The sequence below is a fragment of the Homalodisca vitripennis genome, chromosome 4 (genome assembly GCF_021130785.1).
Source record: "Homalodisca vitripennis isolate AUS2020 chromosome 4, UT_GWSS_2.1, whole genome shotgun sequence".
Taxonomy (NCBI): Eukaryota; Metazoa; Arthropoda; class Insecta; order Hemiptera; family Cicadellidae; genus Homalodisca; species Homalodisca vitripennis.
Window position 1 is genome coordinate 58730102 of NC_060210.1, and position 243793 is coordinate 58973894.

A 243793-nucleotide genomic window follows, 5' to 3' on the forward strand; every position below is an offset into this window, starting at 1 on the left:
AAAATAGATTCTTTACGCTATATAACTCGCCTTTATGCTAATTGAACTACGTACAATATTATTAATCTAATAAAAACCATAGTACGCAGTTAAATTTTTTTAATGTACATATTTAAAGTATAGGTTGTCAGTAAGTTCTACATAAAAACCATACTTTCATCTTAAATTTGAATTTTTTAACAATCACCTGTTCAGATTGAGTGATACATGCTAACCGGTGAAGATGAATTCTTCACATCATTTTTCTCTGAGTGACATCTTTTACTGTATTAGTTACACAGTTTATAGTTACAAAAGATAACTCATACGTACGAGACTGGGTCCGGGGGATAAATTCTATTAGTTCTGAGATCCGACGCTAGAGCTGCGCCACGTAAGTTTAATTGTTACCGTTCAAATATTTGATACCTGACCCCTCACTTCACGGATGGTAGTCAGAACGCTCAATTTATACCATTGGACTTACGTCCTTTGTAGTTCTGTCCTTTGGAACTAAAATAATCAAAGGTAACACACAATACGACTATAGGCTACACCCTTATAAGACTACGAATGGAATTTTCATCATAGAAATTCCTAAACAAAATAATTCAGTGAGTAACTTCGGGTGTCCGCGTGACGTAATCAATTAACGGGTTTGAGTTCATAACTAGCATGAAAATTAAGTTTTTATCACTTCAATACGCGACAGACATCGACAGTGACCGGACCCGAAACACAATTCTACAAAATGTCTATTCCCTGTGTGGGAAATACACTCAGATAGTACAACATTAAAAAACACTAAAAATGCTTCGATCAAATTTATTATACACTATAATTGATTTGAAATGAATGCAGGATATTGGACATTTGCTTTCGTTGTGTTATAATGATAATAGCTACTTTTATAGTATTGTAATCTCCTTTAGTTGAAAGATGCTTAATTCATAGGATTAAACAAGCATAATCTAACAAAATAAAATTTATAAGAGAAAATATCTACAAAAGATTCATGTACCTGAGGTTTATAGTTGTGTGGAAAATCACACAATATAGACTGAACAATACAAGCACTCTACACTTACATACACATACGAGTAACATGCTATCTTCACCACAATAAGTTAGTGAGTTAGTTTACATTGGACTTATGGGTAACCATCGTGGAAACGAAACGATCGCCGAATGAAAAAATTTTAAGTAAACTGAGCTCAATCATACGACATTTTATATACCACACTACGTGGTTATTGGTATAGACCCAAACACATGTGGTTTTTTGTACAGACCAAAACAGATGAGGTTTTTTATATAGACCAAAACATATTTGGTTTTTGTATCGATTAATAAGATTTTCGCTACAGTCTCTCGAATCCTTCCGTAATACGTCGTATAGGTTTATTTGTATATAGACGAGATAGTGTTCGATGACGGTACTTATTACTTCATGGGATGTGGCTGAGCGTTATCAAAGCCTACATTTCAGAGATATTTCGAGAACGAATTGGGCTAATAACACATATAAACAAAATAAATCTTAAGAAATATTTCATCTACAGACTTTAAAATGTGCAATTAACTTCACTTCCACGTAGACAAGAATGATTTCTATGACTGCGTATTTCTCCATGAGTGAGATTTAACTGAGCGTCATTGAAACGTATCGCTTAATAGGGTGGTACAATTTATGTCCTTTGTCCACCGTTGGAATATAAAAAATGTATGATTGACTGTCCGTCTATCCATCCGTATGACATCTCAATAACAAAATAAGACTTGAAATTTTGCATGGAACCTCAGAGAAGCGTAGCAACGCGACAGATGGCGTGGCGTACTTCAACCTTGGTTTAACAAGATCCACAAGATTCCTTAACAATACCAACAGTAATGAAAGTCACTTTAAAACAAATTAAATTGTTTAACTAACCATGCTTTCGCAACACAAAATATTTGCAGAATAATTATGGTTCTGTTTGGTTTCCTAACTTACGAAACCCGTCTAAAACGGTATTAGAAGACCAATACAGCTACCATTAAAGATCCTAAATTAGAACTAGAGAATTATGACGGCTGGTTCTTGTTTTCAGAGATAAAAATATCACTAGCCTATTTGATAAAGTCAAATAATAACAAGTAGGAACTTACTGACTCTACTTAGTTCCAGCAAATTATTAATCAATTTCTTACAGGAATTAAAGCAAATAATATATCTTGTTCCAACAATATTCCTTTGTTTGATAAACCATTAGTAATGAATTTTTAGTTTTACATTCTTAATCAGGCTATTTACCTCTTGGTTAGTAGAAAATAAATTTACTCTCAAGAACTAAAAACATGTATGGATTCAGAAAGACAATCAATCTATCATCCCACTCGTACTACAAATAATATTTTGATCTAAGTAAGACAAATTTTGCAAATTCACATAAGAAAGGCAAAAGAGCCAACTATTCGCATATTCTAAGACTAAAACCCATGATCAAAGCTGGCGTATTGTCAGTAAACCTCGCCGGCCTCATAGAGCCAGGAGCGCTCATTCGTTCGCTGCGTATATTCAAATAGTGACAATGGCAACTCATTTCCTAATAATTATTCCATGTGCTCTTTGTGGCTTTGTACTGTTCTCGTTGGCATTCTGCTGATTCCCTCACGCACTATTGTTGCTTTCGGCCTCAAAGGGTTCTAGCTGAGAGGAGAACTAGAAAATAATGCATCATTATAGTTGCATGAGAAAGGGTGTAGTGTTCATGTACGTTTTTAAAATGTGGGGTTCTTTGAAATATAATTTTATAATGATGTATTAAATGAGAGGCCACGAAGTGAGTATATTTGCAATTATATTTTAAATGGTCTCCAACCAATTACAACCTAACTGGAAACGGAGCTAAATTAATTTCGTAACACACTGGAAATATCATTACAATGTTCATCGATACCCGTTTGAAAGTTAATCCATTTATCTTATTTTCCCATTGATGGGTGTGCTGCAGAAACGGGATAAACACTACATTTATAACTGAGTGAAAATAAGGAGACCTGAAGATATGTTTAATATCTATATGTGAAATAAAGATGAGAAGTCATTCGTTTAGTGACCTTCCACAAATAACATAAATCAAATGTATGTTATAACTGTCAGACGTACAGACGCAAATATTATTTGATTTGAGTTCATATTCATATCATTGATTAAAACATACTGAGCAAACTACTTTGGGTGTACTTATGGGACATATTATCATGTGATTATATATTATGCTGTCAAAAGGTAAGGCGGAAAGATACATTTATCGGTATGATTATCTACCAAGAATCGCAAAATCAGTTGCAATTGGTAGAAAATACAGTCAAGCAAAACGAATTATTTAAATAATCGACCTTGCTTTACTTAAAGAAAAAAATCATGGTACGACAATTTTACTACTTAATTAAGGCCAATACAATTAATTGCCCATTACATAATATCCAGATAGGTGGATACAACATCAACATCCGTTAAACTAATCAAAAGAGGTTGAGTAATGGGGGAAACTTGTGACAACTTTCATGGAGGTGAGTGGAGATCACAGTAGGCTTACGACAATACTGTACAATTATGTGGCCCATTAAGCAATATTCAGGTAGGTGGATACAACATCAATATCCATTAAACTAATCAAAAGATCTAGAATAATGGAAGAAACTTATGGCAACTCTGATGAAGGTGAGTGGAGATCACAGTAGGCTTACGACATTACTGTACAATTATGTGGCCCACTAAGCAATATTCAGGTAGGTGGATAAAACATCAATATCCATTAAGCTAATCAAAAGATCTAGAATAATGGAAGAAACTTATGGCAACTCTGATGAAGGTGAGTGGAGATCACAGTAGGCTTACGACATTACTGTACAATTATGTGGCCCATTAAGCAATATTCAGGTAGGTGGATACAATATCAATATCCATTAAACTAATCAAAAGATCTAGAATAATGGAAGAAACTTATGGCAACTCTGATGAAGGTGAGTGTAGATCACAGTAGGCTTACGACATTACTGTACAATTATGTGGCCCATTAAGCAATATTCAGGTAGGTGGATACAACATCAATATCCATTAAACTAATCAAAAGATCTAGAATAATGGGGGAAACTTGTGACAACTCTGATGAAGGTGAGTGGAGATCACAGTAGGCTTACGACATTACTGTACAATTATGTGGCCCATTAAACAATATTCAGGTAGGTGGATACAACATCAACATCCCATTAAACTAAACAAAAGAGCTTGAGTAATGGGGGAAACTTGTGACAACTCTGATGAAGGTGAGTGGAGGTAACAGTAGGCTTACAACATTACTGTACAATGATGTGGTCCATTAAACACAACTGCGAGTGCCAAGTTGTAATTGTACATCTCGGCAGTCTCTAGTGATTCAGCATATTGATCATTAGATACTGGTAATTTTAAGTACGCTAATATAATATTGTTAGAGTTAAAATGTTGAAACCAAATATCTAGCAGGATACTACTTTTTTATATATGTTTATATATATAAATTTGTATATTGGTATACATACAGTCAGTTTCAAATAGATTTCAAGATATTCATGTGTATGTGATATTTATAGTGTTCAAGAATCTTGTGGTAATCCATATATAAATAATCTGAGGCATTTAAAAATTTTAGTACAGATTCAAATAATTCAAAACAAATTCCAGAACATACGAGGTTACTGGTATTTTCGAATGAACACAATTTTTAAGATGTAGCTTATATCAGAATACAATGCATAACCGTCATAATGAGTCTTAGAATTGAACTCTGTGGAACCCCACAAGTAACAAACGTGTTACTTCCAGCGTTTAAGTAACAATTAGTTGTTATTGGCGAAACAAAACATACAGGTATATAATACGGTAGACTCAAAGTTGCAATGACAAGTATTTTAAATCTTTAATTACAATTAGCTCGGATACACCTGGAATTATCCATATTCCATGGTAACGCTCACTCTAGTTTTATTTTATGCGCACTAATACTTGGATCCGGACATAATAGTGATATAGTGATATGTGTGATATTTACAATAGTGATATACAATACAATAAAATAATAATACAAAACCGTGTACATATACTTGTATAAATAAAGTATATATCTATGACTGTAAACTGTGGATGCAATTGACAGAAAGTCATTTTTAATTCGAAATTTTAAAATAAGCACAGGAATTCAGTTCAAATTAAAACTAAATAAAATAGGGTCTGAGCGCACAAATAAGCAAAATCACACGATATAGATTCAAATTTCTAGCTTTTTCCAAATCCGATTTCACAAATATTTAAATACTATTTATAATATTTATATAATTTATTGCTTACTACTTATAGTACTGTATTTCAAACGAATTACAGTAACTGCAGGGAAATTACCATAGTAAATTGGATTTTCTTCATAAACATCAAATTTATTATATGAGCATGTGGCCTGATGCATTTTTAAGGTGATAACGCCAAAGGACGGCAACTTTTGGTAAAACTCAATCACCACAGAGGGCCTTCTCAATTGAGGACACAACCTTCAGCCTACAAGAACAGCACGAGGCAGTCAGTTATACTTAAACCTTGAGTTACATTCAATATTTATTTTTAGTTAAGTAAAACTATATCTACGGCTGAATAGAAATATCATTTAGAGGCAACAACACGCTGAGACACAAAAAACCGATTACTGAAAATATATTTTTTTACAAATTTATATGAATCTAGAATAGAAACGTGAACCTACCTTCACAAAAGCGAGAGAAGTAAACAAGTATAAAAGGAAAGTTAGTAATGATCAAAGAATAACGAAAGGAATTGCAGACAGTTAAAAGTTGGCCGAGTTGTAGACCAATTTGGAGACTACGATCTGGCAATGGCACCGGCACGGCGCGGCGTCGCCCTGTGAGGGGGGGAGGGGGTAGTAAAGTTTTCTGCACTTCTACGCACACAATTTACGATGAGTGCTTTAATAAGATGGTTCATTTGCACTATCAAGCTCGGTTTTAAACTTGTAAACTTTAATGAAATTTAAAATGTTACGATGTAATTTAGTGATACTCCCTTTATTGTTTTATATTAAAAACTTTTGGCCGAGCCTCTCCCGCTTCTGTCCGTCTGAACGCACGATAACTGTCGAACGTATTCCCTTGGAGGGCTGAAATTCGGTGTGAAACTCCACCTCTACTACAGAGGTATTACAATTTATAAATATCAGTTAAATGGGAATGAGGTAGGAAGTTGTCCGCTTAGGGGTGAACGTGAAACCCCTCTTGTTGACTCTCCCACTGTGGCGTGCGTTTAAATATAAGATATTATCGTACAGCACTAATAAATAAAAATTGTACATGTTACATATTATGCTATGTATTCTCAAAGTTTCTCAATGCTCCACGGAGAGATGTTCAGGATACCCATGTTTAGGTAAGGGTTCCTGATCATATCCCAGCGCTATTCCTTCTCTTTTATTTATAACTTTTAGTTAGGTAAGTAATAGTTTATTCAACTAATAATAATGCGTGTATTAAACTAATTAGTCTAGGCGGTTTATCAATTACCAATCTCCTTCGATTCACCCAAACCCTTCCGATTAGATATCAATATAATATTTGTAAACCGTAATACAGAAACTGAAAGGCATTCTAGTATCCACATTATATATAGATTTAATACTCATGTCACCATATTGCACGGTTGCGTGGTTCGCTCAAGAAACCCTTCCTTATCTTTAAACTTGTATTGAGTTGTTTGGTGATGTGGAATAGTGCTGTAGTAGTAAACTACACCACTTAGTAGTTACCAAGTGTCGATCGGTGCTGCTGCAGGATCTGCTGAACTGTTCTTTACTGCCACACCCATTACTCTTTCTCTTTACTTCTTACGCTATCAGCATTTATACCTGCAGAAAGAAACGTTTACTACAGATGACATTCAAGTTGCAGATAATATTACGTCATATTATATACAATATTAGTAGTTACCCACGGCTTTGCTCGCAATTTCATTTTGAAAAATGGGGTCATCCAGAGGATATTCTTTTTAGGTGGCATTCCAAACAATCCTCAGATATGTGATAGTATCTGAAAGATTTTATAACCTCCTGATCTATTTTATATTTAAGTTTAGGTGTTTTAGAGCCCTAAAGTCTGAGGGTGAAACATATACGTTTAACTGATATACGTTTCAGGGTAAACCATTTTAGGTCAATTTGGCGGAATCCTATGGTCGAAGTTATTAGCTTTTCAGGTAGCACACTTATGATGTAATTAATAATGGGGATATGTCATTTTGAAACGGAAGTTAAGCTGCTTTGATGCCACGATCGTGAATATATACACGTAAACAGGTCTGAGAAGCCTATTTCAGTCAAAAAGCGTATAACTACGGCCATTGTAATTTATTCAAGATAAAGTATTTCCGGTATCATAGTACAATTTGTATACAAGATCTACATCAGTCAAAATACAATTAATATGTGTATTATAATGGTCTTTAAATCTGTAATAAAGGTTATGCAGTAACTTTTTCTTTGAAATCTGCATTACTCTGATGATAAAGTATTGTATATTGATATTTGCAAATATTTACTGTTAAAAGTATATTTTTACTCAAACTTCATATTTTACTATCTGGATACACAATAAAAAACAGTAAATTGTAATTCATTCCTAAATATCCAATAGATCGAAATCCTTAACTGTAATTGGTCTTAAGTCAGGAATTAAAAAATTAAAATCCAGTAAATTCAATACATATTACGTTTGGGAAACGGTAAAAAATTTAAAACAAAATGCCGGATTTGAATATTTTTTTGGCAAATTAACCAATGAGGAGAAGCATACGTGTTTTTCGTATATTTCTACATCTATGTGTATATGATACCAAAATGTGTTCCGTTACTTCTTTTTAATTGTGATTATTGCTTTTGTTTTTATTATTATGTTATATTAATATCTGTAATCGACGTCTACACATTTTTGATGTCGGGTAAAGCTCATTAGCTTTATCAAGCGAAAGAACAGCAACCTTTAATAACATTCTTGAAAGCCTTATCGGACATTCCAACAACTCTATCCCTTAACTCTATCCCAACACATTCTTGTTGATCTTATACCCGCAATAATAATACAATTATTTATAAAATCTGTTAGATACTTGCTATACACATCTACACAGCCTATAAACATTACTATTAAGACAGCCTATAAACATTATGTACGGCCTTATAAACATACTATTAAAGGTTGGGACACACATAACCGCACCGTGTCCGACACGTCAGTCGGCCGTATTGCTGGCCGTCATACGGTGAAAGAATTGCAGCGCAGTTTTCAACCTGCAAGTCCACACATGTCCGCACCGACACCAGACCGTCGTGGCCGCACCGTGCCCGCACCGTCACCGATATGTTTAGTTTGAATTTTGACGGGCACGGTGCGGTCTACGAGCGGCATCAAATGTTGTTTACTGTTGCGTTCTTCTTTTTAAAACTATTTAAGTAGTCTACACGTTTCTATTTTAGTGAATTATTTAGTATAGCCTACTAACGCTACATCCTGTGTTCGCGTACAAAATCATGTTTATTATTAAAAGTATTACATTTTATTACCTTAGAGTAAAACTAGTTCATATTTTCTTATTGTGCATATTTTTCTTATTACAACAAATTTGAAAACCATGTCTGTACCTTTAGTGATTTTAAACAACTAAATTCGAATTATTATAAAAATCTATAAACATTTTTTCATTAATTAAAAAAATAACAAGCATGTAATTATTTGCGCGAAAATCTATCTTTCTTTGATGTATTGAAGTTACTTGATACATTTATTCCGGTATTTTGTAAGGGTCATATTTAGAATGTTTCTATGACATTTTATTTTTTTTTCTTTTCACTTCAATAAAGTAAAAGTAAAAATATTTTATTTACAATAAGATTTTCAAGCAAGAAAAACCCATGTTTAAAAATAAATAATAATAATAAATCATTTATTTCCCCATAATAACAAACTGAATATTACAAATAAATATTATTGCCAGTGCTTAGTAATAAATAATACTATAACATAACGTATTTACAATAGCAGTAAATAACAAATACAAAAAAATGTTTTCTACTTACTTTATTTCTAATTTATTTACTTAGAGTAATAAAATATAAAAAAGTAGGTTACATCCTTTTAGATTTTTCTTTCTTTTTTTTTTAACTAATAATTAGGCCAACAGATTTACAAAATAAGGGAAATTTAGGTACCCAATAAGAGGCTGTGCCTGTGTTGGGGATACTATATACAAAAAGGGTACAAAATAAAAATAGCGGAATCGAGCAAGAATAAAATGATAAAAATGAGTTATTGTAGCTTATGTAGTAAATAATGTAATATTACGTTTCAAAGTTTAAATTTAGTATAACTAGTGTGCTGTATTAAACAAAAAGGATTTATGCATGATTTATAATTAATTCAAATATTAGGCTTTACACATGTAACATTAAATATTATATTATAAATAATTTATTTTATAATGCTCTAACGTGTCTATTTAAATATTATTATAACTTAGCAGACAAGACTAACCATACACTAATTTATTATCTTAAACATATACTCAATATCATTTTGACCGATCAACCATACTCTAATTTTTTTAGAAAAATATATTTATGTTTCTACTATTTTTTGACTAATTCTGGCAATAAATTATTTGTCCTCGGAGCTATAAAAGAAAAACATTTGGTAAAATCTGTTTTTTGTATGTTCTCCAGTATGTATTTTATTTTACAAATATTGCAACATGGCAAACTCTATAGCTTTTGGGTTTAATACAAAAAAACACCAAATATACTGTTTATAGTGTATTTGACCAAAATTCACTGCAATGAAAACATAATGAACAAGAATTATTAAAAAAATAGGATAAAAAATATAACCAAGATAAAGATATTTACAAATTTTACATACTAGCTGATTGTACAAAGCTTTACTGTAGCATTGCAATATTTCATTCACCACAGCGATTAATAAAAATAACAACAATGAAATTAACAATTATCTCAAGCAATACTTAATCTTCCGAATATTTTTTAAGTATCTGTCACACTTCGAATTCAAAAGAAACATGCTCTCTAGTACAAACAGTGAGATTGTTGCGCTCGGACTGCATACGGACATGTGTGGCCTCACGGTAACCGAGCCGAGCCCGCACCGATACTCGGCCGACTCACGTGTCGGGCACGGTGCGTTTATGTGTGTCCCAACCTTAAGACGTAATGAAATGTACAGGACCGATAACTGTAGTTCAATACTTATTTCAGCTAGTCATATTATTTCAGTATTTCAACATAAACGATGATGTTTTTATTAAAACTGTATTCATATAAATAAAATTAAAATTTATCTAAGTGCATTAGAGCCTCATGTATGACATATCATGTAATATTGCAGTGGCTGTTAGAATAATCAGTTCGCCACAGAAACAACAACTAAATACTATAACAACTTCGTACTCGTATCTGTTTTATGAATGGGTAGATAACCGCCCTCCTCTGAATTGACACGACAAAACCATTTTCCAAAACAAATTAAAGAAGAATAATGTAATAGTTTTAAAAACTGTTAAATGATCGCCTTATAGAGCAGACATACTACCTGACGTAAAATTCTGTTACATTACTTTTATATATACATAAATATGTGTTAATATTTTATATCACAAAAAATAACTTTTCTATATTATATTTCTATTACTTTTTTTAAACTCGCTGAAAGGAAATTTATCAATGACCAATTACACGTTAATAAAGCGCAGCTACAACTAATTGTTAACCAATTTCACCATTGAAAACACACGTACTTCAAACAAGATAATAATGCAAAAATGCTTGTAAGATCCTGTAGACCACTCCAAGAGTTTTTATCATTAGTTGTATTTATTCTCATTGTAATTGTTTCCTACACCGTCATAGAATAGTGTTCGGTTTTTCATCCTACTTGGTTCAGGTTACAACAAAGTATCTTTATTACTAATGTCCCAACAAACTTTATTTAGTTACTTTATTGTACCTAAAAATTTAGCTACGGTTTTAATCGTTTATTCCAAGAGATATTTTTGATTTAACAAAGGGATTAATAGATTATTGTTAAAGTAAATTATTTATACCTTTTAAATTTATTTTGTAATTTTTGTAAAGCGTCAACACAAACAGTGTATCACATTTCTTTTCTAGTAATATAGATTAAAATGTGTTATTACTGACTTAAGAAGTCTATACAAGGATGGTCGTAAAGGTATTATGTGCCCTAAGTACACTGCCATTGCAGAATCTGTAGTCAATTGGGTAATAATTATACAAATAATTGATATATTTAAAACTATCGAATTTAATTCTCGAATCACAATGGAAACAGTGGTTTATTTTTATTAGGATAAGTTGTTTGTTGTGCTCTCAACTCAGTTAGAGAGTAAAAGAGCCAACTTAAGTCTGAAACAAAGAGCAGAAGTGCTCTCGAGCTGGAGGGGTTGTTGTTCGTTCCCACTCGAGGAACGGCGACCTCACTTTAACGCAATAATCCTAAAACAAAAGCTCTGGGTCATTTCTTTACACTTTTTCATCTTTCGTTCCGTCGCTATCAATAAAAAGTATCAACTTTTTAGTTTGAGTTCGTAGAACCTCCAACAGCAACTTTCACTCTCATCTTCCTCAGAGTTCAGAAATTTCTAGCTGTCATATCATCTGATTTTTTTTTATTAAAACGCTGAGATATATATAATAAAACACCATGTACTTGTTTGGATTAACTGTGTGGTTTGTGAAATTTACCAATTTCATTAATATAAATTTAAATTAAATGACCGAAAAACGTTTTTGTTTTTCTCGTCTTGAGTACCAGAACCTATTACTTCAGAATCATCTAGCAAGTATTTCATACTGACCCCTTGTGTGATAAGAACGTTCTGAACTTGAAGAATCAGATTAGCAGAGATTAGAACTGATGCCTTTGGTATCTAGCAGATGTGAATTAGAATTGCTCGAAGGGTAAGGGGCAGCATTAGTATTATAAATGCTGCTCCTAGCAAAGATACGAACAAGAGATGGCTTTGTAACCGAGTGGACTGCGTGCCATTTCTTGAGGATCCTATCGTAGTTTTGACATCTAGTCTTAATAAGCTCATGAATAAGATTGATAGTTGGTCCGATCAAATAGGAAAAATAACAGAAGTCACAGAGGGCATCGGGGAAATAAAAACAGATATTGGACTTATCAAAAAACAGATTTCTATGCTTGAACCGCGAGTCTCAGCGAACGAAGCAAAAATAGACAATTTAATATCTGCAGTGGAATCTATTAAAGAAAATAAATCAAACAACCCTGAGTCTATCATCAGTGAAGTCAATGATCGATCCCAGCGTGCCAAAAATGCTATTATACACGGAATTCCAGAGCCTAATGGCAGGGATGCAAGGGCAAGGGTTGAACAAGATAACGGATCAGTTAATTCTATCTTTCAGTCCCTTAATTTATCTAACCTTCAAGTGACCAAAGTAATCAGGATTGGGAAGCAGTCGCCAGATAAATCACGCCCAGTTAAAGTAGGATTCAAGGACGCAAAAGATGCCATTTCCTTTTTTAAAACTTTCCATCCAGACTCCTGTAAAGAAACCTTCCCAGGTTGCAAAATTGATGTATCCCGCGATCGCACGCAAATGGAAAGGTCTTATTTGGCTGAACTCAGAAACACTCTCGACACTAGATCAAAGGCTGGTGAAAGAAACCTCACCATCAAATATCAGAATGGAACCCCTAAAATTGTGCAATCCTCAAAAAACTAGCTTCGATCAATGGACATCTCTTAGCTTATTACCAAAACGCTAATGGTTTAAGAAGCAAACTGGAAGAACTAAAATTATCCATAGCCACATCCAAATTTGATTTGATAATTATCACTGAAACAAATCTCTCTGATGACATACATGATGTCGAAATATCTCCTAGTAACTATACCTCTTATCGTTGCGACAGATCGCATTTAACCAGCTCCAAATCCTGTAAGGGTGGAGTCATGGTCGCTATTAAAAACAACATTGCATCAACCCGGCTATTGTGTGGTGTGAGCAATATTGAGCATTTGCTGGTAAAGATTGAGCCCTTTAAGGGCATTTCCTGGCTCCTAGTAGTTTGCTATATCCCTCCTCAACAGCATGTGTCCAGTTACAACAGTCTTCTATCGTCCATTGAAGAGGTGTCTACAGAACATGAATTCCACGAAATTATTGTAATCGGGGATTTCAACTTACCCGGTGAGGATTGGGCAGATCCTCTAAATTGTGTTCATACTCCTGCCTCCAGAGTGATACTATCTCTCATGGAGCTATACGACCTTCAACAAGTTAATTCTATTTACAACGGAAGAGCAGTCCTGTTGGATCTAGTTCTATGCACAAATAAAAACACTATCGTATCTCTAGAAATTGATGCTCTTCTGCCTGCGGAGGAGAGGCACCACCCTCCACTGTCCATTATCTTGCACTGCAGCAACAGAAACACCAAGGGTTGCACCACCAAACACTTTAAGCCTGACTTTAAAAGATGCAATCTTTGGTGAACTTACAATTCCCTCTCAGTCGTAGACTTCACAGCCATCCTGACTTCCACTGATCTCAATGAAGCAACCGAAAAATTCCTTTCTACGATCGCTGAAGCAGTCAGGCTGAACTCACCATTGAGAAGAGTTGGTGTCTCACCATTTCCCAGATGGTTCTCTGCCGAAACAAAAGATCTGGTAATTGCAAAAAAAACTCTACACAGACAGTATAAGGAGCGACCGACAGCCTGCAATTACCTTCGTTTCTCCAATATGAGAGCGTCTTGTAAGTTATCTGCGAAGAGAGACTACCGTCAGCACTTAGAGAAAGTGGATCAGGGAGTATCCGTGAACCTTCGTTTCTTCTGGAGCCACGTTAACGCTATTAGAAACTCTTCCTCGCTGCCCTCACGCATGTTTTACAACGACATCGAATCAAAGGAACCTCAAGGGATGTGCGAACTGTTCAGGGATTTTTTCTCCTCAGTGTATACGAGGCCCACGGAGATATTTATACCTGTTAGTGGTGATCACTTTGGAAACTCCATTTTTTCAAGAATCTCACACCAAGAAGTATTGAGCAAGCTGAGGAAGCTCGATGAGACCAAAGGATGGGGCCCTGATGAAATTCCCCCGATGGTTTTGAAACATTGCGGTGGTCTGTTGGCGGGGCCAATTTGTGATCTTTTCAATGCGTCACTGTCATCTGGTGTCTTCCCAGAATCTTTAAAATTAGCCTACGTTGTTCCCCTCCACAAAAAAGGGGCCATTGAAGATGTTGCTAATTATAGACCAATCTCGATTTTGCCAGCTATTGCCAAAGTTTTTGAGGACCTCTTTCTTGACCGTTTAAAGCATAAACTGGCTGGCTTAATCTGCCCACAGCAGCATGGTTTCATGAGTGGGAGGTCTACTGTGTCGAACTTAACGTTATTTCAGTCCAAAATACATGAGGCCTTCACCGTCAATAATCAGTTAGATGCCATATATCTGGATTTCTCCAAGGCTTTCGACACGGTAGACCACACACTACTTTTGAGAAAATTGCTTGATCAAGGATTTGGAAGCACGGAAATTAAGTGGCTGACAAGCTACCTCTCAAACCGGCGTTCATTCATCAAGTTTGCTTCGGCCACTTCATCAGAATTCATTTCATACTCTGGAGTTCCCCAAGGATTGGGACCCTATCTCTTTTCATTCTTCATAAATGACCTTCCTGAAGCTCTACAATGCGACTCACTTCTGTTTTGCTGATGATGTGAAACTGTTTTCCATCGTATCCACTGAAGAGGACTGCCTACGAATCCAGGAAGATCTTTGTGCGATCGACCGCTGGTGCGAAGAGAACAAAATGAAATTCAACACTAAGAAATGCCAAGTGATGACCTTCCATCGGAATCTCTCCCCCGTTGTCCATGAGTACAATATACGCAGTGAGCCCTTAACTCGTGTACTGCAGGTAAAAGATCTTGGTATTACATTAGTACCTTCACTGAATCCTGAGTTGCATGTGCGAAACATTTGCAGCAGAGGAAACAAAATGCTTGGATTTGTCTCCCGCTTCTCAAAAGGCTTAAGTGACACGGCTTTAAAAACTTTGTATTGTGCTTTGGTACGCCAAATCCTTGAATATGGCTCTCCAGTGTGGAACCCCCACCAGAAGTTTCTCATAGATGAACTAGAGACTATTCAAAGAAGATTTATTCGAATAGTGGGTGTCAGGAGTGGTCTTCTCTATCGTCAGGTTCCCATCGGGGAAGTGTCTCGTGATCTGGGACTCCTGACTCTTGCGGATCGCAGATTCTCCGCTGACGTTGTACTGCTGTCAAAGATCCTTAACGGCAAGATCGACTGTCCCGATATGCTGAGCCAGATCCTCTTCAGGACCCCTTCAGCCACTCGCTCCAGAGACCTGTTCGCTAGGCAGCAACATCGCACCAACTACGCAGCAAACGATACGATGTACCGACTTCAGAGTTCTGGTAATAGCGTCGCCGACATCGTTGACTTTTTTGTGGACAGTATACCAGTGCTCAAGAGGAAGATCGCCGGTCTGCAGGAGTTATCTGCCTAGGAGTTGCACAATGAGGGAAGACACTCGTTCTTACACTTTACCTCTACGTCTCTCATTGCTGTTATTTATATATTGTGTCTTGTTAATTCTTGTCTATTCTTGTTTATTCATGGTTTTATTCTCATTGTTTCGTGCTAATTTATTGCTGTTATTGTTCGTTGTTTTCCATAGTTCAAATCACGGTACACTAATAATTAATTACGTTATTGTCATTCATAGTTTATATCCGTTTCGTCACTTAAATAGTTTATTAATCGTTATTGCTCTATTTGTCACTGTGGTTGTTTACTTTCATTGCTTAATTATTGTTCAAAACTGTAAAAATGGAGATGTCCGTTGAAACGTAAAATGAAATAAAATAAAATAGCGAGTAGTAGAAGTGTGGTATTGGTTTACTCACTCCACTATTCGTATAATCCTGAATTCCTGACATTAGGAGATCTCCACCACTTCGATAACTCTGTTATCCTGATAGCAAGTATCATTCTACCACACATGGCGTGGTTTTGCTTTGGTGTTACTTAGACTCCCTATACTCACGGGATTGGCCTGATATTTAACAGTATTCACCGATTTGGTACCACTTATGATACAGCTTTCATTTTTTACTATTTATTTCCTGATACGTTGTGCATGAAATATCATCCTATGACGAAGTACTAATAAGAGGCTGTGCTAACCACTCAATGCCAATGAGAGTGTATTTACAGTCCCCCGGGATTAATCAGTTATGTCAGTCCTACGGTGAGACTTCATTTATTGAGGTATTTCACTTATTAACATATGTCCTTTAGAACTGATTAATGGCAGTAAATGTTCACCAAAAAATGTTTCATTATCCTACCACTAGTAATGCTTCAGTTTTGTTAGCCACACACTTAAAAACCCATGAAACCTAAAGTTATGGGTGCGGTATATTTAATATAATAATAATTTAAATATTTAAAATACGAACTGAAGCTAATTCGTTGAGTTACAATTACAAATATACGTATATTTTTAACTTCAGCGCTAGCCGCCAACAAGACTTGGTATCTAATCAGGGCGTTTCTCATAGTTTCTTGCTTTTAACCTTATCTTGGTGTTAGAGATTTATTCTAAGATCACTCTCGATTTAGTGGAAACTTCCCATCTTTTTCCACTACACAATTTTGCTCTCCCTATTACGTATATTTCAGATATCCTCCAAATTAATTCCTCCTGCTTCATTTATGATCGATGAATAGTTGATTCGATCATAGGAAACTGAATTCATAAATACCCAGAGAGTGATGGCAGTGGATTTATACTCTCCTGACGCCAGCCAGCACCTGCGCATCTCTGCAAATATTTTGTCCTGCAAGTTAATTTATTGTGATATTAAGAATAAGGATTTTTCAAACTCATGTATTCCACACATAACGCAGTTTATTCTTCTCATACAGACATTGAGAATAACTTCTTCACCTAGATTACACTAAATTGTGTAGTTTAAGTATTTTGAAATAAGTTACGATCCCCAAAACCAATCAGGAACTATGATACAGGTGGTGTTCGACGGTGGGAGCTTGGCCGTGTGCAATAGTTAAGACTTCGCGTCATGTTAAATAGTGGCGTAACTTTTTTCCGATCAAATTTCTTACGTCACTCAGCATGTGGTCGGCAAATTGAGGGGGTTGAGCAGAGTCAAAATATTACCGTGAAACTGCAACTTATATAGACGTTAGCCCTGTCAGTCATGTACTACTGTCTACCTGCTTATGGGAACAGCATTTTGAGAGAGGATATTGGCAGAATCCAAAAGATACGCTGCAGAACTAAGACATCAGATTCATTCATTCAACCTGAGACGGCTTGATCACATCTCTCCTTTCCGGGACGCTATCAAGTTGCTCTTCATGGAGACGATGTTGCATGGTAAACAAGATTCTCAAATTCAGAGAACCACAGTACCTCAGCAAGAAACACTTATTGGGAGTGCTCTCACCGAAGCACCCACCAAGATGGAAGGCTTCACTTTTTGAAAGTGAAGCTGGAGGTCGGAAGGTCGGCTTCTCTTATTTTGGCCCCAGCATTTGCAATGGCCTCCCCGAACATATTACAAGAATTGTATCTTTTTCTTCTTTTAAAGACAAGATCAAAGACTTTTTAATCAATACCAACAAACTCGTAGTTTGTAGGTGCTGAGCTGTGACTTTTATAGTTTTATTAGTTTTACTTAGTGTTTAGTGTTGCTTAGAACCTGAGGTGCTTAGAAAAACCGTTGTTTACTGTAATGCGCTCATGATTATAGGCATTTTTATTGGTTATTTATTTGCTTAAAAGGTAAATTCATCATAGCTAAAATATTAGTCGAAATTAGTTACCAGTTTATCGAATACTGGACTCAGATTTTCTGACCAATGACCAATGTGACTACAATCAGTGACGCCACGTTCCCAACTAACTCCCCCATCCCAACATCACCCTCCCCCCCCCCCCACTTCACTACTTCGGGGTAAACAACTCTACCCGATTACAAATCGCAAACCACTAACTCTGTATTGCTTCTGACAACCAATTTTGTGTGAATCATTTGTTTTCCGCTTACTTCCACACTGTTTCTGCCGTATGATCGGTTGGGTATTTTCATAATTTTCAATACCATACAGAATTTTATATTTACTTACAACTTAAAATATAATATTAAATGTTGTAGTTATAGTTTTCAATCAAATTTATTAGATACTCGTATGTTCACGGTAATAGTTATATTTATGTACAGAGGGATCTTAGTTATCATTTATATAATATTACATCTTGACATTTTCGTTACCTTAGCTGTAGGCAATATTCTTCAATATATTGAATCTTTTACATACTTTTACATATTTATACCACTCGATCGTGTTTTTAAAAGAGCTAAGTATTAATTACAGATTTTATAATTTCTGTTTGTTGATCACAACTAAACAAAATTATCCCCTTAGCGTCTACTAAATTATGTGCTTGGGCTGAAAAAATATACTTGATGTTTTATTATAGGCCAATGGTATATACATACCACAATCAGGATTTATTTCAAGGTTTTAAAGCGAGGGTGTATATTTCTAGGGGTATACAGAAAACAACATAACTTACAGTTTTTATATATTCAACTAACGAAGAAGACCTCAAAGTAGTTTCTTTTCATTGAAAAGCATATGTGGATATCACACTTTGCATTTTACATTTGTCAGAGACTTACACTCACAGTATTGGACCTTTGCCTATCTGCTGTCATAAACCGAAAATGACAAATTTGACCTTTGTTAGAAGTTTGCTCAGAGATAGGCTTCGCCGGTCTCGTCTAGGTGTGCATGCAGGTCGGTCACATCATTATCAGTATCTTATTTTCAAGTGATTATCCTACTGGTGACTTTTTTCTCATGGCGGCTAACTTCAGTGGTTGGAGCAGCGATATCGAAGGTGGAATCAGGTTTACGCCTCTTTTTTCAAACCAGTGTAAAGCTCTTGGATCTCTTCAAGGCCTTGTATGACCTGTCTTGTCTTGGCCTGTTACTGTCTTTCCCCTCATCCTGTCTAAAAGTGGTCTCAATTTTGAGCGACGACGATTTCAGGAGATATTGGAATTGCTATTGAAATGTAAAAGACTTTTTAGAAACTTCCATTTATCTCTGTTTATTATGTTTGCTATTTTATCTGTTCTAGTTAATTTTCCCAGCACATACGTGAGGGTGGAAGATTGACATGTCCACAAACTATTTAAGCATATCAGTAGCAAGTGGTTTGTTTATATTGTTTTATAATAGTATATAAATTAGACTGGTCAACAAATGTCTTCAATAGTTCCTCGTCAGAAAAGGTCATGAAAGAAAAATGGTCAATAGCTGGTCAATAATCGATATTTCAATTCCAAACGGATGTTATCTTTTTTGACATCGTCATCAGGGAAAATGTTTGCAAGTGGGCTTGTCGACGGATGGTCATTTTTTAAATTTCTAAATATAGATCCTTTCAGGTTTGTGATAAACTAATAGGTAACGAAATACCTGTTACATGCAACAAATATTTTATTAACACAATTGAAAAAATACTAAGACACTATATCAAATACAATACATGCGGCGTTAAAACAATGCGTTTGATTCACATTCTGTTCTGAACCATAATTAATTCCTTAAATATTTACGCTTTACCATAACACACACCAATTATTAAATACTTTTATGAAATATACCACCTTAATTAGTTGAGACGATCACTCAAAGAGCAAGAAAAATTTCATTTCTGTCCCTTTGTCCATACTCACGATATTTCAAAATGAATCTACCAACAAACTTGAAATTTTGTACGAAGCTTCATTTCTATATAGGCAACTTTGAGTTCCATGATATTGCATATCCATCCAGAGGAGTTGGCTAAGTGCCAGCGAACACGTTTACATTGGTCTTATGGGAGTCATGATGGCAACGAGAAAAGCAAATATAATAAATTTGGAAACAAACTGAGTACAATCGTATGAGATTTAAACACGGAAAAGTAATAGAATGGTAATTCAAAGTTGTAATTCGGTGATAAGATTTAATTTCAGTGCACTTTATGAATGAAGTACCCTCCACTGCTATGAAACCTAACTTAATGAACAAAAATGTATCATGTTTCGAGATGTCATTTCGAGAAAGATACCATCTGTAGACTTAAAATTTTGAATGAAACTTTATATCTACATAGTCAAGAATGAGTTATATGATGACGCATGTCCAACCATGGAATTTGAATGCTATCTATCATTCATGTACTGACCTAATTTCTCTTTTGTCTGTAGGGGAATTTAAAATTTCTCCTCTGTTTGATTGGCTGCCTACCGCAGGAGATCCCGAGCATGAAATGAGCTACAGATGTAAAGTTTTGAATGCAACATCAGCGAAGCCTGTCACGAGATACCTCGTGTGGCGTTGCCTACAACAACTTAGCTTTACTATTATTTGACGAGTACGTTTTACTTGGACTGATTCACATTTCATAAGAAGAATCATTTTTATTGTGTAATTGAATGTACTGAATTTAATCAGAATTAATCAAACTCATTAATGCACATTGGCAACACAGTCGATGACTGAAAGCCATTAGGGCCGTAACCGCGCCTGCGAGAGCGTGAGGGTCCGTAATACACATACACTTAATTACTAATACTTTGGGGCCCACGGCTCTTTTAACAAAGAATGTACTACATCAGCTGAAATAGAACAAAATAAGCATAATTTGATTTACAATTGCTGTTTAATTTATTTTTTAAACGAAGAGTGTAGACTGTTTAGACTTTATGGAGTACCTCATGGTTCTTCATTCTCTCCCGGACATGCATGAGAGAAAAAGTACATTGTTTTATTTTAATTGATAAATTAATTATCAAATGTGAATAGATTGTTTTACTCAGTATTTAGGCATGGTGATGAGAAAATCTTAAAGAATTTAATACCCCACATTCTGCCACTTTCCCGGAAGTGACGTAAGCTTCATTGTAGAAAATATTGTAATTAACTAAGTTATATATATATATATATATATATATATATATATATATATATATATACATACATACATATACATAAAACTATATATATAACAATATATATATATATATACCGGATTACCTCTCAGCCTTAAATGTTGCGCATTTCAGTTTTAAATAAGCCGAGGTAAATAACACATTCTAAACATTGTCATACTTAAATTTATATGATTAATTTTAACCTCATTAGCATGCCCTCTTGAACGTAAAAACTTTCAGTTTTCTAAAGTATATTTATTATTTTGCTCAAAGGAAATTACCACTATTTGAAATACTGAGTACTTTATTTTCGACTTTACAATACTTTGGGGTATAATAATACATTATAAATTGCTCTATAATTAAAAATAATTTGTACCGTTTACTGTTTTGCATATAACTGTGTTCTTTGAGGAACTTTACAGCTTATTAAATCGATTTTTACAGTTCAGTTAAAACGAAACCACTTTTGCAACTAATACAATTGCCGTTTTGAAAATCCAAAGGGTAATCCCATTATAAGTTTAAGATCAAAGCCAGAGCTTCCACCTTGAGGAAACAAGAGAGGTAAACAAGTATAAAAGGGAAGTTGGTAATGATCGGGGAGCAATGAAAGGGATTGCAGACAGTTAAAAGTTGGCCGGGTTGTTCCCTCCAATTGTGGACTATGAACTGGCACCGGCCGGACTGCTAAACTTTCTACCCGGTACACCACTCCATATATCACTGGACAAGTTACAATCGTTTTGTTGTTTCTGTGTCCACCTATTCTTGGGCTAAAAATACTTTTTTTATTTAAATTTCCATTTTCGTTAACATTAAAATACCACATCTTTACAACTTCATAGTCCAGGATCTGAGTGACGTTAAGTTTTTTTTTTTTTTTTTTTTGTTTTTTTTTTTTTTTTTTTTTTTTTTTTTTTTTTTTTTTGAGCAAAACACAACCTGATATATATTTTAATCAATACAGGTATAAACATTTTTCTTAAGTAATAAATCGATCATAAACCGCTCTATAATTGGTGGTGGTCGAAATGAAAGGGTATCAAACGGGTTAAAATATAAAACTATATTTTTTTCATATTATATTTTTCTAGGTATGATACACTAAAGCCAAATATCAGAAACATAAGTAATACTTATATTCGCGTCTGACTATGAGACAAAGATACTAAAAGTCACAATTTCAATCAACAAGTAGTTATAGGGGTGGCTGTAAATTCTGGTTTAATTTTAGTTTTCGTGTCTGATGACTGCCTTTGATATAACGATTATTTATGTTTCTGACATTTGGTTTTAAGTCTATTAAGCTTAAAAGACCCCCCTTTTCGATATTACCAAGACTAGTTCCTGACGATTGAGTTCTTTTTGTTTGTTTGTTTATTGTTGTTAATGAAAAACCTATTCGTTCTTTATACAGAATAAACTGACTTCATTTCCTTAACTATCTTCAATAGATTAATAAACTTTGCAACATGAAATAACGCTGATTAAAGCTAAGAAAGAATAAAAGCTAGGGATCAAATCATTTACTCGACCTAAAACCAGTCAAGTTTCTTGGTCCAGTCAAGCCCAAATAGACAGTTGGAGAGAGGTATTTTATTTTTCAAAACGTCATATCTATAAATTTATAGGATATAGAGTCATTCATAAATAATTTAAATTTGTTAAATGTAATATGAAGAAATTTGGTAATCATGCAATACTATAGTAGGAAAGGAAAAAGCGGAGGTATTTATGGGAAACGTGAGCACTGTAAGCTCCGCTTATTTGTTTTATTTCTAAAACACGTTAATATTGACGATAAATTATTTGCGATAGGATATTAGAGTTGTTATCATTTTCGAAAAATAATTCAAAGTATAGTGAGTGCTATCATAGGAATGTTTGCATGGATCTTTTTTAAATCGTTGCATGTGGTGTGCCATACGGTGTCAAGGAATACTTCAATTTCCTACTTTTTTATAATGGAAGCCATTCAATACTGGCGAGGTTCTATGTGTAAATTGAAGTAAAAATATTTTATATTCTGATACGAGTTAATTATGCAAAATATATCTCAGAATGTAGCGCCAAGATTTAGAAAGTATCTATTGTCTTAAACTTGTGCAATGTGAATCTTTATGTTTCAGACCAAAAACACGTTCCGTTACGCCATCAAAACTTACATTGAATATTTTACTAAGAATAATAAAATAAAGGTGAATAACTACGATCGAAGCTAAAAAAAAAGTTGTCAACAAATAATACATTACCCATCTATTTTTGTATTCTGGCAATACTATTACATAAAAAGTACTATTTCCTTTAATCATTTATCTATTCTCTTAGAACCTATTTATTCAGTTCAAGTAGCGGGGTAATGGAAAACACTATCTAAATCAGATTTAGAAAGAAACAGAAATAGTGTAAGAAGTTTCAGTTTATTCTGCGGGTGGTCATTTAGTTTTAAGGACTGTTACACAAGTAACAGTGAATCCCTAAAAGTGCTCTGTAAATGTACAACTGTTTTAAAAATACTTTCATGCACAGTTTTGATCAACCTCTCCGTCTTTGACAATCATGTTTACGGTCTAGAGTTTAAACACAATTTCATTCCCTTAATATTATTTAAACCATACCTGCTAGTAAAATACCACACTATGAGTGATTGATATACCTACGTCCGATACAAACCGGGAGTAAACACAGGTAAGTAGAAAAGTTTAAGAAAACACAATGTGGCAATTGATTGAGTAAACCAGAGTATAGATAATTAATTATAAAAGTAATTTGATACATTTAGATTCATTAGTATACAAACAAATACATTTATCTACCACGTAAAAGCCAGGGACGGTCATTATATAATAGATATTGAGATAAATGACAACCGATTTTGATGATTTCAGAATAATTCGTTTTCGTTTGTCAACAAAAAAAACGGCAAATATTTAAATTTACAATTCAAATGATGTGGAGTAGTAATTGGAACAATACCTCTCATTTAAATAATATGATATGCAAAATGTAATCAAATACGGTTGTTTTAGTCAACGACAAGCTATTACCATTACGAACTCGGTTTGTTTCAAACGCAAAAACTTATTTAACAACGCAGTGAGAAACAGTCATGAATTAATTTCTTGTCATAAAAGTTAGTCTTGGTACAAAAGTTTGTAATTTAGTAATAAAAGTTTATTCATTTGTATTGGAATGAAATAAATGAGTGGTTAATAATTAGAAATGGTTTTCTTAAATTACTTAATTGTGTAACGAATTGAAAACTTGCATCTAACTGTAGGTCTATTAAGCACTCATTTAATGATTTATCAATAAATTAATTAAATTTAATAAAGTTTTGTAGTCTTGTGCAGTTTTATATCAAATAGCAACTCCATCTTAATTTCTCTACTTATAATTCTTTTAATTTATTAGATTCATTCTAATTACCCCCAATAAACTCTCTAACACTCTGGAGGGAAAGGTTAACAGAGTTGTATTAAGTTAAGCCCATTCTTAAAACAAAACACTAATGTACCACTTTTCTCTTTTCAAAATTTAAACTCTTTCAAAAAGTTTCTCTAAATTATTCAATTCTGAAATTCTACGTACGTTTATTATCAATTCTTCTATATTTTTTTCCAGTTTTATATGTTTAAAATACATATAACATGAATTGGTTTTAAGTTATTAGTAGGATCCATTCTTGAAGTTACTAAAATTGTTATGTATCAAAAATGGAACCCCAGTATGGCTAATCCTTAGGAAACCTAAAATTCCTTCTCTGATGATAATATGAAAAATAGGTTAGTTAGATTATAGTCAGACTGGTGTTAATCTATAAATATATATATATATATATATATATATATATATATATATACATACGAAACGTGTGTTTATTTTCTGTTTATTATATATATTATTACTGTGTTTGTATTGTAGAAATATTTTCCTTTTATGAATGTTGATGTCAAAAGACCTAAATGAATGCATATGTTCCTAGTAAAAAGTGGATGTGCAAAGTCATTTGAGAGCAACGAGAAATCTATTTAGCAACTTATTTCACAACTAAGCTTTGTTGTGAAATAAGTGGCCAATAAGTAGTTGCATTAAATGGGTTTCACTCTGAGTACTTCTTAAATGATAACCTGAAAAAGAAGAGGAAAGAGATTAATGAAGGTGGAAGCGAGAATTGGCCAGTTGAAAGAAAGAATGAGGCTTAATGTTGAGTGAGGTGCTGAGCAGACTTGAAGTCAGCATCATTTGAGGTCAGCCCCGGATCAACTGAGCTTGAGGTCTGACAAACTGACAAGGTGAAAAACTTCTAACCCAGCTACAGCTCTAACAAATATCTAATTTCACACAGAAACTCAATATATTTTATTCGGCGTTTTAAGGAATTTTTGAGACCTGTATGATTGCATTTCCACTACTAGAATTATTTCCATTATTTCTTAGAAATCCTAGTAGTTCAAAGTTTTCACGCATAATTCAACTTGTGCTATTTTTTCTGCTAATAGTACTTTTTACTTATTTGGGATCTAGAGAATTTTTATATTTAGCATGAGGTTGGTGTTGTGAAATTTAATACCTAATTATATATCTGCCTCTGGCATCGGCGATACTATACGTACAAGAAGACCAAACGAGAAGAGTGTGCATAATTCATATTTATCTACATCGAATAACGAAGCATCATTTGAAAACTTAGCTGCGTTTGAAGCGTTTGCACTTTTCCCGCGTTTATCATAGTTTCGCGATGGATAAGTACTTGAAGGTTCTACTCTTTTCTTGCTCTTCACCCAAATTTATTAGAGCTTTTTCCTCATTACAGTGCATGACGATGGATTATGCGTCTCTGGATTATCAGACTTCTATTGACTGATCTTCATGTTTGGCAGAAAATATTATTTGCTATATTATGCAGCTTGTCATGTACCTAATACTATTGCGTATGTAATGCAAAGTTGCCAGAAGGCACATTCTGTAAACCACAGATGAGGATATTATAAACCAAGCTCACTCTACAATATAACTTACAGCCAGTGTGTTATAGAGACTCTCTAAGTTTCTACGAAGATTTGCACACAGCGAACATCTGGATGGCACTCACTGTTGCAGATCTGTCCCGAGAGGACCTGTTGATGCTAATACCATTGTATTCAAATCGTACGCAATCACATTACAAGGAATTTGGCCGCCTCAGGGCGCAGATCTTTATATTTCATGATTTTTTGTGCACAAGAGGAAACCAACCAAAGCTCTCCGAGATGAATCTCAAGCAAAAGGCGGAATAAAATGATAATCAGATCTCCAGGCACTGCTTGTGGGATACTGTATCAACCCAGCGCACGTATGGTCAATATTTTGGGTATCAATGTTCATACAAAATAAGTAAAAAATGTATTATAAAGTATAGTCCTATTGTGCTTAGTTTACCGTCTGTTTGTATCCTTGTGTTTTTTAGAGGAAAATTATATTTTTAATTGAATAAGGGTTAAATTAATCAATATTTGAAAAAAGTATGGCCCTTGAGATGAACAGAGAAGTAATTAAACACTGTTTTCAACTGCTGGTAGATGTTTTCAAAGAAAATAACTTCATAAAAAACCCTGTAAGATATATAATATCGATGAAACTGGGCTGCAGCTCAATAACAGAAAGGGTGAAGTACTTGCTATTAAGGGGTCTAAAAATGTCAATGCCATTACATTCGGCGAGAAGGGAGAGACAGCGACTGTAGTTAGCTGTTTCATTGGGGAGGGTAGCTACTTACCTAAATAATAATATAAATATTATTATAAATAATAATATAAATAAGAAGGCTGAGTATGGCGACGATATGCCACCAGGTTCGGCCAAAGTCATGAACGAAAAGTCCCCATATATCAACCCAGATATCTTTCTACACTGGCTGAAAAATCACTTTATTCCTAGAAAGCCTCCGGGTAAAGTATTACTTATCCTCGTGGTCTTACATCTCATTGCAGCTCTGTTGAAATGCTCGAGAATACTAAGAATAATGACGTAATACTTTTGAATCTTTCAAGCCACAAATCCCACTACCTTCAACATGTCGACAGGAGTTTTTCCAGGTCCTTAAAGTCAAACCATTATTCATAATGCAATGCTTTCATGACAAACAATCGAACACAATAGATAACCCGCCTTTAGTTTGGTAAGGTAAACGTTTGTCTGGTCTAAATCTGTAACAGGCGGCGGTAACTGATTATTGATTTTTATTGCCAGGTGGAGAACAAAGCAAATCAAATCAGTCACAGACAAATTTCTGAGTGCATTTGTATCAAAAAGTGACTCGGTAGGTAGCTCATGAAGATATTCACACCCTAGCAGAAGCTCATACCCCAGCCGTGAGTCCACAACAAGCACTCCTCAAAACACAGACAGCACTCCCTGGAACAAGCACTCAACAGGATGATGAGAACCCTATCCCAACAAAACTCTTAACAAAATATGTTACAAAATATACAAGAAGGTCCTGCTCTGTACAAGAAGAAATCTGTACGGAACATTAATACGAGTATTCCAAAAACTTTAAACTCGGCTAGTAATATTGAATGGCTTAAAATCTCCAATGAGAAGAAGAAGAAGAAATTAAAAATAAAATAGGAAAGCAAAAGAATACGAGAAATCAAGAAAGCACTGTTTGTACAGGATAAAAAAGGGTAGCAAAAAGGAGTTGTTTACGATGACAGCAGTAATGAAAGTCAGTGGGATGAAAACCAATGTGTTTTATGTCTGGAAGACTATGACATTACGGAGAGCACTGCAGATCGGATAAATGGTATAGAACATTCAAGGTGATCTCATGGGAACTCTACTAATGAAGATCTTTGTGATTTTTGTGGGAGGATGGAAAATAAAAATAAACTATTGATGGTGCTTAAGATCAAAAAATAGAAACAGTAAATTTGGTCAATAATTCGTTTTAATTACATGTTCCAATATGTTACTATTTTCTATTATTTTTACAAGTTTCCAACGTATGGCCAAACTATTGTAACTACTTAGACATGTTATAATGTTCTTATGTTTATTAAATATATGCCTAAGCACTTTCTACTGTATTTTTATTATTGGTCCATCTCTCCCGATAAGACTGGTTCATCTCAACCTTATGCTATGAATGAGATAGGCCAGTTAAAAAATTAAGTTTAACAAATTTAAGCTAATATTTCATGATTTGTGTTTTATATTTTATAAAGTATTATTAAATAAGTTAATGAGTAACATTTTAAGCTAACAAATAAATTGATTACACTAAAACCAACAACGTTATTGGTTTTCAAATAAAGGGGACCATCTCTCCCAGACTTACTCTATAAAGTTCAAACTTTGCAAAATGTTCCGACTATTTAAGGCGTGTTTTGAAAGACATTAAATCAGGTTTCAAAAAGTTTTATAAGAATACCTGTTCGTGCCTGAGGAATAATAAACAAATTTATTACTCTTGTTAAACTTGACGAGTCAAAATACAAAACAACATGACAAAATATTTGGGTGTCACGACAGTAAACGAAGATGGGAGAGTCATACGAACCTTTTATTACATACCAGGCAACCTTTTTGTGTATTAAAGGCAATATTCACAAAATTTTACTTTTTAAGGCATACACTTCCATATCCTTTTTTGAACCTTATATACAAATAAATAAATTTATGTCTGAATCTGAAGTTAGGTAGGCGTTGACTTTGGGGAGCTGTTTCTCGAACATATTTAGGTCGCATTGTTAATATATATCCAAAGAACTTACTGTGCGTGGAGCAAGAACAGCTTCGAGGACAAGACGAATTCCTTATTATCAATTAATAATTCTCTTACCCCTAAACTTATATACATATTCAAGCTTATACAAGAGGTTTTACGAATAGAACTTGTACAGCAATTGGAGAACCAAGACATTTTATAGTTTCAAGCAAACGGAAAGATATTGATTACCAAGATTTTATAACGTATACGGAAAAACTTTTTAAGCTCCGTCATCCGTAAAATCTTACTCTTTTTCAACAAATTTTAAATTTTCGACAATTTTATATTGCTATAGCTATTGAATATTTATGGCTGATAGAATATTTTAACTGGGATTAATTATTTGGAATTTAGTCTTATTTATAGATTTTTCCCGCCATTCATTGTTATTTTAATTTAAAGTAAATAATATGGCCTAACTATAATTAATTAAAGTAAATTATTTCTGCTGGAAAATGTTTACTTTTGTTCATTTACCTGTTCTGTGTTGTGTTTGCTGTGTAAATTATTCTTGGTGCAATTCTTTCAAGTCTCTGTTTGAAATAAATGTGTAATATTACTATCCGAAAACCTGTAAATAAGCTATTATACTACAATATTTAGTTCTGCATATCTGTGGTTTCATTATGATGATTGTTACTTTGCTATAATAAGTTTATATTTAAAATGTTAATCATGTTTTTTTTTTTTTTTTTTTTTTTATGCACCCAACAACAAATTTTATACTTTTTTAGGACCTTTAGAACCTCTTGTTTCATCTTTGTAATAAATAAACCTGTATAGTCAAATTTGGGTTACTTTTAGATAATCTTTTTGACGCCACATTTATTTTACTTTGATAAATAACAAATACACATTTTACTGAACATCATCACTTACAGTGGAATATTTTTATAATAACATTTTGTGTTAATCATTGTTTTGTTTTTCTGGTAAACTAATAAATAGATTGGCTGTTTCAACAGAACGAAGTCAAAATCCTTATGACCCCTTCCTAATATTTAACTTCCCCTGCGAGGCGGTCGCAACTCATATTCACACACTTTTGTACACTTTTGTCGTATTAACCATAGTTTGGCTGAGGACTAAATTGATTTTTTTACATCTGACCTCAGATTCCTTTGAATATAGATTTAAAGAAATGTGTGGTCAGACGTATGTTGTATCCTTTTTTATTATGGGTATGTGGTTTTGTTAGTTACAGCTCTCAAATAAGAACAAGATTTCAAGGAAGGAAAAGAGGAAACTGGGAGGGAATAGGTAGGCGGCGACAAGGGTCGACATTTAGTCCACATCTCTTTTGTCATGTTAATACATGCGCTGGCTGTGGAAATTACGAAAACAACAAAACTAATGAAATAGGTCGACAACAAAACCTTCCGGAAAGACGGCAGAGTAATTTTGTTTGCACAATATTTATAACCTTTTTAATGTGATGAAACGCATACAGTATATTTCATACGGGTTTTAACTTCTTAAAAATGAATAGGCCTATATGTGCTGAACATTTAGTATAGTACAAACGGACAAAATAGTTATAAGAGAATTAGGCAACCCTAGTATTTGTAAAATCTAAATATTAAACTATATTTCTTCATAATCGCGTATGATACTAGTTCATAATTTGCACCGAAAACTATGAAAAAAGTATCTTAACCCAAACAATGTTGATTCAACATTTTACCCTTATACAATATGTATTAGTAAATATTTTGAAAGGCCGTTTTGTTTTAGCGTGAAGCTATTGTACAAAATATAATGGTATATTGATTCATTTTGTATAAGAATTACAAAACCTTTATTAACCTTATTAATAACCCATGCCAGCTAGGTTATTTTTTATTTTTTATACTTCAATGTATCAACTGTAAAGTATTTATTTCGTTTAGTTTTTTTATTGTACCCTGTAAAATATAAAAATTATTGTATTCTATTTCGCAAAAATATAAGTAGATGTAAGTTATTTAAGTAAGACATTAACTTGGGAAGCACACAAACCAAATTATAAGACTTCTTGTTTTCCAGTGGGTTTATCATAAAACAAGAGATCCCACCCTGACAAATCAACATTTTCTGAGTCTTAGTCTCATTAGCTAACGCTGAAAAAGCTATAATTTATGTGTATTATTAAGTTACTGGGAGAGTTTATTTCTATTAAAACTACTTGTTCTTTTACGTTTCATTTATTATGCAGTATTTAATGAAATTTTAGTATTCATATTCTATGTACCTACGGCAAATTAATAAACATTTTTGGTAATTCTTTCGTTAATTAACCTGGAATTCTTTGACCGTGAGAAAATGAAGAACGCTAAATATGTGAATTTAATAATTTAATTTTACATGTAATTACAGTATTATTACGCTTGCAAAGTTTTGCTGAAATAGTTTAGGAACTACCTACAAGATCAGCAAGCAATTACAAGCATTTTTATTTACCACAGAAAAACGTGAAATAACCATTTTTAAAACTCCAAACCCCAACTACTTTAAAACTAATCTTTATAGAACGGCCATCCCAAATGACTGATTCAACAATGCTGAGTAAGGTAACATATTGTATGTTCGTTTGATTAGTAGTGTTTTATAATATACAACTCTTATGAGCTGTTATTCAGTGCATTGTGCTGAGAAGTAGGAGGGTCTGGCACTTCTGCCAGGTAAACGGACTGTAGGTCCACGTCGTAAAACAGTCGAGGCCTTTTTACCTACTTCTTAAAGGGCGGACACTGGGTCCATGGCCCCGGCCTGAGACCCACATGTCGACTCACGGGTTTCTTTTGACGAGGGGTCGGCAAGGGATCGTACTTACATTGCAGTTGATTCAGATGCAGTGTTTCTAGATACAGAGTTTTGTATATATTATAATTAATCAAATGCTTCTAGGCCAAGCTCCTCTATAAATAATATATAATAAAATATACTGGCTTCATATAGTTAACTGATTAAATTCATTTTGGTACAAATATAAATGTGACATATTAGATTTGAACTAAATGGTTGTTTAATATTTGACAGGAGTAAAAGAACAATACACTATTCATTGCAATTAACGTGTAACTCTATTTGTTTATACAGCATTATACCAACGATGCAACAAAAGGCGAATAATTAATACCAAATTATTGTAGATGTGTAAGGTTCATTTGCACAATGCTTTATTACTCAGATATGAGTATAATACTGTTTGGTGTTTGTTTAAAACAATAATCGCAATTAGTAATTCACACATATGTGATAGCTTAAGTTTTTGTTTCAGTAAATTGCTGTTAATATTTACTACTTAAACAATACGCTCTACGAATATAGTGGAGATATCAGTATAATTGGTTCAGGTAGAGAAACTAACGCACAGCCAGGTCAATTTTTGAAAGTTAGTCTACGGGTGTTGGCGTGGACTCACTGTCCTACACCTGCCGAAACGTGATGTTAGCCACTCTGGTCAAAATTAGCGTGGACCCTGAGTCCTACAGTTCTTCCGCCAAGCATTAAATTATCATAAATTTTCTAGGCTAAGGTAAATAGGTATGAGGTACTCTGATGAAGGCTAAGCTGGACCGAATGTGATAGATCATCCCTATGAGGACCGGACAGGCGAAAAGTGGCCTGTCATAATTTTATTAATCAATCAATTGAGGAGTATTTAGGCAATCCATCATATTTTCCATATTCATCTCTCTTAACATCCGATTGTGTAGAACTAACCAATAATGTGTATGTACTCTGTACGTTATCTTCTTATAGGCAACAATATTGCCAATGTCATTTTCTTATAGTTAACAACTTGACAATGAATGGAGTTTGAGACAGTTCTAAATTTCAGGTACTCTAAAAGATATAAACGATATTGAACATATTTGATGCCATTATTCACAGTAGGAAGGTTGATACGCACTGTCCGGCCTTCATCATCAATGCTTTAGTGCTGGCAAACACAAGGCTTTTTATTTATCAATACCATCGGTCCTACAACGGTATCCGGTTCCAAACTAATCGATGAACACCTCCTCATCCTTTTGCAAGATTACTTGTTATATGTCATCACCCCCAGGTATTTACAACGGTATCCGGATCCGAATTAGTCGTGAAACATCGCCTTACCCTTGTGCACGATCACTTGTATACGTCATCAGCCTCGGGTATTAGAACGGTATCCGGTTCTGAGTGAATCGAGAAACATCAGGCTTACCCTTGTGTAGGATCACTTCTATACGTCATCAGCCCCGGATCCGAGTGAGTCGTGAAACATTGCCTTACCCTTGTGCACGACCACTTGTATACGCCATCAGCCTCGGGTATTAGAACGGTTTCCGGGTCCGATTGAGTCGTGGAACATCGCCTTACCCTTGTGCACGATCACTTGTATACGTCATCAGCCTCGAGTATTACAATGGTATCCGGTTCTGAGTGAATCAAGAAACATCAGCCTTACCCTTTAGTGCAGTCATTGAAGCATTATTGCTCCGAATTTTTTTACTGTGAACCGAATTGCAAACAATTTTGGAATTAGGTTCATCTTACCCTTAACTTCAAAAGTGAAAATGATTTGAACTCCCTTCTCGGGGGTGAATTTATTTTTTTCAAAATAACCTCGGATATCGATATAAGGCCTAATTTTAAGCAAAATATCATCTATAATGTTTTTCGAAAAATCCAATATTTTTCAAGTTATTGGCAATTGAAAATGCGCAATTTTTTCACGTTTTTCATCGGTTTTTTCCAAATATCTCCAAAAATATACGTTTTATCGAAAATTTTATAAAGAACACAATTGTAGCAGGTAAAACAATGAACCATTTGGTTTTTTATAATGTACTCTAAGTGCAATATTAAGCTAGATATTAAAAATCAAAGCAGTTTTTTATTTTGTCTGAAATTTAATCGATGTGGTGAATGCCATCTAGCGGCGAGCAGATGCATTTTAGGCATTCTAATAAAAAATATTTTTATAGTGCTTGAAATAAGCTTTAAAATGAGCACTATTAAAAGTCTTTTGCACGTAAAATAAGTGAGCTGTATTGCAAATAAGAAGAGCATCTAATGTTTTTTCTTTTAAATCAACGGGTTTCATAAGTGCCATTTCCACCAAAATTAAAATTAATCGTATTCCGCCTAGAATCAACTTTATTATGAAGAGTTTGATAGATTGTATCAGTTTGGCTGCTTCAGGACACATATTTTTCAAAAAACTCACGATTTAAAAAAAATTCAAATTAAAAAAAAACACCTTTTTTCATAGTATCTCAGAAATGACGACATATACGTATAAAAGTGTAGGGATAAAAAATGTAGGTATATTTCTGACAAACAATTTGGATTTTTTGATTTTTCTTTCAAACAAAAATTGACGGATATATGATTGTTTAAAGAGCGCGTGGCAGCGCAATCGCAGCCTCTCTTAAGCCCTTTAACCCTTCACCGTTTGAGAAAAAGGTTTCTTACTATATATTGCAATAAAGGATGTTGTAGCTCTCTTAATTACCTTTACAATGGTTTTTTATAAATTGTGATAGCATGAAAATTGAAGGAGTTATGGTCAAAAAACTTATCATATTTTTTCTGCTTAGTAACTGAAAATTTCGGACTGTGTATATTTGGAGCAATGTGAAAGTACGCAGTATAATAGAGATCCAAAACTATTGTAATGTGTATATATATACATAATATGGCTCATATATTTTTAAAACGTAGGCATGAATACATACCAACGTTCCTATATGTATATATAACACATTTGAGTGAATTTTATATAATTTGTAACTATTTTATTCAATAAATGGCAATTTTTTACACTAAATTAAATTATTTTTAAATATGTAATCATATATATTTACTGTTTTAATTTAGGGGTAGTTTTAAGGGTAGAAAAGCTTAAGAATATGATAATCATTTTCTAGAGTGTGGAATAATATTTAAATCCTTTTCATTTTATCAAAACAATTTTTTAACAATTTTTTATCATTGGCAATAGTTGCAAGATGAATACATACCAACGTTCCTATATGTATATATAACACATTTGAGTGAATTTTATATAATTTGTAACTATTTTATTCAATAAATGGCAATTTTTTACACTAAATTAAATTATTTTTAAATATGTAATCATATATATTTACTGTTTTAATTTAGGGGTAGTTTTAAGGGTAGAAAAGCTTAAGAATATGATAATCATTTTCTAGAGTGTGGAATAATATTTAAATCCTTTTCATTTTATCAAAACAATTTTTTAACAATTTTTTATCAAGAGGTAGATTTCAAGGGTTGAAGGGATTTAAAAATTTGATAATTATTATAGAGAATATAAAATATTAATTACTCTATACTTACATCTTTTTATGTCATGCCAAAGTATTTTTTTGTGATTTTTTCAATTAAGGGGTTGGTTGCAAGGGTTGTAAGATTTTCAAGGGGTTGAAAATGATTTTAATATGAGCTAATTGTGTTAGAAAACACTTTACAATCTCACCACTTACTATTAAACATGTTTTCTAGCGATAAAATGGCTCAATGTCGATTTTTCCATTAAGGGGTTGTTTACACCCCTTAAAAATAATAGGCGGAGTTCAGATCATTTTCACTTTTGAAGTTAAGGGTAAGATGAGCCTAATTCCAAAATTTCATGCAAATCGGTTCACAGTAAAAAAATTCGGAGGTAAGACCGTATTTTTCGCTTCAATGACTGCACTACTTGTGTAGGATCACTTCTATACGTCATCAGCCCCGGATCCGAGTGAGTCGTGAAACATCGCCTTACCCTTGTGCACGATAACTTGTATACGTCATCAGCCTCGGGTATTACAATGGTATCCGGTTCTGAGTGAATCAAGAAACATCAGCCTTACCCTTGTGTAGGATCACTTCTATACGTTATCAGCCCAGGATCCGAGTGAGTCCTGAAACATCGCCTTACCCTTGTGCACGATCACTTGTATACGTCATCCGCCCCGGGTATTACAACGGTATCCGGATCCGATTGAGTCGTGGAATATCGCCTTACCCTTGTGTACGAGCACTTGTATACGTCATCAGCCCCGGGTATTACAACGGTATCCGGATCCGATTGAGTCGTGGAATATCGCCTTACCCTTGTGTACGAGCACTTGTATACGTCATCAGCCCCGGGTATTACAACGGTATCCGGATCCGATTGAGTTGTGGAATATCGCCTTACCCTTGTGTACGAGCACTTGTATACGTCATCAGCCCCGGGTATTACAACGGTATCCGGATCCGATTGAGTCGTGGAATATCGCCTTACCCTTGTGTACGAGCACTTGTATACGTCATCAGCCCCGGGTATTACAACGGTATCCGGATCCGATTGAGTCGTGGAATATCGCCTTACCCTTGTGTACGAGCACTTGTATACGTCATCAGCCCCGGGTATTACAACGGTATCCGGATCCGATTGAGTCGTGGAATATCGCCTTACCCTTGTGTACGAGCACTTGTATATGTCACATACCCGGTCATTAACATGGTATTCCCTTCCAGATAATGTCGTTTTACCCCTGCACACGATCACTTTTATATTTACATGTCATCATCTCGCGACATCAGAATTTTTTCAGATTCCCTGTGAGTCGTGTAACATCGCATTGTACTCATTGCACGATCACTTGTACAAGACATCATCCCCGATCGCTACAGGTATGCGGTTCTGAGTGAATTGGGGAACATAGCATCGCCTTTTCTTTGTGCACGATCACTTGCATACATCATCATCTTTGTCTATTATTATAAGATCGCAATACATAAACGTTTTCAATTAAAATATTAATTGACAAATCCACGGTATTCAATATTACACTTCTCATAAACCGTAATATTCAATGGTAATATGACAATGTCTTATCACCTCGTCCTCGTCCACGATCGTGACGTGCACGTAACGTGATCTGAGGAACGATCAGAACAAACTAGACAGAAGAAACAAATTCACTCTACATTTATTTAGTTTCATTTGTACCTTATTCCCGTCTAATAAAAAATATGCCTCTAACGTACAAAATGAAACACCACATTAAGACAATGTCCCTCGTACACCGTAGTGAGCACCTTCACAGTGGCCTGTCTACAAAACAATAACGCAGCTCCTTGTAGAAGCGCCCAGCATATGCGTGTCGCCTAGTAATAACCATTACGGAAATGTCCATCCCCCACTTTATGCCAGTGTCGTTTATATATTCGATCGGATACTTAATGTTGAATAATTGAATTTAACTGTTCTCGAGAATATCATAGTGTGAGAGGAGCATTGAATAGACAGCAAGGCTAAATTTACTTGTAATCAACATCTCTTACAATTATTATAAGAAGTTACTTAGTTTACTTTACTAAAATCTAGTTACGTTAAGTAAAGATATGCAAAGTTTTGAAAAAGTAAAATCTAAAAGCAACCTCAAGAACAGAGCGCCATTCTGTGATGTTGCTCATTTCTTCCTTTACTTAATAACCATGCACTGACTAAATTAACAAGTATTTAAAACTATTTCATCCTTTATGTGCTTACTTGTTGATTTTTTGTTTCAATCAGTTCTTCCCTAGTGTATTTATTATGTGTAAATAATGAATTTTCGTAAAACATAATTTTTCTATTAGAATATTTTTATACACGCTCTGTATACTACAGAAACTAAAGTTTCTAGCAAAATACAAACACATAAACTCAAGAAATTGCCAGCTGAATTTTAAGCTTGGAATATCTTACACTCTAACTCTTTTTAGTACGTAGCATATCTCTTACTCTTTATTGTCTAGCATTCCTTCCAATTACGATGGCAAAAAGAGCGCGAATATACAAAATCAAAATCCGTTTTATAAAACACAAGGCGTTATTAGATGTAAATATTACTCATTTCTGATTGGATATGGTCAAATTTTATGTGGTAAAGAGATTAACTGATTATAAAAGTTAAAATAATATAATGTATCTATATTTTACAATCGCTTAATATATACATATCACATACAATTGAATTTGATAAAGATATGAAAGTATAACGATTTTATATATCTTTTTGATTAAATCTCTGGTTTCTAAAGAAACTTGCTAATCAATTTGTTAATAATATGTATTTGTAAGAGATATCGGTCTATATACGCTACGTACTAGGCTTTATTAAGTTTCAGTAGAGTGCCAACACACAATATACGTAGCAAGTCTCCACATACTTGTTGAAAGAACATACGAGATAAAAAAGAAAGTGGTTACTTCTAAGGTGTTCAGTTACTTCAAAATATACGTCGGAATATCTCAGTTACAACAATCCAGATCATCTCTTACATCTCTTGTAGATTAAAAATTCCAAGAGTTAAAGTAAATCAACAAGACTGGACTCGGTCAGGACTTACCCAGGATTGAAGTGTTGGAATTCCCAGGACCTGTGAAAAGGAGTTAGCTCCTGTGACCACAAACGGAAGAGCAAAGAAACGCACTCAGTCCTCGAGTCACGCACGGAGAGCAAACAAATGTGTGTGGGGTGACGAAGCAGGGGACTCCTGGAAAAGTGAATCTGAAGGTCCGACAGTGAAGGGGGAACGACCGAGGCACTATCCCTTGCTGGGCCTTACACCACTGAGTGCGAGCTGCGCGGTCCCCGGTACATCCGTCAGTTGAGGGGGTGGCCGCTAGAGTGCAGAGGGTGACGGTTCGGCTTCAGGTGCCGTAGTTGAGGGGGTGGCCGCCAGAGTGCAGAGGGTAGTGGTTCGACTTCAGGTGCCGTAGTTGAGACGGTGGACGCCAGAGTGTAGGGGATGACGGCAAGCCTTCTTCCCCTATCGACTTAGTTCAGTGGGTGCTCGCATAGGGGGTGTTGCGTGTTAACTCACATGTTTTTTTTTACTCCTGTAGTTAGTTGATAGAGAGCAACAAACGCTAATTACTTAACAAGTTGGAATTGTTGCTGATCAGTGGCTAATGTTGTTCATGTGGGAATGAAGTTGTTACAACAATATTGTTAGTACCTCTGTGGCCATAGGAATTTAAAGCGCGCATTGGTAATAATATAATAGAAGTAAAGTAACAATTATTCGGGGCCAATCTTCATAAGACAGGGTGTAATTCGTGTTGTGACGCTGTTTTATACTGCACTTATCGGTGGTAGATAAGTCTTTTCTTCGGGCAGTGGATCGTCCATTTAAATATTGCAATCGGTCAACAATTTTAACTATAACGTGTTTTAAATGTTTTTTACTAATATATAGAAATAGTACCCTTCTATAACGACACTTAATTACAAATTGAAAAAAATTGAGATGCATTTTACCTAACAATTCGAATAATACAATGTAGGAGTACGCCACACCGTGAGTTACGTAAAAGAGTTGGCGTAGTGAGTGAGTCATGAGGTTGTAAGCAAGATTTCAAGTCTATTGCTCATTTCATTTTCGATTTGTCCTGAGGGTATATAAACAGACAGACAATCATACGGATAGAATTTTTACTTTTCTCGCTAGAGAAATGAGATAGCCTACCATTTAATAGGCTTCAGTGACGCTCAGCCAAAATCCAAGGCTGGATAAACACCATCATATAACTCATTTTTCTATATATGGAAAGGAAGTTCCATGCAAAATTTAAAGTCTACACATGAAGTCTTTCTGAGATATCTTGTCATATGAACATTTATATTTTTCTTGACAAAGTTAGGTTTTATAACAGTGTTTACATAATAAAATTTCCGGTGAGTTACTGAGGATTACTACAACGCAAGAGTGCGCTAAAATCAAATCTCATCGCCGACTTAAAAAAACTGACTTTTAATTCTATTGTTTCTATCTTTTTACTGTATGATTAAAAGTTCACTTACAAAATAATCAAATGGTTGTATGTGTTGAGGTAGATGTATAACATGTGTTAAAGTATCATATGTTGAATTCTCAGAGGTTTTAATCAATTTGTTTATAAAGTTATGTATTCTGTTATATTTTATGGTTACCCATAAGCAGTGGCGTAGCGAAGACCCCCTGGACCCCCCCCCCCCGAAATTTTAAGACATATTAAAAAATAAAGCATGGAGCAGGAGGAAAAAGGAGAGTTATCATTACTCTTGTCTAGAAACATTAAATTGATTGATTTAATTAATTAAAGTGACCATCGTTAAAAATATAATATTGTCCTTTCGTTTAAATCATAAAGTATCAAACGATAATTTTGGGCTCGGCCTTTCGGATAGTGTAGTGTAATCACGGTATTCCTATAGGACCCGGTCACGTGACGCCGCAAAGTAACCTGAACCGTAACACGGCGAACAGTTTAAATTAGCGACCACTTCGTTCAAATTCGTCTTGGGGACGTAAAATGACTGCTTAGAATTAAGTTATGACGTTGATTTTAGGTATCATTAAACTGTAGATGTGTATATAATTATCGAAAAAGTATAAAAAATTACTTTCGGTCGGAAAGTACACTTGAAAAACTCTACTGATTAGAACTTCTACTAATTTGGACTTCAGTGATTGAGGTAAACGTGGTGTTTTCGATTGAGTTAGGACGGCGATTTTTGTTATCATTAAACTGTACACTGTATAATTAATCTGTCATCATTACTGTATAATTATCGAGAAAAAAATCACTTCCGGTCGGCAAATACCGAAGAAAAGCTCTCTACAGATTCTAGTTTTGACAATTTTGAATTTCACTGGTTGAGTGGTTGAGGTAAAAGTGGTACTTAGAATTATGTTAGGACGTTGATTTTAGGTATCAATTGAACGCTGATTAATACCTATATAATTATCGAAGAAAAATTTAAAAAATCACTTCCGGTCGGAGGATACACCGGAAAACTCTACTGATAAGAAGTTCCAACCACTTTGGATTTTACTGACTGAGGTATTATTTCATTTTCCTTAGTATATTCCGATCGGAAGTGATTATTTTTGTTTTTTTCTCTCGATAATTATATATTTATTAGTCGGCGTTGAATTAATACCTAAAATCAATGTCCTAACATAATTATAAGTACCACTTTTACCTCAACCACTCAACCAGTGAAATCCAAAATCGTCAAAACTTGAATCTGTAGAGAGCTTTTCTTCGGTATTTACCGACCGGAAGTGATTTTTTTTTTACTCGATAATTATATAGGTAGTCGAGTACAGTTTAATGATAACAAAAAATCGTCGTCCTAACACAATCAAAAATACCACTTTTACCTCAATAACTGAAGTCCGAAGTAGTTAAAGTTCTAATCATTAGAGTTTTTCAGGTGTATTTTATTACCGACCGAAAGTGATTTTTTTCATTTTTTTCCGATAATTATATACTCGTCTACAGTGTAATGATACAAAAAAATCGTCATTATAACTCATTCATAAATACCTCAATCAGTGAAATCCAAATTAGCTGAACTTCTAATCAGTAGAGTTTTTCCGGTGCATTTTCCGACCGTTAGTTTGTATACCTGATAATGTATTACAATGTTAAAAAATAAATTATTTGATTCCAACTTAGGATTATAACATTTCTTATCACATGTCACATATGATAATGTGATGATTTGGTAAAATAATATATTAATAATCTAATACTCATGTATTCACATATATTCTATACTTTTACGCTTACAGTGTTGCAATCTGAGTGGACTTAAACTTGTTGTTTGGTATCAATGGACTGAAATTGTTTTGTAGCTTTAAATGTATTTTCTGTATATCTGTCTATACATTTAAGACATCTGCATTTTCCGACCGTTAGTTTGATCTGTACCCGAGCAACGCTCAAAAATTGCCCTCCTTTTCTAAAGGGGTTTCGGTCGTCAGTGGCCCAATGTCCCCGAAGGGGTATTACATTTTCTACAAAGAATATAGTTGTGTCAATTATACGCTTGAGTGAAGCTCTGTTTTGTTCTTTTTCTTTCTTATCCAGTGAATCCAACATCACTTTGGTGCCTTCTACTCGGCCAGAATCGAACTTCGTAAAGTTTCTGTAGCTATACAAGAAAATTTGTGGTACTAGAGTTGCTGTGAGAGTTGAATTTGCCTCTTTCATCTTTCCACTTTCTGTAAGGCCTAGTTACTAAAGCTCCATATTTTTGGTATTTACCTTTCACCAGTGAACACTCATTGGCAAATAACACACAAAACGTCCCCCAGATCCCCCGGTTTCGGACACCCCACCCCCGAACGAAATTTCTGGCTACGCTACTGCCCATAAGACCAATATAAAATCTTTCACTAACGCTCAACAAACTCCCATGGGGTAACATGCACCACCAGAGAACTCAGTGTTAGCTGTATAGAAATGAAGCTTTCAAGCAAAATTTCAAGTTAGTACATTTTTGATATATCGTGTAGACAGATAGATACATTGAAATGTAATTCTCCAGCCTCTCAATTGATACGCTTCGCTAACTCTCAGTCAATAAGTTGCAAATATGAAATAGCAAAAATATACGAAGGAAACGACAATGTGTAAATCTGTTTATTTCACTTGATTACAACACATGGAAGACATGGGCGGACTATATATCCCTGTGCAGCTTATGCAGCTCTATTTGGTCATTTTATTCCACGTACTGAAACGTATATGTCTATCTCTGTTAACTCTCTTGATTTTTCCATAAGAAAATAAAATGTCATACCATGATGCTATAACTCATCGTACTTTAACACAATCAACTACTTAGTTTTGAGTCAATTTGAACTGTATAATTACGTAACATGGTTTTTCTACTTTGATAGAGGATTTTTTTCTAATATAGAAGTCAAACATTGTCCACGCTACTTTTGGTAGAGGTCGAAATGTGAGTTTATCTCAAGAATTATACAATTAAACAGTTTTTTTCTGAAATCGTAGTTTTCTCTGTTGTATTTAACGCATTTAAAACCGACCGTTTGACACATATATAATCGACCGTCACGTCATACAAAAAAAGAAGTTGCAGTCACCAGTCTTAAGGTCCTTATATTGTTAGCTGGTTTTTATTGTTAGCGTGAAGGAAACAGGATTTTTACGAATATTTGCCATCGTTCGGTGAAAAAAAAATCAGTAACACTACGTTTCGAGATCTGCAATCTGATCTCTTCTTCAGGTAAATAACTAACCTAATACATAATTACAAACTAGGTTAAAATAGACAAATCATATCAAAACGTCTGTCAGGAATCACAACCACCATGTTGTTTGTCAACTTCACTAACTCTAAACATGCACTTAATAAAAACTATACATAAAACTATTCATTCAACTGAACTACAAAATACAGGTCACAATACGTCTGCATTCGTCTACCAACCACCTACGACTGTTGTAGGCGTGCACTACGCTTTGGTATGATTTGTTTATTTTAACCTAGTTTGTAATTAATTATGTATTCAGTTATTTGTTTATCTGAAGAAGAGATCAGATTGCAGATCTCGAAACGTAGTGGTAATGATTTCTTGTTTCACTGAACGATGGCAAATGTCCGGAAAATCCTGTTTCCTTTACAATCCTTCCATCGTAAAAAATAAAGTTCAAACAAAGAATTGTTAACGTGCCTTAAGGGTTGTTTTATAAAGTGATAGTCATTTAATGATACTAATTAATGTTAATGTATCAAACTAGAAAAACATGTATGCAGAAGTAAAATGTCGTTTGATACCCTCTAATACCCTTCCGGTGTGAATTGTAAAAGTTAAATTAAAAATAGTTATAAATTGTTCGGATCGGATAGCACTTAACGGTAGTTAACATTATACACGTTATATAAGGCCACTACTTTAACAACAATTACGGGTTTTTTAATTTTATCATTAAATGAGGCTCTTAAATATTCGTACAATGCTAGATTACAGAAACCTAACCCGTTCTTGGACTATTAGACAGATATCAAGAAGCTTGATACATTCTAGTATACACAGTCACGCATACACATACTATCTTAGAACGTAAAGGCATATAACATTGTAATGCAATGGTCTATAGGTAGTAGGCTTTAATCAGTGTCTTCGCATGCATAGAGGTGATGACAACTTAGATATCAAAAGTTATAGACCTATGTTAAACAAATTCTAAATGATTTAAAACTCATCATGACGCAAATCGTTATTTTGATTTTGATCCCTACAAGTCAATATTACAAGTCATATTACTAAATTGTGTTGAAACCTTCAACGAAGTATATGTAAATTTTACAGTTGTAGGTTTTATTTATTGAAACATTTAAAAACTAAATACAACTCAAGATTTTTGTGGTTTGGCGAGGATTATATGAATATTTTGAAAATTAATCTCATTGTCTCATATGTTCACGACGCGTCACTGCCAGCCTTATTGTGATGGACTTGACAATGACGAAGATGGAAACCCCAAGATTAGGGTTTGATTCGTGAAGCGGACAAAAGTGCCCCCTTGGCAACAAAATTAAGTTTGTGTATGAGGAATTTAAACAAATACGATCATATAACATAACAACCAAACCTTAAAATAAAAAACATACTGCGGCATTGGTGTTAATCTCTATGACTCTAAAGTCTCTATGACATAAATCGCAGTAGAGGTGTTACCGACGGCTTAGTAGCACTCTTAAGGTAATTCGAAACACTACCCCGAAATAGTGACTGTGTCAGTGAACTCTTTTAGGATTATAAACTGATCTGTGAAAAGCCCCATTAAACATCGGGAAACCAGGATGAAGCTGTTCTTAATAATTACTTCATACCAGGTCTTGATTATTTCCCGCCTGACGGGCAATTTGCCGAAGTCTGGGTCTAGCCGTTTACGTCGAAGAATAGTCTCAAACACAATATGTTTGTTGTCAGCCAAAACGGAGCGCCTTCCAGCACAGGTTTCCACGGGAGCCACCTATCACAGATAGTATTGGATTATTTCCTTAGTTATAATTTTCCTTGGAGACAAGGAAAAATTTAGACCTTTTGGAGTAAAATATTTGGTTATTTATTATATTTCCTTGTCCAGCTTAAGTTATTCTTAGTCTGGTAAGTCTTACTTTCTGCTTTTACAAATTACTCAATGTACTTTCCTTCCTTTATTTTAAGTTTATTTTTGACGATGGAAGGATTGTGAAGGAAACGGGATTTTTTCGGATATTTGCCATCGTTTAGTGAAACAAACATTCAGTAACACTACGTTTCGAGATCTGCAATCTGATCTCTTCTTCAGGTATATAACTAACCTAATACATAACTACAAACTAGGTTTAAATAAACAAATCATACCAAAGCGTTGTATCACGCCTGTGTCAGGAATCACAAGCCATGTTGTGTGTCAACTTCACTAACTCTAAAACGTGCATTTATTGGCTGAAATATACTTAAAATTAACTTCTTTATAATTGTTTTTACGGTAGTCCTATGGGCAGAGACAATGGGATTACCATTTGTCACCTACAGATGCTAAATTATGTATGGACAACTTTGAGAATATCGCATTGGAAATAGTGCAGAAGAAGCTGAGGTATGGATTTGCTAGATGATGTAAGGACAGTTTGGACTCACAGTTGGTAGACAAATTCAAAAAATTGCCAAAATATCCTAACATCAAGATATATACAACATATGCATCCTAACATCACGTTTGCAATACAAGTTGAAAGTAACAGGTGCTCATCGTGTTTAGGTATACTGAGAGCGAGAAAGCCATACGAAAGTTTATTACAATATGTATATAGGAAACTTATACAGACCAACATATCTAACTGCTCTGTTCATCATCCAGGCCAGAAGTTCGGAGTATTGAATAAATACGATCGTTTGATCTAGATAAAAATACCTGGAATCCAGAGAATATGTTATTTAAAAAGGAGGATGGGTACAATACAACGCTGATAAATAAAGCGCTAAAACCAAGCAATTCCAGTTCAGTCGGAAGAAGTTCTGACAGCTCAAATGTGCTATTTTATATCATATTTTTATAATGTATGATTCCAACGACACTTATACAAAAATAATTGTTTTCTATCTAGAGTTTTATAATTTTCAACGTCCACATTAGAACGAAATAACGTACAAAGGTGACCAATGGTTTTAGTCGGGGCGTTTATAAGGTCAACTGTTGTAGCAAGGTTAAACTGGTTTCATAATTTCCAATTTATTTTTAATTGAAAAGTCTGCCTAGTACTCTAAAAGCGCACTAAGGAAGGATTTTCCCTTCGACATCAGGGCTCCTTCCCACTGACCACTAGGTCTTTAGAATACAGAGTTCAGAGAACGTATCATAATCTATACATATCATGGTATTATAGATGTCCAGAAGAGGTATTCGAGGACTCTGTGTGAATAGAGGAGGCGTGATAGTTGCAAATGCTTTTTTGGTTTTTTGGACAAGTGGTCCCCTCACACTTGCCTGTCTTTTAATGTACCATTCCTTATACTCGTATGTTTTCAGAAATAATAATGTTTCAACCCTTACATCATTCTTATAACACACGTAGATGACTTAAGAATATATAGACATGACTATGTATTATTATAAATTCAATGTTTTATCAGGGTTCATAACTAATTGATTCTCTCCCACCAAACATAAAAACCATGTGAATATTAAATCATTCAAAAAGTGGGGGACTTTCTATTCTGTAAGGTTGGCTCTTTTTGCTTAGATAGGACTGTTTTAGACATATGAATTAGACTGTTTGTCTAATTTCCATTCCAACCATATGTGTAAAAACCTTTTAATGTGTTTAATTTAATTTTGACGAGCACGAAAACAAGCTATATGCATTAAAAATGCAATCTCATTATTCATTATCCTCTTCAGTTGTTAATATCATTTCCCAACCATTAGGTCTTTTCTAAATTCTTCAAAGAATAAAATAAAAGATGAGTGTATATCAGGATAAATTATTGTATTTTCCCTGTATTTCTGAATTAATTTTCATTCAATCTAGTAACACTATATTTGTAATTGTACATATAAAATATATGAAATCGTTTGACTGTTTAATTGTGAGATTAATTTACATGTAGTATCAAAAGGTAAAACTATGTAGGTATTGGTGAGACTCTAAAGAGAACATTGTAGCTCCGGCTCGCGACTACTGACGTGGTAAGAGAGGGTAAAATATTCTGTAGGCAATGCGACATGAGCGTATCCTAGCTGAGAATGAGACTTGACGTTGCCGATTTCTGTAACCGAAGACAAACATGTTCGTCTTTGATCACTAGATACCAGCGACAGTTACAGCCGTAGCGTCCCGTTGTCACCGCCAGCGTTGACAGCATTTTAGGCACTATTTTTGATCATTGGTGCGTCGCTGACAGATCTTTCGTCAACCAGATAGGACGGGGTCTTAAAGATCTAGTTAGTGAATTTTAGAGGAAAAAATAGTGTTTGGTTTCAACGAACAAACCAAGAAGGTGAAAAAGAACAAAAGGATGACTAATAATAACTTCGCTGACAAAAACATTCAAAGGATCGATGTAGACAATTTGTATAACAAAATTTGGACGAGATAGCTAAAGATCTAAATTTCATATCTTAATCACTTAAAAACATTTTTCGGCTTGCTCAGTGATTTAAATTTTCAGGTTATTACTGAATATTTATATAATATATATTCATTCATTTTAACGTGGAAATATAAACTTTTTGTACGCTCGTCGATAAAAAGAAAATATACATTGGGTTTCTTAGTCCTACGTATATACATGTACTTTCTTTTTCAGGAAAATGCAAACTTAACTGATGGGACTGGAAATACCGAGAAGTGCATTACAAGGGCCGAAAGTAGACCCTTCTTGGCCGAACTAGGTATCCAAAACCTTTATATATTTTCTTATCCGAGGCATTGTGGCAGGTAAACCCAACTCCGAAGTATAAATGTAATTGATTCAAACCAGAAATTTATGTTCTTATACGCACAAAACCTTTAATACGGACCAGTAAAAATTGTATTAAACTTTGACATGTCTTAACTATTTACAATGAAGTAATAAGTTCCAGATATATGCCTACTTTTGCTTGAATACTCTCATAGAGCTCCATCGTACTACATCATAAATGCTTTCATTAAGAAGGCTACGTTCTTAATTTGGAAATTGGTGCGAAGCCGCGGGTTACGGTTAGTATAAAATTTGGAACAATTTCTAAGTTCCTTTTCTAAAAAAGGCAGTCACAGACTTATTCAAGCCTCGAATTTCGTACTGTACATAGAATTCTATTGACTAAGACTATATGACATCATCAATATGAGTTATGCAATTCATGACGTCACAGCAATAAAATAACGGGACTGCAAGCTACATTTGACATTTAGTAAAATATAAGTCCTGATGTATTGCCGCTTTGTATTTGACGTAATTCAGTGTAGCTATACTTACATTGTATAAGGTTTACTTATGTATCACTAAACACTCACTAACTCACTTATTGTAACTTGGATAAGACTACATAATACTTTTGAATAGCTATTTTTGTGCTTTTTTAAAATGTACATGTAGTTCGAAATTATTTAGGTCATGTCAGTTAAGATTTTGTATATTTCTCTAGGTTCTAGGATCGTTTTCTATCAGTATTGCCATATAATAGTAGTATATAGTAAAGACATAATAAGGTAGAACTATCTACATTTAAAATTAATGTCTATAGATTTGAAATAATTAAAAATTCTGAATGTACTAATTTGTCAATTTTATTGCGGTTAGGTTAAACTATATTATTTTAAAAAATCTTAGTGTTCTATCAATGTATTCTATAATTTTTTGCACGGCGTTAATTAAATGAGTCTGCAATAAAATTAATTGTCTTCTAGTTTAGCTTCAAGGAGGTGAAATTTCAGATGTTTACAACAGATCACCAGATATTGAAAAGAAACTGTTTGAAATGTTGTAAATCACTTACATTGACACAATACTATATTTACAAGAAACATTTATTGAAATTACAGTTCTAGAACCAATATAATATTGGTAATTAGTAAATTGTCCCTTCGAGGTCTCAAACAATTTATACGGAAAATAAATGAGGTAACACCATAAATTAAGCAAAGTCTTTTTTTTTATTTGACCCATTTTGTCCATGGCGCATCCTACCCATATATAATTATATTGGAGCCCGACCTATTGTTTTGTCAGGAGTCCACCAAAGCTGTCTACAGCCCTGGGATTCAGGTCGTACACATGAAAAAAACCTTTCGAAAGTAACGAAACCGATAGTGAAATCTTCTAAGGTTTTTTGCATTTTTAAAATAAGCTAATAATTTGAGTAACTTTTTTATGGATACGTGGAAAGATGTTTACATCAATATGGACGGTAATTTTAAATAAAGGGATTGAACCATGAAAGATAAATAGTAAATCACTTTGGGAGAGACAAGTTACGTGCGTTGGGAACTGAGTAGCAACATTCATTTAAGTAGGGTCGAAGGCTAATGGAGAAGATAAAAGAAGAGTTAGGGAAGAGTCGTTGGAGGTTGTTCCTTGGACTGTAAATCTGTGTGATGAGTTGGGTCCAGGAGTAGTTCCGCCACCCGCCAGATCTCCGAGCGGCGCCTGGGCGTCGACCTAGCGCCTACCCGCCACCTCCTCCCCCCACCCCATCGTACATATTGATTGGGAATATTTTTTAATTTCGAAACAAAGTGGCACAATTAATATTTAATTAACTTTTTAAATCGTGAATTCTGCACTTTGTAGTATTACTGTGGAAATATTAAAGAACAAACGCATAACAGTTGTAGGAATTCGTAAAAGAAATTATTAATGCAACAAACATGTTTAATTTTTTTACACATTTAAAAATAATAGATAGTTACAGATATAAAGTAAAAGAATATATATTTTATATACTCTGCCCTTCCTGTGCTATTTATTTTTTTATTATTATTCTGACTACTTACCAAAATAGAAAAAGATATTAAAATATGTAGTTCACCAATAACTAGTTTATTTTTTTCATACTAAAGAAAATTATTTGTTACTTTATTTACCAGCATGAAGGGTGACAACTTCCCTCCCCCTCTCTAGAAGGTGGATAAAATTAATATTATCCTGTGATAAAGATTAGCAACATAAAAATAAAATATTTCTTAAATTTAATTAATTACCCCCCCCCCCCCGATCGCGACAGGTAACCTCCTCCCCACGCCACTGAATTAAATTTGTGATGAAATGTTGAGTTTTCGCTTCTCCATGCTTCGATACAGTAGTATAATCAGATACCATTGGAACATTTGAATACATGAATATAATTTATAAAATTTGTATTTCACTCTATATTTGTATTTAAATATTTATAAAAATATTAATACAATGTAAAGAAATTCAAAGTTAATCATCATTAATTAAGCATTATTATATTTAACTTTTAAGATAACGGTTTATTTTTTAATTTACCTGTAATGTTATTTACTTACGATATAGAGGTTTATATATAGCTTAGACAACAGGACAATGTCTACCTATTGTACATAATTATGATGAGTTACACCTACCACAAAAGATAAGAGTAGAATTGCGGATTAGTATTATGTTGTCTATGTACGGTATGAGCTTTTTCACACACTTTTTTTAGACCGAGTTTATATATTATTATTATTATTTTTATTTGTGGTCCACATTTCAAATTTATTAATAAAATCAATTTAATTTGTGTTAATTTCTTTTGTAAGTTATGTTTATGGGACTAGTTAGTTCATTTAAAAGTGTTACATTTATTTACATATTTGAACAACAATTTAAAAACCAACATTTCGATATCCTATTTTTTTAATAGGGCTACATGAGCTTTTTCAAAATAACGATAGAGTCAAGATATTAAATAAATGTATAAAAATGGCAGAGATGTATTTTAAATTTACTTACGGAATACATATAATAATATCTATATATTATGATTTCTATCAAGAGTTATATATATAACAAAGAAAAATTTCATAAAAATATGTATGAGCTCAATGTTCTGGTTAGTGATACAGTTAGGACTTCTGAACCTAGTCACCAATAATATGGTATTCCATGAACTCAAATCAAAATATGAGAGTTTAATGTTCTGATATAATTAGTGATGCAGATTTAGTACGTCAGAACCTTTCCAACAATTTAATACGTCATTATTGAACTATTCTTATAATTAATTACTCGCCTTCGGCTCGCTGGGGGCTACGCCCCCAGGCCCCCATGATGTACGCTTGCATTAATTCGGGAGGTAAGACGGGATTTGGTTGACTAGGTAAAAATCGGACATGGAAGGTCATGCCAGGAAATTCCCTGGGGTTTAATGGGATTTAATGTTACCAGGGGTTAAGATATCAGTGGGTTTAATTTACTCAGGAGGTTATTTGGTCATACCAGTAATTCCCAGGGGCGGGGGGTCAAGAGATTTGGTGAGTGGTAAATCTACTTGTATGCTTGAAAATTCGGGAGATAAGAGAGATTTCGTGATTAGTAAAAAATTTTGACATGTGAGGTCATGCCAGGCATAAATTCCCTGGGGGGTTTAATGTTAACGGGGGGTTAACACTTCAGGGGGTTTATGTACTCGGAGGTTTATCCTGGTCATACCAGGAAATCCGGGAAGGGGGTTAATGTTACCGGGGGTTAATGAAACACCCCCATGCCCCTTTTGGGGTGTTGGCCAAATTCGGGGGGATTACAGCGGAATTCGGAATAGTTTTATACATATTTTTTTGAAATTTTCAGTTTTTATCAAAGTTTTTTACTCTAAGTTGGCCATTTTGTGGCTTAAACCGTTAGAGATACGAGAAAAAGTGACTGGACCTTTCATAGTCGGAAATTTAATTTTATCTTTCGATTTTGTCATCATATTTTAGCTGCACGAGTCTTTGGTTTTAGCCAGGGACTGAGCTTGGAGTAAAAGTCGCTGCACTGGTCAGCTATCTTGAATTGTTTAGTATAAACATAATAAAAACCGACCTTAAGGGCAGTATATTTTAAGTTGAACAGGTTGGTGGTTTAATATACATCAGGCGATTATCTAGGCAAGCCAGGAAAGTTATCCTGGGGGGGGGGGTTAATGTTACAGCGAGGGTTAACACATCAGGGGGGTTTAATTTACTCAGGAGCTCACTTATCTCAGCAGCTTACTCAGCTTCGATGGTGAGCTCAGATTCGAGCTACAAGCTCTGGTATACGAGGTACAGAGCGTGATAGGAAGTCTGCATCCCGGTCAACTATTGCACATTGTGAGTGTACATATAATAAAACCTACCCTAAGTCAATATTTTTAAGTTGTTTAGGAGGGTTTAATTTTGCTCATGAGTTCATTTTAGTCATGCCAGGAAATTCCCAGGGGGGGTTTAACCATTCCACCGGGGTTAGGTCACCAGGGGGTTAAATTTTACTCAGGAGGGTTATCTGGTCATACAAGGAAATTCCAGGGGCGGTTAATGTTACTCGAGGGTTAAGACATCTCGGGTTTAATTTACTCAGGAGGTTATCTGGTCATAACAGGAAATTCCCGGGGGGGAGTTAAGAGATTTGTGTGATTGTTTGGGTTAAAATTCGGACATGAGGTCATGCCAGGAAATTCCCTGGGGGGTTTATTGTTAACGGCGGGGGTTAACACTTCAGGGGTATTAATTGTACTCAGGTAGGTTATCTGGGTCATACCAGGAAATCCGGGAGGGGGTTAATGTTACCGGGGGTTAAATGATGAAACACCCCATGCCCCCTCTTTGGGGTGTTTGGCCAAATTCGTGGGATAAGCGGAATTCGGAATAAGTATTATACCTATTTTTTTGAATTTTCCAGTTTTTATCAAAGTTTTTACTCTAAGGCCATTTTGTGGCTTAACCGTTTAGAGATACGAGGGAAAAAAGTGACTGGACCTTTCTTGTTCGGAAATTTAATTTATCTTTCGATTTTGTCATCATATTTTTAGCTGCGAGCTTTGGTTTAGCCAGGGGGACTGAGCTTGGAGTAAAAGTCTGCACTGGTCAGCTATCTTGAATTGTTTAGTATAAACATAATAAAAACCGACCTTAAGGCAGTATGTTAAGTTGAACAGTTGGTTTAATATCATCAGGAGATTATCTAGGCAAGCCAGGAAAATTCCCTGGGGGGGGGGTTTTATGTTATCCGCGGGGGTTAACACATCAGGGGGGTTTAATTTACTCAGGAGCTCTACTTACTCAGCAGCATACTCAGGCTTCGATGGTTGAGCTCAGGATTCGAAGCTACAAGCTCTGGTATAACGAGGTACAGAGAGCGTGATAGGAAAGTCTGCTACGGTCAACTATTGCACATTGTTGAGTGTACATATAATAAAAAACCTACCCTAAGTCAATATATTTTAAAGTTGTTTAGAGGTTTAATTTGCTCTTCATGAGTTCATATAGTCATGCCAGAAAGAAAATTCTCCAGGGGGGGGTTACCATTACCGGGGTTAGGTCACCATGGGGGGTTTAAATTTACTCAGGAGGTTATCTGGTCATACAAGGAAATTCCAGGGGGGTTAATGTTACCGAGGGTTAAGACATCTCGGGGTTTAATTTACTCAGGAGGTTATCTGGTCATAACAGTGAAATTCCCGGGGGGAACGTTAAGAGATTTGGTGATTCGGGTAAAATTCGGACATGAGGTCATTGCCTGGGAAATTCCCTAGGGGGGGTTTAATGTTACCAGGGGTTAAGAAAATCAGAGGGGGTTTAATTTACTCATGGAGGTTTTATCTGGTTATATCAGGAAATGCCGGTCGGTGGAGGGGTTAATGTTACAAGGGGTTAATGACACACGTGGGCCTATTTTAAAGGGTGTTGTAGTCAGTGAAAACATATGTTATTAAAATTCACTATTCTACCCCCATATACATTTGACGCTTCGCTAACGCTCAGCCAATTCGCGATGTGCTCTAGTAGGCGTATACTTAGTCATTCGTTTACGTAGTAATACAAACTTAATCTGGAACTGTTATGAATTGAACAAATTTTTAGTCGGAAATATCTCAAAAACCCCTAAAATTACTTAATTTTTACGACAAAGGATTTTGCTATTAAGAGCGTTATTCAGGCTTACGCAAGATTATACGACACAAAAAGCTGTTTGGCCTTTTTTATAGATCGCATTATTTTATGGTTATCAAAGAATATAATATTTTAAGGTTACTACACAAATGTAGTAGCGCTATCGAGTCCGAATATAACAAAATTTCTACGTACAAAATTACAAATTATTTCCATGTAAACAGATTTTTTGGCCAGACCATTTTAGGATATGGGCAAAAAGTTACGACACTTTTTTTGTAGAACACGTCATTTACTAAAACTCTATTATATGACATGTTTTGACGCCACGACTAACCGTTTAGCCGCTATCAAAACCCGGAAGGTAATTTTTAAGGCGAAAATTTCCATTAATATTTTCACTTTAATAGCATTTTGCGGACAAACAAATGGAGATAGAGTAAAAATGTTACTTAAACCTTTTTTATAGATCACTTTTTTTTTTTACAATTTTTTTCCTATATCTAACCTTTGATTTTATTTTGCCTCCTCAGACCAATGGTTTCGCCGCTATCGACCTTCAAAAATCAAACTTTTCACGTAAATATTACAAAAGAATTGCACATTATCACGATTTTTTCGGCCGAACCAATGGAGATAGAGGCAAAAAGTCACTAGACCCTGTTCTGTAGATCGCGCAATTTGCTAATTTGATAGGTCAATCAGATTTTGAGCTCCGACCAACGGTTCGGCCGCTATCGGGCTCGAAACATTATTTTTAGAGAAAACATCTGGAATGTCAAATATTAGAGCGTTTTCTCGCTTACCATGGAAGATAGAGCAAATAAGTCACTGGAGACCTTTTTTGTAGTTCACTTCCATTCTGACCATGAATTTTTTCGTTCAGATCCGAGCTAGCTCTAACGGTTCGCCCGCTATCGGGCTTACAAAAAATGTCTGCACGAGTGCAAGAATGCGCCAATTTTAGGGGGAAGTTTTTTGAGGGGTTTAAAAGTAAAAAAAGTCCGGTTTTCAGACTTTTCCTCCGGGTCATATTGTGAAAGGTACCTGCGTGCCAAATTTCAACGTTTCCAGCACTTCTAGAAGTAAGTGTTAGTAATTTGTATCTATATATCAGTGAGTCAGTCAGTCAGTTTCACATGCGGCTGTATAGTATATTAGATTTTATTAAAATTAACATCATAGGTGCCAGTCTTTCAAACCTAGTCAGGGCCGACGAGCTGGGTTGCAGAAATAAATAAATAAATATATATGTATTTATATTCCAACACTCTTCATACGAAACGTTTCAATGGACAGTCTATTTACTAAGATGACTGACGAAACTATTACTGAAAGGGTCTGAATCTTGTATATGGAGATGAAGAGGTGTCGGTTTAAGAAATAATGCTCTTTGTTTAAGGTTTATCAACTGTATAGTGAACTAAAGATGTGGCACTGTAGCTTGTCAAAATATTTCCATTTACTGTATCTGTCTACTACATGTTTCGGAAGTAAGAGAGGTTAAAATGTGATAACACTCCACGTTTAATTGTCTAAATTTAAAATTTAAAATAAAACTTATAAAAAATCAATATAAACAGGGATAAAATTTTTATTGTGTACTTAAATATAAGCCGTTATCACGTCTTCAACTGCCTGTTAATGGAACCATTATTAAGAACATCTAGTGAACAACTGCAACGTTTGGAGCTGTTTTGACAAAGTATACTGCTATATTTTTTAGAAAGTAGTTGCCATCCACTCTAATACCCGTGTGTCATGAGATATAGGCTATCTCTTTTGGAAGTCGGGTGAGAAGGGAATAGATTCAATTATTACTTCAGGGATGTCTAGACATCTCGCTATCCATATTAAGGTGCCTAATGACCCACATCGTGGAGCGTATGGCTCGGGTCTGGTGTGGTTGGACGCTATGCATTGTGAGGATATGGATAGCGACAGGTCTATGGAGGGGGGGGGGCGAACCAATATAAAACATTTAAGTTTCTCAGATGAATTACAAAACATAAATAAAGAGAGTTTCTACAAACCCAACTGCTACTTTAACTGCAAGCAGTCTAGTGCAGTAGTCCTAGTGCTGTTAGTTTGTATATTAGAATAGTTTGGACAAAAACAGTATTCAATCGTTATTTGCCCGTCTTAACGAAAAACTAAATAATTTATTCTTCTTGTTATTTTAAACAAGCTATTCTCTGGAAAGTTTGTGTATACTATACGGTAATTTGTAATCTTTTATAATTTAGAAATGTTATGCTCCAGAACTTTACATTTTAAAGTGTCTAAGGCAGTAAGGGGCCATCAAAAACGTAACCTACCCAAAATCAATCCTTGTTTCATTTACATTTGAAAATCATGTTAGTTATATTAAGAAAACGAATATGAAACTTGAAAAAGGCGCAATAATAAGTTAGTTATCATTAATTAATAGCCTAATTTATATTCTAATTTTATTTAACAGTTTACAAATTTCTTTTGCTGTATACGTATCATACATTTGCGTTATATATAGTCCTAAGTGTAGTGGGCAGGAGGAGGGTGCAATATGGGTGTCAGATTGAAGGGTCCGCAGTATCAGTTCACACCGGAGCCCACACTAACTTAGGCCGGCTCTGGCACTGGGGAACATTGCTGATTGCTTCATTCTCTCTATTTATTCTTGCAATTCTGGGTCAGGCGCACAGAGATAAAGTGTCTGGGGTTTTATAATGATGCGAAATTCTTGGAAATATTTTGTCACAAGGGTTACCACACACATCTCTTTCACAATCCATGAAATGTCGGGTATATATACGTATATGACCAATTTAGAATGGGATGTAAATATTTGACAAAAAGAACAATTAATTGACATAGCCGGTACTTGGGAACTTACTAACTCGGAGTTAGTATCTGATTAAATAACTTTAAATTAAATCGTAGAAATCGTGCGGTCTAAGACTTTAGATCTGATTTAGAGATAGCGCAGGTAAAAATCCTCTCTGTGACCGTTGCACTATTTATCAGTGACATCGACCTTATGCTGTCTGTACAGTCGCCCCTTCTTATTCTGTTTGATAAGATCCTCGCACAGGCCATGAGGACGGAGAGAATAAGTCTTAAAAGGGAATAGACCTCTCCTTAAAAAATACAAATCTTTAAGAATATAAATACATTAATTCATAAGGTATGAATAAAACCTACTGTAAGAATCCAGTAGATTGTATTTTGTTACAAATATTTGCATTTAGAAGCCCAGTTTCTTTTCTTAGCGCCTTCAATTTTTGACGCCTATTCTTCTTATACACCAGTTCCTTGTGTTGCCTCTCTCTACAATCAGGCGCTGGAACTGTAGTTATATTGTAAATCAACATAATTCTGAAAAAATGCACTTTAACTTATATTGGGGATAACAGTGTATTCCTTTACGATAAGAACTGTATCCAAACACGCAGATCTTTACATTTTTAGCATTAAACTAAGATTGAATATATCAGAATTGATTTCATGGATTCTCCTTATGATTAGGGTTTTCGAGTTAGGCTTTTAGTTATAATAATATTTTATAGTATATTTATTTTAAACACTAATAATTAACATTGAACTGAGCTCTAGACCTACTACAGGGGTGACTGTTAATAACCTCAAGTAGCGAAACTACCTTGAGGTTTACGCCATAAGAACAATGTTAAACCTCACGCACTTTTACGCGCTTATTTTTTATCGTAGTGTTAGGGGAAGTGTCTCGTTTTAAATATACTAATAATTCGCATCCAACCAATTTTTAGTTTTTATTGTAAGGTTTGTATATTTTTAATACTTAATAGAGTTCAAAAGTGTACGTATATTTGTTTCTCAGTACCAATGAACATATTTCTGAAGATGTCTCATTTGTCTATTATTAATAAGAAATCTTCAATAATTCTAAGATTAAAAATAAGGTCGTAAAAGTTCATGAGGTTTAACATTGTTCTAGTAGGGCTACAATCCAGATGGTCGCCACTTATACCGGCTCTTACACATATATCAACCTAATGTAGGCAATTTTATCTTTATATTAAATTTTAGAAATGTGTACAGTAAGCTTTAAATGAGTGAAAGGTGTATTTAAATAAGGTGGGAGACCTCAATAAACTAGAATATCAGTACATTTATTCAAATACAACTTGTAACATAACACATTACATTACAAAGATAGCAATCACAGGAACTGCCAACGTACGGTCAGCTGTGCAACAATGCTCAGCTGTTTATACGATTTATCTCGATTCTGCCAACACACGCTCTACTGTCCAACAATGCTCAGCTGTTTATACGCTTTTTCTCGATTCTGCCAACACACGCTCTACTGTCCAACAATACTCAGCTGTTTATACGATTTATCTCGATTCTGCCAACACACGCTCTACTGTCCAACAATGCTCAGCTGTTTATACGATTTATCTCGATTCTGCCAACACACGCTCTACTGTCCAACAATGCTCAGCTGTTTATACGATTTATCTCGATTCTGCCAACACACGCTCTACTGTCCAACAATGCTCAGCTTTTTATACGATTTATCTCGATTTTGCCAACACACGCTCTACTGTCCAACAATGCTCAGCTGTTTATACGATTTATCCCGATTCTGCCAACACACGCTCTACTGTCCAACAATGCTCAGCTGTTTATACGATTTATCTCGATTCTGCCAACACACGCTCTACTGTCCAACAATGCTCAGCTGTTTATACGATTTATCTCGATTCTGCCAACACACGCTCTACTGTCCAACAATACTCAGCTGTTTATATTACACATTAAAACATTAAGTATGGGATGTTAACCTAATAATAACGTACCTTCATTTACCTGTGGTGTGACAGGGTTTGTTTAGCTAGCACACAGAATATAATTATCGATATATCAAGCCGATAGACAGACAGACAATCAGATAAAAAAGAAAGTTTGCTAGCTTCCTGAGTGAAGCTTTATAAGGTTCCCTCGGATATAAATGCGCAATTATTTTCCAGAGGAATTAAATTTCATGCCAAATTTTGAATCCATAGATCAGTTCACTCTCGAGATATCCTGCGGGAAATAGACGGACAGACTGACAAAAGGGGGAACTTCTTGCCGCGCTAGCTTTGCCAGGACTGCAACTAGGAGGGCATAGAAACGTCAGACGAAAAAAGGTAACATTATTCCAGAATGAATCATTATCATGGAAAGTATTGTTTAACGTTAGTAATCTTTTGTAATATAAGATCCTTGAGCGATGTAAAAAGATTCAAAATGTCAATTAATATAGTGAAACTGGTTCTCAAGATCTCCGTAAGTAAATACGCTTTGCTCAGGCTCAGCCAAATCAAATGCACTAACATTGAACTTGAATTTGTCTATTTAGAAGTCATCATTCTCGAGATATCCTGCTTAAAGATAGGCTTTGCCAATGCTCAGCCAAATCCTACGATGATACATCCACGGTTATCGAACTCGTTGTCGCCTACAAATTAAGCTTTTTTGCAAAATGTCAAGTCTATAGATCAGTCTATTCGCTTTGAGTTTCGTGTGAATGTATGAAAAGAAGAGAAACTTTGCCAGTCGAGAGATAGAGTACGTCAAGCTCAGCTAATTAGTTTTATCCGTTTTATTCGTGAATATATTAACATTGAATATAGAATATTATATTTACGACTCAGTGAATACAGTTAATAATAATAGTGCCACAATAGTTTAGTAATACTTTATCGTAGCAAATGTATAACCCGGAGTCATTGGAAATTGAAACCTAAGTGGTTGTGTATGTTGTATTGTCATGACAGTCTAAATAAAACTACTAAATAAAAATTATCTTCTGAATTTTTTGCTTCACGCCGTTGAAAATCTCGCGACTAGGCTAATAATAATGAAGCAGAAAAACCTCACGATTTTAATTGTGTCGGCGTGACTGAATTTAATACTATTCAATATCTTACGTAATATTTAATTAATATTACTAATATTTAATTTAATACGTAAAAATTAAATACAAAATAAAATATCTATAATAGTATAAATCATGTTGACTATTAAAAGGAATGCCATGTAACTGAAAAATACTTATATCTCCAAATATGATTTTACAAAATACTCGTATAACTCTTTCTGAATTGTGGACACACGAGATGTAAGGAAGAAACAAGAGTTAAAGTACAAAAAGTTAGAAAGTTACACATATATATAGCTTTTAGCTTAAATGAATTCAACGGGAAATTCACGAACAGGGTTCCTTATCGGCTAGAGCCGGCCCTGCAATTGTTCTACATAGTACAACCAAATGTTCTAAGCATAGTAGAGTCTTCTAACGACGCCATTAAACAGCACATTGTTAGTGCCTATAACGGTGGCTCAATAACTTGTTATGCAAGGTGAAGTTCAATAACATTTTACAGCACTCGGATGATAACAATAACCCTAGAGGAGCGTAAAAGTAGGAAATGTTCCTCTTACAGTAAAACTCCACCATAACTTGGTACATCTTTGTCGTTAGCCACATATAACAGTCGACAGAACATTCGAATTTGCTTACAACTTTTCAAACTTCAATGTTACGATTCTTAAATAAACTACCTCCTACCTTTGTTCTTAATCGCAATATATATTATGATGTATATGAAATATTGTAATGTTTTATATAAAAGTCTTTGTACGTATATTCAAGAGCCGAAAGCCAATATGTTGTATAGGCATAAAACCTGAACTGTCGTGAAATCAATAGTATTCCCCCATTAAAGAAAAGTTGACTGTGAGCCATGTTAGCTTTGCCCGGAGTGCAACTGGGAGGGCATCGAAACAAAAATAGACATGTTAAAAGATGATTTTTCCTCATTCCATATTTCTTTGTTTTATACTCTTAAAACCAACTGTCAGACACGTAAAAGAGAGAGGTAACATCAGTGTAGCATGGACATAATGGCGATTTTCAATCTCTTTATCTCGTTGACGATCACGTGTTATTTACGTGTCTGGTGCACATGAAAATATTGATATGATCACATTAATATGATGAAATATTTATGTTATGAAAATGTAAATATAATAAATATTTAAAATTATCTACGTTGTGCGCTGAAAAATGCAAATTGGTTCGCTACTCTTGGATATAATGTTTAAATTGTGTACGTTTTTGTAATACTAAAGCAATGGATTTTTCCAAAAATGTACGCGTGAGTTTATGCTTATGCAATTCAGTTTGCATTAGCAGGACATAATCTGCGTTTTCCTGTTAACTGTGTTCAAAATAAAAAACCATAAAAAACTTTACATCATTCCGTAATGAAAACGATTCATGGAAAATATTCTTTAATGTTCGTAATCTTGTGTAATATAAATATCTGTATTAAGAGGCTGTAATGAGACGACCTTGAGTTTTTCCTCATAAGAACAATTTTAAACCTCATGCTATTACACTGTTATTTTTATCGTAGCATTATGGGAAACATATCATTTTAAGATCTTAATAGAAACGTATTCTATTGCAAATTTGATAGTTTCTCAATGTTTAAATTTTGAAATACAAATAAAAGTTGAAATTTCTTATGAATAACCGATAAAAATGTTTTAAAAGATTGAAATTCATTTGCATATGTATTAATTATTTGTTTAAAATTAGACATCTGACACAATTCTAAATCTTAACTCAACGTGGAAACGGTTCGATATGGAATTAAAACCGATACAGATACTGGTTTGAAGTGACCACTTCTTTTGGCGGGCTATGGATGTATGTTTTGTACAATGGGAAAAACTTTCGTTTCGCGTTACTTGTTTGCTCTGTAACCGCTAGGTGCGAGATTAAATTTTATTTCTTATTTCAGAAATGCAAGATTTTAGTGAAAATTATACTGATAAAAATAATTGAAAGACAGAAATAATTACTGCATTTTCATTCCCATTATATTCTAAAAATGGAATTATGGGTTTGTAATCACTGAAATAATAAATAAAACTTCTTGAATAAAATCTTGCTAAATATATTGTTGCTCCATATCTCATTGTTCTTGTGTTTTTATCGTTTAACATTGTTAAATCAAATTTATCTTTCAAAACTTCAATTTATTTTTTTTTTTATTTTATAAATAATTAGAGAGTGATTGATCCACTGCTACACAATGGCAAGAGAAAGTGGAAGATAACAGGGGGGACACCAAACCACGCTAGGGGTTGTCTGATTTCATTTATTTCATAAACCATATATTCGATTAAGACAGGAGATTCATTTCCAGTTAATCTGCATCATGCTTGAGTAGTATTTTAAGTCAGATAATAGCTGCCACATTTCGGTAGCCATTTTAATGTATCCTCCAAATATCTCTTTACGATTATCAGAAGTGATAGTTGACTTTACAATTATTTGTACCTTTAAATGTTGATAAACATTCAAGTTATCAAAAATCCTAAAGCTTAGTTACTAATTGGGCCAATTAGTACGAATCCAGTAGACAGTAATTAATTTCCACCTTTCCATGAATGTTATAACTGCAATATAACATTAACTTAGTAACTTTTTAAGCGCCTTCAATTTCAAACGCTTACTCACTTTGAAAATTGTAACTGGCGATGTTTTTTTTTCTAAAATTCGGTGCTAAATCTAAATTTGTATTGTAAATCAATAAAATTTAGGTAAATCAGCTGTAAACATTGTATCAAATACCAACACTGCTACATACAGAAAACTTGGTTATGATAACAAATAAGTTTGGTGTTATGAATTACTTATTTACTTCAGCCTACATATTAAATTACGCACGACTTATACGGAGGTAACTGGCGAAAAACAAATACAAGAAATTGAAGGCGCCAGGCATGACCATCTAAATAAAACTACGTTTGCCTGCGGTCTATGTTCCATTCTAATCATTTCTATTTTTTACTGTATAGTCAGTGTGCCTCTTGATACCACAATATTCTTGTACTCATAGGTTTAATTACCCAGGAGGGTTCAGTTATGGCTGAGTTATATTTACAGTTGAACCCACACTGATGCAGCAAACACCGCTTTATCACTTAAGTCTGGGCCATCCTGTAGATGTCCAGGAGCGGCATATCACTAACTGCAAATATTGAGATATTGAGGTGTTAGATCGATAGGTCTAGTCTGCTGCGGGAGGTGACTATTGGAGTAGGTGGGGCTCCCTAAGTGTTAAGGGCTTTTGCTAGCCTGGACATAAGGCCGTCCAAATCCCTGTCTGTTTTGACTGAAAAGGATGGTACATCCCCGTTCTTCCAAGAAGACACGACTGAGGTTAATACCCTAAATTCTTTCTCATGGATGGTGGCTCCTACCTTACCAATGCACAAAATCCTGTAACTTTCGAAATACCTCAAAGGTCCTTTTAGGATTAGGTGTATTTTTTTCAGCTTCTTGTCCTAAGAGAACAAATAAAAAAAACTTTTACCTTCTTAAAAACATTTATGAGTTGAGATAGAAATTTTTGAGCCTTCGACCGAAGATTTTGAACCGAAGAAAACTCCAATTGTTACTTACATCAGGATATAGTGAATCCGTATTGCTTTCTTTAGAACTCAATATCAGGATCATTATTATGTTCATTTGTTTTCAAATTAAGATTGGATGTCTCGTTGTATCACGATTGACTTTCACCCACGCTGTTTATTCCGTGACAAGCGGTTCAATAAAGATTAAGCCTAGGAGTCGTAAGCGCCGTATGGATATGACCTTCAAAAGAGTTGATCCAATGTTGTTACTTAGGCGGTTGAGAGCTTGTGTTGAGTAGTCTGGAAGAGAAGAAGGAGGTCAGGCGTACCAATAACCAGTCTTGGAGACTGCACGGACCTATACATAGTTTCTTCATGCATCACCAATCGGTTTGGTCTCGTGGTCTTAAAACGCGTTAAATTCTTTATCTGTTATACCTCTATATTCTAGCTGATTAATGTAATTACGATACGGTGTCACTGAGGTATGCACACGGACTTCAGAGGATAGGATAAATTTACAAAACTGTAACGGGTGAGCTATATCGTACATATGTAGTGTAGTGAACTATAACAGACCCATACTGGGAGCAGCACCTGTACTACCATTCATATCCTCTTTTTCAAAAACTACATTACACGACAGTTCTTACATTGGTTCTTTCCATAAGTTTGATATACAGAAAATACATTTAAAGCTACAAAACAATTTCAGTCCATTGATACCAAACAACAAGTTTAAGTCCACTCAGATTGCAACACTGTAAGCGTAAAAGTATAGAATATATGTGAATACATGAGTATTAGATTATTAATATATTATTTTACCAAATCATCACATTATCATATGTGACATGTGATAAGAAATGTTATAATCCTAAGTTGGAATCAAATAATTTATTTTTTAACATTGTAATACATTATCAGGTGTTTTACACAATAAATAAATTGTTATTGTATCCGTTTTTCGGCAAATTCCGTTCATGTTGCGAATACCGCAAATCTAGTTGAAAATCAGACATTTTCAAGAAAGATATTTCTAATATGCTGTGCTTGCAGCTAAATCTGTAGCTACACCGATACTTTGTAACAGCCTTGGTTCTAGCTAATGTACATGTTTATTAGGCTATGATTTAACTGATAAAAAATGTTAGCACATTTTTCTTCAAGGTTCACACATTCGAATCCTGCTTCAAATGTGGGAAATAAATCTACAAAATAATAATTTACACCACAACTTATTACTAAGCTAGCAAATAAACTTAAAAAAATAATAATTTACACCACGACTTATTACTAAGCTAGCAAATAAACTTACAAAATAATAATTTAAACCACAACTTATTACTAAGCTAGCAAAACACTTACAAAATAATAATTTACACCACAACTTATTACTAAGCTAGCAAATAAACTTAAAAAAATAATAATTTACACCACGACTTATTACTAAGCTAGCAAATAAACTTACAAAATAATAATTTAAACCACAACTTATTACTAAGCTAGCAAAACACTTACAAAATAATAATTTACACCTCAACTTATTACTAAGCTAGCAAACCCCTACCGATCAGCATCGCCTCCAGCTGTCACAGTAGATCAGTTTCTCAGCTGGTAACTGATAGCCGCTATAGGTGTGAGGGTGGTGGTACTACCGGGTGTTTTATTGGGCGGTAAATTGCCTGTCTTGCCGCCAATGGATTGAAACACGTGAGAACCGGACCAGACCTCAGCTAATCGCTTTTGCATTACATCCATTGAGGTGCTGTTTCTGTTCCTTCTTCGTGGTTTCAAGAATAAATTTTGGACTATTTCTAAATCTCTCTCGTACCGTCCAGAGTAGCGTTAAAATTTAGATTTTAATGTGAATCGCTTATTATAAATTTGACTTACATAATGTATCATAGACTGTTAACATTTTACATAAAATTTCACAAATTATTTCTAAGTTTGTGGCTTTGTGAAATTTGGTGCATAGTTTCATCTTGGTCCAAGAAAGGATCCTTATAACGTTCGTTTCAAGGGTAAAACAATTTATTTCATTTTTACATACTTATTTTGAGTAACCCTGATTGCAAAGAGAAAATCATGAAAACAAACTTATAAACAACATACTATAGTAATTCATGTGATGAAGTTATGTTATTCGTTACGTTCTTCGACACTAACTTGTGTCCGTGTATTTATTATTACTTTTGATTGATTTCTTTTACTCCTATTATTTACATCATGTTATTCCTCTTACTTTTCCTTTCTCTAATCATTATATATAACGAATAATTTTCAAATTTGTCTTTTACAGTACTTAAAACATGCCTTCCTTATCTATTCTTCTTATTTTAGTTTTTCTGTTGATAAAATTTAAAAAAATAATAATTTTATTCGTTATGAGTGTTTTTTTTTTTTTCAAATGAAATATAATTTTTAGTAAACCATACGTGATCAAGAACTATACAAATCCAAAACCGTGTGAGCGTTATATTTGTAAAAGTTTTACAACGCTCACGAGTTTCTTAGGAAATGTAAACATCATCATCATTACATGAGCTGCAGGTTTCAATTTTTTACATGAATAAATATCGATTAACAAGTGATAAAACTGAAGAAACAATACATATGGTGGCTGCATTAAGCTTAAAAAAGCATAGACTACAGACTGATTTCTGATAAACCGAGTTCTCTGGCAGATGTTTCTTATTCTGCTTAATCTCTTCATCCAAAACCCAAACGCAATTGTATAATCCTAACGAAATTCACGAATAAGATAAAAGTTTTTTAGCCGCGAATACATCAAATTGCTGATAACTGTTAGTAAAAATAATCGTATGGTAAACATGAACTCTGAGTAGTAACAGATAACAAAACGTACAACAGTATTTACAAGTTTTCCTCATGTTCGACACAACGCAGCTCTTCTTGGAAACCTAAAGCTCCCTTATCTCTTCTATGGCACAGCAGTCACCAGGAACAGTGATTCATCTCTTGAATTCCGTTGTTTACCGCGCAAGTGCAATCTATCGATATTTCCCTTCTCGAATTAATTGTATTCTAATAAAATATGCATTAGTCATACTGTTGTCAGTATATTAGTGCCAATACACGGAAAACAACTTTCTTTGACATTTATATTATATGAATCATCATTGTAACTACAATTATCTCGGATTAGCAATAGAGATTATAGGGGTGATTGTTACATTGAAACTATCAACTGCATTGGAATAGAAACGTTAATAATTCAATGGCTGTATTTATTGGGCGAATTTTAACGACTATCCTCATTCGGTAGGCCTAGTAGGCATTAAGAAAATCGTTTATATTCGTAAGGAGACCTGAATTTTAAATTTTGTTCTCTTTTTAACATAAAAAACCATCTTAAACTCTAATAACCTGTATAAGTAATAAGCATTTATAAAATAGAATGTTTTCAAATTGTGTAAATTCTAGTATAGTTGATGTCGTATCAACTTATTTTAAACGAGACGCAGCTCGATCTGCGCTCACAGTGGAGACTGTCCATGCATGCTGTTCGTGGGAATAAACAGATAAAAAAGAACTTAAAGTCAATTGATATGAAACTCTACATCTAACTGAAAAACGTTATTCAATACCTAAACATGAAAGCGAAGCCAATAATAAATATTTATATATTTCTTACTGTAATATTAGTATCTAATTAATAAGGACCCGCAGGAGCATTTTGTAAACTTGTGACATTGTCCGTCCGTTTAAAACTCTAGAGAAAGGTCTTAGAGATTTTAAAAATTGTACATGGGTTTATGTTCGTCCGAGGAAACATTGTATGAACTTTGGGGTCAAAAGTTCAAAGAGCAATTATTCACCCGACTGCCTGTCCGTCTGTGCAATAACTCATTATAGAACAATCATAAATACTTGATACTTGGTACTTAGTTTTCTGTTGGTCCTCGTAAAGAATTGTATTAACTTCTCAACGGGAAAATTCACCCGACTGCCTGTCCGTCTGTGCAATAACTCATTATAGAAAAATCATAAATACTTGATACTTGGTACTTAGTTTTCTGTTGGTCCTCGTAAACAATTGTATTAACTTCTCAACGGGAAAATTCACCTAACTGTCTGTCCGTCTATGCTATCTAACCGTTGTATCGGTTTATTGTTGAAAGCAGCGTTACTTCAAAACTGAAAAGGACTACAACTCTTTTCTTATGAAACAGTGCAATTAACTGCAAATTGCAGACTAGTAGTTTGTCATGTAAGGTATACGGAATTTGTGTGAGTTACAAAAACTTTTGAGAATCGATAGGTAACATGATAGCTTAGTCGAGTGGCGGGACTGTACGACGAGCTGACGTCACTGACGCGTGACGCGCAGTCTCAGTGTAATGAACGTCTGTCGGTGGACATGTCACTCAGCTAATGTCGTATGTTTCGTTACCCGCGAGGCGCCATATTCCTCGAGTACGTGAGATAAGACATACAGATGCTTTGACACGAACGTTCGAGATTTGATGCTACCATTGTAATATTCTAGTTATTCTTTTTGTTATCCTATTCTTTCATCGATTTACCTCTACAAAATGCAAACTGTAAGTAACTGGGATTGGCATCTTTTGAAGTTGTACCAGGAAAGCCTTTTTGAGAGGGTTAAAGTAACGTGATCTTCCAAGAAAGGATCTAGTTCCGTCTGTGATTGCATTAACGCTGTTCGTAAGGAAAATGCAAGGCGAGTTACCTGAATAACTTGAAACTTCGCATTAACAAACTCGTTCATCTTTGGTAAACATGGATCTTACTAACCAAATCCAATAATAGACTAAGGTTTTGAAGTTGTACCAGGAAAGCCTTTTTGAGAGGGTAAAATAACGTGATCTTCCAAGAAAGGATCTAGTTCCGTCTGTGATTGCATTGACGCTGTTCGTAAGGAAAATGCAAGGCGAGTTACCTGAATAACTTGAAACTTCGCATTAACAAACTCGTTCATCTTTGGTAAACATGGATCTTACTAACCAAATCCAATAATAGACTAAGGTTATTAATATAGATAACGGATGGATTTTGCAATAACTAATATATTCGGAGTGACGTAAGTAACAACAGGGATGAGGGAATAGAAAGTATTCCCCATAAAAAACCCTAAATATGTTTTTATGTTTTACGTATTACTACGGTAATCCAACTTTTTGGTGGTAAATACTGCAGTTTAGTTTTATTTTGAATTAGGCCCTTCTAATTTGTTTAAATTTATATTTATTCCGTATCCTTCGGCGAGGTTTTGTTCAATCAAATTCATATCCCTCTCCTCCAAAGCTACGTTCTGTTCACGCCATTGTACTTCCTACATACTTAGACGTACTACATCACAAAGTATCCTGTTTCACTAATTGTTACCCGCGGATCCACACCTTCTCTCCGCAATATATTGCGTAGACCACCTAAATGCACCAATACTATATTTGTAATTAAAACCACACAATTACTATTAAATTGAAGTTATAATTTTGCTGTACTTTACTTTAAATCGAAAAAGAGATACATTGCTTTACACTGGTTATTATTTTCAATGCAAAAATTCTTGGAACACAAATTCTAAAAATCATTGCCAGATTCAACAAAAAATGCCAAATGGATTTAAAAAATAGTGTATAACGCTCTGTGGTGTCACAAATATTGTATAATGTTAACTATTTTCTGGCATACGACTGGTAAGATTTTATCACTCATGAGGCTGAAACAATTGTATTTATGTATCTGTCTGACTGTGTGTCTACTGTCTATCTGTCCTGACCACACTTCAAAACCATACTGACCAATAAACTTGAAATGGTGTTTCATTCCTATATGAGGATCGCTGATTTCTATGTAGGTGCATGTCACTTCATGGGATTTGGCTAAGTGTCAGTGAACATGTTTACAATGGTCTTATAGGTAACCATGATGGCAACGAGAAAAGACAAGCAAACTGAATCCAGTCATTTTAGATTTCACAATGTTACTCTTGATTTGAGTCTGTGTTAAAACTATGTGAAAATATTATAATTCAGCGCTCTCTTGCATTGTAGTACTCTCCTTAGCTCACCATATTTTATATTACTCGAACACTGCTATGGAGCCTAATATAATAAACAAAATTGAGAATGCATTATGTGGTAAGATATCTCGAGAAATATGTCATCTGTATACTTCAAATTTTTAGTGAATCATATACAAGAATTTCATCTATGGTAGTGCACGCCCATTGTTCATGTTTGTGATTTTCCGTCTGTGATTCTATCTATCTACAGGAAGACGTCTCTAGAATGAAATAAGTTATAGATTGAAAGTTTTCGTGTAACCTCAGCGAAGCCTATTTTGCACCACGTGGTGTGGCCTATTTTTTCCTTGTTTTAAAAAGTCTTTAAACACTGGCAAGGTCTAATAGAATATAATTTAGGCAAATTTGCCTTAAGAATAAAAAATACTGCTAATATTCTAAATTTACCGTAAAATATATTTCTACTTTATTTGATAATCATGCTAAATCTAATCATTAAACACTTTCCCAAATATTGCAATTCAAAATGGTCGGCATTCCTTATACACTCTAGTGTGATACATACCCCCATTGTATTTAATCCTGGGGCTCCGTGGGCCCCAACGGTATTTTTAGTTATTTCGCTCTGTAAACAGAAGATAGGAGGTTATTTCGCTCCTATGTAAATACAGTTGGTACCCCTGTGATTAGTTTGCATTAATGCTGTCATACGTCAGTCTGGTACTAGCTTGCCTTCAAAGTAAAGAAGCTGCTTCGGGATCTGCTGGACTCCAACGTTGTATTAACCTGTGTGATTTTTTTTGTTCATATGTGAGTTTTATCGGTTTGTGTTGGTGCACAATGGCATATAATTTACGTGATATTTTTGACTTGGTTAGAGAATTTTTAGAAGAAAGAGAGGAAGAAGGTCCAAAAAACCTATTTGGAAGCCACAGATTTCGTTATTGAGGATGAGGATTTAGATGTTAAAAGTGAATGCTAGTGAACCTGGTGAGGTAAGAGAAGATGAAGGTAATGAGGAAGACGGTAAAGATGAAAATGGAGAACGCCCACGAAATAGGCTTGTGATTCAGGCGAGGAACAAAAACACGCAATATATTTATAGAGCCAGAACACAGTGGAAGGGCTGCAGGGCTGATAATGCATTTGCCTGGTCCTAAAGGAGCACTTGTAAATGTTTTGAAGCTTGTAATTGGTTATGCGATGCTAGAAGAGATAACCTTACCATCTAATGAAGAAATAGACAGACAGGTATATAACACTATAAGGCTGTCTTATTAACGGAATACATGTAAAATGAAATTGATTGCTTACGTAGGAATTTTGTACTTGGCTGGTGTGCAAAAGGATTCAAAAATAAATTTAGAAGAACTTTAGACAACTGAATTAATACCGAGTTACTATGTATTTGCCACGATTTCACTTTACAAGTACTTGTTTGAGATTTGATGACAAAACCACTAGGCAATACGGAGAATGAGATGATAGTTTAGCTTTTTTACAATTCGACCAAAAAGAGGGGCCGACAATTTTGATACACTGTGCATGGTCACAATGTCTGTCGAGAACGCAACGTTGACCGGTGAGAATCTTTTTCGGAATGTTAGATCAATGTGGCGTCAATTCCATGGACATTTTGAATGTGGAAATTCCTAAACCCGGCAGATGGAGTTTTGCAGATGCTGGAAAAGAACTTGATTAAACCGTGGCTGTATGAACGGTTAGAAATCCCAACCACAAAACACGTTTCTTCAACTCGAAATGCTTAATATTTCGTTACTTTTCAGTAACATTATCAAAAGCATGTATACAATAAAATATAAACAATATGTATATATATATGTATATATATATATATATATATATATATATATACACACACATATACACATATATTTTAAATCAATGTTTTGTTGAAATAAAATTGTAACATCTTTTAGAAATAACAAATAATAGTTAATTTAAATAAATGTCCCACTGGAAATTGTTCCAATATATTTACGTGTACCTAAAAAAGGTGCAAACAATTTGTTAAAAAGAATCAAAACCATATGGTAAATATAACAAAAATACATTGGGGTTCATAAGACTCCAGGGTTACGTATACTTTGGTTCCGATAAGTATTATGTACAAAGAAGACAACATTTATTTTGCAATTTTTAATACCATCTATTTAATTTCTATCTTAAAGTACCTCTTGATTATATTTCATCTTCCTTTTAAATCATTAGAATTGTATCAAATTTTTAAATCAAACAGAAGGAAAGAATTTAATAATTTGATGAACAAATACCTTCCCTTTGTACGAGGTGTGATCAAAAAGTTCCAGGACTTTTTATATACTATGGGAATGCAATGTCTCATAGCGATGCGGTGGGCAACATTGTATTCCCTGACTCAACAGTAACACAGCTGTGTTTGCAGATCAATCATAACATCACTGAAAGTAACATTAGCACAGTTTGTTTGAGATTAGTTTTATAGAGTTTGGCTATTTTTTTGTTTAATGAAAATGAATGTGAAAGAAGAGCAACGTGTTTGTGTGAAGTTTTGTGTGTAAGTGAACAAAACATTTTCTGAAACCTTTTTGATGTTACAAGAGACTTTTGGTGAAGAATGTCTAAGCCGATCATGCTGCCATCAGTGGTTTAAGAGGTTTAAAGATGGCCGAACATCCACAGACGACGATGCTCGTTCTAGACGCCTTTCAACGTCAATCAATGATGACAATGTTGCTAAAGTGAACGCTCTCGTACGATCAGACCGTCGACTAACAATCCGTGAAATGGCAGAAGAGTGTAACATTTCATTTGGGTCATGTCAGGAAATTTTAACTGAAAAACTTCAAATGCGTCGTGTTGCGGCAAAGTTGTGCCAAAACTGTTGACAGAAAACCAAAAACAACACCGAATTCATGTTTCTGAGGAACTTCTTCAAAAGGCAAATGACGACGAAAGCTTCTTGGATCATGTCATTACGGGAGACGAGACATGGGTTTTTGGTTACGATGTGGAAACAAAAGCCCAATCATCACAATGGACATCAAAAGGCTCTCCAAGACCCAAGAAAGCACGTCAAGTCAAATCAAATGTGAAGGTCATGCTTACGGTTTTCTTTGACTGTAAGGTGTCGTCTACTATGAATTCCTTCCACAAGGTCAAACAATTAATCGTTTTGTTTATCTTGAAACCCTCAGAAAATTGCGTAATGCTGTGAGAAGAAAGAGACCTGAGCTGTGGCAAAGTGGTGATTGGGTCCTTCACCATGACAATGCTCCTGTTCACTCTGCAATAGTTATCCGTGACTTTTGTGTAAAAACGCAATGACTGTCATTCCTCAGCCCCCCTACTCACCTGACCTGGCTCCAGCAGACTTTTTTCTCTTCCCGAAGCTCAAGAGACCCCTGAAAGGACGAAGATTTCAAACAGTTGACGAAATTACAGAAAAAACTACGAAGCTGCTAAACACCTTTACAAAAGAAGAGTTTCTGGGGCCTTTGATCAGTGGAAACACCGATGGGAAAAGTGTGTAGCTTCCCAAGGGGAGTACTTTGAAGGAGACAAATTCAAATAACCTGTATGTTGTATGAATAAATGTATATAAATTCAGTCCTGGAACTTTTCGATCACACCTCGTATTTAATGGCTTTAGAATTAGTATTAACGTTAGCATGCTTTAATTCTCTTTATTTTAATTTATATTGCAAGAATCTTCCAGCAGCAAAGAGCTTCCTTCTCTGGGTCTGTTGGGAGGAGTGCTTGATTAGTTCCGGTGGCCGGTAAGGTAAGAGGTCTTACTTTAAAATGTGCAAGACCCTGTTGTCTGGACAAATTTTATGATGTAAAGAGATAACTGTCTTGATTCCTAAAACATTCACTAGAAATTATATTTTTCATTGGTTCTGAAGAGTTTTATTGGACGTATGTATTAGGTACAGTTTATGATCGTTACTAATTTTAGCAGTATAATCTTCAAAAGTGTTTAATAGTTTACACGATTAAACATTTACCAACGACTTTTTACAACCCGACCATTACGGATTACACGTAGTATCTGCATTTTACTGTAAAAAAGACCATCACTAGATGCATTATACGTTTATAGAAGATATAATAAAAAAACAAATAACTAAAATCTTTGAAACGAAAACAAAACTTAAGAACCGTTCAAATTTAGAGTCAGTAAATCTAAAGTAATAACAACATTAGATTTAGAATAAACCTTCCGTCCATCTATGTACCTCACATATAATCGTTTAAAATACAAATTAGAACATATATAATTTGAAGTATATTATTAAATTATGTAGATATTTAATGTTTTTAACTTAATACGTGATAGACTTAAACCGTATAAATCAACTAAACATGACATACAACATAATATAAATTAAATTAGAACCTTTAAACACAACTGTGAATTTCAACAAAAGTTTATTGATTTTGTGTAATTTGTTGTTATTAGTATTTACTATAACGTTTGTAATACACCTGGTAGTGATCTTTTTGGTACTGGAAACCACACAGTATGTATTAAAATTATTAATGATGTGGATATACTATTTTACGCGTATATTATTCTTATTACATAATATTATTTCGCTCCAGTAGAAGACGGTTCTATCCCGATACCAGATGATTATTATTGAAGTGGTTAGACTATTTTATATTATTCTTATTACGTAATAATATTTCGCTCCAGTAGAAGTCGGTTCTATCCCGATACCAGATGATTATTATTGAAGTGGTTAGACTATTTTATATTATTCTTATTACATAATATTATTTCGCTCCAGTAGAAGACGGTTCTGGCTCGATACCAGATGATTATTACTGAAGTGGTTAAACTATTTTATATTATTCTTATTACATAATAATATTTCGCTCCAGTAGAAGACGGTTCTATCCCGATACCAGATGATTATTATTGAAGTGGTTAGACTATTTTATATTATTCTTATTACATAATAATATTTCGCTCCAGTAGAAGTCGGTTCTATCCCGATACCAGATGATTATTATTGAAGTGGTTAGACTATTTTATATTATTCTTATTACATAATATTATTTCGCTCCAGTAGAAGTCGGTTCTGGCCCGATACCAGATGAGTGGTAACACAGTCCAGTGTCCTACCTTGGGGCAAGGCCGGTGTCTGTTTAATGATTTATTGTTGCTGTTCGTAGAAATGTACTTTTACTTCATCGTAATTGCTATTGCGAAATATACCGAGGCATGGTATCGATTATCATTTCACACTCCGTATCAAATATTATTGATAATGAACATCGATAATATTAATAATGAAGCATACGAATAAAGATATTGTTATTTTTCGTTTCAAAGAAAATTTGCTACAGCGCTTTTGTATTTGTAACAATTCTTGTTTCCTTTAATAGTTTGCATATGGAATAAAGCAATTTTCGAACGCTTTTATATGAAGTTAGAATATATACAGAATTAACCCGATATCTAGCTTGTCCGCCTGGTTATTAATGCACATTTTGTTAATTAATTAATAACGTAACGGTCAATGAAATTGAGTCTTAATTGGCCTACAAAGCATTCAAATATTGGTGGCATTGACAACTTTATGGCAAAAAAGACGTTCAACTCTGCTACACATGCATATATACCGTACGTACGTCAAGCTGAAATATTTTGGCAATGTATTTGTAGATTAACGTTTTCAATACTTTTGTGGCGAAAGCACATACAGAAGTGGCAATGAAGGTAGGATTGAGGATATTTACGGTCGGTGTTTTTGAACAACATAAACATAACGATTCATAACCTAGAATCTGTTACGTTCTGCAAGTGTCAATTCCTAAAACGTGTTTACCATTCAAATGACATAAACACACAATTTTCAACACATGACAATAAACAAACAACCAGTCATAGTTGTACATCAAAACCATATAAAAATAAACGTGGAATTCTGCAAGTGTAGGAGAGGCCATTGCAAGATGCGGTAGAGAGAAAAGTCGCAAATTAACTAGACGGAGTGCATAAACCGTATTGAGGGGGGTCAAGGCATCTTTTGTAAGAAATATGAGACGATTGCATACAGTAATAATTGCGTACAGTGGCCGACTTTCTAAGAATGGTAGTAGTTAACCACCCAAAAAGAGTCGGGCCAGAGTAACAATTGCGTACTCAGTAGGTTTAGGTATCAAACCTATACACATAATAATACACGAAACATGTTCTATTACCGCGAAATGGTGACTGGTACTGAATCTGCATCAGCCGTCCACGGTATCTAACACCAGACTTCTTTCAGGCATTGGCTCTTTCCCTACTGTCAAGGAAGAAGATTAAGATTACTGTCACCTCACATCTTATGTCCATCCCACCACATCCTTTGGGCATTTTCCAATCTCTTGGTACAAGTTTTCCCGACAGGGTAAACCTTTGTTATCGGTCAAAATATCGAGGTTTAATATTTGGCCGTCGTGTCGGTGGAATTCTTCTTCAGAGTACCCTAGATATCTTTAATCTCGGATGCGAGGTGAAGTGTATTATTGTATGTTTGTTGATGGTTGATGTATCAAAGAGCAACCCAGAGGAGGTACCACAACTTGATGGTTACTCCCTAGAACAGAGAAGTTCACGATCCCTTATGACCTATGGATGCAAATAAGATCAAGTGAAGCACTCTGCTTGTAACTGTATATTTTTCCTTTTTTTACTCACTAAGGACTCCGTCCATTATTCTTGAGGAGTTCTCCTAGTACAAATTAACTAATGTTAGTGTTGCCATTGCGGTACGATATAATTGTAATTTTAATATAGCTGAGTTTTATATTCTTCCATTGTAGGAGGAATATATTTATATATCTAGCCTCTGCAAGAACTAGTTAAGAGAAAGTAATGGCATTTACTATGCTAATTTTGCATATGCATGTAATTCTAAACAAGCGTGAGTAGATACCTAATATAAGGCAACCGAATCAATAAATTAAACTTCATTAAAATCTTCCGTTGAATCTTTCCAGATAATTTTTTAATATTTTATTTCACACAATACATTTTATTTATTTGGAGCAATAATCATAATTAAAGTCTGTACACAAAATTGATCTACATATTTCTCAGACAACCTAATCGTTTACCGGACTATTACTGTAGATTAATAGATATATTCCTCAAACTGATAACTTTTTTGAGTAAATTGATAAATATTTTAACCACATCTTTATTTGTAAATTTCATTGATTATATCTAAATAAAATATTATTTTATGTTATTTAAACAACACTAGCACTGTACCATAATAGCAAAACACAAATAAGCGTTAACGGTAAAAAAGAAATTATTTTGATTACAAACATCAAACTTTCTTACTTTCTTAGGAGTGAGTTTTATTATGCACTACTAGTACACATATACATATCTGTATTAGCTTAGCAGATCTCCTCCTTCCGCGTGGTTCTCTCCTTTTCTGAGATGTCCGCAAATGTCACGCTGGCTCTTCTAGGTTCGGTTATCTGCGACTCTTCTTAGAAGGGTCCACATGTACGGTCTGTTCGCTTTTGTCACAGTCCGCTTTTGTCAGGAGACCGTCTGAAATACCTATTCTCTCAGAGCCCGAATATACTCGCTTCTCCTCACAATTCACTATATTGGTTCACACCTCTGTATCGACCATATATTTAAATCTGTTTGGCCCTAAAAGGTTAATTCCTCTTTCATTCCTTAGTTCACCTTATTTCCGTAATGTTTATGAAATAAGGAAAGATTGGTAATTTTTCGTATTCTCGCGACTGTAAGGAAATGGACGTCAATAAATTGTAAGTTTCGCTTCTAAGACTTCAGTTTAGCCCCTCCAACAGTCTAAGAACCCAGCACCGTCTACCGAGTAATTTTTGTTTTCAACGGACCCATCTCAATTAAACCCATAATAATCTCCCACAATTTCACCAAATACCATTTCAACAGTTTAAGCAAACAAGAATACATTCTTGTTGTCGACCATTTTTCTGGTCGGTGGAGATTTTCATCGGAAAGAGATGCTGAATTCACATCCGAACATGTCTGTGAATGCTGATAGCAACTGCTAGAAGTCGGACGTGACTCCGTCTCCTGGTATCAGCAGCCGCCGCGCCTCGGGCCTGACCTTGGCTCTGATGACCCACATCGTTACCGTCCTGTCGCTGTCGTGGCGAGGCGAGGATGTCCTTATCAGCTCATTAGGTAGCTGACACCTTCTCTTTGTTCCTGGGGAAAATACTCTTTAATTAGCCATAGTTTAACACACAAACATTAACCGCACTGTAGTGATTTACTGAATAACGAGCGTAAACGTTTTGTTCGTTTTAGGATTACCTAATATTTTTATTTTAAACTGTTATCTCCCAGTTTATTCCGCACTAGATGATAATAAAAAGTTTAAAATAACATATTATGTATTCAGTGTAAGAATGATAAAACTGTATTTTAACGATAACTTAATATAAGTTAAAACCAACTCTTAGTTACATGTAAGTTAAGAACCAATTTACTACTTAAATATGATGTTTCAAATGCTTGATGTACAGCTATGTATTCTATTTTTCAGATTTTTTACTATTTTATACATGTGCATGTGTAAGAGTGATTAGGCTACATGTGTTATTAAATCATTTGTTAAAATCTCATATGAATGTACTTAGTTTGTTTGCAAATGTATTTATTCCAAAATTGTATCATTGCCTTCATGGTTAGTCATAAAACCAATGTAAAAGTATTCGCTAACGCTCAGCCAAACTCCTTGGAGTGACATACCATAATGAAACTCAAATTATATGTCTGTAGGTCGTCGTTATCGAGACGACATACAGACATGAAATGTTTCCGACACCGACAAGAGAAAGGTGAACTGGAGCAAAATCAATAATTTACATTGAATCGACCCATTTAACTCGTTTTCTAAATATTTTCTGATGCAATGTAGGCAGCCAAATGTCTCGGAAAAACCATCTTATGTGCAAAGATTTCTTAATCGGGCATAAGACTACAAGGTGTGTATAGAACTTCATGTCCGGAATAGTTATTTAATGCTAATTATATTGTGAATTTCTTAGAAAATGAAGTGTTTACCGTTAAATCCATTGCATATTTTCCACATCTAGTTCGTAAATTAATTAATTTTGAAACTTGACGCGTAAAATATGTGCTGAGGGTCTCTATAAACTATTTTTTACTACATATTTTTAGAAAAAGAACTCATTTTTTTGTTTGTTTTACGATACTTTAAGGGTATTTTTACGGATGATAACTATACCTAATAATTATATATAATTTTTATTTATAATTAAATAGTATTAAAGTACAATAACAATTTAATACTTACATTATAACTTATTATAATTAAAATTTCAATCCAAATTTTAATAAAACAATGGTTTTACTTTGATTTAATTAACTTAATGTAATTTTCACTTTACCCCTGTATTTTCACAGGTATTTGTATGCAGTATGAAACTCAATTAAACAGTTGTAATATTTTGTGTTTAATGTAATATTTACAAACTGTAAAAGATATCTGTATAGTATTAGAAATATAAAACAAATCAGCAGCTAGAAGGTAATACGTTTAAAACTGTTTAAGAAATGCTATTTAAAACCTTTTGCTACACACAAAAGAAATGTTTTACAGAATTAATATAATTACATACTGATAATCATTGAAGTGTTAAAATTATAGTTTATTCCTTCTGAATTCCTTTTTGACATTGTTTCCAAAACATTAGATTACGTGGAAGGAACGTTACATAAAGATCATGTCATGACACGAGTCAAACTGATAAAAACCTGCAATTGAGCATTATACACGTTTTCAGTATTTATCAAAGATTTCGTTCAGATTTGTCATTTACACAAGTTGCTCATCTACTCAGGAACAATATGAACAAAACAATAAATAAGCTAGATATAAAAAATTACAAAATACGCGAGGAATATAGTTGACGAATTTTAGAGAATTGACTACGAACTTGAATGTTTAGTATTTTTTATTGGTTGGACCTATTTTGCCAAAATTATTGTTTTTAGCTCGCTGTAAATTATTTTTTTAGAAAGGTTTTGTGTTGTTAAATGCTTACAACTTTTCAAAAACATTTTGTATTGTTTATAAAACTTGAGATCAAATAAAAATGTTCTGAAATTATTATAATATTTCCTAAATTTCTTTATTATAAACAATTCTTTTTTGTCTAACAGTTCCTGAGATATTGAATACATGTAAATCCCATGAGAATAAATTAATAATTTTAAGCCGTAACAAAATCTACCTTAAAAACTGAGGTGGAAGCGAAAATATTCATTGAAAAAATATAGCATGTAAATTAATAATTTGGCACAAATTACAAAAAAAATAAAAATGATTAGAATATGTTTTACCGTAGAGGTTTTGTATTATACTATTAAACTCAATCAGCATACTTATTGCTAGAGTATTAATTGTTTGTTAGTTATAAACTATAGTTTTATTGTTTTAATTAATAGTATTGCAATTCGTGTCCTAGACGTGGCACAACATAGCTACTGATGAATTAACACTGTAGTTTAATACAATCGGAATAATTCTCATTAGACACAGAGATCGAACCATTCGACAAGTTTTTAGTCGGAGGTGATTCGGGCACGTGGAAGGAATGGAATACTAAGTGCGTGCAATTATATTAGCATTTAAACGGTTCGGCGCGCTCCTCGCTACAACAATGGGTGTAGTAATAGTTGCGCGCGGCTACTGCGCATGTTGTGACGTCACGCTCGCCGCGGCCGCGCTCAGCTGTCTCATCTACGCGCCGCTCAGAAGGTGGCAACAGTCGCTGGGGAGAGGTCGCGCCGTTGGTCCCTGCAATCTGCGACGTAATAACATAACCTACATTGCGAAACTGACGAGTGTTATCGGTCGAATTATGTAATCTCGCAGCGGTAGTTCTATCGGTGCGTCTCTCCAGTCGTGAAAAAAACTTGTGAATTTTCGGCGCAGACTGCGGACTCACGTGGTGCGGTAGGCCTAAAAGTGGATGACCTTGTCAATGATGGTTAACACTTCGTCCGCACTCAGTACGTACGAGGGACTCGGCCGAGTGCCCGCGCTGGTTTTTTAACGCTAAAGACATTTAAAACGAGAATTGTAGTGAAAGTGAGGTTAGGTCAGCCTCCAGTGATAAACAGCTGTGATCGTGGACAGTGCGCTGTGATATAGCTTACGATGATGGAACCTCCGATGACCGAGATCGACATGGGGTTCGAACCACAGACGAGGGCGAGATCCAACACGTGGCCGCTGCCTCGTCCCGAGAACTACGTGGAAGAACAACCCACCATCAAGTGCGAGGTGGGAGAGGGTATGGACCAGAAGATTTTGGGGATCGCGGGTCCCGTCGTGCCCTCGGCGACGGCAGCCCTCAAGAAGAACTCCAGTAGGAGGAACGCCTGGGGAAACTTATCCTATGCAGACCTCATCACTCAGGCCATAAGCTCGGCGCCAGAGAAACGCCTCACGCTGTCGCAGATCTATGAATGGATGGTCCAGAACGTCCCGTACTTTAAGGACAAGGGTGACAGCAACAGCTCAGCAGGATGGAAGGTACGTAACACCGTCATCCATAACGTTTGTTACAGTCTAACTTTTACATTCGATACGTCAATCGTTCCAAGGCTTATCGCAAGAGATTCTGAGAAAAGTTGTAAATAACTGAATTCTCCGAGGTACTTACTAATACGATAATAACAAGTAACCACCTGTTAAGTATTGTTGTATGTTATGTCTATGTTGCATCCAAGATGTTGAAACGTATACACAAACCGCTCTTAATCTTACGTCTATTGTTTATATAATTGTTGTGAAGGAGAGAGTGAATGCATCATATAAAAGTGAACTCACTGCTTTAGTTTTATTTCATTATCAATTAGTCCATTGTTATTCAACTAAGGGAATATAAATAAATTAAAATCATTAGATAGAACAATTAAATTATATTAGTTTTGTTTAATTTGCAAGCTCATTTATGGATAGGTTGAATAGGTAAAGCACTTAAAGTTGTTAGGCATTTTAGGCACTGACAATAATATTTAATACTTCCTTATCTGTAATTAAAAAATAGCCTTCATTCGTAATTGTAATATTCAACTCGGAAACAATTGGTTTGTACAGACATGAATAGTGATAACACGATTTTCTGATCGACTCGGCCCCAAAAAACGATCTATTTATTTTGTTCAAGTAAAACAAGAAACTGAATCTTCTTTGAAACAACCTTTTTGTTTAAGAAATTGTTCAGTATTGAAAAGGCGTTAATGACCTTCAATTATGAAAAGAGAGTGTTATTTTTCAAACTTTAAATTGTCAGTAATTGTATATATTGCAGGCAATTTTTGCCTTCTGACTTTTTCTATGTATCCACCAATCTAATTACTCTCAACTTCAGTTTGTAGGTTGGATTAACCCTTAATAGATTTAAATAGAACTTCGTGGGTGTCTATAATTATGATGTTTGACCTAAACACTTTTAGGCCTGATAACTCTGATACTAGTACTAGGTACATGGAACGCCATAGTCGATGATTTAGATTTATCAATTTACTATATTAACGTTTAAGCGGAAGAAATTTTTAAAGTTTGTGTATTTGTTGGAACAAGAAATTTTGGAATATATGTTGTTTGATTTCAGATATGCTACTTTTTACTTCTTTATATGCATTTTAACTTTTAAAAGTCTACACAGGACAAACACATTTGTTTCAATACTTTAAGCTGATGTAGATTGTAATTTATATTTTTTGGGATGTGTTTAACTCATTATAATTTCCTGATATATACCTTTATTTGTATTTTGTATTTTTTACCTGCAAAACTTCGCGAAATATAACAATGTCTATATTTATTAAATCAACAGATAGCTTTTGTTTTGTATACATGCTTTATACAACCTACGTGATTTAAATTCTACGAAAGAAATAATTAGAAACTTGTGTATCCAGTAGACAGTAAGAGTACTTCTCAAAGTGATGAACGGGTGATTATAAATTTTAAATTATCGAGTAACAATATACATTGGTTGATAAATTTATAGTCTTTTCATCATAAATAATAAAAATATCAAATATCCAATGTTAAATTTATCATATGCTGCTTTCGTGTTGTTTGTCGTGTTTAACAATTAATTAAGTCTCTTTTCGGCTATCATCATTTATTGTTAACTCGTTACTTATGAGTAACTTTTTTATAGTTTCATGTTTGTATACCTCAGACAATGTGCTAGGAAAATGAGCATCCTCGACTTCAGCAGCTGAAAGAAAGCTATGTCTGCATCAGCGCAGCGGGTCGGCTAATCCCCCTTACGTCTTCCACCCTAAAACTTTCTTGGTCGGTAGATTTGTCCGCCAGTAGAGAAGACTACTTTAATAAATGCGTATGCATTGATCTTAAACATAATAAAACCAAATAAAAATAATAAAATAAATACTACAAACTAGTTTAAAAATAAAGATAACACAATGGCTCCTTTCTGTTTTGTTGAATTTCTTTTCAGCCACCAAATCGTGAACAAGAAAGTATCGTTTGCGTAAAATACACGATGTAAAGTAGAGTACTCCGTTTAAAAGGTTACCGATTTTATACACTGTACATCATACCCGATACAAATATGTTTGAATTTTTTAAATTTATTTTTTATATATAATGTTTAATAACGCTATGTGTGGATTTAAAATGTGTAATCATGATTTTTGTTAAGTTGATTCGTTTACGGCTTGAATGCGGTGGAATATTTCTGATTTTGGTTTAAGATAAAGATAAGCAGATGGTGGAAGTGATACGCTCTTCATATCGCACGTGTCAGTATTTGGATAGGAAAGGCAACCAACCGTCAGTGGGTTTATTGCGCGGTAGAGGACATCCAGGCGGTGACCTTGCTTATCGCTGCTCGGTGATAACCATAAACCGTGAGGCCGGCCGCGCCGCTCTCTGCTGATAAGGCTTCTCTGTGACGTAAGCCCAGCTGGCACGGTCACAACCGCCACTGCGCTCTTGGCTGTGGCAGATCAATCAATCGACGTTAATTATAATTTTGATCAAAATATCCACCCGATACTTGCCAATTTCACACAAAAATGCTAAAAGTTACTTTTTGGATAACGCCAAGAAATCATAACCAGCTGTTTATGCGCCTTAACATACATTTAATTCTGAACTTTATTATTTTAAAAACACCAGCACGTTGAAGCTTTCACTCCAATTATTATAAAACAAAACTAGAGTCCCTCCACTTCTGTTTATCAATCGGTTACAAAGTATTTTGTTTGAAGTGTGTTGCAACCTGAAATAATACCTTTCATGCCATATGATTGTTCGGTAATACCTGAAATTTAAAAGAGCGTTTACTTGTTTTTGGAGGTTTACTATTTCTCCCCTCAGTTGATCAAATTGGACTAGTTCAACAGGTGTACAAAATACTTTGATTAATTCAGCATTTAAATGAAGTAAATGTTAATGTTCGCTTAGAATTATTTTTTATCCTAAAATAAAAAAATTTTTATGTTAATTGCTGGTTTATATTATTACATTAATTTTCAGTATAAGCGATTATATTTTTTAATCCTGGTATTTTTTTAATATATAAACGAATAGTTGACTGATAGTTTAGATTACAATAAAATGTTTAACTGTGGCAGAGTACCTCACGCAGGCCTTAAAGCGACTAATTTATAACCAATAAATGTTAATTAAATCTAGATAACGTTCGTTAATTATTTTTTTTATTTGCTAAGTACGTTTTGTTAGCTATCGAATTATATTCGTTTTTGACTATGTTTAAACATATTATTGTTATTCTTCAAATCCAATATTTAACCATTTTGAAAGCTAATATTATTAGAAATACGTGAATACTTTAGAACTTAAGTTATGAGTATGGATCACTTTGTTGTGGTTACAAATGGACGAAGTGAGTTGAAGCACTCTAGATGTAATATGCGAAAGTAGAGATAAGCGTGTTCCTGGAACTAACGGATGTCATGGTAGACCGGTAGACGGAAGGACAGTGCTGACTGCAGTAGACTGCTTGACCCATCGCTGATACCACCGTGGTGCGACCCAACCTGCTCATTCAGCACATGAGTCAACTGCTGATGCCTCATACCTGCGCGCTTCACATTTTATCTGGTATTGGTCTCAACTTAGTCCACCTCTATATGTTCGGCCAATTTCTTGAATATCTTATATGACAACGTCCGTATCTTTTAAATCAGGATTATAATACGTCCTAAGTGTGAATATTGAGTATAGCTCCAGTTCACAACCTCCAGTGCAACGTCTGGCATCTACAATTGTGCACCTGATGAGATAATGAGCATAACTCGTCGCCAAGATTACATTATATTTTGTAGTCTAAGGTCTCTCTGAGTCGAAACTATGTAAGTAGTTAATAGTTAACTTCATCGTCGCCAAAATTGTTGGATCTCGTCAGACGAACTTGACTCCAGATTTCAGGAGTCAGCGGATTCCAGACGTTGCACTTAAAGGAAGGTGAACTGGAGCTAAAAACATTCACATTCAATTCACCCTTCCCACCATATAGTTACATTACGTAAGATTTACCTCCGCCTACTTAATTTTTTATTGAAATGTCTAATTTGTCTAAATTACTTAAAACAAGAGCCTAAATTACACGCACCATAAGGCAAATTAATGGGCAGAGTGTCGAAATGACGTAATTTATAGTCCTATTGAATACTTTGTGTAAATATAATAAAACCTTTGGTAGGTGGCTAAGTTTCAGCAAAGCCTCAAAGAGCTGCATCTTTATCTATCCGCGTGATATTTTGATAGTTATCTTATCAATAGCCTTAAAATGTTGCATGTGAAGCTTCAAATCTATATAGGCAACATTGAGCTCGATGATGGTGCATGTCGCCCCATGGAGTAACGATATAACTAAAGTAACTTCTATTAACTATGCCTGTTACTTATTTGTCCTAATAATGGAGTGCATAGAAGACTAAGTAATTGAGTAGTATCAAGGCAATTACACAACTATTCTGTTAAACGCGCTATTAATTTCTATTTTCTTTTTTATATTTGAAATGTGCCTATGTATTACAAATTAAGAGTTCAAATAATATACAGAATTTTCGTAAAATTCCCGTTTTATTAATTAGGCTTACTTCCTAATTAAGAGAAAGTTAACACTAATGTTTCCAAGGTAGCATTTAAAACGTTTTATTACGGTATTTAAGTTTCATGCTATTGGAACGCGTATATGTAAATTTATATGTAGAAAATTGAAATAGGCAAAACATTCTTTTGGTATTTAAATAGGATGTATTTTTAATTTTTGACTTAAGACTGAACATCTAAAACATCTCCGTGTTTTTGTTCACAAATCATGTTATTAAATCTCAGATTTGTTGACTGTTATATTTGGAGCATTGCGTGCAAACGGCGTTTGGTTTAATTAAACCTTAAGCACAAGATACTCAACCGAACCCACTCCTGGTCCTATCGTGGGCGTTAGCTAATAATCGAGTGGTCACTTGGGCAGTCATAGATTACCTGTAAACGTTCAAAGTTGCGGACAGAATAAACGGTTGGAAAACACTCAAGTGATATTGACTTTTAAAGGGGGTGAAAATTGAAAAAAGAGCGGAGTCAATTATTTAATATTAACCTCTCAGTCCTACTCCCGCGGTGGTGGGGGAGGGGGAGGGGGGGCACAGCGAGGTCCAGGTGCGACGCAAACATCTTAGATTGGCCGGAGTTAATAAGCGCTTTGATCCGCAGAGATATTGCACGGTTCTGTGCACCGCCGCCGCTCCGCCCCTGCGCTCTAATATCGGCCCCAGGCCCTCCTAGACCAATATTTGACTGCGACATACCGGGCCGATCGTAAAAGTCATATGGAGATGACGGATTGTACTCCAGCCCATCTAATAAAATCCAGATCAAAGGAAAATTTTTAACAAATACTCTAAGGCGCGAAGAAAAGAAAACTCTATTAAAGATATTTATTACAATGCATTCGTGTGTGCCTAAGACTTACTTATGTCCTTTGTGGTAGAAATCTTTGAGCTACTTCAAGTTCAATTTTTAAGTCTCGTAGCACTCCGTTATCCTAGTAAAATTCAAGTATAACTGGTAAAGTAACGCTGGAGTATATTGATGATTGCAACGATGTTAGTTTGAACGGCATTTCGACATAGGTATTGACAAGTGTAATAGATCCATTGACAAAACTTTGACTTGTACAGTAAACAGCTCGACTAATGGGCAACGGGGAATAGTCCACAAAATATTTCGATTGAGCTATTTGAGCAGTGTTCTGTATTTTACAGGCGAATCTACTTGTCTTATAGACTTGTATTGTAGTTTTCACGTTGCCAAAATTGTTGTAATAAGAATACGCAACTACAGAGCCTGCTCGTCACGGACCTCATTTTGTTGATAATTTATACACCCTTCATAAATTTATAAGGTGCCTATAAAATAAGTCAGTTGGAAGGTAAGCGGCAAATGTCTTTAATTCCATAGCAACACACTAGAAACATGTAATAAATAATTTTAAATAGATCTTATCCGTTAGACGTAGAGGACATAATATGAAAGTTTTTTTGAGCTGGATAAGACCGAATTAAAGTTATTGGTTGTACAACTTTGAAGATTCGTGTCCCCATGTCCACCATGTGACCTATTGGTATTCCGTATACTGTACTCAGCCTACTACCCCAAAAGATTTTATAACGTGGAATATATTGCAAGATTTCGTAACATAAATAATTTCATATGTAAAAATATATTTCAATCTGGTCAATAGAGTTCTGCTCGTTACATGAATTACTCAAAGTCTTGTTCTGATGCAATATAAAAATCGTATACGTTTTTAGATGAACCTTTATAATTCTTGTTCCGCATACTTTTATAATTCTTGAGTGTTGATTTGCATTTTCATACATTAAAAACAAACAAAAAAGGAATTCAAGCAATTGTCATAAATTATAAACAAACAAAAAAAGGAGTTCAGATATACCGTTTTTCAGTGGGTCGTGTCATGGTTTTTTATGTTTAGTCTAATTTCAAGCACAATGTTGAGGTTTATATGCATGGTATAATGGGATATGCCCTCTTAAAGACTCCAAATACTCCGAGGACAAAAGACTTTTAGAAGTGTACAAGTTGTTGTCAGGTAGTGGAGAGTGAAATTTAGCGTTAGAAACGGGATTTCACCAGAGTGAAACCCGATATAGTGAAGATCGGAATTCTAGAGATCGGTCTTCATATTCAACTGAAGAATACCCTTGGAACGCTTAATAATAAGGTATGGTACTTTGGTATTATTGGAGGCCTCTATTTTTGAAACGGTTTTTCTTATCTTGGGGCCAAAAAAACTACATTATTCGAACCGACTTTATTTTATGTACTGTGAAAATTAAATATCATTATAACGATCACTTTGTTTTCTTCCTCTAAAAAGCCAGAAGATTCGGGCGAGAAGTAGGCTACTTAATTCCTATCTACTTCTTGTTACTACGCGATATAAGTAGGTTTAGATTAGGTAATCATAAACATATTATTAGTAGTAGTGATGTTAAATACAACTTTTACAAGCGCACACGTGATCTGAACTTGAATTTAGGTTCTATCTCGAAGGATGTTTTTCTGTCTTCGCCAGATGTGCGGGTATGCAATACCGAAGTTCCTGGAAAATGCTCCAGGCCATCAGGACGGGCTTCAGTGGTGCCATTGGCCAAAAATGAAAAAAATCCGTCGAGATAATACATAAATTCGAGCTCAGGTTACGTAAGCCCTTGTAAAAACGCAACTTGAAATTGTTATAATTGTAATACGTACAAATATGTAGCTAACAAATATTAGATAAGGACAGAATGGACTACTTCTCGCCGACATCGCTTCTGTCCAGGAGACAGAAAACTAGAACGGATCGTCACAATAATGTGTAATTTTCACGGTAAGTCAAATAAAGTATTTTTTCTATGTTGCATGTAATGTAGATTTTAAAGGTCCCGAGAGAGAAAAACTGTTTAAAAATAGTGGCCTCTAGGTAGTACAAAAGTACCAGTGGCGATAATTGATAATACTAAAACAGGTGCGATCCTCTTATAATTCCACGCATCAAACTCGTTCTGCCTCATTAATCATTAATATGTGCTACGTTTGATGCCTAACAATATTATGATGTCAACAGCAACTTACAGATTATCTCTAGTTTGTCAGGACCTTTCCTTGTTTATTTTGTTGTTGACATTGAGATGATCTATTGATAATCCTATCTCGCTAAGAATGGTATAGATAATCCTTGTAATGTAATTCTCTGAATGCGTAATATGCGGTAAGAGATAGTTTTTATTCGTGGCAAAAGAAAAATAATGAAGCAAAGCAACTAAACATGAACCGAACCAATTGGCGCAAAATTATGACTCAAACCATAGTATACAATTTGAGCGCGTTGGTTTGATTTAGGGGGTTGAATGAGATCTATTACATAAAAAATAGTTTTAGGCCATTAAGTTGGCTGAGTAGTTTCGCATTGACCGTTATCAGATTGTTTTCCTTTTTTCGAATACACAGTTTTGCAAAATGTTGCAAAATCAGAGCTGTAAGTGACTGACTAGGTCTCGCCCGCGCTGGACACTGCTACTGCTACCGCTGATGCTGCTGCTGACGACTGCCATAGTAATCAGACTCCACGCCGACGTCAGGTCTACCACCCGCGCACTTTTGCACTGCACATGTCCCGCTTCGCTTCCTGCCAAACCAGTTCGCCTCAACTAGTTGCCCGCTCAAGTATCCTCTTCCGCTAGTTTTTGCCCAAAAAGATGTCCCGAGGATAATGCAATCTTCTAGTTCAGTAGGTAGAGAGGTCAGGCGAACGTACGGTCCAGTCCACCCTTCTACTACCGCGGGTCTTTATGTTCAGCTTCCTGAGATTGGCAATTCTTGAATAGTGACCGGTAAAACTATTCCAAACCTTTCTTAGTTGGGCCTCAGTTTAACGACTTCAGGTTCCCATATTGTATCACACGAAAACCAAAATAATGAGATAATAATACCCAGCAATTAAATGTTAGAAACGTTATATTTTTATATTGTAAGGGTTTAACTATTTAATATCTTCTATGATTTAACACATCCCCAAATCCAACCACAATTCTATGTTTAAATATTTTCCTTCGTCCAAGATAAAATTTGTTCCTTTAAAATTAATTAAAACTTTTAGTGAAATAAGTAGAACTCAGACTAAAACCACTACACAACATTAACATTAAATATGAGATTTTTTTTCGTTTGAGTAGATTTTTTTTAGAAAAATGTGAAAAAGTGTAAAGCCCTCAGTACCTGTATAGCTTAATTAGGTAACCAGACTACATAAATTAAATTTTCGACTGATAAAAGAGTTGTAGTCTCTCCAGTCCAAAATTTACAAGAAAAGATTTAGAAAATGTTTAGAAAAATGTAGAAATTCTCGAAGAAACTATTTTATCTACCTCAAGACTTTTGATCCATTAACTTTTAAAAGTCTCAAAGAACAGTCAATAAAAATGTGGAAAAGCTAAGATTTACTCAACATTTATAGATTTGGAAGTAAATTTTGGTTCACAATTTCAGAATAATTACTATTTTAAATCAGTTAATCACCATAACAATCTTGAGGTTTCAATCAAAAGATTTTACCGCACTGTTTTTAAAAAAATACGTAATGGGAAAGTTTGGGTTGCTATTACACAAGCATTTTGTTTTTGTCACCAACATATACGGAGGATGATGAATTCAAAACGACCAAATATTCAATATGTCGCTTTCGAAATCTCATTGATTACTCAACCAAACGCCATGAAATTTTGAATAGCCACTCATGTTACCTCACAGGTGCTTTGAAAAAAAAACTGCTCGCCCTCCTTAAAACAGGTAGAGATTCCCCGCTCCTATCGGTCATTTATACTCTCAGAAACTCTCAGAAACAAAATAACATAAACTCTTTTAAAAATTCATTATAGCTCATCCTCGTTTGTAGGGTTTCGCCCTCCAATTGTTATGGTTATAAACTACCTCTTGAAAGGTTACCATGGAAGTTTCGACAGACTTATGATTCCCCAGATTTGCATATCAAAAATGCTATGATCCCCCTTAGATGCTTTAGTAGCAACTACTCAAATGTCAATATTTACACAGCTAAAGGTGAAGGAACTTCGCACAGTCTCGAGTCATCTCATAGATTCTCAGAAATTGTTTGTCGAGGCTGCAGCAGCACAGATATATGTTAGGTTCTCAGAAATGTTAGATACCATCAAAAAGAGGTTAAAGGCAACCTCTTTGTATTCTGTACGTTAGATGAAACCATGCTCTGTTGTTTAAATGTTGCTCCAAAAACATCAGCATTTTTTACTTCAAATCAAATCAGTCAAATCAGTTGTATTGCAGCTACAATAGTAAATTGTATAGCGGACGTCACAAATTTTAATCTAAAATTTATTACACTCATACCACAAGATTGTCATTCACACATACAATTTTACACTTATGCACCTTTCATCCTTCGCCAATATATCCCACTTTAAACAGAAGAATCAGTCGTGTAGTTGTGAGACAAATCGCTTTTTATGTTGAAGTTTGCCAGAAACTTTATAAAGTTGTGCTCTTGCAGTCACTGTAGCAAAGAAACGTTTCACTGGGAATATGGGAAGGTTATATTTCATACTTGAGAGTCACATACAAGAGAAGTGCACATTGACTTGGTTAGTGCCATTATCACTATCAACATCGCTATCTCAGCTATGCCATGTAATTGGAAATGTAGAGAGCATATCTCATGAATGATCCGGAAGGTGGCGGTGGGGAGTTATGCGTACTACTACTATTGCGACGTTGCCACATCACCCCGCGCCGTCCACATTCTTGGCAACACCGCCGCGCCGCACACTCCGGCTATTATTAACGTAATGTCAAAGGTAGGTTTTCTGCGACGCTAATGAAAACGGACAGTACTTTTCAATCTTGATGCGTCCTAGTCTGTTTGGAATTTGTCGATTATGTTGTAAAAAATCAATTGTATCCATCAACCATTCAGCAAGTTCCATTCGGTTCAACCGATCGAGTTCCATAGAAACAATCGAAGGAGTCAGAGACATTATCAACCTTCGATTACTTTAGGCTAATCAATCTTAAAACCTTAAAAAATGTAACATAATAGAATTTCACAGTTGCATTCTTGAATTAAAGAATAAAGATAAATGCCTAGTTTATATACCACAATCAACTGAGAAAGAGAGCTTTCTTTGATAAATATAATCGCAATTTACAGTATTCTCTTTGAATTACACATATTTCACAGGAAATTGTCTTTGAACCATGACATCTCTTGTGAGGAATCACACGATTTTTTTTCTCATTTATACAAAAAATCATTATCTTTGGTTTGGTTTCCGATTACAAAGCGTGGTACTTTAAAGGAGATATATACAAAAGTTTCACTTTTGAATTAGAATCCTGTGTTAGCTCTGCCTTTCCCATGAGTGATATTCACATGCCTAATTTTCTAGCCGCCAGTCTTCTGAAAAATCCAGATTTCCAATATCCGGTCATCGTCGCGTCCGTCGGCCAATCAATGAAAGAATATATTTAGACCTGTTTTCTGAACTTATTTCCACAGTTTTATAACTTTACTAGAGATTTATCTATCCATTTCAAATAATTCAGAGCTTCAACGACACCAAAGAATACAAAGAAATCAGTCTTCACACAGTGGAAGACACCAGTGCGAGTGCAGCAACTGTGTGTTATCTCTTATCTGAGCCAAAGTCCGCCTGTTATCGTCGTAGTCATGAGGCCACTGGGAATTTGACTGTTCACTGAAATCGTTAGAACATAACTTGAATGTTTTTAAAAACCTTTCATCTTAAAATAGTGTTTTTCTTCGCTGGATAACCCAAGAAATTTTTAAATGGTTTAGCGACATCAGGCATCTTGTAGGCAGTGCCGGATTTACTTACAGACCGAATAGGCCGCGGGCTGAGATTGAGCAAAGTATAAATCTATGTAGGTATACTTTGATATAGCCCATACTACTATAGAACATTGTATTAAGTAAAAGCGCTACACGGAACTGGATATATGTCTTCAAAGTGTTTATAGTTATAAAACTATAAAATTCGAATATTTCATTACATCAAAAAGGTCACATACAACCGTATTAATCTCAGCTACCATTATAATCTCTATAAATTTAAATAGCTGAATGCTGATCAATATTCTTGTCTGATTACTTTCAACCGTTGACCTTTAACAAAAAAGGACTTTAACGTAGCTATCTGAATAACGGAAGTTATAGTATTTAGGTCATATTTATTAGTTAAATGGCATAGTTTGATATTTTATTTATTGTTTTATTAATAGTGTATACATTTTAATTGCATGGATTCAGTTGACGAAGTTGTTTTGCTTTTTTAAATTTTAATAGAACTACAACCAAATTACATGACTATTTAGGAGCAAAATATATATTCCTGGGCATAGGAGGGTTATGGACCATGGTTATCTGAATCATTAACAGCACCCGTATGATTGGTAATTCCCAACTTGTGCGTCAAAGCCAGACCATTTGCTATACTTTCTAGCATGATAATAAATAAAATTGATGACAGCATTAATTTTATTATTGGATTTTTTATTTTATTACATTTATTAATTTTGATTTTGTGAACAGCTTCTTATCGAACGTAGGAAATTATTATGTTTTTTTAATATTTAAAAGTTCTTACTACAGGTAAAAATGTTGAAGGCCAAAATGCTTTAGGTACAGTTTTAAATGTTAGGAAACCTATTCAATAGGTTAATATTTAAAAACCATCTTTGAGAAAAAACATGATTCGAATTTCTACATAGAGAAAAAGTTGACCCTGTATACAAAATTTGTGTATCCTTGTTACATGTACAAAATTTTAAGACCTAAAGAAATTAGACGTCATTTCTAGGTGTACCGAAATGATATGTTATCTATTTTGAGTTATCATCTTAACTGAAATGCAAAATTACCTTTGTATTAAAATGGAAATTAACATATCTGGGACCTTGGACGTGGTGATAAACTCATATACCTCTACGTCTACTTTAAAATTTTATATTTGTGGTAATACAATGTCACAATATTTGAAGCATTGTACTTACATACTTTCAATATTGCATTTTATATCAAGAAAACCAAAGGATTTTAAAAGTAGTGGAACCTATGAACGTTCAAGATTGATTCATCTAATTTGTGATCGTATGTTTTGTATCCCAACAAACGAACTCCTGTGTACACGGCGCGCCCCGCTGTTAGATCGCGTACTACCGATGATCCGTTGCGCAACGGCTTATCTCCGTCAATTTTAAAACTGTTTAGGTTTTTATCGACTCTTAAACATGTACTTTTTATGAAAATGGGGGCGATAAAAAGTCCAAGTCGTTCGATTGGCTAACGTGAGTGAGTCGAGTTTCTTGGAAGCGCCCGCCGCCGTGCCGCTGTGATAGCATGAGGTCGACCTGATAACGTAGGTTATCTCCTTACCACTGAGAGAGAGCCTATGTGTTCTAAATCTCTGACGTTGCCCAGTTTGCGTTATTATTGTTTAATCTGGTCTATAAATTGGTTATCGCACAGCCAAACCGTCTATTTAAATAGTTACCTATAATTTCCGCAATTAAAGATGTCCAAATATAGGTTTAACTGCTGTCCACTATTATCGTCCAAAGATTTGCAAACATGCTTGTTCAAACGGGATGAAACGCTTTGTGGTAGAAGCATTGCACTAAATGTATGACTTCGTTAGAAAAAGATATGATATAAAACTATTATTAAATCATTATTGGTAAGGTCTGGTAAACTTAATTTTTTTTAATGAGTTTATAAAATAGGTTAATTATTTATTAGCCGTAGCAGACAATCTACTTTAATTTTCAATTAGGATGGTGATTCTGGAATATGATAGTTGATTCCTCTTATCATTTACCTGTAAATATATACCGACACTGAGTCCAGTGTTTTAAAAATTCGTAGTTTTTAACTACCCACTCTTTTAATTCATTAGTTTTATTGGTCGGTTTGTGCATGTACATGTAACAAGCTACTACTTCTTAGTGTCGGAAAACAAATTTGTAGCTTTAGGTTTTTCAAATCGACAAAAATTCTTTGATTAATAAGTCAGATTTATAGATGTTATCTAGTTCAGTTCCGGCGGAAGTAACTGGAGCAAGGCGACGGATAAGCGAGATGTACACAGTTGTACCAACGTGACGGCACCGCGTCGATATACACTGACGATAGTACACAGACAGACGTCAACGGTAGGTTACGTCATGCAGCTTCGCCGTTCTCGCAATACACGCCACTGGGTGTCGATCAAAATTTGTTGGAAACTTTCCAATATTTTGTTTGCTGTGCAAATTTCCCAGCAAACGTCTTACTCTGCCGTCATTGACAATTGCGTTTTATGTTTGTGGATTTGAAAAATCCAACCTTTATCAATGCTTTTATACAAAAGCAGCACATCTTTGGGGGGACGTTTATTCATTATTTGCCATAGTGTAACATGGGGTTTTTTATAAAAAATTGTATTTAACATTGATTTTAAAATGCAATTCATTTTTCTGATAGCCACGGAATTTTTAACAACATTCTTATACAAATGTTACGGATTCTCCGTAAGGAGACTCTTGTATTACGATCGTTTTCTTATCAACTGCAGTTTAAATGGAAAATGAATAGGAATGCAGAAAATCCATGAAATTTACTAACGATGGAAAATATTTATTGTTGTTGACCTATACCACTACTGTATTTGTATTGATAAATGTCATAATATTGTACTACTTGAATTAAGTTAAACTAATAGTTGTAGGGATTTTGTCAATCTGTTGTTTTTTAACGTGCTTTAAAAATGTTTAGTATTTATGATTTGGTACTAAAGCGTTGTAATTAGTGTGTGTTTGATTTCAAGTATTTGACATAGCCACAAATTCAAAACGGTTCCAACCTATAAAGCAGGTCTAATGACTGAAATCACAGAATCTGTAGAACCAAACACCGTACCATGCACAATATTATTGCGCATCGATTTGTATCATCTCATATTCAGTTTCGCAGAAAAACTTTGCTTTACGACTCTGGATCTTCTCGTCTGTTGCAAGAATTTGAAAATTACAAAAGGTTTAGAAGATACTAGATGAATATCGTTAATTTTTCCTACCTCAAAGACTTTTATTATGAAAAGATTATCCCTCATAGGTACTTATATGCTAAGCAATTGTTTAGCTCTTCGGCTACGGCCCACTGGTTCTTAAACCCAGGACATTCAGTAAAGGTAAGGTTATATATTTCTGTCGTATCGGTTACTGAGGAGGTTTTAGAAGCCTTGAAGGAATAAAATAGGTATCTATTAAGCACTTGTTATGCTGCGGAAAAACGTGTGATGAAGTACTTGTTATAATGAGCGGGAATGTATACATTTCTCCGATCTAGTCCTGAATTGAATTACTTAAAAATTTGTGAAACATTATGCAGTTCTTTCAATGCATCACTATAGCATTACCTTATATTATTCTGTAGGTACAGATTTTTAAATCCCCTAATAACGGTAGCAAGTCTTTAAGCCCTCTCGGGTTTTCTCGGATTTAATCATATTTATTGTTCCTACGGAATAGCCAACTTTCTCTTATCATCAAGTTGAGCTCGCTGAAGGCCGCAGTGGGGCAAGCGAGAGGCGATGATGGTATCGTAACGATGAAGTAAGAGGGAGAGTAGCCCGCCGCCGGGAAAGTCACCCCCAAATAGTCGACCTTGTAGGTATTTGTGTGATTCAACAGAAGCGTTACACTTTCACTCTACTTAGATAACCATCCCGCGGCCGAAAAAAACAATCCTGGTCCGTGGAAATTTCCCCGTCCGTCATTAGGGTGGTCCTGGGGTGGCCACCGCGGAGTCGTGGAGGGCGGTGAATGGCGACTCGGCTAACGGCACTTTGATGACGTCACAAGGATAACGTTTGAGGATGTCGTGAAGGACCTGGATGTCTGATTTGTTGTTCTATCAGCCGTTTGTAACATGCAAAGATGTATTGTTTCTACAGCAAAAGCTTTACAATCGCTTGAAGTTGAATATATAACAGCAGTTTGGAAATTTTTATGCATTTACTTTATATGCGCGATTATTCTTGTGCTGTAGGAATTTTTTTAGATTAAGGCACTTGTAAATCAAAATATTAATTATTAATCTACTAATTTATTTCGGTTTGTAAATGTTTCTGTGTGATTCTTGACATGATTTAAAGTCTTTTAACATTTCAAGATAGTAATTTGTGTCCTTGGTTGATCCTCTATACGTCTCTTTGAATATGGGGTTAGAAAGTCCAAAGCAAACCTATGTTGTATTAGAGATTTGTACGTTACGTTTACTCTGATCCCCTTCCCTACAAGTAAGAACCGTAAATCATAGCTGACTGTGCAAGATTTGCACCTGCACTGAACTTTCTGCGATAGCCTTCAGTAAGAACTTTCTGCGATTGCATTGATACAACAGAGGAAACTGTATACCGCCAATGCTTAAAGTTGAAAGTGTGATTGTCGACGTTGTCTTTAAATAGAAACACTTTCATTGTGCAGTTTGCACCCACGTCGTCGCTTTCTTTCATAATGGAGGTCTCACTCAAGGGCGCGAGCTTCAATAACTTTCTTGTTCCCCAGTGGTAGACCTTCCGCATTAGTTTTATGTGTTCTCGAAGTGCGCGTGCCTTATAGAGTCATGGACCTTCACTATTGCCAGTATTATAGTTTAATGGCTTCTGTTAAACCGAGACAATGACATAGATTCCGAAAATTTCCCGTACTAGAGGCCGCCTAGGTATTGTTGAATGCCCTTCAATCATAGAACTCTCAGCTTACTCGATAATTATGCTACCTGATAGTTGGCTTTCATACTTACGTTCTTCAGTCCCAGTGTGTCAAATAACTGATAATGAAAATTACGAGAAATGAATCAATAAACCAAAAAGTTAAGTCTTTATTTTTCAATATAAAAAAATAGTATACTATCAGTTAGTTGTCTTCAGAATTCTAATTAGAAATTCAGGGTTTCGGTGATGAACATCAAACACGGATTTGACCGTTTGAAAGTGTGGCAAAACCGTTTTGGAAAGTTCAAGTTCTTGAAATCGCAAGAAAAAAGTCGTCAGATTCAGCCTCCAAAATGAGTTGTCAAGGTCGCCAGGTATTGTTGCAAGTCCTCCTCGGGCACCCACATCCGAGAGATCCCAGTTTGGCTAAATGCAGTACGTTGTCCACCGTCCACCTTGAGGAGTGACGCGGCGCGATCTATGATGAAACCCGCGCCCAAGTGGGCCAATGTCTGCCTCCTCGTTATCGTTTCACACCACCCAACTTGCGGAGATTTACAGGTTCATAAAGATTCCTCAATCATGAGAAGTCGTACTCAAAATTTATATCTTGGCCTTTAACCCACTCAAAAACTTAACAATTGTCACAGAAGGAATCACATGGCCAACTCCAACATTTAAGGGTCACAGTTGGCGACAGCCCGAGATGGTGACGATGGTTGTGTTGGTGTTGGCGGTGTGGTTAGAGGTCAAGGAAATAAAAATAAAATTGCTTTATAATAAAATTAGAATATTGATGAAAATCATGCCACTTGGTCGTAAGAAATAAAATGTATTTTTCTCGTTTTTGTTGTACCGTTTCAAGAAAATATTCGACATCAATTCAATGCTCGAGAAAACGAATTTTTGTTACCAGTTAAAATTAAAACTGCGTATACAGTTAATTTCATCAGAACTGGTGCAACACTTTTATATAACTTCCTTTATCGAACTAGTGTGTAAGATAGTTTCCATTCACATTGAACACTCCTTGGCCTTCTCAGATGGTAACTGCGCGGCGGGCGCTACGACGTCTCCCCTGATCTTGCCTTGCCCGAGCCAGTTCTGTGTCGACACTCGGCCGTTTCCGGGTACACTCGGCACTTTCCGTCGGCTCTGACGTCACACCGCTCATTAACATACGGACAAGTTACTAATAGCAGATTTAATTGACTTGCCGCCTGCTACGTCTGCTGGCCAATCGACAACTGTTGGCTGTTCTTCCTTCAGTCGGAGAGTTGATGAATAACTTTCTATATTTGTTAATTGCCATTTTTTGTGAATATAAACTCTAAACCGTTAAAAATAACTATACCAATTCAATAGTCTAAAGCATTTGTATTTAGTTTTTTAAATCGCCTTTGATGGTATCGTTCTAATGTAAGACAGTCAAAACACATTTAAATTTTTGTTACACGTCATGAATGCACTCCACATATGATCAATATGATCAATTTATACATATCTTTACTTAGTTTCAATCATTTTAAGAGACACATATCTAAGGAAAGAATAAACTATCGTTTCATGAATTATGAATATATTGTCTTTGTCCATTTTAAATTCGGTAACGTTGAAATGAGAGGAGGAAAACACTGAAAATATTTGTATTCCCTGGTTCTAATGAATCAGTATAAGGAGTGACGTGGATGGCGCGGTTATAACGGCTAACGATATAAACGGTACCGGTATATATTGATATGGTGACGGCAGAGACAGGCTTGTCACACACACGCTTTGCTTTTGCGTGCGAGCTAAAAACTACCAATGTTGTGAAGGGAGTGGGAGGCGCTTAAAGAGACTGGGTGTTTTTCATTATAATCTTTCATTATATGTATATCACACATTGTGACCAGAATTTGTGTCATCATTCATTAAGCTCTGAGTAAATGTTTTTAATGACCGATAATTATTATTTCTATTTTAATTGCATTTCCTTGATCGTCCTGCCTTTAAAACACCGTTAGATACACATAACGGTGGGAAGGGTGGATTCACTGCGAATTTTCGGTTTGAACTTCCGAAGCATCTGAAACCTGATGCTGTTGCAGACTTGATTCCTGAAATCTGAAGTCACGTTCGTCTAAAGGGACCCAAAAACAATCGGCGACGAAGAACGAAGAAGCTCAAAATGAAACCCTCGTATTTTTTCGACATCAGAGACACCTATACTACAAAAAGTATGAGAATACCTCTTCACCTATATTGCACTAATTTTTGTAGTCTGGGTGTCTCTGATGTCGAAACGATGCGGGGGGTTTCGATTTGAGCTTCTGCCATGATTTTGGTGAAAAATATGGGTGTTTAAAAGTTTTTGAGGTATAACATTGTTCTTATGGCTCCTATCACACAGACATCCTCCTCGTAAAACTGTTTTGCTTAACAATCTATAGAGTAAATTAATCATCGCACTTGACATTTTAAACACGCTTTATTTAAGCGAAAATGTATGATAAATAATGTTGGCTAATATGATGTTACGAAGAACACCACATTCTGTGTCAAGGTAACTGTTATAGTACATAACTATCTCACTATTGGTTTCTCGGATGTCCTATTTGATTACACGTACTACAGCGACTGATTGCGTGCGGTATTGCCGTCGGCAAGTTTCAGCCCGTTGTTCTTATTTTCTTCAATCATTAATTGATTTCTAAAATGTTTTCCCTTCTCGCTCAAGACTGTTGGTGGTCACCCGATCCTCTACAGCTAATGGATGTATAACATTTTTCATTTCCAGCCTCGGGTGACTATCAGACCTAATTTAATGTCACCCGACGTTTAATTACCGACTAATCACTGTTTCTGATCGAGTGTCAGCGGCGTGAAAGTGGTGTCCAGGGAGAATTTTTAAATGAGGATTTAGCTTTTGCTGAGCACCTAATTATAGCGAGGTGATTGGAAACTGTTGAGGCGTTTGTAATTTGTGTACATTGCCGTATTTTTAAGTATTTACTATTTACGGTCGAGTGTAGGAACAACGCCGAAAACAACTTATGTTCCTATGGGATTTTTATACAATTTCGTCCTAAGCTCAGTGCCGTTGTAGTTTCATGCATTTTAGATAGCTAAGAGAGCATAAGGAAATCCGTGACAAACGCTTCTGGCTATCTGTTCTCTGTAGTTACTTCTAGTTGTACAATTCACCTGATTTAGAATTGCCTTCCGTTTAATGAAGCACCAAGTAAAGCACTTCAATCGTGTATTCAGTCACAGTTGCGCAGCTTGACGCCACATACTGGATGTGGCAGCTTGCCAGGTGTTAACTAAGTTCCACCTGATTTCATTGATTCCCCGTGGTTGAACGTCGTAAAGGCCGATGTTACAGAGGACTACGTTACAGCATCACAAAACAGAATAGTAAGGTTGGCCTCGAAGCTCCGTGTCTTGTGGGGAGTGAAGGCCGAACTGTCGGGGGTCCAAAATGCAACAAGCCTACCTTGGCAATTGGCGGCTTGCCACCTCTACACTCTACAGTCTTCCGTGCGCCAGCCTGTACAGTACCACTTACATCATCCTGTAGTACGCGAGGATATTCATCACCCTAACCTGCTGAAACATGAACAGTTCTCAAGATTTGTAATTCCATCAAATTTGGTCAAATGAGCTGTGTAATGTTTTAGCTCACTAATTTCTATCTAAATAAATATTTCATATGTAAATACTTAAAAATAAATTTGTATTAACATACTCTTCATTGACACACCGACTTATTTCTATATGTTATATCACAGAAACGTAAGCCTTTCTACGTTATTCTTGCATTCATATGGACTGACATAACTTTTATATATATATGGACTGATGCAGCCTATATTGTAGCCCATATTGATACAAATTTGGCATCCTTACTGACAGTGTATTTTGCATCCATATTTACGGAAGTATCTTGTATCCATATTGACTAGTAAATCCTTATCAGCCTACAAAACAAGTACACATTTTCTGCGCTTAATGATACATCATTCCTTGAACACAAATATTTTTGGAATCGGTTCTATGTTTGTTTATGTCAGTATTGTATAACAACTGTTTATCATGTTAGAGTTTACCTAATCATGAATCTCAAACAAATGATCGCGTTTCAATAGTTGAATAAATGGACTTGTGTTGGTATAACATATACTGTTTCATTTCAATTACATGATATGTATCTTTTGTAAGGGAGTTCGTTCTACTTTTAAATGTTATTCTTCCATACTAATGGATTGTAGAATCATGTAAGGCTTTTATCAACTATGATAACGAGAGAGTTGTCAAGATAAACAATAGTATTCTTGGTACAAACAGGATTTAAATCGATTTTATTCATAAGTTAGGTACTTAATCATGATTGCTATGAATGTACTAAGGGCATTCATCCACTGGCGCTTTATAACACGTTTTATATGCATAAATATAGTTGGCTGAACGCAAGCGAAGCTACTAAGTACAACCCTACCCCAACCTTACCCATCCTGAACATCATATAACTCCGGAAGCAGCGTAAAGGTCCTTCATGTGCAATGAAGGAGCTTCCTCATTCTCTCCTAAAACATTATCCTAAGTGAAAAAATGCATTTTATCTCCCGAACCGTTTTAGTATTTAATTTTGATATCCTTGTGCATGTCTTGTCAATGTAAGACACCTGCAACATTTTCACACCTATGTGACGATTCATAAGGATTTTGCGGAGAGAGAGTAATTTAAAGGTATATTTGACCATTAAAAACAATGAAATGTTTTATATAAAACTATTTAAATGCATAAAATCCTGCAATGAAATGGAACAATTCTGTTTTCAAATTTAAGGATGGGTTTTTTTGGTTTTTTCTTTTGACAAGCTAAGAAAGTGGACTTCAGTTTAACCTGTCTTTGCTTATGGGTGGGCAATGCCTGCAAATGCCTTGGTATGTGTCAGTATTTGCGATACGACGCCAACTGCATGGGAATGCATAACTGGGCACAGGGGTCTGCTCTTCCTGGCACCAAGGTATGCAGATGCTGTGCAGATATGAAGATGAAGCTTTACCTAATAGGAGTATGCTGTTATCTGTGGTACCAGGAATATATGCCATCCAAAATAACGTGCCTTCCTGTACTCACGAGTAACCACGTTCAGTGCTGCGAAGTTTCTGAGGGTATCCCCCATTCTTCATCATTGATTTAAAAAACCATCTTACCATGAAAAATACGATAAAATATGGATTGATCATTCAACCATTTAGGTGAACAATGAACTTACAATTAATTATGTGAGTATTAGTTTATTTTTTCGGTCAATATGTAACTTTGTTTATATAATTAAATTATAATTTTTTACATTTTGTAAATTTTGTTAAACCAATAAAAACAGCGTCTTTTTAAATTGTTGTTTTAGAGAAAATGTTAGCTTAAGACGAAGTAAGAAAGTTGTATTAGGAAACTTAGGATTTGATGGTATCGACTGTGTTTATTTCTCTATTTATAATAAAGCGTTCAATGTTTCCTTAACTTTCCACCACCAAACAAGTAAGCCTAACTTTGTTGTAATCGGGTTTCTTATTAATCAATTTCCACAAAAGATAAAATTAAATTGATTCTTCGACTAATGTTCAGAATAAACTCGATGGCATTGCTCTCATACAATTTTTTTACAATAAAATGACGATTCCCGTTATATCTGCATAAATTCGGTAAGTAGAAATGCCTTCGTTATTTTCGATTGATTTCCAATACTGCGTTTATATACAGCTTTTATTCGACAAAAATTGGATCGGTGCAAATAAATTTACAGTTCAAGAATCGTTCAACACTGACGTCAAGGGTGGAAATAACCCGACGCTCGCTATTTAACTTGATTACTCGGGGACAAATGCACCCGAATTTATCGAACTCTTTGTTCACGTTTTATACTGTACACTCCTTACTCAAACTGAGTTACAATATAAAAATTTAAAGAGAGATTTATAAGATGTTATGTTCAAAATAAAAATTTCCTGGAAAGAACTTCCATTCATATCGAGTTAATTTGAATTATTTTATATTTCTTCTAGATATAAGGTTACCTTAATAATAACGTCTTATCTCCTAATCAAACATTACTCGAGTTTTAAATATGCTGGCAATGCGTTGGAATATTAATTTGGTTGAATAATTTAAACTTTGAAAGACAGACACATGCGTTATTAGTTTAGTTAGAATTTCGAGTGTTATTATTGGACTATTCAAATTTACATAAATATTAACTTTAGCCTTATCTTGTCATACCTGAAAAGGTAAGATTTCAATTAAAACTTCTGCAAAAACCATCCCGCCTCAAGGTCGGAGACTTCTAGTAAATCAAAACCGAGCCTTCGGCATGCGAGATATTCAAATGCTAGGAGGCCTTGGTGAGGACGTTCGCACGCACGAACGTAGGCACGCGCGCGGGCAAGGTCATGAGCTAATTGACTGTGGCGCCGTCACATCTCGGAGCGCCACTGTCGCTTCTCAGCTTGCAATTAATCCACATACTCGCTTACTCTTGAATTGTTACTTCACTTACGTTATAGATAATCATCACATCTCGGAGCGCCACTGTCGCTTCTCAGCTTGCAATAATCCACATACTCGCTTACTCTTGAATTGTTACTTCACTTACGTTATAGATAATCATCACATCTCGGAGCGCCACTGTCGCTTCTCAGCTTGCAATAATCCACATACTCGCTTACTCTTCAATTATTACTTCACGTAGGTTATAGATAATCGTCACATCTCGGAGCGCCACTGTCGCTTCTTAGCTTGCAATTAATCCACATACTCGCTTACTCTTGAATTGTTACTTCACTTACGTTATAGATAACCATCACATCTCGGAGCGCCACTGTCGCTTCTCAGCTTGCAATAATCCACATACTCGCTTACTCTTCAATTATTACTTCACGTAGGTTATAGATAATCGTCACATCTCGGAGCGCCACTGTCGCTTCTTAGCTTGCAATAATCCCACATACTCGCTTACTCTTGAATTGTTACTTCACGTAGGTTATAGATAATCGTCACATCTCGGAGCGCCACTGTCGCTTCTTAGCTTGCAATAATCCACATACTCGCTTACTCTTGAATTGTTACTTCACGTAGGTTATAGATAATCGTCACATCTCGGAGCGCCACTGTCGCTTCTCAGCTTGCAATAATCCACATACTCGCTTACTCTTCAATTATTACTTCACGTAGGTTATAGATAATCGTCACATCTCGGAGCGCCACTGTCGCTTCTCAGCTTGCAATAATCCACATACTCGCTTACTCTTCAATTATTACTTCACGTAGGTTATAGATAATCGTCACATCTCGGAGCGCCACTGTCGCTTCTTAGCTTGCAATTAATCCACATACTCGCTTACTCTTGGATTGTTACTTCACTTACGTTATAGATACAATCGTCACATCTCGGAGCGCCACTGTCGCTTCTCAGCTTGCAATTAATCCACATACTCGCTTACTCTTCAATTGTTACTTCACGTAGGTTATAGATAATCGTCACATCTCGGAGCGCCACTGTCGCTTCTCAGCTTGCAATAATCCACATACTCGCTTACTCTTCAATTATTACTTCACGTAGGTTATAGATAATCGTCACATCTCGGAGCGCCACTGTCGCTTCTTAGCTTGCAATAATCCACATACTCGCTTACTCTTGAATTGTTACTTCACGTAGGTTATAGATAATCGTCACATCTCGGAGCGCCACTGTCGCTTCTCAGCTTGCAATAATCCACATACTCGCTTACTCTTCAATTATTACTTCACGTAGGTTATAGATAATCGTCACATCTCGGAGCGCCACTGTCGCTTCTTAGCTTGCAATTAATCCACATACTCGCTTTCTCTTGGATTGTTACTTCACTTACGTTATAGATAATCATCACATCTCGGAGCGCCACTGTCGCTTCTCAGCTTGCAATAATCCACATACTCGCTTACTCTTGAATTGTTACATCACTTACGTTATAGATAATCATCACATCTCGGAGCGCCACTGTCGCTTCTCAGCTTGCAATAATCCACATACTCGCTTACTCTTCAATTATTACTTCACGTAGGTTATAGATAATCGTCACATCTCGGAGCGCCACTGTCGCTACTCAGCTTGCAATAATCCACATACTCGCTTACTCTTCAATTATTACTTCATGTAGGTTATAGATAATCGTCACATCTCGGAGCGCCACTGTCGCTTCTTAGCTTGCAATTAATCCACATACTCGCTTACTCTTGGATTGTTACTTCACTTACGTTATAGATAATCATCACATCTCGGAGCGCCACTGTCGCTTCTCAGCTTGCAATAATCCACATACTCGCTTACTCTTGAATTGTTACTTCACTTACGTTATAGATAATCATCACATCTCGGAGCGCCACTGTCGCTTCTCAGCTTGCAATAATCCACATACTCGCTTACTCTTGAATTGTTACTTCACTTACGTTATAGATAATCATCACATCTCGGAGCGCCACTGTCGCTTCTCAGCTTGCAATAATCCACATACTCGCTTACTCTTGGATTGTTACTTCACTTACGTTATAGATAATCATCACATCTCGGAGCGCCACTGTCGCTTCTCAGCTTGCAATAATCCACATACTCGCTTACTCTTCAATTATTACTTCACGTAGGTTATAGATAATCGTCACATCTCGGAGCGCCACTGTCGCTTCTTAGCTTGCAATAATCCACATACTCGCTTACTCTTGAATTGTTACTTCACTTACGTTATAGATAATCATCACATCTCGGAGCGCCACTGTCGCTTCTCAGCTTGCAATAATCCACATACTCGCTTACTCTTCAATTATTACTTCACGTAGGTTATAGATAATCGTCACATCTCGGAGCGCCACTGTCGCTTCTTAGCTTGCAATAATCCACATACTCGCTTACTCTTCAATTATTACTTCACGTAGGTTATAGATAATCGTCACATCTCGGAGCGCCACTGTCGCTTCTCAGCTTGCAATAATCCACATACTCGCTTACTCTTCAATTGTTACTTCACGTAGGTTATAGATAATCGTCACATCTCGGAGCGCCACTGTCGCTTCTCAGCTTGCAATAATCCACATACTCGCTTACTCTTCAATTATTACTTCACGTAGGTTATAGATAATCGTCACATCTCGGAGCGCCACTGTCGCTTCTTAGCTTGCAATTAATCCACATACTCGCTTACTCTTGGATTGTTACTTCACTTACGTTATAGATACAATAGTCATATCTTAGAGCGCCACTGTCGCTGCTTAGCTTGCAATTAATCCACATACTCGCTTACTCTTGCATTATTACTTCACTTATGTTCTAGATAATCGTCATGCACCTGGAAACATGTTTATTCCGGTAACTTTTGTTCCTTAGTTTATTTTGAACTTAATCTGCAACTTCTGTTCGAATTAATGTTGTAAAATAGGAAATCCGCTTGTGTAATTTTCAAGAGTACTCGAGCGCTGTATTTTGACCTTTTCGTCGTTAAATATTGATTTACATATCAACAGGACATGAACTCTTACAGGAAAATGTGCAATTAACTCCCCTCCCCTTCTTTCAATTAGATGAAAAACCTCGCCATCGCCAAAACGGTACAAACATAAATGCCAAAAGACTAAACCAAAGAAGTACAAGTTGAAGATAACGATTGTACCAGACATGTTTATGGGAGTTTTCGGGAGTACTTCCTGACTACCTTCGTCCTTGGACTGATAACGGGAAATAATTCGACCGTTATCATCGGCTTAGATAAGGTAAGCACCCACTCCTGATAACGCCGCGTACTGATTCTGCGTCATTTTATAATGTTGTAATTTTACATTATGTTGTTCGCCAGTTGTTTAATGGGTTATTTTGAACCAATTCATGTAATATTTTGCAATATAAAATAAACAGTTATGAATTATTAACTCTTTTCATACATAATTTAACAATTAAATTGAAATCTTTCATTTTAACATCTACAAACACGTATAAGTTGGAAAATACGTTTCGATTGGGATTAAATTAATGATTAGCTTTTGTTAACGAAATATTTAAAGTATTTTTGAAACGTATTCGATTTTTAAATCATTTCATCGGCCAAATAGAAAAACAATATATTGTGTAATGAGCATGTTGGATTTTTAGTGTTCGAAATATTATATATCTGTCCAGACTTACTTTCAGAATAGATTCAACCCTCCCCCTCTTCACCTTTATTTCCAAATGAAGATACTGGTCTGGTCTATATTTATCTATTTATTATTTTTTATTCACTCATTTCTATATATTTTATCGGAAACTCTGACTGCAATGCAAAAATTACATCCACAAGCCAATACAGGAGGTTTCTTCTTTTGGTCGAATCTTTTTTAATTCATATACAAAGACAGACGCACACCATAGGCATAATTTGGTTACAGTTATTCTCATTGCTTATGGTTATAATTTAAACAATTTATTCATAAAAGTGCAAAAATTCCCGCTTAGGCTTTATCATATTTATTCTTCTTGTATGACGCAACAGTGGAAGCTAAATCTATGGAGTACGCGCTACCCTTCAAAGAAAAAATAGGACTGCAAATCCAAAAACATTTGAAGACAATCAAAATTTCTGCAAGTCACGATTGGAATAAAAGAATCCCATCATTATGGTTTAGTCACAAAACTCAGCTCTTTAAGACGTATTTCGATATTACTCGGTATATACATACGATAACAAAGTTCTCAGTTCCAACAACCCTCCCTTCCTTGGACAGTCAAGAGTAATACTTCCTAATAGAAAGGCAACTTCAAAATTTCCTGAGCAACGGCTCAAACTTGCAGAAAAGAGCAAAGAGAGGGAAGACGTTGTGCTAGGACCGGTTGGCCGGGTGACCGCAAAGAAAGAGGGTTGTATTACATCTTAGACAACTGCCGGTCTAAATTTACCTCACTCACTACAGGAGCCAATGTGGCTGTCTAATGCCCAGGTCAGGGATACTTAGCACGGAGGTCATCCCGTTTTTACGGTATTTTTTTCTTTTATATAGTTGTTTTTGAAGGTTAAGTTTAAATCACAACTCTAACTACAACGTTATATATGTATACGTTGGTAAATTGAATGAAATGTAGAGATTTTTGAATATTGAAAATATATGTAAAGGGTTAGAACATCCACTTGGAAGTTAGTTGTAGTTGTGGTAAGGAGACACTGCCTGAAGGCAGGAACGGGGCACGATTGAGCTTCTGCGTTTCAAACATTTTACTGTCAGAACATTATAAAATGTATAGAAATCGTAAAAAAAACTTTGAACAAACACACCACATCTAAACCACAATCAAACATACAGCAGTTCAACTCGCACATTTATTCTTGCCTACTTTTAGTCCCGCTTGTCAATCTTCCAGTCGTATGCAATAAACTCGCCAGCATTATATAATACTGGGGAGCTAAAAAGAGTTAAAACGAGTTTTTTTTACACTGGGCGTTGGGGCCTTTTTAATTGATTCTGGCAACTTTTCATTAAACGAACTCCTGCCTGTGAGGTGTGTAAATAACCACCCTGTGTCTGCCGGTTTAGCAAATGCCTCTGTCTCATGTCTATACTATGTATATATCAACCACTAGTCATGGTGCATTTATGTATGCAAAATAAACTTGTTTCTAAAATGTAGGTATTCTCAACAGTTTTTAAAAGTTTTCTTTCGCGATTCTTCAAATTTTCAATTATGTGTATTGCTTGTTTATGTAATTTGAACGCTCTGTACAACTGGCTGTTTGCACTGGTTCTACACATCAAGCCATAGATAACGTTGAAAGGGGGAGGGGAAGATCAGGGTTGACCAAATCTGCAAATCTGAATATCTTCACCTTTCCTCTTCAGTACATAAATCATAAGTGGGTTTCCCAGCATCCAATATACACCTTGTTGCGGACACTGAATCTCTAGAGTCCTGCCCGCGCCCGCCTCCCCAGAGGCCCGGCTTGCAACACCTCGCAGATTGATAGTTGGCCAGTAACCAGAGCGGCTTTGCTGGTGCTGGTTCGTTACATAAGAGCCAGGGAGCAGGCGCCACCGACCTGTCGCTACTGGGTCACCCACATACCTTGACCCGTGAATTGGGACTGTGATGGAACCTTCCCTTCTGTGGCAGAGTAGGCGGCTTGCAGCATCACTTTCTGAAAATTTGTGTCCTTTTCTTAATGAGGAGTAAGATTTTACCATTGAATAATCCTTCCCTGCTATGGCAAAGTTATCGTATTTGCAGCATCACTTTTGGAATATTTGTAAGTGTCCTTTTCTTAATGAGGAGTAATATTTGACAAATGAATAATCCTTCCCTGCTATGGCAGAGTTATCGTATTTGCAGCACCACTTTCGGAATATTTGCAAGGGTCCTTTTATTAATGAGGACTAAGATTTGAACATTGCTTAATCCTTCCCTTCTATGGCAGAGTAAACGTCTTTGCAGCATCACTTTAGGAATATTTGTATGTATCATTTTATTAATGGAGTGTAAGATTTGAACATTACCTAAACCTTCCCTTCTATGGCAGAGTAATCATATTTACAGCATCACTTTCTGAATATCTGTATGTATCCTTTTATTAATGAGGTGTAAGATTTGAACATTGCCTAAACCTTCCCTTCTGTCGCAGAGTAATCATAATTGCAGCATCACTTTCTGAATATCTGTATGTATCCTTTTATTAGTGAAGTGTAAGATTTGAACATTGCCCAAACCTTCCATTCTATGGCAGAGTTATCATATTTGCAGCATCACTTTTTGAATATCTGTATGTATCCTTTTATTAATGAGGTGTAAGATTTGAACATTGCCTAAACCTTCCCTTCTATGGCAGAGTAATCATATTTGCAGCATCACTTTCTGAATATCTGTATGTATCCTTTTATTAATGAGGTGTAAGATTTGAACATTGCCTAAACCTTCCCTTCTGTCGCAGAGTAATGATATTTGCAGCATTACTTTCTGAATATCTGTATGTATCCTTTTATTAATGAAGTGTAAGATTTGAACATTGTCCAAACCTTCCATTCTATGGCAGAGTAATCGTATTTGCAGCTTAACTTCCTGAGTATTTGTATATGTCCTTTTATTAATGTGGATTAAGATGTGAACCTTGCCTAACCCTTCCCTTCTATTCAGATGAAGGCTTGGGACTTGAACACGGTGTTTCGGAAACGAATCCACCAGCGTTTCCAAAGAAAGTATTATTCTTGTCGTATCTTTTCGTGCTATCAGAGAAACATTTGGTCTAGTAAGCAAAACTATAGTATACACCAATTATTCCACGTCTCTCACTCACAATTGCAGGTTATTGTTTTTCTGCAGTCGGTAAACCCTTCGTAACTAGATCGGTTATTCCCTCGAATTGATTTCCCACAAAAGGCAAGTTTGACAATTTTAACTTACGAAGTAGGAGACAGCAGCTAATACATGTTTCGAATGTATGTCTCAATGAACAGACCATAAACCTTTCGGTTCTAACTAAAGGAGAAGACTAGGGCACACCACTGGTAAGGGCTGGCTACTGTATTTCTCACGCCACGGCTAGTACACACCTGCCATTGACGTAGAGTGGGCCGTGCCGGGGGCGGTGGCATGACTCAAAGGACAATGTGGCAACATAGCCGCTACCGGGGGGGGGGGGGCCTCACATCTAGACTGGACTATTTTGGTGCAGTGGCGCCCGCGACTAGCGCTCGCCACTGTTTACAAGGCTATTTCTGCCGTTTATAACCTGTATGCGCGTCTTAAATAGGCTGTAAAATATCTTATAATACTTACCATAGTTGTTATCATCTTATATGGTTGTGTTGCCTCTTTGCAAACTTTGTGAAACTCTAACAGGGCAATGAACATTTTCCATCGTTGTTTGACAAGTGAAATATCGACAACGATGCCAAATGTTCCCCGAGCTTCCTTAACTTCCGCTGCGACAATATTGTTAGATAATAATAAAATTGTGAGATGAATCATTTAATCACAATACCTCATATCGTGTAATCAGACCCCGACCGAGTCCTGGTCCTGGTATTTTAATTGCTTTATACTGCAATATCACTAACCAAATGTATATTTACAAAAAATTATGATTACGATTCAGCTACAAAATTACGTAATAAATTCCAATGGTATTTCTTTTTATAATTGCTTTAGATAGAAAGTAATATTGATTCGTTTTTACCTATTCTCCGTCAAATGTAACATTCCACAGAGTAAGTCGTTTAATTTATAAAGCTCTCTATTTCATTAACGAGGCTTGCTAATTATAAAGACGTCATTTTAAAACCGCATTTTAGGTACGAGTTAGACGGCTGTATTCAAAGCATTGTTCATAATATCACACTTTGTAATATGGTACTTTTTAATTTAGACACACTTTGTAAACTGACACAATATACAATACACCGTTTTCCTCTTTCCTTAACAAACTAATATGTAGAATGGAAGGAAAACGCAATGTTTCTAAGAAATAGAGATGGTATCCTTTTTCTGGCTGTCTTTTCTCAATGTTAAAGCTCCACCATCTTTGTAGTTGAAAGGAAGAGATTACAGTATGTTCTATACTTTTAAAATACACTTCTCAGTGTTCGTTCTTTCACATGCTACAGTAACGAAATTTGGGGAATGTTTATGATCAATGTAACAAATATTCTATGAATTGAGCGTGGAAGATTATTATCCGAGCTGAATTGTAAGCATTACAATTTGAGACTTCTCTGGAAAATGAAGTCTTGCAAGGAGAGGCATTGTAAGAATTCAATATTTTACATTTATGTTGGATATAAAATTCCCGTTTTTAATTGTACCACAAGTTTAGTATGTGTTTTTTATGCTGACGCTGAGTTAACATAATTGATCTTTCTATAAACGTTGAAATAATAGAGGCTGAGATTTTCTTATTAGTGGAATTTAAATCACAGAGTGACTATAAAAAGGGTAAATATCATGACTGCAGCTCTTCAAGTTCTTAACTGTGCTTTGAAAACCCTTTGTTACAATAAGGTAATTTATTTAAAAACACTCTTGAGTTAGGGAGTCCCATCAGTGGTGTGTCTTCCTTCAAAATCAACACCAAAAATACGATAAGAGTTTGCTCATAGACCTATACACACTCTTTTTAATGAGGGTTTTCATCTGCTGCTTGTTAAAATAGACAGGCCATCGCTTTTGCATGTTTTAGATCTAACTCATGACTAGTTATCCACTCTCGCTATATATCCGGGCTGTTCCTTTGAAAGTCATAAAGCTTCAGATGTTTCAACTGAAATGTTAGCAACTTTCTGGGTCTTGCAAACCGCCACCATCAAAACCATTCTCTTTACCTCAGCATATTACCTCGAGTACACACCGTTATTTGTGTACGACAAATAAAATAACAAGAGCGTTCATTCATCTCATGTGCATTTTAACATAATATTTCGAGGTCTATAAAAGACTGCCTTCATGCCATTTACTCTCCAATTCACCACACCCTCTGGATCAAAAATTATATCCCAATTACAAATTTACCGAAGGAATAGAAGATGGAGCGGTGGACGTAAAGTTAGTATAAAGAAAGAGAGATAGAGAATATGTCCTCCTCGCGGCCTTGCTGTGAGCGGCGTGGACTCTGCCTTGGACGCCAGCCAACTCCGAAATAGCAGAAGAGCCGGTGACGTCACTGGGGGCGTGGTCATCATGTGACGTCACGAGTCCTGCACGCCACGTCATCAGTGTAAACACTGCGTCATATCATCTGGTCGTTCTGTAAACACGCAACTTCTTCAGCAGTGGCCCATTACCATCGGGAACTGCACGGAGTTCGTATCGGAAGTGACAGTTTTGGCTATGTTGTTAGCGGCAACTTTGTTGGCATTGTTTATCCTGATAAGAGTTGTTATTGTTTTTAAAGACCAGCTGAGCTAGTAGGGGTTTAAATTGCTATGGAAAAAGATACACACGTCTGCCAAATCTTTCATTCACATTTGAACTTTTATTCATTCAAGATTTGACACTGCCTCATCACTGGTTTTATGCTGATGACTTTCATGGAGCTTTGGAAAGATTGTATACAATTGAAAAACGCCTTCTTTTGGTTTATTGCAGTTAAAGCTCTTGGCCTCCTAAAGGATGTAGTAAATTCCTATTTTCATCTTCTGTTAACAATCTTCATAATGTTTGTTCACTGTAATGTATTACTAATTATAGTCAGATAAAAATGGCTAGTGAAGTACTCTTTTAACACTTTACAATAAAACCCGAAACCAGTACTTTTATTTGGTACTGTTTAATGTAACCAATTATTGTTAAAACATCAATATTATTTTTAATTTACACTAAGGAAATGTGTTTAATAAATGCAAGGCAAATAATTAAATATATGACAAATGAGTTTGAAATATTGACATTATTACTTGGAAGTAGCTGGTCGGTTGAAAACTTTCCTCCCGGCAGCATATAATATTCGCCACTTTAATAAAATATTTTGCACGATAAAATAAGGAAATAAAACGTTGAACGCCACTGAAGGAAGCAAATATAGGCGATAATCACTGTTACAAGCAGATCCCCACACAAAGCCTCGAGACGCATGTTCGCTGTTATGGTTACGGTTGCTCGATCGATATCTTCAATCTTAACGTGACGATTGCAAAGTTTGTATCGGGTAGTGCTTCTTGCCGTTTGAGACTTCAGTGGTGGAAAGAATGGTGTAGATTTGGTAAAGTAAAATTACACCAGTAGGCGAGTCTAAACCTCAATCTCAATCGGGGTTTGTGTTAATTTGTTATTTGTGTCCTGATACATTCTTTATTTAGGATAAAGAATATAAACGAGGCTGATTCGATATACGCTTAACATAAATATTGGGTTCTGTGTTTTTATCGATTTTATTTATTTACTTTTTAGTTTGTCAGAACCTCTCACGTATCTATTACAGTCACTTAGTAGTATTAGATATAATAATAGTCATTATAATAGTAGAACAGAAATTCACATAATTGTAAACAAATGTTCCTTTGTTTCTATTAATTTATTTGTATGCATCACTAAAATATTTGGTTCTTCTTTGCTTATATAAATCTGATTCGTAACTTTGAAATTAATTAATTTGTCACATTCTCTCACTTAATACATTCCACTTTTTCAGGTAAGGACTGAGGACTAAAACCTACGTCAAACAAAAATTTAATTCTATAAGTAAACACAAAAGTATACTGGCCTAAGCTGTTGTGTCAGTGGTATCTGACATACTAGTCTATAATATAGTGAACACAAAAGCAGATATGAAATAAAATTGAAAAATATTAAAGATTTGTAATCCGAGTTTATTTTTGATGCGCTTATGACAGGTGATGAACAATAAACTTAAACTAATTCTGTACTTATTAAAATGCTTTTTGATCACATAAAATTTCAAGCTGAGTTTTCGTAAACAGTAATTTAAGTATTTGTGTCTACTACGTGTTCATTTGTGACTTTTATCAGATGAATTGAGTGGTAAACTCGGTAATCATCACGAGCTCGTTGCTCTTTACAGTATGTTGTAATGAAACAGTCATAAAATGGTAGCAGTTGGATTTTTATGTCTTGTGGATTTTTTAACTACCGCATGACGTGTTAATGTGTTCCACGTGGGGAAAATCCCTTGATAATACATAGTTTTGTCATCTTCTCTAAATTTAGTTGAAAATATCTTTAAGTCCTTGGTTACCAGTATTGCTTTTATCATGGTATAGTATAGCGTTCTAAAAATTCTAACACGGCAAATCTGAGATATGTTTACACCGTCGACCGCAGTGAAGAAATAAACGCCAGTGTTGCATCAGCTATCAATGAATGAGCATTCAAATTTCCTTTGCAACGTAGCTTTATGAGAAGATAATCTGTAATGAGATAATCCAGACCATTTCAACTTCCTCTTATTAATTAGACGGACGGCGTTATTTTTTATAATGATTTGCAATTAAAACAAAAATAATTTAACTGGCGCTAATAACGAGCGTCGCGTTACGAAATGTCTTAATAAGCTGCATTACACAATACTCGTTTAATTTATTTTATCCAATTGTGTTCACTTTAATCTGTTAGATCCAACTGATGTCGAATCAAACGGTAATTACTGAAGGGATGTGAGTTATATTAAGTATTAACTCTCATCAGAATGGGAACGTGAGGTAGGTGTATCCGGCTGTTCAAGTGTTTTCGTTTGCCGTTGCAAGGCAAGTGCAACAAACGCACAAGTATTGTTATCCCACATACAGACACTGTAGTATCGCTTCACCTACATTGGTGCAAGGCAGTGTTTTGGTAGAATGGCTGGCGAGACGCCAGAGACCTGTTCTCAGGACTCTCGCGTTGGTCAGACTTTCTGGTCATTTAGTCCTGAGAGGCCTCTTATCATCCAAGGAACGTGGTTCGTAGGGAGGAACGGCAAATAAGACCAAACATAAACTTAGGAATTCATGAAAGCCTAATAGCAGTTATCAGGACAATCCATGTTTGTCCTGATGCATGTTTTGTCCTGATTTATTCACCTTTACTTCCTTAATAAGATTCAATGATGGGCTCACTCGTCTACTGGAGGCCTTAAAGATGAATATTGATTAATTCAAAGAAGCCCATAGTAAATATTTGGCCCTTTCCGTGGTTTGAGAATATGTCTTGGCAATCCCGTAAACCATCACATTGTTCTAGACCTTCTCTTGGTGTCATCTGATTTCGTGAACCCCTCGACAATCACATTTTTCTAGACCTCTTCTTGAGGTCGTCTGATTTCTTGAACCTCTCGACCATCATATTGTTCAAGATCGTTTCTTGAAGTCATCTGATTCCAAGGGATCGAATCTTTTGATGATTCTTGGCTGCATCTATATTAGTTTCCTCGCGTTTTCATGAAATACTCTGATGGTCACATTGTTGACTAAATTGAGAAAGGACCAAATGGTATCAACGAGAAAAACCGGTTTGGCCTTTTTTATCTTTTGTATCCCTAACCGAATACTGGTTATTGATTATGAGATGTAGGTACGCTTGACTAGCCCATTCTCTTCGGTTTCTTTAAAAGGGCATTAACGTTTCCAGGCGGTTCTTGATATGCATTCCTTCAGCAACTATGGTATTCTTATATGTGTTTCCTGTCCTTGCCCCCCCCCTCCAATAGTGTAATAAGCATGTGATATGTAGTTTCACCCTGTCGCCACTTTACTATTAAAATGAACAAACATATTATGACTTTGTAGTTTATTTTCTTACTCTTTTACTGTTTTAACACTATTTTCACTGGTAGCAAGATAATGTATAATAACACACTGTTATAACAATAGTAAACATTCAGTCAGATTAAATTATTTTTTAAGAAAAGCATAATGAGTTTTCCCATATGCTTACCAACCAATAGCGGGTTAAGAGTCACGCCGCTCACGTCCTTGTCGTGCCAGGCACTGGATAGTGAATGGTTGTCAGGCCATTACAATATGAGATGTTTAACGTGCATGTGTCAATATGACGTAGGCTGCAACAAACGCTATCAGTCGTAAGGTGAAAACCCTCGACCAATAGTCCTTTATTGTTTTTATAACTCGTTATGTAGTTCTCCAATCGTATAAATTTGTTCGTACTATTTAAGTCTTCCGCTCATAAAGATTTTTTTCCGTTTATGGACTTACATTAAGTGACATTCAATGCACGTTTAAGGACCGAGAAACTTTCATGGTTTTTATTTTCTTTTACTTTTTTATCACAAACAAAAAGTTATGCACTGTCTAAACATGATAAATTTTATGAATGAATAGATAAACAGCCATTTTCTGATTAGCAGAAGCTAAAAGATGTGTAGTACAACTATTATATTCTATTCACTAATTGAGACTTTCAAAACCTGTCTAGAATTTAGTTTTCGCTCAAATGGTATCACAAGTGGTGCGTCATATATGATGTTTATTGTTCTTTATTCATCTATACTATTTCTGAGCTCATGGCAAACCAGTGTAATAGGCAGTTTAAAAAGGTGATCTTCTAAAATCTCATATATATTGAGAATCCGAGTGCCTAGTTAAGGACAAGGTGTGGCTGGTAAAAAATTAGGTTGAAAATCTTCTACCCACTATTGTGTACAATATTTACACATTTCTCACACTATGCTTTACTTTATTATTTTATATAACTATCCAATAATTCCAGTGCACGAAGCAGTGCTATAGATAAGATTTAACAAACAGGTTTGTGAGTCCAATTATTTGCTTTAATCTGTCCAACTGTCAGGAAGATTCAAAAAGACTATATTAGGCGGCTTTTGCCAAGATAGAGGTATGGCAATGACTGTAAACGTCTCGATTATACAAAAAGAAGACTTTTTCTTTAGTTTCGAGGTAGCGGCCAGTAAAATACGACTACGCTGATCATAGTCCTTAACATTCACACTGTTTCGCGTAGTTCACCTTAATGATTTAACATTTAATATTATTCTGTACGTTCTAACTTTTGTAATGGTTGTACAATACTCAACACAATGCTGTTAAAGCAGCAATAATATAAATGTTACATAAGAGATTGTAGAGGCTTGTACCGTGAACCTAAGCTATGCTTAGGTTATGAAGAACGCATCATGTATGTATTCAGGTATGGACTAATACAGAATCTTTGACCTTCGTCAAATTCGGTTGTGGTGAGTTCTGGAAATCTCTAGCGTAAATATTCTACACGCTTTGTCCTCTTAATGGAATTCTTCGTTACTACGTCTCTGGCGTTGTCGACCGGTCAAAGGGTCTGTCTGGCCAATTTGCAAGTTGATCCTGGAGTTGAATGATTCTACGCGGCAGGTTCTCGGTCATTTGGATAAATTTGCGAGGCGATTTCACACGTGGAACTTGCTCAGAGGATTACTAGAAGTGGTGTATTCTCAGATTGTCGTAACTCTAATAGTATGACGACAACATGATAGGGTGTAAAACCTCAAAACATATTACAATATAAACAGTAAGATGAGACCGTATTTACGAGTAAATTGCACCAGACCAATGTACTTTCCGGGAAAGTTAGACAAAATGGGAATTTTCCTGACGGTGGAAATAGCATATTTCAAAGTATATTTCTTTATTTCGTTTAATTGTTCTACCATGAGTAGATATAATCATAATAACCACTATATAAAACTAAAATAACAATTTCTACTTTTTAATTTCTAAATATATATATATATATAAAAGATTTAGTTATGCTGTTGTAACTGTTATAAATGCTGTCTTATACTAATAAATACGTGAGAAATTCTCAGTCTAGGCATGCGAAATTTAAGGGTTTTGTGTAGAATAAATTACGTTTCATTCATAGTTATGAATTAAATTAACGTATATAACACATTTTCCTTCAACATACATCCTTGTATGACAAATTGCCTTTCTGTCAGTAAAAACTATGAAACTGTAGTAGAGAGAGTAAAAATTAAATTAAGAGTATAATTGTTCCAAAAGTAAAGTTACACAATTTGAAAGTTTATTGCAGAATGTTACGAATAAACTTGAAGTTGTAGGATTGAAACAGACTGCACAATCCAGAACCTGTTGCAAGTTATAATGTTCTCATTAGATCCCCCTTCTTGGCCTCGGCACTCTTACGCGCGCGTACTCGCAACCTCAGACAGTATCCAGTGATCATAATGGTTCATTAGATAGAGCTATTACTGCAGTCCAATCGTGTAAACATGCCACTTCTTTACTTGATTTACTTTACGCGAAGTGGTCGAGACTGATTGTGAAAATTCTTCTTCACATTTTTATTGGAGGATTTTTGGAAGTCATGGTACAAAATGGAAATATATTGGAAGTATGAACATTAAATATAATAATTGAATCATCAAAAGTAGGTCTATGTGGTGTAGTGGTAGCACACTCATCCGGCTAGTGAGATACCCGTCTTTGAGTCCCAGCTGAGCAAGTACTTTTTGTGATTCAATCTATCACAAAAAATTATATATATAAATTATATATATATATATATATATTAACACAAACATGACAACAAATAAAACTTCTCTACGACGTTACTAGCAAAAGTTATGGCCAAATAACCCATTACATTGTAACGCTACCTAGAAAAAGTCATCTCTTACCAAACCAAGCACACCAAAAAAAATATGTGCTACGTAAGAGATAAGCTGGCCACCTTAACGTCTTACTGAAAATATCACGCATGCATTTTGTTCATATGCGCAAGGCATTGTCCCTACAGATTATTTATTTTACGTTATTCGCCCATAACATTCGCTTGAATCGTCTTAGAGATGTTTTATTATTGCCATTGTGTTTATATTACGAGACATTTAAAATGACATGTCAGAAGATAGGAGATATAATTTAAAAATTTAAAGTTACCCCGTTCTACTCCTTCCCCCTCTTTAAAAAGCGGAGGGATTGTTTTATCCTCCGAAAAAGTATGGTGAAGATTGTACATTGATATCTCAATCCGTTTGGCATATATCCAGGCGTATCAGGACTTAATTTATATCCTGTATACATGAATTGTACGGATCGGTTCTTACAAATTGGTCACAATTGGTGAAATTAGATAACCACTAGATATGAAATGACAAAAGTAACTCGAGAACAATGGGGTTCATTGATGCGTTTTAAATCAACTAGGAAAACATAAAACAGGTTTGTTGTAGCTGTCCATTGCTTCCATTTGGACATTAAGTAATCATTTCAGCATTTTGTTCAATTATAACTTTGTTAAATAGTGATTTCCATTTTAAGTGAGTGTTGCTGAAGATATGTTAAGTGCCATCTAGCTAGAGGTGATAATAAGACGTTACACGTCTTCGCGCCCTTAAAAAGAAAAGAAAAATTACCGTGTAACTATATTTTGCTTTTATAATTTTTTTCGACGGTGTAATTGTTTTAGTAATCAAGTGGACTCGAGTAGATAATTACAAAATATTACGTATTTGAAAACTGGTAAACGAAGACGGATTACACGATTTTTACACAAATAATACCGATTAGGATAGACATGTTAGCTCGAGTCACGTGTCTGCGAGTCCGCACCAGGTGGCGCTGTGTTATCAGTGGTTCTCGCCCTAGTGATAACGTCACCTTGACCTTCTACAACTTGCGTCTACAGTAAGTGCGCCGCGCCCCGCCTTGCCTACAATCTGTAAATCTTTCACAATCTATCGTTGTTCTCATTCGATGTGCTCCAATTCCTTCGTTTTTAACCTGATCAAGTTTCTATAACTCTGCTAGATTGAGTTTACAAATTTGTACTTAATATTTTCGTTTTTTAATCTGTATATAGTTGTGTTATAATCTGCATCAGAGTGGTGTTATGAACACGTGAAATTTCTAACACATCTGAAAATCAGAATTGTGTTTCTACATAAAACTTTTTAACATACTATGTTTTATAGTTGCACTAGAGTTTGGGAGTATAATCCCTATATATCGGACATATGTGATTTCATTCATCAATTTTCTTTTAATTATTTGGTTATTGACGCAAAATAAACTAAAATATAAACTACTATCAGAAAATCATTTGACCAATATGAAACTGCCTGAACCACTCCTTCTCTTTGAATAATTATTCTAATTGTACGATCGAATGCCAACCATTACGACGGCATTTTCCTCAACTCCCAGAAGTAAAGTGGACGGTATTCCCGGACGGCGGTGGGTGCACTCAGCACTGCGCAGTGGGCCTACAACTGGCACTGGCACTGCCACTGCAGTCACGTGGCCGAGAGGTTGAACGGCCGCCGCGGGCTCTTGCTCTGGCTGCACCGTTATCACTGTGATAAGTAATGTGCCGAGCGGCGCGCTTGTGTGTACTAGTGGATTGTCTACCGAAAACAATTATGTGGGCAGTTAAATTAACCCCTCCTTCCTCTTATTACTGTTTATTTAATTGTGCCAGAATGGCGTGCCTCAAGGAATTGTACTAGGGTCGGCAATTTTTCTTTGCTTTACGTTAACTTTAGTTCCGCGCTCGTGGTTGTTTAACTGGTAATAAAAAACAGTTCACTATTTTAATAAATCAAAGAAATAATGAATTACTAACTAAATGAAACAATAATTCAAGAAATTGAATTATATCTGTAAAATTAGTAAATTAACTGATTGAATCAAAATTTCTAGGCTGAAATGTGTTAGCCTTTTGTAGTTTGAAATGCCTATAGCAAAGATTAATAAAAAATGTATATAATCTCTCTTGGGTATTAGGTGACATAGGTACTGAGTTTCCTAAATAAGTCGTACTAACATTTAGAAAATTGTCAAGTACTGTTTGTATTAGTTCGTAGTTAAATGCATCCTTGGCTACGGTTAACGTGTATATAATGTGATAAAACATCCTGTGATTTCGCGTGTAGGATCATCACTGTATATGGAAAGGGAAGGTTAATTGAACTCGAATTCCCCGTTATTTATGGTGGCCGGTGTCGGTGCGCAGTTGGCACGGAGGTTGGCGAGGCCCCAGTAGTTCCCGCCGTACACCACCGCCTCGCCTCCCGCCACAAATATAGGCGAGTGGCTCATGGCTCATACACGACGAAAACCTTAATCTCACTCTAGACGCTCCCTTTTGTTTAGTTTATACTTCGTAAACCATGTGAAAGACATTTTTCTGCTTCCTGTATGTACAGTATGTACAATGTTTAGGTCCATGTCATAAATAGTATATGGAAGAAATTTTTAATAACCAGTGAGAAATAAATCTGTAAGTATGTAATATATTTATGTTTAAAGTTGGTTTTAAAACTTCTACTGTTATACATGACATTTACTTAACTATTTTCAGAAATTTAAGTTTTATGTTCAAACTAATGAAAATCAAATTAATCTACAACTTCACTAAAGTGATACGTTTGGCCGAATGGGATTGCACTATTGATAACCCACAGGATAAATTCCAGAATCAAGTGTGAATTATTCAAAATGGGCGTGAATTAAATCTGGATTTCCTATTTCTTTCTTTCTTGATCTCTTCCTATGATCTTTCTTGGACATTCTACCTATGATATTTTCGCCGGTTTAATGTAAAAAGTTACAATGTGACCGCTAATTATTAACACTGTATAAAAGCAATTATTTAGCCTCTAATAACACAAATATTTATGCAAATTATCAATTATATATCTTGATTTGTGTGAAAATTACAGACATACAAATTAAACACACATTGTACGGATGAATTTAAACTGAATTACTTAGGTTAATTTTTGTCGTTTTCCTCCCAAGGAGCAATTTTCGTGTTTGTGTATGTGAGTATTAGCAAGGCAGAAGTTTTTACACAGCCTAAGCGAAAGAAAAAGTAGTATTAGGTACACTTCGCGGTTCGAATACCCTGTGAGGTCCAACGATACAAACAATCAACAAATCGTTCGTTATCAGGGTCCCGGAACGCTCTTAGATCAGATAATGAAGACGTCCTCGACTCATAATTGAGTCCCCTCCAGCCGTGGGACATGACGTCATAGGTACAAACACGCTGAAATAGCTTGCACGCAATGCGCTATTTTTCGGTACCCGCCGTGCTGCGCTTGCCATTGCGCCCGGTGCCCAAAATAGCGCTCATGTGCTGGTATGTGTAATGAATAATAGCCCAAGTACTGTACCGACCGCGTCGCGTTTTAAGGCGTGGCAGCACACGTAAGCTGAATTTTGATTATTGATTTCGTTACCATCCTAAAATTTATTTTTGCACTTGGGAAAGCATGAACTATCGATTAAAACCCCAAACTCGGGGATTTGGAAGAATTTTTTCACTTTGTTTAAGAAAACCTTTTTAACAACTACCGAAACTCAGATTCTTTAAAAAGAAAGTCAATTAATTCTGAAATTTCATTTCATAGTGGGAAAAAATATTTTATAAAAATATATCAAGATAGAGTGTGACCTCCTTTTACTAGTGAACTGCGAGAAATGTGATTTACTGAAAAACTTTCCCGTTTATAAACGGTATATGCCTTCATAATTATGCGTTATTTAAAATCGTGTGATAGGTTAAGTCCTACATGCATGATTGGTTGATTCGTACTGCAATAGATTTAAGTTTATAACCCAAGGTTTTAGACAGACGGATTCCTCTATTAAAAGTGGTTTAATAATTCAGGAATGGCATTTAAAAGCCTATTTAATAATTTTAAGTTGGATTTGTGGTCAATTAACAATCTCAGAAAGTTGTTAAAAAGGTGTATGTAGTTTTGCAATAACTTGGAAATTCCCCTTGTAACATGCGAATTGGGGATTTTCCTTTATTATATGTTTAGCAGGTTTTGATACAACACAAAATACTATAATATAGGCTCATCCGATTCAATGTCTGTATTATTATTTCAAATAAGTCGAATTTTTGGGATTGAACGAAAGTTACTTTTTCATAACTGTTCCTTTCATAAATGTCCTGAATGTATGTTTATGTTTATGTATATATATATATATTCCGATCCTCACAAGATTTTACCAAACAAATATACAAAATGTCATAATTACATAAAAACCTTTTTTGTCTATGCTAACGTGAATTATAAAAAGTAATAAAATATAGTAAAAAAGTAAGAGGTATGTTTAGTAATAATTTCGTTTTGTAGCCAGTTCCAAAGAGTTAACTTACGAGTTTTGAACAGAAAAATTCCGTCAGGTTATTTTGCTGAAACAGAAAAACGATTCCTCTTAAATAATAATAATAATAAATTGTTATCTGATTAATAAATAACCGGAAGGTAGATACTGAAATACGTCGTTTCATGCAATACTGCTGCAATAAAACTGTGATGGCCTTGAAATTTAGGTCGTCACAAGTGCTCCCGTTCTGCTATTCGACCTTCTTACAACCGTAAACTATATCTGAAGTGGGATCAAACCTCACTGCCCTCTAATAGGTACTGTATTGCAATAGCTGTGTCGGTATGGACAGTTTGTAAATCTTCCGTTGAAGGTAAAGTTTTATAAGCAAGATAAATCTATCCAGTATTAAATCAAGACAAGTACAAATTGAGGGAGGAGAAAGGTTTTTCTGTGGTTACGTTTAGTGGAGGTTCTTTGTGTATGGAAAAAAGGTCCGTTGTGGTTTTATTTCAGTGCCACGTGCATTTTCGGTACGGTTTTAAAAATTCGTCACAAAGTCAACATGACTAATACTCCTAATAATATGAAAGTGCCAATGACTTGTAATTATTAGACCATTTTATACATTTGACTCTATATGTATATGTGTTGCCTACGAAGATAAATCTCTATTAAATATGGACTACTTTGATTGATATTTTTCCGCTAAAATTGACTGATGCAAGAAGTATTATTTCTTTTCCTGAATGTATCATGTGACCTTTCAATGTTTCTAATTAAAACTCATCGCTTTCTGAACCAAAGTGGTGTTGATTCCAAATTTTTCGCTTATCAGGGAATTAACTGATTCACTTTTAAATTTCGTTGTTCCCATGTATGAACTGCCAGCCTCTGGTTTGCATCTACCCCCTCCCCCAATGCCACGCCACGCCGCCATGTGCAAAGTGCGAAGCTGCTATTTCTGATCCACTTTCTCGGCCCGCTGGCCTCGCGTATTCTTGGAGTATATAAAAACTGAATAGACCACCACAATTTTGCTCTGGCCTATTTTACTTTCTTCGTATTTCCAAACTGATTTAAAAAAATTATAAATTTAACTAGGCCAAATATTGACAGCAGTTACACATTTTTCCTTTCAGTAATACAAGTTCAAAATTAATTTATAGGCTATTTCCCCCTTAGAAATAAATAAATAATTTAAGATCGTTTCTGGGCGCAGCAATATAAATCATTGTAAGTTATTGGATACTTCACAGTCCGTCTCGAAACCGAACTATAGTATACTCCTGCAGCGCCTTTCTTATGTTCGTGGTCGCCTTCAAATAGCTCAAGGTCGTCCTTGATGTTGACTTATCGTTGCTATATCCAAACCCGTCTTTGTCTAAAGCTCTCTGTCACAGTACTATTACACCTATCTTCGTGGACCTGATCTATAAATATCTCCGATCGTCATAAGGAAATCTGTACTCATCGCCTTCGGCTTCACTTCTCGTGTGGAATTAATGGTCAGGTCTACAGTCCACGTCTGCGGTGAAGTTATGACAACAAACCTTTTGTTCGATTTTACCAGTATAATAAGTGAAGCTTTCTTAACCATTCAAATAAACTCTTCTTGAAGGAATTTAGAATTCCCCATTTACCTTATTATGTATGTAAACAATTATTTTGCCTAATCAAAAAATTTTATTCACAATATTTTGTTTGTTCGATCAGGACTTCGCCTCGGATCTGAAATTTACTGTGCGAGCAAATACTTTTTATATATAAGTATTTATTGGCAAACAACTTTACCGTTTCTGTTTATTATAATTAAAAGCATAACAAAGCCCATTGGACAGGTATTTAGTCTTCAGGTTACTTGACAGTTTAATTAAATAAATTCACTTGAAATATAACAAACAAATTCAAAAAAGTTTAATCACAAGACTGTGTTGTAATTGTTAGCACGATCACCCCGATATCGAAAACCAGGTTCCAGCTCCAGCTAAACATGTACCTTAAATGGATTTTGCACTACTGCCTATTCATACAAACTTAATAAATGTATATTTTATAAGGTGATCTGTTAATTCTTATCACGCTTGATACAAGGAGCTCATGTGGCACAAACCTTCTCGGAGACATTGTACTGTGCTTGAACAATAAAAGAACAATATCTCTAAAATTGCAACACTCGCTTAGGGCGACAAATGTGAGAGTTGTGAGCTAACAACACGATATGAGATAGACTGTACTCTTCATCGATCGAACAAACAATTTTAGCTTTTAATGTTACATCCACGCTATTGTGTGTGACCTGGTGTTAATATTCTAAATTGAGGAACAAATCATAATTGATTATTTAAGACCTGACAGGCCTAATAAAATAAGGTCTATATATATATATATATATATATATATATATATATATATATATATATTTGGATATATCTATTATTTGAATATATATATTTGGATATATATATTTGAATATATATATATCCGTGTGTGCAAATGTCTTGATAAAAAGGTCATAGAGACTTGAAACATGGTGTATAGCTTCCTTTTGGTATATAGAATCCAAGGACGAACTCTCTTGATCTTGGGGTCAATAGTTAGTAATGACACAGTAAGTTTTTCAGAAGTTGTGTAGTCAGGATTTGCAACCATCACTGCCAGTCACCCTCGTGACTTTTTGTGTTCGTTTCTTGAGCACAACCTGAAATATTCCATAATCAATAAGCTCGTTAAAGAAGGTCGGTTTCAAAATAAATAAATTAGTTATTCTATTAAAAAAGTGCTGCAATGTTAATTACCTAAGTGTTTTACGATGTTTCTAACATTGTACATTTTACATCCTACATACTATTTTTCACTATCCTAATTTATCTCACGCATGATTTTAGATCATATACATAAAGCATTTAGAATCTTAGTTAATTTTCAAATCTATGTCTTTATTCGTGGTATTTTAAACGATATAATTCTCTGGAAATAGATTGTACATCCAGGATAGAGTGAAGTGAGATAAATTGTTCAAAGGACTCGTAAGAATTAATGGTTTTGTTTCGCCATCTTCTTCTCCTTTCGCCATACTCATACACAAGATGTGTAAAAGAGTATATATTAGTCATTGCCTTGCGTAGTGGAACCAAAATGTAGATAATATGAAGCGGGCATAGATCTTGGTACCGGTAATATGAGTAGATTCAACACGATTTCGATACTTACTATAATTATGTAAAGTCTGTCAATGAGTAAAAATCAAGTACATTTGTGCACAATGAATATATGGATTGCACATAATATAGGATAGAAATTTTCCACATCAATGGCAGAAATAAAGAATAATCAATTAGATAATTCTTTCCATTTCCTATGTATCTGATTTTAATTTAAAAGGGTTGCAATTTCTGATTCTGTCCTGCAATTTTTTAACAAATGATATTTCGAATATGACAACTATGGGGAGTTTCTTTTTACTTTATTTTTCAGCCTCAATCCAGTGTTTATGCCATATTTGATTACCTCACATTATGATAACCCAAACCTTCATTGAATTACTTAAATGGGCACAATGTGGATTGTATGGCAGAATTCCCCTCAAAAGTTTCGGTTAAAAAGCGTCAAATTTGATAGTAATTCAAAGGATGTCTTATCTGACTAAGGTTTGAGCCAATAAGCCCCCTTTATTACTGTGGAACTAGGGCTAAAACCATCACGAACCGGACGACCGATCTTCGTGGAAAAACCGTTCTGCTTAGCGGTCACTCAAGAGTAATTTTGGACTTTGCTGGACCCAGTATCTTGGAATAGCCACTTTACCCATATGACTATGACATATGACCATGTTGCCACATACTAACTACTATTCAATGCCAAAATTTTGATAGGGATACCTCTGATAATATTTTGTATCCTGAAGTTTCAATTGTGGAAAGCGAATTGGATCTGAATGTTGCCAAACGTCTCGCCGAATAAACATTATCAATTATCATAAATCGAATAGAAATTAATCGTGAAAAAATGACAAGTCTGATATTTTCTCCCAGTTGTAGCTAGTAATGACATTAATATAAGACGTGTGGTCATTAAATATTGTATTTCTTAGACACATGTATTCGACTTTAAAATACTTCCAAGAAATATCTTATGAGTTCTACGTACGAAGAGTAAAGAACTAAAAGGCCCTGCTCTCTTCATATTAAGAATAAGTTATAGTTTTTTAACTAATCATTCCTTTTTTTTAACGAAATGCGTTAGTGCGTTTGGTGTGCACTTAAAGAGTTTGTCCATAAATAGATTTTTTAAATTTTTATTATACAACTGGCCTTATTTAGTTTATGGACAAAATCTGATCCTATATATACTATATACCATATACGATTTTTATCGTATATACTTCTTCGTTAAGATTCAGTTTTAATCTACATATACAAAATTCATATTTGATAAAATTTGCAAAATCACCTTTTGGCTCTCAGCTGAGTTCCCACGTGAGCACCCAGCCAGCCGGCTCCCACCGTGGGGTTGAGGTGGAGGGAGGGGGGATCCGGTCAAGCCTTTCCGTCCCTCCCACGCCATTTGCAAAAATGAAGATTTCACCCTAAATTCGGGAAAAAGGATATTTTTTGCGGACAAAGGACCCGAGCCGCAGATGGCCCTTGAATGCCCAACCTTGGGCTGTCCTGCTGCAACCCTTTGTCCCCCAAAATAAATGAATACAGCCCTTTTTGAGCCAAATCTGAATACAATAGCCGCGGGTCAGATTCTGAATCCGCGTGAGATAGGTCGCCACAGCTTACCGCTCTGGTTATACCGTTAACCGCCCCCGCATCCTGCATCCTGCGTCCTGCAACAGTGACGAATTATCGATCTGGCTCGTTTCATCTTCGAATAACAAAGAGTTAAGAGGTCTAGATTAGCATTGCTTAAGCGACTGGGGACTTCTTGTTCTATGTTGCCTTACACTCGTTCTACGACTACGTCTTCCTGCTTCTGCTTAGTTTGGCTCCTAACCATTCAGAGGATGCAACGTTTAAGAAATTCTATCTAAGAATAATTATAGAGTTGTTTCTGAATACATACTAAGTTTACGATGTTGGTATGTCGGTGCATAAAGTGAAAGGGCAGGTTCACTGCTCTTTGGTCTCTAAAATCGATAGAGTTCTTCCTTGGGCCAAGGGGAAACTATGTACCACGTTTCATGACTCTGGAGCCTTTTTGTCAAGTGTTGTCGTATGGACAGATGTATAGACAGGCAACGACACGATTTTAAGGACTTGTCGAGTCCTTCAGATTCAGTTTCTTCTTTTTACGATGCTGTAACAAATTAGTACATCAGTGCTCGATCAAGAACTACGTGACTGCACATCGGATCATGAGATTATGGAAAATGTAAAAAAAACTCTGGAATACATTAATTAGGAATTAATCGCTCCTTAAAGGAATTATGACAACTCATAATTACAGTTATTACAATTAAAGACTTGTGTGGATCAGAAAAGGATACGATACCTACTGTAAAAATGCTAATCCATTTTGCAGTCAAGCAAGAAATCAATGTTAATATTCATACCATTTAATTAACGTATCCTTATTTTTGATTCTTGAATTGTTTTTCAATTCCTTGCAACTAATTCGTTGATTTCGAAAGAACTGCCTTGTTGTAATCAGGGCCGTGACTTAACGTCTGATTTTTTTCATTTTACCTCTCTTGAATAATTTATTGTGAAAACTCTGCCTAATAGGGGGAGTAGGCATAAATCGCATTTTCAGAAGCATTGCATGAAGGATGTCGTTGGAAACGTTTTCGTGCGCAATCCATTCCTAACCGATTACTTTTGAGAGAGCAAACCAGCAAAAAATCAATTTAACTGTGTATATACCATGGGCGACAATTGGCACTCCTTTTTGTAATTTCAGATAACCTATAACGCGAATAAATTAAAAATCTAATAATTAAATTTTACAGTATTATAATTAAACTAATTAACAACAAATTTATTTTTATTCTATTTTGGATATTTTGGTACCGGTACTTAATATTTAAACCTCTACTTACGTTAGAATAGTACAATTATTGTTTTGTTTTTAAACTTTAAGATGCTTCGTAAAATTATTTAGAATAGTATTAAATCATCTGTTGTATCATGCACAACTAATGTTCTGATTTTCTTGCAGGTAAGCGGCCGCTTGCGCAGTGGAGGCTATTCAATGTGAGTCCGCCTTAATTACCTAAATGTTCCCAATCGTCGGTATGGCAGGCTCTGATGTCTTTATCCTCGACTTGATATCGGGTATGATTCCGATTAGGGATTCAGCATGACCCTTTGAGCCTAAAACTAGATTGGATCCCCAGACCCCCGAACAAAGGGCGTATTACAATTATTATTGGTTCGTCAAGGGTAGGTCGCCCACCCACATAATCCGGCGTGCGGTCTGCAGTGAGTCCAACTATTGTGACACCCCTACCACTGCCTTGCTCTCGTATTTCGCTCTTTTGTCACATTTGTTACATGACGCGCACTTTCCATTTTCCTGAATTTTAATTTTGTTTAAGGAATAAATTGGTGTAATGAAAATTAATTTTCTTAATATTTGGCTATAAGTTATTTCATCGAACCTCGTATTTACTGCATACAGTATTTATAAAATATTAATAACATTATTACTAACAAGTTGTTCGCCTTTCTTAATTTTGTTTTAGTTATAGGGCTACAAGTTTCGACAGCTTTTAACTGAGCTTATAAATTGAGACACATAATCCAAATGAATTTTACAGACAAAGTGCTGACGGCAAGAAACAGCTCTAAATCTATCATCCTGGATCAGTTTTCTTTGAGTGTATCTAGATATGAAAAAAAAAACACTTACAACACATTTATTACATGTGAGTAATCGAGGAGTACTTGTCTCATTAAACATAGTTTGGCCAATCAATCAATTAAAATGAATGGGAGTTAATGTGTGAAATTATGTCGAAATTTTCCTCCATTGATGATACCACGAGCACAATTACAATGCTGATTTTGTATACAAAATCTACCTAAAATTTAATTGTAGTGCATTTTCTTCTCTAGTACGTTTTTCTTTAGTTTTAAACAGATTTTAAAATCAACGTCTAATTGCATTGTGACCAAAAATGATCGTCTTGCTTGATGTTTGTAGAGTTCTCGAGTTCTGTTACCACAGAAATAATTTATGCAATATGTACGTAATTTTTAATTGCCAAATAATAGTACTAAAACAAAGGAGTAAAATGGAAATAATACATAACAAGATAGTTTCGTTAGTGAATGAAATCTTTTGACATATAATACAAAGATGTTTCTTTCAATAGCATTCAAGTTTTCCAAATAAAGGTTAACAATAATCAAGTGCACTAAAGTTCTGTTCATTCGGACGAACTGGTTGAATTGTGGGGTCACGTGACATAGTATTTTTCCACGCCACAGTACGGTGGACCGCGACCCTCGGATGGTCGGGCGGCAGACCGCGGCGCCGCGGCGCTATGGTGGTCGCCATGGCGACGTCGCCGCTGCGTCACCCATTGATGCCTTGCCGCTCAATTTAATTACCTGCCCATTGTTGGGTCGTGTCAGATTTGCTCAACCTGCGTCAACGTTACCCACGTCATGGATCAGGAATCGTTAACGGAAGTGTTAACCCATCAGACTCAAGATTAGGATGATAGACTGATATTCTTCGCGCGATCGTGAGTAACAAACTGAAGAATTTTACCCATTTCTGACAGTTTGGACCGCCAGATATCTCCTGTATCTTCAACGCCAAAACTTTCATACCCTTCCTAAATCCCAACCAGACTTCAATTCGTCCACCTGGTACTTGTGTAACAAACTAGGGAATTTTACCCATTTCTGACAGTTTTGACCACCAGATATCTCTTGTATCTTCAATAACAAAATCTTTCATAACCTTTCTGAATCCCAACCACACTTCAATTCTCTCACCTGGTACTTGCGTAACAAACTGAGGAATTTTAACCCATTTCTGACAGGTAGGACCACCAGATATCTCCTGTATCTCCAATGCCAAAATCTTTCATACCGTTCCTGAATCCCAACCAGACGTCAACTTGTCCACATGGTACTTGTGTAACAAACTAGGGAATTTTACCCACATTTCTGACAGTTTTGACCACCAGATATCTCTTGTATCTTCAATAACAAAATCTTTCATAACCTTTCTGAATCCCAACCAGACTTCAACTCTCTCACCTGGTACTTGCGTAACAAACTGAGGAATTTTACCCATTTCTGACAGGTAGGACCACCAGATATCTCCTGTATCTCCAATGCCAAAATCTTTCATACCATTCCTGAATCCCAACCAGACGTCAACTTGCCCACATGGTACTTGAGTAACAAAGTGAGGAATTTTATCCATTTCTGAAGGTTTGGACCGCCAGATATCTTCTGTATCTTCATTCTGACTATAGTCTGGTGTTTTATGCAACCATACAACCATACCATGTAAAAGTGACATGACTTATAATTAGCATAAGGCGTTAAGCCCCTTTGGAACCACCGAAGTATAGTATGTGGTGATAATAAAATTTAACAGGTCTGAAGTAAAATTTAGTCTTCATGTCGAGTCTTAAAAGTTAAACTTTACTACAAACAGAATTTCCATGTCGGTTGTTTAGCGCTTCTAGAATTTATATTTGACATTGATGTATTTTGTTCAATTTTATATTTGTTAATTATGTGGATAAAGAAACACGTCATTTTGCAGTAGGGCATACGCTGTAAGGTCCATTTTACCTTTCCCTTACTCTATGCATCATTTTGTGAGTAAATTGTTTTCTAATTTAAAAGTGTAAAATAATAGCAATTTTAGAGTTCATCGTTTATATTTTAATCAATATCGCATTATCTGATCAACATTACAAAATCTCTCTCTTACACACGCGCGCGCACGCACACGCACACACACACACACACACACACACACACACACACACACACACACACACACACACACACACACACACACACACACACAGTGCTAATAAAGATAACGTAAACTGGAGATACTCGTACTATGTGAACGGTTCATTTATATTTTAAAATACGAATAATTATCATCGGATTAATTACACCATTTTAGGAGGTTTCACTATCTTTAAAATAAGCACTTTCGTGACCGTCTTTTTTTTATTTCAAAGTAATGCAACTGTAGAGAACCGCAAAAGTTCCATTATTATTAAGAATTCCTCTTTATTTTTCTATGGCATTTCAACACTGGCTAAGCCATATTTAATACTTTTTTGGCATTTTACATTAAGAATTACTAAATCCATAAACAGCTGTGTGTACTCTTTTATATTTAGTTTCGTTATTTTATTTGATTGTCCTTATGATAGTTTATATACAAACTGCGTATTCGCCGTCGCACAAAACAGAACTCTTGCTGTAACCACTGCACGATATTGAGATGTGACCCCTCCCCCCTGTCACCCTCGATTTCCCCCTAATCCATCGTTAGGCTCGTAAAAAGTACCCATAAACTAGAATTAAATTTGATTCAAACGGGTCGTTTAGCTGTAATTTTAACTTTTGTAATTCCTGTAAACTGATTACACTTTAAAATATTTCAAACTTCTGATAAATTAACAGCTTTGTTCAACGCAATTACTGTAATTTACAAGTCGTTTTACTGTAAACCAGTCCTTGTTAAATCACAAGATAGTCAAAACAATATTTAAGTGAAAGTTTGATATCCATGTTTTCTTTATATATTGAGATAGTGTGATGGTCTGAACTATCTTGTATGAAACGAATAATGCAATTCAGTTTCTAAGAATTTGCTTCTCGTCTCTCACTTACCTCGCAAACACAAAGTGTCTCAACACATCCTTTTAATGTGTCACGGAAGGATCTATCCAATGAGGAAAACAAAACTGAATATTTGAATATTTTCACAAAACGCAGTTTCCTCCCGGTGTCGACAAATGTAAAGTTCCAATACGCATAATGTTAAACAAACTGTAGAACTACGTACTACTGGATTACATATTGTTTTTGTTAATCAGGTGACGCGCCCTCTCGAGATAGCGAGTACCACTTTACATCTACAATATATCAAAACTCGCTTCTGTTCGGCTTAATGTACTCTTATTTACTACATGTTACCGTGCTATTGTCAGTATCGTTTTACTTCTGTACATACTCGTGTATACATTTAATTTTTGCTTAATCGTAAATGAGTCTTTTCTGTTTAAAGGTATATACAGGGTGCATCAGACAATTTGGGTCCACTAACTTTATCGGACAAAATAAATAATTGAATAAAAGATATTGAAAATTGCCATATTGCAATAAAAAAAGAAAGCTTTTACAATATTGAGAAGTTTAGTAGTTTTTTTAACAATATTTCACTTTACTAATTGTATTTAAAAGTGTTCAAGGAAGACCACGAATCTTTGTCTCAACAATAACCCCACATTTTCGACCTCAAATAATTGGTTGACTTATTTTTTACAATACTTCTCTATAATCTCTTGACTTTATAGAAAAATGTCTATATACAGTTTATGATCTCGAGACCAAAGCTAGTATGAGTTACTTCATATAGATTTTACAGCTTGTTGAACTTGAAAAGGAACAAAATCAGCGACCAGAAAACGTGTCATGGGGTGTTGACAGGACCAAATTACGAGGAGTTGAGTTGTACAGAGTGTACGGATTGTAGAACTCGTAAACTGTAGAGGAACAAGTTCAGCGACCAGAGAAACGTGCCCTGGGGGTGTAGCGTTGACGGGACCAAATTACGAGGAGTTGAGTTGTACAGAGTGTACGGATTGTAGAACTCGTAAACTGTAGAGGAACAAGTTCAGCGACCAGAGAAACGTGCCCTGGAGGTGTAGCGTTGACGGGACCAAATTACGAGGAGTTGAGTTGTACAGAGTGTACGGATTGTAGAACTCGTAAACTGTAGAGGAACAAGTTCAGCGACCAGAGAAACGTGCCCTGGAGGTGTAGCGTTGACGGGACCAAATTACGAGGAGTTGAGTTGTACAGAGTGTACGGATTGTAGAACTCGTAAACTGTAGAGGAACAAGTTCAGCGACCAGAGAAACGTGCCCTGGAGGTGTAGCGTTGACGGGACCAAATTACGAGGAGTTGAGTTGTACAGAGTGTACGGATTGTAGAACTCGTAAACTGTAGAGGAACAAGTTCAGCGACCAGAGAAACGTGCCCTGGAGGTGTAGCGTTGACGGGACCAAATTACGAGGAGTTGAGTTGTACAGAGTGTACGGATTGTAGAACTCGTAAACTGTAGAGGAACAAGTTCAGCGACCAGAGAAACGTGCCCTGGAGGTGTAGCGTTGACGGGACCAAATTAGGAGGAGTTGAGTTGTACAGAGTGTACGGATTGTAGAACTCGTAGACTGTAGAAGAACAAGTTCAGCGACCAGAGAAACGTGCCCTGGAGGTGTAGCGTTGACGGGACCAAATTACGAGGAGTTGAGTTGTACAGAGTGTACGGATTGTAGAACTCGTAAACTGTAGAGGAACAAGTTCAGCGACCAGAGAAACGTGCCCTGGAGGTGTAGCGTTGACGGGACCAAATTAGGAGGAGTTGAGTTGTACAGAGTGTACGGATTGTAGAACTCGTAGACTGTAGAGGAACAAGTTCAGCGACCAGAGAAACGTGCCCTGGAGGTGTAGCGTTGACGGGACCAAATTACGAGGAGTTGAGTTGTACAGAGTGTACGGATTGTAGAACTCGTAAACTGTAGAGGAACAAGTTCAGCGACCAGAGAAACGTGCCCTGGAGGTGTAGCGTTGACGGGACCAAATTACGAGGAGTTGAGTTGTACAGAGTGTACGGATTGTAGAACTCGTAAACTGTAGAGGAACAAGTTCAGCGACCAGAGAAACGTGCCCTGGAGGTGTAGCGTTGACGGGACCAAATTAGGAGGAGTTGAGTTGTACAGAGTGTACGGATTGTAGAACTCGTAGACTGTAGAAGAACAAGTTCAGCGACCAGAGAAACGTGCCCTGGGGGTGTAGCGGTGCTGGGGCCAGAACGACCTCGTCGCTCGCAAGGCCGAGCCCCGCCTCACACAACTCCTTATCAGACACCACCGCTACAACTGTTCTCGTTCTTTGGTTCATTTGCATTCGTTGGATTTCTCATCGTTTTATTACAACGGACCATAAGTGATTGAAATGTCTAGGGATTCCTCTTCTTCTATTACTCAAATATCGCTTTATATGTAATTTAATACAATTATTAAAACAGAGGAAAAGTTTTGATCGAATAATAAAATTGGATTATTTCATACAACATAAATAAAACTTTGATCTTATTTTTGCATTATAAAGCTCGTTTCTTTAGCAATATCCATGAAGTATGACGAGGGAAAGCCTATATAATGAGGTTGGTCGATTAGTACATTATTTATGTACGCGATTTCACTCTCATCCACTGAGATTCCAACCTGCCAAACTTGCAACTTCAAGAGGTGCAGCGAGACTAACGTCATGTAAACTAGAATAGAAATGCATTACTCACTTTTCAGGTCACCATTTGTCAATACGGACAAGGTTTTCTGTATTTTAATCTGTTGGATATTGTATAAGAAATTTAAAAAAGTTATGTTTGTGTTTGGTTACATGATTAAAGATTCCGCAACGATGTAAAATATTAATACTACTTTCATTTTCAGTGGCTGAGGATCTTTTATATATTTTTATATATAGATAAAGTTTTGACATATTTATTTACGTTTTAGAAAGCCAGATGAATTGATGATAAAATCTAACCGATAATTGCATTTGTTTAATCCGTCTCATCTGAGATTGTACATATTTATCATTGTTTTGATTGTGTAGGTTATGAATATTTGTCTCCATGTGAACCTTCGAAAAGAACAAGATTAAAAATACTGATAACGCAGTGTTTGTTAAGGTCGCTGATTAAGCGGTCAATTCTTAGCAATTTTATTCAAGTTTGGCCAAAACATTTCAGAGGTGTTTTCGTTTATAGTTGGTACTAAAATCGGCTTTTACAGTTAAATTTATTCTTTTTATTTCTCAAAATTTAGTATCCCTTAACTTAGTTGAAGCATCGATTGGACTATATTACTCTTCGTAAAGATTATTCTAGATGGCTAATCAGTATATTGCTCGGCAGCTGGATGAATTGTTTCTACAGCGTCATGCACGCACTGTTAATCTCGAGTATCGTACCTTAAAGAGTTGTTAAATATTTTTTCTTCAATTTGAGTGACAATGAAGGTCGTCAGGCCCTCCAACACGCCTCCCGCACTATCAGCACAGGCGTGTTATATAATGACTTTTATCATATGATAAACTCGGGCACACTGCGCGGCGCGGCGCGGCACTATGCTGTGAATTTCATACCGGGCCTATCGTTGTCAGTCTGGAGGTGTATGGTGTTTAGATCTTTAGTTAGGTTATGTTCTGTACGTCAACATTGGACTTTATATGTAATCAATTTATAAGTATAGTAAACAGCGATCTTATTATACTTCTTGCTGGTGACAGTCTGTCCAGAACCATTGGGTGGAACCTGCACGTGGTTCTGGCGGCCGCCCTGTGGATGTCCGAGTACAGTTTAATTGTGCTCGAGCCCTGAACACAGTAGGCTGAGCCTCTACACTCGGCCGGCCACGGACCACGCACCACAATGGTTAATTTCGGACACTCCACCTTTCAAAAGCCCGACCCCCCTCGCCATTTCGCTTTCTTGGAAGCGGATCATCAATGAAGCCCTCTAAGAGCTCGTGCCCTTCCCGCCGCCGCTGTGACGTCCCCTACTGCGTGTTTTAAAACTTGTTAAAATCAGAAACATTTAAGTTGTACTATTTTAATATCAGATTGATTCGCTAATCTGTGTATTTTGTTGATGGTTCAACAAAGAAACATTGTGCTTGACAAAAAACCTATGAAGATAGTGGAGAATGTACACAGGGCAATAATGTAGAGTGATTGCTTCAGAGATGATATTCGTGAAGGATTTCTGAGTTGCAGGAGGGTGAGCTTATTTATGAAGAGCTCTAAGAATGTGTAGTGGGATTGGTGATATTGTTAGGTAACGTGGTGTTAATATATTAAAAACTGAAGAGGAATTTGTAATTTGGCGTAAACCAATAAGAATGTAAAACAAAGTGAGTGAGATAAAGAGTAGAATGTGGAATAATACATTATAAAAACAGTATCTGTAGAAGAGAACCTAGAGTAAAAAGTGGAGGGATCAAGATGGTGAAATGCGGAGAAATTAGAAAAAACGAAGAAGGGAAAGATCGACTGAACAAAGACACCGTTTGGAGCATCACGAAAGTTGACAATAGAGTGCATTGTATGTAATCGACAGACAAATATTAGGGATTGTATTTAAAGTCTTGTAGAGAAACGAAAGACTAATAAGAGCAACGCAAACGAAAGTAGGAATGTTTGGGTAAAGAAACGAGTATATATCCCAGTGTTCCAATGACAGTAATGTTGTAACATGTGTGTTCTACTTAAGCAATTACACTCTTCTGAATTGAAGATGCTCAAGATAATGTTTGATATAGGTTTGGGTCCTGTGCTTTCAGTTTTTCTTTGTACTATCAGGCTTCCCCACACTCATCTGATGAGGACGTATGAATTCGTAAATCGGCAAGGACCATTGTCCCTAATGCTATTCTAGTATGTTCCATATATTACTCTTATGTATGGCAGACTTGTGGAAGAAAAGTAACTCGCTTACAACAAAGATGTCGCTCGCACCATTTCGAGCTTCAGCGTTATCTTGTAATCTCGATACTTGTAGCGACGACTGCTGTATAGAGAGATTGTTTTACGTTGTCAGAGAGATTTAAATGGTTTACTAAAACTACCAGATAATTCTTCCGTGTCCACACGAAACATCCCCTCTGGCTTTTCCCTACGGCATTGAAGCACATTCGGATCTAAAAGGTTTGAAGTCCATCGTCACTTACATTTCCAACTCTCTAAAAGGAAATAAAACTTTATAAAGACTCATGGACGGATACTTCACGCTATTCCCTCTAATTGTAATACCCACATTCTTTCATGACTACGTCAGAAACCTCAAAACTTAAAAAAATTACAATCCACTACAGTGCTTTTACAAAATCTTGAGCACTCAAACTTTCTTTTCGCTCGCAAATCTTTTATTAAAAAGTTACCTGCATCAAAATCACGTATATAGGGCAAGAAGTTCTCTTTATGACCACATACATGTTTCGTAGTGGAATTTTCAAATTCACAATAAATTGGTTTAAATACCCGTTCCAGCTTTGTATTCTCTGTTAGAAACATTCAACTGCCTTCATTTAGTGATAAATTATGATTTGCAAAATTTCACTGATATTAAAGTAATATAATATAATATATATTGTGACTAAAATGCACAAATTAAACCCATAACGTATTTTTAAACAATATAAATAGAATTGAACAGTTTCAAGAATTATAATGGAATTGGGTTTTGTCTTGGAAGATTGACTCGATGAGTATAGGTAGGTGTTTAAACCATTTTTAAAGAAAATTGTAATATTATGTGACACCATAAAGAACCCACACACATATTTACCTCTCCTATAAGCAATTTCTGTTCATACAATAACTTATGTGCGCCAAACTAGATTTATACCATATTTTTTCCCCAAACACTAATCTCTCCGGCGAAGCAGCGCTCAGCTAAACGATGATTAGTTCTATGGGGGCCAAATTCAATAAGTGTAACTCAATTGTGGATTGTTCGTTCGTTCAATATTTTTGCCCAAACAGAACTGACAAAACTGGTGATCATCACGGTCAATTACGTTAGCCCAAAATTGTAAAATTCTCTCTGAGTTCTAAATAGCTCTCGACATTTGTGAGTTCTGATTTCGACCAGTTTCGTCGACAAGGACAGTGGCGTGACTAGGATTTGGGGGGGGAGGGGTTAAATTATCTGATTGAAGTGAACACCAAATACCGGGGGGTAATCTAAATTCAAATACAATAACTAGGTCTAATTAAAAGAAAACAGTAAACTACTGTATTTCAATCCAGTCGAATTGCTGTTAAAAATTTTTTATGTTTAGGTATATTAAAGAGGTTTTATCCTCTTTATCCCTCTCACTGAGGAAGACCAATATTAATGCGATATAATGTTTTTATTATTACTTTAAGATTTTGTCCCTTGTATTTGAATTTTCTACCGATATTGAAATATATCTAAAAAGTAAAAATATTTCATTTTTTGTTTGTCACAATAATAATGTATAAGTAATATAATCTATTTTCTAAGATTTAAAATTTAACTACAAAAACTTTTAAATGAAAATATCTTATTGAAGTGAAAACTTCTTTAGGCGCGTTGAGCGTTTTGGTAGAGGGTAAAATCCTCGGTTCGCGTCACCGACATGCTAATGATACTAACCTGCATGAAAAAGTCAGTCTCGCTGTGTTTTTTAACCGTAGACTTGGCCGCGGACTACTAACCTGCATGAAAAAGTCAGTCTCGCTGTGTTAAAACTGTCCCGGCGGAGTATGAAAACAGACTGCGAAAATCAGTGACCTTTACGGCTTCCTCTCGCGATTTAAAAGTGAAGCCAATGTCGTACAATTCTGTAAGATGCGTCAAATTAAAGCTCTTAATATTGGCAATCTATTGGTTACATTTTTAAATATTAAAAAAATTTCGAAATAATTTTGATTATTGTTTACATTTTACATAGCGTTTACAATGATAAGAAAAAAGTAGTAAGCGAGGATTTTTTTTATTTTTTGGTCAGACAAAATTTGTCAGCGAGAAAGTTGTGTGAAAATAGATGAATATTTTTTTTGTAATTTATCATTTTTTTATTGGAAGTTTAGTTTAGCCTGTAGTAGCGTATGAAGTGATGAGTGAACGTTTCTGCCGGAACTTTAGTTGGCGCATTGGCTCACTGATACCGTATTAACTCAATAAATTAGTTTATTGTGCAATTAAAATACCTTTACGAAAGAACCAAGTTAATTTAACTAATTTATTAGTTTTAAAAATATTATGGGTTTAATTGTTATTGCAATTATATACTTTATCCGTAGCAATAACTGTATTATTTACAACGGCGTTCAACTCACTGTTGTTCAGTCGGTGTTTACTCACTTGTATTCTATGTTTAACTACAGTAGAACTCCGATTATCCGAACCCCTATTATCCGAATCCCCAATTATCCGAATCACGATTCGGTGAAATTATGTAAAATTTGAAAGTCGTCAAATAACAGTGAAGGCGCCCGCTACAACCTCAAGGCAACGTACTTTATTGGAAATGTTCAAGTGAAAAAACTACACAGGACAAATATGTACTGTATGTAGCCTATTGCACATTTCATCACTTAATTTATCATTTAGTTTATGTACTAGTACTTTTCGTTAATCTGTATTGCTGTACTGCATTTTTATTGCTCATATTTATTACTGTACTCTATAGTATTAAAATAACAACGTTTTCAATGCACTTTTGTTTATTTAATGTAAAATACTCCTTTTTTGCATAATTTCCATGCTAAATCCAACTATCCGAATTTTTGCATATCCGAATCGGCCTGATCCCCAATTAATTCGGATAATCGGAGTTCTACTGTAACTATTAATATTGAGCAATTACAACAAGTATAATGATTGCATTGAACTTTTTTTCATTAAAATAATATTCTTTAATACTTACAGTACTTTTTTATTAAGATATTGTTAAGATAATTGTATATTAATTATTTTTTCAACCACTTTGTATTTATATTTTGTTCATGATTTGTTTAACCCATCATATGTAACTAATAAATAAAACATAAAAAATTTCATATAATTTTTGCATATAGTTTTAATTACTCTCAACTTAATAGTTCCGTTTTCACTTCTATCGGCAGTCCCACGACTGCTACTGTTTTTTTTTTATACTAGACACTCTTTAATGATATTAAAAAAAAGTCTCATAAATATAGAAAGCAGTAACTAACAAAACACATTTTATTTCAATTTTTAACTACGCTGCTGACCTAAATAATTTATATTCATACCCACCTTCCTTCAATCTATAACTATCAATAATTATAAGGAATTACTTCTCAGTACTAAATTAATATAAAATAACCATTTAATTTCTAAAGGCGAGAAAATGGCATTTACAAGTAACTTACGATGATTTTTGAACATATTATAATTTTTTTTAAATATATTGCTCCACATTATAAAGTTTTATTCTATTGAAAACAGTAGACGCTATGCTGTCGAGAATAATTTATTTAGTTTAATAACGTACTATGATACATACTCCCACGTTCATAATGTATAATGAATCCAGATCCTTAATGTGCAGGTTTCTAGGAATTATGGTGTAATAATGTCACCTAACCACATTATATCTTTCATAATTCAGTCAGTATTTATTTAATTTTATTTCGGCTCTCTTTAAATCGATAAACAGTGAAAAAATTAATTCCTCAACTACTGAGGGACCCCAGATTGGAGCACGTCAGGGGCAGAACCAGTTAAGACGTCCCCAAGGAAGGGACCGGGATAGCGTAACTCCCAATAATTAGATGCTCCTAAGGAATTCACCGAATTGATTAGCAACAGCCGAACATGCACGGGTCGGGGGAGCGAAAAAGCCGAGTTTATCCGATTAAGCGCTCGGTTGGTCTCGGGCCTAACCGAGTTACGCGTGGGTCGTTCATTAGTATCATAATACAATTACCGAAGTGCTCGAATGGGGATAAATCCACGTTAGCTGTTGCAGACGTATCAGTTAATTCACGCTCTTGCAGCGCTAAATCGTCGCTAAGATTCGGTGATGGGGAGGGGGAGAACTTTTACCTTAATTGCCACGACAAGTGTCAACTCCCCCTCCCTCCACACACACTTGATAGAGGACCCTACTTAGCGATGATTGGTGAGCTATGTCATCACCGTCTGATTGGGTCGAAGGCTACAATTTCATCTTTTAATTGATTAAGGGTCACGCAAATTCGGTCAAATTCTAAACAAAGTCATTACTCACGCCTTTCCCGATATTTATGATGCGATTTACCAATTTTTCATTGACTGTCAGCCCACATTCCCGATTTCTTGGTGACAAGTTTTTTTTTTTATAATGCATTACTGTTTTCGTTCGGTTCTGGTTGGTTTGATTGATGGTCGTAAACTGAGAGGAGGGTCATATTATACATGACTCCACGTTCATTGTCAAGCTAAGGTTAGTTTGATTGGTTTGCTGGTGTTATTACTGGTCAGATTGTTGCAAATTTAATACTATACACTCTACTCTGTTAACCTGAGAATTTAACTAATGATTTAAAAATGTTATGTCCGTAATTACTTCTAAGTTATGGGTTTTACCAATTTTAAAATAGGACAATTTCGCAAAACTATTCTTTTTAGTTATGCTTTGTTAAAGAATAACTTCACACTACTAGTGTCAAATTCGATAAATTAGCCCCAATGATCAATGAACTTTATAAATTATCATTATCCTTACATTATTATTACTTATGCATAATTGTATGACTTGTACAAAACATTGTAAAGTTTCAACTGTGTGGATAAAGTTTAAAGTATAAACCAATTGTACGGTCAGGTATATTTATCACGCTAGTTTAACATTATGATCTTTTGGCAATGACTACTGTAACAGCTACTCGATGATTTTGGCATCAGTTCAAAACTCGTAAAATGTAAGTCTTGGCTTTACGTGAATTTTAATATAGGCTTTATTTTATTAGGCTTCCTATTGTTAAGTAGGATAATATCACATTTGTAAAGGCGTCTCTATCTGATGCCTCCGTCACACCTGAGATCATACATAATCAGTAATCAGATATATGCAAACTGATTGTGGCATTTAACATTTGTAGATTAATTTTGACACATTCTTACTCAGCTGTCGTTCTAGGCTTGAAGTCAGTGTTCTTATTGTAACCACAAGAATATCAATCCTGTGATATTTGATTAGACCAAGACACTGAAGTAACGTACTTATTTACTCACAAAAGTCTTTTACTGTTTCAATACCTCTGCATATTTGGCCTTTTACTTTATAAACTTTTCAAAAATTGGATTAGAAGATCTATGTCGCTTTTCTCATATACTGTATTTGACTTTATTTACACTTCAGAGTTTTCAAAATTCATAGGAAATAACTGTGTGTAGAAAATAAACACGTAATTTGTCTATATGATTATTTCATTTTTAACGGATTGCTCCTTTCGAAAATGGATGGCATAAAAAAGTAGTATTATTACCTCATAATTTTAATATTTTAAAAACGGTTATTTGTATCAAAATCCGTTTGGCCGTATTCGTCATAGTACTGGCTAACAGAAACATGTTATTACGAAGTAGAATATTTGTATATACTCAAGTTGGGACCGTTGTGTTTTGACCAATACACAAGCGCATGTCGGTAACTCCGATGAGCCATAAACTAAACATGCCTCACCCAGGTGCATAGCCCCGCAGTTGATTTATTACACTTTAGCGTAAATAAATAAAAGATGGTCGATCGTCTGCCCTTCTGCGCCCTTGTCCGGCACATTTCCATATATTACGCCTTCAGTCTCTCGGAGGTTCATCGTCCTTCTTGTGATGTCCCGCCTCCCACTCCTTGTCAGTTTCCTGTAGCCTCAGGGTGGACTGAAACACTGCTTTAGTTTTTAGTTCTTCCGACTTTTATAATGAATAATAATATAAACTTCCTGTTTTGTTTGCTTTATAAAATATTTTCAAAATAGAAAGTTCCCTTGGTCGACTACCCTTCTAAAAGCCCTTATAAATTGTAATTTAATTAATTACCTCTGTCATACACGTGTTTCGACGAAAGCCTGAACACCCCTTAAAAGCCGCTTTACACTGAACAGTCCATCCACTGGAAGGAGTTTGTCTTGAACGTCCACGGGTTACTGCCTTGCACACAAACCAGTGGACGGACGGACGAAATTGTTTGCATCTCGTCTTTCAGTTGAGTTGCTACCTCCGTCAGGGAAACATTGAAACAATGACACTTAGTGTACTTTAGTGTACCATTGATTTTGTGAGAGGTGTAACATGGATTGCTGCTGACAGTTCCAGCAGTGATGACGAAAATACAGTCCTACTGTATTCAGGTAGTGAACGAAAACATTGCGTGCACGCTATTAATAAAAAACAGAAAAGTGTTAGATGAATTCCACCATTTAATAGCAGATTTAGAGGGGGTTGGAGAGAGATTCAGACGGTATTTTAGACTAAGAAAAGAACAATTTGAAGAGGTTTGTCACTTATAGAGATTGATGTAAAAAGGGAATACAAGAATTACAGGAAATAAATCACAAGCAGGAAAAGGCTAGCTGTATGCTTGAGGTAGGCTTTTTTAAACTATGAAAAACCAGCAGAGTCCCAAAGGTATTTTTAGTTAATATCGGCAAAACAATAATTTTATACTTTCATAAAAACTCAAAATTTATATTTTGCTTTCTACAATAAAAGACAAGAAATGTATTATAATATGTTCTTCTTTAATTTTATCACGCATTGTAATATTGAAAAAATGTTTGAAGACCTATAGCAAAAAGGCTACTATACGCCAGGGAAAGTGTCCGCAATCCGAAAAGGAGCTTTAAAATAAGGAATTATTTACCAAACACTGATTTTTCAGATTCAAATAACACGGATAACAAGGTTCAGCGGCCAATAAAGACACTGAACGACGAGGAACTAGCAGGGTGGTATCTGTTGAAGTGATGCCGTGCGCATGCGCAGCTGAAAACTTTTCAAAATCATCCAAAACGTCCATCCACTGGACGAATTTTCGTCCAGCGGATGACCGGACGCCGGTGTACGGCAGCCTTAACGTCGAAACAGAATGTTTACTAAACATCTTTGGCAAGTCATAAGTTTTATTAAATGCACTGTTAAATCTAAATTAATTGATAGGTCAAAATCTGTTGTGTACAAGGAACTCTAACTATTACAATACAACTATTTAGCGCTAAAACATACATTCATATGTTATTCTACAGCTATAATGATTACTGAGAATCAGTTTTATAGCGTTATCAGTTAAACAATCAAATGTCTTCTCGATATAACGATAACGAACTTGGAACTGGTCTGCCGGGGATTTTTCTAAAGAATACATATTTTCAAATAAAATTACAATAATTGAGAACTCTCTCAGTCATTTCTGATCAGACCCTCTCTAATCGTAATTTTGAGGGACGTTTTTCGTTTATCGCCATCAGTACAGCACTGTCGTAGTCTGCAACGATGGCCGGGCGCATTAGTGTCAAACTAAACCCACTTAAATAGTAGTGAAATCCAAGGAAACAATATTTGTGACTGTATAAACAAGATTAGAAAGTGATTTTAGTTTTCGATCGTTCTGACACTAATGCCTCCGGTCACCAATACCTTCGGTGCTACCTCACACTGGTGGCGACGAACGATAAACATCACTCAAGATGGTAGTACCTATGGCAGATCGATCACACATTCCTGAAATAAAAACATCGTTTTATAGTGTTTAGGAATAGTTTTAGAGTTGCGGGCAGATAACAGTTTTTGATCACGTGACCTTATTCTAGGTGTGAATTGTCCAAGGGATATTGTTACCAACAAGGGCGCTACACGAACGTACATATGTATGAGCGTTGTGATTTTTCTGTTGGTAATTAATTTATTTTTTATTATCGGTAAAATTATTGCCATTAGATTCAGTATCCTTTAAATCAACATCCAAAGGCGTATCTCAGGAAAATTAGTAACCTTACAGAAAGACTTAATCTGTATCTCGAATTAATCCCTTTGATAATAGATATTACTAAAATTTATATTAAATTCAAGTAATTTCTTGCAACTACATTATTTGTAAATGAATGCTAAGCGAGCTGTACAGCATGTTGTTGTTTTCTGGCATAAGTCAATCATATTAAGTGAGAACGCTAACCCAATAAGTAGTATAATTCATTTAAGATGAATCAGTATCAGATGAATCAGTATCAGATGACTCATAGCCGCACGTGGTTATCGGCCCCCAAAATTATCGGTCAGTTTGCGGTTTTCATAATCTCTTAAAACCGCCACTATCTGCCGGATCTGGATGTGGCGTTTCGTTTACTTCGGTTTGAACTTGAGCGTCCCCTCTGACTCATCGTGTTGATAGGAGATTTGATAAGTTTCTTATTTTAGTTACCACTAACCACAAATTATTATCACTCGACCCTAAAAAATAATTTAACAAACAAGAATGGTGTCAAAGCGATATCGTGAGGAGGTTTCAAGTGTTATCAGTAGAACCGGCGAACCTCGATAAGCGGTTGTATCTTATCACCAGGTGATCCTTTACCCAGGAGATAGGTAAGCCCGTGAACAGGTGTTGCCGGTGGGGGGGGGGAGGGGGCAATCTGGCAGTAGAGGCCGGATGACGGATTATCTTCTAGAGATGTCACATTGTCGCGGGCGACAGGCGGTTGACATCTTGGAAAAGGAGAATTAAATTATTTTAGAGTTTAGCGTCTTCTTTGTCTCATCTGATTTTGTTGAGACAACAACCTTGACATTTTATTAAAAATGAAATGGCATGGAAAATTCATCTTTCTTGTCGCAAAAATACATTTATGATTTAGCAAAATTTTCAGATGGTCTATAACATCTATTGCATCCTTTATATGAATATTTGCTTACCTAGAGATTGGATTCAAAATCATTAACCAGTCTACAAGAAGATTGCAGGGAAAGCATAAAACTTGGTATTTTAATGTTAAACTATTCAGCACTAGTCTGTATAAATTAAATTAAACAAAAAATCATGTTCTTGAACTCCAGAAATTAATGTATTCTAGATTACTCAACCATTGACAAATTGTTAAGTCCATTGTTAACTAAGAGATACAGTTAGAATGCCACTTAGTCGCGCCACAATCAATTCAGACGAAAATGGAGAACCAGTTTACATATGTTAATAAGAGCTGCATATTTCATGATGTGAACACGTGAAGGTATGGATACCACGTGACCTGTAATGTAGACTGGGGTTGGCCAGTAAGGGTTGATGTACCAAGAGATGAATAGACTACTCGATACATCAGGAGTCTACCAAGCGTGTTTAACCTAAAATGGTGTTATTTGTTATTTTCATTAAGCATGCTGGATTCGCCGTTACATTTTTCCTTGTTTGAACGATAAGGTACCTGCAATTTTTGTACCGAGATTATGTGTATTCATATCTACTTAGAAATATTTTAGTATACAAAGTGGGTATGTAATTGATGAGACAAATTCAGTAAAACTCCATGTTCTAGCTTAACTACTGTCGACCAGATATAAAAAGGTTGACACATTCTAAGTACATGTTTAAATCCAATAATTTTACAAATCCGGTTAATCTAAGCTTTTTTAGGTATTACTATGTGGCCAACAAAGGTATGATAAAGGAAACAGGGTTTCCCGGACATTTGCCATCGTTCAGTGCTACAAAACAATCAGTAACACTACTTTTATAGATCTGCAATCTGACGTCTTCCTCAAGTCAATAACTAACACATTACAATCTAACGTAATTACAATCTAGGTTAAAAAAAAACAAATCATACCAGAGCGTTGTGACACGCCTATGTCAGGAATCACAACCACCACGTTGTGGGTAACTTTACTAACTCTAACACATGCACTTAATAAAAACAATACTAGTTATTACAACTGAACTACAGAATATCTTAAGGTTCACTGTTTTGTATCACTGAACGATGGCAAATGTCTGGGAAAATCCTGTTTCTGCACAATACTTCAATCGTCAAAAACTAACTTCAAAAAATAAAAAAGTATGATCAAAGTACAAAGTGTAAAATATTTTAAGAAACTTTATGTAGCTTCAGATAGGTTAAGTGTCGCCTGGTGAAATAAAGGATTCTTTACCATTTTACCTTTTTATGTCGATCAAGCTGCGTATATGAATCAACATTCTATGTTAAAACCGGATAGCACTGGCCATTGGGTTTTACCACATATATCTCTATTTTTAGTCTGTCTGCAATTTGTGTGTACTTCTTTCTTCAACTAAGGATGTTTAAATCTAAGTACATCTCACATATGTTACATAATTAGTTAAAGTAAACTATATAGAAAATTACATAGAGAAGAAATGCATATTGAATTTCAACGGAAATTCCGTGCTTAATTATTACGTAAAATCTATGAAAACGCCCTTAAGTTCTTCAGAGTTTATTATTTTCGTAGCAACTGTAGATTTATTATAGCCTCTTCATGCCAACACGGAAAGACGTTTCTCTGAGCATCGCACTGATATAGGAATCTCTGATTAGCAATGAAGATATAACTTAATAAGGAAGCCTTTGTTGTGGCCTTGCTATTGTATATTTTTAGTTTACCCCGACCTTCATCAAGTGGCGGCCCTTGTAAGGCCGGAGTTGGGCTGTGGCCGGTGACTCTTTGACACTTCCACTACACCGGCCTTGGGCAACTTGTATAACGGATTGTGATCAATCGACTTGAGTAGTCTACATGTCTCGATGACCACTAATGAGATCTAAGCTGTACAATCTGAATGCTACAGGGGCAATTATAAACTGGACCAAGATTTGGATGCCCGTTCCTGTAATCCTGGCCCACGGTTTGGATTGTGATCAATTGACTTGAGTAGTCCACACATCTCGATGACTACTAATGAGATCTAAGCTGTACAATCTGAAAGCTTCAGAGGCAATTATAAACTGGGCCAAGATTTGGATGCCCGTTCCTGTAATCCTGGCCCACGGTTTGGATTGTAATCAATCAACTTGAGTAGTCCACACGTCTCGATGACCACTAATGAGATCTAAGCTGTACAATCTGAATGCTACAGGGGCAATTATAAACTGGACCAAGATATGGATGCCCGTTCCTGTAATCCTGGCCCACGGTTTGGATTGTAATCAATCAACTTGAGTAGTCCACACGTCTCGATGACCACTAATGAGATCTAAACTGTACAATCTGAATGCTACAGGGGCAATTATAAACTGGACCAAGATATGGATGCCCGTTCCTGTAATCCTGGCCCACGGTTTGGATTGTAATCAATCAACTTGAGTAGTCCACACGTCTCGATGACCACTAATGAGATCTAAGCTGTACAATCTGAATGCTACAGGGGCAATTATAAACTGGACCAAGATATGGATGCCCGTTCCTGTAATCCTGGCCCACGGTTTGGATTGTAATCAATCAACTTGAGTAGTCCACACGTCTCGATGACCACTAATGAGATCTAAGCTGTACAATCTGAATGCTACAGGGGCAATTATAAACTGGACCAAGATATGGATGCCCGTTCCTGTAATCCTGGCCCACGGTTTGGATTGTAATCAATCAACTTGAGTAGTCCACACGTCTCGATGACCACTAATGAGATCTAAGCTGTACAATCTGAATGCTACAGGGGCAATTATAAACTGGACCAAGATATGGATGCCCGTTCCTGTAATCCTGGCCCATGGTTTGGATTGTAATCAATCAACTTGAGTAGTCCACACGTCTCGATGACCACTAATGAGATCTAAGCTGTACAATCTGAATGCTACAGGGGCAATTATAAACTGGACCAAGATATGGATGCCCGTTCCTGTAATCCTGGCCCACGGTTTGGATTGTAATCAATCAACTTGAGTAGTCCACACGTCTCGATGACCACTAATGAGATCTAAGCTGTACAATCTGAATGCTACAGGGGCAATTATAAACTGGACCAAGATATGGATGCCCGTTCCTGTAATCCTGGCCCACGGTTTGGATTGTAATCAATCAACTTGAGTAGTCCACACGTCTCGATGACCACTAATGAGATCTAAGCTGTACAATCTGAATGCTACAGGGGCAATTATAAAACTGGACCAAGATATGGATGCCCGTTCCTGTAATCCTGGCCCATGGTTTGGATTGTAATCAATCAACTTGAGTAGTCCACACGTCTCGATGACCACTAATGAGATCTAAGCTGTACAATCTGAATGCTACAGGGGCAATTATAAACTGGACCAAGATATGGATGCCCGTTCCTGTAATCCTGGCCCACGGTTTGGATTGTAATCAATCAACTTGAGTAGTCCACACGTCTCGATGACCACTAATGAGATCTAAGCTGTACAATCTGAATGCTACAGGGGCAATTATAAACTGGACCAAGATATGGATGCCCGTTCCTGTAATCCTGGCCCACGGTTTGGATTGTAATCAATCAACTTGAGTAGTCCACACGTCTCGATGACCACTAATGAGATCTAAGCTGTACAATCTGAATGCTACAGGGGCAATTATAAACTGGACCAAGATGTGGATGCCCGTTCCTGTAATCCTGGCTCACGGTTTGGATTGTCAGATGGTTTGAGCAGTTTGAGCCAAGGGTACAATGTAGTTTCTCGTGCTTTTTAACTTCCACTTTTTCTCTATTGAGGACATTGTAGTGTCTACTTTTTATTAATGAAGTGATGAAATTTGCCCTTGTACCGATAGCCCAGAGGTATTGTGGTATGTGGTCAGCTTGGAACATAGGAGAATCGAGATTTGTTCAGTGTACTGCATAGAGAGCACTATTACGAAATACTCAGTAGAAGCATGGTCCAACCGTGGAAAGCCTAAATCAATACCTACGTAAAATACCTCGGCCAGTGTCACTACTTAAATCACATCACACAGATTAGGAAAGAAATTCTAATAGTTTTGACAATTTTTACATTTATACCTTAAATGCTCCTAATAAACAAACTAAAATCACCGGTTGTGGGTGGGGGAGGGGTTTGTTTCAAAATATCTCAAAACGCCATTACGTTTAGAACGAAACCCGCTCTGCATTAAATGAAAGAGAATTAAATTGCGTACAAACATTTTATGAGTATCTATCGTAGAAATACTATTATTAGCTATATATGTGGAGAACATTGCCCTAAAGTCTTATATTCCATTAGCTTCTACATAGAATGTATCAATTTAGATACATCACCCTTACTGAGACTGCTCTTGTCCGTATGATTCACTCGGTACACTGCTTACTGTCAAGTAAAAAGATCATTATTGTAGCCTTGCATAAACACACTATTGGATATTTTTCTCCTAACTACATTTTCAACGCTTAGTTTAAATAGCCTACTTTGGAAACTGGTCCATTTATACCTTAAAGGGTCCTAATAAACAACTAAAGGTCCCTGGTTGTGTGGGTGAGCGAAGGAGGGCTAGTATGAGAATGGGACAATGCCAACATACCGAACGTTAATATCGGTTACCTCTCACGTAAATTTAATAAATACCCAGTTAATCTTAAAAATAATCAATATTAGTTCTATTGACAAATATTGATCCATATTTCACTATTCCGTACTCAAGTGTTATTTCAACATTGGTCTCGGTACCTCACTGTCTATACAGAAATTTACTTACTAGTAATATCAGAGGAAGGTACTACGAGATAGGCCTTACTTGCAGTGAGTAAGCGAAACAAGGACGGCCCCTGATATGGGAAGACATTAATCCATTAATGTGGCCCGTGACATTATATTACTTTATGGGTGCCATAAACCACTTTATGTAACCTCGCATAGTCCCCGATCGCCACTCTTCCTAATGAACCTATGTCAGTTACTAAATACTGTTAGAGTCCGTAACTATGACGTCATGTTGTAAAAGTACGGTATCGACCACTAACCTTAACCTGACCTGCAAGTTGCAGTTTGTGTACTCAGTTATATAAGGCGACGACCAGTCTAGTGACAGGTCTGTTCGTGAAATTATGTCATACTAGCTTTATTTCTTTATTATATCTGATAGTCGTTTGAAAACATGGAGTAGAAAATTCTATTTTGAATATTCCGTGACAGTCATACGTAGGCTACCGGTTTACAGTCACACACGGAATCAACCCTTCTACCAGTTACAATAAAATTATAATATTGATTTTACCTCTTTGCCTCTTACTTGTAGAGTATAAATTTTGACATTACAATCTCAATACCCGACTATAAGGTTAAAAATTCTATGAATTGGTACATTTACGTTTCTTGGTAAGAAATCTACATCTATTAGTAGTGCTACAATGGGTCTATTTATTATAACCGACGTGCAAACTTCAAAAATCACAATAGATGTAAGTGTCAAATTACGATTTGGGAAGTCTGGAACTATAGAAATTCAATTCTAAACGATGGCAGTACAAGTAGTTTTCTTTTAAGTGGATTCAAAATGGCTGCCTGTTGAATAAATAATACATGAATTTAGTTACATAAACGTTCTGTCCGAGTAATTGCGTGGAAAGTTCCGAGTAACGTAGACATTGTGTCTCTCAATCACCGGTTTATACAACCGGTGTGTATCCATATCAGTACAGTGTATCTAACCGTTGTGACTTTATTACATTGGGCTACCAAGAAGATCTGAGTAACGTAGACATTGTGTCTCTCAATCACCGGTTTATACAACCGGTGTGTATCCATATCAGTACAGTGTATCTAACCGTTGTGATTTTATTACATTGGGCTACCAAGAAGATCTGAGTAACGTAGACATTGTGTCTCTCAATCACCGGTTTATACAACCGGTGTGTATCCATATCAGTACAGTGTATCTAACCGTTGTGACTTTATTACATTGGGCTACCAAGAAGAGCTGAGTAACGTAGACATTGTGTCTCTCAATCACCGGTTTATACAACCGGTGTGTATCCATATCAATACAGTGTATCTAACCGTTGTGATTTTATTACATTGGGCTACCAAGAAGATCTGAGTAACGTAGACATTGTGTCTCTCAATCACCGGTTTATACAACATGTGTGTATCCATATCAGCACAGTGTATCTGACCGGTGTATATTTTTACATTGGGCTGTCAGAAGCTTCGATTAATGTAAACATTGCGTATGTCACTCACCAGTATACATAAATGATCAGTGTGTATCTATCGATGTACAGTGTATCTGACCGGTGTATATTTTTACATTGGGCTGTCAGAAGCTTCGATTAATGTAAACATTGCGTATGTCACTCACCAGTATACATAAATGATCAGTGTGTATCTATCGATGTACAGTGTATCTGACCGGTGTATATTTTTACATTGGGCTGTCAGAAGCTTCGATTAATGTAAACATTGCGTATATCACTCACCAGTATACATAAATGATCAGTGTGTATCTATCGATGTACAGTGTATCTGACCGGTGTATATTTTTACATTGGGCTGTCAGAAGCTTCGATTAATGTAAACATTGCGTATATCACTCACCAGTATACATAAATGATCAGTGTGTATCTATCGATGTACAGTGTATCTGACCGGTGTATATTTTTACATTGGGCTGTCAGAAGCTTCGATTAATGTAAACATTGCGTATGTCACTCACCAGTATACATAAATGATCAGTGTGTATCTATCGATGTACAGTGTATCTGACCGGTGTATATTTTTACATTGGGCTGTCAGAAGCTTCGATTAATGTAAACATTGCGTATGTCGCTCACCAGTATACATAAATGATCAGTGTGTATCTATCGATGTACAGTGTATCTGACCGGTGTATATTTTTACATTGGGCTGTCAGAAGCTTCGATTAATGTAAACATTGCGTATGTCACTCACCAGTATACATAAATGATCAGTGTGTATCTATCGATGTACAGTGTATCTGACCGGTGTATATTTTTACATTGGGCTGTCAGAAGCTTCGATTAATGTAAACATTGCGTATATCACTCACCAGTATACATAAATGATCAGTGTGTATCTATCGATGTACAGTGTATCTGACCGGTGTATATTTTTACATTGGGCTGTCAGAAGCTTCGATTAATGTAAACATTGCGTATATCACTCACCAGTATACATAAATGATCAGTGTGTATCTATCGATGTACAGTGTATCTGACCGGTGTATATTTTTACATTGGGCTGTCAGAAGCTTCGATTAATGTAAACATTGCGTATATCACTCACCAGTATACATAAATGATCAGTGTGTATCTATCGATGTACAGTGTATCTGACCGGTGTATATTTTTACATTGGGCTGTCAGAAGCTTCGATTAATGTAAACATTGCGTATATCACTCACCAGTATACATAAATGATCAGTGTGTATCTATCGATGTACAGTGTATCTGACCGGTGTATATTTTTACATTGGGCTGTCAGAAGCTTCGATTAATGTAAACATTGCGTATATCACTCACCAGTATACATAAATGATCAGTGTGTATCTATCGATGTACAGTGTATCTGACCGGTGTATATTTTTACATTGGGCTGTCAGAAGCTTCGATTAATGTAAACATTGCGTATGTCGCTCACCAGTATACATAAATGATCAGTGTGTACCTATCGATGTACAGTGTATCTGACCGGTGTATATTTTTACATTGGGCTGTCAGAAGCTTCGATTAATGTAAACATTGCGTATGTCGCTCACCAGTATACATAAATGATCAGTGTGTATCTATCGATGCACAGTGTATCTGACCGGTGTATATTTTTACATTGGGCTGTCAGAAGCTTCGATTAATGTAAACATTGCGTATGTCGCTCACCAGTATACATAAATGATCAGTGTGTATCTATCGATGTACAGTGTATCTGACCGGTGTATATTTTTACATTGGGCTGTCAGAAGCTTCGATTAATGTAAACATTGCGTATGTCGCTCACCAGTATACATAAATGATCAGTGTGTATCTATCGATGTACAGTGCATCTGACCGGTGTATATTTTTACATTGGGCTGTCAGAAGCTTCGATTAATGTAAACATTGCGTATATCACTCACCAGTATACATAAATGATCAATGTGTATCTATCGATGTACAGTGTATCTGACCGGTGTATATTTTTACATTGGGCTGTCAGAAGGTTCGATTAATGTAAACATTGCGTATATCACTCACCAGTATACATAAATGATCATTTTGTTGTCAATCTATCGTGGATCTGACCTATGTGTCATTTACATTGGGATACCAAGAAGTTTCAAGTAATGTAATTTATTGGCCTTCTTCAAGGGTCTCGATCCTCCAGACAGATAACATACGTGAAGGAGGACGGAGTAATACGATATTGACACGTATGTTTATGACCTGTTTAGCTAAAAACATGTACTTTTTAATTTTTTCTTTGCATATAAACAAAAATTGAAGGTTTTTTGAAAATTAAACAAACATAACTTTTTATTAAATTAAAAAAATTCAAACACGAGAACTAACTAAGCAGTAAAATACAGAAATTGTTTACATTTAGACATCACTTACTTAATACATAACTAAGTGTCTCAAATAAATCGGGCGTTTTTCATAAAAGGCCGGAAGGTGTAGTATCATAAATGATTCCTAAAACTTTATTAAAGTTCATGTAGGTGAGGAAGACATTAAGCGAAGTCTTGCGGTGCCCTGACCTCCTCTGATATCAACAGTCAAGGTCACGTTGGATGACGTCATCCCCCTCCTCTTCTATCGGGTATTAATTACAGACTGGAGGTGCTGCTGCCGCCAATACCACACGGTCTTCTTAAAACTGATCTTACCAAATCATTGCACATGTATGTATCCTTCAAAGTATTCCACTCAAATTAATTTATGCTTTCTTATGTAATTAGCAAACTTCATGGTCATCCAAACTTTAGGTATTCTTAAGGAATTCCTTTACATTTCCAAACTCAGGCATCATTTGTGACCGCCGTGTTGTGAATTGTATAACGTTTTACGACGCCAACAAGTCTTCACACTGTTTGTTTATTTAAGTCATGTACATGATATAGTCGATCCGAAATTATATTATATCGAAATTTTACATAGACATTCTTGGGGTGTCTGGTATGAGCATAGGCCTATTCTTATTTCTAAAATCCCTCCGGGCTACGCCCCACTGGTCTTTAAAGAAAAATCCAAGCTTGGTCTCTAGAGTTGTTGAATAATAATTGAAAAATCATGTCACATGTAATAAATTGTTCTGTGTAAATATGGTTTATTATTTTCAATTTGTTTACAATTATAGTGAGTAGATTCTCTAAGAAGTAACTTTTATTTTTTATGCGGTTTTAGATTATTTAAGTACTCACCTACTTTACAAAATGCCCTAAAACATAAGATGTTCAGTATGAAGACTCTCTTTGAAGCAGTCGGCAAGAACTATGCTAGAAGAAACAAACGCGTAGTGCCATTGTATTATACCTCAAATACAATCTTACTATCTAACTTTTACTATAAATTTAAAGACTGACATACAATCCATCTTAGTTCTCTTTTAACAAAAGTAGGCTTCACAGAGCTGTGTCTGTATGTATAATTTCATGATCGGGAAAGAGGCAAACTCCGCTATGAACAACAATACTAAGATCAAAATAAATTGTAAAGACAATAAATATACATTTTTTAAACATATTTTCTTTGTCGCGGGAAGATGTTAAACTTGACATTGGCGTAGAAAATATAATTTACTCGAACTAAAAATGCTCATACAGGTGCAAAACCTACGGAAATTCCGTGCGAAGCCGTAGGTACCTGCTAGTTTTGATATAAATAAAATAAAGCTTCAATATTCAATGTGTTTAAGTAATTATCACTATAGTCATAGGCGCTCCGGTCTAGTGTAAAATAATTTTACTGTTTAAACAATGTAAATGTTTGAGAGCATTTGTATCATCATTTCTATAACAAGGATTTACCCTTGACCTCTGAAATTACAACTGACCTCTAAGAATAAGAGATTTCATTCAAGTCGACATAATAGACGATTATTTCAGTAATTAAATGTTGGACAATATTCTGGTAGTATCAGTTACCAACTAAGTTACCAAAGTAGGACTACGTCTCTTAAAAATGTGAACATTTGCTTCATGAACACAAGCCTACCGCACATTAAGCTTTAAAACCAGAACGTTTAAATGTGAATCACATTCTTAATAAGGTAATTCCGTGAAAACGAGTATTTGGAGCCTTGCTGATATTTGAATTGTCAAATAAATGAATTTACAATGTTAAAAAACTCGTTAGATAAGCACTTGCATTTATAATCTGTTAAGAAGTTGTCGAGAAAATCCTCGGTTCCCATGATATGAGATAGTGCCCCTATAGTACTATTGGGTAGGCGTGTACTTGAGAATTATGGGTATCTAGAGTACAGTTACTGATAAGAGATAAGGTCAGGAAGCTGGCGCTGGTGCCACCTGACGTCACCAAGGGGCTCAAGGCCATCAAGTACTGAATTGTAGATTCTTCCGTTGACAAAAAAGTTGTCTAAGGAGATAACATTACTACAGAATTTGCTTTAATGCGTAGCAGTGAAGATAATGCATTGTAAGTTAATACTTTATCTATTGTTGTTGGACTTACAAATTGGAAGAATTGATGGGGAGGTGTGGATTTGGACTGTACCAAAGCTTTGTAACGTTGGGTTTTCAGTCAACATCAGGAGAGAATGTCTTAAGTGTTCACAGTCATAATACCATTTTCAAGCACCGATTTGTAGAATCACAACTATTAGTCATTTTTTAATGAATCGAAATATACTGGACTATACAGTTTTTACCTATTAGAATACATTAAAAGCTAAATTTGAAAATGAACTTAAATCTTTTGAATGAAAACTTGTTTTTATAACATAAATGATTTCCTATTTTTTCCGAACCGCAGTACCACATAACATTAATCTTCACACAGTGATACCGTATCCGGAAATTAGGAAATTGATGCCCTTAATCTCAGGCGTCAGGACAAGTCTAGCGCTTTATAACCAATTGGAACAATTCTATCTTTGTATATTTTGAAATAGTAGGATCATCTTCTCCCTTATTTCGATAGTCCGGTTTTTCACTTTATTCCTTGTCCGCCGTACCCATTTAGGAACTAAGTCAATGGAACGGATGAATGAATACTGCTTAACGCCCTGCAGGTGTTGCTAAAGAGTATAAAATATTTCACCCTTCCACAAATAGAATTTTGGTAGATCAACCTCTCTTTGACAGTTTTGATTTTTTCTTCAGCCCATTCTCTTTTCTGTTCCTGCCGACATACAGATTATGCGGAGGATAAAATACACACAGACCTGCAACTCTGACAGTTCCAGAGACATCAACCGCATCCGTCGAACTAAGGGAATTGTCCCCCTGGTTGTGATGTATTTAAAATTATCATTTCTACTTCTTGGAGAAAGGTTGCATTTCTTTGTTTTCACAAAATATAAAACTTTGTAGTAATTTCTTTTCGTTACCATTACGTGGTTTATGTAGCATTAAGATAAGTTCTTATGGCGTTTGAAGTTGTGGAAGACTGCTGAAAACTACATTATATTATAATCTACCCCAGTGTTAAAATCTCGACCAGTCTGTCAGCTGTATAATAATGCAGATCGTAATGAAGGAGTGGGGTCGACGGCCAGTCCACAATATGAGTGATTGATCGCTTATTTGTTAAGAATGCTGTGGCCATTCGGTCAGTTCGGATCGACTTTTTGGAAGTCATTACGAAATATATGATGGAAGAAGTGATTATTCATGTAACTTGAGCTTTTGTATTTTCTTTTGTGGAGAGTTGAAATGCTCATTAAGTATAGATAACGTTATTCGGCCTAAAACTTCTCTTGATTTATTAAGCTCGCTATTTCAATCTTAACCTAGACTATGTAATAAACATGTTATAGTTACAAGAAGAGACATATTATTAGGGGGGTAACTACTCAAAGTCTAAAACGTCCTGCGAAAATCAAATTTGTTAACTTCAATTTTTTGTTAGGGTTATATACGGTCTTCACTGTACTATTTAATTTGGCTAAATGGGGAAATCTTATCAAATGTCTTTTCAGTAGTTTTTTAATGTCGTACAACTAAGCGTGTGCTTTCCAAAATTGGATCCACAACGGATTTGGAAAATGCGTGACTTTAACAAACATTAACCTTGGGCAACTTCTTGCTGCTGTAGAGCACAAAGAAATTATTACTTTGGAATAAAGTAGCCTGTATCACTTTGTCTTCGAGTATCGTCATAATTTTCCATACAGGTATATAGCGATCATCAAATATTCGCATGTATACTTCTTAATAGTTTTTATCATCAATAACATTTAAGGTCATTTTGAAATCATATAAAACTCAAAACCAGACCGTTAGGAGTTTTGACTGTCATTGTAGTATTAGCGTAAAATCTATGAATCCCAACACCAATTTCATATTTTATAAGATGAAAGAAACATAATGTCTTGATCATATTTGTAAAGTATTATATTTTATATGCGCGGTCCGTCCCAGGAGAATATTTCATTGAGCATGAAGACATTTTGACAGTGATTCCGCGTTACTTTACACTGCATGTGCTTTCCGTTGACAGCTCATTGTGCGATCGACATCGATTGTTTGATGGATAATCTGTTGGGAATTTATTTAAAAACCAACATATGTTTTCTCAAGAGCTCTACTTCAGATAAAGTAAGATAAAAATGTAACATCGTATGATTGAATACTTACAACACAATTGTTTTTGATAAGTATTGCAAAGAAGTTCTCTGTTTGATCGATTTCAAAAATTAAAATAAATTTTAGAAACGTATCTATGTAATCTGTAATCGAGATACTTACTTCAGAAATATCGAATGATATGAATGTAATCAGTAGTTTTGTCATACATAACCAACTATCATAACCCATTTCTAGTTTCTGTTATTATATACATAGTACACTGAGTCAGTGAAAATGTTTTGAACCAATGTTATAGCAACGTTAAAAATGACATATTTCACATTGAGAAAATGTGTTCCATTTCCAAGAGTCCTCCTCTTTGCAACCTGATGAACTCTAATATTCGACAGGGACAGACAACTTGGTCGTGTAATAGAGAATCTTGGAGTTAATGGCTGAGGATTGGGTGTATTGTAATCGATCATCCTAAAGCATTCGAAGTCCGTCTTCACTAACTTTCAGTAGTAGTTTATGCCTTTTAATATCTTAAGGCCACCCTTGAGTTGTAAAGGAATTAAATTAGCACCGGATCCTGAGTGAAGTTAGACCAACATTTTCCTGGTTCTTGTTCCATATGAAATTCTAGGGCTTCCGTGGTATCTCCAGCCTCTAAGCTATTACTGAATGAAGCTCTAAAGAAACAGCCGGTGTTGTCTCGCTATGAGTATTACTAGTAAAATACGTCATTGGGAACATATAAAGTTGTAATTAATAAACAGTCTTAAAATTTCTAAATATTTGTTGTTGTTAGTGTTCATCTTCAACACTATAAATACTAGTAATAATAACACTCCAATATTCTAAAAAGAGTCACGAACATTGTAATCGACAATAACTCATACAACTGAACAGTTTCTTTAATGGTGACAATTCTCGTAAAAAAAGTACTAAAGAGCGGGAGAAAGCCAAATTTATGTGAAGGGAATAGAGGGATACGTATTAAGTCGGTTAAGCGGTACTTGTTGCAGTGCGGGCGAGGCGTGTTTTATTCATCAAGGCTGAGGGCAGCGCGATGCGCGATATTGGGGCGGCTGGGAGAAAGTAAAGGGATGAGAGGGATGAAGAAAAATGTTCCATTAATCCAGAGGGAAGTAGGCCGCGGCGCCGAGATGTCGGGGGCGACGCAACCTGGCGGCGGGGGCGGCGCCCCTAACCTCACTACCAGCCCTCTCGTATTGCTACCGATTTTTTTTTTTCAATATCCACTTTCTTTTTTTAGACCTTGCAACTGCATACACGTTAATATATTCGCTTGATTGTAACACACTTTCGTAAACGATTGTAAAATACTTGCACGTGTGATCGAAGAGAATATAGGCTCAACTGAACAAAATGTTCCTCAAGATTTTGTAATGTAATCCAACCAATGTTATTTCATCATACTAGTCGAATGTCTAAAGAAACAATGTAATAATAACTCAATCATAACAAGAAATTTTAAACATTAGATAGTACCATTGTATCAGTGGTTTTCGTTTATATTACGTTTTGCGAAGACTCGATTTATGGTAGTCAATCGTTAAAGGAAATCCTTACACCACAATAAAAGGATTTAAAAACAAAACTAGAACTCTCCCATTTTTACTTAGCCTCCAAGCCTTATTTTCAATAATTTAAAAAAATATATAGCCAATAATAGCGAAATAGAGCGTGAGGAATTGAAAATTAGTGAAATTCTGGTTTATTTATTTCTTAATTAATATAAGTTTCTAGAAACTTAAGGCTTGTTGTAGAAAGGCTTGTTAACTTATCAGTTAGATCAAAACGGTCGTTGGGCAACGAATTGATCTGAACTCCTGTTCTAACTTGGGACGCCTCCTCACATACCACTGTAAGTTCATTATTTTTTATTATAAAACTGTTTTTAAATCCCCCGTAAAGTACAACAAAGAGATCAAACATTTGTGTTCTACTACACTTTTGTATAAAAGGAATATGTATTAAAAACCTAACAGTGTCTTCTTAAAAGCGTGTCGCTGTGTGCCTTGATAGAAGGGGGCTAGTGACTTAAAATTTGGTAAATAGGCTACTTCTTGGTCTAAAGAAACACTTTCTTGATTTTGGGGTCTACAAGTCAAAATTACAGGATACACATATAAGCCCAACATTATTAGATAGATCTTACAGACAACCATGATGGTGACGAGAAAATCTCTTAATAACAATATATGAGTACAATAATGTCACATTGTTACTAAGTTGTTACTTTGTTACTTTGTTACATGTTACATGTTACTAAGTTACTTTGATGTGTTGGTTGATTAGACTTTCGGAACGCTCTGTCAGGTCCTTAGGTTCAATATTGAAGTTTAATATTCAGTAGACCATGTAAAAACGTAGATGCCACATGTCGTCATATAATAGTATAAAAAATTCTCTCTCTTGAAATAGAATGCCCCCTTAATTTAATTTTATATCAGTATTGTTATACAAGGATTGGTGTAGAATTATATAGATAGTAAGTGTAGTTTTATGTAGAGACTGGACCACATATGTATCTGGTTGTCTTGTAACAACGACACGGCAGCCAAGCCTGTGATGGTGCAAGTGCGACCCCTGACCCTAGAATCTGTCAGTTCTGTAAACCTTCTGATAATGACGCTATCGCGGTTAAAAATATCCCCAGAGAGTTCCGTCGGCTACGACTGACGGAATTTTACATGCCCTACATTTCTTTGTAAAAAATACAAGGCTCATTGACGAGCATGGAGATATTTCAAACGGTAATTAATGTAAAAAATAAAAATCTTCGGTGGTATTAAAAGGGTTCTAACCTCTCTTTATAGATCTTATTGGCTCGGTATGTTTTTAAAATAATTTAAATAAAGTTTCTTTTTCTGCCAAGAAGGCGGGTTGTAAAAATTGTACGTAGGCAGTAACTTACTATAGAAAATGTATAACCTATTTTCAATTATATGGACAGCCTTTAACTTATACTATTTGACTTCAAACATTACTTTATATTTAATGTATAAATAGAACTGGTTAGCTCCATTTCAAAACCTGTATGCTACAAAGTAGCTTTTAAAAATCAAATGATAAATATTTTACTTACAGAGGCACAATAAGGGCTACTTGACGAAGAAAAGTCTCATGCCTTACCTGCAGAACTAAACATTAAAAGTAATGAATTAATATACCTATAAATTTAATAATTAGACAAACAATTAAAATTAGTTCTATAAATCAACAAATCAATCTTGTATGCAAATAAAATGAATTGATACTTTATGTTTATACATACTCGTAAAACTTAATGTCCCTTAATTAATTTTGAGTGTGTATTAAAGTGCAAAAATATATGGTGGGTTCACGCATACTCTCTTCAAAATTCAGAATTAATCAACAAAATAAAATTTCACGAGCAATAATAAATGTAGAGTTTGAAACAAAATCAAACACTATTTTGTAATAGTGTGTTTAATAGTGTTGTAGGTTTTTACCTACAATACTTGTTCTTTACACCGGAGATACAGACAATTTAAAAGGTGTGCTTAAAAGTTATTTAGTTCAAAAACATATAGGTACCATTCGCGTCCTTTAACGATTAATCATTTTGACTGCATTAATTAGTTTTTAAGGCTACTGTATACTGTTGTTAAAGTTTATACATATCTGTAATTTATTTTATTTATAAACAATCAAAGTAATTACCGTTTACGTATTAAATTTGTATTAAATGTATTTAAATTAATGATAAAAATGCCGATTAAGTAATTGTCTATATTCAATCATTCTACTATATTTCACGCATTCATTAATTAACTATTCACTAGATATATTCATTATTTTTTAATGATTTGACAGGCTCTTCTTAAAATCGTGTGTTCATTTACGTATGTCCGCTGTGATAACACTTTACAGAAAGGAATTAGAGACTTGGAACTTGGTACCTAGGTTTCCGTAGGTCAGAGGTCAACTTCGTTGCCCTTCGGAAGGCGGCATATAGATATTCTGTACCGTGTTGTTTACCATATATGAATATAATTGGAATATTCGTATGTATTTATATGCATGTATGATGGTTTCAAGCATTCAAAAGTTACAGGCATACAGTCAGTTACAATTTGTTCGGTAAAGAACTTTGGAACTTTGAGCTTCTGTAGGACCTTTGTATAGGACATTGTATGATAATAATAATGTTATAATTATAGTTTTCTTAGTGCTTCCATATTATTGTATTAACATCTAAAATAATTTCAGCTAATTTACTAAAATAATATTTTTGTTACAGGTAATTGAACGTTATCGAGTATTGTAAGTAGACGTTGTGGATATATATTAGACATAATTGTTTTTGTTAAAGGTACATTTTATCCAGAAAACTGCAGTGTGGAATGTAAAGAGTTAATGTAAAAAATGATTAAACACTTGTCAGAGGAGGTGGCCCGTAGCGCGGGCGCCACTGCGTCCCATGCCGCGTCACTGGGGATATAATATGGTCATTTCCATAGGAGGCCGCTCGCCACTGTGACGTACGGCATTGACCCCCGCTCCGCTCTCTACATGATGTAGGGCATTTGACTTACTGGCTGCTCCATCACGGGTGTTGGATGTAGTACATGAATTATGTTCATCTCCGGTAAAATCGTCGTCACATATTAATATTTCAACGACTACACCAAAATAACGAAGTGATGTCTTATATTGTTCATCATGACAAATTAGTCAGCATTATAATAAATTCAGAAACGACCGTGCAATAAACGGTAGAATAGTTGTTATGTACATGCAGGGCCGTACTCAGCTTTGGTCGGGCCCCGTCATCAGTGGCCACCATTGCGCTATCAAATAGACGTGTGGCGGGGCCCGGGCGGAGACGGATTTGAAGATTTTACGCCCTTGGGCTATCCACAATTTGCCGCCCTCCCCCCCCCCCACCCCACAAACCATGTAGGCTTACCTTGGTACCGCGGTGGGTCGACGCGACGTGCGGCCACACTAAGCTTGTAATAAAACTGAAATAAAATAGGTTTTTAAATTTTCGAATAATTTATTTTTTACTTCTTTTCCAAAATTTGCCACCTCCTGAATTCTGCGACACTGGACTATAGCCCATTAAGTCCATATGTAAATCCAGCCCTGGGCCCGGGCCCTGGTAATATTGTCCAAATAATCGGTCTGATTACGGACCTTTAAACTCCGTTTAAAATTATCACACTCATCTCCTATTCCGGACAAATCTGGTGTTAAATAGTTCATCCAACAGTGTTTTATTTATTCTATTCTTTTGAATAAATCAAAAATCCAACGGGCCTCACATTACAAAATTTATTTTTATGTTTGGTGTATCAATTTCTAGCTGTAAAACTACTAGATAGTGCCGTTTAATGTTCTAAAATATTCGAAATCACAAATGTTAAATTTCTTTGGCAGTTTTCTTTCTTTTCTTTGTTCACTGGAAGGTTCAGAATAATTGTTTGTAATTTTTTAATATACTACATGCGAGTCGCTTCCAAACGTCCTTGTTACGAGTAATTTATGTAACATACCTAATTGCGTAATTTCCAAAGAAACATATTTGAAATTGAAATCACTATATGTTTATGAAGGCTTAACACCCAAAACTAATAATAAACTACATTTAATCCATAATCAGTTATGCAATAGGCTACATTGTCATAAATATGTTAGAAAATATATTTATAAAGTACTAAAGGCCTTATTACAAAATAACATCCAATGTTAGATATTTTTACTTTAATTAAAAAAATCTGTCATTTTCTCGTTTTTTTAAATCGTGACTTTGTAAATATACACTGTCCTAAGTAAAAAGGGAACTCTGCAGAATGAGAAGGTACTTTGTCGTGATACTGAAAATCATTAGACTCTTAACATTGGACTATACATTTGGTTTTGAAAATAAGTACTCATTGCTATGCATATTGAGAATTGTATTGTATTAGTACAAAGTTTTATCGCGTAGACTGTTTTTCAAATTACAAATTTCATCGCTAGTCAAACCAGAAACTTTCCATTCCCAGGATTTTAGAAAGTTTTAAGAGTGACAGATCGGAATAATTCTGGTTACCTTGGGGTTCGTACTGTCGCGACGGGTGACCTCGGACTCCAGCCGCCCCAGGACATCCCTGTTTGTGGGGATGTTCGACAGTGAAGGGCGCGGAGACTTTCCCTGCAGTTGCGTCATGGACCGCTTGCTCCGATCGGATCCGATAATTTGGGCCGCCGCGGGCCGGATCTGTGTCACTGGGCCACGTGGCGCCATCATTAAAGTCCAAAACATGTTTTGAATGCGTCATTTATACGCAGCATTGTTTGAGTGTAACTGATTTTCTTATATCGAATATTAGTCTCTACACGGTATATGCTTTGACGTACCCAAAACTGTAACAACCCCACAATATGTACATCCCCGTTGCTACATCCCATCGATGGGAAAGTTATATTGAAACTAACTTTCATACTGAAAACGTCCTCGATATTGCAAATCACTTATGAAACCTCGTACCCGACAGCTTTCTTAGGATTCATCTTGCAATTAAAACGTCAATGACTACTGTAATTCTAGATGAAAACAAAGTATTGTTTATGGAAGTATTACTTATGGAGTACTGTGTATTTAGTATTAATCGCTGTAATATATTCATGATTGCTAATTGTGCACTATTTGCCACGTATACTATCATAAAGTACCCACTAACGTGAACAAGACAAAGAGGGTCAATAGAATTACTTTTGCGTACACTACCAGATTTAATAATTTTTAATATTTACACTACCAGAACAGTGTGTGAACTATTTTTGGTTTAGGTTTAGGCAGATATTCGCTCAAGCCAGGCATCCTTTTGTGCTTCATAAATTAATTTTAATATTAAATAAGCAATGCAATTCACCAATGTGTACATATGTTTTGAGCTCTGTCTTTTTTTCGTGGATATTTTAAAATGAGCACAATTGTTTATTTGTATTCATTTTCTATTTACATGAAATCTGGATGAATGTACACATATTTTGAACCTGTTAAAGGAAAAATGGACAAATAATTAATTATTTAACATAACAATGTCTTCACAATTTTCCTGTTTTAAGTTTGATGTTTTATTTTCTAAATCGTGTTATGTAAAGTTGAACAGTTTACGTAGGTACATACGTAAGTAATGTAATATTCATTTAGTAATAAAAACAAATGTGTTCGAATCACAGTACGAAAATTGGCTTTTAAATTTACCTTCATGTTTAAATTATTTCAAACTGTATTCAAACCCAATAATGTCTCCCAGTTTTTCAGGCAAGGCAAGCCTTCTTTTGGTTCCAAGTATTCTTCTAATTTATCGAAAGACACTTGTTCATTGAGGTTATTGGAAATTAGAGTACCAATTACCAGTTAAAGCAGTATAATGAGGGATTTTCAAACACACATTGTTTGCTATTAAACAATTAAATTACTATTATTCTCATCTACTTTATTCTAATGATGTTTTGTATCTATTTATTTATTGAAAACTCAAAATACAGCAGTGTATCGTCTGTATTCAAAATTTATTTTTAAAATCGAATAAATATTGTTAATATGGAGGAAAATATTGTACAGACCTTGGTGTTTTAAAAGGTTATAAATAAATGTAAATAAAATACATCGTCACGAGAGAACCGTACAAGTGGAAATTGATATTACAGAATTACAACATATTTTCACTTACTCTCTAGAAGTAAGCCAGCGCCTGTAGTAAGTTTGCAATAACTAAGTGAATATATAAGAAGTTAATATATATATACTTTTTATTGGTAAGTTGTTGATTACCAATTTCGTGTAATTACAATAACTACTGATTGGGAAAGTACCCTGCAGATCGTGACACAATGTTCGCCCATCAGTGAGACTGAGTCTACAAGATCGACAACTGAAATTAACCACACGACAGACGGACACCTGCTGGTAGAAAATTGCATGTCTTCTGTAGTAACAGCTCGCTGCTTCGCCGGGTAGTAAGAATTAAGAGAACTTAACCGATTTAATTACACTAAATTTAAGTTTTCTCTGTTTTATTCACAATATTAAAATCATTTGTTTTCTTGACTATGTATATTGAAAGCATTGCAGAGTTTCCAACAGATTGATTAAAAAAGGATTATTCGAAACCATAGGAAATGTTCGATACCCTGATATTCTTGACTGATGACTTGGCGAAATATTAATTTAAGTGTACACAAATATGGATCTCTCTTTACTTAGAGCTCTTTAATTGACATTGGGTAAATTGAAAGAATAGCATAATTACGGGCATTTGCCAACGTTGTATGTTCAAAAATATACAACACTACGTTTTGAGGATTAAAACATATAAGAGGATGGATGTTAAACTTCGACATGTTAGTGTTACACATTTTTGTAACACAGTTCTATTGCTAATGTCCGTCTTTGTCATCCTTTGAGTACAGAGACTTGTCTTTTAAGAACGTGAAATATTGTCTTGGCTTGGATCCGTGGCTGTGCGTTAGAGAATTTCTGATGCTACAAAATGAATTTAGTCGCAGAAGCGGAACGACAGTAGAGCTGAAGAATCTTCACTGGTCAGGTAGTTCGATCATTTATCCGAAGAGATGGAAATAGAGGAGAATACCCAATCAGCAGTACACATCAGCTGTATATTTCTTTTTTATATCTCTATTGGTATCCAGTTTGTCTCTGTTGCCCATGTTCGATGGAAGGATTATGCTGTAACCGTATTTTTCTTATATCAATGCACCTCGTACCACTTGTATCCCTCTACGAACATCGAGTATCTAGCAGTCAGAACGGAAGTATGTCACTGGCCGGACAGCAGCAAGCACAACGAGGGTCAAATGAGGAGTCAAATGCCTCGCCCAGCTGTTATACTTACGCACTCCGACTTGCACTTTGATTCTGACCATGCTTTCCACTTTCCCACGGAATTCCTCCTCAGTCCTTTTCGCGCTGTCGATTCCTAAAATTTACCTACATATAACATCACTATTATAACGCAGCTATTAGAACCAAAGCTTAATTTTGAATGTAGTCAGTTCCTCTGTAACTTTTGTGGAATTTCCTGAACCCAAGTATTATGTCTAGTTGCCAGATTAAACCTGACCTCATTTAACTCAACTGGTCCAATAGATGCCCATATCTAGTCTAAACCGTTACAGCTGAGATTGCTGTATCATTGTGTTTGTCTTGTCTTATTTCAATATTGACTCCCATGGTTTTCCGCTTGTACTTTGGCCCCTTTCAAAAGTATGTGTTGAATAAAGTGTTGTAAACTGAAATTCCTACAGCTTAAACTCTTTTGAAAATGACTATTACCACAATAGTTAAAATTATGCCTACTCACATTCCTCCGGATCTAAAGAATAAGCCCGCTGATCTACGAAATGCCATTATTCAATCAGTGAAGAGTTATAACAAATAGACTTTTGTGTTGGCCTGAAAAATTAGAATAAAGTATTAAGAAGTAATAGTAAGAATCCTCTCTCTAATAAATAAGTAAATATTAAAACCTTCCCCTGGCTCCACCCTTTACAAAGACAGTTCTACGAATAAAAAAATATTTTTAGTTTAATAGATTGAAGGAGATTTATAATTTTAAAATTTATTCATTCCTTTATTTCAGATTTCGTTTATTATAAGTGAACGATTTTCGTAAAAGTCGTAATTTTTTATATAGTGTATTCGTTGAGGCAATGAGATCTACATTACACTGGGTAAACTAAGACGGACATGGACTCCAGATTCCAGGAGTTAAGTCTGTGACAGTGTCAGATTTCAGACACTGCACTATGCGGAAGGTAAAATTGAAAAAACTCTCTAAACATTCGCGTTGAATCAACCCTTCTCACCATAGCTACGTAATGTTTTCTTGTATTGTCACTATTATATCGTTATTCTCAATCATTGGATCAGGTCTTTGTTTTATTTTATTTTTTCAAATCAAATTTGGATACTCCATAAACATTGCAAAATCTAATTCAGTTTGTCTCTACCTAAATCCATTGCTGTTATAATGCGTGAGGTAGCCGTGACATTATCGATTGACCGGTGTACCCTACTCTACGCCCTGCAGCAGATGAAGGGCGGCGGAACCAAAGGGCTGAGCGGACCGGACCAGGTAACCGGGGTAGAAAACTAGGTCACTCTGACACTGTCACCGCTTTGCAGTCCTGAAAATAGGAATCGAAAGTGTGCACTGAAAGATGATTTCAAGCCATATCAGCGCATATTCTTTAAACATTTATGTTGCTCTTTGGTGGAGGGATTTTTAAAAGGGTTTCTTCTAAGATGAAAAGGAACTGGATCCTTTAGCAAAGAATGATATCTTCTTGAGGCTCTCGACAGGACTTCCATCTGCATGCCCGCCATTGTACTGCAGACCGCCGCAATTCCGCCGAAAGGAGCGCGCCGCCGCGGCGAGCCGAGCCACTGTCAGCTCTATTCATTACACGTTATAATGACTATCATTACACCATTGTAATGCCATCATTGCTAAGCCACGTGCTGACCAAGGTCGTTGCCGTCCGAGTCCTCCTGCTCAGCCGCCACCTTAGACTCTGGCTTAGAGCCCGCAACTTTCCTGAGTACTCTTACTTATCGTCGTCCGATACACATGCATACCTGTAACTTAAATATAACGTTTTATCACTTTAATATTCTGTATTCAGAGAATCATATTGAACTAATGTAGTTATTATTTATAATATGGATAACCTAAGTATGTGATGTTTGTATGTGTAACGTTACCGTTTAATAGGATTTCGGACAATTGCGCCATTGTCATTACTAAATGTATCAAAAATAGAACACTTAGGTTTCGAGGAATGAAATCAACGCTCTTCTTCAAATGTCAAGTTTATGTAGCTTTTAATCCTAAAAACGCGCTTTTCTATGTTCTAAAAATATAACGATGGCAAATGTCCGAAATTATATTATTCGTTCAAATCATCCAGAGTCCGTAAACAAATAAAACTCGCCACGAAATCTCCGTTATAATGATAATATAGCATGCAAGTGACCAAAAATATTAATTATTTGATTATTCACATTACAAACGCTGTAATTTTAATCACCTTGTTTGTAAAACACAAATTGTTATGTTAATGCAAAATACATCTGTACAATTTACGCCTTTTTCAATATCGTGTTTTTAAATTTTTATTTTAAAATAGAAAATCCAAAATCATCAAATTCTTAGGTAACATGATGTATGAGGTCAAAATAGAAAATTTACGAATTTTTAAAAAGTTTTGCTTCTACGGCTTCTCCTATATGAATGGGAAAATATGTTGGAAATATAATAGGAGCGAAATATAGAGCGAAAAGAACCATGGGATTACTGAATTGTGTTGGTACCCGAAGACCTACACCTTGGAGACATACGAGGGTCAGTCAAATATAAACAGGACTTTTATTACTATACCCAACGTCCAGGTTGTAGCAGGTAGCCATGTTGTAGTAGTGGTAGGGGCAGCCTGGGGGAGGGGGAAAGCTGCAACAATGCGTTCTCAGTGCTGTTTTGTTTGTCATTGTAGCCATGTCTGAACAAGAGGTTGTACCTGCAGTTGCGCAACGAATTATTATTAAGTTCTTGACAAACGAAGGTGTTAAACCAAGTGAAATTTTTGTTAGACTACAACTCAGTTTGGGGATAAGACTTTATCACGTTCTCAAGTGTACGATTGGGTTAAAAAGTTCAAAGGCGGACGTGAAACAGTTGAAAATGAAAGTCACAATAGGCGTCCAAGGACCAGTTTGACTAATGAGAACATTTGTGCTGTTCGTGAACTTCTTGAAAATGATCGACGCTTAACGATAGATGAAATTTCCAGTGAAGTGGAAATTAGTCATGGTAGTGTGCATTCCATCGTCACAGAGCATCTGGGTTTTCGGAAAATTTGTGCAAGATGGGTCCCTCGGCTTCTGACTCTCGATCAAAAACAAACCCGGAGAGACATTTGCCAAAGGCTTTTGAATCGGCTTGAGAGAGAGGGGAATGGTTTTTTAAATCGCATAATAACCTGTGATGAAACGTGGGCCCATCACTACACTCCTGAATCCAAAATGACGTCAATGGAGTGGCGAAGGAAAGACGAAACTCGCCCTGTGAAAGCCAAAAACACGGTTGTCTGCTGGGAAATTTCTTGCCACCATCTTTTTTTGACTGCAAAGGCGTTTTGCATATTGCCTTTTTACACGAACGTCGTACTGTAAACGCTGCTTATTACTGTCAACTTCTTGAGCAAGCAAAAGCAGCCTTTCGGAACAAAAGGCGTAATCAGCCAATCAGAGATGTCATTTTGCTTCATGACAATGCTAGGCCTCACACAGCTGCCTTCACCCAAGAGAAATTACGCCAAATTCATTGGGAAACATTGGAACATCCTCCCTACAGCCCAGATTTGTCTCCATGTGAATTTCACCTCTTTAGTCCTCTCAAAGAAGCACTTGGTGGTAACCGTTTTGAAAGTGATGAGGAAGTACAGGAATTTGTGTGCAATTGGTTCAAGACACAACCTCAAATCTTTTATGAAAAAGGAATCCATAAGCTATCCTGACGCTGGGAAAAGTGTGTGAGAGTTGAGGGAGACTATGTAGAAAAGCAGTAATATGTAATCATTGTATTGTTTAGCTTTAATAAACGTATAAGTTAAAAGTCTTGTTTATATTTGACTGACCCTCGTATATTTCTGGAAAAAAAACTTTTACTACTTTATAAACGAATGTTCACCTTCAAAAGTACTGCCTCAAAAAATACAATTTTTTTAAAGTAGATTTGTGGAATATCTTAAATATAATGGAAAATCACATTTGTCGAATATAATGTTAAAGTTTGATTGTGAAGGTTGGGTGTTCCTCTAGCTAAATGTATCTATACTAATTAAACATTGTGAAATATTGAATATTTTGAATTAGCGTTCATGATTTAAATTTAATTGAAAATCTACCCCATATAAATGCCTCCTTGCTCACGATAGAGTAAATGAATTATAAGTAGATCTGCATTAAATTCCTGAGTTTAAGATTTGAACCTAAGCTTGCATTGACAATTGGCAGTGGAAGGTAAGCTGAAAGGGCGGAAGTATAGACAGCTAAGTGTTGGCGCTAGTCCAGACTCCCGCAAGGTCTCAACCACAAGATCATTGTAAATGACTCGGGCGCGCCACGTGTCTGAGTATGAAGTGACGCACAACCGCGGTCTAACGATAGTCATTAAAATGATGTAAAGAAGTGCTCACTTTGAGTGCTAATCCTGTCACAATGTACGCCTCCACATTTCTATTGAGTCTTTCAAATTGAGGGTGTTGAGTGGAATACGCCACCTGTAGTCATGGCAAATGGAAAAACGCTTTTTACAAATTTACCAAACTAGAAATATTTCATTCCAGGAACTCACATTAATCAGGCCTCTAATAGGGTCACCAAGTAGAAATACTCATCTACCATTTTTGTTGTGTGAACGAAGTACATACAATTCATATAGAGCTTAATTTGATTAAATTGATTACATTTTACTAACCATGGAAATAAATAAACAATTCGTTAGTTGCCTAACTATTTTTTATCTACCGATATTACGACTCTCCGTTGTACAATTCGACTAAGACTCGTAGGTATCATTAAATAATGTTGATTTATGATGCATCGTTTCAGTGACTTCTTTCTTCCACCAAAGTACATCGCAACTAGATGTTATAGTTTTGGAATTCATCAAACGTAAGAGAATTTTTAAATGTTCCAGCATAAATCAATCTTTATTATTCGGTTTTTGGAATCGATTAAATAATGCCTCTCACTCTGAGTATAACACCCGTCCAGCCAAACAATAACAAGACAATCGAAGAGAGTTGAATGAATGGGTTGTTGATGTGTACGCAGGTAGTTTACAATCGTGAAGGTGGTCAGTAGACTGAGGCTGTCTCTATCCCATTCACTCCCGCCAGAGCGCCAGTGTGAGTGTAAACATGGAGCGTCAGTAGTCGGTACTCCATGTAAATATCGCCGTGCCGTGACGATCAGTGAGCCGAGCCGCGCCGCGTGCTGTGGCCTTGACATCAGCTGATCTGCTCGTTCTTCCTGCGCACCCGCTTCGCGCACATACTGCTGCCATATTAGAATGCACTGGTTTTTCTTGTCGACTTCGTGTTTAGGTTTGAATGCACCAAGGTTTTCATCTTATCAGTGGCAATTTAATTGTTCAATTATTAACCATTTGCACTTTTATACGTGTGTGCGACATTCACGAACACACTCCTTAGGCAAAACGTAGTATTCATACTTATTCGTAGTGGGACTAATTCAAAGCTTGTTTTATCTACACATTTATTCTCGCAAATTCATTTGTATCTCAGGTACGCTTAATTGGCGGAACCAGGGGAGGGACACACGAAACCATAGCCCGTTCCGAGATTTCTGAAAAAGACGTCTTAATGAAAAGATCCGTTTTCGTCTGTGATTTAAAGATACAGTAAATATGAGATGCAGGAACTGTTATCGAGTAATTGAAATTCTATCAAAACTAGAGAGTTACAAATCAGATGTGATTATAATCTTTTCACATTGGTATTTACATTTCCTTATATTAACTAACTCAAAATATAATTCTAAAATCAACCATAAACCTTGTATATTAGTCAATGAAATCATCAGCCCACTGAATGTTTTTTTTTTTTTTAACACACATGATGATTTTCATTCCTTGTAACTTGTAAAATGGTTAGTTTATTTCAAGAGTTTACTTGTAATTCTTTAGGGGAGTTTCATTCATAGTACTTTTTGTTTCAAAGTTACTATCAACATTAAATGATCTTTTGATAATGACTTAGCTTTTTTATTGGTTTTAGATTTAACTATTACCCCTTGTATCAGTTTTATGTTTACCAACTGGTTTACTTCTAATGTTGAATAATCTCCATGGATTTACTAGAGTTACATTTTAATTCTTTGTTTCTCTAAATAATTTAACTATAATTTTTTTTTTATTTCCCGTCATTATTGGTATATTTTGAGACCTTAACCCTCGCTCTGTTCACCAAAGTGAACAAGTCATACAATAAGGTCTGATTTAAAACTCCATAGTTTGGAGATAATTTCAATTCCTCAACATGTTATTTTTATTTCGCAAACCAGTTTCCCAGATTTTATTATTGCATGTTTTGTGAAAGTCGTAGTTTCGTAATACTATGAATATTATTGAGTAAAATCCAAAAAGTGAATTTAAAGTAGGTGAAGGTTTCTCTTTGATGTGTTACCTGGGTCTGTACCTAAAAAAATCTAAATGTTATCTTCACCCATTCCTCAATGTTTTCTAAATGTGTACATGTTTGACCTAAGTTTTTGTGTTTGTACAACTTCTTTATTTCTCTTTCACTAGAAGGTATTGTTCACTATTAAAACATAATCTATTCTTTGTTTTGTTTTCACAACTTGAACAAAAACCAAATAATAAGGGTATAGTGTATTGGTTGAAGCGCAGTACAAGTGTAGCATAGTAGCGAGGCTCCGGCCCGATCATCTGATACCGCGAATATGACGTCACATCTCACGCGCGGCTCACATGCAGATCTCGCCGACCTTGGGCAGATTCTTCCGCCATGCGCGCTCAGTCAGCTGCTCTAGGCTTGGCTTTAAACGTATTTAAACCTATTTATTATTCCAAGCTTAATGATGTGTGCAAAACGTATTATTAAAGATTGGAAAAAGAACTCGGTTTTTCTGTTTCATTTTTAAACGTTTAATCATATTTTTATTGATGTGTTACCTTGCATTATTTGAATAAATGACATGTCTGTATTATTTTAAGTGTGTGTTGCAACAAACATGTTGCGGTCGTTTTGGCTCCCAACTGTTACGGCGTTTAATCCTGAACTGAACTGCTTTATTCTTTGCGTGTTAGATCGGGGGTGTATTATTTTTGCCAATAACTTGAAAACTGACGCTGATAAAAATTTGGTAAAGATAAAATCGTATTGTTAAGGTATCTTGTAATTATTAGAGTAGACATTCTCTATGACCTAGATCAGAACTTATCAAATAGGATAAGGGTTTTTACAAAAGCGAGCATTGATCAAACAATTATTTTCAGAAACACCCCTCACATCATGAACCGAGACATATCGATCACCGGATGTCACAATTGTTTCTCCAAATTACCACGGATGATATTAATTGTATATGCAGTCACTAACCATTTCATTTAACAATTCAGAGATTCTGTACACCAAGGTTTGCTGCAGTCTAAAATTTACTGGCAAAGGTGTTTCCTCAGGAAGGTCGATTTTCTTGTAACCTTATTCTCGCCATTAATCGAAAGAGATTAGGATACGCGCATGGAGTTTAAGCAGCATGGAGTTAGGAAAAGAGTCGGTAAAGAACGAGATGGACAATACTGAAAACACGTGACCGAAGGACATTGAACCTGCGTTTTCTAGAATTTAGACTCAAAGTCGGACACTTTAGACCTTGCAGAATCTGGGTCTCCCACTAATTAGGCAATAATAATTTTACACTTTATTTTAATAACATAGTAACATGTCAGTTAAGGAGAGGTTTTACTTTGGTTTCGGGGACAAACGCAGTGCAATGGATCTGAAACACTTGAATGCATCCGCATTAAGGCAAAAAAATTAAATATTTTCCATTTGGAACCACACTACACTTCATGAAGTAAGAATAGGAGGGATGCTTATCAATGAGGATAGTAAACTGGGATGAGACCATCCCACAGTCAAATCAAATCAGATTTTTATTGCCGGAACATTATACAACGCATGGCAAAAGTCAAACTTTTACTTGCTAAAATTTTTGTCATACACACCACACAAATCTCATTCAAACATACAATTTGCAAACTTACCAACATTAATTTATTCACCAATTATTCCCACAGTCAGTCTTTTTAATTGGTGGTCTCCCAATCATATGCAAAAATCTCGTCAACATTATAGAATGTTTGTGACACTAAAAAGCGTTTCTAGTTTTTAACACCTTGAGCGTTGGAGTTTTTTTAATTGAATCTGGTAATTCATTGACGAAATGAACTAATGATCTGTGTCTACCAGGTCGGTAGTTATCTCTGCCTCAAGTTTCATACACATATATGTCTCAGTCATTCGTCATGGCACATATTATAGCATATCATATATGGCCATATCATGGCAGCTATAGTATAAGCGTAACACTACGAGGCACACTTATCACTGATGATAGTAAACTGGGATGAGACCATCCCACAGTTACAGTATACGCGTAAAGCGACGAGGCATGATTATCACTGATGATAGTAAACTGGAATCAGAGGGAGAGCGGTGTTGACTGGACAAGGCGCCAGTCTACCAGCATCGGCAGTCTCGGCGCCGCTAGCCGCGCAGCTTCTGTTAGGTGAGAGTTAAGTATTAGCCGCGAATTTATTAAAGTTTCCGGCCTCCGTGAGTTGTGTAACCGGATCTAAAATTGGTGGCAGGGTCGATGGCCCCTGAGTTGCGGACAACTGCTCACGATCCGATGAACTGATTCACAGAGCAATTCTTGGAACGAACTACTCCCGGATTGAATCAGTTCAATCTGCCACAGCTCCGAGAACGGTTGTATTACCAAAGACATACTTTCTCGGAACAAATGTACTGGTGAGTACAGAGAGGATTAAATTTATTAAGATGGTGTAGGTGGCTTCATAATTTTGTATTGGTTTAGACGTGTATACCGCATTAGGGTAACGAATCTACTCAACTTTATGGACCATATTTAAAAAAAATAATATTGTAGCACTGCTAATAGCATTCATGACATTTTATTTTTCAAGGAGAGGCTGAACTCTTTTTAATCCTTATTCTGTTAGTACTCCTGTGTCACTGGCGTGTGCGAGTATCTTATCAGAAAATAAGAAGGAGAGTCGAAACAGTACAAGGTCAATTGTACTGATGAAAAGTGTTACGGTCACGGACAGGATTTGAAACTGCGCTAGAAAGCTAATTAAAACTGAATAATAGATTAATGTTGATTTCGGAATTGGTTAGTTTCGGGTCATAAAAAAACAAGGTGCTAAAAATTGACTCCCATTCTTATGACAATTTTAGTGGTGTTGGCTAAACTCAAAGTCAGAGCTGCTAGTGCTGCACACAGGTACAGGGTTGGGGCTTTTGTAATTTTTACAAGCTGCTAAAATAAAAAAACTGCCTGGTATTCATGTCGCTTTCTTGACTATCTTCAATATACAGGTTTGGTTTGATACGTTTATTTTTAACTATGAATAAGTCGAGATGGGTTTCTATGAACTTATTTATTTTACACTGAAATCGGTTTCGTTTCTTAACAAACTCGATGGAAACAATGAGATGCCAACCCCCCCCCCCCCCCACAATTCTCTCCGATCCTGTCAGTAAATAAGGCTCTCAACTTTGCAGCTGCTTAAGCCCTTCAACACCCACTTTATTACTTTGAATTTTCACTTCTTAAATAATTAAACTTTTCCACAAACTCGATTTAGTCTATTGGAAAAGCGCGTGGAAGAAGGGAGTGTAAAATTTTACCATCTGCAGATCTTACACAGTGGGAGTATCGGCCTATAACAGGGTGGTGTAATTATAAAGTCTGTTAATTAAAATAAATGGTGTGATGAACAAATAATACTACTAGATGTAACGTAGATGCCTTTGTAATATGTTATCTAGGCATTTGTAACGACATACACATCTTAAGACAGCTTTCTCCATAAGTTAAATACTTTTTTCAACTCAACTCCAAATATCTTGGCATTTGTAACGACCTTCACATCTTAAGACAGCTTTCTCCATAAGTTAAATACTTTTTTCAACTCAACTCCAAATAAATGTTTTTTAAATGGGTTGTTTGGCCAAAGACCAATCTATGATTAGTGTTTATAGCTCAACTTTAGGATATGGGAGACAGTATTGTTTCCCTTAATTTTGTTGGTTTCTAAAGAAAGTCATCTTAACAAAATTGAAGTCTTAAATTTGTCATAAACACTAAACTGCGTCAGAAATTGCATCGTTAACGATTTAAACTTCCGTAAATCATCATGGTATTTCCAAGTAAAGTTTTACGTTTTGTAGTTGTCGATGATTGACGCAATCTTGTCGTCAAGATAATCTTAACACTTTTACAGAGCTAATCAAACAAATTCTTGACGGAGTTCTCCACAAATGATGATAATAAAACAGATTGCCTTGCAGGCAACAATGTTTTAATTATGCAACTCAACTAGAAGTATTCCACAAACAGTCGCACAGTTCGATATATTTCCAAGAAATGTTAAGTTAAGTTTATTTGAATACAACATTTTTGTAGAAATACCTATATATTTTTTTCTTAAAGTGTGCTTATTAGTCAAATAAGCCTGTCGATTTTCCGAAAGAACGTATTTCTATTTAGTAGAAATCAGGGATCCTGTTTTATTTTATTTTCAGCAATCGTTACGACATACCAGATAATACAATATTTACAAACAAATCCTAAATTTTTAGTCCTAAACCCCTTCCGATCACTCTTTTTTCCGTTCCTCTATTTTCTTACATATATGAGAAAACTATTTACTAAATGCATTGACTAAACCATTCTTAGTAATCTACTTAAACTAAGACTAAATGTAATAACATTCTTTGCAAGAGTTCACAATTTTTCTGTGTGGATAGTTAACGTCATCTGTTTATATAAAAACATAAGACCATATACTTCTAGTCAATGTGTAGGGACAAATATTTATTTGTGGTTATAGTTATGTGAACTACGAGTATGACGAAGGCCTTGAACCAAGGTCGCGTGGCGTGCAAGGTAACTTCATTGGACTGGAAACTTTTGAATCGAATCTGTCCCTTAGATAAATTCCATATCAAGTGTGAACAACTACAGATGTTCAGATTTTTACTTGAATATATCTCAATCGACCATGAGTGAGCCAGTGGTCCCACTCTACAGTTAGTTACAGGTGCAACGTGACGGAGAAGCCCCCCTTTTTTGTTGTGTACAATGTACTGCCTTTAGCTTACTCTCCTATACGTAGTACCTGTAATCGCCGCACGCAACGAGCGCTACAGTCAGCAATGAACTTTCGCTTGATTGAATGCTCCCTTATTGGCGAGCTGCAGTGATTTAGATACATTTTGGTAACCAGTTTTCATTCTGTCGTTATGGTAAACTTATCCGCCTGATTTCCTGTGTCAAGGTGCAAGCATAACTATGACAAGAGTAACAGGCCCTATCGTTTCGAAATAAATGGATTAAGTCCCCAAATCAAGAGAAGTTTTAATATCGCGATCGTGGAGTAACTAGTGGGAAAGGGAGGGGGAGGAGGTCATTGCGAGAGTTGTAACGACCTCAATAAAAGTAATCATCACAAAATTCTAATGTAATTTCACAATTCCACATTTTTATTGGACCCCGTTAATCGGCCGACCGCTCCCCCCGTCATAAACCGGCCTTCACTAATTCTCCCTTTATTCATTTTTGTTTCAGCCCACGTTTTGGGTTATCGTTCGCTGATATGTTAAATTTTCATTTTACAACGTCGAATATAAATTATGGTTTTAGAAGTTTCAAAAACATCAGTGAAACAATACTTCAAGGCTATATTTTGTTTATGCCGATTTTATATCAGCAGGGCATCATGAAAGTGTGAAACAAGCTTTAATTGCACTCTGATAGTTTCCTGCGTATTTAATGAAGCCATTTTACAAACCTGGATAAAATATCATTTGGCTCTATTATGTTACTCCCTTTTCAACTATAAACAAAATCACTAGCGTTTTCCTATGCGCTTATGAATGCTCGAATATCTTGCGAATGAAGTATTAAAATTGATGACCAATAAAGAAACTTAAATATGAGTAAGATTATATGTGCAAAAATCTTATAGAGCAAAATCTTCCCACATACAATAAGATGCTGTACTCCTTGAATGCATAGAATTATTTCTGAAACTCACAATGTATAGATCTAATTTCAGTGTTTTAGATGCATTGTAAAATTAAAATAAAAGAGTGGCTTAAAAGTTTCGTTAATCATATGTAACATGTCAGCAATAATAAATTGTTTTATAATTGTAAGAAGTATCTTTAAAAAGTTTTAATATACTTCAAATTTGATGCTTTCTTCCGACAGTGTTGATTGAAAGGGGTATTTTACATTTTACAGTATCAGATGGTTGAAAAATATTTTAAGTCTAGGAACAACGTTTTATGTATAGTAATAAGTTTTAATAAAGTTTCAATGTGTTCATTATAATTTTGAAATATTAACAGTTAAGTTGTTTAAGTACCATATAATGTTCAACGAACATATCAAATAAGCCATCTAGAATTTGCTGGTTAGTTTTGACCCACCCTTTGAATTCAAAAATTGTTTATATCAGAGGAATTTCTTCATCTTCTGGAATTTTCTCCAAAAGATGACAAAAATACTTTGCGTACAAAAACAAAAATACTAATATACAGGTACACACGGGTGTATTCCACCCGAGAATGCATGACGGTTTTTTGCCCATCACGGAGTAAGATATCTCTTACGAAATTTCAAACTTTAGGGGCTATATTTTGCAAAGTACCGCACGCCTCGGCCCAGGTCAGACCCTCGACGCCGAAGGCCCCTCCTCCCGACATTAGACACAAAAGCGAAAGACAGGATCTCGATATTGAAGTGTAAAGTCTGGACATCTCCGACGTTCCGACTCAAAAGACTCTGAAAGAAACTTTACAGATTGGTTTCCAGTAGATAAAATCTAAGTCGGACGTTTTCTGGGTTAAGTGCTCGCAGAGTTGCTTCCCCACTTAGTGGCCCGCTTATTTTGTCATTTTATTGATGACATTTGGTCCTGCTTAGTATATGGACACACTGCCTCGCTTGGACTTGTAAATACAGTTAGGAACTATACGAGTAGAGCGTTATCGTCTACATCTTTAGGGAACTATGTTCCGGATATTTTACGAGTGTGATCTCAGCAATCATTTAGTACTATCCGTGTTTAATTACTAAAAATATTGTCTTGTGTATAGTAAATAAAATTCAACTTAAATGTAATACAGCCCGCACAGGTTACTGAATGAACGTTAACTACTTAATATACATACAATGGAAGACGAATCGGTAAATTCTGTTAACACTTGAGATCTTATGCTAAATAGGCCTTATCATTATATCAATGAAAGGGGCATGAAAGTTACGAAGTTTGCTGTGAAATAAATAGTAAATGCAGCTAAAAATTCCATAACTCAGCGTTTTGACAGGTTTTTATACCTATGAGAGGTATTGGAAAAAGAGATTTTAACTAAAATTATATCAGTTTGCTACAAGTGTAAAATACATTTAACTAATACATTTGAAGTAGTTATTTAACATATTTTACATGATTAACCGATCACGACCCGATGATTATCATCATCCAAGAAACCTTGCGATATGTTAGACTGCACTAATTACGGAGTTTATAAAGTTACAAAACGCTTCACTATTTAAGTTAAATAACATGATTTTTTAGGAATTTAATTTCTGTGTATATATTAGTCACACGTTGACGCAAGAGGTCATTAAAATAACCATAACTACAGTTATAGCTGTAAATATCCTTAAAACCATTCGACATACATACAGACCAGGGCCATTACAATTGAATTCCAGACCACAGCAACTCCAGATATTGCATTCTATTTTTGGTTGTATTATTTTTTTAATTTCAGAGTAATTTACTTTTAAAACGTACACCGATTGAATCACCTTTATACGTGAGAGGGCGGCAGTGACTCCATAAGATCAAGGAGGAGGGTGACTAATCCTGTGACTTCTTTGTGTATGTTTGTTTTTGACGATGGAAGGATTGTGAAGGAAACAGGATTATCTGGACATTCTCCTTTGTTTAATGATTCAAAAGATCAATAACACTGTTACTAATGTTTTTTATCAGTGAACGATGGCAAATGTCCGGAAAAATCCTATTTCTTCCACAATCCTGGGACTAACTGAACCTGCAAATAACTTTTGTAATGTTCTCACAAAACACAAGTCAATCAGTTCGTGCAAAGAAATATTATCAAATATTTTGTACTTGTGTGGTAATATTCCAAAAGACTGTGTGAATAAACAGTTTTGTGTTCTGATTAGTAAGTACTATTTGCTGTAAACGCCTTCACTGATGGATACTTCAAGCTGTAAGAATGTGAAAACTATTCAAGTGACCAATTAAAGACCGTTATACACAGATAATAATCGAACACAGATCTTATAACGCAAGTGAAACTCAGTTAACAACTCCAGGGTGAACTTAGGGACAGTATTGTGGACTCTATGTGTCAGTCAGTAGCGAGCATCATTATATCACAAGCGTCGTACTATACAAGTTATAAATTACGTTCTGATAGATATATTCCAAACTGATAGAGATATCGATGTAAAATCTTCACCATACCTATTAAAATATTGTTTTGACTTTATCATGGATAAAAATACCCCTCTTATTTTCAAAAGAAGGAAAAAGGGGTCACTTGACATTTTCAAATTGCAACCCTTATATTTGTTACATATAATTTGAAATGTACATACAAAAGAAACGTAATCACATGAAAACCATCTCTACGACGATCCAAGCAAAAGTTATGGACAAACAACCAACATCTAAGGGTGTATATTAAGTCCTAATACGCCTGGATATATTCCAAATGGATTGACATCAATTTACAACCTTCACTAGACTTATTAAATTACTTTTTTTGGATTTTTTAGGGTAACAAAAATGCCACCCAGCTTTTCAAGGGGAGTTAGAAGGCGGTGACTTTAAATTTTCAAACTGCAACCTCTATCTTGTGACGTGTCATTTTAAAGGTATATTCAATAGAAACACAATTGCATGAACAAAACGTCTCTACGACGATCCTAGCAAAAGTGATGGGCATATAATCTCTTACGTTGTAATGGTATCTGGAAAAAAGACAGCTCTTACCAAAACTAGGCACACCACAAAAATTAGATACTACTTAAAGGGATAACCTTCCCCCTTCTAAGCCTTACTGAAATATATCACGCATACATTGTGTCCATATGCACAAGACATTGACATTGTCCCTACAGATTATTATTTGTTGCGTCATTTGCCCATCACTTTTACTAGAAACAGCGTACAGGTGTTAGTGAACCATTCTTAGTGTCATTGTGTTTCTGTTGAATAGACCTTTAATATGACATGTCACAAGATAGAGGTTGCAATTTCAAAATTTAAAGTTATGCCCTTCTAACCCCTCCCCCCCTCGAAGAGGTGGGTTACATTTTTTTACAAAAAAATCCAAAAAAGTAATTTGATAATTTTGGTGAAGGTTGTAAATTGATATTTCAATCCGTTTGGACTATATCCAGGCGTATCAGGACTTGATTTACACCCTTAGATGTAAGAGGTTGTTTGGCCATAACTTTTGCCAGGATCGTCGTAGAGATGTTTTTTTTTTTTTTCATGTATATAACGTGCAAATATACTATTTGGCACTGCTTTCCTCTAAGTCTTGTAGGTCTTTAACGATATCCAAATATATTAAATTTGACCAATAAAGTTCTTATTAAGAATTTTAACGTTTCTATATTTTTGAAATTAAAACTACGTGCTAAGATTTTCTAATTACTTTTCCTAAAAATGTCATTATTGATGTACATTAGCGTACGTGAAAGGAGGTATCATAAGAAAAGCGTCGCGGCAGCAGAGGGCGACGCTTTCCATAATTACCACTTCCAATGTACCATAAACTAATCACCTTATCCCTAAATTTTAACTGATATGTCTTAGTTTACATAAGAGGAGGTGTCACAAGGAAAGCGTCGCGGCGGCATGGGCTACGTTCTCCATAATTACCGCTTCTAATGTACCATAAACTAATCACCTTTCCCTAAATTTTAACTGATATGTCTTAAGTTTACATGAGAGTAGGTGTCACAAGGAAAGCGTCGCGGCGGCAAGGGCGACGCTCTCTAGAGTTGCTGCTGCCGATGTGCCATAAACTAATCACAGGCGACGGCCGCCGCGCCCGCCCGTCCCCTTACCCCGTTCCCAAATCTCAACTTTAACTTGCAACTTTCATCTTTCACGTCGTTCCCCGCGATATCTGGAACAAATAAAGTTTCAACATTTAGGATCAATTCAATTCATATCCTTTGATTTGTGGGACTTGATAGTTGGAAATATTTACCTTTATAATTCATTGCCTACTGTGTACTATATTGGCTTTTACAAGTTTAAACTTTTTCTCTCGAGTGTGATAATTCGTTACTTAACTAGATAGTCATGATTCAATTACATTCACTTATTTGGCCATGTTTTGTAACATTTTGTTATCACTCAACACCAATGTTGATTTGATTTCTTTTTTAAGACCTTATTACACTATTACATCTTTATGCGATAAAAATTGCAATTTTACCCTTATACTCATGTAGAATAAGAAACGCCTACACATGTTTGTGTACGTCCCCCAATGTTGATACTGCACTTATTTAGTGAGTGAGTGAGTGAGTGAGTGAGAGAGAGAGAGAGAGAGAGAGAGAGAGATTTATCGCTGTTTAATTAATTAATAAGTGATACAAGTCTAACGAATATTTATGTGTTCTTCAAATTCCATTATAGTGTTATTATTGTGCCTATCATTACTAATTACCTAAAAGTCTGCTAACACGTAACCTGTGATTGAAGTACGCTGTATTCCTCGAAAGTCACGTGACACACCCACTGTAGTTGAGTGTGTGTGTGTTTTTTAAAGAAGTATTAATCGTAGGTGAATTTGTATTATTACTAAGATTTCATTAATCATTAAAATTAACAAAAGGATAAATCTATATAATGTAAAATATACAACCGTAACAATAAATATGTACTGAATGTGTATTTCCCCCCGCATAATAAGTACTCAACGTTTGAAAACCGAGAAAACTTACGAAAAGGAAACTACAAGTTTTCACTTCCACTTGCCCCCCCCCCCCTAAGTTTAGGCGTTCTGCTGAGGCAGACAACAAAATTTCATGTTCCAAAATAAATTTGTATGCACGTATTTTTTAATTTCCAATTTAAGAGTTATAACTCCGTACAGATATCAATTCCATAAATGCACATTGTTCTATGTCAGAAATATTGATAGGAATGGCCAAATCTGTAGACTTTTGTATCTCAAATCGTTTGGAATGAGCGTTGTAGCGTCTGTTACCTAATGTCCCCCCCCCCCCAAGACCTCCCACCCACCCCCCCCCGATCCGGTCCCGCAAAAAACCGCGCGAAGGATTGACTGAGCAATTAATAACCGATTGGGAACGGAGCGCTAACGACTCGGCGACGAATAAATTTTATTGAAATATAAAAGTGACGTCGGAGATTTATGCGCTGGAGGCGACAGGAAGACAGTCGTTTCTCATCAGAGATATGCGCGCCGAGTCCGACAAATTTACTGCTCCAAGCTTCCAATTTTTGGCGGGGTGGAGACAGCCGGTATGTCGCTGAGCGGTGTGGAGCGATAGCGGAAATCGATCTACACTTGATGAATATCGATTCTCAACAGGCTAGTTACATGTATCTGAAATATAGTTTTCGATTCTATGAATTTTAGTGCTCTGTTAATGTTAAACATGTCTACCGTAATAAGCTGACATATTCCTGATAGATCTGCAATATTTAAGGATGTTTGCTTGCAAATTAAACAGGCGTTTGAAAAATATTAGATTTTGTACTACCAACAAGGAATGTTTAAGTAAGAATTTATATCTCCTTACAACGTACAATTAATATTCAAAATACTCATATACAGTAGTAACAAGCTTGTATTTTGTTGCCATTGGATAGATCCAACGGTTTGTCATTGAAAGGGATTTAAGCTGCGTCTATTGTTTCGATGCCTACGTCTCATGCACGTTGTAGCGAACCTGTTCAGAGTAGGTAAAAGGATATAACAATTTTGAAACTCAATATTTCATAAAAATTTACACATTTCAAAATTAGGAAGCGTTGTAACACCTAAACAAATTTCCCAAATGACTCTTAGTCAAAGTGCTAAAAAAATCCCACACACTTCTTCAATGAAGGTCAATAAAATGTGTACGTAGTGTAAATACGTAAGCTGGATAAAACCGTTACTATGTGATGGATAAATATAACGGTTATCTTTTCCCCCCTTATTTACTTAAAATATTTTGCCCTTTGTATATTACATTACTAACAACTACCACGGTAAGTGAGCGATACAAAGCAGTTAACAAAGAAAATTAAAAGAATTGTAGACTTTTTAACGGTTAATTTATAACAAATGATTTAGTGCTGTGGTTTCGAATTTATCCGCCTAAACATGCCAGGGGAAGAGTTTCAGTTAGCTATACATCCGAAGTTGAGTGGATTATTACACGACCCTGAGGACGCCCAACATCACTGTACAACTCGCCGGTAAGTAGTAGGGCAGTTAGTCTCGAACACTTAACCCAGAAAAGGTCTCACTAGATTTTATCTGGTGGAAACCAATCTCGAAACTTTCTTAGTCTTATAGGTCCAGACTTTACACTTCAATATCGGGACTCCGTCGACTTTTGTTCGCGTTGGGGAGTGGGAGCGGGAGGCATTTGGCGCCACACTCGTAAAATCCGGCCCCACGTTTATCAGTTGGCCGGATTTGGAATGGAGGTCAAACCGAATTAATACCCTCTTCCCACGGGATGGAATTTAGCGACGTCTCATTAAACGGATAACAGGGAATCGGTGTTGTCCGCAGAAAAATATCCTAATTAAAGTGAATACCGCCTGTCATATAACCAATCAATTGATACAATTCTAAAAACGAATAATACTGAATTGTCAATGTATAGTCACGAAAGCAGACAATGAATTGTAAAAATTCTCCGTAACTTACTTTTAGCTCAATATTTATAGCTTGGTCAATGAGATATAACTTCGAAAACACCGACCAGTCTATCAAAAGTCAGAAAAAGTGAGGTCCACTATAACGAGGTTTTACTGCTTCCTGTCGTGGGTCGTGGTGCATTTCAGTGCCTCTACTGCTAGTAGATTAAAAATCGCTCATTCTGCAATGCAGTAATATTTTCAACTTCTTTTTATGGTTTCTATAAATCTAATGGGTGAATCTCAATTTTAGTGGTTACTTTTGTTTGACAATTTTACAACAGTGCAAATAGTTCAGATTGTCCAGTGGCTGATCGGTGGGCATTGATAAAAACTGGAACGGAAAGTTGATATTAAAATGTACAGGGTAACCTGTGTAACACATTGAATAATCAAAATAGAATTCCTACTACAACTCAGAAGAAATATTGAATCAATAACTCTTTAATCCGTATTACCATGGATATAGCGCATACCATTATATAAGACCAACTTCTGGTAGAGCGTCGATGATAAGAAGGTCGGGTCGGAACTCAGCTCAGTCATCATCGTTATCAGCGTGACCTCTGATATAGCAGGATAAACCCAGACCTTATTACGAGTTTACTAATATAATACCTTGTAATGTGTCATAACCGTCTTGTAGAGGCCGACGCATTCAATCAGTTCTACTGTCCACATAACTGTTACTCTGCTTAAGTAATTTCCGTTGTTGAACCTTTTAATTTGCTTATCTTAGTATATATTTTGTGATAAGTCAATCCAGTGATTAATTAATACGTCGTGATTAAACCCATGAATTATCAGTAGAACTGTTGTTTCCAAATTTTATAGTCGTGCTATCCGTTATCATTCTTACTAAATAGGTTACATTCTTGGTTGAACGATCCTGTGGAATACTTTTCTTTGGAGTATTTATTTATCTGTTATTCATTCAAGTCGTCCTATATTTGCAATCGTTATGTTGTACTGTCCTTTATAAAAATTTCAGCTTTGGCATCCAATATTCTCACACAAGTTAGGAGTAAGATAAGGATTATATATAACACGTAAATGGATCTAGAAAAAGCATCTATTATAATCCTTTTTGTGTCTCGTATGCATTTTAGTTGGTAAATACACAATTCTGGAAATTTCTGAGATTATAATTAAAGTAATTAACAGTTGATAACTATTTATTGCCAGTTTAATACATTTTGAACACTAACGATTTCAAAAACGAACGTGAGTAGGGATATAAATAGGAACTAATTAATTTAATTTAATTTAATCCATCCGTCTCATGCGCGTGGAAAAGTGGGATCAATGTCACACAGATCACCATTCCCAGAAGGTAATAAGCTCATTATTGTGTTTTCCTTATAATTGATCAGTTTTTTATTTCTCATACGATATGTCTAGTTTCAAAAGCACATATACTATCTGGCCATACATGTACTACAAGATACAATCTATCAATACACGTTAACGCACGATACCATACATCACTTATGTCAACACACGACACTATCTAGACATAAATTCCTAAACATGACCTATCCTTACGTGTCAACACAAGATACTACCTAACCATTCTTATCAGTACAAGATAATGCCTAGCCATGCGTGTACCACGAGATACAATCTATGAATACACGTTAACGCACGATACCATACAGCTCTTTTGTCAACACACAACACTATCTAGACATAAATTCCAAAACATGACCTATCCTTACGTGTCAACACAAGATACTACCTAACCATTCTTATCAGTACAAGATAATGCCTAGCCATGCGTGTACCACGAGATACAATCTATGAATACAACGTTAACAACACGATACCATACAGCTCTTTTGTCAACACGCAACACTATCTAGACCATAAATTCCAAAACATGACCTATCCTTACTTGTCAACCACAAGATACTACCTAACCATTCTTATCATTACAAGATAATGCCTAGCCCATGCGTGTACCAGCGAGATACAATCTATGAATACACGTTAACACACGATACCATACAGCTCTTTTGTCAACCACACAACACTATCTAACATAAATTCCAAAACATGAACCTAATCCTTACGTGTCAACACAAGATACGACCTAACCATTCTTATATCAGTACAAGATAATGCCTAGCCATGCGTGTACTCACGAGATACAATCTATGAATACACGTTTAACACACTCGATACCATACAGCTTCCTTTTGTTCAACACACAACACTATCTAGACATAAATTCCAAAACATGACCTATCCTTACGTGTCAACACAAGATACTACCTAACCATTCTTATCATTACAAGATAATGCCTAGCCATGCTTGTACCACACGAGATACAATCTATGAAATACACGTTAAACACACGATACCATACAGCTCTTTTGTCAACACACAACACTATCTAGACATAAATTCCAAAACATGACCTATCCTTACGTGTCAACACAAGATACTACCTAACCATTCTTATCAGTACAAGATAATGCCTAGCCATGCGTGTACCACGAGAATACAATCTATCAATACACGTTAACGCACGATACCATACAGCTCTTTTGTCAACACACAACACTATCTAGACATTAAATTCCAAAACATACCTATCCTTACGTGTCAACACAAGATTACTAACCTAACCATTCTTATCAGTACAAGATAATGCCTAGCCATAAGCGTGTACCACGAGATACAATCTATGAATACAACGTTTAACACACGATACCATACAGCTCTTTTGTCAACACACATCACTATCTAGACATAAATTCCAAAAAACATGACCTATCCTTACGTGTCAACACAAGATACTACCTAACCATTTCTTATCAGTACAAGATAATGCCTAGCCATGCGTGTACCACGTAGATGCAATCTATCCAATACACATTAACGCACGATACCATACAGAAGCTTCTTTTGTCAACACACAACACTATCTAGACATAAATTCCAAAACATGACCTATCCTTACTGTCACAACACAAGATACTACCTAACCATTCATAATCAGTACAAGATAATGCCTAGCCATGCGTGTACCACGAGATGCAATATATCAATACACGTTAACGCACGGATACCATACAGCTCTATTGTGTCAACACACAACACTATCTAGACATAAATTCCAAAACAAATTACCTAGATCCTTACGTGTCAACACAAGATACTACCTAACCATTCTTATCAGTACAAGATAATGCCTAGCCATGCGTGTAACCCACGAGATACAATCTATGAATACATCGTTAACACACGATACCATACAGCTCTTTTGTCAACACACAACACTATCTAGACATAAATTCCAAAACATGACCTATCCTTACGTGTCAACACAAATACTACCTAACCCATTCTTATCAGTACAAGATAAATGCCTAGCCATGCGTGTACCACGAAGATACAATCTATGAATACACGTTAACACACACGATACCATACAGCTCTTTTGTCAACACACAACACTATCTAGACATAAATTCCCAAAACATAATGACCTAGTCCTTACGTGTCAACACAAGATACTACCTAACCATATCTTATCAGTACAAGATAATGCCCTAGCCATGCGTGTACCACGAGATACAATCTATGAATACAACGTAGTAACACACGATACCATACAGCTCTTTTGTCAACACACAACACTATCTAGACATAGTTGCCTTGAATTCCAAAACATGACCTATCCTTTACGTGTCAACACAAGAGTACTACCTAAAACCATTCTTATCAGTACAAGATAATGCCTAGCCATGCTTGTACCACGAGATACAATCTATGAATACACTTAACACAGGGCGATACCATACAGCTCATTTTGTCAACACACAACACTATCTAGTACATAAATTCCAAAACAATGACCTATCCTTACGTGTCAACACAAGATATCTACCTAACCATTCTTATCAGTACAAGATAATGCCTAGCCATTGCGTGTACCACGAGATGCAATCTATCAATACACGTTAACGCACGATACCATACAGCTACCTTTTGTCACACACCAAACGACGCAACACTATCTAGCACATAATATTCCAAAACATGACCTAGTCCTTACGTGTCAACACAAGACATAACTCACCTAACCATTCTTATCAGTACAAAGATAATGCCTAGCCCATGCGTGTACCACGAGATACAATCTATTGAATACACGTTAACACACGATACCATACAGCTCTTTTGTCAACACACAACACTATCATAGACATAAATTCCAAAACATGACCTATCCTTACGTGTCAACACAAGATACTACCTAACCATTCTTATCAGTACAAGATAATGCCTAGCCATGTGCGTGTACCAAAAACGAGATCCAATCTATCAATACACGTTAACGCACGATACCATACAGCTCTTTTGTCAACACACAACACTATCTAGACATAAATTCCAAAACATGACCTATCCTTACGTGTCAACACAAGATACTACCTAACCATTCTATATCAGTACAAGATAATGTCCTAGCCATGCGTGTACCACGAGATACAATCTAATGAATACACGTTTAACACACGATACCATACAGCTCTTTTTGTCAACACACAACACTATCTAGACATAAATTCTCAAAACATGACCTATCCTTAACGTGTCCAACACAAGATACTACCTAAACATTCTTAATCAGTACAAGATAATGCCTAGCCATGCGTGTACCACGAGATACAATCTATGAATACACGTTAACACACGATACCATACAGCTCTTTTGTCAACACACAACACTATCTAGACATAAAATTCCAAAACATGACCTACTCCTTACGTGTCAACACAAGATACTACCTAACCATTCTTATCAGTACAAGATAATGCCTAGCCATGCGTGTACCACGAGATGCCAATCTATCAATACACCGTAACGCACGATACCATACAGCTCTTTGTCAACACACAACACTATCTAAGACATAAATTCCAAAACATGACCTATCCTTACGTGTCAACACAAGATACTACCTAACCATTCTTATCAGTACAAGATAATGCCTAGCCATGCGTGTAACCACGAGATACAATCTATGAATTACACGTTTAACACACTATACCATACAGCTCCTTTTTTGTCAACACACAACACTATCTAGACATAAATTTCCAAAACATGACCTATCCCTACGTGTCAACACAAGATACACTATCCTAACCATTCATATCAGTACATAGATAATGCCTAGCCATGCGTGTACCACGAGATACAATCTATGAATACACGTTAACAACACGAAAAAAAAAAAAAATACCATACAGCTCTTGTTGTCAACACACAACACTATCTAGAAATAAAATTCCAAAAAAATGAACCTATCCTTACGTGTCAACACAAGATACTAACCTAACCATGACTCTTATCAGTACAAGATAATGCCTAGCCATGCGTGTACCACGAGATGCAATCTATCAATACACCGTTTAACGCACTATACCATACAGCTCTTTTGTCAACACACAACACTATCTAGACATAAATTCCAAAACATGACCTATCCTTACGTGTCAACACAAGATACTACCTAACCATTCTTATCAGTACAAGATAATGCCTAGCCATGCGTGTACCACGAGATGCAATATATCAATACACGTTAACGCACGATACCATACAGCAAGTATGTCAACACACGACACTATCTTGATATAAATTCCAAAACATGATCTATCCTTACGTGTCAATACAAGATACTGTCTAACAGTTCTTGTCAGTACAAGATATTACTTAGCTATACTTATCAGTACATGCTAATATCCACCCGTCCATGTCTCCACAAGATATAGTCATACTTTTCTATATAAAATCAACCATAATTTATAACAAATTTAATGGTATTTGAATTTTTACATGTGATTATAATGAATATCCTATTACCTAAATAATTTGAAATTATATTTTTACTTGTTGAATTTCAAGTTATTGGTGACCTAAATTCCCACAATAGAGTATGGTAACACTCTAAGAATTTATAATATGTCGTCGTAGAAACAACTTTTAATTAGGGTAAACGTTAAACAACCACAATAATTATGAAATGTATAAATGGCATTGTCACATGAAATCTTCCTACAGTGCTGAAAGGGATATACAAACAGATTGTGTCCGAACAAATATTCTTGGATTTAATTTAGAGGCCAACTCTAGAAAGATGTTCACTGACGTATTTATTGTTGTGTTCTGTGGAAGTATAATAATTGTGCTCTCGACTAATACTTCATAAGAATGTAACACGGTCGAACAGTCGCTAAGGTCTGGACCGAGACATTTATGACGTGTGGAGTCCATTTTTTCCGAACATCTTGGAAACTTCACCAACTTATACTTACTGCTGAGGGTTCCTTTATTTGGTGAAAGTCCATTTATTTCAGTTGAAACTTTAACTCGTCGAGGCTTCTTCCTAACTAGATATTTTATGTTTTATGGATCTCGAAGTACCGAAGTTAAGAAAGTAATGAATCTCGTATGGCCTACACTCGAGCGAGTCTCTCAAAACTAATGTAGATTTATCGGTTCCTGTCAGGACACAGTCGGATTCCTCCTGCAGTGTAGAAGGAGGATCGACACATTTCGAGTTCCGCAAGTTTACTATACAAAACGATAAGAGCATCATACTTAAAATGCAAAAGAATAATTTATTGTCATTTTCGCCAGAACAAGAGTTGTTATTCACACTACTGCTAAATTTGAGCCAATTTGAACAAATTATTTTAATTTGTTGTTCTATTTTACATTTCTTCGCAAATATGTTATTCTTATACTTATTAGTAAATTAAGTCATTTTTTAAATAAGTATCAATAGACAAAATTATTGTAGATTCTGTGTGGTACTTACAATATATCATTTTATTGATACGAAATATTTGTAGTTTATTAACTGCCTCCTAAAAATGATTTTTACAGTGGGAAAATAGTAACACCATACCGGTATATGTGACAAAAGTGCCTACAGTACGTGGATAGAATAATAATTAAAAATCATTTCTATAAAAATAAAATGAACGTCTCACACGTCTACTGGAAAGGTCATTATGAACAACAATGTAAACCGTTAAGTGTAAATTTTGATTTCAACATAACATTTCTATTAAAGGAACCACATTAGTGAAATTTATTTTTTTAATAGAAAATTGATCGGTACCTGAGTACCTGAACCCCAAAGCCCTCTCAGGTGTCTTAGTTAGCTCCCTACTTTAAATTGATAGTACAAGTTAGATAGTAACTTTGTTTATTATATCTAATGCTTTATATATGCTAAAAAGGTACAATTAAAATTACATTAATAATAACGCTATTTACGTGTTTTTCTCTTTATAATCTGAAAAATAGTTTCAATATTTTTGAACACTCAAAGCTAGATTTGGTATATTAGTTCAAAAACACAATCCAGCGAACTTTCATCTAACCGACTGTTTTAAAGGGAGTCTTCGGAGTCAAATTCTGACCATGTTATGTTTTACGACTTGGTATGTCAGTACTTGCCTAATCGCTGAAAACTTAAAAAAATGTGAAAACAAATGGTTACTCATCGGAGAATTTAGATACTATAAATAAAAACTTAAAGTAGTGGTTAAATTAATTAAACATAGGGTCGTGCTGTCATAAATCAATGTTCAATTAATATTTCACAACTATAGTGACCAAGATGAGATCTTTTGCTACTTTAAGGACCAGTGAGGCGTAGCCCGGAAGGATTTTCGTAATAAGAATATTCATCCTAGGTACCATAAGAATCTTCATGTAATATTACAGTACAATCGATTGCATAGTTTGTGCGTGAAAGTAAAACAAACAAGTAAAGGCACTTTCACATTTATAATATTATTAGGATTGAAACAATCACAACAGGTAGTAATACTAAGTAATATTACACTGTATATACAGGACTATAAAATACTATTTTTCCTCGAATCACAACTTTCTTTCGTAGATCCCAAATGGACTTTTTCAACGATAATTTTGCTCAACCCGAGCCTAACCAAACTGATCACTGTGTTGCAGAACTCCATAAGACACAACCTTTCGCTGCACAACCGCTTCATGAGGGTGCAGAACGAGGGCACGGGCAAATCCTCTTGGTGGATGATCAACCCTGACGCCAAGCCGGGCAAGTCGGCGCGCCGCAGAGCGACCTCCATGGAGACCTCCAAGTTCGAGAGGAAGCGAGGGCGGGTCAAGAAGAAGGTCGAGGCCCTACGAAACGGTCTAGACGCCACGCCGAGTCCCAGCTCCTCCATATCGGAGAGCCTGGACTTGTTCCCTGAATCCCCACTACCCGGCTTTCAGCTGAGGTAAGCTTAAGTACCATAAGTACTACAAATGTTGTACCTTAACGTTTCTCATTCGTGTACACCATTCTAAAACCACGCTTTTAGCTTTAGCAAATCGTTTTCAAGTGTAATCTATTCCATATTTAAGCAAATTTTATCTTTTTCATTAATTTTATTTAAAATCTCACCCTCCATCTGGCCTATTATGTTAGTACAGTCGAGTTGTTTCAAATTCGAAAATCAGTAATAATTTCTTTACAGGCCAAAAAGAGTAAAATAGTTCAAAAATATTTAATGCTTTGCACCGTATACTTGATATTTATGACAGCTCTGAACCTGTGCTTAGATGGTTGGTCATTAGACTAACAACGCACTCTTATTTTTACGAGTATAGTACTTTGTTGCTTTATTAATATCGCAATTAGAAATTAGAACTCAAGTTAACATCAGTGAATGTACTCCGCTGTAGAAGTAGACTAACTAACACGTTTCACATTACGCTTATACTGTGCACATACCTTTACTAATACGTAATGCCTAGGAAATAAAACTTCATTTTAGCATTAGATTGAGCAATTAATTGCGCTTTAACTGTCTCTAATACCACTCCTTGCCTCCGATGACTTTACCAAGATCTGGACACCGCAGCATCCTCACTGACAAGGACACATCCTGGAGTCAATGATCTCTCCATGATGCCAGATCCAAGATCCCCTCCAAGAAGATTTATACAGACCCGGTTCCACCCCACTTTGATGCCCCGATCAGGAAGAGGGGCGATTAAATTGTTCGTTTTTTGCCGCGAACCCGGCACGCGTCTCTCAATGGGATCCCTGGACACGTGTTTCTTGGGGTGTTGTCATATTTTTTTACGATAATAGTGGTGTCATGCCCTTACAAGATTACAGGATTCTTTCATCTCGAGGAAGATTTAATCTTAGTTTGCACTTGTCGGTTGGTCCTGTCACTCAGGCATCAACAAAGCTTTAGCAGATACGCTAAAGAATTAATGCCTAATAATGCGTCTCCTAAAATAATTCCTGTTAAACAATCATCCTTTTATTTTCACTTCATTTGTGAAAACGTCAACTAAAAATTGTTGGTAGTAAAAATATATTTTGGTGCAGTAACCGGTGTAACTAGTGTTAATTTACTACCTACATTTTGAGAAAAAGGAACATACTATCAATTTAACTTTATGTTTTTCCAGGAAAGTTTTGAAACCTTGTAGTTTATTCTGATAATTACTTTCGTATTGATTGATGTTGCTACAGTCTACAGAACATAATAGAACTCCAAACACTCGTGTTAAAGATGTTAGCCCCGGTGTGTTTGAAAGACCAAACTTACTTTATTGATGCCATTCCATATAAGGTCCACACTACAATTTAATGAACAGGTTTTACATTAAATAGAAGGTAGTTGACGAATTTACTCAGGTAGCCTACTTATACATAAGTATGAGAACTGCAAGGAGATCTATGTAGAAGGTAATCAGTTTATTTAATACAGCCATGGAGGAAGGAGAAATTGTATGATATATATGAATGTGTTTATTTACATATATTTTACAATGTGATACATTTCTCATCACCCTAAAACTGTAAATATCGTGGTCATAACGGTATTATAATTATGTTAGATTTGTGAACAGTTTCAAAGTTTACAGTTTTTGTGTATTGCGATTTTATACATTTTTTATCATTCAAAAAGATTTAATTTCACCGATATCACCCACGCGTACATCTTACTAAATATATTTTAAATCCTTTTTCATTGTCTGGGGTGATTATCTTATTGTTAAAATATTATAATAACCTTTGGCTTCAAATTTTTCTTGTTTTATACATGGGGTTTACAAAAACGTTAACCTGAAATATTTAGCCAAGGGGTGGAAAGTAGTGATAAACACTAACGTTAGCTTAAAAAGTACAAATTGTTTAGTTGGATGTTTCTTAATTATTTTCTTTATAATGTAAATTATAATTTTTACTAGTATATACAATTTCGGGACGAACAACTTTTCAAAACCGCCCTAATTCCGTTACAAACTTTCGCCCATTCCCTGACTTTTAGGTATTATTGTATTAGTTGCACAGGGAATTAATCATTCATACGGACGAGGTTGTTGAGGTCCGGGGGATATTTAAGTTCTGAGGTCCGACGATAGGGCTGCGCCACATGATATTTTCACCGTTACCTGAGCCCCTCAATTTTCCTTGCCTTAATATATAGCACTGGATGAGCATCTCTTGTGTAACAAAGCTTTACCACTCAATTTCTCCTTCCTCCATGGCAGTCACGGCTAACACCTTTACCAGTAGACTAATATCACAATCACGCTGCTACTGTACCTCTATGTGCTTCTGTTGACGCCTCTCTCTGTTTTGTCTGCAGGTCTGTCCATATGTGTAATATGTGGTACGCATCATCTTTCATTACTAGACTACGTCAGAGCAGGTTCTCCTACAGTCCTTCTTCCGTTCTCACAAGTTCTTTAGTTACTGTTGGTGGGGGTGCCCAACCGACCAGCTTTGTTTGGAGCCGTTCCTATTTTATATGTTACTTGTATTTTTTGTTCACCAATATTGAATACTTACGCTCACTGCGTATTTACTTTTATAACTTATATGCAATAATTAAATTTTAAAAATAAAAGCTGTAAATTTTCGAGAATCTTTTGAATGTATAGTATTTTAGTCAGATGCAAAACCATGATCGAGTATAAAGTTCTACCGTATTTATCCTTTTTTTTGTATAATTCAACACTTTATGTTATAATAATTATTATAATTACCTTTAAAGGGTTTTAAGTTATAAACACGTCAGAATTATAGCTTTAACAGCGGTAAGGAACTATTTCTCTTTTGATTACAATGAAATTATAGCTTTTGTCTTCCTCGTTCGTCTAAATTACTTAGATTCCATAACCATTTAATTAATCATAGTTTTAGAACCATCTGAAAGAAATAATTCTAACATACTAAAACTTTTAATCCCGAAACAGTTCTACACCATCAGTATAAGGTAAATAAAATTATTCCAGTAACATATGGATGAGATATGGTCATGCAGATTATTTTTCGTTGTCTTTTAAAACTGAGCTAATTTGGTACGACGAATAATTTCAGTGCTAGAAACATAATGAAATAGTTAAAGCTGAAGGAATGCTAGATTGCGGCACCCCCGTATGTGGGAATGTGTACAAATAATCCTGAGTGTGCAGAACTTGTGATGAACACATACATATATACCTTGGTGGTGGATCGCATGAATGTGGTGTATTGTGTGTAGCTTGAGTCTCATATTGGCCTCACCTATACATAGATAAATACAGTGTAAGCATTTACAAGCAATTAACTATAAATATATTGTTAGCAATACAACTTTCTGAACTGGACTTTTTGAAATGGTATATAATTGAAGACTAGCAGAAGTACGAATCGTATTTATTTTATTACTTGCAAATCTTAAACAGAACAGTAAACTTTATAAAACACACGTAATTTAAAATAAAAAATATATAATTTGCAACACATATATTTTTAATTGTAAAAAAATTTTCCATCTTTGTATTTGGAATGCCCATATCTTTAAACAATAATTATTTGTACTAAAATGTTCAAACAGTCATTAGAATAAAAGATTTATAACAGAAAATCAAACTTTACTTATTGTTTTCAAGACAGAAATACCATATTAGGTGGTGGTACATATTTATATAACAAGGAGTGGATTGCTACGTTACATTCAATTTCATTTTTAAAAACCAAGTGATTTACAGTTACTTTTTACATCAAGTCGCAAGCTTTTCAATTTCTCACACCTTTAGATGAAAAATATGTGTCCCAAAAAATAGAAGATAAATCGTACAGAACATATAAATAAACATACTTTATGAATATTTTCTATTTTGATAGCCTGTAATTTTACGAAAATACAACAAAATTTATAAATAAAACACTTTTTTATAGGCTAATTAAACAAACACCATTATGACACACAAGATTAAACTTTTATTTTTAAATTATGTATATATTTAATTATATAAATATTGGTTAAATAATTTTTAAAATTCCCCGATATTCATTTTATGTTTGAAAGTAGTTTACGTTTTTTTTTATTCATGAACAGAGATAATTTGAAAAGAATCTTGGAAAAATTTATAGCTGTAAAAATGTGTACTCAATTCGGTTGCATGCAAATTCAGATCACATCTGTCTGGGATATATTAGTATCGGTGGTGGTTGGTTGTATTGCAAAAGTAGTTGAAATATTTGGAATGGAAGATTAAATATACAAAAAGTCAATATAATCATATTAAGATATTGTGTTATTGTAGTATATTGTAATTCAAATGTTCACGGTTTTATAGAATATTGGTTTTACACTAAACCTAATCATAAATGCTTTTTATTAACTGTAATTAACAGTCAATTAAAACGCCTCCTGGTCATAAAAATAATATTTTAACAAATATTACTTTAAAATTAAACAGTATTATGTATGGAATTGAATACAATAATTGTTAAGAATACCTTCAAACTTTTATTCAAACTAGCATATTTTTATACGTAAGATGCAATTGTATTCTGTATTAAGTTTGATAAAAAATGTGTATAATTCCAAAACGTAAAACGTTCAAGTTCAAGAGGTAAATTTGTACATTGTTTTGCAGCCAGTTGATGATGCTTTGAATTACGTGAAATACTAAAAACATGCTCTACATTTTAAAATGCAATTTACGTATTTGTCGAATTTAAACTATCTACCTATTTAATTTTATAATATACATACTAAATAAATTTTTATTTTTCTGTAAGGAATTTTGACCGACCCTTTGATCGAGATACGGTTTTTGGCATATTATCACATATACTGTAGCGTTTCATGCTCTCTTGGGGAATCACATAAATAACGATATTTCCAAAATTTCATTGAAATAATTTTTGAAAATATATTTGAGAAGACTTGGCAAAACTACCCGAAGTGTCTTTAATGACTATGTACATAGCTAATAAATTTTAAATATTAAAATATCATAGTAGAGATTTCGGTAAAAAAATTAATGATAACCAAACATTTAAAACTTTTACTGTATTTGTTGTTAAATACACAACAGAGTCATTAACACTAGTAACAAATTGTGAAAAGAATATTTTGTTAAATAGTTTATAAAAAAATTAACTGAATAATACTCTCAAGAACACTCAAATGACAACATGTAGCCTACGTTGTATACTTCATTTTTATTTAAAGAAAGTCTTCTATTTTCTTTTTTAAAATTTCATTGCATTTTTTCATAACGCAAATTATATAATGTATTGAAGATATAGGGGACAAAATATAAAACTTTTTCCTTATTGAGAAACGAAATATTATCCAGATATGCAATATTAAAATTTTCAAAACCATTTGAAATTATTCTTTGAAAATATTTTTAGCCGTAAATACCAAATTTTCTCTATAGACAGTAAAGCTAAAATTGCACTTAGAAATCTATAAATGGCCATTCATTACAAGGAGCGAAGTATTTCCCCACCACTTATAATAAATATCTGATATAATATTCACTGGTATTACAGTATATTAGAGCTAAGGCACGCCTCATCATCCGCTAGAATGTATCCGAAATTGAAATGTTGTTACGAACTGATCTTACCGTCGTACAGTTTTGTGTTTGTACACAGCCCGGACTTCAGGACGAGAGCGAGTTCGAATGCGTCGTCTTGCAGCCGCCTGTCTCCCATCCCCGCGTTGGAGCCCGACTGGAGTCCCTATTACGGGCCGGAGCAGCTCGCCGGCAACCTGGAATCCACCATGAGGCTGGATCAACCTCAGTTCATGTACCCCACGCCGCCACCATACCATCCACCCGCACCCTTCCACCCATACACGCAGTGTCCCTTGCATCGAGGCCACCAGCCCTGCAACTGCCATCAACACCCTACGGCCAAGCAGGTGAACTCAGCACTTTCTCTACGGTCTTGACTAGTTTTTAGATGTAAAGTCGCTGGAAAGTTACCAGGTGAATACCCTAATCCACCACCCTACCATCCACCCTAATCCACCACCCTACCATCCACCCTAATATCAGTTCCCTGCTACAAGGTCATTAGCCCTGCAACTTCCATCAACACCCTACGGCCAAGCAGGTGAACTAAGCACTTTCTCTACGCTCTTGACTAGTGTTTAGATGTAAAGTCGCAGGGAAGTTACCCAAATCCACCACTCTACCATCAACCCTAACATGACGAATCAGTCCCCTGCTACAAGGTCATCAGTACTGCAACTGCATCGAAGAAACTACCGGCTCTACAATATCTTACCGCAATCCTACTAATGTTTCCCTAGTAGTGCTTGGTGTTGCCGAAGGTGCCACCGAAGCCAACACATAGCCAGGGGCATTTCTGATCGGTGCTGTCCCAACTTTCATAAACGTGACCTGACGTCAAAAACGTTGGATCTGGGACATAATCTGAGGTCCTAATATAAACTGTCACATTAACCCTCGTGCGCTTTCTACTACGCAAATATCTGTGTGCGCTTTATTCGCAGTGGGCCTTTTTTAGCATTATCGGAGCCACACGTAATGCCACCACCCTTTTTCGCCAGTACATTCAGCGTCTCTCCCGTAAAGCCTGTGGCCCAACAGATTAATCATGGAACACTTTATTGTTGGAATTGGAATCTTACCTGAACCTCGTATAAAAAATAAGAACATGTTTGATTTGAATTACAATTTTAAACCTTTATGTTTTGATTAGTACAATTCAAATAACCTGTGATTACGCTGTAGCTTAATACCAAATAATTATTTGTACACACAATGTATATCTCGACTCAATGATGTGTCTAATGGATAAATAGATCCACTCTTTAGAATTTTGTTTTACGATTTTATAGAACACTAAGCATGATCCATAATTAAGATTGTTCTGAAATTTAATGGTGTATTCTGTACAAGTTAAACCTTCCCATTCTTAACAGGAACGTATGTGATAAGTAATATTAGTAATCCTTACCTTTTCCAACCCCCAAAGCCACCCCGTTTGTTACACCCCTGACCTGGTTACTACGGTTTCAGAGTATCTCACCGTCCTACCCGCAGTCGCCCAGTCCCAGCCCTCCCGCCACGATGATGGGGCAACTGATGGGAGCCCTGAACCACCCTACGTTGCTCGACGACCTCAACCTCAACATCGAGACCATCCCCGGTGGCTTCGACTGTAACGTCGAGGAAGTCATCAGACACGAACTCTCCATGGACGGAAACCTGGATTTCAACTTCACGCAACAACAGCAGCAAGCGGCTGCGGATCCCTATTCGGGCCGGTCCTGGGTGCATTAGCGGTGAGTTGACATTTTCGTATGTAGTGAGTATTTACTAACTTGAAACTAACCTTGACTAATTTGACCTTTTTCTAAGAAGTACCAAAAACATACTCAGATCAATGTAGCAATGTAGTTACCAATATGAAGACATTAAAGCTCTCTAAAGTAACGCTTTCCCAACATGCTTTTATTTTTGACTGACAATTATTCACGGTTTAGAACAAATTGGAAAACTGCCAGTATTTTTTTACGGAGGAGACGTTACTCAACCTAGCCTAATTGGTTCAAGATTAATATTGAGGAACGCATAACTTATAAATACCTTTTTATCATTATAAGTTTCAAGAGCTTACTAGTAGTGTGTCTTACATAAGCAACATAAATGTACTCAAAACCGTCAAACGTTGAAATAAATCTACACCAGAGGTGCATTCATTTTGTAACATACATGTAATAGCAATACAAAACTTCAAGTGTATTAATAATCAAATTTGAAAGTAATCTCAATATTTTCGTTTAAAATGCTCCTACATGTATGTGAGCCTTTTTTTGTTGATTGCCTCTCTGGTAGTGATTTTAATGCCAGCCGTTTCAAAATGGTCAGTCGGCATTAACGTTCCGGGAACAGGTCCTGGTGTTTAATTACAAATATCGCAGCGATGTAATGAAATAGTCCAAGAGTCCCTGAGGCGCCTGTGACAGGACGCTTAATCTCAATCTGAGGACTTGTAAAAACGTCACGTCTTTCTTAACAGTGTCTGGACAAATTAGCGGTGGTTACAGTGTAATGTCTTGACAACGGTGGAAGGCGGGGGGGAGAGGAGGGGTATAAAATTGTCTTTTTATTGCTCGCCTGTCACTCAACCGCTATTAATGTCTTCTCTTCTCGTCAGTCAGTCCCCGCTACCCCCTCGTTCCACCCTTTCCTCCATGTAAATGCTTATGAATTTATCATTTAAGATCTGCCATATTCCCGACATTTAGCACAGCACCTTATTACTGCTTGCTTGTCACTTAATCTTTTACAGGCTCCCGTTTTATATTCCGCTACCCCACGGAACGATGCCCCACGCCCGCGCCCGCCCCGCTACAGTTATAACTCGGTTTCGTACTGACTTTACATCTTCAGCAAAATTAACCTCGAAATTGCATTTTCTTTTTACGTTCTAGTTGATACAATTGTTTGCAAATAATTGCATTGATTAGTGGCGTTTTTCTGTATTATTCTCCCATAACTTGTGTCCTAATGATTTCTGTGAAACTTTAGATATTTTTGATTCCAAGAAATTAAAAGTAGGATGTTGAATTAATACTATTGTAGCCATATCTAAGTGGTATCCAAGATATTCTAGATTCCCATTGTGAGAACTGCATACTTAAATCGATATTTTAAGACTAATAAAGTCATAGTTAAAAAAAAGAGTGTAATGGTGAATAAGGTTGCTGTTACTACAATCGAATTTGTATTAAAAAATGACATTACTCAATGTATAAAATATCCATGGGAATCCAAAGAATTGGCTGTACTGTCGGCTATTTTGAGTTTAGCCTCCTACAAAAACTTTTGTCTCAAGAAGTAATGTAGTAAACGTGGTGCCTGAATTTATTTTTCATGATACAGTTATGGAAAAATTTGAAAGGTTAATGGAATTATTTTATATCGTTAAGTATTGATCGCTTTTGATAATGGGAGATATATAATTTGAAATATGTAATTAATACGCATTTAAGTGTTTTTGAGCTTTGATCTTAATTCTTTAGTGTTTAGTCTAAACAATAAGGTGATAAAAATTTAAATCTTTAACATAATAATAAAAATATCTTAAGAACTATAATGGAAACAATTCTTATAAAAACCCCCTGATAATTTGTATGAAATATAGATTGTAATTCTGTGTTTTCGTCTCCAAGTGGAAAATCTATAATTTATATCAGTGTTAGAAGGCACAATACATCAACGAAGACATTAACACAAAGTATGTTAACTGTTATTGTAGTTGACATGTTATAGAAAGTACGAGTACATATTCGTATAGGTATAGACATGATGAAAATGTCAGAATAGAGAAATAACTATATATCACTCTACCAGATGAGATAGTTTGTAATATAGAACCCTTGGGCAATAAAGGTTGGACCTGTTTTCCAATAATTTAAGCATTTAATCCCTTTCTTTACCATAACTGTCGTGATCTTCTCCCTGCCTAAAATTCGGTCTTCTTTGTTCAAAACTCGTCTAACTCACATATGTAAAATATCTGTACGCATATATGAAATATCTGCACTGTAGTTATTAACTGGTGAGTAGTCAATTGTTTGTCACATTTCTCTGCTTATTTGAACAATATTTTTTAGTTGACCGGCCAATTTATCCTCCGCTTTGAGATTGCGGTCACATTTTCTAATACTATAGCGTATAAATCAATTCATAATTTTCATAAAATAAATAAATTATTCATAATTTTAAATTGTTTGCTTCAGCTTTTTGGAACAGGTAACAATAATTTATTACCTTTCAAGTTATCCATCGGATTTAATTAATTATTCTAAATAATGAATGCTGCGCCAATTAATTACGAATCAATTTGGTCGACCTCCTTAGTTGTCTTAAAATATTGATAATGGACAATCTTGTCTCAACTTACTGTTTAATTTATTGTTCACTTATCACAAATTGTCCTCGTTTACAATCCCGTTGTAAATTAAATATTATTGTAAACAAAATTACTTATGTTGCACTACTAATTACTGAAAGTCCTCCAGCGTTCTCTGGATATAGGAAACAATACACAGACTGAGAAGCGACCATTCTAGGGTGAATAATTTAATAAAAACGTAGGCCCTAAGTCGGCTAAAAATGCAAGCTAAATCGGATGGTAAGAAGACGGTTTAATAAGACAGTCAGTCAGCTGTGTAAGGGGCTCATGTAAAGATGGGTAATTAATTTCTTTTATAAACAGCTCTCAGAGATTTTCAATTTTCCTTTGAAGGTTTTTGCAGCTGGAATCATTTTAAAACGAGTTAAAAGTGTTGAACAATCGTGATTTATTATGATAAAACAATTTATATTTTATTATTATTATACATGTTTCATAAAACGTTTTAAAAATAAAATAATTAAAATTGTTTATATCTTTTGAAAACTTTTGAACAACAGTACAAGGTGATTTCAATCAAAAACAACCAAGATTGAAATGTAAAAGTTACTTAATGATTTTACTAAGTTATTCTGAATCCTCATCGAAGCGTAAATTTTAATTTAGGCTATATCGAATACGATAATCAAATAAAAATCTTTTTTTTGAAAGGTTTTAATAAATCCATAATTTGACGTTTTATTGATTTTGTACTTGCTCAGGGCGCTTGTGGTGAAGTTGTTTTTCTTTTCTTTCTTCTAACCAAGTGGGTTTATGGTTATTCCCAAACGTGTTTTACAGCTGCAGTACTTCTTACTTAGCATCTTTCGAGGTGCAACTTCACTCAACTTCACCAGTCTTCACTCAATCACGGGTGAGACACTTATCGGGATTCACGGGCTTCCACGGCACGGGAGGGCTCGGGAGCTGGTTGATTAACCCAAGTTTATTATGTTCTCCCCTAGACATCCAGATGTCCAATCATCGACAATTAACTCATAAACCTCCTAATTAACTTTCATTGTGGAAAAATAATCGCAAGCATCTTCCGGGAATCAACCAATATGTTCGTAAATACGCATAACTGTCCAAACGCCAAAAACTATCCCTCAAATAAGTAGGTTAGAACACGCAGTTTATAAGTAATTACCGCTAAATAAGTTAAATTACTTTTTAGCACGAGCTGTCATTTTTTCCTTAGGCTCCTCAATGTATAACTTGGTAAATTCATTTGTTTGAAATTATGTTAAAAGCCCAACTAACCATATCTCTGATATTACTGATATTTATTTCGCTGAACACGATGGTTTATGAGCTTTCCACAAATTCATTGTGTATTCCTTGAATTCATAAATATTTTAGATTTGTATAACATTTACATAAAACTTCCAAATAACTGTTTGTACTCTATACTACATTGAATAAAACATATCTACATTTGTTTAAATTACTGCAGTACTAAATTACTGTACTTGGCTAAAGGTTTTCAAAAGATAACTTTTAGGGTTCAAATTAAGTTACAAGTTCAAATGATCTGTGTTAGAAGTTGGATTTAACAACCAAATAAAGTATGATGATGCCAAATTATTACTGTTCACCCAGAAACGATGGACGATGGTCGTCTTGGTTTTTATTAGACGTTGGGTCTTTCTTAGTGGCTTTTGAAAAATGACATTTAATCAACACTAAGTTCGTTCAATACACTCATTCATACATTTCATGTCAATGTTATAGGTTTGAACGCCTTCAATTTTGCTTCATAATGAGTGATCTTATCGCGTATCAACATTATATACAATGTAAAATGTCTAGTTTGAATGAATCTAGGTATTTTACAAGACATTTAAGAAAGTGAAAGACACAAATGGTAAAGGACGAATCCCACTCCGCCACAGACGGCTATATAAGTGTGAGGTTATGTTGTGAATGGGTGGGTTATGTTAGGTCATGGACAGTTGTAAACAACGCCGTACATATTCTCTATTCATAGACTCTGTGTACAGTACAAGGGCATTCCCCGCGCAAACCATGCGTACTCGAGTTTCTTTTAATTCGGGAATTTTACGACCGGATTATTGGAAATACTAAATCTCGAGTTGTAAATCTTCATTGCACTAATTTGCGTGACGTAATATATCAGGAGGAAATATTTGTTCCTCTGCCAAGAACAATAGTAATGCCGCAATGTATCGTATGATAATTCAGAAACGATTGTGTAGATTCAATTTGTATTGAATCGTTATTCTTGGAAGCCGTTTGAAGTGAGTCGTCTTCTCGCATTGTTCTTGAGTTGGCTGACTGTTCAGTTATTTTGAGGTTATGTACGATAACGGCTGATCCGCACAATGGACCCATCACTCGTCTTATTTTGTTTTTCGCTTAAGCCAACAAAATAATGCATATTTAGTGTAAACGTAATTCTAGAATTACAAGCATCGCTGGGTCAATATAGTAAATCTTATTAATGTTAAGATTCTAAATTATTAATATTCATATAGAAGAATACAGTCGTAAGAAGTGAAAAGTTTAAACTAACCATTAGGCTAAAAAAACGTCACTTAGAATTTCAAACAAAACATATCAATACTAATCAAATGAATTTTGTCCAAAAATAAAATTGCAATTAAATAAATGAATTTTATAACTACTTAAACATTTCATATATAAATAAAATAATACCTGTGGAGCCTCACAAGATGAAAACAAATTAAGTTTAAATGCTTAAGTTTTGCAGTTAAATATGAAATGCCTTAACGTCACAAACTCCATCCACATTTGATGAAACGTATATAATAAAAAATTTCATATGATGTGCCACATGACCTATGATCTCATTTATAATGTTTTGGGCACAGAGCTGCAAAGTTTTTCGAATTTGAAAATTTGGGTCCTGTTAGAAAAACTTATACAATAATGGATAAACGACATACCGTTCGAAAGTTTATCTTGTGTTTTTCCTAAATAAAAAATCACACTTGCAATTATAAATACAAAAGTACAAAAGATTTCGAAAATATCTCAGCCATTTTGAAAATACTTAAGAATTTTCAAAATACTTAATTTTTTCTACGTTCAAGACCTTTAAAATTATGTACCTCATGACCTATCTTGCTATATGAAATTGCGAGATTCGAACTTGTAACCCTCATTTTTAGGCACACCCTGTATTTTAAATGCGACAAAAACAGTTTTGTGACGTATTTGATTTGTCAGGGTTACAGTTTATTCCATCGCCCTTTGTCAACCGGTTCAACCACAGGAGATTGCGTCCGGGTGATCTGAAACACCTTGTATATCATTGACGCTTTCATCATTTATGGGACTAAACTAATAATACACCGTTCTCTACATTCTCGCTACGTTTATACTACGTAACAATGTATTACGTATTAAAATGTATTCTAACAATGTATTCTAAAATGTATTACGTCACATAACAGAAGGGGGGAAATCTCCACTTCAGCTTTTTTACAGAATGTAGGCTAGATAAAGTATAATATGCAATTTTTCATATTATCAGTTGTTCACAAAAGCAGTACATATGATTCAGTGCAGCTTGATTCAAAATATTGTATAAGAAATTAAGTACACAAAAATTAATATATATATATATATATATATATATATATATCTCATTATATAAACTAATTTGTTTAAGTTGTGGGGAAAGTTACCTTGCATAGTTCTTGACTTAGCTGAGTGTTTAGCTATTTTTCATAATAAAATGGTCAGCAGCTTTTTAATTCTTATTTAAGCCCTGAAGTATGTTACTCCCTCGAAATTCTCGAACGTTATTTCTTTATACAATTAATTTTGCGAATTCCTCGAGGGTTTGCGAATCTATTACTTCTTCTCAACTAGCGAGGTCCTTAATTTTCTAATTAATTTTTCTCTTTTCTAACCATCGCATCTTCCCTAGATAATAAGCATCCAATAATTTACTAAAATAAAGAACACAATATTCTTTCTAATAAACGACAATTTCAGTATGAGTATTTTGTTTCAATTTAAATAATTCCTAAAACTAATTTAGTGAAGGCCACGCAGTATTGTTCTTGAGGCAACTGAATATACCTCTATTTTGAGGTTATGTACACCAACAGCTGATCACCACAACATTCCATTGTGCAAATCTGTAACAGCGTCAGATACTAGGTGTTATGTGTAGAAAACTCGGTTGTTCCACCGTGCCTGGAGATCGTGTCTAAAACATCGTATTTCACTCAACTGTTCACCCGTTTAACTCCTTCAACTAGATCACACTATATTTTGTAGTCTAGGCGTCTCTGATGTCGAAACGATGTAAAGAGTTCATTTTGAGCTTCTTCGCCGCCAAAATTGTTTGGATATCTTCAAACGAACAAGACTCTAGATTCCAGGAGTCAAGTCTTGTAATAGCGTTAGATTGCAGACGCTTCACTGAGGAAGGTAAAGTGGAGCTGAACTCAAAATTCACATTGAATCAACCACTGTAGCTAATGTAAGTTATGTCTATTCCCATTTTTGTATTTGTTGTTAGATCCTTAATTCTTCCGACACTGAAAGTCGTTGATTTTCTTGTACAGAAAATTAATTATTAATTAGTCAACAGCTAAATCATTTCTCGAACATTAGATTGTTAAATCAGGTTTGAATAGACTTTCATTTTGTACTGCGTTCTCTGTAGAGCTTACTTTCTTCTAAATCAAATTGAAGCCTGGAATTAAAGTTTTCTTAACAAATAATCGATCCCGTTCCCATGGTAGAAAATGTTCTTAGAAGTTGAAGAAATGTTATTAAAATGTGTAATTACAACCGGAGACGTCCCAGGCAAACAACAGGGGTATTATTCTGAGTGACTGGTCACATCTTGTTAGTCGCCATGGCAGAACGCTGATAACGAGGATTGATACTGCACAACAGGTCTCGGGTTGCTGGGCTTGTTTCCTTGGCAGCCCTGACCTTCCCAGCTTGCAGACTGATAATTGTCTCCAGTTTTGCTTTTGTCGCCTTGTCCGTCATTATATCCGCACGGCATAGCCTCCGGGCATCAATACTGGAGAGATCAAATTCCTGCGATCGCCTTTGTCTCTCACTTTTGGCATTCTCGTAAAACCGGTCAGGTATATTCTAAGTTACAAATTTCACTGTTTGAGTAATAAAATTTCATTTTATTTTGTTTTAACTAGGATACAGTTTTACAAAGACGCAACTTCACTGTGGAGGAGAGTAAACTAATGAAGCTATTAAGTGAGCTATTAGCGAGTGATATCGTTTTGTAGCAATATCGGTAGTTTGAGGGTCGACCTTTATATTATATGTTACAAGCCAGGAGCGAGGGCCAAGTTGAACTGTATCAGCACAGAACCTGGTTTTCCTTGAAATTCATAGAGGAATTTCTCCTAAGAAATACACCGCTCATCATCGGCGGCGTTAGTTTTGGTGAAGGTCAATATGAGGGGGTACCGAAAGGGTTAAAAATATCAAACATTATTTTTTTTTTTACAAAAATCACATGTTTGTTTTAATTTGATACACATACAATTGACCAACGGTCACATAAATAGTATTTTTGACTAGATAAAGAGACTGAAAATCGTCACTTCCTGTCAAATAGACTTTCTCTGCATTTTTAGATTACACTAATTTTAAGTTTATGTATGCGCTTGACGGTAAGTTTTAAGCATGTATAGCTAAAAAAATGTAATTTAAGAAAAACATTTGTTATTTGATGTTTTTAACCATTTAACAACTTCGATCTCCACGGTAGTGTATTTCAAATTGGCAGCGGGTCCTGGACTATTAATAATGTATGTCGTAGAACCATGAGTAATTAAACAGAGTATTAATGTGTTTGAAACCATGAAGACATCTTAAAGAAAAAAAAAATATTTTCAAATTATACTCCAGGTGAGAAAAGGTGAAGGGACAAAGACCCCCACAGATATGAATTTATTTTTTCAATTCTATGCATACTTCTATTAAAGCTAAATCATAAAAAGAAGTTTTATACTTTAAAACGATCGGTTGTTGACGTTTCCATATTTTGGATGAACTATAAACACGAGTTTCCTTTAAACAAGCTACATTTTAGGATAATAAGTAACTCTAAAAAACTCAAAAATCCTCCTGTTTATTGACTTACAATTGTTTTTGTGTGGTGGGAAGAATTGATTCAATATTAATGTTAGATTTAGCTTTATATCACCTTCCGTTCAATGCCGCTTCAGAAATTTGACACTACCATAGACTTGATTCCTGGAATCTGCAGTATACGTCCGTCTGAAGGGGTCCAAAGAAAATCATCGGTGAAGACGTTCAGTACAATCTCTACGTGTAATTTTGACATCAGAGACTCATTTGATACCTAGACTACAAAAAAGCTCTGTCTGGTTTACCCAGCCGCTACCCAGTGTAATGTAGATGAAGGAGTGTTCTCATTGTCTCATCGGGTAACCAATGCCAATATAATTTTAATTATTCTTTCACATACTAGTCTCAAACAGGTAATCGATTTGCCCCAAATATAGTTCAAGAAAGAGATTTAAAAAGGTCAACTTATGTAAAGAATTCTCTCTCCAGCTGACTCGCACTCTGGTGGCAGTATTGCGAAAGGGTGAGGTAATAAAGTAGACTGGCTGCGAGTCAAAATCAGATTTTAATATGTCGGTAGGGAGTGTAATAAAGGATCTCTCTTTTAGTTATTACCGTGTGCTCTTTCCAACCTTAAGATTGTAAAACTGATGATAATATTCGTGATAACGTGATGATTATGAATAATCGCGAGGGACAAACGTGAGACAAGATGTAAGTACGTCGTGAGGCTAGGCTGTCCAAATCTCGTAATTTTCTTAAAAAATATTGTATTTTGAAATGTTTATTGAAGCAGAAGGTCGATGACCTGAGCATGTTAATTGGGTAAAGTTTAAGGATTCAACCCCGCTCTCCTCGCTCCCCAAAAATATTTGTAACTTCTTTTCACTTCGCCCTGTTGCTATATTCGATAAAGTCCTAAAGAAATTATAAAGTAACTAGTAGTTACCCGACGCTTCGCACCCAGTTCCGCAGATGTTGCCGCTGCATGAGTACTGCTGGTTCAAGTTAATTATATTTCCGACGCCAATGTTGAGTTTGCCTTGTTGCGACGGTAATATATATATATATATATATATATATTATTCGGAGAAGTCTACTTCTATATGAGCACTGCTGGTTCAAGTTAATTATATTTCCGACGCCAATGTTGAGTTTGCCTTTTGCGACGGTAAAATATATATATATATATATATATATATATATATATATATATTATTTATTTATTTATATATATTTTATTCGGAGAAGTCTACTTCTATCAAAAGACAAAGATGGGTATTATTATAATATGGGTCTTTAAATTGATGGTAAAAATTGGATAGTAATTTTGTCTTTTATATCTGTGGTAATATTTAATATTTGCAAACAATTTAGAGTTAAAAGTACATTAACAATGACACTACGTGTTTTTGTCTTTATCAAATGAAACATATTCTTTATAGTTGATAACATTTAAAGCTGGATTTGGTCCAACATTAGCTCAAAAGCACAGTCCAGCGAACAACATATGGTTATGTTTTAGGACATTTTATAAGGTAGATAAGTACTCGCCTAATCGCTGAAAATCTAAAACAGCGTGAAAACTAATTATTGACTCCTTAGAGAAATTACATACTATAAATGTAAACAAAATTAATAGTGGTTAAATTAATTTAGCATATGGTTATATCATAAAACAATGTATTTATAGAACAGTTGATTACATTTAACAGGCTCTTTAAATTAATATTTCGAAACTTTAGAGACCAGTGGGGCGTAGCTCGGAGGGATTTTCGAAATAAGAATAAGTCTATATTCATACCAGGGACCTAATGAATGTCCACATGAAATTTCAGTACAATCGGTTAAATAGTTAGGTGTAAAATCAAAACAAACAAACAAAGGCACTTATAATACTATTACGTACCTTTAATTGGATTATTTTTATCTGATTATTACAAATAAGTATAAGTAACAAAACTTGATTTAGGTCAATTAATATTGTACGTATGTTTCATTTGTTACTTATTGTAAAAGTTATGTAGTTATTGTAATTCAGAAGATGTATTAATGTGTGTATATACATATCTTAGGGGGGAAATTAATATAGAAATGTTAGATGTGAGGCTTAACCAATTAAAAGACGTTTTTCGTAAAATAAATAACCAAATACGATAAGATACTGTCACCTGTCTTAAATGTTCAAGCTGCAAGAGGAAATACAAGTGTACCACTTTTACCCACATCTTACCTAATAACGAAGAGTTGTTGTTTCTACTAAGACTACCATAGAGCCGTGGTGTAATCAGATATACATTTTTATGACGGTATTATATTCCGAGAAATCTTTATTAACATTGCGCAAACCGCATTCAACTGTGATCGCACTCTTCGTCAACATCAGAGAAGGACCAGGACGAACAAGGCTAGCGCCTTCAATAATTGTTACAATGTTTTCTATTCCAATACAGTATTTAAATTGCCTGGAGCTACACCGTATTAAATTGAAGGCGCTTTAGAGACGAATTTGCTACTTTAACCACCATTCAGTATTTATTATCGTACGTAGTCCATTGTAACTTCGCATCAAATAAAGCCAAGTTTAATTTCATTGCACGTGAAATGTTCATTGCATGTCTTTACATCGTATTTGAATGATAAAAAGTTAAACAATTATATTGTTAAGAGCCGACTGTAATGAAACGACCTTGATTTTTACTCAATAAAAGCAATGTTAAAATACAAACTTTTCGCGCCGTTAGCCATTATTCTTGTTCGTAGAATTATAGAAGATGTCATCTTAAAACATGCTTAATAGGTATCCTAACACGTATAGTTTTTATAAGTGTGTATATATATATATATATATATATATATATATATATATATATATACTGTGTGTGTGTGTGTGTGTGTGTGTGTGTGTGTGTGTGTGTGTGTGTGTGTGTGTGTGTGTGTGTGTGTGTGTGTGTGTGTGTGTGTGTGTGTGTGTGTGTGTGTGTGTGTGTTCAACTAAATAAATTTGAGATTTTTTAAATAACCTTAGCTAATATCGAACAAACTATAGAGCGCTTTTATGTGTATTAATTATATCTTTAAATTGACGAAAAATAAGGTTGTAAATGTATTTGAAGTTTAGCATTGTGCTTATGGCACCAAAACCAATATGGATGCCACAACGGCCGGCTCTTAAAAGAAATAAAATGTAAATTGACTATTGTTGTTACACATATGTATTCGAATGCAGTACAAAGTTAATTAGCTTACTACATACAACAGGCAACCCATCGGTTGGTATTTGTCGTGAGCCAGATTAAAGCCAGATTGACGATTCCCTCAGTTAAATGGAGACGTGTTGTCACGTGGGCGAATGACGGCGGTGTATACTCGGGTAGGTGAACCACTGTTTGGTCAAGCTCAACAGGTGTATGGGCGCCTGCCAACAGTGGCGGGCTGGCGACCGCGCTGTCCTACCTTAGGTCCGCAGGGTTTCTCACAAAATAATTATGTGGAACTCTCATTTATCGTGGTTGTTAGATCAGAAAGTTTCTAATTTACAACAAGTGTCATTTTCGATGCGTAGTATTTTAAACTTATCTTGGGATTCAAACATTGTGGAGGATGAAAGTGTACGTTTAAATACTTGGTTCATTTTTCGTTATTTATACATTTTCAGGTCAATCAAAACGTACAAACTGCATGTATTTTTTGTTCACGATCAATCTTCAGTTATTAAGCTTTAAATTAATCAATATCAAAAACCTTTTGAATTATGAAATTCTCGTTTTTTTTGTAATTTATTTGTAGTTTTTACAATGTGTGGCTGATAGATCCATATGTGCTAGCATGACTTGAGTTTCTGTTCATTTCTTCCATGTATTCCATGTATACTTTTACAGTAACCACGGAACATATTTTACGCTACTGACTCAGCTTTTCTTTCGAGTTTTTTACATCCTATGTACTTGTGATCCTAAAAAAACGGCAGAGTAGAACCTGAAAAACTAGGAGAAAAACCCTATCTTTTGTTTGACAATAAGTTAAACAAACGGGTACATTAGTTTATGGTGAGTTAAAAAGAGAAATACGCCAAAGTTAACTCTACAATTAATTTAGATTGATCATTAACTAATATCTTGGATTCTAAGGTCTCAGTTTTCTTTTTCAGAAGTAAATGTCGGTATTTTATGTTTTGACTAGTTTCCACACACTTTCACTAAACTATTGTACAATCCGGTTTCAGATTTTTAAATGAATAAGTTATAAGGTACAAAATACATAATTTATTGCTATTCCTGAAAAGATTTTTAAAGTGCTGACATTTTAAAACAATTAATTTTAAAACAAGCAATGTTTACTACGATTTACTTTAAATTTCAAGGAGACTGAAAATGCAGTTGTCGCGGGACTCAGACATTAGAAATGGGGGACCCCCTTTTCACCCACTTCCCAAAAATTGAGAAATCTCGAATCGCTTACAATCGTGTAAATTCGTTTATATCTCAATTTTCCAACTTGTTTTCCGTTATTTTGTGGAGTTTTTGAATAAGGTGAATCACATTAAAAGTGAACTCTAAATCTCATGATATATTTGTCCAAGTGTTGCACACTTGTGATCTCCCGTCCTAGTGAAGGATATCTTTACAATTTAAACACTGAGCTATAATATAACTTCTGTTGAAGAGGAGACAAATACAACATGAACATAGCGCGCTGTAATCGCCCAGTACTGTACGCTAGGAACTGTATGTCGTAGTTCAGTTTTAAATCTCCGACTCAATTTCTCGGGCAGCAGAATTGTTATGCCCGCCCATTGAAATCCACCCATGTCGGAGCTGAAAGAAACGCTCGCATGAATACAAGTTTCCATCCTGCGAACGTTTTCTCATGTAAATTTCTTGTGACGTCGCGACGTTCGTTTCGGAGGACGAAATTCGCCATCGTCTTTTTCAGCTATTACTTTCGGTATTCTTATACACAACCCTTGCTTTGATCCTTTTCATCGTACTTTGTCACGTGAGTGGTGGCAAGGACTTGTATTATTTCTTATACTTAAACTTGAGAAGTGTCCAAGAGTCTGTAAATTCCAACCATCCCGAAAAAATTTTACTTTTTCAAACTGAACATTTTGTTACTGCCATTTGAATAGTAAACAGTGCTGTACTATAAGTTTAAGTGCATTATGATATAACTAAGATTACAATGTGGCAACCATACGAACATTTAAAAGTCTATAATTATTTTCGGACTGTAAGTAGAAACAGAAAAATAAAACCTCTAGATTGAACTTTTAATCTCACCGCCAATAAACCCCTAGGCTTCCTTAAAATTGTACATCACTTATATATCAATCCTCATGTATCCTCTTTGTCGCCTTTTAAGGTTTTGCCTTAATGTTGAATGAAATAAAGGACTGTGTACACCATTCATTCATATAGCGTAATTGCGTGCATTGTAAAAGTATATTTATATTTCATTATCATTTAGCGAAAATCAAATTATCAAATATACGAGATACAATCAATATCTTTAAAGATTTCATTCATTCATTTTACAAAGATATTTTATTTCGTTAACTTATCCAATTTGTCTGAATAAATGCTAAATGATAATGATATGACAAATATACTTTTATATGATTGTTTTAAGGATACACATTACAATCCTCAAGAATTACGCAATGTAAAACGTGAGAAGACATTAACTTATCTTTTTTATACATTTATAACATGTATCTGTTTTCAATTATACAGGTACATAATGATATTGTAAATATCGAATCTTGCATTGGAATTGATGATTTTTTATTATCATTCATTACTAACCTTGCAATAGAACTATGTGCGGTTATTTGTGTATCAATTATGTACAGCATTATACTGGCACAACTGCAATTGCATCTTGCATCGAAATTGAACATTACTGATTTTCAATCTTTACCAACCTTGCAATAGATCTCAGTGCGGCTGTTTATCGATTGTGTACAATTATACAGGTACAGTAATTGCAATTTTTAAATCTTGCAAGGTAATTAACGATTGTAGTATTATCAAACCTTGCTTTGTGATACATAATATTAGTAATGGGATATCAAATATGTCGTAGTTAGACTTTTGTCATTTATTTTAGACCTACCGAAACGTCTAGTTAAGTTTATCGTTTCAGTGCGAAATTCAGTGAGTTGTGGCAAAGAAGTACATCGAGTTGATAACCCAGATCGGGGAAAGGTAGGTATGGGAGGAGAAATGTGTGGTGGATGTGGAGACGCTATGCCCTATATTTCCATATTAGCCGTGACGTATTCAATGTGACGGAAGACTGGGGGAGCGGGCGTGCGGACGTCGCTAGGCCCGTGTCGACAGGGACTGAGGCAGCGCCGCGGCGCCCACCCTGCGAGACGGCGCCACCCCTCCTGGCGCCACTCCGCCCCGTCCCGCCCCGCCCACCCCCTCACCCGGCCCATCTATACGCTAAATTATCACTAAACTTTGTACAGCTATCTGCAGATTAGAATAAGCTCTACTAACCGTCCCGCACACATTCACTACGTGCCTGCCGCTTTATGGCAGTAATTTATCAGTGGCTCACTTTAGTGCGCTTGTTAATGTTTTTGAAACGGATTGTGCGATTCTAGTGGGTCAGTATGTATTTTATTGACCTGATATTTTGCCCTGTGAAACTTGTACATACAGTTAATGTATGTAGTTACTGAGATTTAACTCACGTCGGTTTTCGTATATAAACCCGTTTGACTGCTACAGTTTCCTGTACTCGTTTGTCGTGTTGAAATATGTTTAAGCCTTTGAACGCCATTATTTTTAACAAGCTTCCATTAAAAAAACATAAAAAATTAATTTATTATAAAAGATAATATTCTAAATTTTGTTGTTTTAAAAGTACCTGTGCAAATTTTTATATAATTTCTGTAAAAATTCTTCACATTGGTATTTCAAATTTCAACGAACGAACATTTCATAAATTTTTTCAAGAGGCCTTTTAAAGTAAAACAAATCTATAACTGCACTGATGTGTAACCATTGTTTTAAAACATCCAGTTATATTAATTAAATTCTGCAGGTTTCGTTATTTCTTACCGGATTTGGATTATCAGTGCATTCGTATAGGACATGCGCATGTTAACATATTGCCCGGTTTGGATAGATTTGAAAGTGGAAAGTTTGAATACACATACAACCGGGCTGACAATAAATACATGTAGAAAATACGACAGACCAAACTGCGTGCCAAGTGTAGGTCTCACTGCCACAATAGGGACGAACCCAGTAACATAAAATCTCTCCTGTCCACACACTTTCCTGGTCGCACCTTTTTGTCCCAAAATCTGCGCAGTTCTATCTTTCACGTGAATTCCGTTGAGTTTTCACTTAAAGTATCAATTAATGCAGAAAGTTCACATTTACGCTGTAAATACACATAAGCCGTTACAACTCTTTAATTGCACAAATAAAACACAGGCTTTAAGTTAATCACAACCATGTTGAGTGCAAAAGATCTTTATAAAGAAATTGATGTACTCAAAGTAAATACATACTCAAGGTGCACGGAAGGACTATTTTTTCCATTGAATTAAAATTTGTTGACTTGAACAACATAAAGATAATTAATAACCGACGTAAAAGTGTTTTAGAAGTGAAAAAGCTGAAAAACGTGAAGTGAAAGGATCAGCAAGGGGAGGACGACTCCATGATAAAGTACCCTGCGTTACATTTGCCTGGGAAATCATATTAATAGTAGAAGCAATATTTTATGCAAGTTTTATGAACCACGAAAGCCCATTGTGGCGAACTTACTGTAACCTACGCCATAAAACGATGTCGCATATTTTAACCTCTCTGTGGAGGTTCATATGACGACTTGAGATAGTGCTCGTGAAGCAAGTCGAAATTTTACAACTGCCTGTAAAACTCTTGTTTTATTACACTTCTTCGTTTGCAGTAAAATGTGTATACAAGTTTTAATTCGGTTGCGGATAAAAAGTTATGCTGTTTGATTATAAATATTCTAACATAATATTTACTATTTATTCTTGAAATTATTTTAATAATTTGTTTATGCACTGTTTTTGCACGGTTGAGCTATATATCGAGTAAAGTTTAAAGTGAAGTACAAATTATAAAATGGATTTAATGTGTTTCACAAAATTCTTACAAACCTTAACTCAAATTACAATTTGTAACAGTGTCTTTGCTTGTTTACTAAGAGTAACTTTCGAAATACTGCATAATTCTTTTGACTTTAAGGCCAAATAAAAGTATTGGATATGGAGATCTATCATATGTTTCACCTACTAGGAACTAAAGCAATACGAAATTACTCTGAAGAATTCTGAAATTAATCTGGGTTGTTCCGAAATATTAGTTTTAAATATCCAATACTATAGCATTGTTAATATAAAAGTAAATCCGTATAATGTTTAGGAGAAAATGTTAAATGTTATAACATTGGTTTAAAAATTGATTTTTAGTCTCACTGTTTTAAAACTAAACTATTCAGCTTATAATGATACCAAACTCGGCCTGAAGAATAAATATTGCTACGGTTTATTACTAGTTAGGTTGCGTTCGCGCCATCACCCAATTGAGGTTATGTGAGTCTGTGAGAGTAAACAGCTGATCGCAAGTGTATCTTGGCGCGCTTTTCTTGCCTTGTTGTGTCCAAGGATCGTGCCAACCCCGTGTCTCAGAGGATTCACCTGTTTACTCCTCCAAGATTGCCAATTGCTCACTAATCCTTGGTTTTATCCCGCCGCAAGTTTTTGTTCGGTCTCAGATTATCCCACCTTACACTTTGCATCCTTAGGTACACGCTTCCTTGTTTGCTCCACTCAATCTTATGTGGACAGCAGGTCTCTGGTGATTAGTTTTCTAATGTTTAACTGATAATACGATCTTTTTAGTAATACTTATTCTTTTCGCTGGACAACACATTTCGTCACCAAAATAATATCTAATCCTAAAAAGGAATATTTTTATAACTGTTGAGATTCAAACGAAGATTTTTTTCTGATAGCTTTCCAACTGCCCTTTATACTGATTAACTACTAATAGAGTTTTTAACCCAACGCAATAGATCCAAATAAAAAAGTAAATTTATTTTGGTTTCAGGCCTGTTTATTGTCTTAATTTTAGTAATCTTTTGTTTTTGTAATATTTGTTTACATGGATATACATAATTTAAGCATAAAACATGTCCTAATTTAAATAAAGTATTTAGTTTATGAAAAACATGATAAACATTATTATTGGGAGTACTTAGCGTATTAGCCACATAGAATTTCTTTAAACAATTTAGTTATTTTATTGTCACTTTCCCAAAATGGATTGAGGGGAATAGTTTTCAAATAGCAACCCCCAATTTTGTTATCAAATTATCAATAACACCTACTTGTTTATGTGAACTATTATAAACAGTTGTTACTGTACCAACCTGTAGAGAGATCCACAAAACCTATTTACATAATTAATTGTTTTACCAGTTTATCTGTACTTATGTTTTCAGTATAAATACTAATTAATTATATTTGTTAGTGAAGATAGGCAGGAAAATACTTCTCGAATTACTTTAAAATTTGTTTATTAATCTCAGTTCATTAACTTGAACATTAAAATTGGCATTCAATAAAATAAACTTGATCTACTTAAATATTTAAATGTAATCACCAAACGCTTACAGTACTACTTGTCTTGTAAAAGTTTTCACAAGAAAATGTTTTCTTGTTTTAAATCAAATTAAAGTTTATTTCTTGATTCAAAATTAAAATCGAACAAAAACCTTTACTTTCTTATAAAATTCAAATAAAATATTTTTGTTAATTTAATTCAAAATAAAATGTACTTTTCCATGTTATAAGCGAAGATAAATAAAACTGAACTAAAACCTCACTGAACACTTCTTCGAATCACACATGTCACTTCTTGTTACTGCTGGTACAGATTCAAAATGTAGACTGTGTATTTAAACCATATTCCACCCAAAAATATTTACTAAAAACTTAATATCTTGATGTATTAAATTTTTATTTCAAGTAACCTTGAACTAATATTAAAATTGTAAACTTTACTTTAAAAATTTGCAAAATTTTGTACTCTCTTGCAAACTTGCGGTAATTATTTAGTGTTCTCCTAACTTTAATCCCATTGTATAAAAGTAATACAATAATCACTGTAAAAAAAGATAATATTAGTTGACAACAAATTTCCCAAATGAAAATCTTAATTCGACTATAACATTTCGACTTACGCAACATCTCACGCGGATTGTGTAAGAAAAAAGCCACAGGAAACGTGATCTAGTCAAATATTTAGATTTAAAAAACTACCAAATCACCGACGATCTTGATTGGCATTAGATTATCCAATCATAATGATATCCAATCCAAAGAATGTAGATACTAAAAAATGTCTAAAGATTATGAGTTGAAAAATCCCCTGTACAGGAATTGTTCCAAAAATCAGCCTAATACATTTTTTTACAAGTTAAAAATTGGTTTTGTTTTTGTGGTTTTTTAATTATTACAATAGAAATAAAGATGTCAGTAGGTTGTGTATTTCAATCCTTAATATAGTTTAATATTTTGTTTGTCTTTAAGCAACATATCTGTCTGTTGTTATTAGCAGTACATTGTTATACCAAGGTTGGAAAAGGTGCTTAACTTTCTATATTCCTAGCCCAACAAAAATCCGAACCTTGTTTTTAGTATTTTTAATTTTTAAAGACAGATTGCTATGGTTATTTAAGACAATATTACTTACATGAATTCAATTTTATAAATTAATTTGTTGAGTAACCACTAATGTGCCTATTTTTAACCTTCAAAATTAAATTAAATGTGTCCTTAATGTGATTCCATGTCGTTCACATGAGCTACACCAGACTCGGGTCTAATATGAATTTGTGTTGACAGGGTTCCATGGAGTCTGTGACAGCCCAGATCTAGTGTCTCGTCTCCACTGTGGCACTCTTCTTTTCAATGGCAGCTAGCTCGGAACTGTTTTGTGTACATATGTATTTTACATATTTGTTAAGGTTATTAAATTTTTATTTTTTATTAGAAAAAATATTATTGATATAATGGTGTACGTTATTCTTGAAATTTATAATTAAATAAAAACTCATTAAAAAACGAATACAATTTTGTACAATGTTAATGTTAGTTACAAATTTAATATTTAATTTCCCAAAAAATATAACATTTTAAAGCATTAAGTTAAATTAATAGTTACTTCATATTATTGGAAATTGAAGAAGGATCACTCAAAAAATAGTTTAAAATAAAAAAATATAGATTATGAAATTGATCTCAATAGCTTATGTAATAAAAATAAATGAGTAGAATAGAGAAAGAATAGATTAATAGAGTAGAATTTAAAATTCAGGGATTTTTGTTGAATTTTGTAGATATGTTGAAGGTGAGAAATGTTTTCGAGTTTTTTTAACAAATGATATAGTTTATATAAACAAAAAGTTTGAAATTATAATTTGTTATAAATTGTCAGATCGCATAAACTTAGCACAAATACAATCTCAATTGTACTTGTATTTTTCATGACATTTCAACAGCAATTCTACAATATTTTAAACTGATTTATAAGTATTTTTTATGCCTAATATAAAAACGGTAATGTGAAAATATGAGATTGAAAATATATAATTGAAAAATAATAAATGTTACACCAATAAAAATACCATTAGCAATTTCTGAGGAGTTTGTCATGAAGTAGGAAAATAAATATTGTTTTGTATTTTAGAAAATGTTATAATCTATTGATTTTAAATTCAAATGTGTTGTACAGTAATAGAAAGTAATTATAATATTAATTAAGGGCCAAAAATATTTCAAGGGTAATATTAATAACCAAATTTGAGACAATTTCATCAATTAGGCCAAAAGTTCATTTTTTTAGAGTAAAATTTGTATAACTCAATAATTTCTTTCAGATGTTGAATACTAATTATTATAATTTTTTAATTATAAATTAGTTTTTTAAGTCCAAATTAAGTATATAATCTACTGTTATAATCTGTGTGAAATTATTACTATTGTACTTAAAATGTGGTATAAATTAACTTCATTTATTATCAACAGACACAAAAAATAAATAAGATAACATCACAGTTTTACTTTCAACATGACCATAAACCTATTTTATTGTTAAAAGTTGCTGCTTGAAATATTGCATGCAAATTAATATATGCAAGCAACTATTTTAATGAAAATAGTGAAGGTAACTTTTTAACCCATATTTAGTTCTCTATTAAGATTTCATTTTAACATCTCAATCAACTCAGATAAGTTAATTTATTGGAGAACTCAGGAAGAAAAATACTGAGATAAGAACTGTTGATTTTAAATGGCATGAAGTGTTTCAAAATGTTGGCACAGTTTTTTATTTCATAGAGCAATTTTTAATTTATATTTGTGAAAAATATTTTATCAACTACTTATAACTTTAATTTATAATTATTTTTAGACTGTCAGAATAATTACTATGCAATATAAAAAGAAAATATATTTATATAGTACATTTTTGAAGATGATTTTTTGTGTGAATTAAAATATAGAAAATGGCAAAGGCTTTATCATAATTCTTTAACACTTGCAAGACATATATTTTCCTTGTATAGTGTTTCTTTTTCGTCCAACCTACTTTTGAAAAGGTTATTAATTAATGACCAATCATCAGGGAAATTTCGGAACTTACAATTTAAAGTAAAACCGAAACTGTCAATATGTATTTTTGGCCTATAAAATGGATTATTTGAAAATATTAAAACTCAGTTGCAGTACATACCAGATTGGTAGAGTTTTGGGTGATGTCATGGTCAGTATAGACATTCCAAATTTCTGTAGTAATGTTCATGTTGACTAGGAAAGGACACCTAGCAAGCGTGAGAATACTGTAGTCAAATCTCATACACATTTCTCCAAGTATCCATGGATTACAGTACTATAGTACGAGACATATCAATGTAAGCCTCGATTGTAGTTTAGTGTTGCCAGCTGTAATGCAAGAATAACTATTGATGGAATAATCAATTAAATTCAACAATCATTACTGCTCATCTTTACTTCTCATCTATCTTCCTCAGGCCTTTACATTCACAATTTAAATTAAAACGAGTCTACACTATGGCTCAGAGCAAGAGTAAAAATTAATTATAATATTAAAACATGGAGAGTAATTGAATGCCAAAGAACAAAACTGATGTAAAAAACTGGAACAAAGCGAGACATCATTTTGCGGGTCGACTTACACTGAGAATCAGCTGATATGACAATGTTGCAATGCCGCATAGTGAGGACGGAAGTGAGGTACAGTAACTTCCCATCCAGCTTTGCAATGATGTGTCTCACACTATGTATATACTTAATCCATTGATGTTTATGGATATCTCTAATTAGTATCCAGATTGCCACTCAATTAGCTGCTGCAGTCAAAATGTTAAGTTACTTAGGAAGCCATGTTAATTTGTAAGAGACTCCACTGAAATATTGTAGCTGTCATTGAATAGATTTGTAGACTTCCACGTTGTATGATGTAGTGAGAAGCACTGAAGTACTCTATGTGCCAAATGACAATTTGTGTCAAACTGTAACCCTTGTTGCCAACTCTGTTCTCTACAACAAAATTATAATCTTTTACCTCAACAGATGCTTTATCGATGTCGTGTAACGAGCTTAAATAGTTCACTACCACTCTTATGACTGACCTATTGTTGGGCTTTCAGAACTAAATCAGTCATACAGATCTAGCTGTAAGTTTGTGACAATCTAGGTTCAAATAAATAATTGACACAACTCTAAACCATACATAAGTTTAATGGTTCTAAGGAGTTTGATTCGTGGTATTTCAAATGGTTACATCATTATTATATTTATTAAATCGTGTTAGCATACTGTTGTAAGTTCTTAAATTAAAATGTTATTAATTTATTATTTTCGAAATTGTTAAACCATGTTTTGATATTTCTGTTCTTGTTTAAATATTACACTTATGTATTTTTTTTTCTTATAATGGTGTTTGCTGAGCAAGTCCTTTACTTTTGGAAATGATCTGTTTCCATTGTAAATATTTGAATTGAAACTTATTTTTGATAAATAATCTATATGAAATGATACTGAGATCAGAGTTGTATTTGTATTGTTGAGGGTTGTGTCTTGTATGTGCCATTTCCAAAACAGGATTAATGAAAACGTTCAAATTATACGTAACTTACAACGCTCAAGATTTTTTAAACACCTTAACGAATAAATCTATTTGTAAGTTTCGAAAAATATGTTTTATAAGAGAGGAGTTAGTTTAGTTTAAACAATATTGTTAAGTAGATGTGTTGAGACGGGCGCAAATCTCGTCACTGAATTGTGTGATTGTTGTGATTCATGTTTTGTGAAATGGAGTTGGCTTATTGCTACATGTAAAAATTTTAGAGGTATTAACCGTTTTAATTAAACACAGCAAAGCAAGACTATCCATTAGATATGTTTCAGTTATTAACAAATTATGAACATGAATTTTTATCCTAGAATAAATCAGTGCGTTGCTTAGAAAAAACATATTTTTGTTACGAACATGTACAACTCCACTTTGCAAACATATTTGAGTCAAAACATAGTTACCCGACCGAGTCAAGGCATGTTTTGGCTGTTAACCAGTGCTGGGCAAAGTACGTACAGTAGGCAGCTCTTGTACATATGATTGTTGAGAAATGTTTTGTACAAACTAAGATAGGGTTAGGTTAGGTTATGTTATGTGTGTTGGTGGGTGTGAGGTCACCTGCGCCAGGAGGGTATGCAGTGCCCGCTTTACGTGCCACGTAAAAATAATGTTACTTGTATTATTTCTAGACTTACAAGCTTAGGTCAGTGTTTATTACTCGCGTATTGGCGCTTGGTTGTATTTTTTAGTTTGATGTCGAGCGATCCGTGTTAGGGTGTAGCTATCGTTGATCGTTGTTGACCTTGACGTTTTATCGATGGTTGGTGTTTAGTGGTAGCCCTTTCTCGCTGCCTCGTAGACTCCCGACTCTCGGATCATAAATGTTCTGTTCTTCGGGTCTTTGTGCTGAAATTTAACATTAGACTACTCCATTGAAATACAGTATGCTAAATTGCAAGAAAAATCCGTAGTTTTGATTTATATGTTCCAACAACTTTAAGTGAACACTTATGTTATAATGGTGGTAAAACATTTCCTATTACTTTTACTTGTTATAAGTGCCTTTTAAACCACTATATACATTGCTTAGAGAAGCAAATTTATGTATTATTTGAATCTAAGTTCAGGGTGTTAACAGTGTGTCTTTATTGTGTATTCTCTCATAGCTAATGTTTCATTCCAGTATTCAAATGTTTATTGATTTTAGGCCATCGACAAGCACTGTGTTTGGATTCAAACATTACTTTTTTATTACATTATGATTTGAAACTAAGAAATAACCACCATCACAACCTAATTTACTTTATCTTGGTATCAGTACAGTAGTTTATATTTTCCTTTGGTTATCTTGTTACAACATTTGAATCAAACAATCTAAAGTGGGACTTAAACCTGTACTTAAATACATCAGAACCCTCTTTATAAGAGTATTTAATAAAGTATGATAAAGCAAGACATACTGGATGTAATGTGACCGCAAAGTGAATTTAGATTTTTATTTGTTTTGTTTCTAAAGCAAGAAAAAAGTGTTTATTAATTTTAAAGGAGACACAGTGTTATAATCTAAGTGTATATAGGTTAAAGCTGTAAAGCAGATATATAGGTTAATATTGTATAAATACTGAAATGTAAGAATAAATTGTGTACATTTATGAAATTGGAATTAAGTTTTTATCTGCCATATCCTTTCCACCCAATTGACATTGGTATAATGAAAATTACAATATAATAGTGCTACAAAGGGGGTAAGGTTAATGATTGAATATATTGTACAAGCTAAGGATGAGAGTGTGCACTATCTGCTTGGTGAACCATCTACTACATAAAGTTTGAAATACACAAATGGCTTTAAGTTTTCATATTACTTTTTTTCAATAAACTCTAAAGGCAAAATTTACTTTCCTGCACTCAATATGAAACATTGGTTGACAAAAAGATATCATTAAATGTCTATCAGCCACTTGCATTCTGTGAATCCAGTTAAATTGCAGTAGTTCTTATAATTCTGCAAGAACCATATGAATGTTTAAGGATCAACAATGTAAAAATTTACAGTTGTTTCAAATGCTAAAAAATAATGATGAAAATAAAATGAAATGTTGTGAACATTTTCGTGTAAGAGTACAATTTGTATAAAAACCTAGTTCAAATTAAATAATGTTTTACTTTTTCAAAAAGATTGTTACAACTTGTGAAAAATGTGTTAAATGCAGCAGATGCCTAAAGGTGTGGTGCAGAAGCACAATGAGAGTAGCCTACTCAAAATCACTCAGTATAGAGCTGCAATAAAGGTGTTAATAACCTATTATGGGATATTTCCTGAATATTTTTTGGTAGCGATCCTTTTTTTTAACAAAATAAATATACATAGAGGGAGGAATTCCAAAACTTGCTACTTTTGAACTGAGTGAAACAGAAAATTTCCAAAATCTCATGATAATTGAGATTAGTAGATTAATGGAGAGTAGTACAAATCGAGGTCTAACTTGTGAACATTTAAAGACTCCTTTTTTAATGAACATTTTTATATTTCTGAACCCAATAAACAACTCTACTGTGTTGAATTTTTGCAATAAATGAGAACCAAGCAGAGAGTCCTTCCTTTAAAGAATCATTTCTCTTCTTTTTTCACTAAATATTTTGATTCAAAATTTGTGAGGAACAAAATTTGAAAATCAGGTTAAGACGACACTGCTTCTGCAACGATAACTAACCTAAAACTAAATATTTTTGGCTTATTGTCATTTTTAGAGTACACTAAAACAAGTGAGGGTTTATTGTACAAAATTTTTGTAAAACAGCAAAAAAGTATTTCTCTGTATTTCCTGTTTTCTTTTTTATTCTCAGAAAATTTTAGTAATACAGCTAATAGTCTTAAAGCATTACCATACCAGCTTAAGTTCTGTTACTAAAATAAATTCTATAAAGGATCATAAGATTAGCATGGTTATTATACAGGCTTACTATAAATTGGTGAATTTCTAATGAATTTGCCATTTCTATATTTTCAAAAGCTAAGTAAGATAACATGGATTTCAGCCTAAAAAATAGAGCATTGTAGAAAATTAGGCTAAGAGCTGTTTCGGGATGTGAACTATATCCCTCTAACCAGTTAATCTCCTATCAGAAAGCTATCCGTACATCAGATCAAATTAGCTTTGTTTAATTCTATTCCTTCCTTCATTCTCTAATGTTCCTGTGTTCTGATAGTTACATGAAAGGGCTATAGTTATTAAAGATATACTTTGTAGTCATAATTTACTATGTCATCCAGCAACAGATCACACACCACTCTTAACTTTGGTACAGTGACCTGTACCAATTGAGCTTACCCCCTAATGATCCACAAGTCTCATTTGATAAGTGGATTTATATGTTTCAGCTAAGACATTCAGGTCTAACGTCATAACTCCTAAAATTAATTCAAGAGTAGCTACAGAACTACTAAAGGCTCCCATTATTAACAAGCATGCCAACCTTTGTAGGAAATTTGTCCACAAAACTAGTGAGCCATAAGTTATTTGAAGTACAACTATCGATATTATAGACAAAGGCTCAGTTATGCCAATATAGCACCTGATGTCATGAGGGCCCATCAGATATTACAAGACACTATCGACCATGAGATTCCAAAGTAGAAGTTATAGAACATCTTGTGGAGTGGAAACTTTACGAAGTGTACCTGTGACACATCTGGAACAAAGAATATCATTATCCATTTGCATGCGCTTGGATCAACACCACCTTTGCCCCTGTGTACCGAATCCTTATATGAAGTATTATCAAATTCATCCTCAATATTACCTAACAAAAATGCACAGTACAATATTTTTAGCAACCAATCTGACCTAAACTCTTCTCAGCAACTGGTAAGCATTTTGATTTTGATGGACAGGTGATACTTAGAGTTGAATAGTTCATATAGAAGGACATGAAGAGATTCTGGAGCATGGTCAGGAAAATTCTATCTATTCCTGGTATTTAAATGGGTTATATTTACTGAAAGCCCATGGAACAGTTACAATTCATCCGGTCAATGTCCAGTTTTCATAATTGGCTCTTCAGCCCAAGACGTGTCACTTCCACCCAACAGTTCTGATTTATTGTCAAGAGTAACAGAGTTTGAAAAATGAATCTCAAGGATAAATTTGAGCTTATTCTCCATACATGAAGTAAACTGGCCAATTAGTAACTTTAAGGATTTCATGAGAACAAGTGGATCAGAAGCCAGTGCCCATAGTCGACATGTCACTGTATTGAGACTATTCACCTTCTGTGTGAAATGTCCTCATGACTTTTGCTTGTGTTATTAAATGACAAACTGTTAGAACTGGATAATATGGTGCTGAGATGGAAAAAATCAAATCACCAGTTCCAAATTACTCATGAAGCTGTTATGTCCATTGAGCCTAATGACCAAAGGCATCACCCATTCCTTAGCTTTTATATTAGGATTGTCTCAAGTGAGAATATCCAAGCATAGTTCGATGCATTTTTTTACAAGTTTGGGATGTGCTTGGACGAATACCACGAAAACTTCATCTTGCCCTTTTACAAACCTGTGATTAAGCTTATATTCCATCAATACCTCCAGTTATAGTCGGAAGCATCATTGACGCAAGAGGATTCCTTTACATAGATAACTGCCTGCAAACAAAGGAATAGTTCCTTTCACCTATGAGAGCAGCTTCGATAATTTCTTTCTTTTCTTTAGTATCTTTAATTCCGGAATGGCTATCGATGACAATAATTGTCATTTTTGAGACGCAGCTGTCTCCGTAAGAGACTTCCTTGCGAGTGGTTTAAGTTTTATTGACGAATTTATCCTAAGAATCTAGAGTCTCACCATTGTCATCCTCTTTCAGTGCCTCAGCCGAGGGCGGCGTAACCAATTTGATAGGAAGCTTGCTCATGCCACCTCAAGCCAAACCATCTACTTCCGTGCCAGTGACGCTTCCTTATTTTAAGGAGAGGCCGTTCCTTCTTTTGAGCCTTGTTCTATGTATAGGATTTTAACCTATAATATCTCTAGCACAGATACAATGCCCGACGTCTTAGACCGTTCAGCAATCGGCACTCCCAATCCAAAGTTCTCTTTTTCTGATTTTCGACTCCCTAGCCATTTGACCGCATCCCATTCCTCGCCTCTCTCACGAAGTCTGGCCTGATGGCCTCCCTCCGCCGACCTTTACTGAGGTTTGGTTTTTTAATCTTCAGAGCACCCTGCTTTTAAGATCAGCGAGTGATTCTAGCGAGGTTGGTGTTGCTGATTTATTCAGCAGCTCTTACTCTTTGAGAGTGTTATTATAAAATCCACAAAGAAAATTTCGAAATAAATTGTATATAGGATAAAGAAATCCATATTTAACCTAAAATGCTTTATTTACACCGTGTATTCCTAAATGTATTCCCTAAATCATAATTAGTTTTATTCTTATGGTTGGGCACATATAAATTTTATTATAATCTGTCTTTAACTGAGTAATTAAAAATAACACAACCTGTTTCCAAATTTTAATTTATTCAAACTGACGTAAACTTTCACATAGAAGCAGCATATTAAGTAACAAATTACACCAAGTCCGAGATTACAAAAGTCATTGTTTGTTTTACAGTTGGGTTTTTAATTTTATATCCCGTAGTTGTACACACTAAAATTTAAAACGTTAGTATCGCATTTAGGTGTATTTTGTAATACCTCTACATATGATGCCAATTATTATATATATTATATATATTAATAATTATATATATGTGTGTGTGTGTGTGTGTGTGTGTGTGTGTGTGTGTGTGTGTGTGTGTGTGTGTGTGTGTGTGTGTGTGTGTGTGTGTGTGTGTGTGTGTGTGTGTGTGTGTGTGTGTGTGTGTGTGTGTGTGTGTGTGTGTGTGTGTGTGTGTGTGTGTGTGTGTGTGTGTGTGTGTGTGTGTGTGTGTGTGTGTGTGTGTGTGTGTGTGTGTGTGTGTGTGTGTGTGTGTGTGTGTGTGTGTGTGTGTGTTGTGTGTGTGTGTGTGTGTGTGTGTGTGTGTGTGTGTGTGTGTGTGTGTGTGTGTGTGTGTGTGTGTGTGTGTGTGTGTGTGTGTGTGTGTGTGTGTGTGTGTGTGTGTGTGTGTGTGTGTGTGTGTGTGTGTGTGTGTGTGTGTGTGTGTGTGTGTGTGTGTGTGTGTGTGTGTGTGTGTGTGTGTGTGTGTGTGTGTGTGTGTGTGTGTGTGGTGTGTGTGTGTGTGTGTGTGTGTGTGTGTGTGTGTGTGTGTGTGTGTGTGTGTGTGTGTGTGTGTGTGTGTGTGTGTGTGTGTGTGTGTTGTGTGTGTGTGTGTGTGTGTGTGTGTGTGTGTGTGTGTGTGTGTGTGTGTGTGTGTGTGTGTGTGTGTGTGTGTGTGTGTGTGTGTGTGTGTGTGTGTGTGTGTGTGTGTGTGTGTGTGTGTGTGTGTGTGTGTGTGTGTGTGTGTGTGGTGTGTGTGTGTGTGTGTGTGTGTGTGTGTGTGTGTGTGTGTGTGTGTGTGTGTGTGTGTGTGTGTGTGTGTGTGTGTGTGTGTGTGTGTGTGTGTGTGTGTGTGTGTGTGTGTGTGTGTGTGTGTGTGTGTGTGTTGTGTGTGTGTGTGTGTGTGTGTGTGTGTGTGTGTGTGTGTGTGTGTGTGTGTGTGTGTGTGTGTGTGTGTGTGTGTGTGTGTGTGTGTGTGTGTGTGTGTGTGTGTGTGTGTGTGTGTGTGTGTGTGTGTGTGTGTGTGTGTGTGTGTGTGTGTGTGTGTGTGTGTGTGTGTGTGTGTGTGTGTGTGTGTGTGTGTGTGTGTGTGTGTGTGTGTGTGTGTGTGTGTGTGTGTGTGTGTGTGTGTGTGTGTGTGTGTGTGTGTGTGTGTGTGTGTGTGTGTGTGTGTGTGTGTGTGTGTGTGTGTGTGTGTGTGTGTGTGTGTGTGTGTGTGTGTGTGTGTGTGTGTGTGTGTGTGTGTGTGTGTGTGTGTGTGTGTGTGTGTGTGTGTGTGTGTGTGTGTGTGTGTGTGTGTGTGTGTGTGTGTGTGTGTGTGTGTGTGTGTGTGTGTGTGTGTGTGTGTGTGTGTGTGTGTGTGTGTGTGTGTGTGTGTGTGTGTGTGTGTGTGTGTGTGTGTGTGTGTGTGTGTGTGTGTGTGTGTGTGTGTGTGTGTGTGTGTATGTATGGTTCAGAATCTCGTAACATTGAAAGTCCCAAAATTGATTTAGTGTACTGTATATATTAAATAACCAAAACAATAAAATTCGCACCGCCTAAAACCTTCAACAACACGACAAATTATAATACATTGTTTTATGGTCTTGTGGAATAAAACCCTTATCAAAATTAGTTCCAGACATCATCATGCCAGAGACTTGCAACAAACGATATAATGAGATAGAGCAACGCGACTTGCCGCACCAACGTTAAAGTCAATCCGAGTCAAATTGTTTACCCATTGCCTTTCTCAGTGCACGTCCCGTAATATCACAATTAAGTGGCCTGGGAGTCTCCCTTCCCCTCTCCTTTCCCCAGCTGCTAATTTATTCCCGCCTGTCAACACTTCCAGTAAATGCTAACTTTATTTCCTCCTCTAAAATATTAAAATTATTTCTTACGTACTGGGATTTTCGCGACGGAACTCTTTAGACGGCTTGAAATATATAATGTAATTCGTTCCCTCTGAGAGTTGTTCGACAAACGTTTGACTCCCCTTCAAGACTCCTCGTTGTCTCCGCTACTCAGATAATGCTTTCAGTCCCACATGAGTACGTTGGAGATGTTTTATTCTCCAAATTTCCCGCGATGGCCGTCTCAACCATTTACCGTCTTAAGCAATTAATCGTCAGAATTCTGGAATGTTTTTCAAAAACAATTCGTCACACATTTGATACATTTTTCGTTAATTTATTTGTTGCCAAAACTTATAATTAAATTATATTTAAAACACGTTTTCAAAACGGACCAAAAAGAGTGAAGTAATTTTTTTTCTGCATTCATATAGATTTATAATCACACTGATTTTACTAAGCATTTGTAATAGTGAATGTTTTATAGGTTTGAAAATATTCAATTAATATTAACACATACCTTCCTCAAATAGTAGTCATCTTCTGGCGTCAATAAGTTTTAAAAGTAAGGCTTATCCGTCTGGAGTCACCACAGTTTATCATTTAAATTTACAAAAAGCACAAACCTCAACGAATAAATAAATAAAAAACGAAACACTCAACATTTGATAAGCCTACACATACGAATCTTTATTATGACACGACATAGCAGCCGCTTTTAATACTTATTGGCACCAGAAGACTTATTATGTTGAAACTACAATATAGTAGCGCTTATAACTACTATTTTAACTTTTTGACAAAGCTATGCGTTAATATTAATTGTCTATACACAGATCAGGGCTACAATAATTTAGAAAAATATTGAAAATAGTTCTTAAAAACTCAAACCAAAAGACGTGGGGAGTGAGAAATGGATTCACACATGAACAATCACTAACCATACCACCCTCCCATACCACATGTAACAGTTGAATGAGTTAAAATAATGTCAATGTCGAGGCACAGTGTTGTGGTACAGCAGTCAGCTGTCGCCATAATTTTCACCTGTCTATTTCGAAAACCACTTCAGTCGGAAGCAACGTGGTGTCCACTATAGTCGAATAGATATAACTTCCGAATCGGCGGGGCGGGGCGTTCTGACGTTGGAGTGAGAGGGAGAACTGCCTGGTTGGCTACCTGACCAATAGGAGCGAGGAGCGTATGACGCGGTTGCCATAGCAACAGGCACTGTTGCCACATCGGCAAAGGCATATTGGCAAAAGCGGTAGGCTTATTTTACTGCACGCTGGTACATCTGGAGGGTTTGTTCCTAATTATTGCTTGTTATTTGCTTCAAAGCAAACCACAGACTACCATGAAGAAATGAACCATGACACTTTTTCAAAATGGTTCAAAGAGTCACTTCTACCTAACCTTTCTGCTCCATCGGTTATTGCTATGGACAACGCCCCATACCACTCCAAGGTTTTAGATAAGGCCCCAACGCAACGTAACAAAAAAGCGGAAATTCAGGCGTGGCTTCGCGAACATAACATACAATTTGCAGAAGATTTTACAAAAGCCGAGTTGTTAGAAATATGTGAAATGAATAAACCACCGCGCAACGGTCCCCAAGTATATTATAGATGAGATGGCTAAAGCCCAAGGACATAAAACTGTCAGACTGCCACCTTACCATTGCCATTTCAATGCAATAGAGATGGTTTGGGCACAAGTTAAGGGACACGTTGCTCGGAACAATAAAACATTTAACATGACTGAAGTTAGGAGGTTAACCGAAGAAGGACTTCAACAAGTTACAACCGTAGAATGGACGGATATCGTAAAGCACACAAAAAATCTATTTTAGAAGCGTGGGCACAAGAAGGTCTCATTGAAACAGCAGTAGAGGAAATGATAATTCACGTGAATAGAGATGACAGTGACAGTGAAACTAGTGACCTGGAAGATTTTGCTGACGAATATAGAGTGCAAACTGATTAAGGAACACAGGAAATATACGTCAACAGAATATATGCTGACGGTGTTTGAAGTATTTTGACAGCCCCCGAAATAAATATATTTGTGTTGTGAATGCAATATTAGGTTTTCAGAGTACCCAAATTATTTATCCTTCATGATATCCGAATTATTTAGTAGTTGTAGATTATTATATAGTATAATGGTAACATATTAATATCGCACATATTTGTGTTAAATTAGAGAAATTTCGTTTCTGATTACTAGTATAAGCAATCAGAAGACAACACACACTGACGCGTTGTTTGTTGGTAAGTACGCTGGCGCGCACCGTCTCATGTTCTCTTCTCAGTGTTCGGTGAGAAAGTGACCGCTCACGGCAGTGCCCGCACCAACGTGGCAACACCGCGGCATCAGTCTCCCCACTGCTCGCTGCCCCTCCACACCCTTCTAATTCGGAAGTTATATCTATTCGACTATAGTAGATCTAATGTCCTGTAAGGTTTTCTCCATTAACTAACTATATATATATATATATATATATATATATATATATATATATATATATATATATATATATGTAAAATGTACTACTACAAACACTTCAATTCAGTGTCCTAATAGTACTAATATTATCAGCCATTAGTGGACGTTTTTAACAACAAGATTCCAATACAGCGTTTAATGATGCGTTGTTTGCAAAAGAAGAGCTGCAAAAATAATAGTAACAAGTAATTCTCCAAAAGTATGTCCAAAAATGTATTTTTTTTACGCAGTCTTTTATCCAACACACACTACTTTATAGAATACGTTTTATAATTTTTCATTCAACAAACAACTACTGTACTAGGCCTACAAGCCTCATTAAGTGTTCCCTCGTACTACTGGCTTCAGTTAAGCCACACTTGTTTCACTCAACGTCTTTGGTAGGTAATAAAAAGCCACCAGAAGCCACTACAGGTAATAAAAAGCCACCAGAAGCCACTACGGACCTTGCGTACAACTCTATTGTCCAATTTGTTAATTTGTGCCTATTTCAATTATTGTGTGCAGCTATGCAGAATATTTTAATGCACTATGGATAGGGAGATATACAGTTGCGCATAACTTTATAATCCTTGTAAAAACAAAATTAATAGAGAAAAATCTATTTAAACGATTCTAATAATACTGCAGTAATTTGTAGTTTTTTATATACTGAAAATTACTCGTAGTTGATCCCACAATCGTATTTCAAAGTTTGAGTGCGATAAACAGAGCAGTAGAATTATAAGCAATTGTAAATCAAATTTATATTAAATTCTCATGTATTAAAATGTATGACTCAGAGCGGAGTTATATACAATATTTTAAAAGTTGCTTTTAAGACGCTCTAAAAGAATTTGAATATGACAAAAAAAAAACTGGCATATAATTTTTAGTTTTTTCCTCCTTATTCTACTTTTACTTTTTTCACATGCTCCTCACTAATTCGTTACCACATAACATTTAAATTTACCTAAATTTCGTTTAGTTTTAATTTCATCAAGAACGTTAACACGACGTATAATTTAATGTATGTTTATATAATCAGCGGTTTCTATGTAATCAATCCTCTTCATAAAAATGTAAATGGTAAATTTCAGTAAAAAGAGTTCCTACTTAGGTAGTAAGCAATAATTATATATTTTGATGCATTACTAAATAAGTTTAAACAGTCAAATCCATATCTTAACACACAGTGTGTACTCTACGCATATATTCTAGCAATGTGGAGAATTGAAAATGTATTGGCAGTTCAGTAACTGAAATAATCTTTTTTGCCTCAACTCAATCAAGCATCGGAGTCCCTACCTTTTGGTAAAGCTCTATTTGGTAATGAGGTCATAAATATAAACCGAATTATGCTAAACTTAAAGACGGGACGAAATTAAAAACTGCCGGCTTCGGCAGAGTTCACAATGCATTATGCAATAGGACGCGCGCCGTATTATCATAATTTGACATCGCGTTGGTGGGACGGAGGGGAAGAGGTCGAATTAAAATTTTCCGTGACTAAAAAGTGTCAAGTGGTGTGTAAACTGATTTCCTCCAACCTTTGATTTAATAATTTTGGTGATGACTGCAGTTAGGTGGGAGCCATTATTCGCAGTCGCAATTCCGATGGAGCTATATTAAAATATGTCACGATTCCTGGACTTTATTACGGACTAAAGATTATTCGTTAAGAATTTCGAGGCATAATTGCAGGTATTAAAAAATTGTGTATGCATTTTTGAGCATCAAGAGTTTCTTGTACATGGAACTACGCAAATCTTACAAAGTGAGATTCGAATCAACTGCACTCAAAAAGATCTACGTAAGTTTTTTATTACATATATTTAAAAATCCGATATTTGTTGGATAAGAGGAGCGTCAAGCATTTACTGGGATGATGTAGAAAGATCGTTAAAAGTAAACAAAAATCATCTTTATCATAACCGGCTGAACGTTAGCTAAGTCAATCCAGTCGAGGGCAGGATACATTTCACTCCTGTCTGTTTGTCTCTCTTCCGCACAATATCTCGAAAACGAACTGACCTATAGACAAAATTCTGTATCAAGCTTCATTTCTACACAGGCAGCACTGAGTTCTATGATGGTGCGTGTCCAACCATTGGGCTGAGCGTGATTGAAGCCTATCACTCAATATGCTGACAGTTTCTCTTTTGTATGCCGAAGGAGATATAAACAAGTATTTTCTGTATGATTTTCTTCCTGTCCATCTGTCCGCAAGAAATCTTGAGAATTACATGAGCTACAGACTAAAAATATTACTAACAACCTCAACGAAGCCCGTTACGCGGCACCAAGTGTATCGTACTTCAATCTTGTATTTAAAATATTGAAATATTGACACAAAAGTAATCAATTATAACTTTTATTTTTGTAGATACAAGACTGTCTCATACACTGAGTTGTTTTAAACAACTATAATAAACTATTTTTAGTTCTTTTAAGTTGTAATCAAATTTTACAATCCTAACATTATTTCTAGAAAATAAAAAATGTGCTGTTATGCTTTAAATAATTAAGTACTCTTTATACTACAAAATGTAACCCCGATAAACCCTATGCAATAAATGTTTAGACGCTAAAGGAAATATGTTTGCCTCAGCACATTTTCCTCAATAATTACTAGTCTACTCGAAATACTCGTATGCATTGGAATAAGTCCATCTTGCCTGAACTGTTTGTCAATATCTATTTAATTTCTATTAGACGATAAGGTCTTCTATGGAAACCGTCCACAGATTCAAGCCAGAGCGTAATAAGATGCACACAATTATACCAGTACTAGAATCCCCGAAGTTCAATAAAATTCCTGTTGGGGAGATTGGCTGTTGTCAAATCCTGCGATTTCTTGATAAAGTGCATGCCAAATAAATCACATAAGTATCCTTTTGTTTTATTATTTATCTGGCATGTCAGGGTTTGCCTACAACTTGAAAACACTTTGTTTCTACTACGACTAGTCCGTCTTATTCCAAGGTACACTGTGACAACTTATTTTCTCAAGGAATCCACTTTATTGGTACTGTATGCATGGATACAGTTCCAAATGGTCCTCTTCCACAGAAAGCTCATAAAAAAGAATGGAGAGTATGTAATTGTCGGAATTTCTTTTTTGGGGGAGAGCAAATTTCAGAAAGATAACAAATGTGTGAATCTTAGTTCAATTTTGGCTGGGTCAGAACCGAAGACTCAATTGAAGAGAAACACAACCCAAGACCAGTATAACAAAATCCATGTATATGTTGATTTCCCTAAGATTGAATAAAACAAGCATATGGGAGGGGTGGATCTCTTGGATAGTTGATAGGTTGCTGCAGAATAATCCACAGAAGCAAAGAATTACACATTCGATTGTTCTAATGGGTGGTCCATCCATAATGCACGATGATAATATTGTTAGTCACACCTTAACGTCAAGTATTTTGCCCAACTTAATTTGACATTTTATTGTCAAAGTGCACTTCGTGCTCTCCGTGATTTTTTTGGTCACCATAATCGACCAAATGTGTCCACAATCGGGAGAATTGTGCGCAAATTTCAGCAAACCGGATCTGTGGGAAATGTGAAAACACCTGTGCGTGCTCGCCCAGTTCGTTCTGCGGAAAACATTGGTGTTGTTCGCGATAGTGTGGCAGAAGAGCCGTCAACCTCGACTCGTCGTCGTGCGCAACAATTGGACATCTCACGAACATCGCTGATGCGAATATTGCATAAAGATTTGAATTTACACGCTTACAAGGTTCAATTAACTCAAGATCTGAAGCCTACTGACCATTTCAAGCGTCGTCAATATGCCGAATGGTTGGTTGAACAGACAGAAGTCAATGGTGATTTTTGAAAGAAAGTTATCTTCAGCGACGAGGCACATTTTTACCTCAGTGGATTCGTAAACAAGCAGAATTGCCGCATTTGTGAAAATGAGAATCCACGAGTGATTGTTGAAAAGCCGATGTATCCAGAAAGAGTGACTTTTTGGTGCGGTTTATGGGCTGGCGGCGTCATCGGGCCGTACTTCTTCGAAAATGAGGTCGGCCAAACAGTTACCGTGAATGGTGTTCGCTATCGTGAGATGATAACGGACTTCTTGTGGCCAGAAATTGAGGATAGGGACCTGGACGATATGTGGTTCCAACAGGATTGTGCCACTTGCCACACATCCAACGAAACAATGGCTCTTTTGCGCGAGAAATTCAATGGCCGTGTTATCTCACGTCGTGGCGATGTTAATTGGCCGCCACGATTATGTGATTTGACACCGTTGGACTTCTTTCTTTGGGGATATTTAAAAGAAAAAGTGTACGTCAACAAGCCAAGAACAATTCAAGAGGTAAAGGATGAGATAATTCGGCATATTAACGACATTGAGCCTCAATTATGTCTCAGAGTCATTCAAAATATGGAGCATCGGATAGAGGTATGCCACCGGAGCCTGTATGCTACTACATATATTTATTTAACACGTTGACTGTGACAGACGCCCTACGTCACACAACAGATTACTTCTAGTCGGTATAAAGTCGACGTTAAGCTATATAATCAAAGTATTTGAAAAAAACCGTCCATTATTAAAAAGCTTATACTCTATAAACCTATAAAAACTAGATTGTCTGTCATTGGAATGTCTCGTGTTAAAGTTAATCAGCAGGATTTTCTGCAATTTAGGACCTATAATATTGGTCTTTGTGCGGTGGTACGCAGTTCAAAATAACTCTCATTAGACTTTCAATCAAAATAGGAAAGTACCAAAATAAAAATTACCATGTAACGTGGGTTTAAGAGTTCATTAACAATACTAACAAGATTTTGGGATTTCCAGATTTCCATGTCATAATTTGTATAGATCTGAATCTTAAAACAAAAAAAGAGACATTTCAATTTTAATATTTATTCATCATTGTCAAGTACGTATCTATATTTTCTACCTGAATTTGAATATACCACTGACATTTATCAAGTCAAAATAGGTGCTTACCTACTCAAAAAATAAGAAACCCCTAATATAATAAATAAATTCCTTTAAAAAATAATTGGAGAGTTATTAAATCAACTGTTTCCTTTCAGGAAAACCTTCAGTTTTAGAACAAATTAAACATTCTTGTTCCCAAAACCCAAAAACAAAAAATACTTCAATTTTTAAACATAAACATTTTTAAAATACACGAATGTGGTTTTAAGCTAATTGTATTTTCTTCTTAAGTCCCGTTGGGTTTCAAGTAACTGTTTGGGTTACAGGAGTCCCATAATTAGAATACCCATAATTAGAATAATTAAAAAGTATTTCCAGACCAGTTATCCTGCATTTATCTTTTGGACTGAATCAAAATTTTTGTAATTGCTTACCAACTTTTTAAAATCTTTAAATAGTTTCATCATCGTATGATTCGTACGCCATCTGGAAACTGTATTGTTGTTTAATATTTTCTTAGTTTTCTCGGTGTATATATGTTAGAAGAAACTTTTGAGCAGACATCATTGACATGTTCCTTAACCCGTCACGGCCGAGATTAATACTGACCATGTTCTATGTAAGCACAACTGTGGTCATATGGCTATACTAAGCTGTTACGCGTTAAATTTTAATTTTTAATAGTATTGATACTGACCATGTTCTATGTAAGCACAACTGTGGTCATATGGCTATACTAAGCTGTTACGCGTTAAATTTTAATTTTTAATAGTATTGAAATGAAGCTTACGCTTTCATTCAATCTGTATCAACAGATAGTAAAAGAGCTAACAGTGGCTGTCGGCTTTTTATTTTCTGAGATTGCCTGGAGGGAGCAAAAAGAACAAAAACCTTCAAATGAAACGATATTAAAGGAATCGGCTCCGAGTGTAACTGCAAAACTTCCTCAACGCCAGCAGAGGAAATCAGATAGCTCGCCTGGGAACCTATTGAGAACGGCCACTCAAATTCAAACATAAACCCTGGAACTGCCTCCTAAACAATACAAGTCAAGGAAGGAGGGATACATTCACGGAGGCTTTGACAGAACATAAATAGTGACGAAGGTTATCTTGTAATCTGTTTTTCAGTAGAGAGTTTGCGCCTAAGAATATGTTACACTGAAAGTGTATACGTATAGTTCTGTTATGTAGTGGTAGTAAACAGAAGCTAGCTGGAAATCTGGCTACAAAATTGATACTTTTTAAAATTATTTATAACTGGAGGAAATCATATTTTTATAATCATAATTTTAGAAAACGACATACTTGTTAATAGAGTTATTATTTAAAAAATTGTTTATTTTAAAATAAAACACACGTCCTTTCCTTGTCTGAATGTATTTTTCGCTTACACGTAGTAAAAAAATCTTAACCTTATCTTCTACCGTTTTAAATTATAAGATAATATTACACTCTGCGTCCATACATAGCCTCTTCGATTGATCAATTTATATAGTTTGTTTCTAATTATCCTGCGTCTACATTTATAGATACTGTAAATAATTTATTAATTAGACGGTTAGACTATTTATTCTAACCTGATTAATTCCAATTGAGGTAGAGTATTTGATGTTATCGAAGAAAACTATAATTTTCGTTATTCTTTTACGTTATTGAAAAAATGCAAATTTTAGAGTATGTAGTCCAGGTCACGTAAAGCGCCTTTGATATCAAGCGATGAAGTTCATTCAATCCACTGTAATTTTCCATCTAATAATGTTTTGAGTGGTTGAGTTATTTGAAACGTGTTAGTATAACATTATATACATATATCTTCATTCAGAATGTAATTAAATACGTTTGCTCAGCTTAACACAAGCAAAAGTCAGTGACATTAGCCTTGTTATAGAACTATTTATTTGGTTAGGATAGAGCCGAGAACGGAGACATCAAGTGCTGAGCGATGGAAGAGAGGAACTTATTGAGGGGCTGAAGGGGTAAGCCTGGATAAGGGAACTGCCTTTAGGTGGGGGGAGGACGAGTGCATCCACGATCAGGAAGCAGACTGAAAATCCGAAGGCGCACGGTGTCTTTTTTAGAATCAACACAGATCCCATATGAATGTTTTTTTACCATTTAAAAACTCAAAATTTCAGGTATCGTTCTCTCAAAGGAAGTAACATATTTGTAATTCCAAAATATAAAAATTTTTATTTTTCCGTAAAAATTTAAACATGGTGGAAACATTAACTCATGTTTTTCAAAATAAAAAAATACATGTCACTCCCTCCGATCATATTTCACATACTCACTGTAACAATTTGAAATCCTTATCAGACGTTTTTCATTGGGCCTGATTATAAAAAGATAACAAATGACTACTTTAAATGTCTATAATTTCCCGTGAAGTGACCCAAAAAGTTTCC

The 243793-nt window shown here is 35.3% G+C and overlaps 1 protein-coding gene across 3 annotated transcripts; it reads left to right on the forward strand.

Moving 5' to 3' along the window:
• Positions 1-80036: 80036 nt before the first annotated feature.
• Positions 80037-228107, forward strand: LOC124359341 (forkhead box protein O). 3 transcript variants are annotated; one of them, XM_046812010.1, is made up of 6 exons: positions 80037-80838; positions 195980-196269; positions 198646-198669; positions 201939-202209; positions 203336-203601; positions 223198-228107. In XM_046812010.1, exons 1-5 carry the CDS (start codon positions 80461-80463, stop codon positions 203597-203599), a joined length of 1227 nt encoding a protein of 408 aa, XP_046667966.1. In that variant the 5' UTR covers positions 80037-80460; the 3' UTR covers positions 203600-203601; positions 223198-228107. The 3 variants fall into 3 exon arrangements, with proteins under 3 accessions (XP_046667966.1, XP_046667967.1, XP_046667968.1); XM_046812011.1 differs by lacking the exon at positions 198646-198669 and having other exon boundaries at positions 201921-202209; XM_046812012.1 differs by lacking the exon at positions 198646-198669 and having other exon boundaries at positions 80038-80838.
• The last annotated feature ends 15686 nt before the right edge of the window (positions 228108-243793 follow it).

Bases quoted from the DNA above. Each gene is read 5' to 3' on its own strand.
- LOC124359341 (XM_046812010.1), top strand. From the start codon at position 80,461: ATGATGGAACCTCCGATGACCGAGATCGACATGGGGTTCGAACCACAG. The intron at 80,839-195,979 runs GTACGTAACACC...ACTGTGTTGCAG, and splicing joins ACAGCTCAGCAGGATGGAAG to AACTCCATAAGACACAACCT. The intron at 198,670-201,938 runs GTACGCATCATC...GTTTGTACACAG, and splicing joins GTCCATATGTGTAATATGTG to CCCGGACTTCAGGACGAGAG.